This window comes from Hyperolius riggenbachi, chromosome 2, assembly GCF_040937935.1.
Source record: "Hyperolius riggenbachi isolate aHypRig1 chromosome 2, aHypRig1.pri, whole genome shotgun sequence".
NCBI lineage: Eukaryota > Metazoa > Chordata > Amphibia > Anura > Hyperoliidae > Hyperolius > Hyperolius riggenbachi.
Genome location: NC_090647.1, coordinates 273,742,108 through 273,985,868, shown reverse-complemented (window position 1 = coordinate 273,985,868; position 243,761 = coordinate 273,742,108). Strand labels below are relative to the sequence as shown.

The 243,761-nt window shown below is 43.3% G+C and overlaps 3 protein-coding genes across 8 annotated transcripts in view; all 3 read right to left on the bottom strand.

The window, feature by feature from the left end:
• Positions 1-8,485: 8,485 nt before the first annotated feature.
• LOC137546357 (schlafen family member 9-like) lies at positions 8,486-63,593 on the bottom strand. 3 transcript variants are annotated; one of them, XM_068268703.1, is made up of 7 exons: positions 63,390-63,593; positions 56,654-56,720; positions 48,019-48,087; positions 45,509-46,494; positions 42,598-42,720; positions 37,858-38,575; positions 8,486-9,749 (listed from the first exon to the last, which is right to left on the bottom strand). In XM_068268703.1, exons 2-7 carry the CDS (start codon positions 56,668-56,670, stop codon positions 8,978-8,980), a joined length of 2,685 nt encoding a protein of 894 aa, XP_068124804.1. In that variant the 5' UTR covers positions 56,671-56,720; positions 63,390-63,593; the 3' UTR covers positions 8,486-8,977. The 3 variants fall into 3 exon arrangements, with proteins under 3 accessions (XP_068124804.1, XP_068124805.1, XP_068124806.1); XM_068268704.1 differs by having other exon boundaries at positions 63,429-63,593; XM_068268705.1 differs by lacking the exons at positions 56,654-56,720; positions 63,390-63,593 and adding an exon at positions 48,171-48,248.
• Positions 63,594-71,592: 7,999 nt separating this feature from the next.
• BEND2 (BEN domain containing 2) lies at positions 71,593-118,386 on the bottom strand. Its single transcript, XM_068265379.1, has 11 exons — positions 118,309-118,386; positions 113,483-113,625; positions 110,982-111,053; positions 108,471-108,545; positions 101,991-102,092; positions 100,712-101,219; positions 96,427-96,627; positions 86,949-87,070; positions 85,290-85,521; positions 77,053-77,256; positions 71,593-73,422 (listed from the first exon to the last, which is right to left on the bottom strand). Exons 2-11 carry the CDS (start codon positions 113,570-113,572, stop codon positions 73,265-73,267), a joined length of 1,764 nt encoding a protein of 587 aa, XP_068121480.1. The 5' UTR covers positions 113,573-113,625; positions 118,309-118,386; the 3' UTR covers positions 71,593-73,264.
• Positions 118,387-163,029: 44,643 nt separating this feature from the next.
• NHS (NHS actin remodeling regulator) overlaps positions 163,030-243,761 on the bottom strand; it is a 278,573-nt gene continuing 197,841 nt past the window's right edge. The window contains exons 1-9 of one of the 4 annotated variants that reach the window (XM_068268701.1): positions 215,522-215,708; positions 195,384-195,536; positions 192,481-192,617; positions 188,963-189,025; positions 185,153-185,342; positions 173,206-173,337; positions 168,181-171,102; positions 166,170-166,293; positions 163,030-163,898 (exon numbers count right to left, since the gene is read on the bottom strand). In XM_068268701.1, the coding sequence (XP_068124802.1) occupies positions 163,337-163,898; positions 166,170-166,293; positions 168,181-171,102; positions 173,206-173,337; positions 185,153-185,342; positions 188,963-189,025; positions 192,481-192,617; positions 195,384-195,536; positions 215,522-215,555 (4,317 nt within the window). In that variant the 5' untranslated portion in view covers positions 215,556-215,708 and the 3' untranslated portion in view covers positions 163,030-163,336. Of the gene's footprint in view, positions 163,899-166,169; positions 166,294-168,180; positions 171,103-173,205; positions 173,338-185,152; positions 185,343-187,296; positions 187,436-188,962; positions 189,026-192,480; positions 192,618-195,383; positions 195,537-215,521; positions 215,709-243,761 lie in introns of those variants that run through there. The other 3 variants (XM_068268699.1, XM_068268700.1, XM_068268702.1) reach the window with 3 other exon arrangements.

Here is a 243,761-nt window from a genome sequence, read left to right as displayed (position 1 = left end):
TGCGCGACCTAGTGGACAGTGCCGTGTGTAGCAGGCAATGGGGGGGCTGGGGTGCGGCTGCATAGCTAGCATAGTTGCCCCAGTATAGGTAGTTTAGTTGCCCCAGTATGGTTAGTATAGTTACCCCAGTATAGCTAGTATAGTCCCAGTATGGATAGGTAGTGCCCCAGTATAGGTAGGTAGTGCCCGGTATAGGTAGGTAGTGCCCGGTATAGCTACTTTAGTGCCCAGATAGCTAGTATGCTGCCCAGATAGCTAGTATGGTGCCCAGTATAGCTAGTATAGTGCCCAGCATAGCTAGCATAGTGCCCAGTATAGGTAGGTAGTGCCCCAGTATAGCTAGTATAGTTGCCCCCAGTGTAGCTAGTTTAGTTGCCCCCAGTGTAGCTAGTTTAGTTGCCCCCAGTATAGCTAGTTTAATTGCCCCCAGTATAGCTAGTTTAATTGCCCCCAGTATAGCTAGTTTAATTGCCCCCAGTATAGCTAGTTTAACTGCCCCCAGTATAGCTAGTTTAGTTGCCCCCAGTGTAGCTAGTTTAGTTTTCCCCAGTGTAGCTAGTTTAGTTGCCCCCAGTATAGCTAGTTTAATTGCCCCCAGTATAGCTAGTTTAATTGCCCCCAGTATAGCTAGTTTAATTGCCCCCAGTATAGCTAGTTTAGTTGCCCCCAGTATAACTAGTTTAGTTGCCCCCAGTATAGATGCCCAGGAGGGGGGAAGCAGCGCTAGAAGGAGGGGCAGTGGAGGCAGCGGTGGGGAGGGGAGAAATATCCCCCCCCCTCCCTCACCTGGGACCCCTCCTTCTGCCTCTCTCCCCCTCCATTTATCGGTGGCAAGTGCGGGGCGGCTCGGCGGCGGGGAGACATGCGCAGACTTACCACTTCTGCGTTCCAAGCGCCGGCAGCGTCATGTCGTCAGATCTCCGCCTTCAATGCCGCCCACTGTGCTTCCTGATTAGCGGAAGCACAGTGGGCGGCATTGAAGGCGGAGATCTGACGACATGACGCTGCCGGCGCTTGGAACGCGGAAGTGGTGAGTAATTCTCCGCGTGCCTCCCCGCCGCCGACCCCGCACTTGCCACCCATAAATGGAGGGGGAGAGAGGCAGAAGGAGGGGTCCCAGGTGAGGGAGGGGGGGATATTTCCCCCCTCCCCACCGCTGCCTCCACTGCCCCTCCTTCTAGCGCTGCTTCCCCCCTCCTGCGTTCTACATACAGTAGGAACGCACGGCACACCAGGCAACATGCCGCGGCACACTAGTGTGCCGCGGCACAGCGGTTGGGAAACGCTGCCATAGAGAACATAAAAAGAGACAGACACCGAGAGCCCAATGTAGTGTAGTAAGTACTGGTATGAAATGTAAAACGTGAGTTTAAGTATAGATATACTCACAAACTAGGGTTACCACTTAGGCAACCACTGTCAATGCAGGTGGGGGGATTAGAGCTGACCCCACTGAGGATTAAGAAGTCGCCCTCCGTAGATAGGGAAAAAAGGGGTAACACCCCTCCACCAAGGGTGAACTAACACAATCTGCAGTCGAACAGAGGTGCCCATAGAATAAAAATCGCTAAAGTAGTTAATAATAGAGGGGGGCAGTGGTGAACTTACCTCCTCCAAGTGGACACAAGATAGTTGGATTGTACAACGATATAGTTTATTTACATACTCTGAGTTTCAATGCAACACATTTTGCAGGCGTGACCCGCTTCATCAGGCAGTATAGACAGGAGCATATAGCAAATGCAGGTCTAGTTCAAACCAAGCGCCTCTGTCACATTCTATTGGCGCCTCTGTTCAACTGCACATAGAGAACATGACTTTCTGTACAGGCTTCCAGCCAAACAATAAAATAAAGCTTGGGGAGTGGGGACACAATAATATTAAATAATACAAAAAGTTTTGTGGAAATTTGACAGCAGTTTCAGGGCAGAGAATCGTACGATTACAAAAACCTCGTTTTGCAAGGATCATTTGACTTTATTATTTATTTCCATACAATTTTATTTATTACAAAGTGAAAATTTACTGGTATTTTTTTTATAACAGGAATGTGTAACAGTGCATACTTCACACAGCAGTAAAATTGTATAAAGTTGAGGTATGAGACTAGGTTCACACCCACACCAGAATCGGACAGTTTCTGCAATAGAGAACAATGGGCAAATCAACAGATCCAACCAGTCACATGTTCCTTTAGTACATGTCTGTTCTGTCTGTTGCGGTAACAGAACACCAAGTCCTTTCCTGCACCATTATTACAGATATTGCCCAGAACAGAGACATGTCATAGATAGCAATGCTATGTATGATGTCTGTTACAGCAGACACTACGACCACATGGATAGACAGAGAATCAGACATCAGATTCCATGTGACCGTCCATCTTAGAACTGAAGGTGAACCTAGCCTTAGTGGAAGATCACATTACATACAGTATTTGGGCTTAACACAGTGCAATAGAATACAAATAAAGTGTTTTTCAATCATTAAACAAATATTAAGTTATTGTTTACAAGTTAGAGCATATATATTATTTCATTTATATTTAATTTTTGACTTATTTAATACAAATACATAGAAAAGTTATTAAAAACAAAACAACCCCCCCTCCCCCCAAAAAAAAAATCAAACGTGCTTTAATTGCTAAACATCTATGCTAAAGACACCATTCCTTCTGTACGCCACATACTATAATCAGACTAACACTCTGGACCTGACACATACCAAGTGCAACCCTTAACATGTAATTATTCTCAGTGCTTTAAGTCTTATTACATGTACTGTAGATGCAACATTTTAGGCATTTTGCCACCACTGTATTTGTTCATTAGTGTTACATTAAAGAGGAACTCCAGTGAAAATAACATAATGAACAAAAGTTCTTAATTTTTACAATGATTATGTATAATTGATTTAGCCAGTGTTTGGCCATTGTAAAATCTTTCCTCTCCCTGATTTACATTCCTTCATTTATCATATGGTGATATTTTTACTGCTGGCAGGTGATGTCAGTTGAAGTAGCTGCTGCTTGCTTTTTGATAGTTGGAAACAGTTGGTATTTCCCACAATGCAACAAGGCTCCCACCGTGTGATGTCAGCACCATGGTCCTGACATCACACTGTGGGAGGGGTTTCACCACAATATCAGCCATACAGAACCCCCTGATGATCCGTTTGAGAAAAGGAAAAGATTTCTTATGGGAAAGGGGGTATCAGCTACTAATTGGAATGAAGTTCAATCCTTGGTCACGGTTTCTCTTTAACTTGAGCCTGTTTCACTCCACCATGAACACTCCCACATAACTTTTCTACTATATAACATAGGCCTCAATTCACAGAGCTTTATCAAACATTTTATCAAACGTTTGATAATTTTCCTCATGGGTAAAATCTAATTTTGAATTCACTAAGGTGTTATAGATTTATCGAATGTTTTATCGATGAAATGATCAATAAATCTATAACACCTTAGTGAATTTAAAATTAGATTTTACCCATGAGGAAAATTATCAAACGTTTGATAAAGTGTTTGATAAAGCTCCGTGAATTGAGGCCACAGTGTTTATCTACTCTGCTTGCATTGATATATAGGTGTTGAGGAATTTGGATACTATTCCCATCGCAGTAACTCATACACATAGCTATATATTTTTTTGTATTTATTGTTCTTTGATTATTCGGAGGGGAGCTGTTTGTAATGATCTTTTCATCCATTTTAAATGTTTTAACCGTGTATTGCAAACTATCCATACATTTATTTGTTATTGACTTTGTGTGTGTTTATACTATGCACATTGTAGTGCATTTCAGGCACGGTTCCCACTCGCGATAGATCCATTCAGCAACCAAACGGGGTACATTACCACAGCAAGTGGGAACCGACCCTTAATGTTAAATTATAATTGCACAGCAACCTGCTGCAATGGTCCCACAATGGGTCATTCACATTGTTGAGGTGGGTCAGGTTCTATCGTAAAAACACAAGCCAAGTTGCACACTATAAGACAATGTGCACATAACGCTGGGTTACAAATGAATGGCGATGAAGTACCGTGCGTTGTGAAGGGCACATTGATGGAAGACGCCAAAAGAGATAATATCAAAGAGCAGACTGGCAGTGATTGGAAGAGTCTAGTGACAGACTGGTAGTGTTCAGTAGAATGTAGTGGTTGGCAGGTAGTAAGTGACATAATCTATAGGTCACACACAGGGGCGTAACTAGAAATCACTGGGCCCCCCTGCGAATATTTGGATGGGGCCCCCCCCATAGGTGCCAAATAATCGTAATGGGGCAGCGTTTCACTGTAAATTAATTGTAAAGTGGGCAGCATTTTACCAGACAATCGTAATGTGGGCCAGAAAATCGTAATGTGGGCAGAGTTCACCAGAAAATCGTAATGTGGGCCTTTAGAAAATCATAATGTGGGCAGAGTTCACCAGAAAATCGTAATGTGGGCACCAGTCACCAGAAAATAGTAACGTGAGCAGCAGTCACCAGAAAATTGTAACGTGGGCAGCATTTACCAGACAATCGTAATGTGGGCAGCGTTCACCAGAATATCGTAATGTGGGACAGAAAATCGTAATGTGGGCAGAGTTCACCAGAAAATTGTAACATGGACAGCATTCACCAGACAATCGTAACTTGGGCAGTGTTCACCAGAAAATCGTAATGTGGGCCAGAAAATCGTAATGTGGGCAGCGTTCACCAGAAAATCGTAACGTGGACAGCATTCACCAGACAATCGTAACGTGGGCAGTGTTCACCAGAAAATCGTAATGTGGGCCAGAAAATCGCAATGTGGGCAGCAGTCACCAGAAAATCGCCATGTGGGCAGCAGTCACCAGAAAATTGCAATGTGGGCATCAGTCACCAGAAAATCCTAATGTGGGCAGCAGTCACTAGAATATCGTAATGTGGGCAGCAGTCACCAGAAAATCCTAATGTGGGCAGCAGTCAGTCACCAGAATGTCGTAATGTGGGCAGCAGACACCAGAAAATCCTAATGTGGGCAGCAGTCACCAGAAAATCGCAATGTGGGCAGCAGTCACCAGAAAATCGCAATGTGGGCAGCAGTCACCAGAAAATCGCAATGTGGGCAGCAGTCACCAGAAAATCGCAATGTGGGCAGCAGTCACCAGAAAATCCTAATGTGGGCAGCATACACCAGAAAATCGTAATGTGGGCAGCAGACACCAGAAAATCGCAATGTGGGCAGCAGACACCTGAAAATCGCAATGTGGGCAGCAGACACCTGAAAATCGCAATGTGGGCAGCAGACACCTGAAAATCGTAATGTGGGCAGCAGACACCTGAAAATCGTAATGTGGGCAGCAGACACCTGAAAATCGTAATGTGGGCAGCAGACACCAGAAAATCGTAATGAGGGCAGCAGACACCAGAAAATCGTAATGTGGGCAGCAGACACCTGAAAATCGCAATGTGGGCAGCAGACACCTGAAAATTGCAATGTGGGCAGCAGACACCTGAAAATCGTAATGTGGGCAGCAGACACCTGAAAATCGTAATGTGGGCAGCAGACACCTGAAAATCGTAATGAGGGCAGCAGACACCTGAAAATCGTAATGTGGGCAGCAGACACCTGAAAATCGTAATGTGGGCAGCAGACACCAGAAAATCGTAATGAGGGCAGCAGACACCAGAAAATCGTAATGTGGGCAGCAGACACCTGAAAATCACAATGTGGGCAGCAGACACCTGAAAATCGCAATGTGGGCAGCAGACACCTGAAAATCGTAATGTGGGCAGCAGACACCTGAAAATCGTAATGTGGGCAGCAGACACCAGAAAATCGTAATGAGGGCAGCAGACACCTGAAAATCGTAATGTGGGCAGCAGACACCTGAAAATCGTAATATGCCCCCCACCCCCCCCTGGGGCCCGCTCGGAGTTTTGTGGGTGCTGGAGGGGTGGCAGCATGAGGGGAAAGCCTTGCCCACAGTCGGCGGGGAGAGGGGTAGTTCCCCCCTCTCCCTCACCTCGGGGCTCTCCCCTCTGTGCTCCCCTCCAGCTCGTAAGTGTCTGTGGGGCTGTGGTGGGCAGCGAGCGGCGGGCAGATACATACCTGCTTCCGTGCGTTCCATTGGAGACTTCTCCCTCTAGCGGCTGACGTCACTTCCGGAAGTGACGTCAGCCGCTAGAGGGAGAAGTCTCCGATGGAACGCACGGAAGCAGGTATGTATCTGCCCGCCGCTCGCTGCCCACCACAGCCCCACAGACACTTACGAGCTGGAGGGGAGCACAGAGGGGAGAGCCCCGAGGTGAGGGAGAGGGGGGAACTACCCCTCTCCCCGCCGACTGTGGGCAAGGCTTTCCCCTCATGCTGCCACCCCTCCAGCACCCACAAAACGGCCCCAAGCGGGCCCCAGGGGGGGGCCGGGCCCCCCCGCGGGCGCAGGGGCTGCAGGGCCTATTCCTACGCCCCTGGTCACACAGCAGGAGCGATAAACAGAACAGAGTACCCTCTGGCTACGAAGGGGTTCTCCAGGCACAGCCCAATACAAATGGCAGTGACTGTGAGTGATACAGTATATCTGTGAACTGAATTTCAGGTTTGATTAGTACTCTAGGACTTCCATTGCCCAGGAAGTAGAAGAAATGCTAGCAGGAACAGGCATCCAGAGAGCACTCTTCAGAGTTAATGTATGTAAAAAGGTCACAGATATTTCAGTAGGTGCCACTTGTAGTTGATGTAACAGTATGAGTCATGCAGTGACATGTATGACAGCAAGGCTTTGCATGTATACTGATTACTGGTAGAGGAAGTGTTTGTACACAGAAAGCAACCAAGGATTTTTCAAATCACTTCAGGTGTGTAATACCAATATTGCATTGTTTGGAAATGTGGAGTCATTTTAGCAAGTTTAAATTATATGTACACGCCTGAGTAAACAATTTGTTCTAGTTATACAGATGGATTAAAATAAAACAGATTTTGCAGATGAATGGAGGATGCTGAAATGTGGATGGTTTGGTAGCATAGTAGCAGGATGGTCTTGGAGTAGCTGTACACTATTTACACACATGAATCTGACTATTAAGAAAGACCTACGGTACTTTTAAAATATTTTTGTTGCGATTAATTTTTTCACCGAATTTAACTTCTCATCTATGAAAAATATTGAATACAATATAACAAACTTTAGATTAAATGAGACTTGATTGCTCTTCAGAGATGCGACTTGTGGTTTGTAGGTGTGCTGGCAGCATGTTGCCAAGATTCTCAGAACAATCTCAACTACAATGTGATCTGTTTTAGCAAATTGGGCTGAGTTGGTGCAAGCAGGCTGCACTTTATTGTTATCAGGGGCGTAGCAATAGGGGGTGCAGAGGTAGCGACCGCATCGGGGCCCTTGGGCCAGAGGGGCCCCGAAGGGCCCTCCCTAAACTACAGTATTAGCTCTCTGTTGGTCCTGTGCTTATAATTATCACTTCTATAGATACTTTGAACAGTGGTAATCATTAACAAGCTGTTCCCCATCCCCTTCTTGCACCTCTGACACTATAGTTGCCATTGGCAGGTTTTGGTGCGCCGTATCATTTGTTATGCATAGAGTGCTTGGGGGGCCCCATTGTAAAACTTGCATCGGGGCCCACAGCTCCTTAGCTACGCCACTGATTGTTATTTATCTACTGGTGTCAAGGCCCTGTTGATCAAGATATCTAGGAGACCACATGGGGGCTGATGAACTTTGCTACAACTGGCCACCAGGTCACGGCCACTTGGTTTACTCCCACCAATGACAGACTGGATGAATCTTGCAGTGTGGAGAGTGAATAACTAGGATAATTGGGACTGACTTTGGACTGGATTGGCAGGGATCAAGATACTAGACCATAGACTAGACTGGCAGGGCCCAGGATGACAGATTGCAAACCCAGCTGGCAGGGACCAAGCCAGACAGGCAGACTGAATAGACTATGGTTTAGTCAGGGATTAAATAATCCAGGCTATCACAGTGGTTCTGTGGTCACCTCCCTCCTTTCCCCCACAAGTTTCACTTAAGTTCGGAAGTGCCATACAGGGGCTTACAAGAAACTTGTCCTGCTGATGAGCAGAGGGATGAAATCTCTGCCATCCCAGATGATGCCTAGGACCAGAGCGGCATGAGGACATAAGAGGGACCAGAGGAAGGGGCTGCTGCTAGATCCCAGTGACCATAAAACATGGGAATTTAGCATCTATCTTATGGAAAATTCAAGCCACAAGCATGTTTTTGGAAAACAACACTGGCATAAGGGCCTGTCTCATCCCATCTTAACCGCTTGCAGATGGTTGATTGAAAACCTGTTTTGATGCTGTTATTCCTGCCAGGGTGTAGATTTCACCTCACCGTTCTCACCACTCCCGCCGATCTCACCACTGTCTCCCTGCCACAGCTCACTCGCCCTGACGTCTCTCTGACATGGCAGAGCTCTGTAAGTCGGTCAGGAGCAGCTTTCATCATCTCCTGACCCTGTCATCATTGTGAGCGAATCCCATTGGATTACACCGATCACTCGGTCAGGAGCCAATGAAAGCTGCTCCTGACCGACTTACAGAGCTCTGCTATCATAGAGACAGCAGAGTGGGTAGCCTGAGGTGACGAATATGCGGTGTGGACAGCGGTAGCAGCATTTCAGTATAACAATTTGTTGGAAGGAGCTGGTTTCTGGTACCCGCGGTCTCTGGTTCTTAAGGGGGCAGAGAATGCTGGTACTGAAGGGGTTAAAGGATGTTGAATAGGTCAAAATATGCATATGGCAATTGTTATGATTTTGAGAAATCATGGTTTTAGTTATGTGAAAATGTGACAACCCCCTGTAATTGTATTACTGACTGGGGAAAATCTGGGGCAATTCAGTATTATTCTGAATTCACTTATCCTTTAAATTCTGTATGAAATTTGTATTAAGCTGTCCTATATACAGCTAAAATAGAATTACAATAATGCCTCTCTATATTCAATATAAGACCTATGGCTCATAAAGTATATGCAGCTTTGCTGTAGCTCGCGAGGCAGCACAGAGCAACAAATTATCATCAACATAGGGATCCTGACAAATGGGGTTAATTGCAAATACAATACAGCGTTCTAGACCAGCAAAGCGACGGATGCTATCAAGAACAATATAGTTTTCCAGGTTGTCATCTGCACGTGCAAATGGCTTCACTCTTGTCCTCAGTTTCTTGGTTTGCCGTTTAACTTCTTCTTCCAGAAAGGGAGCATACATTTTCACGTCATATTCCGTGTTGCACAAAATGGCGATATCTCCTTGCGAGTAACCGTTAGAAAGGTATTTCTTACAGGTCTGTGCAATGTACTGGACTATTCTATGCATTTCAAAGTTGTAACGGGAGTCACAGTGACCCCGCACTCCATGGCAACATTCACTCTTTTCCATCACCTCTTTCAGAAAAGGTGAGCAGACTTTTAAAGCGATTTCCCTCATTAAGTCATGCATGTAAGTGTAGATTTTTTCTGGGCTTCTAACTACTTTGGTCAAAGTATGCTTATTTTGTTGGTCCCATGGTGGGAGGCCAGTATTCCTTCTATGGCATGCCTGGAAATAGTCTAGAAAAATATAGAAGCAGCCTTTCCCGCCAACAATGTCTTCTGCCTTCTTAAACCAGTTGCCATCCTCACACTGAAAGTTCTGCGCCTCATCAGCTACAATGTGTTCAACATGTGGAAAATCCTTCTTCTGAAATGTGCATCGAGTCACAGCTTGACAGATTTTTTTCTTCCTGAAAAACAAAAGCATAATGAGGAAAACACTGCTCAGGATTTATCTTCTCTGAATTTATCTAAATAGAATAAGGGCTTATTTGTAGAGGAAGTGGTACCAATGGAGTCCGAGGACCTTCCAAAGGAGACAAAAAACGAAACAGGGACACCAAGAGCCCCTGATAGTGTAGCAAGTTGAGGGTATGGGACACTTAACAACAGTATGTGCAGAATACTCACAAGAATAGGTTGCAAGACCAGCAACCACAGTGTAACGGCTGGTGAGGAAAGCCCGTCCTCACTCGGGTTCTTTAGTCTTCGTCAATGTAGGTTACTCTCCAGGAAAACAAAAAGGGGTGTAAGGGTTCCAAGGAACCAACATACACAGCCAACACCCCGAGCAGAGGGGGTTGGTGTGTGATATTACTGGGAGGGAGGAGGCGCCCCAAGATGTGATGTCTGGAATGGATAATGTAAGCTGGATAAAACATACATACAGTGGTTTGCAAAAGTATTTGGCCCCGTTGAAGTTTTCCGCATTTTGTCATATTATTGCCACAAACATGAATCAATTTTGTTAGAATTCCATGTGAAAGACCAACACAAAGTGGTGTACACGTGAGAAGTGGAATGAAAATCATACATGATTCCAAACATTAAAAAAAAAAAAAAAAATAACTGCAAAGTGGGGTGTGCGCGAGTCAATACTTTGTCGAACCACCTTTTGCTGCAATTACAGCTGTCAGTCTTTTAGGGCAGCGTTTCCCAACCGCTGTGCCGCGGCACACTAGTGTGCCGCGGCATGTTGCCTGGTGTGCCGTGCGTTCCTACTGTATGTAGAACGCAGGAGGGGGAAAGGAGCGCTAGAAGGAGGGGCAGTGGAGGCAGCGGTGGGGAGGGGGGAAATATCCCCCCCCTCCCTCACCTGGGACCCCTCCTTCTGCCTCTCTCCCCCTCCATTTATGGGTGGCAAGTGCGGGGTCGGCGGCGGGGAGGCACGCGGAGAATTACTCACCACTTCCGCGTTCCAAGCGCCGGCAGCGTCATGTCGTCAGATCTCCGCCTTCAATGCCGCCCACTGTGCTTCCGCTAATCAGGAAGCACAGTGGGCGGCATTGAAGGCGGAGATCTGACGACATGACGCTGCCGGCGCTTGGAACGCAGAAGTGGTAAGTCTGCGCATGTCTCCCCGCCGCCGAGCCGCCCCGCACTTGCCACCGATAAATGGAGGGGGAGAGAGGCAGAAGGAGGGGTCCCAGGTGAGGGAGGGGGGGGGGGATATTTCCCCCCTCCCCACGCTGCCTCCACTGCCCCTCCTTCTAGCGCTTCTTTTCCCCCCTCCTGGGCATCTATACTGGGGGCAACTGTACTAGCTATACTGGGGGCAACTAAACTAGCTATACTGGGGGCAATTAAACTAGCTATACTGGGGGCAATTAAACTAGCTATACTGGGGGCAATTAAACTAGCTATACTGGGGGCAACTAAACTAGCTACACTGGGGGCAACTAAACTAGCTACACTGGGGGCAACTAAACTAGCTATACTGGGGGCAATTAAACTAGCTATACTAGGGGCAATTAAACTAGCTATACTGGGGCAACTAAACTAGCTACACTGGGGGCAACTAAACTAGCTACACTGGGGGCAACTATACTAGCTATACTGGGGCACTACCTACCTATACTGGGCACTATGCTAGCTATGCTGGGCACTATACTAGCTATACTGGGCACCATACTAGCTATCTGGGCACTATACTAGCTATCTGGGCACTATAGTAGCTATACCGGGCACTACCTTCCTATACTGGGGCACTACCTATCCATACTGGGACTATACTAGCTATACTGGGGTAACTATACTAACCATACTGGAGCAACTAAACTCCCTATACTGGGGCAACTATGCTAGCTATGCAGCCGCACCCCAGCCCCCCCCCATAGCCTGCTACACACGGCACTGTCCACTAGGTCGCGCAAACACCCGCGCGCCCCCCGCCGTTCCCCGGAGAAAAATATGGTCAGAAAGTGTTCCCCGGGCTGGAAAAGGTTGGGAACCACTGTTTTAGGGTATGTCTCTACCAGCTTTGCACATCTAGAGACTGAAATCCTTGCCCATTCTTCATTGCAAAACAGCTCCAGCTCAGTCAGATTAGATGGACAGTGTTTGTGAACAGCAGTTTTCAGATCTTGCCACAGATTCTCGATTGCATTTAGTTCTGGACTTTGACTGGGCCATTCTAACACCTGGATATGTTTTGTTTTAAACCATTCCATTGTTGCCCTGGCTTTATGTTTAGGGTCATTATCCTGCTGGAAGGTGAACCTCTGCCCCAGTCTCAAGTCTTTTGAAGACTCCAAGAGGTTTTTTTCCAAGTTTGCCCTGTATTTGGCTCCTTCCATCTTCCCATCAACTCTGACCAGCTTCCCTGTCCCTGCTGAACAGAAGCACTCCCAGAGCATGATGCTGCCACCATCATATTTGACAGTGAGGATGGTGTGTTCAGAGGGATGTGCAGTGTTAGTTTTTCGCCACACATAGCATTTTGCATTTTGGCCAAAAAGTTCAATTTTGGTCTCATCTGACCAGAGCATCTTCTTCCACATGTTTGCTGTGTCCCCCACATGGCTTGTGGCAAACTGCAAACGGGACCTCTTATGCTTTTCTGTTAACAATGGCTTTCTTCTTGCCACTCTTCCATTTCTGAATGATCGTTTGAACAGTGCTTCGTGGGATGTTCAAGGCTTTGAAAATCTTTTTGTAGCCTAAGCCTGCTTTAAATTTCTCAATAACTTTATTCTTGACCGGTCTGGTGTGTTCTTTGGACTTCATGGTGTTGTTGCTCCCAATATTCTCTTAGACAACCTCTGAGGACGTCACAGAGCAGCTGTATTTGTACTGACATTAGATTACACACAGGTGCACTCTATTTAGTCATTAGCACTCATCAGGCAATGTCTATGGGCAGGCCCATTTCTAGGGCTGTGCGGCCCGTGCGGCTGCCCTGAGCGCTGAGGGAGGAGGGGGCGCCATGATGGAGGGGGAGCCGCAGCTGTGGTGAGGAAGCCAGGTCTGTATGTGCTGGCACATGTCCCTAGCAGTTCTTTTTAGGAGGTGCCTACTCGACTGCCGTCCGCCGGTATTTGCATTTTTTCTTTGTGCTGTTTTTTTTACCAACCCCCTGGTGTATGGGACAAGTTGGGGTTAGTGGCCACGGGCGCAAGGAGAAGGGGGGGGGGGAATGTGTCGGTGATGTACTGAGTACGTGTCCCCTATCCATCGGCGAATCTCGCTGCTCTCCCCGCGCTGCCTGGGAGTCACCTTGGTAACTCGATGCTAAGCGGCAAGTGGTGCCGTTTAGTGTTCAGTTAACATGGTGACTGTCACTGTTCCAGGCAGTGCGAGGAGAGCAGTGCAAGATTCGCCGCTGGCCTAGGGGACACGTGAGCAGTGTTCTCTCTCCCTCCCTGTTTCCCTCTAGTGCCGGCTTTTATTCTTCCCGTCAGTACGCGACCCCAGCAGGAAGCAGCGAGGGAGGGAGAGAGGTGAAGTGCTGCTGCTGCCGGGTCCGGGGGACCAGAGGTGCTTATAACAGGGGGAACAGGCAGACGTACATAAAGGATAGAGGTGACACAAGGGGTTGGGGGAACACAGGCGTCCAAGGATGACCGAGGTGACACACAGGTGTGCAAACATGTGACCAAGGTGACACACAGGGGAACATAGGAGGAACAAGGGGGTCAAAGGTGATGCACAAGCACACAGGAGAACATAAACGGCACAAGGGGGACAGAGGTGACACACAGGAAATGAACAGGCACACAAGGGGGACAGAGGTGACACACAGGGAAGAACAGGCACACAAGGGGGGCAGAGGTCAGGTGACACATAGGGAAGAACAGGCACGTAAGGGGGACAGAGGTGACACACAGGCAGGGACAGGTGGCACAAGGGGGCACACAAAGGTGACAGATGACACACACGGGGAACACAGGCACACAAGGGGGACAGAGGTGACACACAGGGAAGAACAGGCACACAAGGGTGGCAGAGGTGACACACAGGCGGGGACAGGTGGCACAAGGGGGGCACACAAAGGTGACCGAGGTGACACACACAGGGAACACAGGCAGCACAAGGGAGACAGAGGTGATTCATGGGGGAACAGGGGCACAAGAGGGACAGAGGTGACACATAGGGGGAACAGACATACAAGGGGGACAGAGATGACACACGGGGAACAAAGGCAGCACAAGAAGGACATGGGTGACACAAAGAGAAACACAGGTGGCATGAGGGGGACAGAGTGACACAAAGGGGAAACACAGGTCACAAGGGGGACAGAGGTGACACACAAGGGAAACAGAGGCGGCACACAGAGGTAACAGACGTGGCACAAGCGAAACAAACTTGACATGGGGACAAAAGAGGCTCACTGTTTGTATTTTGGGGATTATGTTGCCACATTATGTGTATTTGGGGGATACACTGCCGGATTGTGTGTATTTTGAGGGATACACTGCTGCACTATGTGTGTTTTGGGGAATACACTGCTGGATTGTATTTTAGGGGATATGCTGCTACACTATGTGTAGAAGAAGTATCTTCTAGGGAAATGCTGCCAAATTATTTGTATTTTGGGGAACTGCTTAGCGCCAGGAGAATCTACTGTTTTTAACTATAGTCCATATAGGGCTTGATTCACTATGCGGTGCTAACCTACTTAGCACGTCTAAAGTCTTTAGGCACGCTAACCAGGGTGCTAAGTAGGTTAGCACCAGTTTTCTCAATCAGATCGCAGGCTAAGTACCGCGCGCAAAGTTTTGCGCCGACAAAGTCCTATGCACTCGCTAAGTCCCATAGGCTTTAATGGGCACTTTGCGCGGAGCACCCTGCGCTCTGTGCAGTGCGCGCGTAAAGTTTTGCGCGCATAACTTAGTTAACTTAGCAAATTAGCGCGCGAAAAGCTCGTTTAGACGTGTTAAGGGGGTTTTCACAGGCGTGCTAACAGTTAGCACCACTTTGTGAATCAAGCCCATGGAGTGCTGGGACTCACTCCTATCTCTTAGACATCTCCCATCAAATTGCGCCAATAGTGTGTGCGTGCGTGCATGTGTGTGGGGGGGGGCGCGCAATTTTTACACCCTCGCCCTGGGTGCATTTTGGCCTAGAAACTGCCCTGTCTATGGGCAACTAACTTCACTCAGACCAAAGGGGGCCGAATAATTATGCACACCCCACTTTGCAGTTATTTATTTGTAAAAAATGTTTGGAATCATGTATGATTTTCGTTCCACTTCTCACGTGTACATCACTTTGTATTGGTCTTTCACGTGGAATTCCAATAACATTGATTCATGTTTGTGGCGGTAATATGACAAAATGTGGAAAACTTCAAGAGGGCTGAATACTTTTGCAAACCACTGTAAATAGGCTTACCTCTAAAAGAAGGGGGTAGCCCAAAAAAGTAAAACAATTTTTAATAGAAACCAGACACTTCAATGATAACGCGTTTCGCGAATCGCAGTCCGCTTTCTCAGATCAAATAACTAAAGTGTCTGAAACAATAAAAAAACATTAGCACTCCTCAGTATGCAAAATAGACAAACATTAAAAATAACTTTTTAACACATAAAATATTTTATGTGCTAAGTTATTTTTTATGTTTGTTTATTTTTCATACTGAGGAGTTCCTATAAGGAATCCACCTTTGTCTGTTGTTGATTCGCCGAGACCCGGGCGGAATTCACCGCTTCCGGGTCTCGGCGCTTGTTCCCCGCTGATGCCGCTGTTCCTACTGCACAAACTACACAGTCTGATAGGTGGAGGGCGCATTCCCAGTACACACTCTGCAAAGGTAAACAATAGCTAGCTGACTCCGGTTAGCTGACAGATCGGTGTCAGCTGGCATTACAGTTGACACCAAGGTAGGGCTTTGCTGTGTGATTGGATGTGCACTGTGTGTCCGGCCACTGATTGGATGATGAGTTATATTTAAACTTGCAGAGTGCACCCAATCATCGCCCATGATAAGCATAGCTTTGGCTAGTTGCTGGGCGCACACTCAATTGTTAATGATACGCCGGATATTGACCTTGGCTTGTATTTGACTACTCTTGTCTGTTGCGATTAACCTCGGCTTGATTCCTGGAAATCCTTGTCTGCTGCCTGAGCCGACCTTGCCTGTTATTGGACACCCCTTGCTTGCCGTCTGGACCGACCTCTGCTAGTTACTGGATATCCTTGCCTGCTGCCTGGACCGACCCTTGCCTGTTTACTGGATACTCATTGCTTGCTGCCTGGACCGACTCTTGCCTGTTTACTGGATACTTCTTGCATGCTACCTGGACTGGATGATAAGTATACTCATCCCTATCAGAACGTGAACAACTTTGCATGCAGTTTCATATGTACTATATCACATACTGTCTGGATCATCCATTGCTGGTTGAATAATCTTGCATAAACTGCGTCATACCTGGATTACCTATTGCCTGAAATCTTCCATGTGGACTTGCTTGATTCCTCCTCTGATATCTGGAAATTTGCATTTGTCATCTCTGCGACTACTGACAAACGACGCTGATTGCCTCATCCCTCTGGACCAAGGTAATAACCCTGTGTGATACTGCTGAACTGTTGAACTATGTTACTAGCCTCATTAGGGTTCTGACAGGTTCTTCCTCTCTACTTCAGTCTGTATGCTCTGCACATGATTGGGGCATAGAGACTGATTGGGGACATAACCTGTCAAGCCCTACAGTTCCAATGTTTTTTATTGTTTCAGACATTTTTGTTATTTGATCTGAGGAAGCAGACTGCGATCCGCAAGATGCGTTATCATTCAAGTGTCTGGTTTCTATTAAAAATATTATTACTTTTTTGGGCTACCCCCTTCTTTTAGAGGTAAGCCTATTTATGTATGTTTTATCCAGCGTACATTATCCATTCCACACATCTTGGGGCGCCTCCTCCCTCCCAGTAATAAGGGCTTATTTGCACTGGAAGTTGTGTCCGTTACCAATTTGGTCGTGGCTCCTGTTCTGCTGCATAGCCACAGCCCGAATTGCTAAGCCGTGCCATGCATGGCTATAGGGATTCAGCTGTGTGCCATCTGGATGGCAAGCCATATTACAGATAGACAGCATTTCCCTGAGCAACTTGCATGTGTGTTGCCCACTGACACTGACATTATACAGCCCTATCTGTTGCAGCTGGACCTTGGTAATTGTTATTACTGTGCCAGCCAGGCCCTGCCTAACTATCTATACTGGGACACTTACCTATGCCTACCTAACTACTGGGGCACCTACTTACCTATACGGGGACACCTACCTACCTACCTATACTAGGGGACCTACCTATGCCTACCTACCTATACTGGGACTCCTACCTATGCCTAGCTAAGTACTGGGACACCTACCTATGCCTACCTACCTATACTGAGTCTCCTACCTATGTCTAGCTAACTACTGAGGCACCTACCTATGCCTACCTACCTATACTGGGACTCCTACCTATGCCTACCTACATACAAGAAGATAATAGGGTCGTTGCTTCATTGTGGACAGACCAAATTTGATCAGCTGGACAGTCACTGTTGTTCTATCATTGAGCTACCACAGCCCGGCGACCATATGGGCCTGAAAACCGGCACGGCCTACACTCTGGCCATGTTGCGCATCAGTCCAGCACGGCCGTCACTACGCAAACAGCTGTTTGCAGTGCGTTACACAGTGAGTTTGGTGTGTCAGTGTGAAGCAGTACTCTAATTACACTCCCTGATTGATGTATACACATGCAAGATGTTTGAAAGCACTGTAGGCCTGCAATTTAGCATTCAATGTGATTTCTGCCCTTAAAACGCTGCTTTGTGTCAAATCCAGATTTTTCCCCGGGACTTTGGGCATGTATCCCACTCCGCCATGCCCCCCTCCAGGTGTTAGACCCCTTGAAACATGTTTTCCATCACTTTTGTGGCCAGCATGATTTTTTCTCTTTTTCAAAGTTCACCTCCCCATTGAAGTCTATTGCGGTTCGCGAACGTTCACGCGAACCGAACCTTCCGTGAAGATTCGCAAACCGAAAATCGGAGGTTCGCGACATCACTAGACACTGTGTTGTAAAGAAGTAAAATATTATACTGCTAGCTGACTTAAAGGGGAACTTCAGCCTAAACAAACATACTGTCATCAAGGTACATTAGTTATGTTAATTAGAATAGATAGGTAATATAATCTCGTACCCACCCTGTTTTAAAAGAACAGGCAAATGTTTGTGATTCATGGGGGCTGCCATCTTTGTCATGGGGGCATCCATCTTTTTGGTTGAAAGGAGGTGACAAGGAGACAAAGTTCCAACTGTCCTGTGTCCTGATTACCCCTCCCAGCTGCACACGCTAGGATTCAAATGTCAAATTCAAAGTGTAAAAAAAAAAAATTGCACCAAAACAGCAGAACGAGAACAACAAAATCAGAAATCCCATCATGCTTTGCACAGCATCAGGGGAAAAAAACCCGGGCAGTTTTCTTCTGTGCAGCTAAAAATGAGGCTTGTATAAGAGAAACAAAGTTCTGATGCTGTGAAACTGTTAAAGAAACACCAAGCCTTTTCAGTGCTGCTGAGTCGATTTTTAGTCCGGAGGTTCACTTTAACCCTGTTTAAAAACGGGCTCTAGGTCTTTCACTGCTGCCTGCCGCGCACACACCACCCGCAGTGCACACATGCGCACCCGCCCGCCGTGCATGCGCGCGCCCGCCGTGCATTCCCGCCCGCTCGGCCGCCTTTTGGCCCGTTCTGCTCCCTGTCCCAATGGCTGCGTCGGTGCAGGACATGAGCAGTAGCGCAAAATCACTGACACAGGGATAGGACGCAGGGACACAGGGGCTTTATATATAGAGATAACTGAAAATATTTTGTTAGCATTACCACACTAAATGAAGGGTTGGTGTATTTATGTGGAAAATTTTATTTTAATTGCAACACCTTCAGAACGTACACAATTTTTATTTTTCATGAATGCATCTGTAAGTGTTAATATCTACTTGCACTATAAGCTGCACTGTTGCGAAGAGCATAGAGTGCTCGAGGTCCTTTAAATCTAGACCAGTACACAGTTTGTTTGTTCTCCCCATGTTTGCGTGTTTCCTATGGGCATGATAGTTTTCTGCCACATTTCAAAAACATACTCAAAGTTAATTTGTTCACCAAAATAGCTATAAAAATGTGAACACAAGCACAATTACTGTCACCAGTAGTGATGACCCGAACGGTTCGCCGGCGAACTTCCGGGGTTCGCGATTGCGGAGAACAGCAAACTTTTCCGGAAGTTTGATTCGCCCCCATAGTGCATCATGAGGGTCAACTTTGACCATCTACATCACAGTCAGCAGGCACATTGTAGCCAATCAGACTACACTCCCTCCTGGAGCCCCCCCCCCCCCCCCTTATAAAAGGCAGCCAGCGTCAGGCATTGGACTCACTCATGTGCCTGCAGTAATTAGAGAAGGGAGAGCTGCTGCTGCTGCAGCAGAGACCTATAGGGAAAGCTTAGTTAGACTCTTGTAGGCTTGTTAGCTTGCTCCTTGCTGATTCTTATAGCTAAAAAAGCACCCCTCAACTGCTCTTTTGAGAGCTAATCTCGTTCTTGTTTGTTGTTGTGATCTATTTTTTTGTGTGTGTGTGTCCCACAGACACTTGCATAGACAGCCTTGGTAATTTCTACTGTGCCACTGCCAGGCCCAACACATTCAGTGACTACCTGTGTGTGTGACAGGCAGCTGCACATTTGTAATCCCAATCACTGCACCTCACCTGTTCACTGTTCAGTGCACCTTCCTACCTATACCTACATGAGCGCACGCATTGTTAATACCACCAGTCATTGCACCTGTTCACGGTCCCTGTGTGTGTGTGTGTGTCAGGCAGCTGCACATTTGTAATCTTGTAATCCCTATCACTGCACCTGTTTACTGACACTGTTCAGTGCACCTACCTACCTATACCTACGTGAGTGCACGCATTGTTAATTCCACCAGTCATTGCACCTGTTCACGATCCCTGTGTGTGTGTGTGACAGGCAGCTGCACATTTGTAATTCCAATCACTGCAGTGCATACCTGTAACCTGTTCAGTGCACCTACGTGAGCGCAAGCAGTGTAATATACCACCAGTCATTGCACCTGTTCACGGTACCTGTGTGTGACAGCTGCACATTTGTAATTCCAATCACTGCACCTGTTCACTGTTCAGTGCACCTACCTACCTACCTACTTGAGCGCAAGCAGTGTAATATACCACCAGTCATTGCACCTGTTCCCGGTACCTGTGTGTGATAGCTTCACATTTGTAATTCCAATCACTGCACCTGTTCACTGTTCAGTGCACCTACTTACCTATACCTACGTGAGCGCATGCATTGTTAATACCACCAGTCATTGCACCTGTTCACGGTACCTGTCACACACAGGTACCGTGAACAGGTGCAATGACTGGTTGTATTAACAATGCGTGCGCTCACGTAAGTACCTGTGTGTGACAGCTGCACATTTGTAATACCAATCCCTGCATACCTGTTCACTGCACCTGTGTGACCGCATGCTGTTTAGTATACCAGTCCGTGCATACCTGTTAACTGCACCTGTGTGACAGCTGCACATTGTATTGTAATACCAATCCCTGCATACCTGTTCACTGCACCTGTGTGACTGCACGCTGTTTGGTATACACATCCGTGCATACCTGTTAACTGCACCTGTGTGACAGCTGCACATTGTATTGTAATACCAGTCACTTTCTACCTTTCACTGCACCTTTGTGACTGCACATTTTATTAGTCAAGTAAGTGCATACCTTTCACTTCATCCCCCCCCCGATATGTACAAAACGACAGGCAGAGGCAGAGCCAGAGGCAGGCCACCCGGCAGGTCTGTTCGAGGCCGTGCTGACGTGATTTCGTGCAGCCCTGGCCCAAAGTACAGTGCTCAGAAGAAGGCACGTCCCATCAACTCCCAAGATTGTCAGGACGTGGTTGACTATTTAACACACAACACCTCATCTTCCGCATCCACCAGTGCTACTCCAAGTACCACATCTGCTACATTTGACATTTCGCAGGAGTTATTTGGTGGGGAAATCACTGATGCACAGCCAATATTGTTACAACAAGATGAAGGCACTAAGCAAGTTACACCACCTCATATGTCTGAGTTAGGCGACACTATGGACGTAAGGTGTCAGGAGGAGGATGATGAAGTACCTGCTGTTGGTGCAGTTTATGAGGTGTCTGAGGCAAGCAAAACTGGGAAGGATGATTATGATGATTATGATGATACGGATGCCACGTGGGATCCTAAGAGACATGATGACCAGGGGGACAGTTCAGAGGGGCAGTCAGAGAGGAGTAGGAGGAGACGAGTTCCTGAAAGAAGCAGGGGGAGCTCGTCATCAGAAACAGTTGGTGGCAGTGTCCGGCGCAATGTATCGCCACCTATGGAAAGCCAGCCAACATGCCCTTCAATGTCAGCTGCTGAGGCCACCATAGTGCCCAAACCCCAAAGTGGCTCAGCGGTGTGGAAATTTTTTAGTGTGTATGCCAAAGATCAGAGCAATGCCATCTGTACTATCTGCCACCAAAAATTGAGCCGTGGAAAGGCCAACACCCACGTAGGGCCAACTGCCTTACGAAGGCACCTGCAGAAAAGGCACAAACTGCAATGGGAAGACCTCCTGAGGAAAAGCAGCAAACAAAAGCAAAGCAACCCTCCTTCTCCTCCTTCCATCAGGTGCATCATCTTCAGCCGCTTTCTCCCTTGCACCTTCACAATCACAGCCTCCCTCCTCCACTCCGCCTCTCACCTTGAGCGGTTCCTGCTCCTCTGCCCACAGCAGCAGCCAGGTGTCCGTGAGGGAAATCTTTAAACGGAAGAAGCCAATGTCTGCCAGTCACCCCCTTGCCCGGCGTCTGACAGCTAGCTTGGCGGAACTGTTAGCACAACAGCTGTTACCATACCAGCTGGTGGACTCTGAGGCCTTCTGAAAATTTGTGGCCATTGGGACACTGCAGTGGAAGATACCAGGCCGCAATTATTTCTCCAAAAAGGCGATACCCAAACTGTACCATGAAGTTGAGAAGCAAGTGGTGTCATCTCTGGCACACAGCATTGGGTCAAGAGTCCATCTGACCATGGATACCTGGTTTGCCAAGCATGGTCAGGGCAGGTACATTACTTACACAGCCCATTGGGTCAACCTGGTGACCGCTGGCAAGCAGGGAGTACATGGCTGTGCAACGGACCTAGTGACACCTCCATGGCTTGCAAGCAGGCCTGCTGCCACGTCCTCTCCTCCTGCTACATCCTCTTCGCTGATGTCCTCCACCTCCTTGGCTGAGTAGCAGTTCAACTCTACTGGTGCTGCGATCTGCTCTCCAGCTACACAGACCCAGCTCCCCAGGGCCTATGCTGCATGCCAGGTATGACTGTGTCACGCCATCTTAGACATGTCTTGCCTCAAAGCAGAGAGTCACACTGGAGCAGCTCTCCTGGCTGCTCTGAATAAACAGGTGGATCAGTGGCTGACCCCGCACCAACTGGAGATCGGCAACGTGGTGTGTGACAATTTGAATTTGGGAAAGTTGACACATGTACCCTGCATGGCACATGTGCTGAATCTTGTAATTCAGAGATTTGTGTCTAAGTACCCTGGCTTACAGGACTTCCTAAAGCAGTCCAGGAAGGTGTGTGGGCATTTCAGGTGGTCTTACACGGCCATGGCACGCTTTGCCGATATTCAGCAGAGAAACAACTTGCCGGTGAGACGCTTGATTTGCGATAGCCCGACTCGCTGGAATTCGACCCTCCTGATGCTGGACCGCCTGCTACAACAGGAGAAAGACGTCAAACAGTATCTGTACAACTACAGTCAAAGGACGCAGTCTGGGGAGATGGGGATGTTCTGGCCAAAGTACTGGACACTGATGCGAAATGCCTGCAGGCTCATGCGACCGTTTGAGGAGGTGACAAACCTGGTGAGTCGCAGTGAAGGCGCCATCAGCGACTTGATCCCGTATGCCTTCTTCATGGAGCGTGCCATGCGTAGAGTGGTGGATCAAGCTGTGGAGGAGCGTGAACAGGAGGAAGAGTTGTGGGATCAATTCTCAGCAGAAGCAGATGATTCCTCAACACCTGCGGCAGCACAGAGGGGGAGGAGGAGGAGGAGGAAGAGTAGTGTGGGGAAGAGGAGTCAGATGATGAGGAAGGTATTGTTTTGGAGGAGGAGGAGGAGGCGGAAGAACAACCGCAGTAGGTGTCGCAGGGGGTTAGTGCTGCTCAACTTTCCCGTGGTATTGTTTGTGGCTGGGGGGAGGAGGAGAACTTAGCTGACATCACTGAGGAAGAGCAAAAGGAGATGGATAGTACATCTGCATCCAACTTTGTGCAGATGGCGTCTTTCATGCTGTCTAGCCTGTTGAGGGACCCCCGTATACAAAAAACTCAAGGGGAATGAGCTGTACTGGGTGGCCACGCTACAAAACCCTCGGTATAGGCACAAAGTGGCGGAGATGTTTCCAAATCGCCAGAAGGCAGAAAGGTTGCAGCACTTGCAGAACAAGCTGGCAACTATGCTTTACAATGCATTTAATGGTGATGTCACAGCACAACGGAATAAAGGTACCACTGCCAGTAATCCTTCTCCTATGTCCACGCAGGCAAGGACAGGACACTCCAGCGATCTCATGGTGATGTCGGACATGCGGACATTCTTTAGTCCAATGCCTCGCCTTAGCGCTTTCGGATCCACCCTCCACCAACGCCTCGACCGGCAGGTAGCCGACTACCTGGCCTTAAGTCTGGATGTAGACACTGTGAGCAGCGATGAACTATTGGACTACTGGGTGCGCAGGCTTGACCTGTGGCCAGAGCTGTCACTATTTGCCATACAATTTCTGTCTTGCCCTGCCTCAAGCGTCCTGTCAGAATCAGAATCGTTTATTTCGCCAAGCATGATTGGTCATGCCCGGAATTATTTTTGGCACATACATATAGCTCGGGAGAAGACATATAAAAGGGACATATAATAGAGAGATAGATCGATGTCAGCAGAAGCAGTCAATTGCATTACATTACAATATCTAACATTCCAGTCCATTAATTGACCCCAAGATGACCTTCGGTTAATCTAGTGGGCTGGATGGTTCGGTCGACTGTTCGGCCGTGGCCCGGCTTGTTTCACCATTCGTTAGGGCTTGCACCGATGGGAGTATGTGGAGGGAGTTTAAGTAGCTGACCGCTGATGGGAAAAAAGAGTTCCTGTGTCTAACAGTCTTTGTGGGGATGGCTCGAAGTCTCCGGCCTAGCGGAAGCAAGCTGAAGTATCAGTGGCCTGGGTGTGAGGGGTCATTTGCGATCCTCAGTGCCCTGGATTTCAGTCTTTTGTTGTACAGTAGTGCAAGTGAGGGGAGGGGGCACCCAATGATCCTCTCCGCCGACCTAATGACCCTCTGTAGTTTGAACTTGTCACTGGCGGTGGCTCCAGCGTACCAGACCAGGATGGAAGAGCAGAGGATCGACTCAGTGGTGGCGGAGTAGAAGCTGGTCAGAATTTCCCGGGTCATGCCGACCTTCCTTAGCTGTCGAAGGAAGTAGAGTCTTTGCTGGGCTTTCCGTTGGATGGCAGTGATATTGGGCTTCCAACTTAGATCACTGGAGATAGTAGTGCCCAGAAGACGGGCACAGGGCACTCTAGCTACCTCAGTGCCATCAATATAGATTGGGGGAGGGGTGGGGGCCGACCTCCTGAAGTCAATGATTAGCTCGACAGTTTTAGCAGTGTTAAGCACCAGCCTGTTGTCCTTGCACCAGTTGCAGATTCTCTCCACCTGCTGACAGTACTGTAGAAAGTGAAGTCCGCACGATGTCGGTAGAATCAATATGGCTTTATTCAATCGTTACACATGACAAGCTAAAAGCCAGCACCACATGCTGACATGTTTCGGGCGTTGCACGCCCTTAATCATAGCATAGGCGCACATGAGAAAGGGTGACTCCTATATAGAGTAAGGTTACACCCGATACCACATGTTCAATAGACCCCACCCACAAAGAAAGGTGCATATAAAACAGTGGGGGGAGAAAAGGACACACAGAAATTCCCCACACTGAAATAATCTATTACATAAAAGCATTGTAAAAGGCATAAAAATGTAAATGCATGCGATTAGGCACCATATAACATTAGGCAGCATGAATTAAATCCTCTTCATAAATTTCAAGAGATTCAAGATATGAACTTATATAATCGTGTGTGAACAAAAGACAAGGGTGATCATTTGATCCACTCTAAGTGACTGTGTTGAGGTCCCATCTTGCATTAAGTCCTCTCGGTGAGCGTGTCCCTAATTGGAAGATCCAGTAGGCCTCCCTGGTAAGGAGACGTTTATAAACGTCCCCCCCTCTCACAGGCCTTAGGACACGCTCAATACCCTGAAATGAGAAAGAGGACATGTCACCTGAATGAACTGATCTAAAGTGCTTTGCTACATTGGACACCTCTAGGGTCAACCAGCCAGCCCCCCTGTAGTGTTCAGCTATACGTTGTCTGAGGTGCCTGGTAGTGCACCCCACATATTGGGTGTGGCATAAGGAACACGAGATAAGGTAAATTGTATACCTCGTGTCACAATTCATGTATTGTTTGATGGGAAAGGTTTTACCATTGGAAAAAGAAACGATAGAACGGGTGGGTTTGTGGACACTACAATAGTGGCACGTGGAGAAATTGCAACTATATGAGCCAGGGGTGGTCAGCCAACACGGTCGTTGTGTGCTGGAAGGGAGAAGGCTAGGTGACAGGATGCTCCCAAGTGTGGGAGCCCTTCTACTAGCAAATCTAACTCCTTGCTTGATGATCTGATTAAGCGTTTCGTCCGCCTGCAGCACAGGAAGAGATTTCCTCACAATCTGCGTGATTTGTTTATATTCCTGGCTATAGGTAGTCACAAAAGTCATGTCTTTGTTGGATCGTGACTGCGTTCGGCGGGAGCCAGGAGTCAATAATTCCTCCCTGGTTCTCATCAAGGCCCGCCTCCTACCCCTCTCTATCATCCACCTGGGGTAGCCACGCTCCCCAAGACGAGAACCCACAGTGTCCAGCTCCACGCCGAGGGCCGAGCCATCAGAACAGTTACGGCGTGCCCGGATCGACTCACCCACGGGAACAGCACGGATGGTATGGGGCGGATGGCAGCTGTTGGCCCTCAGGGTGGAGTTGCCACTACACGGCTTGCGGTATGTGCCTGAAACCACAGAGGCAGAAGAGGGGTCCCCCCTCAGTGTGAGGTCAAGATAGTTGACCTCAGAGGAGGTCCACTGGGAAGTGAACACCAGATTCAGAGAATTCCCATTAAGAAACTCCACAAATTGCAGTGCCTCGTCGTGCGTGCCGTCCCAGACGACCAGCAGGTCGTCTATATATCTGCCATACCACACAATGTGACTCGAATAAATATTGGAGTCACTAAACATGTGGAGCTCCTCCCACCAGCCCATATATAAATTGGCCAGTGAGGGAGAAAATTTTGCTCCCATTGAAGCTCCACAGCGTTGTACATAAAAATCAGATTCGAAAAGAAAATAATTGTGGGTAAGCAGATATTGGACGGCACGCCCGACGAAGAACTGGAGGTCCGCGGAGAAAGCAGAGTATCTCGCCATATGATAATCTAATGCGTCCAGAGCGAGAGCATGGGGAATGCAAGAGTATAGTGACTTAACATCAATGGCTATCCAACTGTAGTGGTCATGCCATTGAAAGTGCAGTAGACTACTAAGCACATGCTTAGTGTCTCGTATGTAGCCGGGAAGACGTCGCACTAGGGGTTGTAGGTGTTCATCTACCCAATTGCCCAGGCGTTCCCCCAGAGAGCCAATCCCAGCCACAATTGGCCTGCCCTCTGGGGGAAACCCCTGTTTGTGAATCTTGGGCAGGTGATGAAACACCGGAACAACAGGCGAAGAAACGGCGAGATACTCTGCTAGTCGCTTGGAGATTACTCCCAAACTTTCGCCCAAAGACAAGAGCGAAAGCAGCTGTCTGCTGTACTCCGCCGTAGGGTCACATCTCAAAGGAGAATAGGTGGCCAAATCCCGGAGCTGCCTCAGTGCCTCCATACGATAAACCTCTGTATCCAGGACGACCACTGCTCCTCCCTTATCCGCATTCCTGATAACAATGCGTATATTGTCTTTAAGGGAGGAGAGGGCCTGCTTTTCAGCCGGAGGGAGGTTGCTGCGGAGGCCTGGGGCCTTAGCAGAAGCTAGTTCAAGTAGTTCTCTCTCTATGACCTCCTGGAAAGCATCAACGGGGGGACTGCGGGCAGTCGTTGGATAAAAGGCTGGATTGCGGATAGAGACAGGCCTAACGTCATTTTCAGAAACCAAGGGGACCGTCTCTGAGAGCAATTGCTCTAAAGACAAGAGAGATTTAGTGTCCCCGAAATTTCTTATATCAGGCAAGGCCATACCTCCACCATCTGATAAATCGTACTCCACTCCATCCGCAGTCTACCCGTCAATAAAGTGCTTTCTCAGAAGAACAGACCTGACAAACTTGTTGACATCTAAAAGTGTGGAGAACACATCAAAATGTGTAGTGGGGGCAAAGGAGAGCCCCCGTGAGAGTAATGCGATCTCTGAAGCGGACAGAATAGTGGCTGAAAGATTAACAACTGTATGAGTGGCATAATCGGAAATTGGAGTCACCCGTCTCTGCTTGTTGTGTTTTATACCCCCTCTCCTCGTCCGCCTCGGCCTTTTTTCTTGTTGTATTTGTATTTGTTGTGCCTCTTGTGCTGGGCGGGTAGGGAAAGGATGGGCTGCTGGTTTTTTGACAGCTGATTGTTGGAACGTGTAGCAGGGTCTATACCTCCCGTTGCCCCATGAACCTGTGCTCCAGAAGCATCCGATAGCTCAGATTGAGAGTCAGATGTCTCGGGTGAGCTAAAGGTAACCTTTTTGGGGGGTTTAGTTCTAGGTCGACGGGAGGTAGATCTTGGTGACCTGAAGGTGGCCTCCCAACGACCCCACTCATACACAACACCCTTTCTATAATCGTTAACATCCCGTAAATACTTGACTCGTTTGGTGTCGGTGATCAGGGACTCAAGCCTCGACACGTTGTCCAAAAGTTTTTTATTTAAATCGTCATATTGTTGCAACGTGTCGAGCTTAGAAAGAGTCGCCTTGATCTCCGAGACCTGCAATCGTAGGTCAACCAATCGTTGTTCCTCATAGACAATGATCAATTTCATCAACTTGATTGAACAATCACTCAAAATGGCGTTCCATTCTACAACAAAGTTATCTGAGTAGATGGTGGTAGGGACCTTCCTAATTCTCAAGCCACGTGGAATAATATTATCTGCTACGTATTGCTTGAGACTGGTAAGGTCCCACCAAACCTTGGTCTCCTTCAACATGAGATCCTCAAGCTGTATAAAAGCAGATTTGAGCGTTGCCTCTGAATTAATATTAGAAGAGGCCCCCAAATGTCTCGAAAACACTGCTGCAAATCTTGAGGATCGCTCAGGATCATAGTCCAAGTCACCAAGTGCAATCAAGTGGTTGTCAGAGGACCCAGAGTTCTGCAAGGAGATGTGTCCCTGTGTGGGCATATCAGGCCCAACCGCACCCACTGTTGAGCCAGTAGTACATAGGGCACCCAGATTGGGATCGAGAGTATGCGATAAATATACATCCCCAAAGGAAGCATGTGCTGCTATGTAGGCAGCTGCAGACAGATTGGATAAACCGGTCACTGTCCCCAGATCACTAACCTTCGGATCCACTATGGTGACTCCATGAGGTGGATCGGTTATGGCCTGCTGTTCCTGGGGATTGTCCTGGAGATTATCCCATAGACCACGCACCAGCTGCACACAGTGTGGTCGAACCTCCAGAGGAAGGTCAAGGGCTTCTGCAGATGGAGGTACGGAAGGCCGGCCAGTCAGTGGCAAAAACCTACCGGAGATGCGGCGGGGGGCAAGCGGAACACTTCCTCCCTGAGATAAGGTGTCCAGAGACAGCCTGCGTGAAGCTGGTAGCCTTGGTCGGGCGCCCAGCTCTGACGTCATCAGATGCGCGCCGGAAGTCAGGGGAGTCCGCTCGACAGGAGCCTCCTCCACAACTGGGGACCAGCGCACTCCTCCAGCAAGGAGGTCCCCACTCGGCAACACAACGGCAGAGAGGGCAGGGGCCGCATCCAGTCCAGGACCCTCTATCCCGGAAGGAGCCGGCGGCGAACACAAAGCAGGTACACTTGTAGTGCTGGCTGCAGCTGTAGACTGTGTAGCTGTGGACGCTGTCAAAATTTCCGAAGGCTGTGTTCCTACTGCTATTTGAGCTGCTGCTTGTGCTGCAGCTGTTTTGCGGACCATGTCCAGATTGCGCTGCACAGCATATATAGAGGACACTGCCTTCTTAGATGATGTAGTAAGAAGCACTTTGGTGGATGTTGAATCCTTGCCTGGTATGCATGAAGAGGCATTGCTGCGTAATGTTCTTTGTTCAGATTGGGCCATGCCTGGTGGTGATGATAGCTCTATGTGAGAATGGATGCCAATGGAGGGAGCAGAGAAAATGACAGGAGATACACTGTAAATGTGGAACTCCGCTCACACCTCCGTTCACCGACAGTGCAGGAAAGCAGGCTGCCAAGACCTCAGATCCAAGACCGTAGAAAGTGAAGTCCGCACGATGTCGGTAGAATCAATATGGCTTTATTCAATCGTTACACATGACAAGCTAAAAGCCAGCACCACATGCTGACATGTTTCGGGCGTTGCACGCCCTTAATCATAGCATAGGCGCACATGAGAAAGGGTGACTCCTATATAGAGTAAGGTTACACCCGATACCACATGTTCAATAGACCCCCCCCACAAAGAAAGGTGCATATAAAACAGTGGGGGGAGAAAAGGACACACAGAAATTCCCCACACTGAAATAATCTATTACATAAAAGCATTGTAAAAGGCATAAAAATGTAAATGCATGCGATTAGGCACCATATAACATTAGGCAGCATGAATTAAATCCTCTTCATAAATTTCAAGAGATTCAAGATATGAACTTATATAATCGTGTGTGAACAAAAGACAAGGGTGATCATTTGATCCACTCTAAGTGACTGTGTTGAGGTCCCATCTTGCATTAAGTCCTCTCGGTGAGCGTGTCCCTAATTGGAAGATCCAGTAGGCCTCCCTGGTAAGGAGACGTTTATAAACGTCCCCCCCTCTCACAGGCCTTAGGACACGCTCAATACCCTGAAATGAGAAAGAGGACATGTCACCTGAATGAACTGATCTAAAGTGCTTTGCTACATTGGACACCTCTAGGGTCAACCAGCCAGCCCCCCTGTAGTGTTCAGCTATACGTTGTCTGAGGTGCCTGGTAGTGCACCCCACATATTGGGTGTGGCATAAGGAACACGAGATAAGGTAAATTGTATACCTCGTGTCACAATTCATGTATTGTTTGATGGGAAAGGTTTTACCATTGGAAAAAGAAACGATAGAAATCTAACTCCTTGCTTGATGATCTGATTAAGCGTTTCGTCCGCCTGCAGCACAGGATTTGCTAGTAGAAGGGCTCCCACACTTGGGAGCATCCTGTCACCTAGCCTTCTCCCTTCCAGCACACAACGACCGTGTTGGCTGACCACCCCTGGCTCATATAGTTGCAATTTCTCCACGTGCCACTATTGTAGTGTCCACAAACCCACCCGTTCTATCGTTTCTTTTTCCAATGGTAAAACCTTTCCCATCAAACAATACATGAATTGTGACACGAGGTATACAATTTACCTTATCTCGTGTTCCTTATGCCACACCCAATATGTGGGGTGCACTACCAGGCACCTCAGACAACGTATAGCTGAACACTACAGGGGGGCTGGCTGGTTGACCCTAGAGGTGTCCAATGTAGCAAAGCACTTTAGATCAGTTCATTCAGGTGACATGTCCTCTTTCTCATTTCAGGGTATTGAGCGTGTCCTAAGGCCTGTGAGAGGGGGGGACGTTTATAAACGTCTCCTTACCAGGGAGGCCTACTGGATCTTCCAATTAGGGACACGCTCACCGAGAGGACTTAATGCAAGATGGGACCTCAACACAGTCACTTAGAGTGGATCAAATGATCACCCTTGTCTTTTGTTCACACACGATTATATAAGTTCATATCTTGAATCTCTTGAAATTTATGAAGAGGATTTAATTCATGCTGCCTAATGTTATATGGTGCCTAATCGCATGCATTTACATTTTTATGCCTTTTACAATGCTTTTATGTAATAGATTATTTCAGTGTGGGGAATTTCTGTGTGTCCTTTTCTCCCCCCACTGTTTTATATGCACCTTTCTTTGTGGGTGGGGTCTATTGAACATGTGGTATCGGGTGTAACCTTACTCTATATAGGAGTCACCCTTTCTCATGTGCGCCTATGCTATGATTAAGGGCGTGCAACGCCCGAAACATGTCAGCATGTGGTGCTGGCTTTTAGCTTGTCATGTGTAACGATTGAATAAAGCCATATTGATTCTACCGACATCGTGCGGACTTCACTTTCTACGGTCTTGGATCTGAGGTCTTGGCAGCCTGCTTTCCTGCACTGTCGGTGAACGGAGGTGTGAGCGGAGTTCCACATTTACAGTGCTGACAGTACTCCTGGACGTTATCTTTGGTGACAAGGCCGACAACGGTGGTGTCATCAGCGAACTTGATGACCTTGACAGAGTCCTTCTCCGATCTGCAGTTGTTCGTGTAGAGGGAGAACAGTAGTGGAGACAGCACACAGCCCTGAGGGGCACCTGTGTTTGTTGTCACTGCTTTGGAGCAGATGTCGCTCAGCATGACGACTTGGGACCTGTTGGTGAGAAAGTCTGTGATCCAAAGGCGTAGGCTTGAGTGAACACCAAGTGCGGCAAGGTCCTCCTGTAGAATGCGTGGACAGATGGTGTTAAAAGCCGAGCTGAAGTCGAGGAGTAGTATCCTGACATACGCGTTTGGCCTATCAAGATGGTCATTGATGAGCTCCATGCAGATATTAATTGCGTCATCGGTGGACCTGTTTGCCCTGTAGGTGAACTGGTGGGGGTCTAGGAGGGGCGAAGTGTAGAGCTTGAGGTAGGCTAGGACCGCCCGCTCCAGGGTTTTCATAATGACGGACGTCAGGGCCACGGGCCTAAAGTTGTTGAGGTCTGAGACCCCCTGCTTTTTAGGGACAGGTATGATGGTAGACCTCTTGAAGCACGTGGGAACCTTGCCTTCCATCAGTGACTTGGAGAAGATATCAGAGAGGATGGGGGCCAGTTGCCGACAGACGGTTTTCAAGCAGGCTGGAGATACGCCGTCAGGGCCGGAGGCTTTCCTGACGTTTAGCGTTGATAGAAGGCGCAGGACATTGGCCTCGCTTACCACCAAAGGGGAGTGTGGGCTCGGGTTGTTGTCTGCAGGGCATGGAGAGGGGTTGGGTGTTTCCAGACGCCCCTTCTGTGCTTCCTGGTTCTCGAACCTGCAGTAGAACCTGCTCAGATCTTCGGCAAATTTCAGGCTAGGTGCTGCATGTTGGGGTTGGGGTTTATAGTTAGTGGCGGCCTTCAGCCCCTTCCATACAGCCCTTGAGTCCATAGATCTCAGGTTTTGTTCCATTTTCGCGGCGTACTCCTTTTTGGCAACTCTCAGCTCCCGATTGAGGTCATTTTTCGCTCTTCTGTAGTCCTCCTGTTTGCCAGACTTATGTGCCGCTTCCTTGCGACTCCGCAGTTGTCGTAGCTTGTTAGTGAACCACGGCTTGTTGTTCGGGTACACCTTGAAGGATTTTGTTGGTACGCAGGAGTCCTCACAGAAACTGATGTATGAGGCGACATTATCTGCCCATTCGTCCAGGTTTGGCGCTTCTAGGGACTTCCAGTCAGTGCAGTCGAAACAGGCCTGCAGTTGCAGCTTGGCCTCATCTGACCACACTTTGATAGTCTTGAGTGTCGGTTTAGCCGATTCTAGGTGCCTCTTGTAGGTGGGAATAAGATGGATGAGGCAGTGGTCAGAGGAGCCGAGGGCTGCCCATGGGACCGCCTTGTATGCTACCTTCAGTGCTGTGTAGCAGTGGTCTAGTGTGTTTGGGCCTCTGGTAGGGCAGGCTACATGCTGGTAGTAACGTGGCATCTCCTGTCGTAGGTTGGCCTTGTTGAAATCGCCAACGACGATGAACAGCGAGTCCGGTAGGGAAGTCTCCCACTGCGAGATGGTCTCATTTAGGTCCAGCAGGGCAGATTTGATGTCGGCATCAGGGGGTATGTACACTCCGGCAAGGACATAAGAGGAGAACTCGCGTGGTGAGTATGGCGGTCTGCAGTTAATTAGTAGGAGTTCCAGGTCTGGGGAGCACTTCCTGTCAAGTACCGAGGGGGTGGCGCACCATGAGGAGCTAATGTAGAAGCAGATGCCCCCCCCCCCCTCTTTTCTTCCCAGAGAGGACCGGGTCTCGGTCTGCCCGGATGAGGCTGTAGTCTGGGAGAAGGAGGGCGCTCTCGGGGATGTCCTCATGTAACCATGTTTCTGTGAAGCAGAGGGCTGGAGTGTTTCTGCCGAGGTCTCTCCTGTCGCAGAGGAGGCGCAGTTCGTCTAGTTTGTTGGGGAGGGATTGGACATTGCCTAGGAGGACTGAGGGGATGGCTGACCGAAGGCCCTTCTTCCTCAGCCTCACGCGGGCCCCTGTCCGGCATCCTCTCCGTCGCCGGCCTGCATGTTGTTTTAGTGCTGGATCCAAGACTTGCCGGATGTGGTTCCAGACCAGGTTACTTAGGAGCTTGGCTTCAGGGGGTGAGGGGCAACGTGGTTCCCACCCTAGTAGCTGTTCTCTGGTGAAGGTCGTGCTTGTGGAGGGGGGCGGCAGAGGCGGGCCTTCGCCCCAGGCACGAGGGGTGGATGGGCGCCAGCGTGGGGTGGTGGAGCATGGCATACTGGAACTTCCCGCTTGCTCCTCTGGGTGTGCGGGGCATCCGCCGGCTGCTCAGACAGGCAGACTAGAGAGCAGTTTGGTGGTGTACACGGTACAGCAGAGTTCAGCACAAGGCAAGCATGAATATGCAATCGTCAGTACTTCACACCAAAGACAGCAGGGAATGCATCAATGTTCAGCAGGGATACATGCAGGCTAGTTATAACACCCAACAGTTCAGCGAGCTAGGCCCAGAGGGATCTAAAGAGGGACCCAACACGTTCAGCAAGCTAGGCCAGAGGGATCTAAGGAGGGACAGGCCTTCGGTGGGACAGCTTAGTGGTGCACATGGTACAGCAGGGTTCAGCACAAGGCAGGCATGAATAATGCAACAGTCAGTAATGCACAGCCAAAGACAGCAGGGAAAGCATCAAAGTTCAGCAGTGGTACATGCAGGCTGGTTGTATAACAGGCTGGTTGAAAAACAAATCAGCAAGCTAGCCCAAAGGGATCTAGAGAGGGACCCAAATAAGTTCGGCAGACTAGGCCCATAGGGATCTATAGAGGGGCAGGCCTGCGGTGGGACAACAGACAGGCAGTGTGTGAAGTGAGGCCTTACCCCTGGGTCAGCTGTGGGAGGCTCTCTGCAGCTTGGCAATGCCCTTCTCCTCGGTGGTGGGGACCTGGCAGTGGTCGCTCGGCAGGCAGTTTCGGGCAGGCATCTGGATCATCAGGCAGGCGGGGGAACGACAGGCATCAGTATCGGGTCTGTGGTTGGCGCTCTGCGGCTCTCTGGATCGGGTCTGTGGCTGGATCTCTGCCCCTGAGTCGGCTCCTGGCACCTCCAGGCATCCGGATCACGTACGGCTCCTCCGGTAAGCCAGAGGTCTGCGACTTGCTCTCTGCGGCTCCTGGGCTTTTGAGTCGGCTCCTCCAGGCATCCGGATCACGTTCGGCTCCTTTGGTGAGCCAGAGGTCTGCGGCTGGCTCTCCGATGCTTCTGAGCTTAAGTCGGCTCACGTGCAGGCTAGTCAGCTGGATCGGAGGCTGTGGGGACCGTGAGAAAACCGTGGTCGACCGTCGCCGATCTGTCCAGGGTTGAGCCTGCGGATGGGGGGTAGCCCAGAGAGGTGGCGGCAGGGGATGCGGTGTGGCAGCTTGGGCCGCAGGGAGCCCGGATCAGTCCTTGAGCCCGCTCCCCGCTCGCTCCACGTGGTCCCCACGTGGGGTAGGCTGTATGCTGCGGCAAGCCCGCAGTGACGGCTGAACGGGTCGCGGCTACAACTAGCTACTACTATACTATACTACTACTATACTACCCTAATGCTGGCTAACCTAAAAAACAAAAACAGTGGAAAAAGAGGAAAAACAGGGTGAAAAGCAGGAGCTCAGCGCAGCTGGAGGCATTGTCACTGAGAAGAGAAGTGGCCTAAATTAAAAAAGTGTTCAGTACCTCACCTTTATCAAAATGAATGAGCCATGGATCCCGGAGGCCTACTGCCCGCCGAAGACTAAATCAGTCCCCGCACACAGCATCTCTGCCTGCATGCCGTGTGACTGCCTGCCCCATGACTAAGTCGCTCCCCACACAGCATCTCTGCCTGCAGGCCACTTGACTGCCTTCTCCACCACCATCAACAGGGTCCAGGACTCTAGGCGGATTCCTGAATTCCTAGCAGCGGCCGCTATAATAATTTTTCTGGTGCGTGTACATGCCTGCCTAATTTTTCTGGCTGCACTGCAGCTGCAACAACAAAACAAAAGGCATGTACATATGTCAATTCCCCTTCGTAATCATTACCTAGCTGCGGTGAAGGGGCTTGCGTATCACAATGAAGCAATGACCGACGGCTATATGAGTGTCTCGGGGGGTGGCACACCAAAGATAATAAGGTCTTTGCTTCATTGTGGACAGGCCAAATTCGTTCAGCTGGACAGTCACTGTTGTTCTGTCATTGAGCTACCTCAGCCTGGCGACCATATGGGCTTGAAAACAGCTATCGCCTGCACTCTCGCCATGGTGCACACCAGTCCAGCACGGCCGTCACAACACAAACAGCTGTTTGCAGTGCATTACACAGTGAGTTTGGTGTGTCAGTGTAAAGCAGTACTCTAATTACAGTCCCTGATTGATGTATACACATGCAAGATGTTTTAAAGCACTTTAGACCTCCAATTTAGCATGCAATGTGATTTCTACCCTTCAAACGCTGCTTTGCATCAAATCCAGATTTTTCCCCAGGACTTTTGGCGTGTATCCCACTCATCCATGCAAAAACTCAGAGGTTAGACCCCTTGAAACATTTTTTCCATCACTTTTGTGGCCAGCATAAATGTTTCTAGTTTTCAAAGTTCGCCTCCCAATTGAAGTCTATTGCGGTTCGCGGAAGTTCGCATGTTCGCGAATGCGGTTTGCGAACCTAAAATCGGAGGTTCGGGTCATCTCTAGTCACCAGTAGCTATTGGGACCCAATTGCTAGGGTGACAGTTTTGGGCACCAGAGTTACAGACATAGTTAGTAGGGAAACTCCTGTGTAGAGGAGGATTGATCAAAGTTGTTTGTGTGTGGTTCGGTGCAACTCCTAAGTCCATTCAAGATGGCATCAATACTGGGGAGACAAAAATGGGTGGGGAGCGCACTCAATGTGTGTGGTGTACAGTGGGCCAGCCGGTCATAGAATAATCTCACCTCAGTCTTTTGCTGGTATCCCCATATGGGCTAACTAGCTGTCAGGCGTGTGTCCCAATCAGCCTGGGGCCAGGCATGTGGTTGCAGAGTTTGTCAATGTTATTGAGAAGTGTGCCATGGTGCTGTTTTTTTTTTTTCTAATCTAAAGTATGCTATAGGACAGGGGTAGGGAATCTATGGCTCGGGAGCCAGATGTGGCTCTTTTGATGGCTACATCTGGCTCACAGTTAGGGGTTGATTCACTATGCTACACAGCTCAAGCAGCGCAGCTTAGTGTGACAACGCAAGTAAAATTGTCAAAGTAGGCAAGCTACTGCTGTAGCGTGCACTACTAACTTACTCACGATCCCCCCAAAACTAACGGCTGCTCCAATAGTCCCACCCTGGACTCTGTCAGGTCCAGTGACTTTGTAGGAGGAAATCACTGCACTTTGATTGGCCCAATAGGCTGTCTGTCACTTGACAGGCAGCCTATTGAGCAAAGTGCAGGGATCTTGTCCTACAAAGTGATTCAACCTCCAAGTCAGCTAGCTAATTGTACAAGCTGTTAGGCCAGATCCACACTATAGGTGCTTTTCTGAGCGCTTTGTGATTGAGTAGCGCTTTTTGAGTGCTTTTTAAAAATGTCTCCCATTCACTTCCATTAAAATTGCAGTAAAAATCGATGCGAACACAAATCACGGCAATTTTTACCGCAATTTTAATTAGAATTAAATTAATTTAAAGTGAATGGGAGGAATTTTAAAAGCTGAACTGTAAAGAGTTTTTACACACATAGTTTCACTTACCTGGGGCTTCTGCAAGCCCCCAGCAGCCGTCCTGTCCCGAGCTGGTCCTGCCCGAGCCTCCGTTCTCCCGCCGCAGTGGCCCGGCGGTGAAACCGAAAGTAGCTGGTGGCGGGAGAACGGCGGCTCGGGCAGGACCGCCGCGGGACAGGACGGCTGCTGGGGGCTTGGGGAAGCCCCAGGTAAGTGAAACAATGTGTTTAAAAACTCTTTACAGTTCCGCTTTAAAAAGCGGTAATCAATTACAAAGCGCTCAGAAAAGCGCTTATATTGTGGATTCGGCCTTAGCCGGTATTTCTCCTCTCTAGCTCTAGGAGAAATTGCTGATGTTTCTGAAACCCAAGAGAAGCTGAAGATATGTCTGACACATCCGCTGCCCGGCAGATCAACTGTATACACATAACCATGGCAACAGCGACCTGAGCCCTCTGCTGTGCATGCGCACTGTCCCAGTTTGAAACATATTGTATGGTTCTCAGGGAAATACATTTTAAAATATGTGGCAATTATGGCTGTCTCAGCCAAAAAGTTTCCTGACCCTTGCTATAGGATGTTACAATTTGTGCACTCAGGGGCTGCATGGAGAAGAATAATTAAATGTGCTGTTCACATTTTCAGCTCTGCCAAATGAACACAAAAACTCTTATAACTGAAACTTACCATACAAATTGTCTTAAAGGTGTATTTTCACAGATGTACAGTACTTTATCAGGGGAACAATTGTAAGTATTCCTAATTTTCTTGATGATTTCCAAAGCAACAACAGTCTTCCCAGTTCCTGGTGGTCCATGGATAAAGAAAGGACCTTTAAACAGCTGCTTTGACACCACGTTATACTGTTCTGTGGTAAGCAAATTAAAATACTCCATTCCAACCTTGTCACTTAAAAAAGACCTAAAACTGAGCATGACAAATGAGAGGGAGCTCAGTAACTCTTTCACAGTGTCAAAATTATCCAGTTGATATGCTTCAGGGTAATTAATTTCCGGCCAAGAAAAATCAACCTCCTCATTTGCAGAACTCAAATGCAACGCGGCAGGAATAATACAAAGTTTTCCAGAGTAACCGCCTATATTAACCAGCTGTTGTTTCAAGACCAGCGCTGTATGTCGTGAATAATCAAATTCCTTTTGAGAGAGTTTGCCGCTAAACACAGAGTACAGTTTAGGATGCCGTCCAGAGCTCAATACCAAAACATCACATACAACGTTTGAGTTACATTTCTGATCAAGATCAACAGCCCAACTTCTGGAGAGAATAACAACTCCTCCTTCCCCAGGTGATACCAGAGTCTTCAGCAGGCCTTCCAGCTCAGGGTGCTCCGCTGTAAGTTCTGCATGCAAGTTATCTGGCTTTATTGTGATGGCTTCATCCAAACCTGTGCAATGACAAAACATGGATACATTTAAATCACTATATTTTTTTACATTCTCAGTTCCTCATACGGCATATTATTTAAAGGGACTCCGAGCACCTCTCATGGGCATGCCTTTAAGACAGACATCTTCCAACAAAGTCATGCTATGACCCCTCTGCAGGAGCCTCTTGCAATGGCCATGTGCGTCACTTCCTCTTCCTGCTTCATTCAGTGATGCACTTTTCTAACAGAGAAGACAGGGGTGACCCAGAAGTTATAACATAGCCAAGATGGCAGCTGCGATTTTTAAATTGAAATCAAACGAAAACTTTTAGTGCAGAACAGTGATTCAGGGCTCGTTTCCACTATTGTGGTGCGGTATCGCCTGGATTCCACCGCTGATGAAATCGCATGCGGATGCGATTCCGCATGCGTTTTTTGCCGCGAATTCGCATAGGTGAGGGTATATGCGATTTTAACCATGTCACTGCCTGTGTGAATTTACATTGGTACCTATGCGAATTCGCAGCAAAAAACGCATGGGGAAAACGCATGCGATTTCCCTATTAAATACATTGTATGCGATTCGCCGGCATTCCACACGCAGGCGAATTCTGCAGGGTGTTCCATGCAGATTTTCTCCGCACAATAAAACGCTCCCGCAGACGCATAAGTGGAAACAGGCCCATTCACTTATATGGTCTATGCGAATCCGCATACGCAAGACGCATGCGGATTAGCGATAGTGGAAATGAGGCCTCCGGCATCAAATGAAAGAGAGCACAAGCTACAGAAAGGTATGCATCTTTAAGTACTTTGCAGTACTGGTCAGAGTCTTAAAGGCATGCACATTAGAGGTGCTCGGAGTACCTTTTAAGATGTTTCTTTTTTCATAGAACTACTAAGACCCAGCAGTTCCCAAAGAAATTAAGTTTTCAGTATGCAACATTACACCTCTAGTTTGGCTTAGAGCAGAGCTCTGAGCCACACCTTTTTGTATACAGTGGGGAAGGGTTACAACTATTTCTAGGTTTGCTGTCTGTGTTCTCATGAGAGAGCTTATCTCTATGTCTGATTGCCAGTGAAATAGGAGGAAGTAAATTAATCTCTCTAATGGCAAGACAGCCAGCCAAAAAAACACGTTAGTAGAGTAAAGTCTCCTCTACCACTGATGATGTAAATAGTGAGCTGGTAAACAGTTGATGGAGAACCCACATTCACAAGTTCTCTCACTGCTCATTACCAATCATTATGGCTGGAGGTGTAGCAATTATGGTTCTCTGGGAAACACCCACGTTGTGTTTTGGTTTTATTTCCTCACAGCTGAAATATCCTAACCCTGGAAAGCTTTTGCACCGTGGTAACAGAGCCAGGAGTCTCAGGCACCTGCCTCAGATAAATGATCTAATGCTGATTCTTACCCATCACCCTGGATCTAGGAATGTGTATCCCTTTTGCTGATTTCTGGAGTCAGAATCACTTTAAAAACATTTGTAAACTGTTTAACAGCAACAGAAAATTCTTGGCTTTTTTTTGTTGTTGAAATTTTTAAAGGGGTCTATTAACACAATAGTGATAAACAGTAGTATAGGGCTGCTGGAAACCGAATGAACCCAGAAGGCCTTCAATTATGGTCACATCCGGAAGGCACTGACTGGCCAATCAGTATCTTTTTTTTACTTAGATGTGGTTATTCGGATTTACACAGATTAATGCCCCGGCTTTAAATCAGATGTTTGCTGTATCCAAATAAAGTTTACAAAAAGGAGCGCTGGACATAAATAATTTCAACTTCTATTGCTGATATCAATTTTATTCTCAAAGCACCAATAGCACTAAAATACAAGGGTAATAAGCAACCCACTCACTCACTCTCACCTTTCATACTTATACAGGGACCACCTGATGCCAATAAAAAGTAAATTGCATAAAAACTGATAAAAGATAAAAAATCAAAAATGATGAAGACGACCGAGGGATCGTCGAAACATGTTGATTTAAAGCTAGGAGGGGCGCCCCAGAAGACCCTAGTGGAAGTACAGTGACGGTCCCCACAGTTGGAAGCCAGTGGCAAAGCTTATCCTCCGTATCGATCCTATCCATCCTGCGGTGGAACGCAGGGAAGTACCACCGCTCCAGTCACTGGAGCGCAGGAGGCTAGAGGGAGGAAGTGACGTCATTCGGAAATCCGGGTACTGTCGGGCTGTGGAACTTTCGGCTGAGGTAACTAGCGCGGAGGCGCTGTTTGTGTGGAGAGGAGAGGAATACCGTGAATGGTGACATCCTGGGACTATGTCCATTGAGGTAATCTACATATAGTTGTGACACGGAACAACCCTCTCGGCGCCGGCAGGAGCCGGTGCGGCTGTGTGGAGAGTTAATTATTCTGGTGGGCAGCGTGGTTACTGGATTGACTAGTAGGTCCCGTACGGATCATCAACCCGATTTTTACAAGGGAATCCTCACAGAGTGACTCAGCTTTTTTGATTTTTTATCTTTTATCAGTTTTTATGCAATTTACTTTTTATTGGCATCAGGTGGTCCCTGTATAAGTATGAAAGGTGAGAGTGAGTGAGTGGGTTGTTTATTACCCTTGTATTTTAGTGCTATTGGTGCTTTGAGAATAAAATTGATATCAGCAATAGAAGTTGAAATTATTTATGTCCAGCGCTCCTTTTTGTAAACTTTATTTGGAATCTTCTTTTGAGGTGTAGGGTTGGGTACCCCCACCTAAGTACTAAGGAAGCAGCGGGAAGAGTGAAACTGATTACTTTAGAGGGTAATACTTTTGGGCAAACACCAAAACCCTGTTTTAAACTGTTCCTTTCTTATATCTATCACTGCAGCGCCACCTTTAGTATTACACAGATGTTTGCTGTATCTCTAATTAGATAAACCAGCACTTACCAGAGAGCACCCACAAGAGTAGTCACCTCCATACAGAGCCGGATTAAGGCCAAATAGGGCCCTAAGCAAAGTAGCAGATTTACCCCCCCCCCCCCCCCCCATAGCCAAGTATAAGTGCCCCGGTTTAGGTAGCAAGTTATAGGTGACCGTGCATCCAGTATAGGTAGCCAGCTATGGTTGCCACCAGTATAGGTAGCCAGGTCTAAAGGTGCCCCAGTATAGGTAGCCAGCTATAGGTGTCCCCAGTATAGGTAGCCAGGTCTATAGGTACCCTCAGTATAGGTAGCCAGGTCCACAGGTGTCCCCAGTATAGGTAGCCAGGTTTATAGGTGTCCCCAGTATAGGTAGCCTGGAAGGGGGAAGCAGCAGGCACAAAACAGCAGGGAGGAGGGAACCTCCCCCCCCACCCTCACTTGGGGCCACTCTTGGCCCTTCCATGCCCCCCCCCTCCAGAATTAAGCACAGCGGCGAATGACTTACCTCTTCTCTTCCTGGCTCCAGTCAGGAGCCAGAGCTTTGCGTGCCGCTGGTCCGGTCTTCTCAGTTGTCCAGTGCTGTTGCTCTCACTGTACTTCCGCTAATCAGGAAGTACAGTGAGAGCAGCGGCATTGAACAACTGAGAAGACCAGCTCCGGCGCCTGGAACCAGGCAAGTCGTTCTCAGCTCGCTGCCGCTGCGCTAAATCTGGTGTGGGGAGCACAGAAGGGGGGCCCCAGGTGAGGGAGGAGGGGGGGGATGCCCCCCTCCCCACCACTCTCTCTGCACGCTGTCTCCCATTCCTGCACTGTGCCCCTTCCTCCCAAAGTCTGGGTCTGCCAGGTTCTGCAGTGCTGACGGGGCCCCTCAAACTCTGATTGGGGCCACAACCAACTGCTTTTGTTGCCTGGTGGAAAATCCGGACATGCCTCCATATACACCAGTAAGTGCGTACCCACTGATAATTTCCAATCTCCATTCATGCTAAATACACGTATTTCTATAAAATGTTTTTTATATTATAAAATCTTTTTTTGAGTCAAAAGTAAACATTGTTTTCAGAGTGTCATATTTCAGTCTTCTTACTCCAGCAATTTCCATCATCTTTTCAGCAAATCACATAAAATTAGACGTTTTTGATACTTAGACGGTATACCTACTGCCAAACAGGTTAATCTGCTGTTCCTGCAAAGTTTCCAGGCCTTTCTTTCTGTATACTGACTTTGCCAGAGGTGGTCTCTTCTCAATTGACAGATTTTCAAACTGTGATTCAAGTGATGACTCTATCAAAGCAAAATGTAAACCAAATGCACATTTTAGTCAAAATTCCTCACATAAAATAAGCCAAATGTAACAAACAAAATGCAAACAATGTGCATGAACAGAATGTCACAAAGAATACGTACGCAATATTGAAGTATGTAACTATAAATATTCCCGTCCATATTCATGTAGTGACTATGCACTAAAGAGGTATGTGTGACTACACGCTAAACAGATTATTCATTAACCTCCCTGGCGGTACGATTATTTCCAGATTTTAGGGTCTAAAAGCAGTGCAATTTGTTCACATGCTTTTAGACCCTAAAACCAGGAAACATTTGCACAGCAGCCCCTGTACTTACTCACCTCCCTGGGATCCAGCTCTGCTATTTTCCCTCTCCCCTCTGGGTGGTGCTGTATTCCTATAGTGAGATCGCAGTCTGTTCTCATGACGACAACAGGAAATCTCACCTGAGAGATTCATAGCCTCCGAGGACCGGAAGAAGAATGTCTGCCAGTGTCTGGATCCCGGGGTAGGTGAGTTGAAACGCCCGCTGCACTTTCTCCCTATACCTCCCGGCAGCTTCCCCAGAGTCAGGATCGGAATGACCGCTCCCTGCTTCTTTTTTCCACCCTAGCCTGACTTGGGGTTACCGCCATGGAGGTTAAGGAACAACACAGGTTGGCAATACAAATCCAGCATGGCTATTGTCTTACCTCTGAGAGTGACTGCTCTAATTTAAAGCCTAGTGCACAACTACAATTTTGACTGGCCAATTAGTGCGCAATTTTACCATTTCCATGTAGTATGAGGGCCATCTGATTTTGATTACTATAAAAATATTGTGCAGGTGAGCTCACTTACTACATTGAATTGGTAGAATTGACCAAGCACAACTGAAAGTGTGTACTAGGCTTTAACCACCTGAGCGGTCTGGACGAGCTCAGCTCGTCCAACACCGCCGGAGGTCGCCGCTCAGGCCCTGCTGGGCCGATTTTCATCAAATAAAAAGCAGCACACGCAGCCGGCACTTTGCCAGCCGCGTGTGCTGCCTGATCGCCGCCGCTCTGCGGCGATCCGCCGCGAGCAGCGGCGAAAGAGGGTCCCCCCAGCCGCCTGAGCCCAGCGTAGCCGGAACAAAAAGTTCCGGCCAGCGCTAAGGGCTGGATCGGAGGCGGCTGACGTCAGGACGTCGGCTGACGTCGATGACGTCACTCCGCTCGTCGCTATGGCGACGATATAAGCAAAACAAGGAAGGCCGCTCATTGCGGCCTTCCTTGTTTATTCTGGCCGCCAGAGGCGATCGGAAGATCGCCTCCGGAGCGCCCTCTAGTGGGCTTTCATGCAGCCAACTTTCAGTTGGCTGCATGAAATAGTTTTTTTTTTATTTAAAAAAAACCCTCCCGCAGCCACCCTGGCGATTTAATCAGAACGCCAGGGTGGTTAAAGTGGTACTATATGTTATGATCATCACCTTATGTGGCTGGATAAGAAAACAAAACTTTTTATATCCAGGGTTATAACAATGCACTAAACAGGTCCATGGTCCAGTTCTAAAGCTCTACCAAAGTGCATACATTGATGCGTTATAAGAAGGCAAAATAAATTATATGGTTGGCTATTAATCAAATAGTGTGCTGAACATAGCCTGAACTTGACCAAAATAAATTGAGCATATACAGCAATAAAGGCAAAGATCCAGAGGGTTACCTTAAAGCATACCTGAAAAAGTTGCAAACCACATACAGATAGCTTTAGAGTGGTGTCCGTTTCCACCTGCAACCCCCCTCCCCCCCTTCTCTTCTCAAGACGCTGAATCAGAAGTGCCTTCATTGGTGTTTAGTAAGCATCTGAACTGGGCATGCATAGTTCTCTTCCGTGAATGGTCATTGAAGACAAGTGCTTGAGCATGCGCGCTTTGGACATGCGCAATAGGTAGCTTGCATGTGCTTAGCTTAGATGCACTCGTTCCTGTGCACTGGGTATGTGTGTGTGAGTGGCTTGTGAGCTCACGCATGCCCAGTTCACAGGAGCTTGTGCATGGACTTGGATGACTGGGATCCAGTTGGATTATCCACTAGCGGGGAATGGCGTGGAACTGAGGTGGAAACAGACATCTTTCCAGAGGTGTTTATTGGTAGGGTTACAAACCAGAATATATTGTTTGCAATTTTTAATCAATTCAGGTGTGCTTTAAGTGAAAGTGACACACAAATCAATTAAAAAAATTATTTGTTCCAGTATTAGAAGAGATGTGAGTCCCATAAGAAAGGCCCTACCCTTTCACCATGCAAGCCTTGCTGTAGGTCTTTTCGTGCTATGAATGGCTTCAATGACCAATAGGTCATTTAAGCTCAGGAGCTCATCTCAGTTTACACTACACTTACATCTGCTCCAGTCTCTGGAACTTCTGACTATTAAGGTCTGGCTCCCACTGCATGAGATTGGATTTACTTTTTGGATAGCATACAATTGAGGAATTGCTAATACAAGCTCCATATCATAGAAAAGCAATGCTGCTATTCCCACTAGTATAGTGTACTTGCTGAACAGCAAACACTTTGCATGCTGCGTTTCTGGGAGCAATTCATTTATTTTTTTGTCCCATTCACCACAACTGGAGTTTTCATGTTCATCAAAAACTGCACAGAAAACACACTTTATGTGTGCTCTCCCACTGACAGTAAGAACATCCAGTTTTCATTATAGGTAATCTCTGCTATTATTATCATACGCTGATTTTTTTTCGGCCAATTATACTTCAATTAACTTTCAGGAATTGAAAGATGAAGTGAAGAGTACCTTACCCAAGGAATTATTGCTCATCACTAACGAAATCCAGTCCGAAGCAGTCAGTCTCTTTATTTTTTTATGATCGGTGTCCACTATCCAAGCCTGAGGATCATGCACAAACACAAGGCAAGAAAGAAGCTTCACCTTTATAAACAGAACATACCCCGCATCTTGCTGGTTTAGATCTCTCACTGGCATTATGGTTAATGTGTACAAATCTTCAGCACAGTTGCAGTCATCAAAGTGGACAGTTTTCATTTCAGAAAGGTTCTTAGTTACGAGAGATTCTAGTTCTGATGTACTATAATACTTGCCACAGCCTTTCACTGTGGCTTTGTCATCTACACCAATAATCAGATATCCTCCACCACTATTAGCAAGTGCTGAAAAGCCAGGTTTGATTTCTTTCATTCTAACTTTCAGATCTCCTGTTGAAAAATCTTCATATTCAACATTCCTTAATTTGGACAGCTGAAGGTTCTCACCCTGGCAGAAGTAAGGCTTTGTTAGCAAACTTTCAATCGCACGTAGGTTAGGACTGGTAATCGCACAGAGACGCGGCTTCTTTCCTTTCCCGCTAGTTTTCTTCTGGGCAAGGTCTAACACCTCCATAGCATTTAACATTTTCTTAGAGCTCAGTGATCTGCCATACAATCCAGATTCTAATGTACAGAGCTTTGGATATTTATTTTGAGCAATCCATGTTTTAACAAAAATTAATAAATATGAATTAATGGGCATAAAATCATAGTAGTCATCCAAAGTGGAAGGAAAAATTAAATCATCTAATGCATCTTCAATGTCTTTTCCTAATCCATCTTGACTGTAGTCATAATTTTTGTCTGCACTTTCCACCAGCACAATGCCTCCTCCGGAGTTTAATATGGCACAGACAGCACTGATTATTTTCTCTCTTTGGGCGGTGTGTGCACTGTCTAGACTTTGATTTTCACCCAGAGTGGCTAAACCAGCATACAAAACTTCATCAGGGTACGGCAGCCTATTATTGAAAGAGTGAAACAGTATTTCAGATAGCAAGAGACAAAACATTCACCTGGAATTTTTGGGCACAAAGATTTTAAAAATCTGTCTGGTTTTCATTCATTATAGCATTTCTGTTTAGCGGTAAAAAGTGAGTTACAGTCTGGTACTCCATAGTGACTACTGACTATACAGAGCCTAACCCTGGTTCTTAATCATAACCTCAACAGGTTTATTAAAGCACCAGATAAACATATTAGGCATAATTCACAAAGCTTTTTCACCTGTTTTCCTTGGTTTTCATCTTATCTATGTCTCTTTTTGATGCTTCTAAAAAGCAATAATATAATATAATTAAGGAAAGAAAAGTAATACTGGAATTAAGTTAATCAGGAACAACTTACTTTGAGTGATTATTTTGCTTGTAAATGTGCTAAAAGGTTATTTTTTATCAATTAGGTGATAAGTCATGTATGAGACGTTTTGTGAATAGAGCCCATTATTGAATAAACAAGACCAAAAACCATAACTGCATGTTTACTGTATGTTCCATATTAACTACTGACATATAATTAATGCACACACAGGCACTATTCATTTTCTAGATATCAAACAGATCTGTCAGGTTATTTAAAAGTAATCTTAAAATATTCTTTTGATCCCAGACTGCAGTACTAATTGTATAGATGTACAGCCTATGTAAACTTATCTAAACTGTATAGCTTTAATAGTGCAGTCACAAGCAGGTAATGAAATGGTGATGGCAAGTAGTGACATGTTGATAGGTAGTTAGTGACATCATGATAAACCGGCAGTGCCAGAACAGGACAGTTCACCTTCCTCCTATACCACAAGACTGCCTCTGCAGCATGGAGAAGTTTCCTGCTAGCCTGTATACAACTTCCAGCTTACACCATTACCTGTAATGGGCAGCCAAGACCTCATGGAGTAGGTGCCCATATTAAAGTAAGGGAATACCAGCTATAGCTGGTAATTTAGCTGCAGAACTCTACAGGAACCACAGAGGGCAAGCTGGAAGCAGTGGTACACCAGAGTTGGGCTACACTGTAGCCAACCTTTGGTGTAACATAGGGACAAATGGGTGTAGGTTAGTGTTAGGAGTAGGTGGGGGTGGTTAGTGTTAGGAGTAGGAGGGGGATGTTAGAAGTAGGTGGGGGTTGTTAGTGTTAAGAGTAGGTGGAGGGTGGTTAGTGTTAGGTAGGTGAGGGTGGTTAGTCTTAGGAGTAGGAGGGGGTAGGTTCGTTTTAGGAGTAGGTAGAGGGTGGTTAGTGTTAGGAGTAGGTGGGGGTGGTTAGTGTTAAGTGTTAGGAGTAGGTGGGGGTGGTTAGTGTTAGGAGTAGGTGGGGGTGGTTAGTGTTAGGAGTAGGTGGGGGTGGTTAGTGTTAGGAGTAGATGGAGGTGGGGGTAGGTTAGAGTTAGGAGTAGGTTGGGGTAATCAGTATTAGTAGTATTAGTAGTTTAACACACATCTTGCCCCCTTGATAATTTATGTAACTAAGCACAAAGTTGCAACACACAATACCTTGCATTTTCCAGTTGCCTTTTTGATAAACTTCTGTCTGTATTGTTACAGTCTGACACAGAGGGTTTCCTATATAAAAACAAAATACAATATTAGTGATTTCCATGCTTTTAGGTTGTAGATTGTATAAGTAATTAACATCACATACTAACATTTTGTAGTAAAATATTAGCCCTTGTTTATTAGTTTCCAGAGAAGAAAGGATTATTGATATAGGCAAAAACAAGCAGATAAGGAAATTGCCGGTACAGACTTGGTTTCAGCAGTGAATCTATCTGTGATGCTAGAGCAATAAAACTGTAATGTTTAATGTAATGTCTCCTATCTATGCGTAAACATTCTGCTGCGCAAACAGCCAACTCCCATGCAAGAACTCAGCTGTACTAAAGGACACACTCCCTGGTCATATGTTCACACTGATATGCTAGCAAATGTGGGTATATTTTCTCTAGCTGCTACATGTCTCTCTATTAGTCCTCGTTAATCTGAAGTCTGCTCTGTGAATGTCTGCAGATACCGTTTAGTAGAGCTTACATTCTGTATCCATTCATGTTTATCTGACGCTTTTCCTAAAATTCCATCTGGCTTATGTGGGCTTGTAAGAAGAAAAGTTCAGTTCACTGCGTGGGATTATCACTGCATGTCAGGACATGTCTCAATGGATCCTATGCTTAAAGTGGGATGAAACTCCATATGGATTGAAAAAATACACAAAAAAAATCATTCAATAAAAAATGACTTATTTAGCTTTGTTGTTTTAGTGTTCACTGACAGATTTAGGAGAAATTTGATATGGAAAAAAAAAAATTCAATTAAATTTCTGCTGGGTTCCATCCTTACTGTTTATTGATGATGCCAAAAGTGACATCACTTCTGCCCTTTCTTTTTTTTTTTTCAACCAGCTCAGTGTTAATTTCCCCTCCCTAATGTCACAGCTTACTGTCTCTCCCACAGCACACATCACATAGACATCAGGCTTAAATCACTGTGTAAACTCATCAAAAACTTCCCACTATCCCGCTAGCACTGCACAGTAGAGTTGGGCCGAACCTCCGATTTTAGGTTCGCGAACTTTCGCGGAACGTTCGGTTCGCGTTAAAGTTCGCGAACCGCAATAGACTTCAATGGGGATGCGAACTTTGAAAAAAAAAAAAATTATGCTGGCCACAAAAGTGATGGAAAAGATGTTTCAAGGGGTCTAACACCTGGAGGGGGGCATGGCGGAGTGGGATACACGCCAAAAGTCCTCGGGAAAAATCTGGATTTGACGCAAAGCAGCGTTTTAAGGGCAGAAATCACATTGAATGCTAAATGAGAGGCCTAAAGTGCTTTAAAACATCTTGCATGTGTATACATCAATCAGGTAGTGTAATTAAGGTACTGCTTCACACTGACACACCAAACTCACCGTGTAACGCACCGCAAACAGCTGTTTGTGTAGTGACGGCCGTGCTGGACTGGTGCGCACCATGGTGAGAGTGCAGGTTTTGGTGGCGTTACAGCCCATATGGTCGCCTGGCTGATGTAGCTGAATGACAGAACAGTGACTGTCCAGCTGATCAAATTTGGTCTGACCACAATGAAGCAACGACCTTATTATCTTTTGTGTGCCCCCCGAGACACTCATCTAGGCGCCGGTCATTGCTTGATTGTGATACGCAAGCCCCTTCACCACGGCAAGGTAATGATCACGAAGGGGAATGGGCGCATGTACATGCCTTTTCTTTTGTTGTTGCAGCTGCCCGCAGTGCAGCCAGAAAAATTAGGCAGTCATGTACACGCACCAGAAAAATTATTACAGCGGCCGCTGCTAGCAGCGGCCTAAAAAATTCAGCAATCCGCCTGGAGTCCCGGACCCTGTTGGTGGTGGCGGAGAAGGTAGTCAAGCGGCCTGCAGGCAGACATGCTGTGTGGAGGGACAGGCCAGGCAGCCAGTCACATGGCGTGCAGGCAGAGATGCTGTGTGTGCGGGGACTGACTTAGTCTTGGGGCGAGCAGCAGCCCTCCGGGATCCATGCCTCATTCATTTTGATAAAGGTGAGGTACTTAACACTTTTGTGACTTAGGCGACTTCTCTTCTCAGTGACAATGCCTCCAGCTGCGCTGAAGGTCCTTTCTGACAGGACGCTTGCGGCAGGGCAGGAGAGAAGTTGGATGGCAAATTGGGACAGCTCTGGCCACAGGTCAAGCCTGCGCACCCAGTAGTTCAAGGGTTCCTCATCGCTGTTCACAGCAGTGTCTACATCCACACTTAAAGCCAGGTAGTCGGCTACCTGCCGTTCCAGGCGTTGGTGGAGGGTGGATCCGGAAGGGCTACGGCGAGGCGTTGGACTAAAGAACGTCCGCATGTCCGACATCACCATGAGATCGCTGGAGCGTCCTGTCTTTGACTGCGTGGACACGGGAGGAGGATTAGTGGCAGTGGTACCTTGCTGGCGTTGTGCTGTCACATCACCCTTAAAGGCATTGTAAAGCATAGTTGACAGCTGGTTCTGCATGTGCTGCATCCTTTCCACCTTCAGGTGAGTTGGTAACAGGTCCGCCACTTTGTGGTGGGTTCACAGAACAGGTATGCAGTGGCAGGTTCACTGGACAGAACAGGTATGCAGTGGCGGGTTCACTGAACAGGTATACAGTGGCGGGTTCACTGAACAGAACAGGTATACAGTGGCAGGTTCACTGAACAGAACAGGTATGCAGTGGCGGGTTCACTGAACAGAACAGGTATACAGTAGCGGGTCCACTGAACAGAACAGGTATGCAGTGGCGGGTTCACTGAACAGTACAGGTATACAGTAGCGGGTCCACTGAACAGAACAGGTATGCAGTGGCGGGTTCACTGAACAGTACAGGTATACAGTGGCGGGTTCACTGAACAGAACAGGTATACAGTAGCGGGTCCACTGAACAGAACAGGTATGCAGTGGCGGGTTCACTGAACAGTACAGGTATACAGTGGCGGGTTCACTGAACAGAACAGGTATACAGTAGCGGGTCCACTGAACAGAACAGGTATGCAGTGGCGGGTTCACTGAACAGTACAGGTATACAGTGGCGGGTTCACAGAACAGGTATGCAGTGGCAGGTTCACTGAACAGAACAGGTATGCAGTGGCGGGTTCACTGAACAGGTATACAGTGGCGGGTTCACTGAACAGAACAGGTATACAGTGGCGGGTCCACTGAACAGAACAGGTATGCAGTGGCGGGTTCACAGAACAGGTATGCAGTTGCAGGTTCACTGAACAGAACAGGTATGCAGTGGCGGGTTCACTGAACACAACAGGTATGCAGTGGTGGGTTCACTGAACAGATATGCAGTGGTGGGTTCACAGAACACTTATGCAGTGGCGGGTTCACTGAACAGGTATGCAGTGGCAGGTTAACTGAACAGGTATGCAGTGGTGGGTTCACTGAACAGGTATGCAGTGGTGGGTTCACTGAACAGGTATGCAGTGGTGGGTTCACAGTACAGGTATGCAGTGGAGGGTTCACAGAACAGGTATGCAGTGTTGGGTTCACTGAACAGGTATGCAGTGGTGGGTTCACAGAACAGGTATGCAGCCAGGAACAAGCTAAGCCTAACTAATCTTTCCCTATGAGAGACAGTCTGCAGCAGCTCGCCCTACTCTCACTAATGCAGGCACACGAGTGACCGTAATGGCCGCCGCTGCCTGCCTTATATAAGGGGGGTGGGGCTCCAGGGGCTAGTGTAGCCTAATTGGCTACACTGGGCCTGCTGACTGTGATGTAGAGGGTCAAAGTTGACCCTCCATGTGCATTATGGGGCGAACCGAACTTCCGCAAAGGTTCGCCTGCGGGACGCGAACGTGAACCACGGAAGTTCGCATGGAACCGTTCGCAGGCGAACCGTTCGGCCCAACTCTACTGCACAGTTACTGCAGTTAGGAAAAGACACACAGACCAGGTAAAAAGGAAACAAAAGTTGGGGGACATATAGGGACCTATTTTAGAAAACAAAATGGGTTTACATATATTTTTGGGGCATTATTTTTGGCATTTTTATATAATTGGGTCAAAAGATGCTATACTTTAACATAGCATCTGTCGACATGTCCATTGATCTGTCGTGGTCCATTCCATGAATTGAACTATTTTAGGCTCAAGTGTAAACCTAGCATTAGATTATATTACTGACCCAAAGCCAGTACCTCACCGCTCCTTATACCAGCTCCTACACCCTGCCACATCACCAAGAATGAAAACTATACTTGCTGGGCGTTCTTCACCTGAAATTATCATTTTCAATTTTATGTAGAATTATTCTAGAGATTGGTGACCTCCTCATCAGGGGTTCACTGAGGTGAGAAATTCCCAGTTGATTGCTATATGTTGTGGCTGCAGCTGGTTGCCTCCTGCTTACTTTCCTCCTTTTCATAGAACAGAATGTGCTGCAGTGAGCAGAGCAGCACAGCAGTACAATGCTTATGACATCTAACCAGTAGCCACACTGTATTGAGTCCAAAAACAAGCCACGTTGGGGAAGTAATCGGAGAACATAACTAGGATGTGGAAGCAACATAAGCATTTGGACTGAGGTACACAATGATGGATGGGGAGCAGTGCGCTTCTCAAGTGCCACACTCGTTATGCCTGTTTAATTACTCTCAGAAGATAGAGATTCTAAAAAGCAGCTGTCCCCCTTATTTCTTATAATTTTGTTTACAGTGAGAAGGGTTATTTTTAGTCACTAGCTCAGATCCGAGCCACCATCCATCAAGTCCCTCAAAGAAGAACTAGGAGCGTTGTTCAAAATGGACCTATATATACACTTTGCAATCAAAGGAGGAAAGGTCTAGCAAGTTCTTCAGTGTGTGGAAGAAATGTATCTTCTGGAGATGTACGGTGAAATAAATCAAAAATTGAATAGACTTTGTTCTCACCCTATGGTATAGTGGTGAGCAACAGGCATGTACATTGGGCCCTTTACAAGGGTAAGAATAAAGAAGGGACAGTTTGGGGGTTTAATTGTGGTTTAAACTGCTTATAGTAAAGATGACCATTTTAGAGTCATCTCAGCACAAAAGGCTTGTGGGAGGGAGGGTGCAGAAGGATGAGGAGGCTATCAGCAGCATTGCAATCAGTTGATTAAAGAGACACTGAAGCGAAAAATAAATAAGATATAGTGAATTGGTTGTGTACTATGAATAATTACTAGAAGATTAGCAGCAAAGAAAATATTCTCATACTTTTATTTTCAGGTATATAGTGTTTTTTCTAACATTGCATCATTCTATAATATGTGCACATTACACAACACTCAGCATTCAAAATGAGTCTTTCAGAGCAGTCTGTGAAGTAATGACCTCTCTTCTAGCAGAGGAAAAGTAAATAGTCCAGGAACAGTTAAGATAATAAAAGTCAGATAACAGCCCTCTCCATGACTAACTTAGTCGGAGAGCTTAATGGCTTGTTTGCATAGAGATAACAACTGGAGTTTCTCAACTCTTCCTGTACTGGAAACAATTACACTGATGTATCTAATCTTAATGTTTTATTTCTTAGCTGTGCTACACATACAAATCATAATATCATCTTTTTTTTCGCTTCAGTGTCTCTTTAAAAGTATGTTGTGTCAATGACATTATTCAAGAATTTTTTTTTCCCCTTTGTATAAGAGGAAAATAAAAGGGGAAACAGCTCCTCCAATAAAAATGATTTATAAAAAAAAGCGTCACACTAATCTAACTTCAACCATTTGTGGTTGTGCAAAACCATCATCAGGCATGCTACTGTATATAGAGGTTATTGGGTGATTGTAAAGAAGTTCCAGATTCATTGTCACCCGTGTCTCTTTTTGGGAACATTCCCTGTTAACATGATCTTCTACAAATGCCTATGAATTGCCTTTAACTGTGTCTGCAAGCATTTGATAGCATTAGCAAAGCAATCATTATCACCAAACCTGTTAGATGCTATTTTTAAAGATTTCTGTGAAAAAAAACCCAATGTACTCAGCAATGATTACTGCTGTCTAGTTGGAGAAAACCGAATCTCCTTGTAAATGTAAGATTTTGTGAATGGCCCCTGGATCACATGATCGATGTTTCCAAAGGGAATGTCTCTGGAACAGCTGAATGGAATATGAACATTATTTGGGTAATGGCCTAGTCCTCTATTCACCGTTGCTAACGGAATAGCTTGTAGAATGAACTCTAGGACTGTCCCCTGATAATGTAAGCCTTTTAGCAGAAAGCCCATTTATCCATGCAAATTCTGCATGTGATTTTCCTGTGTTTTTCTGCTCATCTGAATATGCATTTCACAATTTTGTTGAGTTTTGACCTTTAATATTTTCATTGCGATTACACTTTTTGTGCAAATGTTAATGCACCTTTTAAGATTATGATTTTTCTGTGCATGTTAATGTAGTTAGTTTACTTAAGCTGGCCACTAACGGTCCAATTTCTAGCGAAAAATCGTTAGAGCGATCAGAAATTCTGATCGGATTGGTTGTAAATAGTCTCCATTGGTGGACACAATCGATTATGAACGAGTGAAAAAAATGTCGCCCGAATGAATTTTCGTCGAACAAAAATTTGGATTTTCTTGGTGGTCGTGATAGATAGGAAGCAAGGATTGGTTAGTTGATGGTGTAGTGAACGATTTTTTGTCCGATCAGAATTTCTGATCGCTCAAAGGATTTCTCGCTAGAAATTGGACCGTTAGTGGCCAGCTTAAGGAATGTATCTAACTTCAAAATTGGATGCGATTTTCACAAAACAAATGTGACTTTTCTGTATTTCCATTGACTTATATTATATACAAATAGCACACAGAATGTAGTTTTCAGAATCTGAAGAGTGCAACATGGCAGCCCCATGATACAAAGACAATACATTGCGCAGCTCTATCCAGCAAGGTGCAATAGCAATGAGCATTATTATTATTTGTTTAATTATTATTTATTTATATAGCGCCAACATATTCTGCAGTGCTTTAGAAAACACAGTAAGACAACACAGGGAACATAGGTACAAACAAAAAATATACAGCAGAGCCTCAAGCAGCACAAATATTGCAACAAAAACAGCAAACATTAGGAGGATGACCCTGCCCTTGCGAGCTTACAATCTAAAGGGTAGTGGGAGACACAATAGGTAAGGAGACTTGGGGGGGGGGGGTTGTGGATGAGGTAGTGAGCCTCATCTGTTCACAGTGTAATCAGAGGCAAAGGAGCATTAGCAAAACAATGTTAGTTTGGTATGGAAAGCATGGCAGAGGTGAGAGGTTTAGTTCAGGTTTGCTACTGAACTTTCACAATACTACTTTCAATGTAGAATATAAAAATTGGCAAAACAAATACGTCAATGGTAATAAGGAAAAATATATACAAAATCTATATCGTTGGTACTTGACCTCGGAAATATTGACTAAAATTTATCCTGGAGCCTCGGATTTCTGCTGGAGGGGCTGCGGAGAAAAGGGCACTGCGGAGAAAAGGAACACATTTTCTGGAACTGCCCTCAGATCTACCCCCTATGGCAAGAAATCCAATCTCTGATAACTTGTATTACGGGTATCTCTGTTCACCTGGATCCTCTTAGTAGTAATGCTATTAGGCAAAACTATCCCAGGAGTTAATGCGCATGCAGTGCATCTTATCACACATATCCTGACAGCTACTAGGCTCTCTATTGCAACTATGTGGAAAAAGGTAACTCCCCCACAATATCTGAGGTTAAAAATAAGATTATCTGGACTAAAACTATGGAAAGAATGACAGCCTCACTAAGGGATACTGAGGATAGATTTCGTAAAGTTTGGGATCCTTGGACTCTAAATTTCCCAGACTATATGCCCCCTTAGCCCCCCTTCTCATGTGAATACTTTTGATTCATAAAAATTTTTAGGGGAACATAGATTCCCTTCTTCCGCTTTGTACTCCCCCTCCCCCCCCTTACCTTGCCTATCTCTTCTTAACCATACTGCTGACCTTTCTACCCCTCAATAGGCCCTTTTATTTATCTATCTTATATGATCATTCTCTAGACATGATGTGCAAGGTTATGACCACCATGCCTCATATTGCTCCCTGAATTCATATGACTAGCCCTTCCTTTCTCTTTCTACTTTTTCTTGTTGAGTTTCTATTGCTTCCCATCTTAAGGGACTTTTTGTTCCCACCTTGTTCTCTTCTATCTCTTTTATCATATCACATCTCTCTGCTTCCCCTTAATCTGATACTTGATACTATGCATCATTTCTCGTTACCCTGCTATAGTAGATTGATGTCATGGAGTAATGTAGATGAAGAAAGACGGAGCACCAGCTCTGCTCATAAGGTTTATTGTGACACACCAGGCGTTACAGGCATACCAGATATAGTATAGGCAAAGATACCGGCCTTACAGCCGTTTCACGGTACAACCGCTTCCTCAGAGACCACAAACGGTAGATTGATGTCAGAGCTGGAGAAAACCAGCAGAAGATTTTGTCTCATACCAAGTAATAATGCACACTACTTGTAAATCATTACTAATGTTCTATAACTTGTACTCTTTTAACAAACTGTATTGTTCGCTCTTTATACTTTTCTACATTTTCAATAAAAATAAGCATTACAAAAAAAACATACGTCAATGGAACATTGCTTTTTGGTAATGCTTTCTCACCTTTGATAACGAGGCATCTTTTTGTGCGTCTCAGATTTAGATGATATTCTTTAATTTTGCATCAAACCTGATAAGAAAACATATATGACTTTTTTTGTAAATGGTCCTAATTTGATATAGCCCTTCCCTTTCCCTGTCTGCCTGCCTGCCACTCTGACCATCTGAGGGTGCAGCCATGTCTTGATCTGGTGTTGCCAAATTACATTAGAGTTATGCTTGTGCGTGAGTGGTGGGTCCCGTGGGTGTAACACGGGTGGCGCACACTGGCTGCTATTTTGGTCTGGCAGCTGCTGCAATTGGGAACACATTCCTCCAGCCCTGATGATGCTGGTCTCTTGTCACTTGGGAAGCACAGTTTGGCTTCTGCCTGTACTCCCACGCTGTCCACACTGCTCCTACATACTGGACTCTGCACCAACTGGGTCAGATGAGTAATTGGGAACTATTACATGCATACCAGCACTGCAATTGATGTGGATTCTCACTGATATCGATATGAACTTTCTAACCCAGCTTGGCAATGTGCTCCATATGAGTTGGTTTGCCCAACCTTAATTATGTCCATGAATGTCACCTTTTGTGCACATCCATTAAACTCATGGGACTATGTTTTTAGACACGGGTAAGTGATCCTAGATCCTTTACAGTGATTATACCTGAAAAACTGCATAAGGGAAAACCCTGTCCGATTGCACCACCATTAACCTGCTGAGCGGTCTGGACGAGCTCAGCTCGTCCAACACCGCCAGAGGCTGCCGCTCAGGCCCTGCTGGGCCGATTTTCGTCAAATAAAAAGCAGCACACGCAGCCGGCACTTTGCCAGCCGCGTGTGCTGCCTGATCGCCGCCGCGAGCAGCGGCGAAAGAGGGTCCCCCCAGCCGCCTGAGCCCAGCGTAGCCGGAACAAAAAGTTCCGGCCAGCACTAAGGGCTGGATCGGAGGCGGCTGACGTCAGGACGTCGGCTGACGTCGATGACGTCACTCCGCTCGTCGCTATGGCGACGATGTAAGCAAAACAAGGAAGGCCGCTCATTGCGGCCTTCCTTGTTTATTCTGGGCGCCGGAGGCGATCGGAAGAACGCCTCCGGAACGCCCTCTAGTGGGCTTTCATGCAGCCAACTTTCAGTTGGCTGCATGAAATAGTTTTTTTTTTATTTAAAAAAAACCCTCCCGCAGCCACCCTGGCGATTTAAATAAACATACATATATCCAGGCACATCGCCTCTAGTTAGGACATTAAATAAATTATTAGGGAAAGGGAGGTGCTGAAGGGGGTGTGGCTAGAAAACAGCAAAAATCTATTAACCCTTCGCACACTCACATGCAAATGTTCACACAATTGCATTCACAGATTCACTCATCCAGGCACAACTGTTATCCCTACAGCTAAATTAAAAGCCAGGGTTTTAGTTCACAGAAGAATGCATTCTTATGCTTAATCACCTATACTGCGCAGAAGTACCCAGGTAAACATAGGTGTCCTAACTCTGGCCCTGTAACATGCATAGTGCAGACATGCAAACACATTCATTGCATCAAACCTATCAATGGATTGGGAGCACACATCCTAACTTCCTCTCCTGGGAAAGACAGTGCATCTTACCAATCGCACAAGGGAGCTAATGTTATGTGTCCATGTGCACAATGCGCATACACCAGCATAAGCTGTCTGCATGCTGACAAACATACAGGGGAAGGGGGAGTGCACCGAATTAGACCCTAGCCACAGGGGTCAATGATAAGAATAAACATACATATATCCAGGCACATCGCCTCTAGTTAGGACATTAAATAAATTATTAGGGAAAGGGAGGTGCTGAAGGGGGTGTGGCTAGAAAACAGCAAAAATCTATTAACCCTTCGCACACTCACATGCAAATGTTCACACAATTGCATTCACAGATTCACTCATCCAGGCACAACTGTTATCCCTACAGCTAAATTAAAAGCCAGGGTTTTAGTTCACAGAAGAATGCATTCTTATGCTTAATCACCTATACTGCGCAGAAGTACCCAGGTAAACATAGGTGTCCTAACTCTGGCCCTGTAACATGCATAGTGCAGACATGCAAACACATTCATTGCATCAAACCTATCAATGGATTGGGAGCACACATCCTAACTTCCTCTCCTGGGAAAGACAGTGCATCTTACCAATCGCACAAGGGAGCTAATGTTATGTGTCCATGTGCACAATGCGCATACACCAGCATAAGCTGTCTGCATGCTGACAAACATACAGGGGAAGGGGGAGTGCACCGAATTAGACCCTAGCCACAGGGGTCAATGATAAGAATAAACATACATATATCCAGGCACATCGCCTCTAGTTAGGACATTAAATAAATTATTAGGGAAAGGGAGGTGCTGAAGGGGGTGTGGCTAGAAAACAGCAAAAATCTATTAACCCTTCGCACACTCACATGCAAATGTTCACACAATTGCATTCACAGATTCACTCATCCAGGCACAACTGTTATCCCTACAGCTAAATTAAAAGCCAGGGTTTTAGTTCACAGAAGAATGCATTCTTATGCTTAATCACCTATACTGCGCAGAAGTACCCAGGTAAACATAGGTGTCCTAACTCTGGCCCTGTAACATGCATAGTGCAGACATGCAAACACATTCATTGCATCAAACCTATCAATGGATTGGGAGCACACATCCTAACTTCCTCTCCTGGGAAAGACAGTGCATCTTACCAATCGCACAAGGGAGCTAATGTTATGTGTCCATGTGCACAATGCGCATACACCAGCATAAGCTGTCTGCATGCTGACAAACATACAGTTTGTCAGCATGCAGACAGCTTATGCTGGTGTATGCGCATTGTGCACATGGACACATAACATTAGCTCCCTTGTGCGATTGGTAAGATGCACTGTCTTTCCCAGGAGAGGAAGTTAGGATGTGTGCTCCCAATCCATTGATAGGTTTGATGCAATGAATGTGTTTGCATGTCTGCACTATGCATGTTACAGGGCCAGAGTTAGGACACCTATGTTTACCTGGGTACTTCTGCGCAGTATAGGTGATTAAGCATAAGAATGCATTCTTCTGTGAACTAAAACCCTGGCTTTTAATTTAGCTGTAGGGATAACAGTTGTGCCTGGATGAGTGAATCTGTGAATGCAATTGTGTGAACATTTGCATGTGAGTGTGCGAAGGGTTAATAGATTTTTGCTGTTTTCTAGCCACACCCCCTTCAGCACCTCCCTTTCCCTAATAATTTATTTAATGTCCTAACTAGAGGCGATGTGCCTGGATATATGTATGTTTATTCTTATCATTGACCCCTGTGGCTAGGGTCTAATTCGGTGCACTCCCCCTTCCCCTGTATGTTTGTCAGCATGCAGACAGCTTATGCTGGTGTATGCGCATTGTGCACATGGACACATAACATTAGCTCCCTTGTGCGATTGGTAAGATGCACTGTCTTTCCCAGGAGAGGAAGTTAGGATGTGTGCTCCCAATCCATTGATAGGTTTGATGCAATGAATGTGTTTGCATGTCTGCACTATGCATGTTACAGGGCCAGAGTTAGGACACCTATGTTTACCTGGGTACTTCTGCGCAGTATAGGTGATTAAGCATAAGAATGCATTCTTCTGTGAACTAAAACCCTGGCTTTTAATTTAGCTGTAGGGATAACAGTTGTGCCTGGATGAGTGAATCTGTGAATGCAATTGTGTGAACATTTGCATGTGAGTGTGCGAAGGGTTAATAGATTTTTGCTGTTTTCTAGCCACACCCCCTTCAGCACCTCCCTTTCCCTAATAATTTATTTAATGTCCTAACTAGAGGCGATGTGCCTGGATATATGTATGTTTATTCTTATCATTGACCCCTGTGGCTAGGGTCTAATTCGGTGCACTCCCCCTTCCCCTGTATGTTTGTCAGCATGCAGACAGCTTATGCTGGTGTATGCGCATTGTGCACATGGACACATAACATTAGCTCCCTTGTGCGATTGGTAAGATGCACTGTCTTTCCCAGGAGAGGAAGTTAGGATGTGTGCTCCCAATCCATTGATAGGTTTGATGCAATGAATGTGTTTGCATGTCTGCACTATGCATGTTACAGGGCCAGAGTTAGGACACCTATGTTTACCTGGGTACTTCTGCGCAGTATAGGTGATTAAGCATAAGAATGCATTCTTCTGTGAACTAAAACCCTGGCTTTTAATTTAGCTGTAGGGATAACAGTTGTGCCTGGATGAGTGAATCTGTGAATGCAATTGTGTGAACATTTGCATGTGAGTGTGCGAAGGGTTAATAGATTTTTGCTGTTTTCTAGCCACACCCCCTTCAGCACCTCCCTTTCCCTAATAATTTATTTAATGTCCTAACTAGAGGCGATGTGCCTGGATATATGTATGTTTATTCTTATCATTGACCCCTGTGGCTAGGGTCTAATTCGGTGCACTCCCCCTTCCCCTGTATGTTTGTCAGCATGCAGACAGCTTATGCTGGTGTATGCGCATTGTGCACATGGACACATAACATTAGCTCCCTTGTGCGATTGGTAAGATGCACTGTCTTTCCCAGGAGAGGAAGTTAGGATGTGTGCTCCCAATCCATTGATAGGTTTGATGCAATGAATGTGTTTGCATGTCTGCACTATGCATGTTACAGGGCCAGAGTTAGGACACCTATGTTTACCTGGGTACTTCTGCGCAGTATAGGTGATTAAGCATAAGAATGCATTCTTCTGTGAACTAAAACCCTGGCTTTTAATTTAGCTGTAGGGATAACAGTTGTGCCTGGATGAGTGAATCTGTGAATGCAATTGTGTGAACATTTGCATGTGAGTGTGCGAAGGGTTAATAGATTTTTGCTGTTTTCTAGCCACACCCCCTTCAGCACCTCCCTTTCCCTAATAATTTATTTAATGTCCTAACTAGAGGCGATGTGCCTGGATATATGTATGTTTATTCTTATCATTGACCCCTGTGGCTAGGGTCTAATTCGGTGCACTCCCCCTTCCCCTGTATGTTTGTCAGCATGCAGACAGCTTATGCTGGTGTATGCGCATTGTGCACATGGACACATAACATTAGCTCCCTTGTGCGATTGGTAAGATGCACTGTCTTTCCCAGGAGAGGAAGTTAGGATGTGTGCTCCCAATCCATTGATAGGTTTGATGCAATGAATGTGTTTGCATGTCTGCACTATGCATGTTACAGGGCCAGAGTTAGGACACCTATGTTTACCTGGGTACTTCTGCGCAGTATAGGTGATTAAGCATAAGAATGCATTCTTCTGTGAACTAAAACCCTGGCTTTTAATTTAGCTGTAGGGATAACAGTTGTGCCTGGATGAGTGAATCTGTGAATGCAATTGTGTGAACATTTGCATGTGAGTGTGCGAAGGGTTAATAGATTTTTGCTGTTTTCTAGCCACACCCCCTTCAGCACCTCCCTTTCCCTAATAATTTATTTAATGTCCTAACTAGAGGCGATGTGCCTGGATATATGTATGTTTATTCTTATCATTGACCCCTGTGGCTAGGGTCTAATTCGGTGCACTCCCCCTTCCCCTGTATGTTTGTCAGCATGCAGACAGCTTATGCTGGTGTATGCGCATTGTGCACATGGACACATAACATTAGCTCCCTTGTGCGATTGGTAAGATGCACTGTCTTTCCCAGGAGAGGAAGTTAGGATGTGTGCTCCCAATCCATTGATAGGTTTGATGCAATGAATGTGTTTGCATGTCTGCACTATGCATGTTACAGGGCCAGAGTTAGGACACCTATGTTTACCTGGGTACTTCTGCGCAGTATAGGTGATTAAGCATAAGAATGCATTCTTCTGTGAACTAAAACCCTGGCTTTTAATTTAGCTGTAGGGATAACAGTTGTGCCTGGATGAGTGAATCTGTGAATGCAATTGTGTGAACATTTGCATGTGAGTGTGCGAAGGGTTAATAGATTTTTACCCTGGCGATTTAATCAGAACGCCAGGGTGGTTTAAAGTGTAACTGTCGGGCATAAAATCAAAAATCAATTCTTTATTTTTATCTGGTAAACAAGTAATAAGGATGCTAACCAGGCAATCCAAAAGTTAAAATCACTATTACTTTTCTTGTTGATAAATTATCATTCCCCAGTTTATACGACTGCAGGGGAGCCCAGAGCTGCAAGGGGGCCTCAACTATTTATTCCCTCCCTGCAATAATGGAATACATCCTTCATATCAAGTGTTTTTGAGGCTACACTTGTTATTGGTGTGAAGATTAACAATGTCCACCCTTGTTTTATGGCCCTTGCAAGAGGGACTCCCAGGCTGTGAGGGTGACCAGAGGTAAGACAAAGGAAAGGGTGTGAGCACTGAAGGGCCCCCGGATTTGTAGTTAAGCCCCTGGGTCAGTGCCTGCCCAGAGACATAGATACTTGAGCACTGAGGAAATAAAATAGCTAGTGCGGTAACTTCAGAGTGTGCGTTTGCATAAATAGGGAGCTGTCTATAGGGATGGAGTGGAAAAGCATCTTTACATCCACATGATGTCAGTATGTCATAAATGGAGCCTCTACATTAGACAAAGCTATGATGGGAAACAGTTTCCTGCCCACTGACTACAAGATCAAAACAATCTTTTTAAATGTAAAAATAAGGTAATAAAAACTTTAGTTCCTCTTCCCTGCTACCAGGATATAACATTCAAAGTATAATCAAACCCCCCCCCCCATTTTTTAATATACTGTATATGCTGCTTGAAAATATTGGGTGTCACCTGATGAGGACAGGATACCAGCAGCAGCCAGCCACGCACCTCTCAATCCTTCCTCCAGAGTCCTAATGATGATCACACGGAAGTCACATATCACAGGAGTGCTGCATGTTTGCTGTCAGAGAGAAACGCACACAGCAGATACCACTGTGCCCAGTAACTTCATACGAATCACTTGCAGCTCATCGTATATTTTCTATATTACAGTGCCAGAAAATGTGACCTTTTTTTTTTTTTTGATCACAATAAACCCCTCCTCCCGTGGTGTAACATTCCTCGCATTGCATAATGGGAGTGCAGATACAAATTAGTTTCGAACTAGGTCAAGTAAAGTTTTTCCTGTTGCGTAATCTTAACTGGCCAGAGAGAAGAAAGCAGAGCATTGAGCTTGCACTTTGCCTTTTGTTATCACAAGAATTTAACCCATTCCACACCTCTTTAAAATGTAACTTTAGTCTTTTTCCTTTACTGGAATGTAAAATTCCACCTTTGTTTTAAAAATAAAATGCTAGGACATAAGTGGTAAACAGGTCATCTAGTAAATCTTAATAAAACTTCTGCCCAAACTCAAATACAGTTGCCAAGTTGCCTCTGTAGTGAAAAACATTTGCAACTATTAGAATTTTCATCCTCCACCTTTCCCTCTCCTCTAACATCAACATCCCCTCTCCTCCTAGAGCTGTTAAAACAGCGCAGGAGATTTTGGCGAAGCCAGCGCCACCATAGGTCATATTCACAATTACAACTATAGCAGCGCTCAGTGAGTACCCGTATATACTCGCAAGCAAGCCGACCCGCATATAAGCCGACCCACCAACTTTTACCTGAAAAACCAGGAAAAAATGATTGACCCTCATATAAGCCGAGGGTAGGAAATGCTGTCCGTGTGATCCCCCCAGTGTGTCTCGGTATAGCTAGTATAGTGCCCAGTATGGTTAGGTGGTACCTCAGTATAGCTAGTAAAGTGCCTAGTATAGCGCCCAGTATGGGTAGGTAGTGCCCCAGTATAGCTAGTAAAGTGCCCAGTATGGGTAGGTAGTGCCCAGTATATCTAGCATAGTGCCCAGTATGGGTAGGTAGTGCCCCAGCATATCTAGCATAGTGCCCAGTATAGCCAGTAAAGTGCCTAGTATAGCGCCCAGTATGGGTAGGTAGTGCCCAGTATAGCTAGTAAAGTGCCCAGTAAAAAAAAAAAAAAAACAGATCTGGGAAGTTATAGACTTGTAAGCTTAACTTCAGTTGTGTGCAAAATATTTGACGGGTTCCTAAGAGATGCAATACAAGACTTCATAGCAGAGAATAATCTAATTTCTCAGCATCAACAAGGGTTTACCAAGGACAGGTCTTGTTTGACTAACATGTTCAGCTTGTATGAGGTAGTGAGTGCTAGCATGGATACTGGTAATGCTGTAGATGTGATATACTTGGACTTTGCAAAGGGCTTTAATACTGTTCTCCAAAACTGTCTGGTGCAAAAGTTGAGGATGCAAGGACTGGGGAAGAAGCTGTGTGCATGGATAAAGAAATGGCTAATGGACAGAAAATAAAGAGTTGTGATCAATGGATCATATTCAAAATGGGTGACTGTTAGTGGTGAAGTCCCGCGGGGGGTCGGTATTGTGTCCGGTACTCTTAAATTTATTTATTAATGTAGATGAATTAGAAAGCAATGTTGCGATTTTTGCAGATGATACAAAGTTGAGCAGTTGTCAAAAACTCAGGAAGATAACAGCATATTGCAGAAGGATTTATATAGAATGGCTATATGGGCACATACAGTAAATGTCAGATGAAATGTATTCAGTGTTAAAGAGACTCTGAAGCGAGAATAAATCTCGCTTCAGAGCTGATAGTTAGCAGGGGCACGCGTGCCCCTGCTAAACCGCCACTATCGTGCCGCTAAACGGGGGTCCCTTCACCCCCAAACCCATCCCGCAATCGTTGATCGTAGACTTGGTCATAAATCTTCTTTTCCTGGAGGCAGGGCTAACGGCTGCAGCCCTGCCTCCAGTCGGGTCTATCAGCGGCGCATCGCCGCCTCTCCCCCGCCCCTCTCAGTGAAGGAAGACTGAGAGGGGCGGGGGAGAGGCGGAGATACGCGCTGACAGACGCACGTGGGGCAGGGCTGCGGTGGTTAGCCCTGCCCCAACCAGGAAGCGCTCCCCCGCTGCACCGAGGAGATTTGGGGGATCAGGGACCCCCGTTAAGCCGCGGGATAGCAGCGTTTTAGAAGGGGCACACATGCCCCTGCTATCTATGAGGTCTGAAGCGAGATTTATTCTCGCTTTAGACTCTCTTTAAAAGCATCCCCAATTAAAGCAGAATAAAACTAATATACACAAGGTGCTATTGCTGCTGGGAGCCTTGGCACAGGTGGGCATGTCTGTTAGATTTCCTCAGTGGTGGCATTGATGTTCTGTGGCTTGTATATTCTAGCACTGTTACTGGCCTAAGGAAGCAGGCTTTGACCCATGAACCACGTTGCCTGTGCTGATATATCTATAAAAACAAATATAAATATATTTTTTTTGTCTTAGGAGACTGAGTTCTTTGAGGTTAGCCACCTCACCCTTTATTCACATCTAAGCACCTCTTTACTCCATTGTGCCTAGTATGTCCTAGAGGTCATGATTGGACATCCTGCTCAGGCCACATTGTGCAAAGGACTACGGACTGCCACAAGTCACTACTTAAAGAGGAACTCCAGCCTAAACAAACATACTGACATTAAGTTACATTAGTTATGTTAATTAAAAAAGATAGGTAATATAATCTCTTACCCACACTGTTTTAAAAGAACAGGCAAATGTTTGATTTCATGATGGCAGCCATCTTTTTGGTTGAAATGAGGTGACAGGGAGCATGAGACACAGTTCCAACTGTCCTGTGTCCTGAGCACATCTCCCAGTTGCTAGGCAACGTGAACAACAACATAGGAAATCCCATCATGCTCTGCACAGCATTTCTTTGATGGGTGGAGCTTAGCAAAAAATGCAGCTAAAAATGATGCTTTGGTAAGAAAAACACAGTTCTGATGCTGTGAAACTGTTAAAGAAACATCAAGCCTTTCAGTTCTGCTGAGTAGATTTTTAGTCCGGCGGAGGTTCACTTTAAGGAGCCATGGCACTCTCCACTAAAAAAGAAGAGAACAATATGCATTTTACTACTAGTAGGAATGGTTAAGGGTACTTATATACCGAAGTAGGTGGAAATCCGCTCACAAACCTCCGTCCACCGACAGTGCAGGAAACTGGGTTGCTTGGACCCCAAGTACAAATTTGTAGGAAGTGAGTTCCGCACAATGTAGGTAGAGTCGAAATACCTTTATTGGATCAAACACATGACAGGCTAAAATCCATCACCACACGCTGACATGTTTCGGGCGTGTAACGCCCGAAACATGTCAGCGTGTGGTGATGGATTTTAGCCTGTCATGTGTTTGATCCAATAAAGGTATTTCGACTCTACCTACATTGTGCGGAACTCACTTCCTACTTATATACCCCTATAGTAATTAAACCTTGGGGGAAGGGAATAGGAGGGGTATATCTGAGGCACACTTATTAAACAAGGCTTCCAGATTATACTATAGGTGTCTCCTACCATATTTTGGTCTCGGGGATGAGGGATTGGCCCTTTGTACTTGACATAAGACAAGGCTGCTTTGTGAGGGCGAATTGGAGGATTTTTGCTTCTTTTGTACTTGGTATATGACATGGGACAAGGATGCTTTGCACGAGTGACATGGAAGATTTATGTTCCCCTCTTGAAGATTAGCCCCCTGATGTCATCTTAGCTTGGGAATGCCTCAGTGACATTTGTTTCAAATTAATGCAGTTCTCAGGTTTGGGAATTCAGCCAATTTCTCCTCAGGTGAATGTTCAGTGCATCCCATACCTTGGTGTGGCGGGAGATCACGATACTGGAAATTGTAGTAAAATAAGAAGTATTGCAGCGCCACAGAGAGAATATACAACAATTGACATTACAGATAGGGATAAAAATAAGCAGTCTCGAGATGGAGAAGACAAATCAATGCAATTTTAATATACATTTGTATATGTGTACAAAACAATAGGGATATACAGCTGAGTGAGGAAAACATCTTAAGAGAAATTGACCTGCTGTCAAAATGATCTAAAACATTACATCATACATTTCCTTTTATTCAAAAATATGTTACAAAAGTTCACATTTGTTATAGCATCTTTACATACTTTAGTTGATGATCTGCACTGAAGAGTCTAACAAAAAATATATGAAAAATCCCTGCAGAAGTCACAATATATTAAATACAACACTATCATATTTTCAAACCTCCTGTATACAAATAGCACGCTTCAGTAAGGTTTATTTTAGCATTACAATTTTCACCCTTTGCCATAAAAGAATAGCTTAAAACGCCACAAGGGGCTATAATATAAATAATGTGCTACACAACTAGCATTTTCCTGCGATCTGTTAATTTGCAAATGAGAGAGAATGAGAACCTCCATCGTTAAAGAGATATAACTAGACTTACAAACTGAATAGAATGCTACTAAAAACAAAAAGGACCTTGACAATGTGGAAGAGGATTCTAATCTGTTCTTCTAAACAAGGGTTTACAAATTTTCATCTGTAATATCCATTCAAAATCCTGCTACCCAAACACCCCACCCAACATAGGCACAATATCCCACATCACACATACCGCCAGCCATAAATTTCCATATACACATACCACGCGCTCATATTACTGCTCTTCATACTGCCTATACTCTAAGCCCATACTCTAGGCTAGAGTTGCGGGTAAACCCCAAATGCGTAGGATACTGGCGGTAGGAGGGCTAGGGGCAGGGTTGCAGAGCTTGCGGTGGAGTGGTGGTTCCATAGTTACTTGTCTGCACAGGTGCTATCCTCCTCCTCAGATCGCCTGTATCTGATCTGCTATCCACCCCCCCCCCCCTTTCAACAGTGACACTGAAGGGAGGGGTAGAGAGCAAAGCAGACTGTAGTTACTCAGGGAGCGATAGCACCTGCAGTCAAGTAACTATGGAACAGTCACTCTTCTGCTCGCTCTGCAAGTCACCAATTACAAATACATTCACTGTAAGCTTATCAAACCAGAATGTACATACTCACAGTTTTTCCAACAAAGATTACACACTCTATCCTCCACTTTACACATAGGGGGCTATCAACTAAAATGATGACCACTTCAGCAAGGGATCAACATTAATGTGACACTCACCAAACAGTAGTAGAGATTGCCATATGTATTATTTTTCCTTCAGCCTGATCATCGTGATAGGCTGCTATGTAAAACAGTGTTCAAGGACCCTTTTCTCCAGCTAGTCACAGACCACCATGTGAAAAAGTAGTGGTTGCAATGCCACCACAACACAAATCAATGGGAAGCATACCAGTACTTATTTTACAGAAATGTAACAGTCAGCATGGCGACCACTACTTCATTTAAGTGAATGCATAAGCAGATTGCCATTTCAAGGTAAATAAAGGAGGTGATCAAAGTTCAGATCACCAGTGTACAAAGGCAGATGGTCTTTACAAAAATATGGCCATCTTAAAGGTGTAATCTGCTTAATAAAAAAAATATATCAAAGGTGGCAATCTGTTAAACGTAACCACCCTTGAATAGGATTACACAAACATATTGTACATACCATTTTCCCCATGTACTCCAGCTACAGAAGCACAACTCCACCATAAACACTTCACAATCCTGGAACAGGAAATGCAGCAAGATATAAGAACTGCAGCAGGCTGAAATGCAGCATTTTATCCCTACTGGTTTCCAATGTCTGGTTATATGCCCTCATTTGTCTTCCAACTTTCTACAAGACTGAGGAACTATCTGATAAAGCCTTGTAACATAGGCTAGCTGGTTTTCCACTGAATAAGTAGGTCAGGCGGGAATGTAGAAGTACACTCACTTCACTTCCACTGTTCCTGAAGAACTCACCTAGTGCTCCCTTATTCTTGCTGGTACACTCTAACTGCATTACTATGGATGTTGCAGCAGCAAGTTTGCAAACACACCATCAGGACTTCAGTGGGAGCATACTAGGGGAGGGAAGGGAAAGAGGAAAAACAATTGATATGTCTACGCTTTAGCCGATTACTCTGATATTTCCACAGGCTGTCTGTGAATGGCTGGGTTCTACCTGAAGCATGAGCCTTAAGCTAGAAATCTGTCATCTCAATGAACTACCCTTGTCTGATAAACAGCAAGTTAAGGAAATCCTGACAACCTGAAGGACAGTTTATGAGAGCGTAAAGTGAAGTACAGACCTACAATTTCTGTTGCCTGGCAGGGATCTGGGCGTGATTCCTCCAGTGACAGTTTGTGGCTGAGTTCCATATATCACTAGCCTGTCTGTTGCTATGGAGGGACAATCAATGAGGGCGTATGATGGAGCAGCTTCCTTCACACGTAGGGCTGTTTTAGAAAATCCGGCGTGGCAGAGCAGATCAGCCACCTCAGCTCAGTTTTATTACTGTAATCTAAAAGCATCAACCACAGGTAGGAATACAGCTAGTTTTTTTATTACTATTTCTTACTATGCAAGGTCTGAACAACAAGTCCTCAGATCACCAGTGCTGCTTTATACCTTCCCAGTACAACCTTTCACTACCATAATACTCGCAAACTTCCCAAAACCATCACTCAAACAAGGACACCACTTACCTCCCCCATCTCCTTTTCCACTATCCTGGATAGAGATCTATAAATGTCACTGAACTATCTCATCTCAAGAAGGAGCTTATTATACTATATAATATAATAATATATAAAATATAACAGTGACACTACTACTGACCCGTGAAGAGATTATTACTACTAAATGGGTTTGAGTTACTAAAGGAGACATGCAGTAAAAAGTCAGCTAGTATGTTCTCCAAATATCCATGTATGGATAGGGGAATTGTAAAAAAATTAATTAAAAAAAGATAAAATAAAAAGCAAAGTCAAGAGCAAGCACCTGAGCTTCCAGACATCAGTATGAAGATGATATGCTATGCGTGTGGACTCCTAGAAACCCTAAATCACCAAGGTTACGCAGTACCAGGGACCACAGGAGAACTAAGCCATACCACAAACCTGGCTTGGATTTACTAAAGATCATTGACAATAATGTGGGTTGCTGAAAGGAATTTGCGCTGCTGCAGTCACATGTGTGCTCCGCCTCGCAAAGTTCATTTTTAAAATGAAACCAGCAAATCCTGCCTTTATTTAAAGCGGATCCGAGATGAAAAACTAACTATAACAAGTAACTTGCCTATATATCTTATCTAAAGTTTAGACAGTTTACACAGCAAATCTAGCTGCAAACCGCTTTAATAGAAAATGATTATTTCTTCATGTGATACAATGACAGCAGCCATGTTGTTTGTAAACATTACACAGAGGCAGGCTTATCTGTATCTTGAGCAAAAAATCTAATCCCCCTCCTCCTCCCCTCTGCCTCTGAAATCAGTGGCTAGTAACACCTCCTCCTCCTCCTGCCCAGACTGAGCTCCCATGAGCCCTTGCTACTGCCAAGGCTCTCTGAAAACCTGTGGGCTTGGTTTATTTAGTTTATTGGGAATTAGAGTATTAAAACAAAAACAAAAAAGTATTTGACTTGAGGAATGCCCTATAAACAATATGAAAGGAACACAATTATGCAATGAGTAAAAGTTCACCTCGGATCCACTTTAAAGAAAAGAAGTTTATGCAGTGGATGCATGCATGCAAGTGACTGTGATAGCACAAATGCTATTTCCCTAGTCTTTCAGCAAGCCTCACTACTGTTTTCTATGTCCCAGGCAAAGGTAATGAATTATTGCTACGTAGTTGTAATTTTTTTTTTTTTAATTCAGGTTTAGGAGGATCACCTATTTTTCGACTTCAGTAAACAATACTAAAAAAAGACCCAACATAATTGCCATGCATTGTGCAATAAAAGGATTTTTTCCACATTCAGACCTGGTGCACACCAGAGGAGTTTTTATAAGAGTTTTGAGTTTTTAAATCTGCTGCTAATGTTATCCTATGTGTCTGTGCACACTGGAGCAATGAGGTTTTGTAAAAAACCCCATAGCATTACATTGGGAAGAGCTTTTGAAACCTCTAAAAGCTCTTCCCAATGTAATGCTATGGGGTTTTTTACAAAACCTCATTGCTCCAGTGTGCACAGACACATAGGATAACATTAGCAGCAGATTTAAAAACTCAAGACGCTCAGAAAAATTCCTCTGGTGTGCACCAGGCCTTTGAATCATCTCGGCCACTTAGTGATGCTTCTACTACTGTACCAGCTAATACAATATAATGCCATCTAAGCCTTCTGCAAATTATCTGCATTGCTATACAAACTGCACCCGATGCAAAATGTATCTATGGTGACTTGGGATACTTATGCTGTGGTTCTGTACAGTGATAACTCTGGGCAGGCTTTATGTTACAGAATAGCTCTCATACTCCACTATCACAGTTCAACTGTCCTAAATGTTGTTCACTCTGCCACTTGTCAAGATCTCAACTTAGATCTTCAGTTCTTGATTTTTATTTATTCAAGAACAATTTCTAAAAGATCATTTCTAAAAACACAAAAAACTGTGTAAAGGAGTAAGACCTAAGAAAAAACAGGGATTTCACTAAATGACTGGATATTCACACACACAGGCTTGCTTCACTGTCCATCTCCTTCAGTTAATCAACCCCAAGTAATAAAATACCACCAGTAGGTTATTACAATCTAACTCATCAGTTAAGACAAGAAATGTCAAAGTAGGACTTCACACAAACAATTAATGGTGCTCTAGTATTACATAGTTAATTATGCATACACATGTGCTGGTTTGCAAATTGAAAAGATAAAGGATAAAAGAAAACAAAATCAAACAAAAAACACACACACTCAAAACGTGGCAGCTTAATTAAGCGTCTGTTCACACCTACAGATGCGGCCCAGCATGTAGCTGCATTGTGCAATCTGTTTCCGTGGTTCTAGTTCACGCCACACTGCTGAGATTTATCTATTGTAATATGTTGTAACGCCTCTTCAATAGTGTATTGGAGCTTGTTTCATGGTATAAATTGTAGTAAAGGAGCGCTGTACAGTATATTACATTGTTGCTTACCAGTTGAAAAACTGGATGGTCTAGCTAAAGCACACCGGGCAGACACAGAAGTAGTGGTGCTGGAGATATGTAATACAAAGCATATCTATTGGAGCTGACTGGCAACAAATCTGAATGCAATGCGAGCCATGATGTACTGCTAAGTATTGTTCAAAAGGAAATAAACATGGCAGCCTCCATATCAATCACAGTTCAGGTGTCCTTTAAAGCCCATTTCACATGGCTTCAAAACTATCTGGCTGGACAAGCACGGAGTCCTAAGCACTCGAAGCAACACATTTGAATGCAATGTGAGTCACGATGTACTGCTAAGCATTGCACAATGCAAGTGTGAATAAGCCCTTAAAAACAAAAACCACCACAATGTTACAGAGCATCCTATTTGTAGCTAAGTAAGAAATGAATTCACAGCAATAAAATAAAACAAAACTATATTCTGGGAATATATGACATAGTAACCAATAATTAGTGGAAAATAAAACCATATTAATGTAGCATTAAATTCTGAGATGATAACCATTGGTAAAGCTCTGACAATATAAAATCAGTGAAAATGTGGTTTAACAGTCCTGTACTGGACAGTATTCCAAAGTAGTCAGTGACATTGCTTCAGTAGAAACATTTGTTCAGTAGACAAAGGCACATCCTGGCACAGACAAGAAATCATTCAATAGAAAGCAGTCAAAATAAGACAAACTCTCAGCATCAAACGCGTTAATAGGACCTCGAAGCAACCATGCCCTGGGATTTCAGCTGCCAAGGGAGGTGTTTTTCCGAGTATGTAACGTTGCCTTTTTCTGATCATGGCGTAGGCTACGTATGGTACTATTGATTGCTGCCACACAGGCTTTCCAGTCATGACCACATTCCTTCAAATCAAACATTGGGTAATTCATCTGAAGGAAGTCTGCAAGGAAAAAAAAACAACTATATCAAACTGCATAAAATGGACAGAGACATGGAAAAGTAAAATTAAAGAGAGGCATTATCTGTAGGGAATCCAGCTGTTCATTGTTGTGCCATAAATGCAACCAATAAGTTCTTGTCACAGTTTTCTATTACTACTATTCTTGGAAGTACTCTTCACCAGCCTAAATCTCTTAATCTTAAAGAGAACCCAAGGTGGGTTTGAAGAATGTTATCTGCATACAGAGGCTGGATCTGCCTATACAGCCCAGCCTCTGTTGCTATCCCAAACCCCCCTAAGGTCCCCCTGCACTCTGCAATCCCTCATAAATCACAGCCACGCTGCTGACAAACAGCTTGTCAGAGCTGGCTGTGTTTATCTCTATAGTGTCAGTCTGCTGCTCTCCCCGCCTCCTGCAGAACTCCGGTCCCCGCCTGCATCCCTTCTCTCCCTGCTGATTGGAGGGAAGGGATGGGGGCAGGGACCGGAGCTATGCAGGAGGCGGGGGAGCAGCCGAGACTGACACTACAGATGTAAACACAGCCTCACAGCACAGCTGGGATTTATGGGGGATTGCAGAGTGCAGGGGGACCTTAGGGGGGTTTGGGATAGCAACAGAGGCTGGGCTGTATAGGCAGATCCAGCCTCTGTATGCAGATAACATTCTTTAAACACACCTCGGGTTCTCTTTAAAACACACCTGAATTGGGAGGGACATGGAGGCTGACATATTTATTCCCTTTTAAACAATGCAGTATGCCTGGCTGTCTTGCTGAGCCTGTGTTTCTAATATGCTTAGCCATAGACCCTGAACAAGAAAGCAGATCAAATGTCTCTGACTCAAGTCTGACCCGATTAACCACATGCTTGTTTCAGGTGTGCGATTCAGACACTACTTCAGCCAAAGAGATCAGCAGGACTACCCCGGCAACTGGTATACATGGCAGCATCCATATCCCTCAGTTCAGGTGTCCTTTGAAGCCCATTTCACAAGGCTCCACCACTATCTGGCAGGCCGGACATGGAGCCTGAAGTACTTGAAGTCCGCCTCATTCCTAATTGGTGCACTTCTATCACCGCCTTCTCCACCACGTTGCCACCACACAACACTTGCCAAAACCACATCCTCCATATACTTGAGAGGAGGTCTGCGGAGAAGGGTGGGAGGTGAGAGGCTGAGCATCTATACAAGCCTGTGAGATCCATTAAGGTTGAAGCAACAACAACAAACATTCCTTCAGTTATCCCTATACATTTCAGGGTATAATGGCAAAAATTATTTCCGTTTCATACTATTTTTTCCATGTTTGTTTGTACAAGGCACAACCATTCCATGAGGCAATCACTGTGGTAAATCACATCATGGCGATGCTATTGCGGTTTTATAAATGCTGTACCAAAACACAGTGATAAATTAAATACAAATGCTTTGAAAATACATTTTGCTGCCTTATTACTGCTCAATGTCAGCCCCTTAGTTTATTACAGCATGGTTGGTTTGTTTGCATTCTGTTGGGGCCAGAAGGTGGCATTGCTTTAACCTCCCTGGCATTCCGGGTAATGCGTACATAAGTACGCATTACCGTTTTTGTTAAATATATACAGCCCCTTTAGCGGGTAGCGGCGGTGATCGGACAGAACATGTAGCTCGCAAAGTGCTAGCTACATGTTCTGAAAAAAAAAAAGTAAAAAGTCAATCCAGGGGCTGAGCAATCCTCCTTGGCGAGCTGAGCTCGTCCATACCGGCAAAGAGGTTAAAACTGGTTCACACTGCAAGAGCTTTTTCTAAGCGCCTGTGATTTTAAAAGCTCTTGCTAACGTAATGCTATGATCAATGTGATTTTATAAAAATAACCCATAGCATTGCATTAGCGGGAGCTTTTCAAATCACTAGTGATAAAAACGCTCTTGCAGTCACATCCCCACAAGTCTTTAAGGTTCAATATAAACGGCTCAAAAAAATAAAGGGAACACAACAATAATACACCCTAGATCTGAGTAAATGAAATGCTCTTATTAAATACTTCATTATTTACATAGTTGAATGTGCTGACAACGAAATCACACAAAAATTATCAATGGAAATCAAATTTATCAACCCCTGGAGGTCTGGATTTGGAGTCAAATCAAAATTAAAGTGGAAAAAACCACTACAGGCTGATGTAATGTCCTTAAAACAAGACAAAATGAGGTTGAGTAGTGTGTGTAGCCTCCACATGCCTGTATGACCTCCCTACAATTCCTGGGCATGGAGCATGCCCAGGCATTGTAGGGAGGTCATACAGTCATGTGGAGGCTACACACACTACTCAACCTCATGTTATCTTGTTTTAAGAAAATAACTTCAGCCTGAGGTGGCAGATGGTATCCTGAGGGATCTCCTCCCAGACCTGGACTAAAGCATCCACCAACTCCTGGGCAGTCTGTGGTGCAGCGTGGTGTTGGTGGATGGAGCAGACATGATGTCCCAGATGTGCTCCATTGGATTTAGGTCTGGGGAAAGGGCAGGCCAGTCCATTGCATCAATGCCTTCATCTTGCAGGAACTGCTGACACACTCCAGCCACATGAGGTCTAGTATTGTTGTGCATTAGGAGGAACCCAGAACCAACCGCACCAGCATATGAACTCACAAGGGGTCTGAGGATATCATCTCGGTACCTAACGGCAGTCAGACTACCTCTGGCAAGCACATAGATGGCAGTGCGGCCCCTCAAAGAAATTCCACGTCACACCATTACTGACCCACTGCCAAACCGGTCATGCCAGAGGATGTTGCAGGCAGCAGAACGTTCTCCACAGCGTCTCCATACTCAGTCATGTGCTCAGTGTGAACCTGCCTCCATCTGTGAATCGCACCAGTGGCGAATTTGCCAATCTTGGTGTTTTATGGCAAATGCCCTGCATGGTGTTGGGCTTTAAGCACAACCTGCACCTGTTGACTTCAGGCTCTCATACCACCCTCATGGAGTCTGTTTCTGACCGTTTAGCAGACATGCACATTTGTGGCCCGCTGGGGGTCATTTTGCAGGGATCTGGCAGTGCTCCATCTGGTCCTCCTTGCACAAAGCCGGAGGTAGCAGTCCTGCTGCTGGGTTGTTGCCCTCCTACGGCCTCCTCCACGTCTCCTAATGTACTGGCCTGTCTCCTGGTAGCGCCTCCATGCTCTGGACACTACGCTGACAGACACAGCAACCCTTCTTGCCACAGCTCACATTGATGTGCCATCCTGAATGAGCTGCACTACCTGAGCCACTTGTGTGGATTGTAGACTCCGTCTCATGCTACCACTAGACAGAAAGCACCGCCAGCATTGAAAAGTGACCAAAACATCAGCCAGAACCACTCTTATTAGGGATGTCTTGCTAACTGCCCATTTCCACCTGTTGTCTATTCCATTTGCACAACAGCATGAGAAATTGATTGTCAATCAGCATTGCTACCTAAGTGGATAGATGTTTGATTGACTTTGAGTTACATTGTGTTGTTTAAGTGCTCACTTTATTTCTTTATTTTTGAGCAGTGTATATAGCATCTACACTCTAGATGTTAATTATGCTAATCAATGTTACCTGCACTCCAGTGATTATGATGGCATTGTGAATAGCGCAACAGGGTGAAAGATACTAACCTCTTAGAGCACCAATCCTGTTGGAGTCTAAAGGCAAAACACCACGTTCCAGGTTTCCATATACATTGCTTTTCACTAATATATCCTCTGGGAAAAGATGTCTGATCAAATATCTAGCAGACAGCTCTGGACGGGGCTTTCCTTTGCCTATATAGATCACTGAGAACGGTAACTGCACATTCCTCCAGGGTTCACCAAAACACTCTAAACAGCAAACATAAGAACACCTGTTACAACAAATAAAAGCACAGTAGAGGCGATTTTCTTAAAGAGACACTGAAGCGGAAAAAAATATTATGATATAATGAATTGGTTGTGTAGTACGGATAATTACTAGAACATTAGTAACAAAGAAACTGGTCTCATATTTTTAATTTTCAGTTATATAGTTTTTTTTTTTTATAACATTGCATCATTCTCTAATATTTTATACACTACTCAGCATTCTAAATGATTTTACAGAGCAGATCAGTGAACCTTTGAACTGTCCTCTGCAGAGAAAAAGAAAATACAGTGACTGACAGTTGAGAGAACAAGCTACAGAAGACAGAATTCTCTGCGAATTTGAGGGCCTGTTTCCACTATCGCGAATTCGCATGCGTTTGCCGCACGCGAATTCGCATAGCCAATACAAGTGGATGAGACTGTTTCCACTTGTCAGTATTCCTTTGCGTTTTTCTGTGCAGAAAAAATCTGCACGGCAGAGCCATCAGAATTTGCATACCGCATACCGCTATGCAAATCGCATACAATGTATTTAATAGGGAATTGGCATGCGGTATTGGTATGCGAATTTTCATGCGAATACGCATACGACTTTGCATGGAATCAATGGAAAAGCACACAGGCACTGCCATGGTTAAATTTGCATACATCGTCATCCATGCGAAACCGTATGCAAATTCACATGAAAATTCGCATATAACCGCATGTGAAATTTGCATCCGCATGCAAATTTTTACCGCGGCGATTCCCATCGCACAAGTGGAAACGGGCCCTGAAAGTCATGGAGCTCAATGGCTCTTTTGCATAGATAACAACTGGAGTTTCTTAACTCTACCTGTATTGGAAAACAAAATTAGACTAACGTCTCTGCTCCTAATGTTTTATTTCTTAGCTTACTACACACACAAATCATTATATCATATTTTTTTCCGCTTCAGTCTCTCTTTAAAGTATACCTGACCAAGTCCAAGGTAAGCATAGAGGTATGCTCATGCTGGATCTACATAATTCTAAGCATTGTCTGTTCCTCTCATCATTCCCCTGGCTCTGTAATTACTCCTTGAAAAATCTGACTTCATGCTGAAGTCAAAATTTTCAGACAGGAAGAGGCAGGCTTGCCGCGGTGTTCCGTCCTATCAACTTCCTTTTAATAGAGTGCTTACTTTAGATAATTTTGCCCCGGGTCAGGTATACTTTAAAGATGCGTAAGCAGCTAATTAATGTGTATGCATATATGATTGGATGTGCTTGAAGTTTCCATCTCCTTCTTGCACATCTCCAAAGGCAAAAGAATTAGTAATAAAACACACCTTCCACTCCAGACAAAAGCAAGTGAATGCCACATTTCCTCTGGAATACAAATGTAATGGAAACACAGCAACTGTGACAGCTGCAGGTAAAGAGTGTCTGGGAAAGTGATCAATGGTGTTCATGTATGTCCCAGATTTCTGTAAGCTGTACTGCCATTTTAAAGGACAAATGTAATGAGAAGGATATGGAGGCTGCCATATTTATTTCCTTTTAAGCAATACCAGTTACCTGGCTAAGCTGCGGATCCTTTGCCTCTAATACTTTCAGCCATAGACCCTGAACAAACATGCAGCAGATCAGATGTTTGACATGATTGTCAGATTTGACTAGATTAGCTGCATGCTTTTTTCTGGTGTTATTCAAACACTAAAAAAAAGCCAAATAGATCATCAGGGCTGCCAGGCAACTGGTAAATATGTCAGCTTCCTTTTTCTTCTCACTTCAATTGTCCTTTAAAATTCACTATAGGATTTGGTAATCTCCTTAAAACAGGTGCTCAGGAGAGAAAAATCGAATACATACCAGAATTTGCTATTTTCTCTGACAGAGCTAATCAACTAAGAACAAAAGGGCCAATAAGTCAGCCCAAAGTCAGTCCTATTCTGGGAAGAACAAGGTATGTGCTGGACTGACAAACAATAGTTATTTGAGATCTGTGCTAAAGGTGCCCATACACTCGTCAGATTGGCAGCAGACAGATAAGAAATGCATCTGATGATCTATCTGATGCGTTTTTAGAACATTTTTTACCAGGATAGAATTCCAATAGATTTCAGTTTGAAATCTGTTGAAATTCGATCTGATGGCATTTTTTTGCCATCAGATTTCCATTAAGGCCAATGCAAACTGATAAGCAATCTCATCAGATCGACCTAAATTTTCCACCCTGCTAGTTCGATGGAAATCCATCGAAATCCATCGAAATCGGCCGTCGATCGGTCGATTGGCCAACCGATTTGCGATCGATCGCGATCGATCGGTCGGCCAGAAAATCGGCTGAGTGTATGGGCTGCTTAAGGCCTCAATTCACTAAGCTTATCTCCTGTCTTTAATAATGTTTCTATAGTTATCACCATGGTGACGAGGCATGTAGTATTCAGGAAACATTTTACCTCAGGCAAACCTAAAGTTAACGCTTCTGTCTAAGTTTAGGCCCCGTTCACACTGCACGCGTTTCCAGCCGTGTTTTGGAAACGCGTGCAGGTGGCCGACACGCACGACATCAGACATTGCATAGAGTGCAATGTCTGATGTTCACACTGCATGCGTTCCGGACCTGTGCGGTCCGGGAACGCATGCTGCACGCATTTTTTGTAAAAACGCTTGGCTGTCCCATTCACTTTTCAGTGATAGGATCAGCCACGCAACGCATACGAACGCGGATGGCGTGCGTTCGTACGCGTTGCGGTCCGCATGCGTTGCAGTCCGCGTTCTGCAATCTGAACGGGGCCTAACTCTTCAAGCCTTAAAATAACTCCAGAGTTAAAGACAGGTTGTTAATTAACTGCATGTGAAAATAACTAAGGGGGGAGGTAACTTAAGGAATGAAGAGATAAGATAACGCTCTCACTGTGTGGAGGCAAGTTTTCTCTTGCCTTATCTCCAGCATGATCTTAGTGAATTGAGGCCATTGGCCTCAATTCACTAAGATCATGCTGGAGATAATAAGGCAAGAGAAAAAAAACAAAACAAAAAAACACTTACCTCCACACAGTGAGAGAGTTATCTTACCTCCTCTAGTTAAGTGACCTCCTCTCTAGTTAAGTGACCTCCTCTCTAGTTATTTTCACACGCAGTTAATTAAGTAACTCTGGAGTTATTTTAAGGATTGGAGAGTTAACTTAAAGACAGAAGAGTTAACTTTAGGTTTGCCTGAGGTAAAATGTTTCCTGAATACTACATGCCTTATCACCATGGTGACAGCTCTAGAAACGTTATTAAAGACAGGAGATAAGCTTAGTGAATTGAGGCATATGTCTTGTAACATAACGTTTTTTCTGTTGATAGCCTGTACAACACCAAACTAACACTGATGCTGCTGAATCACAGGGGTCAAATCTACTCTTGCTTTGCACGGCCCCTATCCCAAAATGTGAAAAGCACCTGCTACCCAATTTATATAATATCTCCCTTAACAAGGCAACAAAGTGACTACATGTGCAGTATGAATTATTCAATAAAGAAGGTACACCGCTACACTGCAGACTTAGTGGAAACAGTGCTGGACCCTGGATTGCTTGATCCAAAGAAAATGGCAGATAGAAAGGAAGGTCCGCATCAATGTCTCTTAAAAGTGCTCAAAATCTTTATTTGGGACGTATCCTCATGTCAGTTAAAACACAGCTAACATGTTTCGGGCCAGGTATTGCCCTTAATCATAGCTCAAAATCACACAAGGTCTCATCTGTTTTTATATAGGTGGTAGCAAAACAGGGTGGGGGACATAAGCCTCTCCCACTAAAGGAGGAGTTAAAACAAATATCAGTCTCCTTATATGCTGCTATCACAAACCATATATGCATGATATGTATTTTTTTTAAAAAAAAAACCATACAAGGTAAAGCATACAGTAAAAACAAAAAACAAAACAAAAAAGAACAACAACAAAGTGAGAAGCAAAAAAGCACAGCCCTTAGAATAAATCTTAATAATAAATTCATGATGTCACTAAAGCCAGGTCCCACCTGGCATTGAGGCCTCTGGGGATTCTAGTTCCAAGACGGAATATCCATAGAGCCTCCCTCTTGCGAATTATTGATAGGAGATCACCCCCTCTTTTTGGTGGAAAGACCCTCTCTATGCCCTGGAAAATAAAACCGGACATATCACCATCATGTATCTCCCGAAAATGCTTGGCTACATTTGAGATGTTTCTTGTGGACCAGGACGCTCCTAAATAGTGTTCCGCTATCCTAGCCCTAAGAGGTCTAGTGGTACAACCCACATATTGCATTGAACATAAAGTGCACGTAACCAAATAGATGACATTTTTAGTGCCGCAATTGATGAAATGTTTTAGGGGGGACCCATAACCATTCGTAAGTGACCTAACTGTTTGGGAATTTTTGTGTACTGTACAGTAATGACATGTGGGAAGAGCACACCTGTATGATCCCTTACTAGAAAGCCAAGTAGTGGCGTCCGTGTTGGAACTAAAAAGACTGGGGGACAACATGCTACCCAGTGTAGGGGCACGCCTGCTAGCAAAGCTAACGCCCCTCTGCAGGAAAGGACGTATGTCACTATCCCCCTCCAGAATTGGTAAGAACCTTTCTATAATACATTTGATGTCACGGAATTCAACACTATAATTAGTAACAAAAACTGGTTTATCCATAGATGTGGCACCTGAAGCAGAGCTACGTATCAATTGGTTTCTCGGGATTGAAAGGGCTCGCCGTTTACCCTTATTGATCATCCATCTAGGATAACCTCTGTCTCGCAGGCGACCCTCTACCACAGTAAACTCCTGCATCAAGGTGCTATCGTCCGAGCAATTCCGGCGGGCCCGCACAAACTCGCCCACCGGGATTGCCCGGACGGTGTGACCCGGGTGACAACTGTTGGCCTGAAGAGTGGAGTTACCCGCACATGTCTTCCTAAAGGTTCTGGTGCGAACCCCCCCAATGTTCGCATCACCCTCTAATGTAAGGTCCAAATAGTCAATGGTGTTCTGTTGCCAATTGTGTGTAAAGCTCAAGTTGCAACGATTGTCATTAAGGGATGTCAAAAATGCGTCTGCCGAGGATTGATCTCCCCGCCAGACAACCAAGATGTCATCAATAAACCTCCCGTACCACGCAATCCTATCCCGAAGGCGTCCCCCAGTCCCAAAGATGTGGAACTCCTCCCACCACCCCATATATAGATTAGCCAGGGATGGGGAGAACTTTGCTCCCATGGAAGCCCCACACCTCTGGAGGTAGAAGACGCCATCGAACATAAAAAAATTGCGGGTCAGGAGGTATTCAGCGGCAGCACTAATAAACACCCTGTGATCAGAAGAATAGTCTGAGTATTTTTCAAGATGATATTGTAGAGCAGTTAGGGCTAAATGATGCGGGATGCAGGAATATAAAGCTTTTACATCTATAGTGAGCCAGCTACAAGAATCATCCCACTCAAAACCCTCTAAACTAGCAAGCAAATGTCTTGAATCCTTGAGATAACCTGGGAGTCTCCTGACTAGGGGCTGTAACATGGAGTCCACCCAATCACTGAGGCGCTCCCCCAGGGACCCGATGCCAGCTACAATGGGTCTACCCTCCGGGGGAGCGCCTGGTTTGTGTATTTTTGGAAGATGATGGAAAATAGGAATGGTGGGATGGGATACACCCAAATATTCCGCCAATCTATGCTCCAGAACCCCCAAATTCTCTCCATATCTAAGGAGACTGAACAATTGTTCCTGAAACTCTTGCGTAGGGTTCCTAGATAAACGGGTATATGTATTGGGGTCCTCAACCTGCCTAAGTGCCTCTGCTCTATAATCTGCCTTATTAAGGATAACCACCGCTCCCCCCTTGTCTGCATTACGAATAACCACCTCTTGATTATTTTGCAGGCTTTTAATGGTTAGAGTGGAATATGTTACTCACTGATTGTTCTTTAAAATTGATGAGACTAATCATTAAGTATGAGGAAAGTAAACTTGTGGATATTAGAGTTAACATTACGGATTTGCAGCAGAGTTTGTCCAAATATAATACGTTACAACAATATGATGATTTAAATAGGAAAATGTTAGAGAACATTTCTAAATTGGAGGCTATGATTACTGTTTTGAGTGGGACGATTCTTGTAGCTGGCTCACTATAGATGTAAAAGCTTTATATTCCTGCATCCCGCATCATTTAGCCCTAACTGCTCTACAATATCATCTTGAAAAATACTCAGACTATTCTTTTGATCACAGGGTGTTTATTAGTGCTGCCGCTGAATACCTCCTGACCCGCAATTTTTTTATGTTCGATGGCGTCTTCTACCTCCAGAGGTGTGGGGCTTCCATGGGAGCAAAGTTCTCCCCATCCCTGGCTAATCTATATATGGGGTGGTGGGAGGAGTTCCACATCTTTGGGACTGGGGGACGCCTTCGGGATAGGATTGCGTGGTACGGGAGGTTTATTGATGACATCTTGGTTGTCTGGCGGGGAGATCAATCCTCGGCAGACGCATTTTTGACATCCCTTAATGACAATCGTTGCAACTTGAGCTTTACACACAATTGGCAACAGAACACCATTGACTATTTGGACCTTACATTAGAGGGTGATGCGAACATTGGGGGGGTTCGCACCAGAACCTTTAGGAAGACATGTGCGGGTAACTCCACTCTTCAGGCCAACAGTTGTCACCCGGGTCACACCGTCCGGGCAATCCCGGTGGGCGAGTTTGTGCGGGCCCGCCGGAATTGCTCGGACGATAGCACCTTGATGCAGGAGTTTACTGTGGTAGAGGGTCGCCTGCGAGACAGAGGTTATCCTAGATGGATGATCAATAAGGGTAAACGGCGAGCCCTTTCAATCCCGAGAAACCAATTGATACGTAGCTCTGCTTCAGGTGCCACATCTATGGATAAACCAGTTTTTGTTACTAATTATAGTGTTGAATTCCGTGACATCAAATGTATTATAGAAAGGTTCTTACCAATTCTGGAGGGGGATAGTGACATACGTCCTTTCCTGCAGAGGGGCGTTAGCTTTGCTAGCAGGCGTGCCCCTACACTGGGTAGCATGTTGTCCCCCAGTCTTTTTAGTTCCAACACGGACGCCACTACTTGGCTTTCTAGTAAGGGATCATACAGGTGTGCTCTTCCCACATGTCATTACTGTACAGTACACAAAAATTCCCAAACAGTTAGGTCACTTACGAATGGTTATGGGTCCCCCCTAAAACATTTCATCAATTGCGGCACTAAAAATGTCATCTATTTGGTTACGTGCACTTTATGTTCAATGCAATATGTGGGTTGTACCACTAGACCTCTTAGGGCTAGGATAGCGGAACACTATTTAGGAGCGTCCTGGTCCACAAGAAACATCTCAAATGTAGCCAAGCATTTTCGGGAGATACATGATGGTGATATGTCCGGTTTTATTTTCCAGGGCATAGAGAGGGTCTTTCCACCAAAAAGAGGGGGTGATCTCCTATCAATAATTCGCAAGAGGGAGGCTCTATGGATATTCCGTCTTGGAACTAGAATCCCCAGAGGCCTCAATGCCAGGTGGGACCTGGCTTTAGTGACATCATGAATTTATTATTAAGATTTATTCTAAGGGCTGTGCTTTTTTGCTTCTCACTTTGTTGTTGTTCTTTTTTGTTTTGTTTTTTGTTTTTACTGTATGCTTTACCTTGTATGGTTTTTTTTTTTTTAAAAATACATATCATGCATATATGGTTTGTGATAGCAGCATATAAGGAGACTGATATTTGTTTTAACTCCTCCTTTAGTGGGAGAGGCTTATGTCCCCCACCCTGTTTTGCTACCACCTATATAAAAACAGATGAGACCTTGTGTGATTTTGAGCTATGATTAAGGGCAATACCTGGCCCGAAACATGTTAGCTGTGTTTTAACTGACATGAGGATACGTCCCAAATAAAGATTTTGAGCACTTTTAAGAGACATTGATGCGGACCTTCCTTTCTATCTGCCAGTATGAATTATGACGTAAAGTTCTGAACTCTAACTGGAAAGATTACCTATAGGATCTGAAGAGTGATGTTTCACTGCTGTTCCTATGCTTGGAGGTCCAGCTTGAAGGTTATTATTCTGTTTGCTCAGAAAATGAGTATGTAGGGAGCTGGTGCTCTGTGCAGCCTTCTGATCCTGCGGGACCTCTGCCTCATTGTCCTCCTCTGCTGCATCATCAGAATCCAAACAAATAGAATCTTCAGGGGCCCGAGGAGCAGTTTGATTAGAAAAAATAGTTGCCTTTAAGGGAAACACAGGTCTGTTTTACTCTGGACAAGCAACACACCAGAAAGGTAAGTAAACCACACAAAATATACCACCCATCTACTGAAGAATAGTTTCTGTGCCCAACACTCAAATGTAGATGTTAATTAGTGCTTCACTATATGGCTAGACAGGCAAATTTCCAACATCCTGGACTGAGTTTTAATCTGAAAGTGGCAGCATCAAGGCATCTGCCCGAGACACCTGGCACCAGACAAAATATGTACTATTCGGTCCATAAGATGCACAGACTAAACTCCCCCCCTCCCTGCTTTTGGGGGAGAAAAAGCGTGTCTTACTGAGTGAAAAATATGGTAGTCAAAACATGTAAAATATACAGCCAAACTGAAAACGCTTCTCCTCTTAATTCATTTAGGGCGGACAGGATCTGGTCCCTTAAAGGGAACCTAAACTGAGAGGCATATGGATGTTTCCTTTTAAACAATACCAGTTGCCTGACTCTTCTGCTGATCTCGTTGGCTTTAGTAGTGGCTGAATCACACACCTGAAACAAGAATGCAGCTAATCCAGTCGGACTTCATTCAGAGCACCTGATCTGCATGCTTGTTCAGGGGCCGTGGCTGAAAGTATTAGAGACACAGGATCAGCAGGAGAGTCAGGCAACTGGTATTTTAAAAGGAAAAATCCATATCCTTCTCAGTTTAGGTTCCCTTTAACCTCCTTGGCGTTATAAGTCGCGCAGGAGGTTTTCTCAGGCCCTGCTGGGTCGATTTGCGTAATTTTTTTTTTGCTGACCGATCGCTGCCGCCCCGCGCTCGATCGCCGCTATCCGCGCCGCCGTAAAGCCCCCCCCCCCTAGACCCCTGCGCTGCCTGGCCTATCAGCGCCAGGCAGCGCTAAGGGGTGGATCGGGACTCCCTTAGACGTCACGACGTCGGTGACGTCATCCTGCCCCGTCGCCAAGGCGACGGGGGAAGCCCTCCAGTAAATCCCGTTCTTTGAACGGGATTTCCTGATCGCCTATCGCCTGAGGCGATCGGAGGGGCTGGGGGGATGCCGCTGAGCAGCGGCTATCATGTAGCGGCTAAAAATAAATAAATATAGAAGCCTCCATAGGTCTCTCACCTTGAGTTCCTTTTAACTCTCCTTATCTAACCTCATTTAAGCATCTAAACCTAGTCTTGGAATTTTCACTGATAACTCCAGCCTCCCTATCAATATTTTTGGCATCTAACAGAAGTAATTAACACTCCACTAATGATTTTTCGTATGGAGATTAAGGATGAACTCAGTGTCAAAATATTGTGTTGCTAAAAAAAAAAAAAAAAAAAAAACCATTCTAATTCCTGCACCAAAAAGACACAATTTTATAAAAAAACAATGCAATGCGAAAAAGCAATCTATTCTTTTCCAAAACAGAAAAACGTATTTTAAAAACTTACAGCATTCTTTTTGGTTTCTAAATGTAAACATCGAATCATGGCATTAACATTTGTTGTGCAGGTTTTCCAGTCCTTCCCATACTCGCCAAGATCACATTCAGGAAATACAGATGCCAAGAACTCTGCAAAGCAAATGTATCTTTAAAGTGGACCTGAACTCAGACCTCCTCTCTGCTCTAAAAGATACACAACTGCATAATAAACTTTAACCATTTACCGCCATCCTAACGTATTAAAACGTCATGCTTACCGCTATTAACAGCAACATGACGTTTTAATACGTCGCGCATTCCCGCCGCTGCTACCGCCGTGTGTCCGCCGCTACCGCCGCCATTACCGTCGGGATCCCGTGCTGGGCGATTGGGGAAGAGGACTGAACAGTCCTCTACCCAATCGCAGTGCCTGGAGTGAATGGACGTGACCGCGAACAGCGGCTACGTCCATTCACATAAACAGGAAATGTAACAGTTTAATAAAGTGTGTAAAAAAAAAAAAAAAAAAAGTGAACACGTCCTATGAGTGTTCACTAGCGCCATCTTGTGGCCAAAAAGTATATTACATCTACAAAATACATACATTTTCAAGTATATACACATCATTAATAAAATTACACTTCCAACCCTCCCCCCCAAAAAAAAACACTTGTAAAAAAAAAAATCAGCTTAAAAAAAAAAAAAATAGTTGCCTTAGGGACTCAGCTTTTTTTATTCTATATTTTATGGGGGAAAATTAATTTTAATTTATTACATAGGGGCTTGTAATTATGGCCAGAACAAACAGAAAAATAACCACTTATATTTCAAAATAATATACTGTCGCCATACATTGTGGTAGGGACATAATCTAAACGGTTTAATTATCGGGACCACTGGGCAAATAAAACGTGTTTGTTTTATCCACAGGAGAATGTTTAATTTTAAAACTATAAAGGCTGAACACTGAGAAATAATGATTTTTTTTATTTTTTTTCTGTTTTTCTCATTAAAATGCATTTAGAATAAAAAAATTCTTAGCAAAATGTACTATCCACAGAAAGCCTAATTGGTGGCGAAAAAAACGAGGTATAGATCATTTTCTTGTGATAAGTAGTAATAAAGTTATTAGGGAATAAAAGGGAGGAGCGCTGACAACTGAAAATTGCTCTGGTCCGTTAGGATAAAAACCCTTGGGGGTGAACTGGTTAAACAAAAAAATATTTTCTTTGTTACAGTGGATACAAATCTTAAAATAAATCTGCACTGTTTCTACTTCCTGATTCATGGAAGCAGACATATTGTTTACAGCCTGTGCTTTCAAATGGGCTTCTCTGCTATAGGCAGTCATGTGACACAGGGGAGGATCAAATTACAACATTAGACACAAATGAGGGGGAATTAAAGAGAACCCGAGGTGTGTTTAAAGAATGTTATCTGCATACAGAGGCTGGATCTGCCTATCCAGCCCAGCCTCTGTTGCTATCCCAAACCCCACTAAGGTCCCCCTGCACTCTGCAATCCCTCATAAATCACAGCCATGCTGTGAGGCTGTGTTTACATCTGTAGTGTCAGTCTCAGCTGCTCCCCCGCCTCCTGCATTGCTCCGGTCCCCGCCCCGTCCCTTCCCTCCAATCAGCAGGGAGGGAAGGGATGCAGGCGGGGACTGGAGTTCTGCAGGAGGCGGGGAGAGCAGCAGACTGACACTATAGAGATAAACACAGCCAGCTCTGACAAGCTGTTTGTCAGCAGCGTGGCAGTGATTTATGAGGGATTGCAGAGTGCAGGGGGACCTTAGGGGGGTTTGGGATAGCAACAGAGGCTGGGCTGTATAGGCAGATCCAGCCTCTGTATGCAGATAATATTCTTCAAACCCACCTCTGGTTCTCTTTAAACAGGCTGAACTATCTGAATACATACGGGGTGCATTTCTCTATGTTTTCATTCTGTCCTGTGCAAGAGTTCGGGTCCACTTTAAAGTGGATCCGAGACAAACCTTTTTTTGTCTTAATTTTTGTGCCCCTTACATATAGTTTCTGGGGCATTCTTCTCCCCAAATGCTTATTTTTATAATCTGAATAATTTAATAAACGAATAAAACTACAGGAGCCGCGCTCCCAACTCTGAGCGCCTCGGCGTTCAGTCCCATGCTGCAATTAATCATGGGAGCTGAGCTTGGCTAGGAGGCATGTCTCATTTTAATTTGCCTGCCCCACTGTGCTCTGATTGATGGACGCGCACAGTGGGGCTGGAGCAGAGGTAGGAAGCCAATGTGCAAGGAGGGGAACATCATAGGCAGCGCTCTGGCATCTAGGTGGGTGGCTGATTCCCCTGTAACCGTCTCCCTCTCCCTCCGCTACTTAGACCACATGTCAGAGCGGCCTGCTGCGCTGCTATGACAGGACAGCGGGTCACCCGTCAGTGCGCATACCTGTATGTGCGCTGATAGGCAACCCACTGTCCTGTAATAGCAGAGGGAGAAGGAGACCACCGAAGGTAAGATGATCGGTGCCCCCCCACCCGGGGTGGGGGGTTCGGGGGGAGAATTATAATACCTACACTGATTGGGGAAACTATACTATCTATACTGGGGGGGGGGCAACTATTCTAGCTATACCGGGGATACTATACTAGTTATATTAACCGGGGCAACTATACTATCTATACTGGGGCCAACTATACTGGCGATACTCGGGGGGCACTATACTAGCCATACTGGGAAAACTATACTAGGTATACTGACTGGGGCAACTATACTATCCATACTGGGGCCAAATATACTATATACTCTGCTATATATTGTATACTGCTCTCCCCATACAGTGCTAATTATATATATATATATATATATATATATATATATATATATATATATATATATATATATATATATATATATATATATATATATATATATATATATATATATATATATATATATATATATATATATATATATATATATATATATATATATATATATATATATATATATATATATATACATACACACATATACACATACACACATAGGAAGGAGGTTTGGCAGTACCTAACGCATGTGTTTACTTTCTGGCTTCACAGTTACAACATCTAGTGGGTTGGGAAGCTGGGGTTAATGGATTCCACTAGACTTTTACTGAATTCTCTTACAGGAGGGCGTTCAATATATGCTGCTCTAGATGCTGGTATTTGTGGGCATAAGGTGACAAATTCACCTACACTAATGTTAATGCAGAAGATCTGGAACAGACTCCACTTGATGCAGAGTGTGGAAGGACTAACAAGCTACACTTCACTGTATTGTTATCCACGATTCCCCGAGCGGTTTAATTTAAAATTCCTGAAAAAAATGGTCTAGAGACGGAATTTCTTCATTCGCACAAATTATGGAGGGAGTCGTTGGATCCTGTTGGATCTCTCAGCGGCTTTTGATACAGTTGACCACGAAATCCTGCTTAACAGACTGCAGGAGTACTGTGGCATCAGTGGATCAGTCCTCCAGTGGTTCAGATCATTCCTGACTGACAGAACACAGAGAGTATCCCTAGTTCCTATAATGTCCAAACCTGCACCTCTACAATTCGGAGTGCCACAAGGATCAATCCTATCCCCTCTGCTGTTTGCAATCTACATGTTGCCACTCGGTACACTTATCCTACGTCATGGCCTGACGTACCACTGCTACGCCGATGACACACAGCTATACCTGTCCTTCAAACCTGGTGGAACAGACCCTACCCCAAAAATAAACTCTTGCTTAGCTGAGCTACAGGCATTGATGAATGATAACTGGTTGAAACTGAATGCTGACAAAACTGAGGTCCTGTTTGTCCAAAGCCAGCACTCGCCATCAAAACAGCTCTATCCTAAAGCAACACCAATCAGGATTGGGAATTCAGACATAAACAGCTCCAACCTTGTGCGCAGCCTTGGCGTACTAATCGATGGGGAATTGAGTTTCATAAACCAAATTTCATCTGTAGTTAAATCTTCCTACTTTCATCTGAAGAACATTGCAAAGATTAAACATCTGATTCCCCCAGAGGATCTTCCAACCCTAGTCCACGCCTTCATCACATCACGGCTGGACTACTGCAATGCCCTTTATGCTGGCCTCCCCAAAAAGGACCTGCGTCGCCTGCAATTAGTGCAGAATGCTGCTGCCAGATTGCTAACAAACTAGCCTCGCCACTGTCACATTACACCGATCCTTCGCTCACTGCACTGGCTACCAGTAGAATGGAGAATACTCTTCAAGATTGGACTGCTGACATTCAAATCCCTGCACAATCTGGGCCCTGGATACATGAAGGACCTGCTGAAGCTGCACCACACCTCTCACAACCTCAGATCAGCAAGTTCTATAAACTTGGTCACTCCCAGAGTGCACCTCAAAAAATCTGGAGATAGAGCCTTCTGTCATGCTGCCCCTACTCTTTGGAACTCCCTGCCACACCCAGTAAAGACAGCACCATCCCTGGAGCTATTCAAATCCAGACTGAAAAGCCACCTGTTTAGCCTGGCATTTCCAGATTTATAAAATTCTTCCTCTGTACCACGATGGTCAGAGCCATGCTTATGCGCTTTGAGTCCCATGGGAGAAAAGCGCTTTACAAATGTTATTTGTTGTTGTTGAGTTAAAACCGCCTGACCAGTTATTAGAACTATTTCAACAAATTCTACAAAATTAGTAACTCGCCACTATTTCAATATACGCAATATACGCAATTGGTTCATGTGATTCGTAAACAGAATCTTACACAACCCATGCGGTTATACCCGACCCCGGTTTTTAACCTTGCTAGTCAATTTAAGGTAAGGAGTGGGTTTATCTCTTCTTGTTACACGTTATTGATGGGTTTGTTCCTGAAGAAATTCCCTCTCAAGTGCTACAATAAGTGTGTAGATGATCTCTACACCCTGACGAATGAAGACTGGATAGCAGTACATCAAACAGTTCCCATGGTTTCTACCAATGCCTCCCAAAAATTGTCCCAACATCTTACACAGACACGTAAAAGGCTTTTTGCTATGCACCATAGAGAAGATCCGTTATGTGTTAGGTGCAGGAGGGATCACGGGGATCTCTTGCACATGCTTTGGCACTGTACAAAGTTACATAGATATTGGGAAAAAAATACTAAAAATATTGGACACAGTTGTAAAACAGAAAATTCCCAGAACGGTTCAACTTTGCATCCTAGGCCTGTTTACAGGTGTGACGATGCCGGAGCACGTACAATTGATGGTGCATAGATTACTATTTCAGGTAAGAATGCTTATTCTCCGTGCCTGGGTCAAACAGATTAATGCATACTTAAAGATGGAAAATTGATTTATGCGCATAGAGGGGCTCCTCATAAATTTGATTTGGTCAGGATGGTTGGATACTCCGGGGTTACCGGACTTCTCCTTAATTTGTGCTAGAATTTTTGGAGAGCTTACTTAACTTCTGATACTTGGGTATTTATGACTGGTTCTCTCCCCTTGTATGAGATGTGAGGGTCCGATTGAGCTGCGCTGCACCACTGCTGTATCTTATTTTTTGTTAGTTACTTCTGTATTATCTGGCTGCTGTGTTATCGATTCATACAGCTTATGTTAATGTTTTGTTATATTTGCTTTTTTGTTTTAATAAAGGCTGATTAACCACTTGCCGACCGCACGCTTATACCGTGCGTCGGCAAAGTGGCAGCTGCAGGACCAGCGACGCAGTACTGCGTCGCCAGCTGCAGGCTGATTAATCAGGAAGCAGCCGGTCGCGCGAGCGGCTGCTTCCTGTCAATTCACGGCGGGGGGCTCCATGAATAGCCTGCGGGCCGCCGATGGTGACTTGCAGGCTAAATGTAAACACAAGCGGAAATAATCCGCTTTGTTTACATTGTACGGCGCTGCTGCGCAGCAGCGCCGTAAGGCAGATCGGCGATCCCCGGCCAATCAGCGGCCGGGGATCGCCGCCATGTGACAGGGGACGTCCTGTCACTGGCTGCACAGGACGGATAGCGTCCTGTGCAGCCCGGATCACCGGGGAGGGGACAGGTAGGAGAGGGAGGGGGGAATTTCGCCGCGGAGGGGGGCTTTGAGGTGCCCCCCCCCCGCAACATGCCTGCAGGCAGAAGCGATCAGACCCCCCCTGCACATCATCCCCATAGGGGGGAAAAAAGGGGGGGCGATCTGATCGCTCTGCGTGCCCGCTGATCTGTGCTGGGGGCTGCAGAGCCCACACAGCACAGATCCCATCAAACAGCGCTGGTCATTAAGGGGGGGTAAAGGTTGGGTCCTCAAGTGGTTAAAAAAAAAAAAAAAAAAGACTATTGGAACTGGAATGGCCCAAAACAGAGCTGGAAATAGGCCAAGAAAAAAAAAATGAATGCAACGGTTATGTCTGTTTTATTGCTGTAGATAATTCTCTGTACATTTTAAATAGAAGCTGGGTTTCATTTCTAGTTTTGAGTTTGACATTCAATATGAAATGTGAGGCCCGGGGGTAACAAAGGTTTGACAGCAGAAGAAGCAGATTCTGGCATTTGGGCCTGATTCCTCTCTGAGTGCTGGTGATCCATTCATTGCAACTGCAGCAAAACTACCTATGTGCTAGAACAGTAGGCACAGGGATTATGCACCATTCTTGTAACCTTGTCCATTCTCATTACTCCGGATGGTTTTGGTGTGGGCTTTTCATTTAGCATCAGGCATTTCAGTAACTGGTTAGGGTTGGGATGAGGTGTGGTGGTGATTGTGGGGGTGGGTGATAATTCTAGGATATGAAGAGTAGCTTATTTCAAATTTAAAGCAAACCTCATAAAACATTAGAAAAAGTCTTTATTTTCTCTTTCAGCATTTCTTCCTGGCCTCCTCTGTGCTGTTTTCACCACTCCCGCCAATTCCCATCACTCCTCAAAAGTGTCCCACTCTTCTGATTACATAGTTAAAGGATAAATGTGAGGATCCGCTGGGCTGCCTGCGCAGGCAGGCAGCCTTTTGACCACTGTTCAGGTCTGCATTCTGCAGGTCTCTGGAAGAGAGACCTTTTGTCAGTATTGCAACTTGCTGTTGAGGAATTTGCATATGTTTGTCATGCAGATTGCCTAGCCACATCCCTTGTGGGCTTGCTCTATAAATACTATGTGATACCACAGTAAGTTGCTGGTCATAAGGATTCTTCCTGTGAAACACTCTGGAGAGTGTCAGCCTTGCTCATTGTTTGAATATCAGCTTAGAGTAATCCCTGGAAACTGCACTGGGCAGGTTTCCTTAGTGCAGTTAGGATTGCTTATCTGTTTTGTTTGTCTGTTGCGATTGTCCTGTCCCAGCGGTGGTCGACAGGAAATCGTTCTGTGTGCCTGGGTGCTAACCGGAACAGCGGTTGTTACTGGTAGCCCCTTCTGATCTGTTACCCTGGATCGCACTGGCATCCTGCGCTAGTGCTGTGGATCCTTCTGTTCTGCTACTCTGTACCTGGATCGCACTAGCATCCTGCGCTAGTGCTGTGGATCCTTCTGTTCTGTCTTCCTGGATCGCGCTAGCCACTTTTCGCTAGTGCTGTGGATCCTATTGTTCGCTTATTTATGTTTTCGTGTGTCTGTCTTGTCTGCTACGAACGCTTGCTGGAGGCTCGGTGAGGTAACCGTTAAGCAAGCGCTCGCGTCCTCTGTTTCATGTTTGTCTGTCGGTGGTTAGTTCGGCGTGTTTGTCACGTGGAGACCGCGCATAAACGCGTGCACTGTTGCGAATGAGTGCGGTGTTCGCGTTTAGCTAGCGTTTGTTGTTTTCCGTATCTCATCATTGTATGATTTGCTGTGCCTTTGCTACTCTCGTGCTCTGCCTTGCTGTAACCTTGTGTCACGTCTGGTGATCGCACCTCTCACGATCGCGTTCCTACTTCATATCTGCTGTGGTGTGTGCACCGTCACGGGTTGGCGACTAGTTTGGTGGACACACATACAATCTCTCTCTGTGCTCATTCTCAATCGCCCCTCTTGCGATTGTGTTCCGTCCCTTCGTGCAATTCCTGTCTGGCGTGTGTGGTAGGGCAGAGGAGCTGTTCCTCTGCACTCCACAGCTCCCCCTGTCGACAGGAATTTCCCTCTACTGGTGCATTGCACCTTCTGCTGGGTTTCCGCAAATTATACGTTTGTAGAGGATTTCCGCAGTGTCAGCGCACACGTCTTGTGCGCGGATCACGGAGGGCATTCCACAATCGTTACAATAAACTGTCCAAAATTAATTGAAATTTATCAAATGGTGTTGTGGGAATCCATAGATCACTGGCAGATTGAATTTGCCATGAAATATCCAAAAGCCAATGTGCATAAAGAATTGATGCAAGGAGGAACTGCCCTCTAGTGTCATTCTATGGTAATACAGCTGCTAGTTCACTGAAGTGAAAGAAGAAGGATGTTATTTCACTCCTTTGTACATACTGCTCATAATTCACCTGGGATAATTCTTATAAAAAGGAGATTAAGTAGGCAAGGAAGATTTGTGTGTGCAATTAAATTAAATTAGAAACCTATTTAGATGTTTATAAATACAGTGGAGGCTTTAGTTTTATGACAGAGTGAAATAATCTGTGATGTAATCTGAGATTAGATACTGATATTTATATACAGTATTACAGTAACAGTAGTGCACCTGTTATGTGCCATAACTGTTAGAGATGGGAAGTTCGGATCTTTTCAATGATCCGGATGATTCGAATCGGATCATTGAAGAGATCCGGATCTTTGATCCGAATCTCGGATCATTTTGCTACCGAAGCATTCCGGGGTGAAAATGAATAGCAGGACAGGTCTTTCCCTGCTGTGGACAGGAGAAGGGGAGGGGGTGGACACACAGAGAAGGGGAGAAGATGGACAGAGGGCAGGGAGTGGACAGAGAAGGGAGGAGGGAAGAGCAGAGAGCAGAAATTATTGTTTGCACACAATACCCACATGCTGCAATCATGCTTTAAAGCAAACGTCGCAGTGAAAGAAAGATTTCCAAAGCATTCCCAGAAGATAAGTGCAGCTGTTTAGTGCCGAGTGCAGGAGGAGCACATTGCCTTTCAATTACAGTGCCTGCAAAGTTACTGAGCTATGCTGAGCCAAAAGTTTCCAATGTGATCACTGTGCACAACTACGGAACAGACAGCCTATAATGGGCAGCACATTGCAGCCAGTATGTGTGCTCTACACATATCTGGCAGTGGCACCCATGTCCCCTCTCTCTCATCTACCTGTGGCTGCAAGGCTGCCTCCCCTCCAACTCAGCGATCCATCTCTGCTCTGCTTCCAGGACCCCACTGCCCGCTGAGAGGGGGCGTGTTGCTCCTTGCCCCGCCCCTTTTTCGATCCGAATCACTCAATTTGATGATTCGACTCACAAAATAGATTCGGATCAAAGATCCGAATCGTTCATGATCCGGACAACACTAATAACTGTTGCCATTGTTGGAAGTCAGGCCAGTCATTTATACTGTTATTTACAGCAGGGTCTCTCCAATAAAGCACACATTCACATACCTCTTATTGCTGAAATCTTATTTCCTTCAAGTGCCATCAACCCTTGAAACTTGTCTCCTGCAGCACTGCTCAACAAAGTGCCTTTCGGAAACAAGGCCCGAACCAGGTAACGAGCTGCATACTTGGGTTGTGTTTTCTGTCTTGCTTTAGCTAATAAGCTTCCTGGTACTTTGATATGCCTACTTGGGTTTCCAAGAAATTCTGTAATAGAGTAGTATTAAAATAAATAGTGAGCACCATTGCATTGTGTTGAAGATAAATAGTTAACGGGGTTCTGTGGATATACGGTAATTAAAAACAAAAAAAATGACACTTACCTGGGGCTCCTATCAGCCCCTTGCAGCTGTGCTGTCCCGTGCCGTCCTCTACGATCCTCCGTTCCTCGCCGCTGGTCACGGCCCAATTATTTGTCTAACTAGACGATAACAACTGCGCCTGCGCGGCCGAGCGTGTCCTAGCTCCCGCTTACGTCTCTGGGAGCTTACTGCGAAGTAGGAAGATTTTGCGTACTGTGTCGTAAGCGCCCGGAGACACGAGCGGGAGCTAGGATGCGCGTGGTCGCGCAGGCGCACTTGTATTCGTCTGGTTAGATAAGAAAAAGACACTGAGAGCCCAATATGGTGTAGTATGCTCAGGACAATAGTGAATAATGTAATGTGAGAAGGTTATACTCACAAACAAGGGTTACCGCTGAGGCAACCACTGTGAATGCAGGTGAGGAGATTAGACCTGTCCTCACTCAGGGTTAAGAAGTCGCTCTCTGTAGATAGAAGAAAGGTAGGGGTGGGTCCCCCTTCCACCAAGGGTGGACACTATAATGACTGATGAACAGAGGCGCCAGCAGAATAAAAACAATAATTAAAAGTTTAAAAATATGCTGGGGAGGCAGTGGTGGACTTACCTCCGAAAGCAGACTAGACTATTGTCTCTGTGACAGAGGCGCTATATGTGCTACCTGAGAGCTACTGTTTTGTTCCCTGTTTTATTGCCTGATGAAGCGGGCTTGGTCCTGCGAAACGCGTTGCATCTATTGGGGTACTAATAAAGTGTTTATTTATGTCAGACAAGTAGTCTAGTCTGCTTTCGGAGGTAAGTCCACCACTGCCTCCCCAGCATATTTTAAAACTTTTAATTGTTGTTTTTATTCTGCTGGCGCCTCTGTTCATCAAAGTCGTCTGGTTAGATGAATAATTAGACGGTAAATGGTGCCGGGGAATTGAGGATTGTAGAGGACGGCGCGGGCACATGACAGCTGCAGGGGCTGGCCCCAGGTAAGTGTCAGTTTTTGTTTTTAAAAAGGAACACAGAACCTCGTTAAAGTCTATAAAGGTGTCCATGTATTTCACTGTGTGCGTGTTACTGTGCGCTGCTGCATGTGAATGTACTGCAATTGTATGGGCATGTTCAAATCCCAATGTTGTAATGAACCACAATATCTGTATGAAATTTCTACAGTGCATTTCTGGATACCCTGTGCGCCAACAAGAATATTCCACAGCAATTCTTCATGTTATGAAATAGACCGTGATGGAATGCAGAGTGTGCTTTGCATTATGCCCGTGTTGTAGCGCAGGCTTTAACAATGCACAGACCCCTTATTCAATTCACTTTTTCTCCTAGGTGATATTTTCACACCTCATCAATAAAATGCATTTTAAGCTTCCAGCAAGCAAGAAAATACTCTGAATAGTTTTGACAGTACTTTTTCAATTACCAAGTGCTGAAAAGTTAATTTAAGCAGAAGATCAAAAATTATCTACCAGGAAAAAAAAAAAAGAGAATTGAATAAGGGCCATAGTGTGAACTAAGCCTTAAAGCACACCTTAACTGAGAGGGATATGGGGGCTGCTATATTTATTTTCGTTTAAACCATGCACATTGCTTGGCTGTCCTGTTGATCCTCTGCCTCTAATAACTTTTGTCATAAACCCTGAACAACCATGCAGATCAGGTGCTCTGACTGAAGGCTGACTGGATTAGTTGCAGGCTTCTTTCAGGTGTGTAACTCAGACACCACTGCAGCCAAAGAGATCAGCAGGATGCCAAGAAACTGGTATGGTTTAAAGGGAAATAAATATGGCAGCCTCCATATTCCTATCAAGGGAAAAGAGGCCCCCAGGGTATAATGAAACTAAGTTATAACCAGTTAAAGAAAAATAATTGAGGTGGCTTACCTCAAATGAAGACACAATCATACCATGAAGGACTTTTAAAGGACTTCTGAGGCAAAAAATCTAATCTATTTATTACTTACCTGGGACTTCTTCCAGGCCCTTCGCAGCCATCTCAGTCCCTCGCCGCATCCCCGCTGGGCGGCCGTAATGATCGCGATCCACCACTGGGGTCAGCTCTTCTGCGCCTGCGCGTTCACATCATCTAGCACGTACTGTGTCTGTGCACAACTACTGCGTTCACCACCCTTTGGAGGGGCATACCGCCTGGGTCTTACGTGGCCTAGCCACCTCTAAGCCCATCTGGTTCCTTTTTCCATCAAAAGTCTATCTTTTTTCATCGGGTTTATAGATCTCCACCTGTCTACAGCGGTTGGTTGCTCTTCCGCAACCTTCCTTTGTGAATATACATTTCATTTTTTGCTTTCCTTTTCCTGTTGTGACTTACTGCACCATCGGGCTCCCATTGCCTGTGTGTTTATTTTTCCCTTCAGAGGGTCGTTTGACCACCCCCACACCAGTATCCATATTACTATCAGTTCAGGATGTTGGATGATCACCAGCTTGCTCTACTAAAATAAGAACTTCTATAGTATCACATAAAAAAAACTGACGTTATGTAATTTTATCTTTTTTTCTATTCCCACCCTTAGTTAACGGTCAAAGGCCACCAATGCTTAGCTGGATCGGGTTTCCACATGTGGTACTGTATACTTTGTAGTATTTGTCTCCATTGTAGTTGCCCCTTTATTAACGTTGCATAGTTTTCACACTGCAAGGTCTCTTTGATCTTTAAAAATATGAAGTATTAGACAGAGCAAACGTCTGTTCCTGTATTTCAATGAAAAATATTACATAAGGATCATAGGTAGCCTAGACATACAGGCATACAGGCCCATATGCAATCAACTTTTTCTCAAAAGAAACACATTTTTGCCTTCTCTTTAAAAAAAAATAAAAAATTCAGCACTTACAGTAGTATCAAAGTAGCAAAAGTAGGTGAAAATGTGCTATCAAAATTATTTTGAGTATCTTCTTCCTTGCTGGTGGTTTAAACTGCATTATATTGACAAGGTGTAAAAATATCATCTAGGGATTGCCAGAGTGTATAGTCCGAGTCAGTACAGCTGTGCACAAGTAATGTGTGTCCCTGTATGCATTTCAAGATTCAAGTGTTAATGTAGATCGTGCAAGAACAAAAGGGAACACAAGGACCCCATTCTGGTGTAATACGTTAGATAGCGTTTTAGGAAAGGAACAATATATATTATACTCACAAGTATAGGCTGCTAATCCAGCAACCACTATCTTTGCATGAGGGAAGAACCATCCCCACTCGGACTTGTGAGGGTTCTGGGGGTCTCCACTCCATAAAAATGATTGTAGTACTCAATGATAAATCATAAAAATACAATATGACCCTATTTAGGTAATACAATACCAACTGCAGAAGGAGGCGACCAAGGAAGTGTAGAAAGTAAGGTATTTAAACCAATGGTAGGTATGTAATATAACAGAAGAAAATATATATAGTCAGCCTACCTTAACGGAGACAACGCAGTGATATTTAGGTAAAAACTTTTTAGCACTAGGACAACGTGTTTCACTTTCTAAAGCCACTTCATCAGGTCAATAAAGTGCCGATACCAGCATTGGATGGAGCCTGGGATGCCCCCTTATTTCACCACTTCCTTGGGTGCCTTCTACTGCAGTTGTTATCAAGTGTTAGCCATTGTGATTGGCTCACAGTGATCACACGGTTAGGAGCCAATGAAATAAATAGACTCCTGACTGGCTCATGGAGCTTTAGTGATAGAAGAGCGAGTGGGCCTCAGTGACGAAAGAACACCGCGATCAGCCAGAGAGTGTGGCCCGGTAATTGAAATCTATGCCCTGGCAGGGATAATAGGCCCCAAACAGGGTGTAGATTTCAAATACCAACGTCCGAAAGAGGTAAAATGGAAAGCTAATTTTTAAGAAAAATAAATTGTAGAACAATGTGCAGCTCTAATCTACATTGATGGCAATTTTATAACAAAACAGGGATTTAATTTTAAGCGCATCTTTATAAAATCTAGCATATTTATAAACTTGCATCTGCTTCTACAACTCACCATATACTGGAACCGGTTGAACTGAAGAGGACGGTAATTCCTCACTTGTGATAACTTTTTTCTGTACATTTAAGTGAGGCACCAAGACTGGATCAAATTCTTTAATAATTTCCCTTGTTGATTTGGGGCACACAGACGACGTAGCCAGAGGACTGGCACTGATTGATGGTGAAGCACAAGTGCTTTCAGGTAAGGGTTCAATCTTGACATCATTGTCTGTCACAGTGATTACTGGATGTAAGGAATGCGTAGACACAATGGTTGGCAGAGGAGGACTTGATCTTTTAGCTTGTTGAGGTTCTCTTGAAACAGACACTGAAGCAACAGGTTTAAATGCCTGAGCGCCTTGCAGATTTGTATTTCCCTCGTCAACATGTACAGTTTTGCTTGTAGTGCCTGATGGCGTCTTTGTTATGTTAGAAGTAGGTAAACTTTGGTTTAGATTTTGTAGCCTCATTTTTGATTGTGGTATGTGGTGAAGGCCTCTGGGGGAAAGGCTAAACATTCTCTAAAGTATAAAAAAGAAAAACAGTTACATAAAATATGTCACTAAGAACTATTTTTCTTATCTAAGCTTCCAAAGAGGTTTCATCCAAGCTAGCATAATAACATAAGTTTGTACATAACACCAAAGCAATTTGATTTAAGCTGGCAACAAAACACCAAAACAGTTTCATTGAAATCAAGTGTTTTTAAATGCATGTAGTAACAAAAAAAAAAAAGAGAAAAAAAGCAAGCCCAGCAGGCCGGTTTCACACTGTTGGGCTGCGTTAGCGGGGCAATCAGATGATCTCATCGCATCACAATGCTAAAAAAAAGCCTTCGGGGAGTTCCGCATTAACACACAGTAATCCCTCTTCTGCTGAAAGCCAAGCAGGAAGTGAGGCTCTCGAGCAATCACTTCCTGTGGCTGAAAAACAAATTGTGCAGAAGTGTATTGAAAAATTACGCTTTCACGCATGCGCACTGCAATGCTAATGCAAATGTTTTTTTGGGTTTTTTTTTTTTTAAACACTGTGTCGCTATAGATTTACATGATTTCCAGTTTCCCGCAGGTAGCTGCGCAAGTTACACAAAAACGCAATGTTTTGCCAATGTCGGCCATGTGGCAAATGTGTCGCTTCCGCCGCATCATAATGAAATGCCCCATTTCACTTTCATTGGCGTAGCGTTGCCCTGTGGCAAAACAGGATAACGCAACGCGCTAGTGTAAAGCGGGCCTCAGTGAAAACCAGCATGATTTACTAACTGACAGCACTTGGTAAACACTGTGACTCACAGGCTTTAAGTGTGTTTTCATTTGAGCATGGTGAAGCTCAGAGACTTTTCTCTGGAGAAGATCCATCTTCTTGTCCATTTTTTGCACTATGTCGTACATTGCCTAGAAAAGTGAAGCACCACAAGATGTTATTTCACGTTTGCAGCTACAAATAATTTGTGTGGCAACCATTTGATGTGACTCTAAATGAAAATAAAACATGACCATGACATAAACACTTCAAAGTCCTTCACCACCACTACAATCCTGATTTTCAAAGGGCAATTTAAAAATCTCAGCACTGCAGAATTAGCACACAAATGTATTCCACTTAAACATATGACTGTGGTCATGCTTTGTAGTTGGACAAGTGTCACACTAGGGGCAGGGCCTATTGTAAACAGCACTGTGATAGTGCAAACTTGTAGCTATGAAAAGGGACACTAAAATGGGTGAGAAAAAAGCTAAACATTACTATCCCTGTAATTTGCTTGAAAGTTTACCTGAACTGATATGTGACACAGGTACACGCAACACCAAACCTAGACAGAGCTTGCTTGTGTTTTATTTTATTTTTTTGCATTGCAACAGTTACCATTGCAGTGCTGCTATATGTGCAAAAAGTTAATAAGCAGTCCAATGCAACTCTCTTGCAAATAGGCAAACACTTCTCTGTCTGCCATGACTGTTGTTTACACTTTACATTTCAATTGCAGCTCTTAAAGGAGATCGTAACATTCAAAAATAAGAAATATGCCAAAAATAGTTAGTGCCCGAAATATACATGTAAACCCATTATTTTCTAAAATAGGTCCATATAGGCCTTCCATTTTTTTCTCTTATTACTGGGTCTGGGTGACTGTCTAATGCTGGGAATACACAATACGTTTCATGCAGCACACAGATGGGTTTGATAGATAATTTCCGACATGTCGGATCTCACGTTCGATCGTTTTGCCTCTCGATTTCTGACAGAAGTGCATGGAAAAAGATTAAAAAAAACGAGTGGAAGATAAGAGAATCGAGTGGCAAAAACGATCGAGGGGAGAACCGAGCAGCAGAAACGCACCGTGTATTCCCAGCATAACTTCCAGGAATTGTGCAGTTCAAGCAGGATTGTCGGAAGTTTCTTTTTTCTCAGCAACAGTATCATGTTTATCTAAGCCTGCAAACCACAGAAAGCTTCCCACAGGTAAGAAAAGGACACTATGACCAGAAGAATGTAATTGTATCCCTCAAAAACCTGGTACACAACATGCTATTTCCTGTCAGATTGAAGGGTCGAATTGATCATTTTCTGACAGGTCCAATCAGGTTTCCGATCAATTGATTGGAGATTGATTCAACCCGTCGATCTGACAGGGGAATTGCATGGTGTGTACCAGGCATAACCCTTTGCAGAGTCTACACAGTGTTGTCTAGGTGATGTTTGCTGTGAGAGGGGACATTAAGCTGTGGCAATAGGGACTGCGAATTAACACTGAGCTGGGATGAATGGGGGGGGGGGGGGGGGGGGGGGGGGGAGAAAACCAGAAAAGGGCAGAAGTGATGTAATTTTTGGCATCACAGAGAAACTGTAAAGATGGAAACTAGCTGAAATATACTCTCCTTTTTACATATCACATTTCTCCTAAATTTAGCCAACACTAAAAACAACAGGATTGGTAGGCTAAATAAGTTATTTCTCAATGGATGATTGTTAGTTTATTTTTTCAGATATTATGGAGTTTCATTCCACTTTAAACTGAGCATAACAATGTGAGACTGCTGGAATGTTTCATTTACCTTAACTAAAAACATATACAATTACTTGTCACATACTTTGATCTTCAATACACATTTAGCTTTTTTACTTAAGTGAACAGCAAAAGAAAATACAATAATCATAATAACACTCAATATATTTTGTATCAGAAAATGCTTGTTTGCTACTTTTTATTTAATGTCTAGCAAACCCTCTTCTGGTAGCAGTGCTGCTCCACTTGGTTTCTTCCATGTCACAAGACTTTTGCTATTACTGTTTGGCACACAGCTGCTGATCTGGTAGTTATTTCTGTTTCAATTATTTTTATTGCATTATATTTAAATCACTTTGATAATAGACATAACATAGCGTTTACATTTTTTGGAGATTTTCCATAGTTGAAAAAAGTTGAACACATAGATGGCAACAATAAACATACAGTGCAAACTAGAATTGTAACCCAGTAGCTTTTTTGTGGAAAAGAGAACAAAGGGTGAAAACTCGAGTACTTCTGTGATCTTAAAATTTCCTTTTGGGCTTTCTTGTGTTTAGTTGACTTTAGGGTTATGAAGTGAGTCTGGCATTATTGCTATTTGTGTTGTTGGGCTCACAGCTTTAATTTTAGGGTGAGATGTCGGTAGGATTAGGGTTCTTGCGTAGCAGTTGACCTTTTAATATTATAGTATCTGGCCCGGTCTGGCAGGGCGCATGCTAGTTGGTTAATTAGTTGATGTATTTGGGTCCAGTAGGGTTGTATTTTGGGGCAATCCCAGGCTATGTGTTTTAAATCTGCGTTGCTATCTTGACATCTCCAGCAGATATGCGGGGTTGAGGGAAAGATTTTTTTGTAGTTTGGCTGGTGTACGGTACTAGGAAGTGACAAATTTATAGTTTTGTTCTTGGGCAGAAACATTTAAAGAGGATTTGTGGGTTTTAATGTATAGTTGTTCCCATTGGGAGTCAGTAAAGTGTTTGCCTAGAGCCTGGTGCCATTCTTTCTGGAATGGGAGTAGGATTTGTGTGTCGACTGGAGAGAGTAAGTTATATAGCCAAGAAGTTACATGTCTCTGATGTTCTTGTGCGTTGCACTTCTGCTCAAAAGTAGTATAGGGATTTCTTAGATTAGATATGGGTTTAGTTGACATGATGTAGTGCGTGATTTGTTGGTATGCTCAGATAGGGATTGGGTCAGGGGCTGTGAGATTTCTACATTGCTCGTAGGAGCTCACCTTGCCATTAGTTAGGAAATCACCTATTTTAGGGGGTTTTGAGGAACCCACCCTTTCAAAAAATGTTTTACTCCAGCCAGGTTTGAATTCTGGATTACGGAGTATTGGTGTCATGGGTCCTAATGGGTGAGATAGCGTTTGCTGTTTTACTGCTTTATAAAAAGCTTTCAAGGGAGCATCTATAAGAGGGTGGGGAGTTGTTAGTTTGGTGGTCATCTTGGATGGGCACCAAGATAAATTTGCTATTCTGGGGCCCACAAAAGCTTGCTCTAAGTTTACCCATCCCATTGGAGTCTGCTTGAACAGACCAGTCGACAATTCTGGTGAGCTGAGAGGCCATATGGTACGTGCTAAAGTTCGGGAGGGCTATTCCTCCATCTAATTTTGTTCTCTGTAATGTGGCTAATGCAATACGGGGTCTTGTCTTGGCCCAGAAAAACTGGTGTAGTTGCTTATGGAGGTTTTTGAAGTAGGAGGGTGGCAGGTGTATGGGTAGTGCCTGACTAATATATAGGAACTTAGGTAATATGGACATTTTTGCTGCGGCGACCCTGCCAAACCAGGAGAGAGAGGAAATAGAACTCCAATCCTCAAGGAGTTTCTCAAGGTTTTGTCCCAAAGGGGCGAAATTGAGTTTATACAGGTCTTCAAGCCTCGAAGGAAGCTTAATCCCTAAATATGCTATTGACTCCTGATCCCACAGGAAGGGGAAGAGATTTTGGCACTTTTTCAGGGTGCGAGATGACAAGGATATATTAAGGGCAAAAGACTTGGAGTAGTTAATTTTTAAGTTTGATATATTGCCAAAGTATGCAAAGTCAGATATGAGAGTGTGCAGGGACTTCTCTGGGTCAGTTAAGAAAAACAATAAGTCATCTGCAAAAGCTGCTATTTTGTATTCTGTGTTGGAGATAGAGACTCCTTTTATATCCGTATTAGCTCTTACCAGGTTGAGGAAGGGCTCCAGAGTCAAAAATAGATAAGGGGCGATAGAGGGCACCCTTGATGGGTCCCGTTTTTCAGAGTGAAGGGGTCAGACAAGGTACCATTTACCGAGACTTTAGCAGTCGGGTTGGAGTATAGTAGTGTCATCCAGAATTGTATCACAGAACCCAATCCCAGGTTTGTAAACACTGCAAACATGTAGTCCCATGCCACCCTATCAAATGCCTTCTCGGCATCCGTGGATAAAAACATTCCCTCCACTGGATGCCGAGAAAGCCAAGAGTGAGGCTGCATTTCCACTTGTGCGGAGCGAATCGCCACAGTAAAAATTCGCCTGCGGATACGAATTTTCGGGTCTATGCGAATTTTCATGCGAATTCGCATGAAAATTCGAATGGATGGCGATGTATGCGAATTTAACCATGGCGGTGCTGGTGTGCTTTTCCATTGTTTGTATGCGAATTCGCATGAAAATTTGCATACCCAAACCTCATGCGAATTTCCTATTAAATACATTGTATGCGATTCGCATAGCGGTATGCGAATTCTGATGGCTCTGCCATGCGAATTTTTTCTGCACAGAAAAAAAAGCAAAGGAATCCTGACAAGTGGAAACAGTCCCATTCACTTGTATTGCTATGCGAATTTGCATGCGAATAACCCATGCGAATTCGCGATAGTGGAAATGGGCCCTGAATCCCCACTGCTTTTGTTGTGTTATCACGGGCCTCCCTGCCCATAACAAAACCCACTTGATCGTCCTTGATTTTTTTCAGCAGTCTTGCGGCCAATATCCTTGCAAGTATCTTAGCATCAAGGTTTAGCAGGGATATTGGCCGGTAGCTCTGGCAGAGACTGGGATCCTTACCAGATTTGGGGATCACTGGGATATGTGCTTCGAGGAGTTGTTTGGATGGAGTTTTCCGGGGGGAAGTTTGTTAAAGGCTTGCAAGAATGGAGTTGTCAGAGCAGCAGCATAAGACTTATAATACTGCGAGGTTAGGCCATCCGGGCCTGGACTTTTCCCGGGTTTTTGTGCTTTAATTGCTGCTAGAAATTCTATTGCCGAGATATCACTATCTAATTATTTCTTTTGTTCTGGGTTAATAGGAGAGAAACCATGTTTGGACAGGAAATTGTTTATTTCTTCTTCTCGATTTTGCTGAGAAGATGGAGAGTTAGAGTTAGCATTCAGGTTATAAAGTTGAGCGTAATAAGAGCGAAAAGAGTTGGCTATTTCAGGTCGAGTGTAGCATAGTTTCCCATTAGGGTCTTTTATTTGGTGTACAGCTCTGCTTGCTTGTTTTTTCTTTAGTAGTCTAACTAGAAGTGGGCCTGCTTTGTTGCCATACTCATAAAACAGTTTGGTTTATAACATGAATTTACGTCTATACTCTCTGTTTAGGTAGGTTACTAGTTCTTCTCTCAGGAGAGTAAGTTCCATCAAGGTAGCCTGCAGTAGTGACATCTTATGCTGCTGCTCCAGTTTATGGATTTTAGAGATAAGAGTGTTATATCTCTCAAGATTTTCTTTTTACGGGCTCCTATCCTAAGGAATTCGCCTCTGATAACCACTTTGTGCGTCTCCCAAGTTGTTAATGGTGAGACATAGTCAGTATTGTTGTCTTTAAAGAAAGAGGTCAAAGTTTTGAATATCCATGTAGACAGGGGCATGGTCAGAGATGTCAATGTTGCCAATTGAGGTGTTTCGGACTAGATTTAAAACTGATTGTGTTATGAATAAGTAGTCTATTCTAGAATAACGTTGGAGCAGGGTTAGAATAATAGGTATAGTCTTTACCTTGTGGATGGAGAATTCTCCAAGCGTCCATGAGGGATAGTTCGTTCAGTTTTACTTTTATTGCTTCCAAGGCTTTATAAGTAAGCACTGAGTGACCAGTAGAAGTGTCAATGATGGGGAGCAATGGTACATTCAAGTCACCCCCTAATATGATCATCCCTTTGGCAAACAGCTGCAAAGAATTTAAGGCTTTGGTAATAATAAGTTGACCTGTATTTGGCGCATAAATGTTGGCAACAGTGACATCCCTCATCCCAATGGTTCCTTTTAGGAAAACATAACTGCCCTCTGGATCAGTCAGGATTCCTTGCTTTTGGAACAAGCAGTTCTTGCTAAATATAATAGGGACACCTTTAGTTTTAGATTGTGGGTTAGTAGCGTAATAATGTGTGTTGTAGTATCTGTTGGTTAGTCTAGGGACAGAGTTTGTTTTAAAGTGGGTCTCCTGCAGGAGGGCTATGGTAACCTTTTCATTGTGTCGTTTGTCGAGGATTTGGGATCTTTTCTGAGGTGTGTTCAGACCGTGTACATTGTATGAGCAAATTCTCCAGTTAGTCTGGGAGCTGGTAGTTACTTCAGTGAAGAAATGGGGAAAGGATAAGTGATGATGGGATCAAACTTTTTGTCAGCAGATGTCAAATATTCAAGTGTGAAATGTCTGAGCATATTTATGACACACAGTATACTGAAGATCTCATACTGCTGCCATTGCTTGTATGACTATAGTGGTAGCAGAATGTCAGTCTTAAACCTGCTTGAGTATGTATTAATGCTTTCTGTACCTGGCAATAGTGGAGGACATCGATGAGTGAAGGCTGGTGATCTCCAGAGTAAGACGCATCTGACATGACGCTTGCCTAAACAAGGGATGCAGGAAAACTGTAAATTTCAAGAGCTGAGACAAAAACGTGGCTTGTATTTCACATTAGCAGTTTAATCCTTGCCATAATTTTACCATGGTGCACCTAAATAGGTTCAAAAGCTGTTTCTCGCCACTTTTAGGCCTTTTTCAGACAGGGGGCTGAACTACGCACTTGTCAGGCAGTTCAGTGTACTGTCTGCCGCCCACAAATGCCATTCAGGTAACATGCGTGTTAGTGCTAGACTGCGACATGTCACATCTCAGCACAGCTGTGACTGCACTCTGATGTGACTCCATGGGAGGTGGGCCGCCTGTACAGCGCTGGTACCGAGTGCTAACAAGTGCCCAGCTGGTGCATAAGAGCTGCTGACAGGGGATGGATTCGTCCCCTTCAGCTATGATATGAAAGAGGCCTAAGACATACCGGTAACTTTTTATTTGTTCTTATAAATAACACAGGCCAGAAACTGTGGCTAAAAAAAACAAAACACAGCACACTATGAACGTGTAACCAAACATCTTGGTGTGGTTCAATCTTATATAATATATAAAGATTAAGGTGAATGTTTATAAAGGGTATCAAATATGCCTCTGAGTACTCTGCAAAGGCTTACAAAAGGCTGTGATCTGCAGTGCTGTATTTCTCCTACTGCCACTGATATCTTGTGAAAATAAAACATCAGCTATATCACTTGTTACAATACAGGGAGGAAAAGAAGATTCCTTAGCCTTAAAGTGGACCCAAATTAAAAATACAAGATTTCAGAAATAAAATCTATTTTCTAAATTATAATAATAAATATCAGCCCTTTTTTCAGTTGCATGATGACAAATATAAAATATTTTACATTTATTGTAGGAACCCCTCACTTTCTTTTCAAATTGCCGGACAAAATCCGGCAAACTGGTGGAGTAGGTGGTGTCCGGCAATGGAGGAATTGCTAATGGCTGCCCCCAGTATAACCCTAGTTATGAAAAGAGAAGGCTGAAAAGCATGCACTGAAATGCTCATAGGCTTGAAGGAGTGTTTATCTTTGTATGTGTCAGAGTGCTGCAACTAAATAATTTTAATTAAAAAAAAAAAAAAAATGTTTGGCTTGGGTCCGCTTTAAACCATAAAAACCTTCTCTTCAATTACAAGCAGACCATTGTATCATGATGGAGATCTTTTCACAAGATTATATCCAAGCATTAGTTTTGTCCAAGACGTCCACCCTTCTCCATGTGAACTACTCCAAATGTACCTAATATTTCACTTCTTTTTTTAAACTGAATGCTAGCAAAGGCTCAATCAGCTATGCTTGGCTTGAGATCTGATGCATTACAGCTGCTCTGTCTGTTCAGAGCTGTCTTGGGCATTAATTTGTTTCCTGCACACAGGAGAGCAGACAGTATAACACAAAAGAGCAGACAGCATGATTCATCGGAACAACGTTGTTCACTCTTGCCTTTCATCTTGCTAGAGCTGCAAAGAACCACAAATGCCACCAAAACAGTATACTGGCCCTTACTCCAGCAAGCACCAAAAAAATACTAGTGTTTTCAGACATTGCAGTGTGAATGAGCTCTGAGGCCCCTTTAACACTAGATGTCATCCTTTGTGGTGCAACGTTTGCACAATTGCACTGTGACGGTTCCAAAAGTACATGCCACACGTAACAGACCATACAGCGAGGCATACTTTCCAATAAAAAGTATGCCTCAGTTCTGGATTCACTGCACACAGCAGTGTTCTCTCCAGACTCTTTTAGCCAGGTGCTCCACCTGGCTCATTTTGGTGAGCACCCACCTGTCATCAGTTAGCCTACTCAACCTCCTTCTATGCAGTAAGCAGAGCTGCATCAGCCAGGCATTCCCCCCTTGCACCCCACTCAACTTCTTTTTCATGCCACCCGGCTGGAAACAAATTCTGGGGAGAACACTGCACAGTCGTTACTCTTGTGGCATCATGACAGGACCTGCCAGACTGTATTTGATGAGATAGCCCCATGGGGCTATTTCTGCTTCAGCGACGGGATTATGCGTCGCAACATGACGGAAAGCATTAAGTGTGAAAGGGCCCGTAGAGGTCATCAGGGAATTTTCTTTCAAAGGAACCTAAAGAAAGAGTAATACAGAGCCTGCCATCTTTATTCCCCTATGAACGATTTACCAGTTGCCATGCTTATGTCTTCAGTTGTTTTCGCCCACCTGCAACAAACATACAGCTAGTGGAATCGGACCAGAGTCAGAGCATTTGACCTGCATGCTCATTATAGGCCAATGAATGACAGCTGGCATTGTTAGAGAATGGGTATGGGTAGATTATAATCTAGGTTTTTTCTCTCTGAATGAAAAGTTATGTCCTTGCACTCTTGTATCTGAGCTTGAGTATATATTTTCACAGTTCAAAATCTGTTCTGGTGCAGAAGTTTTATATTATAATACTTACACAGTCATATTCTGCATCATATGGATACTCAGTATTGGTAATGCCTTCATATCCTTGTTCCTGAATTTCCACCTGCACAATAAAAGTATCGAAGACATTGGTTAAAATACCATAGTATGAGCATTGTGTGACCACAGTATGATTGAGTCGAGTACAGACACTGTGGTTTTGGTTGTTGGATGCACTGTTGTTGATTGGAAGGAGTATAAATCCTTGTGTTATTTTCATCTCAGGCATTGTTGTGCTTTGCCAATTACAGCTAAGTTGTGGTCAGCCCAGCCCAGGCCAGGTCCTCTGCAATGGTGACTTCCAGTAACAAAGGAATCCTGAGACGATTCAGGCTAGTTTCATATATTGTGTGGTGCAATCGTCTCAGTGACATACTCCCTGCTGGACAGAAAGTATGTCACTGAAGTTTTGGCACTCTGCGCCTCTACTGTAATCAGGGAATCACACTTACCGCGTCACCACAGACTTGCATCGCTGCATAATCCATGCGGTAGGCACGGATCATGCAGAAATGCACTGCAGAGTTTGCTGCGGCCTTGCACCGATTTAGCTACTTCTGTTGCACTGCATCGCTTTGCCATAGTGTGCAAGTCTCCATAGAGTTACATTGCTTTCGCAACAAGTGGCAAATAGAAATGTGGTAAGTGTGAAAGTAGCTTCAAAAGAAAGCAGTTATACTTACCTGGGGCTCCCTTCAGGCTATGGGCCCTCTCTTCATCTCCTTGGCCTCTCTGATCTACTGCGAGCCCTCCAAGCATATTACTTCAGTCGCACTTTGTCATGCATGCATGCATGCATGGCCTGGCCGCATGCCCCCATTGCCAGGAGTACTCTGCTTCCTGTTCTATTGGGTGCCGCGGTGGAGCTGATACTATTGATAAGATAACATTAACAAGATTTTACTATATAGACTTACCCGGCCCCCATTCTCACGCTAACCCACTCATCCGAACGCCAAACATTAAACGCCCTCCTAATGTAAACACTAGCCCCTATGCCCTCCTAGTACCTAACGCTAACACCCCCCCCCCCCCCCTTCCTAACTAACTTCCTAAAGGATACCCGAGGTGACGTGACATGTGACATGATGAAATACACATGTGTATGCACAGTGCCTAGCACACAAATAACTATGCTGTGTTCCTTTTTTTCCCTTTCTCTGCCTGAAAGAGTTAAATATCAGCTATGTAAGTGGCTGACTCAGTCCTGACTCAGACAGGAAGTGGCTACAATGTGACCCTCACGGATAAGAAATTCCCCTTTTTACCTCTTTCTTGCTCTCAGAAGCCATTTTCTGCTAGGAAAGTGTTTTATAGATAGAATTTCTTATCAGTGAGGGTCACACTGTAGTCACTTCCTGTCTGAGTCAGGACTGAGTCAGCCACTTAAACACCTGATATTTAATGATATTTAACAGAACCCCCCCCCCCCATAAAGTCTAACACTAATCCCCATTGCCCAAACAACTGAAACTCAGCTAGTCTAATAGCCGATAGGCTGCTAGTATCAGGCACATCATGTGACTAAAAACTCAAGTCATAATTCTAACTTACACACAAATTAAATAATTGGAGGTTAGCATGTTTTCAATAGGAACAAACTGAATTAAATGCAGTTCTATGTTAGTTAAAGGGCAACTGAAGTGAGAGGGATCTGGAGGCTGCCATATTTATTTCCTGTTAAGCAGTACCAGTTGCCTGGCTATCCTGCTGATCCTCTTTCTCTAATACTTTTAGCTATAGACCCTGAACAAGCATATGCAGATCAGATCAGGTTTTTGACATTATTGTCAGATCTGACATGGTTATTATGCATGCTTGTTTCTGGTGTTATTCAGATATTACTGCAGCCAAATAGACAGGCAACTGGTATTGTTTAAAAGGAAATAAATATGGCAGTCTCCCTATCCCTCTCACTTTACTTGTCCTTTAAGAAAATCTAATCAGAGCTTGCTTTTGTGTAACATATGCAACCCGTATTTTCAGTTTTATAAACAGATCGCTATAACCTAAATTTACATTTCTGGATTAGAACTCACTAACATATTCAACAGTACTTTACAAAAAATATTGATCACTGCACATCACAAACTAGACAACTTTCGATCATTTCTGCAATTCACACAATTTTGGAGAGAAACCAAATAGCACACAAGTGCTTCAAAGCAAGAGTGGCAACCAGTAACTATATAGCCACTGCTATACAGATCAGTTTTATGTAGATATAAAATAAAACATGACTGTATTGGTCATCTGAAACTGATTCAATGACTTTCCTGAATGTATACTGTTGTTTTTTGGTATAAAGCATGTACTCATGAAAACATTCTTGTCTGTGCTGAATACTCCTCATTACACTACCCATTACCAGCAGAAAGTATGCTCAAATAAGGACTGGTGCAATGCCTGTATAGCCTAAAACACTACTTATGAATAGCAACAAATACAATGAACAGTGCTCGTATGCAGAAAAGACATGCTAATGATACATACTGTGTTGTCAGAGATCATGGAGGCAACTCTTCTGCGTTTGTGTGGAAACCCATAGCCAAGTTCCTCAGTAGTATTCACATCGCTTTGCATGATTCGTCAGTATGTTAATCCAGGGCTATTTACTGCTGAGGTATCCTCATTGTCTAAAATGAAATGAAAAAATAAAGTTAGTTTCCTTCTGTAAACTTTCTGTTTTTGCCGCAACCTATGAATAAGCATTGGAGGCGTTAGCATTAATGAGATATACCGGCTCCTTACATTTTTAATAACTTACACTTAGAGACTTTACTGCATTAGAAAACAGATAATGCTTGGTGTGGAACTAATCTAAATGATCTTGTAAATTCCAAGAAGCCTCCCACTTCAAATACCTGACAGGCATTTACTAGATGCATCCACAGAAAGTTACAAGGTATCCTTATAGGATCTAGTGGCCCTACACACCCTCCTGGGTTTAACGCTGTCATCTACAATCCATCCATGAAAGATATTCTGATGTGCAGAAATACAGCCTTTTCCAGCTTTTCAACATTACACAAAGAAATTAAAAATATCCTTGAAAAAGTTTAGAAAGATTTGTATTCCAACTCATGGCCAGGCTGAGGCTGGAGAGGCGCCAACCCCGTGTTGGCACATTCCTCTCCAGCGCTCTGCATGCTGGGATGACCGCCCGCCTGCCTCTTCTCATCGCCCGGCTTCCTTGTACTGGCAGACGGCAATCAGAGACCATGTCCAGTCCCTGCCCAGGAGTCCGCCTTTAACCCGCCCCCCCCTATGTGATGGTTGCATCATATGCCATGACAAGCCGGGGCCCGGCACTGTCATCAAAGAGATTATAGGAGTGGGCTGGCTGTGTGCTGCTGCTAGGCAACAGCAGGAAGCCAGGCTCTGCAACGGGGCCGCCTTCCAGCAGATAGCCGCATAACAGAGGCTCGTGATAGTGTACCTTTGGTGTGATAGGCTGGAGGAAGAGCAGCCCATCCATAGGTAAGCAATGCCTCCCATCCCAACCCCTGCCCCCCAACCACACACTATTACAAACTGGGGAGGTATGGTAAAAAAAAATACTTAAAGTATATATATTCAACAAAAAAAAATACTTTTTGGACAAATTTTGATTTGCCAATATTACCACATCCATGTAGTATGAGGGCCAACAGATTTTGAATGCCATGAACAGATTGTGTATGAAAACTCTCATACTGAATGGAAGTAGTAAAATAGATCAGAGAATAGCTTTTTTTTAATTTTTAATTTTTATTTTTTTTTACGAACCTCCTCATAATCATAAAGGAGCTTCTTAATTGAGTGTACCCCGGGGGGGGGGGCATGGAAGGCTGGGGTTCTTCTTCTCACAAACTTCATCTCCCAGCATGCATTACGGCGCTACGCACAACACTGCCAGGAAGTAAGAAACTGCAGCAAGTCCGGAGAAAATGGCACATCCCACACAGACAGGGGGACCAGAGGAGCATCACCCCATAGGTATGTGATGATGCTTTCGTTAACCCCTGCCCCCCTTCAACGGCACACTCAATTAAGAACCTCCCTTATAAGAGGTTTATTATCTCCTGAATAAGGTACCTAATTAGGAGGGTCACGCGGAAAGTAACATGTCTATCTCATTATCGGGTATCCTTTAAGCCTGGAACACACTTTCAATTATGATTGGCCAATCCATTACCAATTTTACCACCTCCATTTAATATGAGGGTTTATGCACACAATCTGCTCATAGTATATAATATCTGTTCATCATCGGGTGGTAAAAGTGGTCAGTGTTTCGCCTATCATAATTGAAAGTGTGTTCCAGGCGTTAGTTGAAAGGATACCCGAGGTGACATGTGACATGATGAGATAGACATGGGTATGTACAGTGCCAGGCACACAAATAACTATGCTGTGTTCCTTTTTTTCTTTTTCTGACTCAGTCCTGACTCAGACAGGAAGTGACTACAATGTGACCCTCACTGATAATGAAATTCCAACTACAAAACACTTTCCTAGCACAGTGATCTGCAAACTTAGCTCTACAGCTGTTAAGGAACCACAAGTCCCACAATCCATATGTCTTTATGAATCATGACTGTGGCTGTCAGACTCCTGCAATGCATTGTGGGACTTGTAGTTCCTTAACAGCTGGAGAGCCAAGTTTGCAGATCACTGTCTTAGCAGAAAATGGCTTCTGAGAGCAGAAAAAGAGATAAAAATAAAGGTCAATAGTTCATAAATTTTAGCTCTGACATACTTCAATGAATGTGTCGTTGAGCAAAACCAATAAAACAGTTAAAACTTAAAAAGTAGATTTAAACATAAAATAAAACTGTTGAGTATCTTAAAAAGTCATTTTTAGGAGAAGGAAGATAGATATTGTTCATTTAATTCGTTTATTTTCATCTCAGGTGTCCTTTAAGGATTAAACATCATACCAATCAGTAGCTAATACCACCTTTCCCATGGGGTCTGTGTAGCTGATATTGTGGTGAAGCTACTCCCAGAGTGTGATGTCATGGCAGTTTGCTGTCTGTGAACCTTGTTGCATTGTGGGAAATAACGGCTTTTTTTCCAACTGCCAAGCAAGCCATATCACCCTGTATGCATAGACCTCTCAGGCAGGGAACACACTTCTGCACGCGTTTTTCTGCATACTTTTTCTGCACACCAAGTGTGTTTCTATGCAGGAAAACGTGTGCTTTTTTTACAGCAGCTAATGTAGTTGATAAGAAAAACTGACAAAATGTGCAGACTCATGATGCAGAATGTCAGTTTTTTTTCTGCGCGCGAACAACATATTAAGTGTTAACTAGCCCATTGATTAACATGAGTTCTCAGTTTTTCTGTGCAGATACGTACGAAACCAGTCAAGTGTGTTCCCTGCCTTAGTAATGAACAGTCCGTACAGATCACCCGGCAGAACTAAAGCTGTCGCCACCAGTGATGTCAGAATGTGAATCAATGTGAAAGATTTTACAATGATCAAACACTGATTAAATAATTTATAAGGGAATATTGTAAACAATAAGCAATTTTATTCATCATGTTTTTTTTCTACAGTTCATCTCTCAGGCTTATATGTGGGCAGCACATATATAATTATGTCACTCCCTGACACTACATGTATATGGATCCAATCCCACAAGAATGGCCATACTGATGTTCTGTACTACAATGCACTCAGAGCCGATATCAAACCCGGAGGTACAGTGGTTGGATTGGTGTATGTGGCCAGTGGGTAGGCGGTGTACCAAAGATTTGGGGGTAGTCTTTTTATGATGCAAGGTTCACTAAAGGTGGGATTTCACTTTGTAGTTACCTGGACTCTTTATTTGTATGTTCTTCGCTGAAGCATGATTAGCTACAAACCTTTACGTTGCCTCTTTGAAGTAATGTTCTTCAGACATCACCACTTGCTGCCTGTACACTTGCTTCTGGTCTACAGACAGTAAGTGGAAATGTCTAAAGAATAGAACTTCACAGAGACAACATAAGGGTATGTAGCTCTTCCTCTCAGATACGAAGACACAAAAGCCATTTATTTCTGATCTCCAGAGGTCAGATTCATCTAAAATGTACCTGAGATAAAAGCAAGACAAGCATTTATACGTCGTCCTCCTGGGCAGGTGTTCCAACTAACTAGCATACATTGACAAAACAGCATACATTTAAAGTGATATACCCCTTGTTAGTAGAATCAGTGTCCCCTTGCCCGCTCGCTTCGCTCGCTGGGCTGCGGGCTCGGTCCTCGCTCGGACAACTTTTTATTCTAACTCTATGTCCACTTGGATAGTGGAGATTGCACATCAGCACACAGGCAGCTAACTGGGGTTGAAAAGGTTAATGCTGCTGATGGGTATTATGGGGTTAATGTATGCCCTGCATGACTTTGCACATGCTCAGTAGCATTTGTATGCTATTCTGTCGGGTATGCTAAAATGTTGGAACACCGGCCCATTGTCTGACAGTCAGCTCCAATAAATTCCCCAGCTGTGCTCCACTCCAAGTGCGTCCCCAATCGTCCCCTGTAGTTAATTGTTCCTGACCATTCTCTCAGTCCCCTCAGTAGTGCCACTGTCAGCCCCGTAAAGTATGCGAATCGGCGGATTCGCAGGCTACCACCTAATCAGGCTCCCGTTGCTGAGAGCATTCTGCGCATGCACAGTTTGAGCAGCATCTTCAACCCAGCTGGATAGCGGACTTCACAGGACCACAACGCATTGGCCTGGGAGGAAGCTGACAAACTACAGGGGCCCAGATTAGTATAAATCATTTTGCTTACTACATCACAAGTTTATATCTAATAGAACAATTAGTTGAACCAAGGTGGAAGCTACAAATCAGAACTGTGGCATGTAAAAGACAACTAAGACATCAACATTTCAGGTGCTAGTCTAGTTTAGGGGACCCAGCAGGAAACCTCATAGGAAACAGTTCTCCAATCACAGCACCCTCTACAGCCCAAAACATTGTCATTGGCCGAATAGTGTGGGCATCGTTTACTACAAGCTATCTGAAACCTAGCATGAACTGACCACCCATGCTAGTGGGATTTCCATAAAAAGTTACCTGCTGGGTCCTCTAATAAACTAGTGCCCAATTTAAATGCCCAGAGAGCTACATAAAGTTATCTTCTAAAAACAACATTGGGGGGGGGGGGGGGGGGGGGAGAATCCCCACCATTTCTTCCCACTACCCACCCATACTATTAAAAACAAAAAACCAAGCCACAACTCTATTAAAAGTAGAATCCAAAATTTGTATTAAGTCAAACAGTCTCCATCTCCTTCACATAGCATTATGCAGCTCACACAGTAATAGCGCACCGTTACCTGTTTATTTTGATGTTTTGCTGCAGTCACATGACCTGATCCTCCCTTCCTCCTTTCTCAGGAGTCCTATGAACCTGGAAGAGGAAACGTCAGTCCATGGCTTCCTGTCACATGCAGCTAGACGTGGACTACATTTCCCAAGATCATTTGCAAGTAAGGGGAAACAGGAATCATCTCCGTGGGCGGCAACAGAGGCGGGGCTCATTACGGAGGTGGATTGTAATTTCAATGGCAGTGCTGAAAGCCAGTGACGTGTAGAGAGTATCCTATTCCTTTTCCTTACCTCTTACACGTGGGAGGAGGAGCGCCTAATGAATGCACTACATCACACCTGTCATCATATCTGCTGGAATACATGTCAGTGATGATTCCTTATGGTTTATCACTCTATTTCCCTACTGCTATCAGTGCTACTGTTTGGATGTGAATACATTTCAATAAGTCACTTCAGTACGCTTGTATGTTACTGAAGACTACAGATGTTATGGTCAATTTGAATAGTTTTCTGAGTTTACAGTAACTGGTATCGATGGGAGCGGAGCTGCCTGCATGGGCTGATCAGATTCAGAAGTACATCCAGTCTATTTTTATATGCTGTTAATGGTATCCTGAGTGTACCAGAATGTATCTTTGGGCTCTATTCTCAAAGACCAAACTTTTCTGCAAAATTTTACCGCTATATTCCCGCCAGCGGTAAATTCCGCATTTTTTCCACATTCACTAATATTTTCCGCATGCGGGGAAAAAAAATGCGGAAACAGCCATTATTCATGCGGGAATGATGCGGTAAAAAGGTCGCATGAAAAAGTGTTTAAAAAAAAAAGTTAAGTCCAGCAAGCACAGCCCTTAAGCCTCCACACTTTATTAAAGTCAATGGGATGCGGAATATATCACCTACTACTTGTAGGTGATAAAAAATCGGTAATTAACGACGAAATGATGCGCCTGAACATTTTTGAGAATTGATCTTTTATTGCGGAAAATACCGACTTTTGCGGAAATTTTTCCGCATGAATCCCGCACTTTTACCACACTTTTTCCGCATGCGGAAAAAAAACATGCGGAACACTTTGAGAATTTCAACTTGACGGTATTTTGGGTGCAAACTTCCCGCATGTACTTTACCGCATGCGGTAAGTCTTTGAGAATAGAGCCCTTTGTCAATTATACGGGAATATAAATCTCCTGTTTGCTGGGCAATGGCCATTTTCTGAGCAAATTGATTGTGTTTTATACTTAAATGAGTCATCAAGCTAATTAACCTACCCCCTGATCTACTTACCTGGGGCTTCTTCCAGCCCCTTGCAGCTGACATGTCCCAGGTCGCAGCTCCGCTCAAAGCCACCAGCCCAGGGTCCCCGCATGGTGTCTTTCCAGGCCGCCCTCTACTGCACCTGCGCGAGCGCCGCTGTTAATCAAGTCCACTTTGTCCGGGCTGTACTGCGCAGGCACAGAACTACTGTGCCTGCGCCGTACAGTCCAGACAACATGGACTTGATTGACAGCGGTGGTCGCACAGGCGCAGTTGAGGACGACCTCGTGGCCGCCCTCTGTACCAGTGGGGATACCTGGCCGGCGGCTGAGAACGGAGCTGCGGCATGGGACATGTCAGCTGCAAGGGGCTGGAGGAAGCCCCAGGTAAGTAGATTGGGGTGTAGGTTAATTAGCTTGATGACTCCTTTAAAGAGACACTATAAATGGAAAATACTCCTCTGGGGGATACTTACCTCTGGAACTTGGGGGAATCCAGCGCTGTCTCCTCCGAAACCACCTCGACAAGCAGCTTTTCAAACAGCGTAATATTTACCTATTGCGATCCAGCGCAGGAGCAGTAGCGGATCTTAGTTTGGGCTAAAGCGGAAATAGCCAAGCCTGATCGCATCAGCTCTACTGCGCAGGTGCGAGTCCTTTGTGCCTGCGCAGAAGAGCGGATACGATCGGGCTCGGCTATTTTTGCCTTAGCCCAAATGAAGAGGCGCTAGTGCAGGATTGCGGCGGGTAAATATTTAACTTGCCGCTGTTTGTGGGGTCCGCAGCGATGGATTGCCGATACACACCGGAGGACGGGGGAAGCCTCGTTAGGATCCAGAGGCTTATCCCTCCCAAGGTAAGTATCCCCCAGAGGTTTTTTTTTTGTTTTTTTGTTACAGGTTTTCTTTAATGTGTTTTGCGAACCATTTCTGATTGTTTGCAAATTACAAAACGTGGGAACATTTGCAGGGGGGGCTGAAATCACTGGAACTGTTTTATACTAGTGCAGTTGGATTGCCATTCCGTTTTGCCTGATTGCATGGGTATCATTCATAAAGAGGCTGTCGGTAATGCGGGAAAACACCGTTCTTCTCCGCAACCGGTACTTTAGACTTCTGGGGGGGCATTCATAAAGAAGTGTGTAGGTGCGGTGGCAGTGCGGAGATTCCCCGAACTAGGCTGGCGGTAGGCAGGCGTTAGGCAGGCGGAGACACGGAAGCTGCCGAGTTGATACATTTCTCCGTGTTCCGCTCTGCTGCAGCTGCCTGGGAGGTCTGTGTGTCTCCATTCACTTGCATTGGTATCGCCACATCAGAGGGAGCGGGACTTTCCGACCTGACACCGCTGGCGGTATTCTTTATGAATTAACATTTTGCTACATTTGTTCCGTTAATCACCGCACAAGGCGGTGATTTATCACTCTGCTCGGTATGTCTTTTTTTCATGCGGAAAGAGCCTTTATGAATGCTGACTTTGCCGAGTGGTCGGTAAAGTCAGCTGTTTTTAGCATTTCCGCATGCGGAAATGCTTTATGAATGATACCCATGTGTTCTGCAATCTGAATCTTTTGAGTGTTTGTGCTCATGTTCCTAGCATCCAGTGAACATCGCAGCAAAAAAACACATTGTAAGATCGCAATGAATTCACTGTACGTTCAAATTGCATTGATTTGTAGTGTAAAACAGCCATAAGGTCTGCTAGAGCTGTTTCAGCAGCGATTTGTGCTTGCTATGAATTGCGGGCGATTCCAAAAGTGGTAGACTAACGAAAGCCTATGGCAGTGTTTTTAGTGGCAAAATTGCTCTCAAAATGCTAGTGTTTTTGAGAGTGATTTATGGTCTCTAGTGGACCCCCAGCCTGAACGAAAACATTAAATACAGCATGGTTTGTGCTGTGAGTTAAAAGATACCTGAGATGAAATATTGTAGTTAAAGTGGACCTGAACTCTTGCACAGGACAGAAGGAATACATAAGGAAATGGACCCTGTATGTATTTAGAGAGATCAACCTGTCTAATCCCCCCTCACCAGTGACTAATCACAAGTTGTAATTTGATCTCTCACCTATGCCAACTGACTGCCATGGCAGAGAAGCTAATTGGTAAACACAGGATGTTAACAATATGCCTGCTTCCATTAAGGCAGGAAGTAAACACATTGCACATCTATTGCAGGATTTATATCAACTGTAGCACATTTTTTCCCTTTAACCACTACCTGCCCACCCACTGTTTTAAAACGTCCTGTTGGTCCCTGTTAATGGTCCCCCCTCACCATCGCTACCGTTCGCAGCCCCCCCCCCCCCTTTCGACGTGCTTACGGCCAGGTCTTGTAGGGCCGTGATTGGGCAAAGGGAAGGAGCCTTTCCTGAACTAATCAGAGTGCCCGTAAGCAAAGATCATGGCTTCAACGAGAAGCCAATGAGATTTGCTCTTACAGCACAAGTGTGAGGACATCTAGTGGTAAAAAAAAATACATTAGAAAAAAACAAAAAAAAAACACATTTCATACTACATTTTACATTTATTAAAGAGAGACTGAAGCAAACAAAAATTGCTATTTTTACCTGGTAGTTTGGGGGGGCGGGGGGAAATCCGGGCAGCGCTTCTTGAAAGAGGCAGAGATTTCTGCTGTAGCTCGGCCTCTACTGATGTCAATTGCCGCGGATCGCCGCCTCTCCCTGCCCCTCTCAGTCTTCCTTCACAGAGAGGGGCGGAGATCCGCGTGGCGATTGATGTCAGTAGAGGCAGAGCTGCAGCTCAAAGCTCTGCCTCCCCAGGCAGCAAAATCCACGACCTAGAAAGTCGCAGGATTTTGCCCAGGGATTTGGGGGGTATAAACCCCTCGTTTTGGCTTGGGGATGCGACGGTTTACTTCTACTGAGACTACTTAAAGAGAATCTGTACTCTAAAATTCTTTTTTTTTTGTAACACTGTTTTTATTGAAAGATAATACGGTTTACAGAAAGTATATGAAACATTTAACAGCTTATTATCATCCGACATTTACATGAATAATGGATTAAAAGTAGTATATACAACTAAGAACAATATAGGCCCATATATCACGCCTATAATAAGAAAAACAAAGAAACAAATAAAGATGGTTCATAGTATACATGTACTCTAAAATTCTTACAATAAAAAGCATACCATTCTATTCATTATGTTCTCCTGGGCCCCTCTGTGCTGTTTCTGCCACTCCCTGCTGCAATCCTGGCTTGTAATTGCCATTTTTATGCATTGTTTACAAACAAAAGACATAGCAAGTGATAGGCTAAGAGGAGCTCAGTGTGTCAGTCATACAGAGTGTGCAGGGGGCCTGGAGAGGGTGTGTATAGCTTCTATCCAATCACAAGCAGCACAGCACATTCCAGCTTGACTGCCTCAGCCCGACAGACCCGACAGGGGAGAGAAGATTAGATCATATAACAGAGATAATACAGCCACTGTGAAACTAGGAAAAGCTGCAGTTAGAGCACATTAGAAGAGGTATAGGAACTTATAGGATAGAAGAAATAAGGATGAAAATTTTGTTACAGAAGTCTCTTTAACCACTTGCCGACCGCCCACAGCCGATGGGCGGCGGCAAGGTCTGGGCCCAAACGACTGCAATACGCCCATCGGCGGCGGCGGGCGTGGTTATGCGGCGATCGCGTCATTCTTGACGCCATCAGCCGCCGGTGACAGTAACCCGCCGGCCGTTCGGAAGCGCCGGCGGGTTACTAGCTGCCCGATCGCCGCATGGAAACTGTATAATACGCTTTGTAATGTATACAAAGCGTATTATACAGGCTGCCTCCTGCCCTGGTGGTCCCAGTGATCGAGGGACCACCAGGGCAGGCTGCAGCCCCCCAGGTAAACACCCAAGCACACTGATCTGCCCCTCCTTCCCTCTGATCGACCACAGCACCCCTCAGACCCCCCCCCCCTGCCCACCCCTCAGACCCCTGTTTACACCCAATCACCCCCCTAATCACCCATCAATCACCCATCAATCACTCCCTGTCACTATCTGTCAGCACTATTTTTTTTTATTAGTCCCTAAACTGCCCCCTGGGGGCTCCTGATCACCCCCTCACACGCTCAGATCCTCCCCAGACCACCCCCCCTGTACTGTATACATCTATCCTCCCCTGTAATCAGCTGTCAATCACCCGTCAATCACCACCTGTCACTGCCACCTATCAGATCAGACCCTAACCCGCCTCTTACGGGCATCTGATTACCCACCCACACCATCAGATCGCCTGCAGACCCACCCTCAGATCAACTCCAAAGTGCATTGTTTACATCTGTTCTGCCATCTAATCACCCACTGATCATCCATCAATCACCCCCTGTCACTTCTACCCATCAGATCAGACCCTAATCTGCCCCTTGGGCACCCAATCACCCGCCCACACCCTCAGAACGCCCTCAGACCCCAGCCCTGATCTCCTTGCCAGTGCATTGCTTGCATCTATTCTCCCCTCTAATCACACCTTGAGACACCCATCAATCACCTCCTGTCACCACCTGTCACCCCCTAGCACACCTACCCATCAGATCAGGCCCTAATTTGCCCCGTGTGGGCTCCTGATCACTTGGCCAAACCCTCAGATCCCCCTCAGACCCCCTTCCGATCACCTGCCCAGTGCATTGATTGCATCTATTTTCCCCTCTAATCACCCCCTGAGGCACCCATCAATCACATGCCCATATTCTCTGGTGCCATGTCCAGGTCACGATTTGAGAACATCCTGCGCTTCCTGCACTTCAGTGCCAATACAACCTGTCATCTAAGAGGCCACCCTGCTTATGACCGGTTCCTCAAAATTCGCCTCCTCATTGACCACCTGTCATCAAATTTGCAGATGCTTATACCCCTGAACAGTCATTTTGAGGCATTTGATTTCCAGACTACTCACGGTTTTGGGCCCCTAAAATGCCAGGGCAGTATAGGAACCCCACAAGTGACTCCATTTTAGAAAAAAGACACCCCAAGATATTCCATTTGGTGTATGACGAGTTCATTGATTTTTATTGTTTTTTTTTCACAAAGTGTCATTTTCCACTAACTTGTGACAAAAAATAATATCTTCTATGAACTCACCATACACCTAACGAAATACCTTGGGGGTGTCTTCTTTCTAAAATGGGGTCACTTGTGGGGTTCCTATACTGCCCTGGCATTTTAGGGGCCCTAAACCGTGAGGAGTAGTCTTGAAACCAAATGTCTCAAAATGACCTGTTAAATCCTAAAGGTACTCATTGGACTTTGGGCCCCTTAGCGCAGTTAGGGTGCAAAAAAGTGCCGCACATGTGGTATCGCTGTACTCAGGAGAAGTAGTATAATGTGTTTTGGGGTGTATTTTTACACATACCCATGCTGAGTGGGAGAAATCTCTCTGTAAATGGACAATTGTGTGTAAAAAAAATCAAAACATTGTCATTTACAGAGCTATTTCTCCCACCCAGCATGGGTGTGTGTAAAAATACACCCCAAAACTCATTATACTACTTCTCCTGAGTACGGCAATGCCACATGTGTGGCACTTTTTTGCTGCCTAACTGCGCTAAGGGGCCCAAAGTCCAATGAGCACCTTTAGGCTTTAGAGGGGTGCTTACAATTTAGCAACCCCAAAATGCCAGGACAGTAAACACACCCCACAAATGACCCCATTTTGGAAAGTAGACACTTCAAGGTATTCAAAGAGGGGCATGGTGAGTCCATGGTAGATTTCATTTTTTTCTTGTCACAAGTTAGCAGAAATGGAAACTTTTTTTGCTTTGTTTGTTTTTGTCTCAAAGTGTCATTTTCCGCTAACTTGTGACAAAAAATAAAATCTTCTATGAACTCACCATGCCTTTCAGTGAATACTTTGGGATGTCTTCTTTCCAAAATGGGGTCATTTAGGGGGTATTTATACTATCCTGGAATTTTAGCACCTCATGAAACCTGACAGGTGCTCAGAAAAGTCAGAGATGCTTCAAAATGGGAAAATTCACTTTTGGCACCAAAGTTTGTAAACGCTATAACTTATACCCAAACCAATAAATATACACTGAATGTTTTTTTTTTATCAAAGACTAGAGATGGGCAGAACGGTTCGCCGGCGAACTTCGGGTGGTTCGCCTTCGCCGGCGAAGGCGAACTTTCCCGGAAGTTCGATTTGCCCCATAATGCTCTATGAGGGTCAACTTTGACCCTCTGCATCACAGTCAGCAGGCGCATTGTAGCCAATCCGGCTATACTAAGCCCTAGAGCCCCACCACCCCCTTATATAAGGCAGGCTCCGGCGGCCATTAGCCTCACTCGTGTGCCTGCTAGAGACAGACTAGGGACAGCTGCTGCAGACTTGTTCTCCTAGGGACAGATTAGTCAGGCTCTTGCCTTCTTAGCTTGCTCCTAGCTGAATCTTATTGCTATAATAGCGCCCCAGAACAGCTCTTTTCAGAGCTCATCCTGCTCGTGCGATCAATTTTTTTTTCTGTGTTTGAAACTGACACTTGTGTTTTTTAGACAGCATTGCTAATTTATACTGTGTGTCCCACTGCCAGCAGCAGCAGCACATTCAGTGACTACCTGTGTGTGTGAGACACTTGTGTTGCTTAGACAGCATTGCTAATTCATAATGTGTGTGTCCCACTGCCAGCAGCCCACCAGCATTCAGCAGCACATTCAGTGACTACCTGTGTGTGTGACAGGGAGCTGCACATTGTACTACCCACCCAGTACTGCATTTACCTACTACTAGTACCTGTTGTGTTTAGTTAACCCACCTCATCACGGCATACACCTACGTTTGTGTTGAGTGAACCCACCTCACTGCATATAACTACCTTTGTGTTGAGTGAACTCAGCTGACTGCATATCTACCTTTTCTGTTGAGTGAACTCACCTCACTGTATATATAACTACCTTTGGGTTGAGTGAACTCACCTCACTGCATATATAACTACCTTTACGTTGAGTGAACTCAGCTGACTGCATCTAACTACCTGTTGTGTTCAGTGAACTTACCTCACTACGTATATAACTACCTTTGGGTTGAGTGAACTCGCCTCACTGCACATAGCTACCTTTTGTGTTCAGTGAACTCACCTCACTGCAATTAATAACTACCTTTGGGTTGAGTGAACTCACCTTACTGCACATAGCTACCTTTTGTGTTCAATGAACTCACCTCACTGCATATATAACTACCTTTGGGTTAAGTGAACTCACCTCACTGCATATCTACCTTTTCTGTTGAGTGAACTCACCTCACTGCATATAACTAGCTTCCCCCTGAGATGGCCAAAATGGACAAACCAGGTAGAGGAAGAGGTAGAGGTAGACCCAGAGGAAGGCCACCTGGCACTGGCAGGTCTGTGCGAGGTGGTGTTGCTGTGATTTCGTGCGGACCTGGCCCAAAGTACAGTGCTCAGAAGAAGGCACGTTCCCAAAATTGTGAGGACGTGCTTGAGTATTTAACACAGAACACCTCATCTCCTGCAGCCACCAGCGCTACAACAAGCACCACATCCGCTGCATTTGACACTTCGCAGGAGTTATTTGGTGATGGTGGTGGTGAAATCACTGATTCACAGCCACTACTGCAACAACAAGAAGAAGGCGCAGGTACACCACCTCATACGTCTGAGTTAGGTGGCGATAGTATGGACGTAACGTGTGAGGAGGGGCATGATGAACCACCTGAAGTTGGTGCAGTTGTGGCGTTGTCTGAGGAAAGCGAAGCTGGGCAGGAGGATTATGATGACGATTATACGGATGTCACGTATGTTCCCAATAGAGGAGATGACCAGGGGGACAGTTCAGAGGGGGAGCCAGAGAGGAGTAGGAGGAGACGACTCCATGATAGAAGCAGAGGGAGCTCGTCCTCAGAAACAGCTGGCGGCAGTGTCCGGCGCCATGTATCGCCAGCTATGGCCAGCCAGCCAACATGCCCTTCAAGGTCAGCTGTTGATGCCACCGTAGTGCCATCACCCCAGGGGGGCTCAGCGGTTTGGAAATATTTTATGGTGTGTGCCTCAGATAGGAGCAAAGCCATCTGTTTTCTCTGCCTCCAAAAATTGAGCCGTGGAAAGGCCAACACTCACGTAGGGACAAGTGCCTTACGAAGGCACCTGGAGAAAAGGCACAAACAGCTATGGGAAGAACACCTGAGGAAAAGCAGAACCCTTTAAAAGACAAGCCTCCCTCCTTCTCCTCTTCCTTCTTCAGGTGCATCCTCTTCATCCGCTTTCTCCCTTGAACCTTCACAGCCACCCTCCTTCACACCGCCTCTGCCCTTGAGCGGTTCCTGCTCCTCTGCCCACAGCAGTAGCCAGGTGTCCGTGAAGGAAGTCTTTGAGCGGAAGAAGCCAATTTCGGCCAGTCACCCTCTTGCCCGGCGTCTGACAGTTGGTGTGGCAGAACTATTAGCTCACCAGCTATTACCATACAAGCTGGTGAAATCAGAAGCTTTCCGTAAATTTGTGGCCATTGGGACACCGCAGTGCAAGATACCAGGCCGCACTTATTTTTAACGAAAGGCCATACCCAAACTGTACCATGCAGTTCAGAGGCAAGTGGCGTCATCTATTGCGAAGAGCGTTGGGTCAAGGGTCCACCTGACCACGGATGCCCTGTCTGCCAAGCACGGGCAGGGCCGCTACATTACGTACACAGCCCATTGGGTCAACCTGGTGACCGATGGCAGCAAGCAGGGAGTACGTGGCTGCGCAGCGGACCGACTTGTCACACCTCCACGGCTTGCAGGCAGGCCTCCTGACACCTCCTCTCCTTCTCCTCCAGCTACATCCTCTTCGCTGTCAACCTCCTCCTCCTCCTTGGCTGAGTGTCAGTTGAACTCTAGCGGTGCTGCCATCACCTCTTCCTCTCCAGCTACACAGCCCCATCTCCCCAGAGCCTACGCTGCATGCCAGGTACCACGGTGTCACACAATTCTAGACATGTCTTGCCTCAAAGCGGAGAGTCACACTGGAGCAGCTCTCCTGGCTGCTCTTAACAAACAGGTGGAGCAATGGCTGACCCCGCACCAGCTGGAGATCGGCAACGTGGTGTGTGACAACGGCAGCAATCTCCTTTCCGCTTTGAATTTAGGAAAGCTGACACATGTACCCTGCATAGCACATGTGCTGAATCTGGTCGTGCAAAGATTTGTCTCAAAGTACCCAGGCTTAGAGGACGTCCTGAAGCAGACCAGGAAGTTGTGTGGGCATTTCAGGCGGTCTTATAGGGCCATGGCACGCTTTGCGGACATTCAGCGGAAAAACAACTTGCCGGTGAGACGCTTGATATGCGATAGCCCAACTCGCTGGAATTCCACCCTGCTCATGTTCTCTTGCCTGCTAGACCAGGAGAAAGCCGTCACCCAGTACCTGTACAACATGCTTGTGCATGCCTAATCATCTCCCGTCTTGACTACTGCAACACCCTACTCTGTGGTCTACCAAAAAGCAGACTGGCACCTCTCCGATCCCTACTAAACTCTGCGGCCCGTCTCATCCACCTCTCTTCTAGATCCTCTGAGGCAGCCCCTCTCTGCCAATCCCTCCATTGGCTACCAGTTGCCCAAAGGATCCAGTTTAAACTTCTCACACTTGCATACAAAGCTCTACACAAGCTATCGCCTCCATACATTTCCTCTTTAATCTCCAGATACCTCCCCGCCCGGATCCTCCGTTCCTCACAGGAGACCCTTTTGTCCTCCAGCCTAGTCACCTCCTCTCACTCTCGCATCCAAGACTTTTCACGGACTGTCCCTCTCCTTTGGAACTCCCTCCCTCAGCCGGTTCGTCATGCCACGAGTACGGAAACCTTCAAACGTACTCTGAAAACACACTTGTTCAGACAAGCCTATAATTTGCTATAGGCAGCACTGAAGGCACACTGGCTCACCCACTAATCCTTGTGTTTCCTTCCCTTTTGTTTCCTCCCCACTACCCTCTAGATTGTAAGCCCGCAAGGGCAGGGACCTCCTCCTAGTGTTTCTCATACTGATGTTATTTTAACATATGTACATGTACCAACTACATATCAACTATGTATGTATCTATATTTATTCTATTCAATGTCATGACTGTACAGTGTCTTGTATTTCTTATGTATATTTGTTCCCCATTATTTGTTTGTATTATGTACAGCGCTACGGAAGATGCTGGCGCTATATAAATAAAAAAAAATAAAATAATAATAACTACAGTAGAAGGACACAATCTGGGAAGATGGGGATGTTGTGGCCCAACAGCTGGACACTGATGCGAAATGCATGCAGAACCATGCGGCCGTTTGAGGAGGTGACCAACCTGTTGAGTCGCGCTGAAGGCACCATCAGCGACTTGATCCCCTACGCTTACTTCTTGGAGCGTGCCGTGCGTAGAGTGGTGGATGAAGCTGTGGAGGAGCGGGAACAGGAACAGCTACGGCAGGAGGATTAGTGGGAGCGATTTACATCCGAACCACATGTTTCCTCGACACCTGCGGCACCACAGAGGGGGGAGGAGGAGGATGAAGAGGAGTCGTGTGGGGAAGGAGAGGAGTCAGACTCGGATGACGATTATGAGGAAGGTGTCTCTGTGGAGGAGGAAGAGGCGGCGGCGGCGGCAGAAGAACAACCGCAGCAGCCATCACAGGGGGCTTCTGCTGCTCTACGTTCCCGTGGTATTGTTCGTGGCTGGGGGGAGGAAGAGGAGTTGCGTGATGTCACTGTGGAAGAGCAAGAGGAGATGGAGAGTACGTCTGGATCCGACTTTGTGCAGATGGCCTCTTTCATGTTGTCCAGCCTGTTGAGGGACCCCCGTATCAAAAAACTCAAGGGGAATGACCTATACTGGGTGGCCACGCTACTAGACCCTCGGTACAGGCACAAAGTGGCAGACCTGTTACCAACTCAACACAAGGCGGAAAGGATGCAGCACTTGCAGAACAAGCTGTCAATGATGCTTTACAATGCATTTAAGGGTGATGTGACAGTACAACGCAATAAAGGTACCACTGGCAGTAATCCTCCTCCTCCTCACCAGTCCATGCAGGCAAGGACAGGACGCTCCAGCGATCTCGGGGTAATGTCGGACATGCGGACATTCGTTAGTCCAACGCCTCACAGTAGCCCTTTGGGATCCACCCTCCACCAACGCCTAGACCGGCAGGTAGCCGACTACCTGGCCTTAAGTGTGGATGTACACACTGCGACTGCGAGCAGCGAGGATGAACCCTTGCTCTACTGGTTGCGCATGCTTGACCTGTGGCCAGAGCTGTCCCAATTTGCCATACAACTTCTCTCTTGCCCTGCCGCAAGCGTCCTGTCAGAAAGGACCTTCAGTGCAGCTGGAGGCATTGTCACTGAGAAGAGAAGTCGCCTAAGTCATGACAGTGTTCAGTACCTGACCTTTATCAAAATGAATGAGGCATGGATCCCTGAGGGCTATTGCACAACCGAAGACTAATTCAGTCCCCACACACAGCATCTCTGCCTGCAGGCCGATTGACTGCCTTCTCCGCCGCCACCACCACCAGGGTCCAGGACTCTAGGCGGATTCCAGAATTTTTTAGGCCGCTGCTAGCAGCGACCGCTATACTAATTTTTCTGGGGCGTGCACATGCCTGCCTAATTTTTCTGGTTGAACTGCAGGCGGCTGCAACAAAAAAACAAAAGGCATGTACATGTGCCCATCCCCCTTCGTGATCATTACCTTGCTGCGGTAAAGGGGCTTGCGTATCACAATAAAGCAATGACCGCCGGCTATATGAGTGTCTCGGGTGGGGGTGGCACACCAAAGATAATAAGGTCGTTGTTTCATTGTGGTCAGACCAAAATTGATCAGCTGTTCTGTCATTCAGCTACATCAGCTGGGCGACCATATGGGCTGAAAAGCCACCATCACCTGCACTCTCGTCATGGTGCGCACCAGTCCAGCACGGCCGTCACTACACAAACGGCTGTTTGCAGTCATTGCATACCTTTCACTGCATCTGTGACTGCACATTATACCTGGCAGTCAGTGCATAACTTGCACTTGAATGGATGGCAGACTTGCCCTCCATAACGGATTCCCGTTAAAGGATTTAAAGTTGATTCATTACAATTAGGGCCTCAAAAGGTCCTCCTGAGTCCTGTATTGTTATTCTTGGTCACTACCTCGGGGCGGGCATGCCTGCCTGCTGCCCTCCTTGCCTGGATGTGTGGTGGGAGCCATTTGTTAGGCTCCAACTCCGGACCGGAATCACACCAGGAAGGGTCCCCCGCCATTAGCTATGGTCAGTGGTCACAATGGCAGACTTGACCTCCATAACAGATTCTCGCCGGATACCAACCTGGTGAATCGCAGTGAAGGCACCATCAGACTTGCCCTCCATAACGGATTCCCGTTAAAGGATTTAAAGTTGATTCATTACAATTAGGGCCTCAAAAGGTCCTCCTGAGTCCTGTATTGTTATTTTTGGTCACTACCTCGGGGCGGGCGTGCATGCCTGCCTTCTGCCCTCCTTGCCTGGATGTGTGGTGGTAGCCGTTGCTCAGGCTCCAACTCCGGAACGCAATACAACCATCTACAGTTTCAAACAATTTACAAATACAACCATCTACAGTTTCAAACAATTTAAAAATACAACCATCTACATTTTAAAACAATTGAAAAATACAACCATCTACAGTTTTAAACAATTTAAAAAAATGGCAAAAAACTTGCCCTCCGTAAAACATTCTTGACAAATGCTTTCGACTTGGTTTGTCTTCCGCTGGGTCAAGGGTCCATCTGACCACCCTGGTCTGCAAAGCACGGTCAGGGCAGCTACAGCATGGGTCTCAGCAGGCTCCCACTACGGGCCGGAATCCAACCTTCATTCCCCGCCCATTACCTGTGGTGACAATGGCAGACTTGCCCTCCATAACGGATTCCCGTTAAAGGATTTAAAGTTGATTCATTACAATTAGGACCTCAAAAGTCCTCCTGAGTCTTGTATTGTTATTTTTGGCGTGCATGCCTGCCTGCTGCCCTCCTTGGGTGTGTAGTGGTAGCCGTTGCTCAGGCTCCACACCGGATTCCATCCCTCATTCCCCGGCCATTACCCGGGGTCACAAATGGCAGACTTGCCCGCCTCCATATGATTCTCGTGAAAGGAATGTGGTGTCATCTTTGCCCACCATAACTGGTTCTCGTTAAAGGATTTAAAGTACATTCATTTCAAATATAGCAAGCCCTCGATAGTCCTCCTGTATTGTTATTTTTGGTCACTACCTCGGGGCGGACGTGCATGCCTGCCTGCTGCCCTCCTTGGATGTGTAGTGGCAGCCGTTGCTTAGGCTCCACACCGGATTCAAACCCTCATTCCCCGGCCATTACCCGGGGTCACAATGCCAGACTTGCCCGCCTTCATAGGATTCTCATTGTAGCGGTACTAAACAAGTACACAGCAAGTAGAAAATGTAATTTAAAAACAAAACGTAAGCTTTTTAACAATGCCATGGAAAGTTGAGAAGGCAGTCACGCATTACCTGACATCACTGAGTGAGGAAGAGCAATCTCGCCATGTTGCGCAGTAGTCCAGCATGGCCGTCACTACACAAACAGCTGGTAACTTGCAGTGCGTTACACAGTTAGTTTGGTGCTTCAGTGTGAAGCAGTACTCTACACTACCTGATTGATGTATATACATGCAAGATGTTTTAAAGCACGTTAGGCCTGCAATTTAGCATTCAATGTGATTTCTGCCCTTAAAACGCTGTTTTGCGTCACATCCAGATTTTCCCCCGGGACTTTTGGCGTGTATCCCACTCCGCCATGCCCCCCTCCAGGTGTTAGACCCCTTAAAACATCTTTTCCATCACTTTTGTTGCCAGCATAATTTTTTCTATTTTTCAAAGTTCGCCTCCCCATTGAAGTCTATTGCGGTTCGCAAACTTTTTTGCGAACCGAACCTTCCGCGGAAGTTCGCGAACCCGGTTCGCGAACCTAAAATCGGAGTTTCGGCCCATCACTATCAAAGACATGTAGCACAATAAATTTGGACAAAAATGTATACAGAAATGTTACTTTATTTGACAAATTTTATCACAGAAAGTAAAAAACATATTTTTTTTGGCAAAATGCATGTCTTTTTTGATGAATATAATAAAAACTAAAACTTGCAGCAGCAATTAAATAGCACCAAAAGAAAGCTGTATTAGTGACAAGAAAAGGAGGTAAAATTCATTTAGATAGTAGGTTGTATGACCGAGCAATAAACCGTTAAAACTGCAGTGGTCTGAATGGAAAAAAAGGCTCTGGTCCTTAAAGGACTTACGAGGCCAAAATCGTTAAAAAAAGTCAAGTACCTGCAAGATGTTTAAATGCACGGAAGACGCCGTCCGCGCCCTCCGTGCAGTTCCGCCGGATCCCCTTCCTGAAAGCGCCCCCTGTGCCGACCGCGACCCCACAGGCCGGGTCGGGCTCTCATGCCGCCCCTAATATGGCCGCCGGAGCTGGCCGCGGCTGCGCAGTCCACATTGCCGCAAGTGCGGCTGCGCAGCTCTAGGGCCAACCCTCCGAACCACTCACTGTAGCGTGGATCGGAGGGGTTGGCCCTAGAGCTGCGCAGCCGCACTCGCGGCAATGCGGACTGCGCAGCCGCGGCCAGCTCCAGCGGCCATATTAGGAGCTGCATGAGAGCACGACTCGGCCTGTGGGGTCGCGATCGGCACGGGGGGCACTTTCAGGAAGGGGACTCGGCGGAACTGCACGGAGGGCGCGGACGGCGTCCTCCGTGCATTTAAACATCTTGCAGGTACTTGACTTTTTTAACGATTCTGGCCTCGTAAGTCCATTAAGGGGCGAAAAGACTGTGGTCCTTAAGTGGTTAAGCCAGGCATGGGCAAACTCTGTCCGCCAGCTGTTATGGAACTACAAGTGCCACAATGCATTGCAGGAGTCTGACAGCCACAGTCATGACTCATAAAGGCAAATGCATTGTGGGACTTGTAGTTCCGTAACAGCTGGAGGGCCGAGTTTGCCCATGCCTGGGTTAAGCGTACTATCAGGTAAAAATAGCAATTTTTGTTTGCTCTTTAAATTAAATAAATTAATACCTACCCTCCCTGAACCCCCACCTCCATAATTACCAAAACAAAAACTTTTGTAAAAGAAAATAACAGCATTTAAAAAAACATACAGTGCTGTGAAAAACTATTTGCCCCTTCCTGATTTCTTATTCTTTTGCATGTTTGTCACACTTAAATGTTTCTGCTCATCAAAAACCGTTAACTATTAGTCAAAGATAACATAATTGAACACAAAATGCAGTTTTAAATGATGGTTTTTATTATTTAGTGAGAAAAAAAACTCAAAACCTACATGGCCCTGTGTGAAAAAGAAATTGCCCCCTGAACCTAATAACTGGTTGGGCCACCCTTAGCAGCAATAACTGCAATCAAGCGTTTGCGATAACTTGCAACGAGTCTTTTACAGCGCTCTGGAGGAATTTTGGCCCACTCATCTTTGCAGAATTGTTGTAATTCAGCTTTATTTGAGGGTTTTCTAGTATGAGCCACCTTTTTAAGGTCATGCCACAACATCTCAATAGGATTCAGGTCAGGACTTTGACTAGGCCACTCCAAAGTCTTTATTTTGTTTTTCTTCAGCCATTCAGAGGTGAATTTGCTGGTGTGTTTTGGGTCATTGTCCTGCTGCAGCACCCAAGATTGCTTCAGCTTGAGTTGAGGAACAGATGGCCGGACATTCTCCTTCAGGATTTTTTGGTAGACAATAGAATTCATGGTTCCATCTATCACAGCAAGCCTTCCAGGTCCTGAAGCAGCAAAACAACCCCAGTCCATCACACTACCACCACCATATTTTACTGTTGGTATGATGTTCTTTTGCTGAAATGATGTGTTATTTCTACGCCAGATGTAACGGGACACGCACCTTCCAAAAAGTTCAACTTTTGTCTCATCGGTCCACAAGGTATTTTCCCAAAAGTCTTGGCAATCATTGAGATGTTTTTTAGCAAAATTGAGACGAGCCTTGGATATCTGCTATGCAGGCCGTTTTTGCCCAGTCTCTTTCTTATGGTGGAGTCATGAACACTGACCTTAATTGAGGCAAGTGAGGCCTGCAGTTCTTTAGATGTTGTCTTGGGGTCTTTTGTGGCCTCTCGGATAAGTTTTCTTTGCGCTCTTGGGATAATTTTGGTCGGCCGGCCACTCCTGGGACGGTTTATCACTGTTCCATGTTTTTACCATTCGTGGATAATGGCTCGCACTGTGGTTCGCTGGAGTCCCAGAGCTTTAGAAATGGCTTTATAACCTTTACCAGACTGATAGATCTCAAATACTTTTGTTCTCATTTGTTCCTGAATTTCTTTGGATCTTGGCATGATGTCTAGCTTTTGAGGTGCTTTTGGTCTACTTCTCTGTGTCAGATAGCTCCTATTTAAGTGATTTCTTGATTGAAACAGGTGTGGCAGTAATCAGGCCTGGGGGTGACTACAGAAATTGAACTCAGGTGTGATAAACCACAGTTAAGTTATTTTTTAACAAGGGGGGCAATCACTTTTTCACACAGGGCCATGTAGATTTGGAGTTTTTTTTCTCACTAAATAATAAAAACCATCATTTAAAACTGCATTTTGTGTTCAATTATGTTATCTTTGACTAATAGTTAACGGTTTTTGATGAGCAGAAACATTTAAGTGTGACAAACATGCAAAAGAATAAAAAATCAGGAAGGGGGCAAATCGTTTTTCACAGCACTCTACATAAAATTGTTACGGTAGGGACTCCGCTTTTCTACTATGTATGGAATGAGAGGGTATATTACTGTCATATTTACATATATGGGGTTGTTGTTAGTGATGGATGCAAAACTGAAAAATGCACCTTTACTTCCAAATAAAATTTTGTTGCCATACATTGTACTAGAGACATAATTTAAACATTGTAAAAATGGGACAAATAGGCAAATACAATATGTGGGTTTTATTCACAGTGGCTGAAAACTGTGAAATATTGATTTTTTTCAATTTTTCCTTATTATTCCTGTTAGAATGCATTTAGAATAAAATAATTCTAAGTATAATTTACCAACTAAAGAAAGCCTAATTGGTGGTGAAAAGAACAAGGTATAGATCATTTATTGTGACAAGTAGCGATAAAGTTATTGGCGAAAGAAAGGGAGGAAAATTGCTCTGGTCCATTAGGGTAAAAACCTTTAGGGGTGAAGTGGTTAAAGATTATTATGCTGTTGCGTATCTTTTAGAGCAGAGAGGAAGTTCGAAGTTCAGGTCCGCTTTAACCCCTTTAGCTGCACGGATGTGATAGTCACGTCCACTGCTGCTATAGCCCCCGGAACGTGACTACCATGTACAACACGGCTAATATCCGATGCCCGTTATTTTATTTGGCAACTCCGGCTCCCAAATTTACTGTTATAGCCCTATTAGCGGTTAGACATAGGAGAGAGTTAAGCCTCATCTACATGGTACAATTTTCTGTCAGATTGGATCTATTTGACAGATCTATTACATAATTTCCAACTGGTCCAATTAGATTGCGTTTGATTTTGCAATAGATTTTGGGTACTTATTGTCAGGGGCGCCGCCAGGCACCAAGCAGGCCAAGCAGCCGCTTGGGGCCTCATGTTTTTAGGGGCCTTGGAGGCTCCGTGACATCACACTGTTGTGCGCACCGAGCTGGCCTCGGCGTCTAATAGACGCCGCGCCAGTTCATAGCCCCACTCCAGCCTGCATAGTTTTCCGGCAGGCAGAGCAGGGCTACGGGAAGATGGAATCCGAAGCCCTGTACTGGAGACTATTTGTGTCTCCAGTACAGGGCTTCGGGCGCCATCTTCCCGTAGCCCTGCTATTCCATTCAGCGCGGGACACTGCAGGAGGATCGTCCAGGGAACTGCGTGCCAGAGGCCGGTGCTCCAACCGGCCGGGAGAGGAGACGTCTGTCAGGTGAGTAAATTCTTTTTTTTTTGCTGGTGAAATGTTGCCCAAATTGTGTGTATTTTCTGCTGGAATGTTGCCCAAATTGCGTTTTCTGCTGAAATTTTGCCCTAATTGCGTTTATTTTCTGCTGAAATGTTGCCCAAATTGCCTTTATTTTCTGCTGAAATGTTGCCCAAATTGCGTTTGTTTTCTGCTGACATGTTGCCCAAATTGCGTTTATTTTCTGCTGAAATGTTGCCCAAATTGCGTTTATTTTCTGCTGAAATGTTGCCCACATTGTATTTATTTTCAGGTGAACTGTTGCACACATTGCGTTTTTTTTCTGGTGAAATGTTGCCCACATTGCATTTATTTTGTGGTGTCTGGGGTTACGGTTACGCTCCGCCCATACAATGTCATGGCCACGCCCATTTTTCGGCCCGGCGCACGTTTATTTTCTGCTGAAATGTTGCCCATATTGCGTTTTCTGATGCAATGTTACCCAAATTGCGTTTGTTTTCTGCTGAAATGTTGCCCAAATTGTGTTTATTTTCTGCTGAAATGTTGCCTAAATTGCGTTTATTTTCTGCTGAAATGTTGCCCACATTGCGTTCGTTTTCTGGTGAAATGTTGCCCACATTGCGTTTTTTTTTCTGGTGAAATGTTGCCCACATTTCGTTTATTTTCTGGTGTTTGGGGTAACTGTCGCTGCATTTATTATTTAATGGTCATAGTTGATTAGTGCAAAAAAAGAAAAAAAAAATCTGTCTGCAAAAAAGCCATGGGCTGACCTTAAGGAATAATGGATTGTGAGCTTTAGAAAAGCTCTTGAAAGCGCGAAGGAGCCCTAAGGTGGAAATTTACTCACCAGCAATGTGAGGATTACCAAAGGATTTTGGGTCACACTGTAGAGCCCAGTGTCAGAAAGCTGGGTTTGCATCCAAGATCTTGGGACTTCCAGCAGGGCAAGGACCCCAAACATACATCAAAAAGCACCCAGAAATGGATGGCAACAAAGTGCGGGAGAGTTCTGAAGTGGCCAGCAATGAGTCCAGATATAAATTCGGAAGGGGAGGGGGATGCCACTGCACAGCGGCTATCATGTAGCTAGCGCTAGGCTAGCTACATGATTTTAAAAAAGGGAGGTTAAAGTAGAATTAAAGTCAAATAAAAAGTGAAATACTGCATATAAAAAATTAAAGTATACTGTCCTACCTTTTAAAGTGACACAGATTTGTAGATGTTGCCTAAGGTCTGTACACACATCTAGTCTTGACTGGCCAATTTTCCACTTCCATGTAGTGTAGTATACGTATAGTTCATGTAGTGTATATACAGAAGTTTAATGCTGGGAAACATGCATGTTGCTGAAATAGTTCTTAGCTGATAAGACTTTCTGCTTGCTGTTCTGACTCATTAGCCTGGGGACTGGGGAGCAGGTCCTAGATAGAAAAACAACCCCAAACATAATTGAACCTCCACCATTTTCACTGTAGGCACTGTGTTCTTTTCTTTGCAGACCTCATTCCGTTTTTGGTAAACAGTAGAATGATGTGCTTTACCAAAAAGCTCTATCTTGGTCTCATCTGTCCAGAAGATGTTTTGGCTTACTCAAGTACATTTTGGCAAACTGTTAGTCTTTATTATTATTTAGTATTTATATAGCACCAACATCTTCCGCAGCGCTGTACAAAGTATATCGTATTGTCACTAACTGTCTCTCAGAGGAGCTCACAATGTAATTCCCTACCATAGTCCTATGTCTATGTATGTGTTGCAGTCTAGGGCAAATTTAGGGGGAGCCAATTAACCTAGCCGTATGTTGTGGGAGGAAACCGGAGTACCCGGAGGAAACCCACGCAGACACAGGGAGAACATACAAACTCCTTTTTTTGTTTTGTTCCAATACATTCAAAACCAACAATGTTCCAATACACACAAAGGGAATACACATATGCATAGTAAAACATGTTACTGCAATACTTCTCTGTTAGAAATACTTGATTTTCTGGAAAAATTCCTGGGGTGCCAACAATTTTGGCCATGACTGTGGTGTGTGTGTGTACACTATGGCCTCAATTCACTAAGCTTATCTCCTGTCTTTAATAACTCTTCTAGAGTTGTTACCATGGTGATAAGGCATGTAGTATTCAGGAAACATTTTACCTCAGGCAAACCTAAAGTTAACTCTTCTGTCTTTAAGTTAACTCTTTAATCCTTAAAATAACTCCAGAGTTAAAGACAGGCTGTTCATTAACTGCGTGTGAAAATAACTACAGAGGAGGTAACTTAACTACAGAGGAGGTAAATTAACTACAGAAGAGGTAACGTAAGGAATGAAGAGATAAGATAACTCTCTTACTGTGTGGAGGTAAGTTTTCTCTTGCCTTATTATCTCCAGCATGATCTTAGTGAATTGAGGCCTATATCTCATATTATCCCTCTCTGTCTCTCTCAAATACAGTTAGAAATCTTCCATATAGAACCTTATGACTTCTACATGTTACATAACACTTTAATGGAAAACTTTATAAATCACTGTCACGCGCTAGTCAATTTCAACCTTTTATTAAAATTTTGTATAAAATAATCTCAATCTATACCCACACCACTTTCGTACAACAACCACACTGCAGAGAGGCCTCTCCACTTGCTTCAACTACCTGCTTCACTGATCAATCTAAAATTAATTGGATATATATCCTAAAAAGGGAAAAAAGGGGAAAAAAGAGGGAGATTGTATGTATTCCGTCTTGGTTCCCTTAAAATGTATCAACTTTTGTTTAAAAAGGAGGTAAAAAGGAAAAAACGTTGTTTCAATCCTATTCTCTTTTTCTGAAAATAAGTTCTAATGTCACTTTTCAAAACTCGCAGTATAGTCTCGGACTCACAGTTTCCTTATAGGCAGATACATCCCTCCGTTGGAGAGTCCCGACTGGTATCTTCCCCGTGTGTGGTCAGTTCCTAAACCGCTCGGATAATCCGGGTTCTCCCCTTCTGCCCGCCACTTGCCAGATAGACGTTCTTGAACAGCATACGTCACTTCCGCGTACGTCACTGAAGTCCGCCCGCTATGTTCTTCCCGTCTTCTGGTATCTGGCTTGTACTACTGATGGGTGACGTCACCTTTCTAAGCTACTGGAACTTCGTTAGCGGCTGCTGCGCGCTGGCAGTACGCTATTTCCACAGCTTATACAGATTCGTATGGGCATTAAGTTGGCTTGAATAAACACCTCTACGCGTTTCTGCCGATTTAGCCGTCGGCCTTCTTCAGGAGGATTCAAGAATGAAGAGCGATTTAGTCCTGCCATATTTATAGCTAGTTTGACCACACACTTGATCCGCCCCCCTTCTTCCAGGAAATAGTTTCAAACATTTCGTCTCTAACTCCATTTTCTTGTAGTCCTTATTCCATAAAGGTGACTCAGTTTAATTTTCATATCATCTCTTCATTCAGAAATTTATATACAGATATTTCTTATTACTCTTAATCCCTACCTAATATCTACTCAATAACCATTTGTCACAAAAAATATACTAATTACAAAAAAGCAAATAGTTCCATCTCACTATTCAGACCGTTGGGAATTAATGTCCCCAGCTGATATATCCATTTAGATTCATTTCTGGACATCTTTTGGATATAGTCCCCCCCCCCTTCTCCCATGGCTAATGACTTCCAATCCAAAAAATATAGTGCCCCTCAGACTCCCCCCATGCATCTCTTTATAGTGTTTTGATAAAGGGTGTGCATCACTTCTCTTTTCAATTTTGTTAAAATGCTCTGCTGAGGGGCACTATATTTTTTGGATTGGAAGTCATTAGCCATGGGAGAAGGGGGGGGGGACTATATCCAAAAGATGTCCAGAAATGAATCTAAATGGATATATCAGCTGGGGACATTAATTCCCAACGGTCTGAATAGTGAGATGAAACTATTTGCTTTTTTGTAATTAGTATATTTTTTGTGACAAATGGTTATTGAGTAGATATTAGGTAGGGATTAAGAGTAATAAGAAATATCTGTATATACATTTCTGAATGAAGAGATGATATGAAAATTAAACTGAGTCACCTTTATGGAATAAGGACTACAAGAAAATGGAGTTAGAGACGAAATGTTTGAAACTATTTCCTGGAAGAAGGGGGGCGGATCAAGTGTGTGGTCAAACTAGCTATAAATATGGCAGGACTAAATCGCTCTTCATTCTTGAATCCTCCTGAAGAAGGCCGACGGCTAAATCGGCAGAAACGCGTAGAGGTGTTTATTCAAGCCAACTTAATGCCCATACGAATCTGTATAAGCTGTGGAAATAGCGTACTGCCAGCGCGCAGCAGCCGCTAACGAAGTTCCAGTAGCTTAGAAAGGTGACGTCACCCATCAGTAGTACAAGCCAGATACCAGAAGACGGGAAGAACATAGCGGGCGGACTTCAGTGACGTACGCGGAAGTGACGTATGCTGTTCAAGAACGTCTATCTGGCAAGTGGCGGGCAGAAGGGGAGAACCCGGATTATCCGAGCGGTTTAGGAACTGACCACACACGGGGAAGATACCAGTCGGGACTCTCCAACGGAGGGATGTATCTGCCTATAAGGAAACTGTGAGTCCGAGACTATACTGCGAGTTTTGAAAAGTGACATTAGAACTTATTTTCAGAAAAAGAGAATAGGATTGAAACAACGTTTTTTCCTTTTTACCTCCTTTTTAAACAAAAGTTGATACATTTTAAGGGAACCAAGACGGAATACATACAATCTCCCTCTTTTTTCCCCTTTTTTCCCTTTTTAGGATATATATCCAATTAATTTTAGATTGATCAGTGGAGCAGGTAGTTGAAGCAAGTGGAGAGGCCTCTCTGCAGTGTGGTTGTTGTACGAAAGTGGTGTGGGTATAGATTGAGATTATTTTATACAAAATTTTAATAAAAGGTTGAAATTGACTAGCGCGTGACAGTGATTTATAAAGTTTTTTGTACATAATTGAGGGTTGGGGAATCCCTCCACAGGACACGCAGCTTGTAGATTAGGTGCTAACTCCAGCGCCGGAGAGTGTTTTTCACACAGTATATACTTTAATGGAAAAGGCTAGATGGACATCAGTGGGAATATCTAGGACCTGCTCCCCAGTCCCCAGGCTAATGAGTCAGAACAGCAAGCAGAAAGTCTTATCAGCTAAGAACTATTTCAGCAACATGCATGTTTCCCAGCATTAAACTTCTGTATATACACTACATGAACTATACGTATACTACACTACATGGAAGTGGAAAAATTGGCCAGTCAAGACTAGATGTGTGTACAGACCTTAGGCAACATCTACAAATCTGTGTCACTTTAAAAGGTAAGACAGTAAACTTTAATTTTTTTATATGCAGTATTTCACTTTTTATTTGACTTTAATTCTACTTTAACCTCCCTGGCGGTCTGTAAAAACCGACAGGGGGCAGCGCAGAACTTAAATTTTAAATCAAATTACATGATGGCCGCTGTGCAGCGGCATCCCCCTCGCCTCCGGTGATCAGAGCAAACAGGAAATCCCATTCAGAACGGGATTTTCTGTTTGGCTTCCCCGTCGCCATGGCAACAATCAGAATGACATCAGCCACGTCATGGCGCACGGGGGAGTCCCGATCCACCCCTTAGCGCTGCCTGGCGCTGATAGGCCAGGCTGCGCAAGGAGTTTTGGGGGGGGGACGGCGCGGCAGGTAGCGGCGAATCGGCGCAGAGCGGCGGCGATCGTAAAGTACACGCAGCTAGCAAAGTGCTAGCTGCATGTAACAAAAAAAAAAATGGTACAAATCGGCCCACCAGGGCCTGAGAAATCCTCAGCGGCGGCTTGCCAGGGAGTTTAACCTCCTTGGCGGTTAATTTTTTTTTGCAAATGGGCAAAAAAATGTGTTTTTTGTTTCATGTAAAGCTACCAGAGTGGTAGCTACATGAAACACCACTAGAGGGCGCATGTGGCCCTCTAGTGCGATCGTCGCCGGCATCAATAGCAAACAGGGGAGCGCGTATATAACGCGTTCCCCTGTTTGGCTTCTCCTGTCACCATGGCGACGATCGGCATGACGTCATGGATGTCAGCCGACGTCCTGACGTCATGCGCACTCGATCCAGCCCATAGCGCTGCCCGGAACTCATTGGTCCGGGCAGCGCAGGGCTCTGGCGGGGGCCCTCTTTCGCCGCTGCGTGCGGGCGATCGCCGCACAGCGGCAACGATCGAGCTGTGCGCGCGGCTAGCAAAGTGCTGGCTGCGCGCACAGCACTTTGAATGGGGCGAATCGCCCCAGCAGGCCCTGAGAAATCCTCCTGCGCGGCATAGCCCGAGCTCAGCTCGGGGAGGTTAAGGTAGAGAGTGATGATCGTCATGCTCAAAACCATGCCTTGTATGCATTTTTGCCTTCTTTGGCCATCTGGACAACTTTCATAAATGTCATTCTCTTCAACTACGGTAACAGAATTTTATCAGGACTGCTGAACAAAATTAGGAAAATCATTCCTAGACCTTGAACACAAAACACAGTACTCTGTAGTACTTTAATTGCAGTAATGTTTATTTGCAGCTTCTATACACACTTTCTATGTAGTCAAACTTTTTTTCTGACACATTTTAGAGGGGGTTCACAAAATGAAATTGTCACCATTTTACTAAAAAATAAATACAAGACTTAAAGTGTTGCACAGCTCTAAAATATACAAAGGCTTCGATTTAATGTAAACTCTGAAAACATTTTACAAAAGAAAAAAAACATTTTTGCAACAGTTTAAATTTAAAAAGTTCATATTTACAGATATTACAAAAAAAATACAAAATGGATGCAAGCCCATTAATCATTGTCTTTTCTGCCAGCAAGTACTGGTGTTTATTTGTTGATCGATCCATACTTCGTTTTCCTGGCTTAAGGCTCAGGAACAGATTGTACTGCAAAGCATTGCGTATTATTTTGGCATTACAGTAAAATAAAGGACAAAAATATCTTTATCAAACAGCAAAAGCCAGAGAAGAGACTTCTATTGCTGCAATGCACTCTTAAATAAGATTTGGCAAGTCTCCTTAGTACTTTCTTTTCTATTTCAACCTTAAATGAATGTTTTCCGCCAGTAATAGAATAAACAGAAAATTGCATAATAAACAAAATTTGATTATGTCAGTGCAAACAGAACTTGAATTTGAAAGGATGTTTAACAAGTAGTATTCAAATTTTCGTTATTTGTTGTCTCCTTTAAATTGAGTTTCTACAGATTTTCAGTGCCGTGGGCCTTAAAAACAACACCTAGAAGATAGTATTACATTAGGACATATTTTTCTCATGGTTTTAGTATAATTATTTTTAAATACTTTTTATGCCTCCCTCAGAGGCTTCCCAAGCTATTCTCAAGGCCACCACCGCTGCCCAAGGTCCTCTTTTAGTTTGCAAAGTAGTATAGAACCGCTCATGGACAAGCAGCTTTGTCTTACTGCTGTACTTGCACACAGTGGGGAGCGTATATGCGACAAGCTCGCCGGATATGTTTAGAGGGTCTCTGCACAACAACTGTGGGGGCAAGGAGGTAACGGGAAGCCTCTGGATTGTCCAAAGACTTCCCTCTACCTAGATAGGTATCTCACTTTTTTTCTTTTCATCCGCCCTTAGTTCAGTTTAAATATAATTATCCTCTAACTGTGCTTCAGATAAACTAAAATGAGGTTCGGATCAATAATGCAATCTGCCTGTATTACCAATTTTACATTTGTTTTAAAATACAAGGTTGTCATTGTTGTTGTTTACATAAAAAAAGTGTCATCAGATGCCCATGCTTCTCTACGCTTTGTAGCTATTACCAGCACATCAGTAAAGGGAGGATTAATTATTTAAGTATTTACATAGCGCCAACATATTACACAGCGCTGTACAGAGTATATTGTCTTGTCACTAACTGTCCCTCAGAGAGCTTCACAATCTAGTCCCTAACATAGTTATATGTCTATGTATGTATTGTGTAGTGCATGTATCATAGTTAAGGGTCTGTATGTTTTAGGAATGTGGGAGGAACCGGAGTGCCCAGAGCAAACCCATGCAGACACGGGGAGAACATACAAACTCTTTGCAGAAGTTGACCTTGCTGGGATTTGAACCGGGGACCCAGCGCTGCAAGGCGAGAGCGCTAACCACTATGCCACTGTGCTAATGTGTGAAAAGTCAATTAACAGCTGTAGTAGAACTGGTAAAAGATTCAAAGAAGATTTTTAGAGCATACAGTGTAGCTTGTTTATTATCAGTGTAGGCAAAGTATAACAGTTCATACTGTATATATAGGGATTGACTTGCCAATATGTATCTAAAAAGGTGATAAAATTGATATACAACCATTTAGAATTTTCGTTCAGAGCTCCATTTTAAGACATTTTTAGCACACTTTAGTATATGCACTCTAGCATTTTAAAATTAGTTATATAAGATCTTTTGACATGTATTTAAGATGTGCAACAACGCACTCAAGCTCCTCCTGTTAGGGCTGGATGAGAAAAGAATGTATAAACCCTTTTTTTTGTTTGCAAAACTAACTCGGACGAGCGGACAACTTCGTTCAGTTTCCCAAATATGTACAACTGCTCACAGTACATGTAACGGGAGATGTGGATGCAATGCTTGTTCTAGCTTTTTTTTTTTTTTTTGATAAGGCAAATGTTTAACAAAGACAGTAAAGTTACCAAGAGAACTGAAGAAAACATACAGCAGTTGCTCAGAGCAGCCACTTTCAATTGTAACTCAATTGGTTGCCCTGAGCAACAGATTTACTTATGCTTTCATTGTCTTTGCATCTGTCTTTGTAAATCAGCTCCAGTATGCAAAAGTGTCTTGCATCCATCCAAGACTCACCTATTGTCAGTGTAACCACCTTACACTCAAGTAGGACTGATTGTCCTGGGTTTCTTGATTGCACCTTATTACTGATCTGCAAGTTGTTAAAACATAGCAGACCATTGTGAAAGAGCTTCAGTTTTCAGCATATAGTGTGAAAGAGGCCATAGGGAAACATGAACACTGGGCTGCACATCAGGCGTCCTTTCAGTTACAACTGAAAGCAACTGATTAAAAGGGCACTACAGCAAAATATAGGCTACGGGGATTTCCCTAGTAGCATGTTTCTATTAGAAAGAGCTACATATATAAGACGGTGCTTTTGTTTACAATGGTCATCTGGATAATTTATAGCTCAGATACAGATCCTGCCATCGCCAAGGCAAGGGAAGCTTGGCTGTGTGATAACAGCTGATATCTTTCTCCTCCCCCTCAGCTCACAGCTCCATCCTCCTAATGCAAGTTTCAGCAAAAAGTACATTCAGCAGAAAGTATTGTTCTTTGCAATGTCTTAGGTAAATTAACAGGCTGCCTGTTTATTGATGTAACACCTTTCACAGCATTATGAGAACGGGCTTGCATTACCAGAATGGGGTTTGAGCTGACAAGAGGAGAGAGAGAGAGCTGTGATCACACAGCCTAACTGAATACAGAGTGCGTAGCTTCTTTTGCCTTGCAACGCCAGGATCTGTATTTAAACTATACATTTTATCCAGCCAGCCTTTGTACACAAAAGCACCGCCTAATATGTGTTGCTCTTTCTAATAGAAACATGCTACTAGGTAAAATCCCTATAGCCTATATTTCGCTGTAGTTCCCCTTTAAGTGTAAAAGGACCCTTAGAGTAATCTATCTCTGTTGTGTTTTTATCAGTTCTATTCAAGAGATTTCCCTGCTCTTGTGTCGGTAACAGTCAAAGCTTTATTTCTAGCTGAACTATCCCTTTAGAGTGAATGCACAATACATTTCTATGGAAAAAGCAAAGTGAAGCTACTCAGTTGTCCAAAGGTCTATGAGGAGAATGCAGCCAAAAGAGGAGAAACTATGGTTACAGCACTGCTTTGCAGGTACCTTACCATAAGGAAGCAATGTGGAAAAAAACCTCTCTTTAACAAAGACAGCAATGAAAAGTGGAAGCAGAGTTCCATGCTAACTTGGGCTGCATGTGTTTGCTTCCTACTCTCCTCCTTTTAAAGGGAAACAAGTCTGATGGTCAGAACATGTATATACAAGCTGTATTACCTCCTCTTTTTCTCCCCTGTTATACATCATTCTAATGCTTGGGTTCAACATTTAATTACTCAAGTGTCAGTTTCCATATCAGTATGAATTTGCTGGCAATACTGATTGTCAATCTGTCCATTCCCCCTCATGCTTTATCAAATAGGATTAAGTGTCGCTTGACATAAGACTGAAGATATAAAGGCAAGGTTGGCACATGATATTCTTTTACCCATAGTTAAACACAACACACACACACACACACACACACACACACACACACACACACACACACACACACACACACACACACACACACACACACACACACACACACACACACACACACACACACACACACACACACACACACTATGTTAAGTCACATAGAGACTCAACACACACAATATGTTATGTCACATAGAGACTCCGATGTTGGTATATGATTTACATTTCAGTTCATAGTTTGGATATGTAATAAAGCATCATAATATGCTTAGGGACCAATATATAAAAGTGATAAACCAGCAACCCTTATTTGGTACTTAGAAGGTTAAAAATATGTTTGTCTTTTGAGTTTTGCTGTTTTATTGTTGCACTGACACTGTTTGACAGTAGACTGCAGCTATTTTTAAAACAGACAAGAGTATGTTTACCACTTTAACCGCATAGCACGGACTTCAGCATCTTGAGGGGACCAATGTCATTGCAAGCCAATGGGAGGGAGTCAACCAATGCTTCTGTCACATTCATCTTCTGTGCTCACCTTTACAGTACTTCTTTGTGAAAAATCACTCTTGTAATGGTGCCCATACATAGTACAATTTTTTAAAAAATTTTTCGATTAGATAATTTTGTTAGATCGAATATAAAGATTTTTCCAACATGTCCCATTGAATTTTTATAGAAAAAACAGAATCCTCATTCGTTTTTCTTGATTGAAAAAAAGGATTCTTTTCAACTTTCATTCGATTCAATCATTTTGGTTGAAAACACTGGAAAAGCAAACGTTTTTATTGTACTGTATATGGGCACCAAGGCTTTAGTTGTTGAACATCATCACTGCAGATATGTTGCTTTATAAGCACAGCAAATGCAAGAGCTGATGAATAGCAAAGTGATGTGGTTTTCCTAAAGCAGCACTTTATGAATAGGGCCATTACAATGTGTGCAACGTTTAGCAAACAAATTACAAACTACAGCAGTCAGGCAAAGTATTAAATGCAATTTGTTACTGCAATGTGCACTACTCTGTCAAACAAGCTTAATTTCTATCTATATCTAATGTACCTTTTATGAGACCTCAAGATATAGCACTCAAGTTAAAAAGTCCACTTGGCTTTGTCTGCTAATATTACTATTGGCAAGTGCTACAATATAATCTGTATGCTACTCTGCACATGTAGGCTACATGAATATAGGTGGATATCTCTGCCTACAGTAAAATCTGGTTATGTTACCTTACATTAAAGTAACAGTCATATGTATAAGTGGCTTAATATAACAGTACTTGGATAATGTACTGCAAGTGTCTTTGCTTTTTTAAAACATACAAAAATATTATTTTACACAGAGCTGAAATATTTTATTGTTTGGATATATTGAAATATATGAGACACAAATGTAGGATTGATGGGGTACAATCCTATTTGGTGACCTCAAAGAGGGTTCCTCTCATCCACTCCTCTGGGGGGGGGGGGTTCACGTCTAATAGTTTTATGTTATCATGAAATAGTTAAAAATACTAATTAAGCAGGAGGAGCAGATTACAGTCTCACTTCATGTGCAATACAAATACTGTAAAAGTAGAACCACTGTCACTTAGTACCGTTGCAACAAAATACCTGTGAGCTACCAGAAAGCATCTATTATCAAGTCATAATAACCAGCAGTTTTTTAAATTCCTTCTTCTCTACAGATTCAGTTTCATTCTCAAATTTACCTGTACTAAAACCAACAAGTAACATTTTGGAGAAGATAAAAAAGATTAAAGTTTAGCTGTCTTTCCATTTTGGGTACAGTGGGGAAAGGTTAGAATCTTTGTTAGGCTTTTAGTTTGTCTGTTTAAAGGAGTTATCAGGCAAAAAAAAAAAAAAAAAAGGTGACGCGACGGCGAAGACGGCATGAATTTATGAGTTCCCACAGCCACTCCCCCTCCCTTCCCACTTCGGGACTCATAAATTCATGCCGTCTTCGCCGTCACGTCATCTGACGAAGGCGTAGTTAACGCCAAAACGCGTAGGGACGTCAGACGGCAACCCCCCGACCTGGCTCCGCCCACCACATCCGGCTCCACGTCATCCACATCGGTCCCCGCTGCTCTGGCCAAGCGCGGCTTACAGGAGAGGACTGCCAGCAGGCTTGACAGGCGCATTTGTTCTACTGTACACTGTGAGTGTATTTTTAAAGCGAGTCTATTTTAAAGTAAAAGTTTTATTGCACCAGCGGTGCGCTCCTGTTTTCTTTCCTTCTTTTTTTTTTTTTGCCTGATAACTCCTTTAATAAAGATATTAATGCTCACTTTGACCATGGAAAGTAGGGGGAAAGTTACTCAATTGAAACAAAGACCACGATAAAATCAGACAGATGAGCTACTCTTTCCTCACACTGTTGACAATGGAAAAAGGTTTTTAATGTAGCTCCAGTTTTCAATAATGACTCCTACAATGCCTCCTGCTGCCAGTCAAGAGCGACAGGTATATAAATGAACTGTAAAAAGACTACTGTAAATACGTTTTCATCTTTTGTATACCTTATAGATACAGTATATTGTTATACATCTCCAATAATTATCTGCATAGCATTTATAATTTGTATTCTTTTCAGCTGAATTATAAACCAATATGAATTATATGATACACAATGAATCTCCTAGGAATTGAAATTAACTTTTTGGTCAGATACAGTAAAAACAAAGCTTTAACAAGTTATATGTGAAATTCAGAATGAATTAGTCATATATTTTGATATAGGTTGAATTGTTCTTCGTCTAGGGTTCTAATAATGCCCTTGCTATTTATTTGGCACTAATATGGCAAAATTGACTAGTGGACACACAAAGCAATGACGTTATAGGACCAGCTGTCAGTTTTGTCATATTAGTGCAAAATAAATATCAAGGGCATTATTGATAAAGAAGGATCAGAGCTTCATTTATTTTTATACTACAGAAAGGGATTGCATTTATCCTTTTTACATAACATTTTCTTCTCTGATTTGTTTTTATATTTTTGTTTTAGTTTTCCATATAGTATAAAATCATTATAATTTATTGAGAAAATACAAATAATATATTTGAGGGTGTGTAAATATAAGAGTGTTTCTTAGCTAAATTTATTGTCCTAGCTCAGGAACTGCATACACATTTTGATCACAGAAGAAATCAAGTATTGCTTTATCAGTGAATGGAGTGATTTTAAATATAAGCTGATTATGGCAGCACTCCCTAGCATCTTGTCACTGATAAATATTTTGCTCTGAAGCATCAAAGGCAAGTATAAAACGTTGATACTTTTGCCATATAGCATTCAATATCAACATTCCATATTATTGTTACTAGATTAAAAAAATATTTTTTATAATGTATGTTGATTATTAGTACATTTTAGTTATATTGTTGCTAGACATTTTATAGAAGACCGCAAACATTCATCAAATAGTGGTAAGGGACAAGTAAATGTGAAAAATGAATCATGCATGACCTTTTATTAAATGTTATACAACTATGAAGTATGCACCTAGAGTCGTTTTTAAATATTGATGTTGTTGTTTAACATGATATGTATATAATCAGTAGGTTTGCATTCCAAATTAGTAAATTAAATTCATGCTAAAAGTGAATTAATTGTTATATTTTGCTGACAATCAGATCTTTAGTAATTATTGTAAAATGGCAATGTTACAATTCTGGTCCCAGAAAAATTGCACCACATATGCTAAGGGCATAGGAAATAAAAAGTTTTAGCTAGTTTGTTCTTACATCATGTAAAAATAGTCACTTTAGAAAATATAACATTTCATTTTTTTACATGGTAAATTTGTGTGTAAAACAGTGTGTACGTTTAGGTAAAAGTAGCTGGGTCTCGGTGAATATTTAAACTTAATTTCAGAGTAGTTTATTTTTATTTTATTTTGTTTATTTACTGTCTTTTTTTTTATAAAAATAGTTACAACTTAACTCTTAAATTTTGAATGATACAAGTCATATTTTAGGCTTTCAGTTTTAATATTTCAAGTGAAATGTTACTAGCTTAATGGATGAACAGCTGCTGCATGCACTAAGTATCAGTATCAGTTACTGGGCTTTATTTTACACAGACTAGCATGCTTATGTTGCCCAAATCTACAATTTCATCTCTAAAGATATGTGTTTAATAAATACTCTCAGTTTAAAGTAAACCGAATTTACAAAAATATTTGTATTATGTTAATTGTTGTCAAAAGCTTCTTACTGGCTAAATTATTGAAATAAAAGAGATCACAAAATAAATTAGCATCTTAAAATTAAGAAATGCATATGTGCATAGTAATAAGTGGGCAAACATCTTAAATAAAAATTACATTTAATAACGACTTAATTCACTATGGCATCACTGTGTTGGAGAAAATTAGAGTAGTTAACAATACTGCAAAATTTGCCTAAATTAACTGTGAGGCTGAAGTGTAACGTAGTATGGGCGATAGACTCAATGTTTCCTGACATCCACCCACCATTCTAGACAATCAGGCTTAAGTAATCATATACTATGAAGTCACACAACCCTAACATTTACACATGATGATCAATCATTATGAAACCATTAAAACAAGCAATAAATCAAATATGTATTTGCAATAAGAATAAAGTAACACTATTCAGGCTATAGAAAATTAATGGGTTTAGTAACAGCTGTTTGAAATAAGCCACACCCCTAATCTGTCCAACCACGTGCAAAGTCAGGACCATAAACCGTCAACTACTCTATGCCCATTTCTTTAAATATAGATTGTAATTACCCCATCTTTTTATGAATTCAGTTTAATAGGAAATTCTTCGGTCAGACAAAAATGTAAAATGTACAGATTCAAATCTCTGTTAATTTCTCATAATTTCTGGATGTACATTTAAATGTAATGTTTATTCATTTCCATTTTTTAACTATGACTTAGTCACTTGAGTTGCATTTGCAGGTCATCTGGTGTTTCAAAAGGCCTGATTACACATGACGTTTCTGTATTTTTAAATTAAACACCTGTTACTATCTTGATCTTCCTGAAGAAAGCATAAGAGTTTAGAAGGGTTCCAGCAATCCCACTTTTAACTAAATTAATTATCCTCCTTATTGTGATCAGGTGTGCATAGAAAGCACAGAGGGTCAGTGCGCTCCACAAATAGCATGCTACGCGGGACAGAAAATTGAATCAACTATGGTTACAGTGCATGCTGATCTCTATAATGTGACCGTGGATTGTGTAAGTGGAGTAGCTGGAAAGCTTTTGTTGTTCCAATAAAAGCCCCTTATTTCCTTTTTGGGGTTAGGGGTGTCAGGTTAGTGACAGGTTTTCTTTATGTGTTAAAGTCATTCAAATATTCTGTATTCTGCTTGCTTTTTAGTAAAATGCCGGATGTTTTCAATGATCTCTTCAGTATTAGGTAGTTGCTTGTAGTTACCTAAATATTCATATCACTATTTGTATACCAGTGCCAAATATTTTTTGCAGACATATATAGCAGTTCAAAATAGTGCATATATGCTTATTTTTCACTTTTTATAAATACTCCTTGGTACGAACACTTAATATTATGTAATAAAAAAAACACTATTTTGACTGTCCCTATATTTTTGTTTTGAAAATCTGCTTTAAACGATATATATATATATATATATATATATATATATATATATAAATATATATATATATATATATATATATATAGTTTTATGGGGTACCTAATATATGTTTAACATGTTATGTATATGTTACGGCCAGAACCCGAAGTTTGGCCACTTCTCGTTCTGGCCGGCCAATGTGCGAAGTGGCCGCTGCGCTGCGGCCAATGTGAGGAATGGAATGATTTATGTAACATTAATGTATCTTCTGGCCGTCTCACTGCAGCCAAATTTATCACAAGTTAATTTAATGAAATGAAGCCAGCGGCAATGTAGCAGATGAAGCCGCCGGCTTTTGCTCTGCCTCTCTCTCCTCCCCCCGCCTCTCTCTCTCTCCCCTATAGGCTGCCGCGTTCTTCACGGCAGGGAAGCAGAGTGGGGAGGCTGCAGACATTGCTTCTGCCAGCACCCGCTCTGCAAGCATGGCAGGATTCCCTGCCGCAACGAACGACTCTCGGGGACACACCTGTTCCCGCCGGCAGCCTATAGGGGAGAGAGAGAGAGGCGGGGGGAGGAGAGAGAGGCAGAGCAAAAGCCGGCGGCTTCATCTGTTACATTGCCGCCGGCTTCATTTTGTTAAATTAAATAAGTTGTGATAAATTTGGCCACAGCGAGATGGCCAGAAGATACATTAATGTTACAGGAATCATTCAATTTCTCACATTGGCCGCAGCGCACTGGCCACTTAGCACATTTGCCGGCCAGAACCCGAAGTGGCCGGCCAGAACGAGAGCGGCCAAACTTCGGGTTCTGTCCGTAACATATATACTTCTAACTGCCAAATAAAATACAATTGTAACACATATACATCTAAATCTGACAGCAAGCATCAGTTGAATTAATATTTTCATTCTATTTAAATAAAAATGCTGCCGATTCATTTTAATCCAAGTATATCTTACATTTACATTAGTTTTATTATATTTTGGAACATATTTGTCATCTCACATCAGATACTGGCCTAAGTTGGTTTTACAGCTGAATGGATTACATTTCAAGCATCTCATGTAGCGTGGTTTATAGACATGGAACACATGTAAATGAAAGCTTTTATGTAAGTAAAATACATTGTCAACAGCAAATTATCAACTGGTAAACAATTATGCTTTAAAAAAAATGTTATTTTATAGCTCTCTTCCCTTCTTTTAAATGTGAATAGTGCTGTAATAATATGAACTAGTTTCTATCTAAAATATAGACACCTGTGATTTCCTGGAATACAGGTTTGCAGGTTCTACCTCCCATCTCAGTTACTGTCAGTCGTGTGGTATTCATAGGTCAAAGGACACCTGTACTCATGGTCATGGATCATGCTAATGTGCATGGGTATGGTCAGCGCTGTTCATTCACTTTCACCAGAGCAACATTTCTTGGTGGTAATTTCATCACAAAAAAAAAAAAAAAAGCAAAAACACAGTCCTGACACCTAACCTTAAACTTACCCCTTAAGGTTAACGTCTTCATTATGTCTATCCTTCCCACCAAGGTTAATACTCTTCCTGAAGCCTAACATTAACATTCCCTCCTTAAAGTGGACCTGAATTCTTGCACAGGATAGAAGGAAAATGGAGAATGCACCCTGCATGTATTTAGAGAGTTTAGCCTGTCTAATTGCCCCTCATTTGTGTCTAATCACAAGTTAAAATCTGATCCCTCTTGTGTCACATGACTATCACGGCAGAGATGGCAGATAAGCTCATTTGAAAGCACAGGCTGTTGACAATATGTCTGCTTCCATGAATCAAGAAATAAAATCAGTCCAGATTTAATTTAGGCTGTGTAGCAGCAGTAACAAATAAATGTTTTTGTTTAAAGGTTATTATGCTGTTGTGCATCTTTTAAAACAGAGAGGATGTTGTGAATTCAGGTCCACTTTAAGGTTAATCAAATACTGAGGCCTCACCTTAACCTCCCTCTCATGGTAAACCCTCAACTCTTTCTAGGAACTGTAGGATTGATAAGTCGAATATATATATTGCAAATTTGTAGGAAACTGTTTACCTATTACTCTTATACCTACAGTAGCAACAGGTATGAGAGTTTTCTGGTGGGAGTTACATCCCACCTTATACTTTCCCTAAAGTTTTTGACACTTTCTGACACCTAACCTTAACCTCTCCGCTAGGTTAATGCCTGGTTCCTAACCTTAAACTAGGACTACTATCACAAAATTTTTAAAACGCATGTAAACACATACATATAGGATGACACTTCTCCCATTTTAAAATAATCTGACAGGTTTTGGACTAGTCCATCTCCTTATTAGGGATTCTCTGTACTTCCATTATTTACAAACTAGGTTGACCTAAGCCCGATTAAAAACAGGCTCTAGGTCTCTTCACATACCACCGCCCTGCTCCCTGGCCCGTCCTCCTGTCCCAACGGTTGACTGTACTGCGCACATGCACAGTACAAAAAACCACGGACACACAGACAGGGAAAGAGGATGATGCAGGGACAGTTAGGTTTTATTGTATAGGATGCATTGCCTATATAGAATCTATTCAAAAATGTCAGCCAACTTCCCTACTCATATGCATAATATATTGCTTGTGAGTAAGTGCCTTTGAAAATAAAGGAAACCCTGATGATCTTCCATAAGGAGATGGACTAGTACGAAACCTGTCAGATCTGTCTGATACTAACTACCTGCTGTATGACCACAACATAGGCAAAAATAAATTCATAGTGCATTTTATTTTGTAACAAATGTACATTTATATGTACGTGTGTACATGAATGTTTGATTTTAAAATTTTTCACGATAGTTGTCCTTTAAGGTTAACGATTTACCTTCTTAAAGGATACATACGAGCTGTCACCATCTACTGCGCCTGCTCGAGTGCCACTCGTGATCACGCTCACGTGGCTTGGACTGTTCAAGCGCAGTAGTTCTGCGCCTGCACAGAAAACTCCAGACCACGTGAGCGTGCTCGTGAGTGGCTCTTGCGCAGGCACAGTAGATGCAGACCTGGCGAGGTCATTACCTGCAACAGTGGGGATCCGGACTGGAGGAAGCCCCGGGTAAGTAGATTTTTTTTTTTGTGGCTCGGATGTATAATTTAAGGTTAACCACTGATGTTTAACCTCACCCAGTAATGCTAACACCATTGCCATTTTAACTGCCAGTGCAGCAGCTTCTTCTACTGTTACATTTTAAGAACCCTCACAAGATCATTAAGCAGCCTGACATACAGATTGGAGATATACAGTAGATGAAGAACAAATGTTAACTTACTCATTGACAGGACCTGATTCAAGTCTCAGTTAGGGTGGAGTGGACTGCTATGCATTAGTCTGCACACATGTGAAATAACTTATCTTTACAGTATTACCATTCAATCCAGAAACTATTAAAATTATCTGAAGTTATCTTGAGGGATGCTCAAAAGCAATCTCACAGGCTAGTATTCCACAGCATCTTGATATATATATGAAGATAACATTAATGAGTGAAAAATGAATTTTAAAAATGCCACCAATGCTTAGAAAAAAGAATTGAATGGAACTTTCTGATGTATCTTTACTACTCCATTTAGAATAGAAATTAACCTTTCTTGTACAACAATTCCAGGCCAGTCAGAAAAAAAACTGTGCCAAACTCTCTTGTCAACTTACCATATACCATTTTTAGTTTTTCCATATGCCATATGTGAGTGCAATTTAATCACTACTCTTTGTTTACTTTATGACCAGAAAATTCACTGACACCTGTGACGTACTTATAATCCCAAGTGCAAATCACGTTCTTAGAAATTACACAACTATCTATTTCTTTGCAAAACTCGAGTATTTTATGAGTATTTTATTTTATTTTTGTAATCACTTTCCTTGTCCATCTATCAATGCTCTAAAAGACAAAAAAAAAAAAAGTCTCTTAAGCCTGTTTAAAACCTCCCTGGCGTTCAATTCTCCCAGTATTTCTGTGCAAAAAGTGATACAATTTATTTTTAAAACTTTTTTTTCTCTGTAACTTGCCAAAATGTGTCAAGCAAGGGTCTAGTATACAGTGCAGGAGAGTATTGATGTGTATGCACATTTATACTGCATGTTTTTATGGACGGATATATCTGTCCATACCGCTAGGGGGGAGCTAATACAGAATTTCTAATACATGAGCTGAGTGACAGATATATTTGAACAGGTAAAGTTGTGGCTGTAGGGTTAATTTGTTTTGTAATGCTTTCTTCCTATCCAGCAGACTCATGGTATGTCCCTTGTTAGCCTTGTGATGATATTTGTAGAAAGACTGCAGTTGTTTAAGCCTAGACTATTAAAGACACCTTAGAACATATTAGTATTATTGTTTGTTGTTTTGCATTTATATAGTGCTGACATCGTCCGCAGTACTTTACAAATTATATAATTAGTCATATCACTAACTGTTCATCAGAGGAACTAGACAGTCTAGTTCACACCATAGTCATATGTCCCTATTACAGACCAATTTTGGAGGAAACCAATTAGCTTGTCTATATGTTATTAGGATGTGAAAGGAAAATGAAGTGACTAGAAGAAACCCGCATATTTAAAGTTCAGAACCTCTAAAAAGTTGTTTTAAATGAAGAAGGGACTATGGATAGGCCAAAACTTGATTTAATAAATTAGGTAGTTTTTCAGCTTAAAACATTCTGGTTTTTAATCGTACAAAAATGCCAAAATGCTTAGTGAAATTAATGGACAATACAGGAAATCAAAAGAATATCCAACCAATTCTGCATTTGCCAGTTTTTATAGTTACACAGTTGGTACTCTGATAAATGTGATGCCATTGAATAACTGAGACTTGTTAACGTTGACTCTCTAAACAGCGATAATATTACTGTGCTCACTTACCTCACCACAATATAACCATAACTTCCCCCTGCAAGTACCACGAGTTATGCGATTAGCGTACTCAAGTAGTGTGACCGTTGCTATGGCAATGCACATTACTAACAAGCGTTACCATCAGTAACTTGCCTTAGTGTAGCAATGGTTGTGCTACTCAGGTACCGCCGGTCACGCTAATCGCGTAACTCGCGGTACTTGCAGGCGAAAATTAAAGTAATATTGCAGTGCCCATGGTAATATTACCGCTGTTTTGAGAATCAACCCCATTACGTCTAGTAACTAATTTACAGTTTTGTCTTGAATATATAATAATGATTAATGCCTTTATTTCTTAAGTTCTAGCTTGTCTAATATTCAATTTAAGGAAAAAAAACTGTAATAGATGTAAAATATGATAGGGATAAGCTCTAGATAAGATATCTGTCATTCAGATTGTATATTCCCACCCCAAACAGCAAATATATATACTATTTTTAACATGAAAAAGTCATCATTGTAACCAATGAAAGCTAAAAAGGACAGAAAATGATTTGTCTTCATTTGCAGTTAATTTAACTGCCTTTATAGTAGTCATTGTACTAGTAAAACGGCCAGCAATTTAGTTTTCTTTCATTTTGTTTTATTTTTTTAATCAGTGCACATTATTAGTGTTTGCTTAAAGAGCATTTCTCTTTTTTGCATGTGCATTTCTTTTATTTACATTATTGTGCTCTTTTGCAATTTGTCACAGTTTAATAACATTTTTAATGGCACTTCCACTAGGTGTACTAAGCATGTACTACCTGGGTTTAAATCAGCTATACAGAAAAGCACCTATTATCTGTCAGTAGGGATAAATGAGCACACATATAAGAAAAGCTTTATTTTAGCCATGCTACAACTTTATGATATATGCTTCAAAATAACCCCTCCACTCTCAACAATCTCTTTCATACACCATTTTTTTTATTATTACAGATTAAACTCTTAGCTACCCAAATAACGTTTATGGTAAATCTTCTGCCTAAACAGTACAGTGTGAAATATGTGGAAAATCCAGGGACAGCACTTATCTTCAATAATGCACAGCAGAGAGCAATGATTATGGCAGTAACCATTACATTAAAGATTGCAGTATAGTGTAGACCTTTCAGGGCATGGTTTCTAACTGGTTGTTGCATTTAACCTCCTTAGCGGTAACCCCGTGTGTGACACGGGGTAAGCCGCCGGAGGGTGCCGCTCAGGCCCTGCTGGGCCGATTTACATAATTTTTTTTTTGCTGGACGCAGCTAGCACTTTGCTAGCCGCTCCAGCACCCCGATCGCCGCCACCGCACGCCCGATCGCCGCTATCCGGTGCGGCGCGCGGCCCCCCCCCCAGACCCCTGCGCTGCCTGGCCAATCAGTGCCAGGCAGCGCCAAGGGGTGGATCGGGTCTCCCAATGACGTCCCGACGTCGCTGACGTCGGTGACGTCATTCCGCCCCGTCGCCATGGCGACGGGGGAAGCCCTCCAGGAAATCCCGTTCTTTGAACGGGATTTCCTGATCGCCTATCGCCGGAGGCGATCGGCGGGGCTGGGGGGATGCCGCTGAGCAGCGGCTATCATGTAGCGAGCCCTGGGCTTGCTACATGATTTAAAAAAAAAAATTAAAAAAAAACTGCTGCGCTACCCCCTGGCGGTATTTTTCATACCGCCAAGGGGGTTAATCAGTGAATACCTGGGTCACGTGTGAACTGTTGCTTTTGTGTTCTTTGTACAGGCATGACATATCATACTATACTTTTGCTATGGGTAAAGAAGAGCTGCATCGTTTATCCCCAGAGGAAAACGTGTGGTGCTTAGAAAGAAGCGGGCGGGGTTTTACAGCAGTATAACTTGGCAGCAGCATAATGGAATAGCTATTCAGAACACAAACAGGACTGAAGTGTTTTAAGACACTTGGGGTCTGTTTATAATAATAATAATAATAATGTAGGTAAAACACTAATGTACGGTATCGGTTGAAAAGGGCGCCTGAGCTGCCAGCATGAAAAGGGCGCCGCCATAGACATCAATGTTATTTCTGGAAATATGGGCTACAAGGTGTAGAAAAGGGCGCCCGAGTTTTGTTATAGGCTATAAGCGGGCCCCCCTTTGTAGCCCATATTTTTTCGGCTACAAGGTTTTCGGCTACAGTAGGGCGCCCCTTTGTAGTCCATATTTTTTTGGGCTACGAGGTTTTCGGCTACAGTAGGGTGCACCTTTGTAGCCCATATTATTGCCTTTTTTTTGTAGCCAAAGTTTTTATATGGGCTACACCAGGCGCCTTTTTTGTAGCCTAAGTTTTTATATGGGCTACAAGCGCTGGAAGCCAAATTATTTCATTCCCCCACTATCCATGGCGGCCTGGAGGGGGAATAGTAATTAACACATCCCAGAGTATTTTTGTAGCCGAAGTTTCTATATGGGCTACAAGCGCTGGAAGCCGAATTATTTCATTACCCCACTATCCATGGCAGCCTGGAGGGGGAATAGTAATTAATACATCCCCAATTTTTTTTTCTAGTCGAAGTTTTTATATGGGCTACAAGTGCTGGAAGCCGAATTATTTCATTCCTCCATTATCCATGGCGGCCTGGAGGGGGAATAGTAATTAACACATCCCGGAGTTTTTTGTAGCCAAAGTTTTTATATGGGCTACACCAGGTGCCTTTTTTTTTGTAGCCGAAGTTTTTATATGGGCTACACCAGGTGCCTTTTTTGTAGCCGAAGTTTTTATATGGGCTACACCAGGCGCCTTTTTTTGTAGCCGAAGTTTTTATATGGGCTACACCAGGCGCCTTTTTTGTAGCCGAAGTTGGTATATATGGGCTCCACCAGGCGCCCTTTTTTACAGGCGCCCTTTTCATATAAACCCCTAATGTACCTGTATGCTCCTGCTCCTAAAGATAATGGTGTGGCAAAGGAACAAATTAGATTCATTCCTTGGAATCTATTAATTAGAACAGCATTACTGACTTTTGAAGGCAGTAATAAGCTACTATTTATGACGTGAATTAATGTTAATTCTGCACATCTAAGGCTTGGTTAGCAATGGGTCCATTACTGGACCATTTCCCAGAGCAGATAGCAGTAAACAAATAAAGATGGTAAAAGAGCCCATGCTTCCCTATGGGCCTGTTCACAATTGTGCATTTTAACATGTCTGGATTTGTTTCTTGTATTAGAGCAATAAGCTATCCTACACATGCATTTTTTTTTCCAAAGAGTGGGTGTGTTGCAATTCACTGAATAGAATATTCTGCATCTGCTCCTGAGTGCAATGGAGTGCAGAATATCCCTGGAGTGGTACTGGTTATCTGTATTATATGGCTACACTACCACTTTGGCAACTGTGAACTGGGCCTAATTCATTATCCTGAAGCTGGCAAACTGTATACTCTGTCTATTAGGAATGGATGAGAGAGAAAACTGCCCTCTACTGGCCACATATGGTTGTGCAGCTTTGCTATGTATAATTAAAGTGCATGATGAAATCATCATTGTATCCACCAATTTGCATAACTGTAAAGGTGGTCATTAATGATACCATTCTTTGTGCAATCAATTCTCTGATTCAATGTTAATGGCTACCTCTACACTGTGCTATCCATCTAATTGGTTAAGCTTAAAATACAGTTTTGATAAATATAATGTTTTTTTTGTAGTTAACTGGATACGTTAGCTGCCATACTTACAATTTTATTATCTTTATAAATAGGCCCCTTCAATCATTCCTGTACTGGATAGACCCCTTAAATCATGCCTGTTCTGGCAGCAGCCTTGTTTACTGCAAATATTGGCCAAATTACTTGTAACCTTTCACACATGAAACTTATTATGCCACTTCACTTTCACTGCTTCATAATTGTAAAGTGTTAGACCATATACGAAAACACAATATTTTAAAATGGAAAACAAAGTTTCACCCTGAAACATGCATTTCTTTAGATGTGGCCTTTTGATCTGTACCTGCTTTGTTTTTGCGCATGTGAACATGTCCCAATCACAGAAGTGAACATTTTAGTATTTCTGACTGATTGATGATTAACTTGTACTTCAGATTCCTAAGCAGTAAGCACCAGTGTTAACCTTTAAGATTCAATTGGTCTTGCAAAAATAATAGTACATTGGAAAGTCTTGATGAATGCTACAGTACCTTGAAATTAATTTTACATAGAACACCTTTAAAAAATGATTATTACAAAAGTAAAAAGAAAAAAAAGAAATTTGAGGCTAATTATCATCTCTGCTAATTATAGTAATGTCCAGTATTCCTGTGATGCAGAACAGGACGATGGTATTCACAGAATACAATTACGTTTTAACTCCCGTGACTTTTCTTTTGTGCTGCAACACATTATGTAACAGTGTTACACATATTCTTCAGGATTTCTAATGCCTTTTATTTCATTGGCTGCATATCCACTTTTAGCTTAATAATCCTATTTACAATCTTATCAAAAATATGTTATTTACAATTTCTTTTAATTAGTTTGAAAGCTCGCTCAGTTTTTTTATTTTTTTCATTTCATAATGTACAAAAATACCTATTTTCAAGAATTATTTCATTTTTCCCCCCGACTACTTAATTCCAAGGGAAGCACTTCAGCAAAGAAATAGTTTAACTTCTTTTGTTACGGTATGAGAAGTTATTCCATAGCAATATCTTATTTCCCATTACTTCCCCTTCTATGTAGGTTTATTAGATTAACAGTAACTAACTTAAAACAAAATATAGCTTAAGTAAACACAGGTAATGTTATATTTAGTTGAAGAATTCTAAATGACGAATAATTGCACTAAAGTTTTCATTAGTTCATTTTGTTTTTAATCAGTGCTGATCTATGCCCTTAACATTTAGAGCACCCTGCAGTTGTTTTCTATAAATAAAATTGTTTTCACCAGGCAAGAGATTTTTTTTCTCCCATAAAACTTCATTGGAAATGCATAAAATTTTAAATCTCCTTCCGCTGCTAGAGTGGTTTTTATAAAATTGTTTGGAGAGGTTTCTTTGCTTTAGTGGTCTGGCATATAAATTATTTTTAATAGTGACTGGAAACATCTTAGTAATGACTTTTATGTGGCAGTCAAGCTGTTGCAGATTTTGGAGTCCTACGTTGAGCTCTGCGATGATCTGTCATCATGAGGACTGCCATCTGAATTTTCTGTCTCACCTTCAGAGATAGCCTGCATTGGGGCATTGTATAGCCGGCACCTGACACTGTAACGGCTACTGTTTGCAGCAGGAGGCACTCGGGACCTTCCAACCCTTGAGGCTGCTGTCTTTGTTCCAAAACCTTCGGACATGACTCTGGGATTGCAGGGTGATACTGGCGAAAATATTTCACTACCCGGTGACTGCTGTGATGGGTCTTCATAACTATAGGAGGACTCTAGAGGCAAATCACCAGGTGACTTAGGAGTTACAGGACTTTTTAGTATTTCAGTAGCTGACATACGGTAACTGGTGTCTGATCTGCTGCCTTTTTTAAGCAGCAGTAACTTAAATTCCTCATTTGATGTGTTTGACTTTTTGGCATTTCTGTAGATAAGGCCAGGAGTTCTTTGAGAACTTGCTGGCGTTACTGGTTGGGCTGGTACAGATAAAGCTTTTGATTTGTTTTTTCCATTGCTCTCTCCAGAATCTTTTCTTCCAAGAACTTTTCTTTTAGATCTGTGTTATATAAAATACATGTAATTAACTTTTGAATCATGTTATCAGAACTGGCAAAATACAACATGATGAACATATTTATAAGCTAGAACTCAGAAACATAAAAACATTCAAAAGGGTTACATAATAATTTATAAGTATAAAAAAAACAATACTCTGCCTGATGATGATACAACTATCGCTGGTTTTAAGTACAAGCAATAGGTGCAGAAGTTAGTAATCAGGTGAAAATATTTTTGCCTGATGCAACGAGCCAAAGATCTATTTCCACATGGTTAAGTGATTAAAAGGTCACTTGGTTGATAATATAGTTTTTAAAGGCCCAACACATTTTCTATCTTCTATTAATGCAGTCAGATGTGCAAGACGCTAGTTAACATCCACCATGAGTACAAAGTTTCTCACCTGCTTTGTGTAGGTGAGCTTCAGTGCAAGATTTAGATGCTTTTGCTAGAAGCTCCCTTCATTAAGTCTAATGTCAATATGCTGTCATGTGGATAGTCACCAGAAAAGGAGGTCTTCAAGCTAAATTTAAGATGACCCCAACGGATTTAGGACATGGATTTAAGATGTAGATTATGGTGAGGACATTAAAGGAAACCTAAAGTGAAAGTAATGAGCCCAGTTTAACTTACATAGGTCTTCTTCCTGCCCCCCTGTATTCTTTCTGGTGCCTGCCACTGTTATGTTCTGTCCCATTAAGCTGCTCTCCACTCGAAAAGCTGCATATGCGGCCTATGCGACCCACCTCCTTAATTTCGTTCCTTTGGCCGGGAGTTCTGTTCTTGCACAGTTTGTATAAATTGCAACTGTGCATACAGCAAATGCTCCTGACCACAGGAACACAATCAAGGAGGCGCATGGCCGCACAACTGCAGTAGCCGGCGACTGGCTCAGTCACCCAGCTTTCGGAGGGGCACAGCTTTCAATGGAACAGAGTGGGACTGGAAGAAGCTCCAGGTAAGTAACAGGGCACATTACTTTCATTTTAGGTCTCCTTTAAGAATAACTTTTTCTTAACTTAAAGAGACTCTGTAACAAATTTTTCAGCCTTAGTTCTTCTATCCTATAAGTTCCTATGCCTGTTCTAATGTGCTCAGGCTTACTGCAGCCTTTCCTAATTGCACTGTCTCTGTAATAAATCTTATCTCCTTTCCTCTGTCGTGTCTGTCGGGCTAAGGCTTGAATGTGTGGAAAGTGCAGGGCTGCTTGTGATTGGATAGAAGCGATACACACCCTCTGCAGGCCCCCTGCACACTCTGTATGACTCACACACTCTGTTTATGTGAGCCTATTACAAGCTGGTTAGTTTGTTTGTAAACACTGCCTAAAACTGTTAATTGCAAGCCAGGATTGCAGCAGAGAGTGGCAGAAACAGCACAGAGGGGCACAGGAGAAAATAAGGAATAGAATGGTATGCTTTTTAGTGTAAGAATATTAGAGTACAGATTCTCTTTAAAGAAATTACTTTATTTTTTTTTTAACTATTTGCAGGAATGACTAAGGAGTAATAGCATACTAATTATTCTCCATATGGAAACAGATATGAAGAAGCCTCTTTCTTAAAGGGATCTTTTTATATACCTCAAATAAGAACTTATAATTAAAAAATAATTTTAGAATACTGACAAGAGAAGTTATAAGTAGTGTGATGAATAGTACGAAAGAAAGCATGTAAAAAGCAAGAGAAATGTCCCATTATATTGTCTAAAAGCAGCTTCCTACCACTCAAGCAGGTACATTTAATGGGCTATAAAATCTGTAATCATTTAGGCATCACAAATCTTATGTTGGTAACTGGATCAAATGGTAAACTGTGTACATTAAAAGGCAAAGGTACACTTGCATGACTTAAGGTTTTTTTTTCACTTGGAATGGCATCAGACCCTCTGAATTTACTTAAGCATGTGTCTAAAGTGTTATAATGGCTACCAAACATTTATATACAGTTTTGTGTTTTCAGTTTTTGACTTAATATACATACACGTGTTAGATTCAACTTGACTAAAGCAGCCAATAATGGTTGTCTCTGCTGAAAATGTAGTGTGTATACAGAGGCTCCCCACCTCCCTCAGCACATTGGCAAGCTATTCTCCAGGCAGATTCACTTCACCGCCTTCCTAGTACACCAATCTCTGCTGGGCCTTATACATACATACATACATACATACATGGATGTAAGATAACATTCACTTTTCAGAAAATATATACCAAAAGTTATTGTAGCTTGGATAAACACATCTGTAGACATTTATTCATGAGCGCATTTACCTATGAATTGCTGCAAATAGATCCTCAGTAGTGCGAGGCCTGTTAGGTGACAAAAAGACTTCATCATCCATCTGGGAATCTTCACTCATTGGTGACATTAGAGAGTCTTCACTTATTGAGGATTCTGCACAAAATTAGGAAACAATTCATTTGCTATGTATAATTGTTATACAAAATAAAGCATAGCTATTAGAAACTCCTAAATGAAATAGTTTTGAAGTATTGAATGCAAGTTTCAAAAGTACAATTTCTGTAGATAATATCAAAAAGGTTTTCTATTTATGTATTTATTTATTCTATTTACAAAGCGCCAACATATTACACAGGATGTTCTTATGGACGGACTGAGAGGAGGAGACCAGCCAATGCCTCCTTGCCCATTATCGACATTCCTCTCAGTCAAATATTACGGGGTGCAGGACAGCGATAATAATGCATACCACACATACAACATGATTACAAGCACTAAAATGAACACTTCGTTCTGAGGTACTTTTTAAATGGGTGGAAATCTCACATCCAATTTGGACTTTCTCTCTTCTGATCAGGTACAAACTGCCAAATGGGTGGACTGACACTACAGCATTTAATGCCTTTGAACTGCACAGTGCAAACTACTCAGTCAGCAGCAGTTCAAACTCCTACAAAATTGGACACATGACTTCTATATTTAGATAAAACAGAAATTTAAGCTGTGTTTTTTTGCACTACTTAATTGGATCATGAGGCTACAGAAACAGTTTTATATTTATTAAAATTAGTATTCATTTATAAAGCAACAACATATTCCATGTGCTATACAGCATAAGAAACAAACATGACGTACATAATACGAACAATGGAATACACAATTTTTATTTTTTTTTACTTTTAAAGTTGTTTGATAAGCACTAGGTGATTATTTCAAAGCACTCCCCAGCTAGTGCAATGCATTTTACAAAAAAAAATAAAAATAGAATATTATTTGTCCTTAGTTATTGCTGGTTAGGGTATCAGAATCTCAAACTTGTGGTTCTAATTGAACATATACACAAATGTTATAAGCCAGCTTTAGCAATTTGTGAAATCTGGCTCCCAGCATCTTACCAGCATCCCAAATATTTGATGTGTACTTACACTTGCCAGTAACTTTTGTAGCTACATTATAACAGTTAAGGTAAATAGTTTTTAAAGTGGACCTGAGCTCTAATATTGAAGTTTGAGGACACAGTAATGGAAGTAGAGGCATACTGATATTTGGCATGCATGTACAAAACATTCAACGTATCGGTAAAATGTGGTAATTGATACACCAATATATTAGCTTCCCAAGCATACCTTCCAGTGCAGAAGATGGTATGTGTTCACTTAGGAATTATAGGAACCAGGATCCTTAAAACTCTCAACCTCCTGCAGCTTTTAAGAACTAACTGTAGTTCACAGGATGATTATTTTTATAACGAAAAAGCTACCACAGACTAAGGCCCCGTTCAGACTATGTGCGTTCCTAGCCATTTTTACACAACGCATACGGGCAGACTTTGCGCATAGTAACGGCTACTAATGTTTTCTAATAGCCTCGTTCACATGTATGCGTATGAGACACATACATTTCTCATCCGCATTGCTGCACACAGTTCTGTGCGTCATGCACAGAAACGGACACAATGAAATTCTATAGATGCGTATCAAAAACGCGTACTATTGCGTTTTTAGCGTATGTTTCCCTCTGCGTTTCCCATAATTCTTTTCCATTTCCTGTGTGACGTGTGTGTGCAAAACGCAATAAAAAACGCATTTGAACGCATAATTAAATTTATATGCATTCTGCAAACGCTGACAGTCTGAACAGAGCCTAAGTAACTAAGGCTGCAGAAAATTCAACTTTGCTGTTTTCCTATTTTAATAACATTCAGGGCCACTTTAAACACTGTTGTATGAACATTGCTTATCAGCATAACACGTGTAATACTGGCTGATCAAATTACAATATAAAATAACTGTAAGTGAAAGACAATATATAAAATGTAACCTTTCCAGGAGGCATCATCCATGCTTTCTGATGTATCATCTGTCCTGCTGTCATCTGAGGCACTTTTGGTTGGAATACCTGATACAGATTCATATTCCTGCTCTGGACATTTGTCACTGAGTGGAGTTAAAGTGGAGATCTCTGATTCAAAGCTGAGAATATTTCCAGGCACTTTGTCACTTTTCCTTAAGAGAGTCGCATTGCTGAACAACTGAGGTCCCTCAGCAACATTGTCTTGCGCATCAAGCCCAGTTTTCCATCGTCTGAAAGGTTCTGATATGGTAAATTGTTCACTTTTTATTTGTAAGTCTTGATCTGTTTTGATGTGCCCTTCTTCTTTAGTCTTTTGATCATTTGGACTATCACCAGGACTGTTAGAATAATCTTGTACATATTTGGTAATTGTTTCTGGGTTGGCTGTGAAAATAGTCTCCTCTATGATTTCCTCTGGGCGATATTTGTGTGGCTTTTCTGTTTCATCTTCCTTAGTTCTAGTGATAAAAGGTTGTGAAACATCAGGTTTATACAAACCATGTCCAGTAAACAGGGCAGTTGCCTGAAAATATGCTTCAGGGCTTGTGTCCACTGGTGAAGCATCAATATAAGGAAGCATGGCTTCTTCGGTAGAGAACTGTCGCAATATTGATTTCTTAGCTGCTGGTACAGTTGTTTTCTCATGAGGATATGTATCAACAATTATTGTAGGATCCTGGGTACATAGGATGTTAGTACTTTCCTTATGTCTAGAGTCTCTGTGGTGCTTTACAGATCTCAAGTGCACAGATTTCAGCACTGAGGGTGTTATGGCAAGGGCTGGTGATGACGTTTGATTCAGATCCTCTTCTGACATATTTTGATTGGCATGACTGAAAGCAGTTACCTGTGGTCTGTATGGCAATGGTTTGTGTATTACGTGAAGAGCACTTAGGTCAAGATGAGTAGGAGGTATAGTTGGAAGTTCTAGTTCTTTGCTTAAGAAAATATTGCCAGTCCTTAAAGGATGCTGTAGAGAGGATTTCCGTTCCGGTACTTTTGGCTTTCTTCTACTACCCCCAGGTGACAGTGGTCCAGAGAAGAAAGGTGTAGGGAAAGATGAAGTAGGTGTTTCTGATTGGCTGGAGTAGCCGCTCGATGGTGACGCTAATCCTGCCAGCTTTTCTGGTGAGGCTAATTTGAATTCATTCTCAACTGAGGGAAGTGAAGGAGTGGTGGCTCCAGATTCAGGTTGTGAATTTTGTGACTCTGAACTTTCTGGTGACTTAATGCATTCTATGACAGTTGTACCCGTAGCAGTGCTTGAGTTTGATAAAGACCTGTAAGGATCACTTGATTTCAAGTCATTTAGCATCCATAGATCTGCATAGTGAGGTTGTTCACTACCCTCATCTTTAAATGTTGCAGTATCTGTGGTGTTAAATTGTGAACTCCTTAAAATCTGTTCATCTTGGCCACCCCAAGCAATATCCTGCTGATTTGGTGGGGATGGGTTTTCCACTCTACAAGGTGCATTGGAAATATCAAGTGGCAGCTTCATTTCCCTGGAAGTGTGAAGCACTTGTTGTGCACTTGTTATCTTTGGTTCTTTCTTCTCAAGAACATCTGTCTGGTTGTCATTTTTCAAAGATGAGCCTCGTTTTGGTGGTGGTGGCTTTGCCTTTGGTTTTTTAAATGATACGTTCTGCATTTCTTGTTTTCTGTTATCCACATAATGCTGCCAAACACCATCTGTATTCATAGATGAAACACCAATGTCTTGTTGGTTCTCAGTCCCTGATGGTGCATAGTTACAAATATAACTTCTGTTAACATTAAGACCACAGTCAAAATGCATGGAGGTATAGTATCCTTCAGTGTCCACGGAGAAATGAGATCCTGTATCTGCTTTCTCTGAGGCAGGTTTCTCAAGAAAACTATCGTACGTCCCCATACTAGTAAAACTATGGCAACCTAAGCCATCTCCCTTTAAATGTGGTGGGCTGAAATCTGGGCGACATGAAGCATCATGGTGATGGTGAAGATAATTCCATTCATTATCACTTGTGTTGCTGTTATTAGGATCATCAAGCAAATCTGCAACTGTGGATGTGAAGGAGCTTGCCCTGTGTACTCTAAGGCTGACTAAGTGGTCATCATTATACGGTTCAATACTAAAGATGTTTGATTCTTCACCAGCGTTTGGAGCTGTATTTAAAGATAACTCAGAGTCACAATGTGAAGAGCCAGTTAAGGGAGGAGATGCAGCTGGAGGAATGGTTTCTGATGTTTGGGATGGACATGTTGAACTACTTCCACTCCAGTTCCCACTGGATGACTGATGATCATCTTTCTGATCTATATGGGTGCTCAGCAATACTCCTGTGGCAGAAATTGAGTGAACAGGGCTTCCAAATGTGTCAGAGTTTGAGGATATGTCACAACTGCCTGAATCGGCCATTCTTGAAAGTCTTGACCTTCCTCTTTCATTAAGTGGAGGGCTATGATGGGAGTACGATAACCCTAAAGGCTGGTGTTCTGGGGAGTCTTCACTATTCATTGGGTCTTCTTTCTTCATCAGCATCCTCTCACTGGTTATATAGCAGTCATCTTTATAACCAGTAGACTGTGCACTTCTGTCATGATCATTACTTGCTCTAGCACCTTCTCTAGGAAGACTTCGTGAACGAATCCGGTTGGACACTGTTGCTGTGAACATCTGATCACCACTCTCTGCCAAAGCTGCAATGTTTCCTGCAGAATGGGAGAGTGATGCTGCCACACCCTGGCCCCTCTGAGCTCTAATTCTCCTTCTTGATGGAGCAGCAATGAGAATATCCTCCGTTTGGCACTCCGTATCTCTGGTTCCAGATCTTCTGTTTGAGTTTACAAGATCAGGGTTATGAACTATAACATTCCGTTCCCGTGCTACAGGTGACTCATCTGAATCTATGACAGAAAAGATAAAAATAATTTATTCACATTATTGGGTTGTTTTATTCAACTACATAATAGCATTATTTTTAATAGAAGGTATTACAGTGGATGCTGACAGAACTATATGTCACGGTTGATGCAAATATCTCTATGACTATAATCTTCTTCCTTGTGTTGGAAGCCAAGTACTCTTACTTAAACTAAGACTGTTCCACATATAAAGTAGAATGTTGCCAATGTATAGAAATTGAAAGTGTTTATCAAAGATTATGAAATCCATACATTATAAAACAATCAAATCAAGTTTGCAGAATTAGACTAAAATGTTACAGGTCCATTATAGCTTTTGTTTCCTTAAAGTGTGCCTTAGATGGGCTTACTAAAAGAATTGATACTTGCTGGGGGCTTCCACCAACCGGCATGCGCAGAAGAGCCTGACTGGTGTGGCTGAGCCAGTTACCGGGACCAGGAGAAAGGAGGCACTCGGGAGGACAGCAAGGGACAGATCAGTGCTCATGGGGCTGGAGGAAACCACGGGTAAGTATCAAATCTTTTAGTAAGCCCATTACTGGTTTATTTTAAGACCACCAGTCATAGCTACATAATAGAAATGATGAGTATGGACTGTTTATTGTTCCAATTGTCTAGAAATTGAGCAATTTAACTAATAGGTTTCCTGTTTACTAAAATAAGTATGTACTCCGAGAACAATTTGCACATCCTCCAGTTAAGTAGACTTGTAGAGGAGATCTTGCACAATTAACGGTAGGAATCAAATGTGGCTTAATCATCAAGTAAGTTGCCATGACTCTTTAACTTTAATCACTTCACCTCCAAGGTTTTTCCCCATAAACACCAGAGCAATAGCACTCCTTCCATCCATTTGCCTATAACTTTATTACTACTTATCACAACAAAACAATCTATATCTGGTTTTTTCACCACCAATTAGGCTTTCTTTGGGGGGTACTTTTTGCTAAGGATTATTTTATTCTAACAACATTTTAACAGGAAAAATACGAAAAAAATGGAATAAATTCATTATTTCTCAATTTTCGGCCATTATAGTTTTAAAATAATGCATGCTATTGTAATTAAAACCCACACATTTTATTTGCCCATTTGTCCCTGATATTGCAACGTTTAAAATGTTTCCCTAGTACAATGTATGGCGCTAATACATTGTTTAAAAAATAAAGGTGCATTTTTTCAGTATTGCATTCATCCCTAATTACAAGCCCATAATTTAAAAAGTAACCGTAATGTACCCTCTTGACATACATATTAAAAAAAGTTCAGTCCCTAACGTAACAATGGATTTTTTTATTGTAATATTTTTCTTTTTTGTTCTTGTACCCCAACATTTTTTGGGGAACTATTCGAGAGTGTGGGCCAGGGGTTAATTTAAAATGTGTAAAACGATCAATGTATGTACAGTATTTTATTGAAAAAAAAATGTAGATGCGATTTTATTTTTGGCCACAAGATGTGCTCTCTTTCTGATGCGTACTATTAGTACGCAAACTGGAAGCACTGCATGGACGGGATTTATGAATGGTGGTGCCATCTAAATAGACGGCTGTGGTCATTCACATGGGGACTTAGATCAATGAAGGGGAACTGTGTTCCCGTTCACTGATCTCCCGGCGAACGAATGGCGGCGATAACGAGTGTGAAGGGGGGGGGCAAGCGGGAGCTCGCAGCACTATGCAGTATCTATGTCCCTGTTTACCAAACAGGGACGTAGATACCAGAGCTGGGACAAGGTCCTCCAGCACCCAAGGCTGAGACACCAAAGTGCGCCCCTCCATCCCTGTCACCCCAGCCATCACACACTGGTTGCTATTAGACTAAGAAGCGCCACAGGGCCCACAACCTCCCCAACACCTTAATATCTAGTTATCTGGCTTGCAGTCACTGCCATGTATCCCCTTTTCTTATTTCTTTCTGCTTCAAACACAATTAGGAATTACAGCTGAACGAATTGTGCGCCCCCTCTTACACTGCGCCCTGAGGCTGGAGCCTCTCCAGCCTATGCCTCGGCCTGGCCCTGGTAGATACTCATGCCGAGGGAGGGGAAGTGGTTAAATAAATATAAAAAAAAAAAAGTCAAACCTATTTCCTGTTGCACTCTTCTGGGAATTCCTGATATGGTTTTTCGCCTCCTCAGCTTCCGTCTCCGCTGCAGAACAGACTGTGAATGAACTAATGAGCAACGTATGCTTGCTTCTCTGTCAAAGCCAACACCTGTGAACAGACACAACAGCCATGTTAGTTCTGCACTGATTGCTATTTGTGGTGTGTTATGATTCTAACATTAATAAGTGAAAGAAATATCCACACACTTTACTTAGTATACATTTTGTAAAGTATTATTATGGTTTGGATTATGGTGGCCGTAAATGATTCAATTCTTTCTTTTTCTTTCGAATTTCGTTTTTTGATCAAATAATCTGACAAATCGAACAAATACACCATACACTTATGATTGATTTTTTCCAAAAATGTCAGAAAAAAAGTTAGAATAAAGCATTCCTTTTTTATATTTTCAGATTTTATTTGAAAAATTCAAAAACAATTCTTGATAAAAAATATATTTTTTGTACAATTAATTTTTATTGGAAAAATAAATGGAAAAATTGATTTGATTTAATTGTATCATGTATGGCCAACTTTAGACCTGCCTATAATCATGATATTTATAAAACAAACAGATAAACAAAGAAGGTGTGATATTTAGTGCTTTTTGTATTGAGAACCCTAGTGGACGAGTTATTAAGAAGCAATGAGTTAATAATATATAAAGCATATTGCAATTGCAGCATTCCATAATAACTAATTTATTTTTAAATACTCCACATTTTTCAAATATTTATCAATTTGAACTAATGTTTACGTAACCCAATCTTTTTCCACTATGTATTGCACACACTGATGAATTCAAATGAGTCTGCCCTGAGGGAGGCTTTTGTCTGTCTTCCTTCCTGTCCCATCCTTCTTTTTCACTGGCAATCAGCTCTTGAAGGAGAGAAGGGGAGTGGAGCAACTGTTGCTATTGGGTAGAGTTCAACTTGCTCTAGACTCCTGTGAATTGCCCACAGGACAAATATAAATAATATAATGTAGCTAAGTTAACTACAGGAGACAAGAGGTGTAGCAGAGGAGATGCTGCTGGTGGGTGTTTAGCTCACTAATGAGAGACCCTTAGAGGGCTACATCATCATCATCATCTCCCATACTGCATTGGGATGTTTAGAAAGGTTGGCCCAGGGAAAAAATACTAGAATTCAGAAATCAGTTACTATGGGGTCCATAGTCTTAGGTAAAACAGGTATTACTGCTTTTGTGTGTTGACAAAACCTATTGATTTCTTGCTGACAGGCACCATTTCCAGGCATGGTACTTACATATGCGACAATGCCTTAAGGCCTGATTTTGCCCTGAGAATTACATTATTTCATTCTGATCACCTATTTAAAATATTACCTCACCTTACAAATTTGATTCTATAAAAAGCGCAGTGAGATAATACATTTTATATAGCATGTATTTCTGTTTTTTACCACATGCCTACACATTATAAAATCTAAAAGCATTGCTATGTCTCTGAAATGGACTACAAGCAATTATATTGTGACTAAGCAATCCATGAACAACACAGTTGCATGTACAGCTACAACATGCTCCATTTTTATGTATGCTGCTGGGAAGATAACATGAAAGAGTATGGGCCCAATTTTTTCTCCTATGTTTTCTCCTAGGTGATACTCCACATCTTATAAATAAAAAGCCACCAGCAAGCATGAAAATACCTTTTGAAAATAATTCTGGCAGTACTTTTTCAACTACTTTTTCAATTGCAGAGTGCTGAAAAGTTATTTTAAACAGAAGATGAAAAATATCTCCTAGGAGAAAAGTTTGGAGACAAAGTGAATTGGACCGGGCCCTATATGTATTGCAGGTACAAGGTAAGTATATAAACCAGTGCTCCACTAGCCATTTATCACATCAATAGCGTCATTCATTGATTTTAGTGAGTTATTTCGTGAATATGAATTCACACATGGAATTAGCTTCATAAACATGAAACAAATGTAGAGTTACATTTCACTTATTGCTGCAGACAAAAAAGGAAAACATAAATCACATCTGCAACCATTCTAGTGTGGCGTTTTAGAAATAGCAGTATTCCTAAGTCAGTAAAGTAACCAAGATTCCTTTTTTGCAAGTAAAGCTGATGAAGATAAAAATACAATACTTCATGGCATTGCATTACACTGTAATACTCACGCTGAAGTGAAGTTATTTAAAATGTGAGAAACATTGATCCTGTTAAATATGCTGCTTGTTATTTGGATGGAAATTAGCACTCTTATCGCTCAGGACATGAATTATATATTAATATTAGGACACCAGAAGGTGATATGAACTTTCCTACCTTTAAGGCACCACTGGAATACAAGATTGCTTTCCTACAGGATCAGACAACAGTTTCAATGAGCAACACTGACATACGAAAGTGCACCATTCTGCTGTCAGCTTCCATGTGACAATCAGATGATTTTGTAAACTCACTTCCTATTGTGGGTTATTTCAAAGACTGTTTTTGTTCAGAAATTGATACAGAAAATGGATGGTAAACACCACAACCCTCATGACATGAACCATTTCATTGCAAAACAAACTATAAAGCATTCCTTATTATTTCATTATTGGTTCAGGGTTGTTCCATTACTTTTAGTTAGTTCCATATCCATATAAAAATAGTAAATATAATACGACATAATTGTTCTGTTTCGAATTCCCGCTTTATGTGTGAGGCATACTCCAGAAGACCCAGTCTGTATAGCAGTACAACTCCACACTGATTTAGAAACCTCCACAGGCAGTTTACTCGATGAAATAATGACTCCAAGTATAATCTGTAGTATCTTTACTTGCGTTGAAAGCATACAAAGATGTTTTTTTAGAGCATATTCATAGGTAAAAATACGATGCGACTACAAGCACAGCAGGATCTCCTCACTAACTGAACTCAACTGTTGCAGAAACATCTAGACAAGGCTGTTGAGCAGGGAGTTACAGTTGGGAAATGCTAAATAACTAAATCTTGCAGGGGGACTGGAATATACTAATACAAAGAATATAAATAATGTTAAATAACATTAAAGGAGGCTATTGTGACAGCACACTCCCCGCTTGGTATCAGTAGATACCACTATATATAATACAATTTAACATTGAAAACTATAAGTATAATTAAGACTTGTAGAGAAGAGAGAAAACAGAAAACATAAACATTCATTCTTGAATGCAGATCTTTGAAGAATCTTCCATCACTGGAGAAAGGATGTAACTCAGTAGACTCGAAGGCATATCAGGCTGTTCCCTTGGATCGAGTAGATAAGACATCTTCATTTGAAGGCAAGAGTAAGACTGTCTCCGTGATAGGTCTAAACAAAGTCTTAACACTACCATTTCTTGCTGTCTTCACTTTCACCTTGCGAACCTTTCCATCATCGCTAGTGATTGCCTTTATAAAGTGATCATTCATATCGGGTTTGTTCTTCAGAATTTTTTTAAGTGAAGTTAGCCTAGAAATAACTTGTTTCTTGTTATTTGGAAGTCTAATTCTTGGTGAACGAAACGGTAAAGGAGCTACCCAACTGTTAGTTTCATCCTTGAAGAATTCATTATTCAAGATGTTTATGAACTCTTTATCCTCAATGGAAGGAACTGTCTTATTGTCATCACGAGTTATTTGGAATATAGTGTCACCAAAGTCTTGATGAGAACTGTTCTTACAACTGATTTGCTTTTGTACATCGCATGAAGTCTTTAAACTGAAACTCTCCTGAACTTGAAAGTTAAAAGGATGTTTAAGTGAATGAAAGGTGCATTCAGATTCTCTGACGCTGGTCTTGCATGAGAACACATCATAAGACTCTTGAAATGTATTTAAGCAAACATCTCCTATTATGACCCATCCAAAATCTAATTTCTGTGCATAAGGGGCATCATTTGGTCCATTGCATTGTTGTCGCACCTTATGGACTCTTGGGATATCTCTGCCTAAAAGAAGGAGAATCTTTGCATCATCATCAAGCGGTGGAATGTAACTGGCTATGTGTTTCATATGAGGATGATAAAGAGCCGCTTCTGGTGTAGGGATCTCTTCTCGATTGTTTGGCAACTGATCACATTCGATAAGTGTTGGAAGTGAAAATTCTGTGTTTCCATACTCAGATGCTACCACAAAACCATGTGCTCTTCTTCCAGATATCTTAACCAGGCCTGAGCAAGTTCGTAAAGTATAGGGCCAGGTTTCTCCTTGAATATTAAACACGTTGAAGAATTCTGGACTTGCTAATGAACGATTGCTCTGGTCGTCAAGGATAGCATACATCTTCACTGCGCTCTGTGGTCGTCCTTCTGGATATACCTTGACCAGACATATTTTACTGCATGACTTTCTGTGGAATCCTTCTTCACATACCTCAGTACATTTTGTGGATACAGATGCTGTCATTTCCTCAGTACTCTCCCCGCCATAACTTGGTGTGGTCTTTGAGGCTTGAGCAGTTTGAAACACTTCTTTGGGAGAACTAGGATGATAAGCCGTTATGTGTTTATCACTGTTGCAGTCAAAACATTTGACAGGAACTTTACAGTCTTTAGCAAAGTGGTCTGTAGATGCACAACATCTATAACAAATATCGTGTTCTCTGAGGAAAGACTTGCGCTCTTCAAAGGGCATTTGTTTAAACACACGACAATTTCTAAGAGGGTGTGGCTTGTTATGAATAGAACATTGATACCTAGGATCATTTTCCTTGACTTGCTGTGGTTTAAAATCAGAGTCTTGAGAACTTGAGAAGATTCCAGTATTCTTGACATAGATAGAGTTCCGTGAGTCCTTAAACTTGCCTTGAGTATCGCAATTTAAAGGTGTTGAAGGAAGAACTGTAGTATCAAAAAATAAAAAGCTTGGGTCATTCTTTACAGTAGCTATGTCTCTAATGAATTTGGAGAAAAAAGAAAAAGGTGGAAAGGATACTTTATAGTCCTGTTTATATTTAGATCCTTTCTTTGCCCATTCACTCTGAATATTCGGTGGCAACTTCTGTACAATTGGGTTTACACCATGAGCTGTATCCAAGTAGACAAGACCTGGAAGGTGTGGGTCTGCCTTGGCTCTTTCTACTTCAAGAAGAAGGTCGCTTAATTCTTGAAACTTGTGGTTGTCCTTGTTAGACAGTTTTGGGAAGTTTCGAAGTCTCTTGAATAAGGCAAGCTCAATAGCTTCAGAACATCCATAAACTCTCTCTAATCTCTCCCAAACTATGTTAAGACCCGTTGCTGGATCATCGCAATGAACAGATTTCAGTCTTTTAACTTGTTCTGATGACTGCGGTCCCAACCATTTGATAAGTAGGTCAAGTTCTCCTATAGGTTCAATCTCCAGGTTCTGGATTATAGTCTTGAATGTAGCTCGCCAACCTCTGTAGTTTTCTGGTTGATCATCAAATTTCGTTAGTCCAGAGTTAAGAAGCTCTCGGCGAATCATATACTTGCCAACTTCTTCAATTTCAGACTTTTCTGATTTTATTTCTGTACGTGGAAATGCGTCACCACTGCAGACAGTATGTGGCTTGTGCTGTTCCAGTGGTGATGGAGAGAATGGAGATGCAGATGCGTTTACTCCAGGCGAGGGTTTGATCTGTGTGATGTTTGGAGCATGGGAGCTTGAAAAAGACTGTGTTATGAGATTCATGGGATTTGTTCCAATTGGTTGTGATATTTCTTTGTGATTATATCTTGCTGAGGTCTGACAAGGTGTATAGATTTGTTCTCTTGGACTTGTAGTGTTGGACAGCATAGCAGAATCCTTCAAAGGTACAGTGTTAAACTGAGATTCATGTTTTAACGATATGCATTCTGGCTGCTTACTTGCTGAACAGGTAGGTGCAGAGACTTCAGCTGTATGTAGGGGAGTATATCCATTGTTCTGGTTCAGAACAAATTGCAAAGTTCGTTTAGCAGGATCGTCAGCAGACTTTAAAATAGGGTAATTCATTCCTTCTTCCTCTTCCACAGCTTGTTCGAAGACCTTTAACCTTGCTAGAGCTGCTGCTTCTTCTCTTTTCTTTTGCAGAATTTCTAACTGGGCCTCTGTCTCTGCCTGCACACGTGTTGCTTCTGCCTGTGCTTCTGCCTGCACACGTGTTGCTTCTGCCTGTGCTTCTGCCTGTTTGCGTGCTGCGTCTGCCTGTTTGCGTGCTGCGTCCGCTTTAAGAGTCGATTCTTGTTCAAAGCAATAAGATTGTGCTTTCGCAGCCTCTGCTTCTGCACGGGCTTTAACTAACTGAATGCTTAATGATGACCTCTGGGAGAGTGACTGCAGCGATTTGCATGATCTAGTAAATCTGTGAGAGGTTGCTTGCACTGACGGTTTTTTTGAGTGTCTAGAAGAAATAGAGGTACAGGATGTAGTTTCGATCAAATTTGCTATCCTATTCTCTAACTGTAACTTGGCTTCCATAAACGCAACATGTCTCTGTTGATCAGCAGTGGTAAAGTCATCCAACTCTTTTGACGCTTGTTCTGTACTAACTTGCGATAGAAAGGAAGAATATTTTTCAGAGAGTTTCCTGTAATTTTCATATGTCTTCTTAAGTCTTGTAAGTGCATTGTTTAATTGCTCTCCATTACTGCCAGTCTTCTCAATATCAGATATGTGTTGCAGCGTTTTTATCCACAATTCAGACAGACTATGGAACATTCCTTCACTTTCTGCTTCATACCTCTCTCTTGTCTTTAGAGAAAGATGTATTGACCGCTTTGGTCTCTCAGGTAGTACAACATGTTTATCTGAATCATCTTGACCGAGCATTAATTCATCTTCCATGTTAATAGAATGCATAGAAATAGACATGCTCTATGGTTGCAGATATGATGCTTATGAATCTTATCACTGGGTGATTTTTTTTTTTTTTTTTTAAACTTAATAGCGATAGTCCCAAACAGAAGAAATGTACAATTTCTGAAGCAGTCTGTACTCACTGTATTCACTGTAGGAAGGCAGACAGGCAATTCTTGTACTTTTTTGCTGAACGTCTATTTACTCTTTGTAGATTTGTGTTTGAGGTGTAGCTAGGTAATCCTTTATCGTATTGCAGATCAGTCCTTTACTGATGAGATGACAGGAAATCCCATTACCTTCTTGCAGATATCGTATTTTTACTGTTCTGTTTCGAATTCCCGCTTTATGTGTGAGGCATACTCCAAAAGACCCAGTCTGTATAGCAGTACAACTCCACACTGATTTAGAAACCTCCACAGGCAGTTTACTCGATGAAATAATGACTCCAAGTATAATCTGTAGTATCTTTACTTGCGTTGAAAGCATACAAAGATGTTTTTTTAGAGCATATTCATAGGTAAAAATACGATGCGACTACAAGCACAGCAGGATCTCCTCACTAACTGAACTCAACTGTTGCAGAAACATCTAGACAAGGCTGTTGAGCAGGGAGTTACAGTTGGGAAATGCTAAATAACTAAATCTTGCAGGGGGACTGGAATATACTAATACAAAGAATATAAATAATGTTAAATAACATTAAAGGAGGCTGTTGTGACAGCACAATAATAATGGTCTGTATAAGATTTAAACCTTTGTACATTGAAGTAATGTCTAAAGTGTGTGTATTCTTTCTGTAATTTCTATCCGCATTTTAATATACAGCGGGATGCGAAAGTTTGGGCAACCTTATAAATCATTATGATTTTCCTGTATAAATCGTTAGTTGTTAAAGGGGCACTATTGCTAAATGTATCTATTTTAGACCCTTTAGCATACATATGTGTTGTTGGAGGATAGTTTTATCGCATTATGCACTCTTTTGCGAATGTTTTTGTTTTGCAAATTGATGCGTATTCATTTATTTCATTTCATAGATAAATATCTACCTGCTGCTTTCTCAGCTAAAAAAAATCCTTTAAAAATACTTTGCAGAAATGAAATAAATGACTACGCATCAATTTGCAAACAAGAGCAACACACGGCTACAGGGCTTGTGTGAGCTCTTTGATGCCGCCACCGCAAGCCTGCGCAGAGCAATAAGCCGGTCAGGTTACCATGGAAACAGACAACAAGTGTCCGTTTCATTGCCGGCAGAGGAAAAGGGGGTCCTTGGTGGCCGGGCAGCGTACACACAGCCACTCACAACATAGTACGCAGCACGGAGGAGGCTGCATCCATCTCTTTACGGCGGCTGCTGTAAGCTAAGTAACTGCTCGATAGAGAAGTTACAAGGTGGGCAAAATACATGAGATGGCAAGAGGGGTGGAAAATAATGGATACTCACTATACAGGACAAGATGCCTCCCTCTTTCAGAATGGTATAGGCTGCATTGGCGTCGGAAAGGTAAAACAACTGACGTCAAAGCATGTCTCTAAATGTTTATTGACAGAAAACAAAAACATTCGCAAAAGAGTGCATAATGCGATAAAACTATCCTCCAACAACACATATGTATGCTAAAGGGTCTAAAATAGATACATTTAGCAATAGTGCCCCTTTAACCTCCCTGGTGGTTAATTTTTTTTGCCACTCAAGCAAAAATCCTTTTTATTTTTTTTTATTTTTGTTTCATGTAAAGCTACCAGAGTGGTAGCTACATGAAACACCACTAGAGGGCGCATGTGTCCCTCTAGTGCGATCGTCGCCGGCATCAATAGCAAACAGGGGAACGCGTATATAACGCGCTCCCCTGTTTGGCTTCTTCTGTCGCCATGGCGATGATCAGAATGACGTCATGAACGTCAGCCGACGTCCTGACGTCAGACGCCTCCGATCCAGCCCATAGCGCTGCCCGGAACTCATTGGTCCGGGCAGCGCAGGGCCCTGGCAGGGGGGGGCCTCTTGCGCCGCTGTGTGCGGGCGATCGCCGCAGAGCGGCGGCAATCGAGCTGTACGCGCGGCTAGCAAAGTGCTAGCTGCGCGTACAGCATTTTAAACTGAGCAAATCGCCCCACCAGGGGCTGAGATATCTTCCTGCGCGGCATAGCCTGAGCTCAGCTCAGGCTTACCGCCAGGAAGGTTAAGATAAAAAATGTCAGTTAAATATATCATATAGGAGACACACACAGTAATATTTGAGAAGTGAAATGAAGTTTATTGGATTTACAGAAAGTGTGCAATAGTTGTTTAAACACAATTAGGCAGGTGCATAACTTTGGGCACTGTTGTCATTTTATTGATTCCAAAACCTTTAGAACTAATTATTGGAACTCAAATTGGCTTGGTAAGCTCAGTGACCCCTGACCTACATACACATGTGAATCCAATTATGAGAAAGAGTATTTAAGGGGGTCAATTGTAAGTTTCCCTCCTCTTTTAAATTTCTCTGAAGAGTAGCAACATGGGGGTCTCAAAATAACTCTCAAATGACCTGAAGACAAAGATTGTTCACCATCATGGTTTAGGAGAAGGATACAGAAAGCTGTTTTAGAGATTTCAGCTGTTTGTTTCCACAGTTAGAAACATATTGAGGAAATGGAAGACCACAGGCTCAGTTCAAGTTAAGGCTCGAAGTGGCAGACCAAGAAAAATCTCGGATAAACAGAAGCGACAAATGGTGAGAACAGTCAGAGCAAACTCACAGACCAGCACCAAAGACCTACAACATTATCTTGCTGCAGATGGAGTCACTGTGCATCGTTCAACCATTTGGCACATTTTACACAAGGAGATGCTGTATGCGAGAGTGATGCAGAGGAAAACTTTTCTCCACCCACAGCACAGAGTCGCTTGATGTTTGCTAAACCACATTTGGACAAGCCAGCTTCATTTTGGAATAAGGTGCTGTGGACTGATGAAACTAAAATTGCGTTATTTGAGCATAACAAGAGGCATTATGCATGGAGGAAAAATAACACATCATTCCAACAACTACCTACAGTAAAATATGGTGGTGGTTCTATCATGCTGTAGGGCTATGTGGCCTGTGCAAGGACTGGGAATCTTGTCAAAGTTGAGGGACGCATGGATTTCACTCAGTATCGGCAGATTCTGGAGACCAATGTCCAGGAATCAGTGACAAAGCTGAAGTTGCGCTGGGGCTGGATCTTTCAACAAGACAACAACCCTAAACACTGCTCAAAATCCACTAAGGCATTCATGCAGAGGAACAAGTACAACGATCTGGAATGGCCATCTCAGTCCCCAGAGCTGAATATAATTAAAAAACTGTGGTGTGAGTTAAAGAGAGCTGCCCATGCTCGGAAGCCATCAAACCTGAATGCACTAGAGATGTTTTGTAAAGAGGAATGGTCCAAAATATCTTAAACCAGAATCCAGACTCTCATTTGAACCTACAGGAAGCGTTTAGAGGCTGTAATTTCTGCAAAAGGAGGATCTACTAAATATTGATTTCATTTATTTTTTGTGGTGCCCAAATTTATGCACCTGCCTAATTTTGTTTAAACAACTATTGCACACTTTCTGTAAATCCAATAAACTTCATTTCACTTCTCAAATATCACTGTGTGTGTGTCTCCTATATGATATGTTTAATGTGCTTCTAAAATGGCCCTACTGCTTCTTAGGTGTGCATTTTGCCAGGTTCTATATGACAAAGCTCCACTGAATATGTGCTGTGAAAAGCTGAACATTCCTGCTCAGCTAGGGAAGTATAAGAATTTTTCCATTGCTCCATAAAAAAAAGAGACAAAAAAAATCCTTTCCTCTTGGAGCTATGCCAGCCTCAACTCAGGTACAGGAGCTGGTAATGACCAGAATGAAGCCTCACAAGTATAGGGGTTCCATCTGGTTATATACTAGCTTGCTATACACAACTTTCTGTGCAGATGCACAGGTTAATTACACAAAATTCATGTATTGGTGCCAGTTACAAAACAATCTACCAGTAACATCGCTGTGACATAGTATGTTAGATTTTGTCAGAATGCAAAAGTGTTGGCGCAATGTGTATCAACATTAAACATTTTTCATAGGATAGTTGTGGGAATGTCTTTGTACTTGAGTGCGGTAACACCTTGACCATCATATACATTGTTACTTCATGACAGATGATTATTTAAAAACAGGGAATATTAACCTTATTGGGACAGCTAAGCTGGTTCCCAGACTATAGTAAAAAAAATTCTGATTGAAAATGAATATGTGTAGATATAAGGGTTTGATAAACCTGTTAGCTATGCAGTACTGAACAGTATTACATGTGCAACCCATGATACAAACCAGGGTTATACCTAAACAGCCAGTGTTCATTGGCCTGTGCTAGTGAACACTCAGTGCTGCTGAGACTCATACCTCTGAGTAGCATTGATTAAACAAACCTAAAGAGTTATACTCTCTTGCCTTATCAAAACCACAGCCAGCAATACTGGCCAAAGTTACTTTCATTGCACAATCAATTTTGTTAAAATGGCTGCCCAATCACTAACTAACTGAAATACAAACCCTGTTTCTTATACTGTTCATATTAATAATCAATAGAGAATTAAAGCCAAACCCTAGAAATTATTTTAATTTTGGATAACATGACAAGAGGTTAAACCATCTTTATGATTTTATTGCTGTCCCCATCTGTTAAAAATTCCCCACCCTACCTGTCCAAACAGGAAGAAAGGAAATCCAATAATGACAGAGAGACAGCAATGAATGAAACATTTTAGAGTGGCAAGTCTTTATTACCATCCCTAGGTTCCTGTCTCCAGAGCTAGAAAAGCTGCCTGAAGGTCTTGCATTAAAACGTGAGATAATATATTTTCTATGTGGACCCCCATCACATACCAATAGTCACCCCCCCCCCCCCTTCTCCAAAATAAAACTCTTTCCTGTCCATTCAGAACGAACTATCTTTGAATATGTATACATACATATATATATATATATATATATATATATATATATATACTGTATATATAATTTTTTTTCTTTGATTAACACATTTTTTAAAATACTGACTGATACAGATTAGTGATTGCTGATAAATATATTTAAGATAAGTATATGTAAAGTAAGTACTCTACCAGAGACATTGATGGGTATAATGCATGATGTAATCACTTGGGAATCATGTTTCATTTTCTCTTCAGGGGTGGGCAAAGGAAGATCTTTATTCCAATTGGTTTGTTTATCTAGTGTTGATGGAACATTGGGAATTGGATTTTTCGGCCTTTGTCCTAAAATCAATTCATCTTCATCTTGAGGTGGATGAGCCTGGAAAATTTGCACACATTAAAACAACATTATAAATACCTGACAACATTTATTACATACAGGCAAACCTTTAATGACACATAGAGCCTCATTAATGAAGAGTATTCTAAACACAGTGGGGCAGATCTATCAAGACTGGTGCATAAAAGACAAGAGAAATAAATGGAGCAGTTTCAAAGTGTACACAATCAGAATGGAGGTTTCATTTGTCAATTAAAACATAATTTGTTGCTTTGGGAAACTCTTCAAGTCTTCCTCCAGTCTTCTCTGCCCCACTGTTGACATTTCCTTTCTGCTAATTATGTCAATGAGGCATCCATGTAGCATAAAAAGCAATATTTATATTCTCTTTAAGTGGTTAAAGGATACACGAGAGAAAAATAAAAAAATGGTGACCTACTTACCTGGGCCTTCTTCCAGCACCTTGAAGTCTCTGTGTCCCTCATCTCAGCTCTGCTGACAGCCATCCTTCTGTGGTTCCTTCCATAGCGACCGCCGACCCAGCCAGGTCAGCAGCTTCTGTGCCTGCGCAGAATGCTCCCAACTACATGAGCATGGCCCCAAGCTGCAGGTGCGTGCACTTGCACATAAGCACCGCTGGTGGCAGCCGCTACGGAGGGGACCACAGAACAGTGGCAGCCAGCGGAGCAGCGACGACGGACATAGAGACTTTAAAGAGACTCCGTAACAAAAATTGCATCCTGTTTTTTATCATCCTACAAGTTCCAAAAGCTATTCTAATGTGTTCTGGCTTACTGCAGCACGTTCTACTATCACCATCTCTGTAATAAATCAACTTATCTCTCTCTTGTCAGACTTGTCAGGCCTGTGTCTGGAAGGCTGCCAAGTTCTTCAGTGTTGTGGTTCTGCTATGAACTCCCCCTTCCAGGCCCCTCTATGCACACTGCCTGTGTATTATTTAGATTATGGCAGGTTCTCTCTGCTCTATTATCTTTTACAAGCTGGATAAATCCTCCTCTGAGCTGGCTGGGCTTTCACATACTGAGGAATTACATACAGGCAGAGCTGTCTGCACTCTGCAGGAAAAAACAGCCTTACACTTCAGTGGAAGATAGCTGCAGGGGGAAAGAAACACACAAATGATCTCTTGAGATTCAAAAGGAAGGGTGTATACAGCTTGCTTGTGTATGGATGTATTTTCTATGTGTGGACATACTGTACATCAACCTACTTCCTGTTTTGGTGGCCATTGTGTTTGTTTATAAACAAACTTTTTAAAACTGTTTTTAACCACTTTTAATGCGGCGGGGAGCGGCGAAATTGTGACAGAGGGTAATAGGAGATGTCCCCTAACGCACTGGTATGTTTACTTTTGTGCGATTTTAAACATACAGATTCTCTTTAAGGGGCAGGAGGAAGCCCCAGGTATGTAGGTCAGTATTTTTATTTTTCTCACATGCATCCTTTAAGCCCATGGCTTGTAGCATCAATATTTGTTTAATAAACCATATAAAGCATACATTATAGTTTGGCAAAAAAGCCCATTGTTAAAACTTGTAATGACAAAAATAAGGTTAAATAACAAACACAACACACAAAACGAGAAGAATAGAGCAGAAAGAACAAGTGTAAGTAAAGAAAGAATGGTCTCCCCTCTGCCCTTGCTGAAGAGGCAGATAAGCATTATGGAAGAAATACAACTCCACTGACCACTTTGCACAACACTGACTCATCAAATATGATAGTATATTACTGAATCCTGGTATCACCAATTCATTACATGGGCCTTTGAAAACCAGTTAATTATGAAATATCTACTGTAAGTCAGCACTACTTACTGCAGGGTAGTATTACTACATCATGTATTACGTGGTGCCTCTATTCATATTGACTTCACTGTGTGCTGTTACTCACTAATGCCGGCTCCCATCTGTCCTCAATTTACAAACTTCAAGCTCAGAGGGACATTAAAATAGTGTGGCTTGACACTTACCTTTCTGTTACTTCTTGGCCATATAAACTGTCACATAAAATTGGATTTTTTAATGTATCTCTGTGGGAAATCATGCAACTTTTATGTTTCCTTCCCTCATCTGCAGCCTTGTGTTCTTTCCCAGCAGACATGAATAGCTCATACAAACTTCAAGCACAAAAGACTGCGTTTCCTAGGTAACTTGGAGGGAGAAAGTTTGCTGCCTGGTTATGGAGGAAAGGCTAGATTTTGTTGCAGACTCTTTCCCTGCATTACAATAGGCCCCCGGATAATGAATATGTAGTAATCTTACTGCTGTATGATTAACTCATTTTATGTTTTAGTAGCCACATGTAACATAATGGTGGTCACTGGTGTCTCTCAACCACCATTACTGTGCTACAGCTCATTGGTTTTATTTGGTTTTTCATTTTCTTTATTTTCTTTCATTAGAATAATTCTATGAGCAACTTCTCTTAACAACTCCCAGCCCACACATGTGCATTTTGAGTCTCATATACAAACTTGTACTGATCTAATTTGCCCCGCAGTGCCTTATAACTCCCTTTGGGCAGGTTATAAACTCTCATATTCCTTACAGATTTTGTTTTTACCCAGAGAAAGCAGAAACTACAAAATTAAAAATAAAGGGGTTTACCATCGTACAGAAAAAGTGTATCCTTGATTTAGGCCATTTTTTGTGCCAGTTACAGAAGGAAGTTTTTGCGGCTCTTAAAAGATGACAGAAAGAAAAATTATACATACCAGGGGCTTCCTTCATGCTAATCGGCCCGTCAATGTTCTCCCAGACAGCTTGGATCCTCTGCTAAGCAGCCTGGTAAATTCCGCAGTTGAGTCGAATCAATTAGGCCATGCACGCTCTCTTCATGCACACTTCCGTGGCCAGGAGAGTTACTACTGCGCAGGAGCAGAACGATCCCGGCTACGGAAGCGCAGTGGGGTGCGTCGGCAGCTGAGCTGCTCATGGGCAATTTGTCCTCTACCGGAGGTATTACCAGGCCACCTAGCGGAGGATCCCGGTGGCCTGGGAAGACGGCAAGGGAGCCATATATACATATATATATTTTTTTCATCATCTCAGGTTTCCTTTCAGCCTCATAAGCAACAGCCATATGACAAACGTATAGTTTAGGTGAGTTTAGAAGGATAAATCCATTTTAACTTGATGGAACCACTCTCAGCAGAAAACCAAAATACTAATGAGGACAAACTGTAATACTGTCAGCACATATGGAATACAAAGGCTGCCCCATTGTATCCAATTGTTGTGTCTATAAAGTTTTGCTGTGAGATGATAATTTAGAATATTCCATTAATTTATTACGGTTAATGTCTGTATCCATAATAACATCAGATAGAACAGGACAGAGAACGTCAAAGCATTCAAAGCAACACTAATCAATAGAATTCAAGGTAGAGTTTAATACATTCAAACACGAAAAAAAAAACAACAACCATTATTGCTCTGGTATAAATCTGTGTTGGTGCCAATGCTAAAGAAGGAGATAGCTCTATTTTTTAGCGATACACTGGACCAAACGCAAAGAAGGGAGAATTAGTAGGAAACTATAGCTAGTTAGAGAAGAGGTTAAGAAGTAATAGTGAAGATAAAGTGAAGTCAGCTGGACTTGGACAGAGGTACACTTCAAGTTGCTTTTACAAATACCTTTCTACTCCATGGGGTCAAATGGCAACATTCAGTGGGGGAGGGTGGACGGGTTCTGGTAAACTAAGAATATAAAATGTGGTAGAAGACATTAAAAGCATGCATGAATGATAAAATAAAATATGGTATACACTGTGGCAAGATATGTAATATGAGATGTCGATTAAAGTACATCAGAAGTAAGAGGCATATGGAGGCTGCCATATTTATTTCCTTTTAAAAAATGCCAGTTGCCTGGCAGTCCTGCTGATCCTCCACGCTACAGAAGTGATCTGAATCACATACTTGAAACAAGCATGCAGCTAATCCAGTCATACTACAGTCATAAACATATGATATGCATCCTTGTTCTTCTGGGTCAGCAGGAAAGCCAGTAAATTTGCATTAAAAGAAAATAAATATGTCAGCCTCCCTATCTCTCGCACTTTAGGCATGCATTAATAAACATGTATTGAATTTGAGATAAATAATGCACAGACATAGAAATAACACATCATGTGAATTTAAGCTTCACATGTCAATGACCTTTAAAGTAAACCTGTAATGAAAAAAAAGTGCCCCTGGGGGGTACTTACCTTGAGAGGGGGAAGCCTCTGGATCCTAAAGAGGCTTCCTTCGTCCTCCAGTTAAAGGAATACTATCGATTCACATATTTTTTTCAATTGACACAGGAATTGTTTGGGAAGTGCTGCTAAGTACTGGTGTATACATTTTAGTAGCAACCTCTTTGTTTACTGTTATCAAAATACATTCAAACTTTACTGACGCCAAAACTGACGGCTGACTGAGCCATGAGGAGAGGGGAAATTCCCCTCACACTTGATCAGTGAACTCTATGTGTAGCTCTGTGTGTGACAGAGAAGAGAGCTCCCAACAGCTGCAGCTCCTGTGTCCTGTGTTTCTGACTGACCTGTCTGAAGAGAGCAGAGGAAATGTAACTAATTCTCACAGCTTTTTCATACTGTTTTTGCTTTCAGAGTTTGATATGTTTGATATTTGCTTTCTGTAGTCTGATATGCAACTCTGGCTGTGCATTGAAGCAGACACCCCTTCTGCAATTGATTTGTCCCAATATAGCTAAATCCTACCCTCAATAAATTACAGCTTTTGCCTCCGAGATTTAACATGAAAAGTAGGAAAATGTTTACACAGCTACTTAGACATTATTTGCACACTGTCATTTTAGAACACTTGGGTATCGATAGTATTCCTTTAAGCCCCGTTCGGGACCCCCGAACTCTTCAGAATCATAAGCCTGTGATGCACCTCGAGCAGATGCAGTAGCGGCTTACCGCTCAAGCTCAGGTGGTCCGCTGTACTGTGCAGGTGGCTCGTGTCTGCACAGTAGAGTGGACCCAATCGTGCTTGGCTATTTCTGCCGGAGCATGAGCGGTATGCCAACAGTGTGCGGGGTCCAGCTATTTCTGCCTGAGCCCGAGCGGTAAGCCCCTAGCGTGCCTGAGCGAGGCGCATCACAGGCTTGTTATGATTCAGCAGCCCAATGTCTACTGCGCCTGGGTGCCAACAAGCCCTTGTCGGCGTTCTTTTGGGGGGTCCCAGCTTGGGAACGGGTCTGAACGGGAGTATGAGGAAAGCCTTTTTAGGATCCAGCGGTTTCCCCCTCACAAGATAATAAGTATTTTTCATTTGCAGAGTGCTGAAAATGTATTTTAAACAGAATATGAAAAATGATCACCTAAAAGAAAACTTTGGAGAAAAAGTGAATTGCATAAGGGCCATCTTTTCTTAGATACTAGAGAATAAGACTTGTAAAATAAAATTCTCTGTCATGCACCTTGGGTGCCTAGAACCTGAGGAAGCTCAGTTATTAAAGTGGTCTGAAAGTCAGCATTTCTTCTTTGCTCTAAAATATTCCTTATAGCTTTAAAACTACTAGCACATTGTTTTATTTATTTTAGTAGAACAGCATTCAAATAATTAAACACAGCACTTTGTCCTGCACTGGAAAGCCCCTTCAGCTTATGATCCGAATCTGAAGAGGAGATAACCATTATCTTTTGTTTAAATTTCTCAGTTGTTACATTCTTAGCAGCTCTCAGGAGGAGTTGTCTGTGCTTCTAGCATGCACACTGTTCAGAAGAGCTCACTAAAAGATTTTAATATATAATGAAAAGCAGTTTGAATAAAATGCAATGGCAGCTTTCAGAGCAGATAAACCGTACTTTGGGAACTTGTAATTTGTAAATGGTCAATATTACTTGTGCAGAAAGCAAATATAATAACAACTGTATGGGAAATAAAAAGTAGTAAAACACATTTTTATTGAATGTTATGTCAGTTTCAGACCACTTTAAGTCTTATCTTTGGCTGCTGGAGGCAAGCTATGTCCTTCTCCCTTTCCTACCTCACCATAGGTCAGTGAGGCCAATTAGGATTATGGACCATACATATTGAGATATGAGAAGGAATAAGGCTGTACTCAACTTGTAAAAGCAAGATTTCTAAAACTGAACTGGATATTGGGGTCCTGGGATATTCAGAAAGAAAATGTAGGCATGGGCAGGCACCCCTTATTGCACTGATTTCACTCAGGCTGGCAGTTCCGTAAATTGGAAGTTATTACTTTGTTTACTTTAACTACCTCTTAATTCTCTAGAAATCTTTGCTGATGACATATCTAATATGTTTGAAAGTGTGTTCTGATGTCATACAAATCATGGGTGGCTCCTATTCTCCTTGCTGGATTACCTACAGTATTTTTTATCATGTAGCTAGCAATAGGAAGTAAAAATATTCCATAGTAAAGTTCCCCAACCCTGTCCTCAAGGACCACGCATGCACCAACAGTACATGTTTTATAGGAAACCACAAACATTCACAGGTGAAGTAATTAGTGTCTCAGCAGAGCTGATTAACTACCTCTGTGGATCTCCACAAAACATGCCCTGTTGGTGGGCCTTGAGGACAGGGTTGGGAACACTGGTATAAGGGCACTCCCAAAACTCTAAGACAGGTGAAGAAAATCTAGATGTACATTAGGGAACTCCAGGGCATAGGAGTTCCAAAAAATGCAAGGAGCTAGTGGGCTTCTGGACAATGCAAGGAGGCACTGCTGTCTAATAAAGCCTTCAGGAGAGGGAGACTGTAATACTGTAAATCAAATAAGATAAATAAATGACTTTGGTCCACATATTTTACAGTCTTATAATGCATTCATTTCAATCTAAAAAGAAGACGAACCCCCTTGCAACATGAAATGTTCGGATGCTTTTGCTTTTTCTTCTAGGGAAAAGTTTTTTGTTTTGCTTTTTTTTAATCAGTGAAAACAGTTTTGTGATTTTTGCTTTCTCCATCCGTACATGCAGGATGCAGAAATGTGTCCAAACACAATTAAGGAACCTTGACTTTTACGACTATACAAAGAATGTATTCAATTTTATCTAACCCATCATGTAGATTAAATTACATATGTACCTTGTCCATGTTCTCTTCCTTGTCTATTTACAAATTCACTATCATCAGAATAGATCTATTAGTTATATAAAGTGAATGCTTACTTGTACTGTAACATGGTGTCGTTCCTTGAGTTCTCTCCTCTTTAGAGTCTGGGCTGAAGGGTAGGATGGAAGTGGAGGAGCAGCAAAACCAGAGCTCATAAACCGCCGTTCCCTGTTCTCCGCTCGGGCACGCTGCTCTGTAATGCAGAAAGAGAACTGATGGATGTAATAACACCGTAATTTACAGTATATCCACAGTGCTGTCAATGTTTTAAAGACATCCTGAACTCGTATAAAGTGATAAATACCTATCTTAGTAGTGGGAAGCCTTAGGGCCCTTTTACACTTAATCAGTTGCTCTCAGTTAAAACGGAAAGAAAACTGATTTTCAAAGTAATGCCCATGTTTTCCTATGGCACCTTTCACACTTAACGCGTTTTAACTGAAATCTTCTTCCCAATGCACTGCTATGGAAAAAACGAGTACTAACGCACACTAACGCATACCAACTGATTAAGTGTAAACAGGGCCTTAGGATAGTCCAGAGGCTTCCTGTATCTGTATGTATATGTATGTACACCCCTCTGGACCAGGGGCATATATACATGAATCTTTGTATTTATGAGCAGCATGTCGACCGGCCGCAAAGTCAACAGTGCGTTATCATGTGACTTCCGCAGCAACGCAGTGGCGGCAGAATGAATGGAAGTCAATGGGTGATGCAAGAAATTTACATTTTTGGGTGGCGGCAGTGTGGTACGGGCGTTCGGAATGACACAGATACGACGGGGAAGCCAGGAATCCCAGTGACATCCTTACTGTCCAGCAGGGAGAACGTCACTAGGCGAGGGGCGGTGAAGGACACGTGCGAGGGGGCGGTGCCATGACCCTGTCAGTGCAATCGGCCACAGGGTCATAGGAATCTATTTTTTTTGGTGTTGTGATGCGCTGCGAGGGACCTTGAGGTGTCTGCTGTCATGGATGATTTCAATAGCAGACAATTACAAAATATAATACAATGTTACTCCAGGCAGGTGTACCTTTTTTATTGTGTATTCTTTGTAATATTGTTGTGCCACTGCGTTCTCCGCCACTGTGCTTTACCCCATAATAATATAGGTTAAAGAGAGTCTGAAGCGAGAATAAATTTCGCTTCAGACCTCATAGATAGCAGGGGCATGTGTGCCCCTGCTAAACCGCCGATATCCCGCGGCTTAACGGGGGTCCCTTCACCCCCAAATCGCCTCCGTAAATGGGGGAGCACTTCCGCATTGGGGCAGGGCTAACCGCCTCAGCCCTGCCCCATGCGCGTCTGTCAGACGCGTATCTCCGCCTCTCCCCCGCCCCTCTCAGTCTTCCTTCACTGAGACGGGCGGGGGAGAGGCGGCGATGCGCGTCTGATAGACGCGACTGGAGGCAGGGCTGCAGCCGTTAGCCCTGCCTCCAGGAAGACAAGATTTACAACCAAGACTACGACCAAGTCTTGGAGGGGTGGGTTTGGGGGTGAAGGGACCCCCGTTTAGCGGCGCGATAGCGGCGGTTTAGCAGGGGCACACATGCCCCTGCTAAGTATGAGCTCTGAAGCGAGATTTATTCTCGCTTCAGAGTCTCTTTAAAGAGTATCTGTATTGGAAGAGCCGAGTGTAGTAGAACAGCCTGAAACATTGCCAGCACTTTAATTCATGCTTGCATCGCCATATAATTATCAGTGGAAAGTTTTCCCCTTTGTGTGTTCTAAATCTCCAAATCTGTGCAGGAAAGCAGCAGAGTTTACAGCTTGCCTCAGTGCACTGTGTGTCCATGCTGCACATATTCATTCATCAGGGCTAGATGTAACAGGATAGGACTTCCTCTATTTCATATAACAGAGCTGACTTTGATTAAATAGGGAGCATAATCTGGTCATAAATTGTCCGACTAAACATGCTAATTTAATTAACTACAAGCTTTTCAATTTCCAAGCACTTTTTTCTTGGTGACAGATACCATATAAACACTGATTTACAAAGGCTATTTAATAACTGAAAATACACCAAGTCTAGTTAATTTGCATTACAGACGTTGTGCTCCCATGACAAGCAAAAAATAATGCATCCTGCTCTTATGTCCTTACATTACAGTTAAACTTGTGTGTGCAAATCTGCATTTCAGGAGTGTTCTGTATTGGCAGACTATGCAACGCAGGTTGCCGTGTGTTTCCAACGCAACACACGGCATCTGCATTGCTGTCCACTGCAGTGCAGTGCTGATCCCATTCTCTGACAGTGGGACAGCGCTACGTTTGAAAAAAATGCATACAGCAGTGCATTAAAATAATAAACTCCTGCACAGCGTATAGGTGAGAATGTCAGACAATGCAGTCTATGCAACTCTGATGTCCTTGCTTTTTTTGTGCATTATGTGCGTTGCTGAAATGTGCACAGCATCGTTTATAGTGTGAACAAGGCCTTACTGTTATATTTTCATACATACTGTACACATAGTGTAGTGTAAGTGTTAAGCATGAGATTCTCTATAGAAGTTTCTATGAGCCTTTCTGTGACCCTGAGTCACAAAATCTTATGACTAGTCTTTAACTACGGCCCACCAGGGATCTTAAAAGCATAAGAAGCCTACCTTGTGGGAGTAATCTAATGGCTCTGCATCTCACCCAAGTTACTGGGGGATTCAATTACTAAATGAATGCTTGCTATACCCCCTGCAAAAACAGACATTACTACCCCATCAGTAACCCCTTTATTACAAAACCCCTTAGTGCAAAGTATACGCACTCAGAAGAGTGAGCTGGAATGATATGTATAACTCCCTAATATGGGTCCTCAACCCACACTTTTAGCAGGACTGTTGCATCATGTGACTTGAGCGTTGGGGTCTGAGTAGAGTGCAAGATAGAGGAGCAAGCTAAGGGCACAACTTCTCTACTGAAATAAACTGACAACAGCTGAATGGAACAGAAGACTCACCCCTACGCATGGAACGCAGGCTTTGCTTTGCATGGCGATGAAGCTCTTCTACACAAGGTGGCCTAGTGGTGGGCAGGAAGATGTTCCTCTGCTGGTGCAAAGTTGTCTTGTAGTACACGGTAAGCTTGCTCTCCGCATCCAAGTTTGAGACAGCTGTGTATAAAAACATAACAATCATCAGTCACACAGATCTTCAGCATGTAGTTTCTATATTCTTATCATGTTGGTGGGAGTTTCCTCTCACATCCCAAAAACATACAGAAAAGTTGATTGGCTTTCCCTCAAATTGACTTTCGACTATGATGGACATTATGACTAGGATAGGGATAGGATTGCAACATAACTGTATAGTTAATAATAAAGCGTTGTGGAAGATATCAGCAATATAAAAATACAAAATAAATCTTTCCTTAAGGCTACTTTCCCACTAAGACGTTTCATTTTAGGGGACGTTATGGTCGCATAACGTGCCCCTAACGCAATGCATGGTGGTGTTGAAGTTGGACGTCAGATTAAGCTGCTTAATGCAGCTCTCAAAGCAGGTTAGTGATAGGAAGTCCGGATCTTTTTAAGGATTCGGATCATTTGAATCGGATCATTGAAAAGAAGCAGACTGGGTAAAATGACTAGCAGGACAGGACTTTCCCTGCACTGTACATTCTGTATGTTCCTGTTTCTTCCAGACAGACATCGACTGAACCAAATCTTTCATTGTGATGATCCGGATAATTCGACTCACAAAAAAGATCCGGATCAAATGAACGATTCATTCATGATCCGGACAACACTACAGTCCCACCAGGAGTCACCACAGTGCAGTGAATATTAATTAGCCATGTGGCTGGCTGCGGAGGAGGAGAGGAGACCTCCTCCTCCAACATTACTGAGCATGTGCAAACAGTCTAACGTGGCTTAGCCCAGTATAACGTACAGCTTGCAGCACTTTGTTTAAACGTGCTGCGTTACTATATAACTCAATGTGTGCACTGTGAACAGCCCATTGATTTTACAGTGCTGTGAGTTAGGCTGCGTTACTGGCTGCTGTAAGGTGGGAGTCCAGGGCCGGGCCGAGGCATAGGCTGGAGAGGCTCCAGCCTCAGGGCGCAGTGTAGGAGGGGGCGCAGAATTCATTCAGCTGTCATTCCTAATTGTGTTTGAAGCAGAAAGAAATAAGAAAAGGGGGTACATGGCAGTGACTGCAAGCCATATAACTAGATATTAAGGTGTTGGGGAGGTTGTGGGCCCTGTGGCGCCTCTTAGTCTAATAGCAATCAGTGTGTGACAGCTGGGGTGGGAGGGATGGAGGGGCGCACTTTGGTGTCTCAGCCTTGGGTGCTGGAGGACCTTGTCCAGGCTCTGGGTGGGACTTTAACGTTCCACTGTGAAACCAGCCTAAAGCCTTTGTAATCCAGAGCCACCTGTTTATAGGCACACCTATAATCTTTTATTTGACAAAGCCAAATAATGCGAGTTTCAGAAAACAGTTCAAGCTGATATGACCATCATCCTCTCACAGATCATCTTCAATAACTGCACATTCTTTATCTATATTGCGAAATGAATGAGATTCTGCATCACCAATGACATGTGTGCACAGTCATCACCATCAGACACACATTATCTGCCTATATATACTATATTTGTTTAAGAGAGGAGAGAAGGGACATGGACATGGGATATTACCGGCATTAGAGGAATTACATGTCACCTGTGATTTATAACTGTTTCTGTATTTTTTGTGCCGCTATCTCTTGTGAATGTTTAACTTCAGACATAACTTTCAAAGTGGAACCAAACTGTCTAGCATCAAAGAGTTCATTATAGACATGATAAACTACAGGGCTCCACATGAACTCAATAGAAATATAGAGCAACTGTTTCATCCAAATGAAATAGCCGAGTCTGGCATCTGTGGAAGATGTATCAGATATGAACTTTCTTTGCAAATAAGCGTGGAAGAATCATTTGGTGGAAGAAAGCTAAGTGGAGTTGTTTTCTCTTAATTATAAGTGTTTGTTGTTGGATGTTGGTAACAGATAATTATCATCAGTGATGCGACAATGTGTGAAGAGTTGAATCTTATATACCTTTTCTACATATTTGTAGATTTATTTTTTCTGGTTACAATAGAAAATAAGAATGGAAATGTTACAACGTACTTTTTCAGACATACTGTTATTTGTATAGTAAAGATAAACATACATTTGTATCTGACTTGTATTGCTGACAGCATTTTGCTGGTGTTTGGTGAAGAAAGAACAGTAAAAGTGGTGCCCTTTTTTGCAAATTTGCAACAATTCAATGACACTGCCAAGAAATTAACACTTTCACTTCTTTCAAACGATGGAAACAGTATGCTGCTTGGTCTACTACAGAATGCCAGCCCTTCCACAGTACCCATATTTCTAAATGTGTAATTTGCTACACAGAGCATGGATCCTTGTGTCTTAAAAAAAAATAAAAAAATGGAGCCATTATCAAAAAAAAACAAAGAACACATACTGACACTTATATATTTGGTTACACGTCGAAATAAGGTAAGAAGCTGAAATAATGGTTACTAAAATGAATACAGCATAAAGAAATGATCTAGCAAGGATTGTAATTCTCTGTGCTGGCAGGAGCAGGAATTCTGTAGTACGATGATATGCTTGTAAGTGATAAGTGAATGATGATGCTGATAACTAGATGGATGTTAATGCTTCAATGAATGATATGCGTGTCACTGCTGTATAATGTAGTGTGTTGTGTGATAGCTGCAGGTTATCTGCGTGGATTCTCTGATGCCTGGGAAGGATTTGGGCTGTGTGAGCACTAGCACTGTCTCATACGCTGCACTGACATGCTGGAAGGTAGTTTGCCTTTTTAGATCACTCAAGCGTGCTTGTTCTAATAATAACTGTATAAAGGGCAAGCAAGAAGCATTTCTGCTCTATTTATTTTGCAGTGTTTCATGGGTTTCCCTCACAGCACTGTCTGCTAGACAGGCGTGATGTTTTCTTTGTGTTTACTATATTCATTAGACTTTTAAGATTTCCTTTTCTTGCTTCCAAAAATCACATATTTTTGTAGTTTTAAGAAGCAGCCCTATATCAACTATATACAAAATTGCAGTACTAGAATCTGTAGCGGGAGGTAGTTAATGTGTTGATATGGGGCTTAAATGAGAGCTCAGAGTCCAGAGTTACCCCCAAACAACGAGCTTTAGGAGTTGAGGTTATTGGGGTGTTATCTACATTGATTGTGACTATGGGAGGTGGAACAGAGAGTGAAGGTGGAAATATCACAATCTCCATTTTGCTCATGTTGAGTTTAAGGAAACGGGATGACATGAATGTAGATACAGTGGATAGACAGTCAGGGACTTTAGATAGTAGTGTGGAGAGGTCTGGGGCAGAACAATAAATCTGGGTGTCATTAGCACTCAATATACTATATACTGTACAATATCCACTTTAATATAAGTTGGATACATTCTTGTATCATATCTATAATTTACCACTGTACAATGAGGTAGCTGGCTATCCTTGATACAGTGTTATACTTGCTTTTGGTCTTTACAGTAAAATCCCTTTTTCATACTATATGTATGTGAATATAAACCAAGATTTTGAGGGCAAAAAAAGCATGTTACATAAAGTCTCGGTTTTATAGTTTCTCCTGTCGGACTCAAAGTGCTAGTGAGGCAGCCACTAGAGTGCATTCAGTAGGCAGTAGCAGTGTTAGGGAGTCTTGCCCAAGAACTCCTGCTGAATATGTGCTGGCTTACTGAATAGAAAGAGCTGAGATTTGAACCCAGTTCTTCTGTGCCAGAGGCAGAGCACTTAGCCGTTACACTATCCAGCCTGTATGACCCAGACAAGGGTTTCAAACTTTTTGCACCTAATGCCACTTGAAGAATGTTTGATGAGAAAGCTGAGGCCGGGATATGGGAAATGTTATTTACTGGGTATAATTCTTTATCCAGCATGCATTGTACATTTGTAATAAATTAGTTTCTGTTAAGGCACCTGAACAAAACATAAGTTCACGAATGCCTGCGCACAGCGTGTGGAGCTTCCTGGGCATGTGCTGTTTTAACTGGTATTAAGAAGCTCTCACCTAAGGCTCCATCACACAGCCTTTCAAGGAGCATGCATAAAATGGGTGTGTGAGTGGACTGAGCATGCACCTTTCACACAAGAATGAGGGGTGCATGGAAATTATTGGGACACTAAAGAACTCCCAGGTATAGCTACCTTGTACGTTTATGTGTGCTTTAAGATGCCTTTTGGTTACCAAGACTTGTGTATGTACTAGTATTGGAACCTTGCTTTGCTAACCCAAATCAATGTCATCTAGCTTAGTAGGGTGGTTGTGTTCTATAGACATCCCTGTCTTTCTTGAGGAAATAGACATGTATTTGCTTATATTACGTTTCTTAACCCTTATAAGAGAGATAGAAACTACTCCCTTAAGAAATACATTTATCCTTCTTCTAAGTAGAAAAAAGAAAACACAAAACAACAACAGATGTAGTGAGAGTTGCCCCCTTTTCTCTGTATCTTAAACAGACTTGTTCTAGCACTAGGTTATCTTTCTAATGCGTTCTGACAGGGCAGACTTGAGAAGACAACACATTTATGCATTAATAAGTACTCTGAGCAACTCAGTAAAGTATCCATGTGCATAATGCTTTTCCTATTGTACTGCTTCAGCCAGCACAACAGAGTAGCATAATGACATCAGCTGGGAAACAAAATTCACCAGGAATACATCATACTTCACACTCCAATTAACAAGGAAAATGCCATAGGATTTACATAAATACATGCAACATTGTATGCTTCGCCACTTCAAAATGCTTTGCACCCAATTCATTCAGCTAAGTGGATCTAATGTAAATTAAATAAAGAGATGCAAGAACTGAAGTGGACTCTTCTGACTATTTTTCACAGTATTTTAAACTATAATAAACCGTATTTCCTCTTGATATGGGCATTAAAGGGACATAGATTACACTAAAAAGGGCTTAAAGAGACACTGAAGCGACAAAAAATGTATGATATAATGAATTGGTTGTGTAGTACGGATAATTACTAGAACATTAATAGCAAAAAATATATTCTCATTTTTATTTTCAGTTATACAGCTTTTTTTTTATAACATTGCACTAATCTCTAATATTTGCAGTTTACATACTACTCAGCATTCTAAATGATTTTACAGGGCAGGCTAGTGAACTTTTGACCTGTCCTGAACTGTTCTCTGCAAAAAGAGAAAACAATACCGTTCAGATAACAACCTTCAGAAAACAGAGCTTTCTGCCACTTTCAAAGTCGTGGAGCTCAATGGCAATTTGCATAGATAACAACTGGAGTTTCTTAAAGGGAAGGTCCAAGCACAAAAAAAAACAAAATCCACTTACCTGGGGCTTCCTCCAGCCCCTGGCTGCCATCCTGTGCCCTCGTCACAGCTCAAGTGGCTCCTGGTGTCCTCCGCTGCATAAGCCGACGTCGCCAGGTCGGCTTCCTGTGCGCTCCACGGCGCGGGTCACGTGGTCCGGAACTACTCCAGAACTACTGCGCCTGCGTAGTACAGACCTGATGACATCAGCCGGACCACGTGACCGGCGCCGTGGAGCACACAGGAAGCCTTCCAGGAAGCCGACCTGGCGACGTCGACTTATGCAGCGGAGGACACCGGGAGCTACTTGAGCTGCGGCGAGGGCACAGGATGGCAGCAGGGGCTGAAGGAAGCCCCAGGTAAGTAGATTTTGTTTTTTTTCCTGCTTGGATGTTTCCTTTAACTCTTCCCGTTCTGGAAACAATATTAGGCTTATGTCTCTGCTCCTAATGCTTTATTTCTTAGCTGTACTACACAACCAACTCCTTATATCATATTTTTTTTTTCGCTTCAGTGTCTCTTTAAATGACTGAAACACACATATCTACATGGAGTTTGTATATTCTCCCTGTGTTTGTGTGGATTATCTCCCACAAACCCAAAAAATTCCAGTATATTAATTGGTTACACCCAAACTGTGGTAGGGCGCTAGACTTTGACTGTGGTAGGGCATTTTACAAGGTTCATCAGCTTAGATGAACCTTAGCGAACCAGGCTCTATGTCACTTATCGTGAAATGTGTCTACCCAGCATACCAGACCTTTGGTTTTAAAATAATAATACTTGTTATAATATTGGCCACAATGGTTACAGATTTTCTTGTATCAGGCGCAGAGACAATGCAACTGTGCAGATATATATTGATTTTTTAAACTAGACAAATTTCCGCAGTTGTTTCAATTCTGTACAGCACCATGGAATATGTTGGCGCTTTATAAATCAATAATAATAATACTATGCCTATCACTGCAGTTCTTGTTTGGCTTTGCTTGAGAGTAATAGTAACTTTATTGGGAAGGTCCCTTTACCTCGCCAAGAACAACATCCAAACCACAGTTTGGCTTTACCTATGGAGTTGCTGCAGTGCTGTTTCAGTAAGCCACAGGAACCTTGGATGTGGCTAACATCAATTCTTTAGCACCAGAGCTAAATGCATAATATAAGCCAGGTTAAAGAGTAACTGTCAGGCTGCAGAAGCTAATTTAAACCTCTATTCTCCTGTGTTAAACAGTTTAGAAGGAAGCCCAAAAGCCATTAGTGAAGATAAAAATCTCAGTTACCTTTGATGTGTGCTTATCAGTAAGGCTGTTAAAACCCAAAGGGACGCAAGCCGCATACTATACTGCAAAGCATTCTGGGGCCCTCCCCTCGGCTGCTAATGAGACGTTACAGCAGCTTGTAATCAGTCCAGCGCGTAGCACTGATAAATCTCCGGGCAGAGTACACTGCAGGAGTCAGCTATTGTTCCTAGCCACATGGCTCATTAATATTCACTGCACACTGTGTTGTTCAAGTACGAGCTTATCTGTGATCAGGAAGCAGGCAGGACATGACGACACATTTGACAGAAAAACATGGAGCCTGCCATGAGCTGTCAGGAGCATCTATCTCTGCATATACTATATACAAATTCTGTGAAATCCAAACGTGGACAGTGAAATGCATATGTAATGTAAGTACAGCCAATCTTTAGCTACTGATATATGTGTTTATTTTCTCTGAGACCTTATACCTAACAGCTCCTCTTTAAGAAAAGGCCAATCTTCACCGAAGTTCAACCTTTTCAATCATTTCCTTATACCGTTGATCTATTCTAATAGAAAGCAGAATTGGTCAATTAGCTTAAATTACTTCTTTGGAATACATTGCAAATGCTTCACAACAAAAGTATTCAGCTTTTAAATCTACTGTGAAAGATGTGACAATTCCCAGACAGATCTCTGTGATGTATAGAACCAGAATAGGTAGAGTAGTGCAATAGCCTGATAGAGGCTTTTCATGCAATGTAAACATTACCTCCACAATATATATCTTCGCTGCTCTTGTTTTTGTGTCATCCTTCCATTCACAAATGCCCAGTGTTGTAACAGTCAATAGTGCCAGTAAAAAGGGCATTTCATTGTGTATTTTATCAGGACCTACAAGGTAAACCTAGATAAACCACAGTGATCAATTACCAGTCAACTTGTAGACGAGTTTACCTAACCTAACGTCCCCTGTAACCCAGCAACCATTAACATACTTTTTTCTAGAGAATGGCCACATCTTATTCAAACAATAATTAATGACCGTGTTCATTTTCAAAGGGAAATGTAAAGCTTTACATTCATGTCATCTTGTTTTCTTACCCATAGTGACCAGCAAAGTAGAAAATACCCCAATAACCTCAAATCCTAACACTCACTGTCTGGAGATTACCCTGGATTCTTCACTCTCATTTGGACCACATATTAACACATTAATTACCTCCTGCTACTTCCATCTCAAAAACATTTCCAGAATTCGTCCATTCATGTTACAGGAGGCTACTAAAATGCTTGTACATGCTCTAATCATATTCCGTCTCGGCTACTGTAACACCCTACTCTGAGGTCTACAAAAAACCAGACCGACACCTCTCCAGTCCCTACTGAACTCTGCTGCTCATCTCATCCACCTCTCCGTCACTCATCTGATGCGGCTCCTTTTGACCATTTGTTAATTTATAGGAAGGTCGGTGTTGGCAAGCAATCACTCTGCCAGTTTATGTAACACTGTTCAAAACATGAAAAGGTCATGGCTACTATTATATAAAGTACCAGACAAATCAAGCCTAGTCTAAGTGGTACACCAACCCAATTTTTAGCACCTCCCTGTATTTGAAGCTTTCAGAGACTGCACCAGTGATGGCCAGCTCATGTTCAGCGAATGTATCCATCATAGGTGCCTGTGGTGTGTCCTCACTTTATTTCATGCTTTGATGTGTTTGCCAGAGAATGGAGCTTTCCGCAATGTGTTAGTGTGAACTAAGGTCAGTCAGAAGTAGCAGCTTGAAGAAGAAGGAATTCATTACAAATTCAGGAATGCATTTGTATTGGTTTTAAATGTCAGCTAGACTTGAGTCTGGTGGGATAGCATAGTAGCCCCCCAAATTGTAATGAAAAAAATCGAGATAATCCGCACACTTCATATGAACCAAGTTCAAAGTTTAATCAGAACATCATGACACAAGCCATTCCATCCACCAACGATTCGTTTCGGGGCCGCGCAGGGTCCCCTTTGTCAAGGCAACAAAGCACAGAATGGTGACATCGTGTATAACATCAAAGACCTCTTATAAGCATTACCCCAGTTAATGAACCCCTCCCCCTCCTCATTCAGTACAGCTGCTGCAGGAAAACATTACCATATGTAAACACAACCCTGCACCCTAATGATCTAAGACCTCCCAGAGATACTTATACCTGCAGGATGATTCAGATAACACAAAAATCACATTTACCTATTGCCACGAGCCCAAAGACATCTCATTCCTTACCATGTAATGCAGGCACTTGGAAAAAAGAACAGTGCGTGCGGGCGGAAGTCCCGCCTCTCAGACAGCGGGGGAGCAGGCCCGGCTTGTGTACCTGGCTGGACACAGCCAATGTCACTCACTCCCATGCCTGCTCCTCCCCGCTTCCTACGTATGACGCTGCGCAGAAAGGCTGCGCAGAGCTCAAGTGCTTATTGGTCGGTGCTGCGGACAGCACCGCCCCCCCACGTGACCCTAAAGAAAAACGTATTTGGCCAACAATAGAGCGCTGTCATGGCGACATGACGCCCCCTATGAGGAGGCGCCGTCACCATGGTAGCCTGCCCAAACAAGCACGCCAAGGAAGAAAAACGTGCTTGCATATGCGCAAGGGCACAAGGGCCCACCCCCTGGCGTCAGTTGCCATGGCAACAACAGTCAGGGGAAGAGTGATACAGCGGTACGCTAAGAACAGGGCAAAAAATTAAAGTCTGCAATTTGCAGAGAGGGGGTGACACTGTACTACACAAGGGAATGGCGCGTGCGAGGGCAAAGCATGGCAATAGGCAATTTTAAAGTACCAATATGCACAAACCCACAGCGGACTGATGAAAGAGCACCTAGGAGTGAGAACAAAAGGAAAAAGGGTACTACTTACAAACCACCACAAAGAAAGTAAGGAAGACACCACGTGAACAAGACGGACAGGATACCTCAAGCCAAGGAAAGGTAAAGTTACCTGCAATATAAAAACAAGGACAACATGTTACATAATGTACATATCAATATACACCTGTAAGCATAAGTAAAATAACTCATCAGTATACCAGAGCACCCTTCATCTGTCAGAAAGGAAACAGGTTAGAGCATTAAAACTATTCAAACCTGCAGGCGCCACAGTATTAAGTGTGTATATCCAAAATGCCTCTCGTTGTAATAATAAACGTTTCCTATCACCTCCCCTTCTGGGTGTCTGAACCCATTCGATCACCATGCCCCTTAGGGCATGTACCTGATGCTTCTGCTCCAAAAAATGTAGTGCTACAGGTTTCGTAGAATCAGGGGTCTCACCTTTTTCGACCGTTTTATACATCGTGCGAATATCGCTGCGATGTCTTTGGAAACGTTTTTTGAACGGGCCCGTCGTCTTGCCCACATACGCCATGCCACAAGGGCATTTTAGCATGTAGACAACATGGTCGGTGTCACAGTTCACATAATCACGTATGGCATATTTCTTGCCACTATGTGGATGAGTAAAGGCACTGCCCGTGATGAGTGAGTTGCAGATATTACATTTGCAACACCTGTAACAACCCGTGCGTTCCGAAAATTTAAACGGTTTCCGCATATACTTCTGCCAGGGATCAGCCTGGACTAAAGTATTGCGGATGTTGCGACAATTTTTATACGCAAAAAGAGGTCTGTCTTTAACAACTGTCGTAAGTTTCTTGTCAGCCTGTAGAATCGTCTGATTCTTCAGGACTGAACTTTTAATCTGTTTTGCCAATGGTCCAAACGTCTGGACCAATGGTATACGTTCCTGGTTGTTTGGTGGCTTAGGGCCACCATCAAATCTCACCCATGCTTTACTCAAAGCTGCCGCGAGTACTGGTTCGGAGTACCCCCGCTCAAGAAACCTGCACCACATGGATTCAATTTGTGCATCCCGCTCATTGTCAGTATTACATATTCTCAGAACCCGAAGAAACTGAGAAATAGGTAATGAGTTGATCAAATGTGGGGGGTGGTAACTCTCTGCTCGCAACAAACTGTTGCGGTCAGTTGGCTTTTGGAATAAAGTTGTACAAAATCCCCCTTCTCCTTTACTAACCTGGACATCAAGGAATGCGATAGTATCGCTAGAGATCTCAATGTTAAACACAATACCATCCGCTACCCCATTAAGAAACAAAATGAATTCCTGCAGCCTGTCCAGGCCACCCTCCCACAACATAAACACGTCATCTATATATCTAAGCCATGTCTTCACCCCCTCGATATACAAAAGGCTGTATATCGAGGGGGTGAAGACATGGCTTAGATATATAGATGACGTGTTTATGTTGTGGGAGGGTGGCCTGGACAGGCTGCAGGAATTCATTTTGTTTCTTAATGGGGTAGCGGATGGTATTGTGTTTAACATTGAGATCTCTAGCGATACTATCGCATTCCTTGATGTCCAGGTTAGTAAAGGAGAAGGGGGATTTTGTACAACTTTATTCCAAAAGCCAACTGACCGCAACAGTTTGTTGCGAGCAGAGAGTTACCACCCCCCACATTTGATCAACTCATTACCTATTTCTCAGTTTCTTCGGGTTCTGAGAATATGTAATACTGACAATGAGCGGGATGCACAAATTGAATCCATGTGGTGCAGGTTTCTTGAGCGGGGGTACTCCGAACCAGTACTCGCGGCAGCTTTGAGTAAAGCATGGGTGAGATTTGATGGTGGCCCTAAGCCACCAAACAACCAGGAACGTATACCATTGGTCCAGACGTTTGGACCATTGGCAAAACAGATTAAAAGTTCAGTCCTGAAGAATCAGACGATTCTACAGGCTGACAAGAAACTTACGACAGTTGTTAAAGACAGACCTCTTTTTGCGTATAAAAATTGTCGCAACATCCGCAATACTTTAGTCCAGGCTGATCCCTGGCAGAAGTATATGCGGAAACCGTTTAAATTTTCGGAACGCACGGGTTGTTACAGGTGTTGCAAATGTAATATCTGCAACTCACTCATCACGGGCAGTGCCTTTACTCATCCACATAGTGGCAAGAAATATGCCATACGTGATTATGTGAACTGTGACACCGACCATGTTGTCTACATGCTAAAATGCCCTTGTGGCATGGCGTATGTGGGCAAGACGACGGGCCCGTTCAAAAAACGTTTCCAAAGACATCGCAGCGATATTCGCACGATGTATAAAACGGTCGAAAAAGGTGAGACCCCTGATTCTACGAAACCTGTAGCACTACATTTTTTGGAGCAGAAGCATCAGGTACATGCCCTAAGGGGCATGGTGATCGAATGGGTTCAGACACCCAGAAGGGGAGGTGATAGGAAACGTTTATTATTACAACGAGAGGCATTTTGGATATACACACTTAATACTGTGGCGCCTGCAGGTTTGAATAGTTTTAATGCTCTAACCTGTTTCCTTTCTGACAGATGAAGGGTGCTCTGGTATACTGATGAGTTATTTTACTTATGCTTACAGGTGTATATTGATATGTACATTATGTAACATGTTGTCCTTGTTTTTATATTGCAGGTAACTTTACCTTTCCTTGGCTTGAGGTATCCTGTCCGTCTTGTTCACGTGGTGTCTTCCTTACTTTCTTTGTGGTGGTTTGTAAGTAGTACCCTTTTTCCTTTTGTTCTCACTCCTAGGTGCTCTTTCATCAGTCCGCTGTGGGTTTGTGCATATTGGTACTTTAAAATTGCCTATTGCCATGCTTTGCCCTCGCACGCGCCATTCCCTTGTGTAGTACAGTGTCACCCCCTCTCTGCAAATTGCAGACTTTAATTTTTTGCCCTGTTCTTAGCGTACCGCTGTATCACTCTTCCCCTGACTGTTGTTGCCATGGCAACTGACGCCAGGGGGTGGGCCCTTGTGCCCTTGCGCATATGCAAGCACGTTTTTCTTCCTTGGCGTGCTTGTTTGGGCAGGCTACCATGGTGACGGCGCCTCCTCATAGGGGGCGTCATGTCGCCATGACAGCGCTCTATTGTTGGCCAAATACGTTTTTCTTTAGGGTCACGTGGGGGGGCGGTGCTGTCCGCAGCACCGACCAATAAGCACTTGAGCTCTGCGCAGCCTTTCTGCGCAGCGTCATACGTAGGAAGCGGGGAGGAGCAGGCATGGGAGTGAGTGACATTGGCTGTGTCCAGCCAGGTACACAAGCCGGGCCTGCTCCCCCGCTGTCTGAGAGGCGGGACTTCCGCCCGCACGCACTGTTCTTTTTTCCAAGTGCCTGCATTACATGGTAAGGAATGAGATGTCTTTGGGCTCGTGGCAATAGGTAAATGTGATTTTTGTGTTATCTGAATCATCCTGCAGGTATAAGTATCTCTGGGAGGTCTTAGATCATTAGGGTGCAGGGTTGTGTTTACATATGGTAATGTTTTCCTGCAGCAGCTGTACTGAATGAGGAGGGGGAGGGGTTCATTAACTGGGGTAATGCTTATAAGAGGTCTTTGATGTTATACACGATGTCACCATTCTGTGCTTTGTTGCCTTGACAAAGGGGACCCTGCGCGGCCCCGAAACGAATCGTTGGTGGATGGAATGGCTTGTGTCATGATGTTCTGATTAAACTTTGAACTTGGTTCATATGAAGTGTGCGGATTATCTCGATTTTACTATTGGACATTTCTGATCCTGCACCTTTGTGGTAGGTGTGCAATTCCCCTGTGGATTTTTACAAATTGTAATGAAGGTAGAATAGCGCTTGGCAATAGACCCAAAAGGGCAGTACCCAGATCAGGCTGGATCCAGCGTCTCTCTGGGCGGATGAAAAACCCCTCTAGCCCTGGCTTCCACAACCCATAGACTGTGCTCCAGGATGGCATGTGTAAGCCTGGTTTTATACCAGTATGGAGAGCCTGATGTTCTTCAGCATGCAGGCACCTACTACATCTATGGGAGCAGCTGACAGAAAGAGAACACACAGCTGTCAGCTGCCCATGTTTTAGGCCTAAGTTTGCTGACAGGAACAGGGATTCCCTCTTTACCTCACATCTACCCAAAACAAGTCATTACTTAATTGGAACACCTAACATATCAACAGTGGTGTGCAAAAAAAAAAAACAGGCGAATCAATGTTTCTGGCAGGTGACAGGGGCTGTGAGGTACTGAATTTTCTTTTCTACCGTATACAGGAAGTGCCACCACTCTTCAGCAAATGCTACAGAAATAAACAAGCTGCAATAAAAGAGCAAAGGTACAACAATATATTTAGTGCCCTTTTAGACTTGGCGTGATGCAATATGGGATAATCACACGGCACTAGACCAGAAAAGTAAAAAAAGAGTAACACGACGCAATGCGGTAAGTGTAAAACGGCCCTTATTTTCACACATACAAACACACAAATATATGTACAATAAAGCCTTGTACACATGCTGAATAAAAACAAGAAACAAACAATCATTGACACTTGTCAGACAATCATTGGTTGAAAAGCAGCCCAAGGAAGAAAAGAAAATGACCAATAACTTTTCTGAGGAACAATAAATTATCTGTCCTGGCAGATCCGTCTCTAGGTGTTTATCATTCACATGAGACCATGTACATTAGATCACAGACAATTGTTACTGCCAGCATGCAGATGTAGCTTTTCTGCATGAACTAATATTGAAAATCCCTTTATGCCATTTGCGGATATGAGTGTCTGCACTGTTATTACTAATTCGCAAATTGAGCCTCAGGAATTATTCATACGTGATGCCTCTTACCAAGTGTATGTTTTAAGCTTATGTCTCGTTTTACATTTGGGCTAGGGTTTCCTTATGCCATATCCACTGTACAGCACCACCAAGCCAGGTTGGTTATCATTTGCAGAGGAGCTACTTTTGCCAGCAAAAAAAAATGTTAAACAGCACAAACAAACACCAGAGCTGCAGCCACTAGGGCACACTCAGTAGGCAGTAGCAGTGTTAGAGAGTTTTGCCCAAGAACTCCTTACTGAATAGGTGCTGAACTTACTGAAAGGAAGAACTGGACTTATGAACAAGGAGAGCCGAGATATGAACCCTGGTCTCCTGTGTCAGAGGCAGAGCCCTTTACCAGTACACTATCCAGCCACTGCTCATTTTTGTTATTCTTATGAATTGATGGGTAGAAAAAAAAGGATATGGATTCAGGAAATTGTGAATATTTTCTGTAATGACTAAAATTGTACTATCCGTTGTGTGAAATATCCGAATGATTAATTCTTGAGCTAACCAACATCTCCATAACAAAAACAGAGAACAGCAATCAGATAGAAGAAATCTTAACATTTGTGGCTGACTGTGAATAATGTACTTAATGGGTTTGTCTTTATAGTTGATCCAAAGACTGTGGTTTACATAAATATGAGATTTTTCTTGGCCCGGGCTGCCTCATTTATATGGGGCCTCCTATGCACAATCTGCTGAGCCATCAGTTTGCCTTACCCAGTCAAAGCATAATTTTTACTTTGGTTTTATAAAGGAATAAAGAAAACACCCTTCAATTCAGAACACACCTTGCTTTATAGCTTTGAGGCTGAATTTAAGATGAATGTTGCAACTATATATCAATACATCAATTGTACATTTTATATATTAGCTCATATTTTATGTCTGTGGTTTAAGTATTCCATCCTTATGGCTGAAAAACTCCTCTAGCTGGGTGGTATATCTGAAAGGGACTTTCATCTTGTTATAATGTACTGACATTTCAGCTGCATATGATGGAGGGTATATCCTGTCTGAAAACAGCTTTCCTTAGCATGTGCCTAGTTTAACAATGTGGTCAGTAACACCACATGGCTAATATTGCAGCACCATCTCAGTGCATTCAATTTGCTCTCACAGAACCATTATCATCACAGAAGTGATGATAATGCCAACATTCTTGCAGCCACATCATCATCAATAGTTGTCTGTAATCTTACATACAAACCTTCCGGTGTGTTCTCTCTAAATACTCTGCTTTCAGATAATGGGCCTGTTCTAATTCACTTTTCCTCCTAAGTTTTCTTCTAGGAGTGTAACGATCGGTGAAACACAGAGAGGATCTGATTACCGGTGATCTGCAGTATCACTGGGAATACAGATATATACCTGATTATTGATGATCTGCAGTATCACCGATAATCAGATATATTTGCTAACCTGAGTGATTGGTACAACAGTAATACTTAGAGGACTAACCCTCAGAGCAGTAAGGAGTACTGCACAATTCCTTCAGAGGCCCAGGACTCTCCCGGGGGGAGGAGTCCGGCTGGAAGCAGGAAGGACAAAAACGAGGGTGACACTTAGGAGGAAGTGTCACTACCAGGACTGGCAACCGCCTCTAACAGTAAGGTCGGTTCTCGCGGTCGGACAAGCCTAGTTGTTACCACACAGACAGATACAGTACAGATTCAGAAGGCAGAAGCGGAGTCTAGTAAACAGGCAGGGTTCGGCAACAGGGTATCAGATATATCGGGGTACAGAATCAGGAGGCAGATGCAGAGTCTAAGGGTAAGCCGGTGTTCGGCAACAGAGTATCAGAATAGCAAGGTACAGGATCAGAGTTCAGAAGAATAGTCAGGCAAGCAGAAGGTCATAACAGATAATACAGTATAATTTCCTAACGCTAAGGTGTGAGATCCGTGGCCGTCAACACCTTTGGAAACTATGCTAGAACACAGATACAGACAGGTCTGAGTGCTACCACAGTGTGATCGCAACGCCAGACAACCAGCAAATGAACAGCCAGCAGTATATATACTAAAACATTCTCCAGCCCCTCCCTAAGTGCTGCACCAATGAAAGGGAGCAGAGCTGTCAACTGACCAGCTTGGTCAGCTGACCCTTTTCTGGCTGCCATATAAGTTCTGCCTCTTAGTGCGCGCACGCATCCTTCTGAACCTGTGTGGACTATCAGTCCCAGCCACACCAGACATGTTCTGCAATGTATGTGCTGAATTGAATGCGGGGCCCGCCGTACTGCTTTCCGAGCAGGCGACAGCTTCCCCGCGTTCCCCCATGCTGTCAGTGACCTTGTCTTGCGCGGAATCCGCTGCACCCAACGCGGATTCCGCCGCATCCAACGCGGATTCCGCCGCGTCCAACATGGATTCCGCCACTCTGCCCATGCGGCAAGCGGCGGTTTCTCCGCGTTGCGCTGTCATGTCAGACGTGGAAACAGCCGCCTTACCCTGAGTGTTTGCGGCTGTTTTTCCGCGTTTCCTCACAAGGAGATTCTAGGTGCCCCTGATGAGTCATGTGACATAATGAAACCGGTAGGATGGCGCCAAGGGACGCACACACTGAGTCTATGAGGGGAAGAAGATGCTAGACGCTGAAATTCTATCTAGATGAGGAGATGGTGACATACAATGCTGTTTATCTTTTTAAAAAAATGTACGGGCATTACTGATTTTAATCTAAGTATTAAAAAAGTGGTTTTACACATGGTCAATTCTATGTGAGTTTGCTTGCAGAAGGTATCTGTGTGGAAAGCCCGGGTGGCAGATAGTGGCTGTAGGCTAAAGCAACTATTTGGTGAGCAGGGACATATGGGGGGGGGGGGGGGGGAGTACCTGAGCCTACAGGTGGTGGACCCCTTCTATGTATGCACTCCCTGTTTGTGGAAAGTATGCCTGTCACTGAAGGGTGATAGCTTTGATTAAAGACTGGCTACACAATATGCATTTTGTTTGCCTACATTTAAGGTGTTTCCTCTAACTGCTATCTTGGAAACAAGAAAACAGATGGTTGAAGAGTGATCGTAACTGCTATTAAAATAGTGTGGACATATTCGGATTGGTAATCTAGGAGCAGCGTGATCCACTGAAGATAAGCACTGGTATTATTGCATGTACTGTGGTAATTGTGAAGGGTCAAGCGAAGCACTACTGACAAGTCCTTACTTATTGGCGGAACCTCAGACCCCCCTTTGGGAGCTTGTGGCCTTGTAGTAAGAGGAACACTACCACTACACTCCGTTCTTTACCCAGTCCCTAAGTCCTGAGTGATTACTGACTTTATTGCTATGGTGCACATTACCTCACTATGGCTGTGTCAGTTCCCCATTATGTAGCTAGGCTGGTGAGGTGTCACATGTGCATCTGAATAGGAGTGGAAATTAAATAAAAAAACAAACATTTTACAAGCACATTTTTCCTGAAAACCTCAAAATGCATGGACAGCTATGGAGAGCAGCAGCCACTAATAGCAACCCTGGTCAAGTGTATACTATGCATTTGTGTACCCCATTCATAATCTGCTACCCCTGCCATGGTCTAGGGGCAATTTCTTACTGGGGAAGCCAATTAACCTACCAATATGTATGTTCAGAGAGACCAGAGGACACACTTACATGAGGAGAACATACAGTCACCATGCAGATAATGTTCATGCTGGGAGATAAACTTAGCATTCTAGTGTTGCGAGGCAAAAGTACTAATCTCTACACCACTAACCACTACACCACTGTACTGCTAAATAGTATCTTATAAACCATCAATCTATACCTACAGCATTGTCAGTTACAACATACATATAGCCAGTACTTCCTGTACATCTTTATACTTGCTTTGTGACTCATTGGTTATTATAGAACAGTCACAATGAAAAATTGCTGGATCTTCAATTTCTACACAAAGACATTTTATTAGGTGATATAGCTGACATTTGATTATATTATAGTTGTTAAGATAGCCATACAGAATACAAGCCAAATTGTTCCTTAGAACAACTACATTGATACCACAAATCAAATGCAAAATGTATCTTCCTTGATGAGAATCAATTGTTCTCTCCAGAAAATCAATATTGACAGTTGTAAAATTGAGATCTTCTGAAAGGTGGATATTTTCATTTACAGGAACACATGCGATCGGACATGATTTATAATATGATCATTCTAATCAAATGCAAAAAAAAATATTTTTTTAAAGATGGAATTGTGTTTGGCCAGTATTATAGTCCATAACAGTATAGTGCTTCAAATAACACTGAACGAGACAGAGTCAGAGTTGAGCTGTGCTGGGGAAATGGATATACTTATACTGTCTCTCATCAAATCAAGCCACAGATGGGCTTAAAGGGAAGGTTCAAGCAAAAAAAAAAAAAAATGAGATTCACTTACCTGGGGCTTCTACCAGCCCCATGTAGCCATCCTGTGCCCTCGTAGTCACTCACTGCTGCTCCAGTTCCCCGCTGGCAGCTTTCTGACCTCGGAGGTCAGGGCCACATTGCATACATTTTTACGCATTCCAGCTAGTGCAGGAACAAAAATGTACGCGTTTCACCACTAACGCGTAAAAATGTATGTGTTAATGTTCCTGCACTAGCGGGAATGTGTAAAAATGTACGCAATTTGGCCCTGACCTCCGAGGTCAGAAAGCTGCCAGCGGGGGACTGGAGCAGCAGTGAGTGACTACGAGGGCACAGGATGGCTGCATGGGGCTGGTAGAAGCCCCAGGTAAGTGAATCTCATTTTTTTTTTTTTGCTTGGACCTTCCCTTTAAACGTCAATAAATACCAATCTCAGTGTAAAGTATAATAAATTAAACTGGCAGATACTCACTAAACAAGCCGCTACAATGCTACATGGAACGTAACCATGGAAATGTTTAATATTACAATCTACTGTAATATAGTAGTACGTCAAGTATTTGTATTTTTCCTAATATACTACAACAGTCCACATTGAGATTTTTTTTGCCTTATTATTATTATGCACAGCAAACTGCCAACATTATGTGACCAAATATACCCAATATTGGTTTCCTGTGCAGGTATGACATACCTGGTCTACTTCATATTTATATTAAACTGGCTTTCACAAAGTGGCATGCATTCGCAGCAACCAGATTTTGCGATCAATTCTTCTGCGCATTTTTCGCTACTCCAGCACCCGTAAATTCACTTCCATGCCCCTTGCAACTCACAATAAAATGGATTGGTTTTATAAATGATACCTCGGATGTAGCATTTTCAGCTTTTCAGACAACATTCTATTTTGCTACTGCTTAGTGGTATTGCATCCTAACAACAGTTTACCATGCAGTTGGCATCTGCATTCATTATACGTGGAAAAATAGACCAGGAACCTTTTAATGTCCCGCAGAGATCTATTCAAAACAGAATAATAATAAAAGAAAAAAAAAGCCCCAAGTTTGTGGGGCCATTAGAATTCAGCTACGCCCTGCTTAATTCTTTCCTCAGCACGATTTAACTAGCAGACCAGCCATAAATAACATACTACTGTTTATCTGACTCCTAATCAACAGCCACTGCATGCCAAGAATTCATCCTGCAGCGACTGACCTGCTTGTATATTCATTTCCATCTCCTTCACATCAGATAGACTCTTCACCCAGACATGTTTCTATGTGTCTGTATACAGATGGACTTACAATCCCTTTTATGTTACATGAGATTTATTGATATATGAGTCCTGCAAATTGTTCCTCACTGTCTCAAGCTTTCCATAGAACTATGCAGTGGATTATAAATAGCCTCACAACATAAACAATTCAATACATTATAGTATTTAAAGCCAAATACCTCCATTTCGGAGAAAACAGCATCCCAGGACCATGGTGGAGATTTCAGCTGTGCTTTTTTAGGACGCATTCCAATACACAAGAGGCTTCTCTTCTTATATCCATAATATGCACTAAGTCCCAGTGATTTGCAATGTCTGTATACAGGCTGACCTGCTTTAAGCACGAAAGGGGGTCATGCAGAATTACCTGCTGGGGTAGTCATGGTATGTTCAAGTCCAAACATCTGCTAACCCCAATGACTCCCCTGCCAGATCTCCAGATGGTTCAGCCCAAGAATTTGGTCCTTCTAATCTCTTCACAGTCCAGCAGAATGGCAAATCAGAACAGTGAGCAATAATCCCAGAGCTTTTACCCTCAATCACTCAGGGCTGTTAACTCACTACTGTGCTTTGGTGATCTCTCTACTGTCAGAAGGGATTTAAAGGGCTGGTTTCATGTTGCAGCTTGTGACAGGACACTATCATTATCAGAAATGACACTTGCATGCTTGTTATGCTTTACACTACATACCATTCATTAACTCAGCTGGAGGAAATTCATGTTTAGAATGCTGCCAACTATTCAGCTACAAAACTAAAGAAAAATTGCCGGTACAGAAGCCCAATCACTTAATACACGCAGTGTGATGGAAATGATTCAAATTACAGTATATTTATCACACAAAGAATACCAGATCACAATCGTCTCCACTGCTATGTAGCAATCAATATTTAAATTGTACCTGAGGCAGAGAAAGTAAAATAAAAATTGGATACTTACCTTCCTCCTGGTCCTCACCATTGCCGTGCGCGGACCCCGGTACACATCCACCTGAGCGGATACTATGCACTAAGCCAGAGCTAATGTGTGGATGCAGCCGTACTCACTCTGGTGCAGCACGGGCATGAAGAGGGGCGGGGTCAACTTCTGGAGGGTCCTGAACAGCGTTGGTGGTCTGAATGGGGATCCAGAGGTTTCCCTCTTCTTAGGTAAGTATCTCATATTTTTTATTTCACTCTGCCTTGGATTCTCTTTAAAGGACACCTAAAGTGAGAGGGATATGGAGGCTTCCATATTTATTTCTTTTTAAACAATACACATTGCCTGGCGTCCATTTGATCTTTTATGCGCCAATAGTGTGTGAATCACACACCTTAAAGGAGTTATCCGGGCTTTCAAAAGAAAATTATCCTCCAGCCCCAAGCTCCCAGGACCTCCCTTGCCGCACCTCTGCGCGCAGCCGCTCGCCGGAGCTCCGTCCCGGTCCCCGGCGATGACGTCAGAGCTTTGCGCCTGCGCAGTCCTCTCCAGCCCACGTGGCGGTGATTGACAGCGCCGCTCGCGCAGGTGCAGTACAGAGCGACCTGGAGGTCGCTCTGACGTAATCGCCGGGGACCGGGACGGAGCTCCGGCGAACGGCTGCGCGCAGAGGTGCGGCGAGGGAGGTCCTGGGAGCTTGGGGCTGGAGGAAGCTCCCGGTAAGTAGCCTTTATTTTCTTTTGAAAGCCCTGATAACTCCTTTAAAGAGGAACTCCAGTGAAAATAATGTAATAAAAAAAGTGCTTCATTTTTACAATAATTATGTATAAATGATTTAGTCAGTGTTTGCTCATTGTAAAATCTTTCCTCTCCCAGATTTACATTCTGACATTTATCACATGGTGACATTTTTACTGTGGGCATGTTATGTAGCTGCTCCTAGCTGTTTTGGCTGTTACAGACAGCTGTAAATAGCCATTACCTGTTTGTGAACATTGTTACATTGTGGCAGTTTGCCCAGAGTACCGCGGTACCAGAGTTTCTTGTGGGAGGGGTTTCATCATAAAATCAGGCATACAGCGCCCCCTGATGGTCTGTTTGTGAAATGCAATAGATTTGTCTTGTAGCGTATCAGCTACTGATTGGGATAAAGTTCAATTCTTGGTCAGAGTTTCTCTTTAAGCATGCATGTGGCAAATTTCAGTCAGAAACTCCTGATGTGCATGCTTGTTGGCTAAAAGTATTGGAGGCACAGGATCAGCAGGAAAGCCAAGCAATTTGCTTTGCTTAAAAGGAAATAAATATGACAGCCTCTGTACCCCTCTTACTTCAGGTGTGCTTTAAAGGGGAACTGAAGTAAGAGGTATACAGAGGCTGCCATATTTATTTCCTTTTAATCAACACCAGTTGCCTGGCAGCCCTGCTGGTCTATTTCTCTGCAGTAGTATCTGAATAACACCAGAAACAAGCATGCAGCTAGTCTTGTCAGATCTGACTTTAAAGTCAGAAACACCTGATCTGCTGCATGCTTGTTCAGGGGCTGTGGCTAATAGTATTAGAGGCAGAGGATCAGCAGGGCTGCCAGGCAACTGGTATTGCTTAAAAGGAAATAAACATGGCAGCCTCCATATACCTCTCTCTTCAGTTCCCCTTTAAGTTCGCTTTCAAAGTCTAATTTTTTTCTTCTTGGAAGAGAAAAGACCATACATGTTAAATAGCTGCAAGTTCACAGCTGGATGATCTGCCCTAACTGAGACTTCTAAGATGTTTTAAATAAAAGTACCTCATCTCGGTTATTCTTCTTTACATGCCAGTTTCCCTTGCGTATAGTATGCTTTGAAAGAATATTGGAAAAAAAAAAGGCTTTCTGTTATTGAAAAAGTTATGCAATCCTAGGCTTTTTCCGTTGCCTTCTGTCCTGTCACCATTGATAAGTTGCTTTTCACTATCATTTGTGTGACATACATGCAAAAAGGGTGCCAGGAAATTTGGGCCAAAAAATAGATCACCTTGCTATTGCTTCAGGGTCCCAATGAGGCTTCCCCGTCCTCTGCAGCTTGAGGGAATCCAGCGATGGCTCAGCCGAAAGTCCCTTGACAAGGCTTGACAAGGGTGTGAAGTCGCAAGTAATATTTACTTCTCTGCGGTCTTGTGCAGGCGCATTAGTGGCTCTTTGTTCGGCTAAGGTAGAAATAACCAAACCCAATCGTATCCGCTCTACTGCGCAGATGCAAAGCACTCGCGCCTGCGCAGCAGAGCGGATACGATAGGGTTTCGCTAGTTCTGCCTTAGCCTGAATGGAGAGCTGCTAGTGCGCCTGCGCAGGATCGCGGTAGGTAAATATTTACCTCGCCACTGTTCGGGGGCTGCAGCGATGGATTGCCGGGACACCGGAGGACAGGGGAAGTCTCGTTAGGATCCAGAGGTTACCCCCTCCTGAGGTAAGTATCCCTCAGAGGGTTTTTTTTTTCATTACAGATTTTCTTTAAAGATATCCCTATTGCCCTTAGAGGTGTAACAAAACAGAGTAAAAACTTAAAGTGAACCCAGGGTGAAAATAAACTGAAAAGATAAACAATTGTATTTATCCTGCTACTTAACTAATGGAGGCAGCTAAATAAACAAAGAAAAACAGCCTGGTTATTAATATGTTTTACATTGTACATACACCTTTATCTCATCATGTCACATGTCACCTTGGGTACTCTTTAAAGCACACCTGAAGTGATTAAAAATAGTTAGATACTTACCTCAGTAGTAGGTCCAGATGTTTCAACTGCCCACCATTCCAGAACAGGGTCCCTCTTCATCCTTTGGCTGCACTCCTGACTGTGGACAAGTCCATCCAGACTGGGCATGTGTGAGTAAGGTTCGCACATGCTCAGTAAAATTAAGGTGCTCATACATTGCATTTTTTCTTTGCTCCTGACCAGAAGAAACCTCAACTCACGGTGAGCAGGGGTGGACAAACGTTTTTTGATTAGGCTGCATTCCTCTATGTGGCCCGCAGTAACAGTGTCTGTCTCTCTGCCTCATCGGGTGCATGGGGAGAGATTGAGTGGTAACTTACCAAATCGCACTTTTCAGTGGCGATCTGCAAGACAACAGCGGAGTTGTGTGACACGCTGGTACGTACTGATCACAGGTCACACGATGCTGCCGTTGCCATGGAGGTCAACGCTGGAGAGTGCGATTGGGTAAGTTCTTCCCTTGTATGTGCACTGCAAGTATTTGTGAATGGACGGCGGTAGAGAGAAGGGAATCCCGCCCTCTATCACCTTTCTGGATTCATAGCGGTCATGGGATGATTCTGGCTAGTGGGCCGTAGTTTGACCAGGCCTGATATAGAGAGGGTCCCTGCGCTGGAATGGTGGACTGTTAGCAGATTTAGGAAGCCTCTGGACTATCCAGAAGCTTCCCACTACGAATTTAACTTTTTTTTTTTTCACTTCAGATGTACACCTACAATTAAAGGGAGAATTTAAATGGAATTCAGGAGTCAGTCGAAACCAGGAACCAATAGGAAATGAAAATGTATTATTAATATGTATTTATATAAATATAATCTTCTAACGTGCTTTACAAACTATATAATCATCTAACTAACTGTCCCTCAGAGTCTAATTTCTACCACAGTTAGGGTGCATACACACATCAGACCATAGTCTTTGGAAAATGAAAGATCACAGACCAATCTTACCACCCTTCATGTAGTATGAGAGCATTTCTACACACTCTATACTATGGAGCTGAACTCCCCATCAGAAAAAAATCTTTGCAAGATGCGGCTCACAAACATGCTGTACAGACACAAAAGATCAGTATCTGCAAAAGATCTGTTCCTGGCAAAGATCCGTTCCTGCAAATTGCATTCATGGTCTATGGGATCTGCAGATCATCATAAACACCTTGTTTAACAGACAATCATCTGAAGATCATCTGCAGATCTTCTGCAGATCAGATCCACCAGGATGGATTTTCAGATCTGCAGATGATTGTCTGATCTGCAGATGAATGTCAGTTAAACAAGGTGTGTATGATGATCTGCAGATCCCATAGACTATGGGCCTGATTCACAAAGAGGTGATAACTCAGTTATCACGCCTAAAAGACTTTAGGCGTGATAACCTTTGCACCTCTGAGTTAGCACCGCTTTGTGCTGGTTATCGCGCGCATAGTCCGGCGCGCAAAGTTTTTGCAATTCCGCGCGCAATGCCCATAGGGTTTAATGGGCGCATCGCGCGCACTGCACTGTGCGCTGCGCAAAACTTTGCGTGCGGGAATTTCGCGCAAGTTTCATTTTATCATGCCTAAACTGAGTTTAGGCGTGATAAAGGGCTTTTCACAGGCGTGCAAACACTTTGCACCGCATTGTGAATCAGGCCCAATGAATGCAATTTGCAGGAATGGATCTTTTGCAGGAACAGATCTTTTACAGATACTGATCTTTTGTGTCTGTACAGCATCTGTGTGTGCAGCATCTTGCAAAGATTTTTTTCTGATGGGGAGTTCAGCTCCATAGAATAGACTGTGTAGGTATGGCTCTCACACTACATGGAATGGGGTAAGATTGGTCTGTGTTCTTTCACTTTCCAAAGACTATGGTCTGATGCGTGTATGCACCCTAAGATATCCTATCATAGACTAAAGCCAATTTTGAGGTGAACCAATTATGGTAACATGTTTTTGGGATGTGAGAGGAAACCCACGCAAACACAAGAAGAACATACAAAACCCATGCAGATAGTGTCCTGTCCTAGATTTGAACCAAGAACTAATGCCGCAAACCAATAATGCTATCCCACTACCCACTATCCACCCTGCCACCCAATCCAGGAGCCAATAGGAAATGTGTAAGAGGTGAATCCACTGATCAGAACACAAAAGTGAAGCAGCGGTTGTAATTTTCCAGGCTTATTTTGTACCTGGTTCTTGGGATTTGTCTAGCCCTGCCTACCCTGAGGAAGAAGCTGACGGTGGTTTGCCCTGTGTCATCTATAATGTTAATCACCCCCATGTACCAGTGGAGCTAGGCAAGGACACAAAGTATAATTCAGTCTCCAATATTGGCCTATTCATTTTCTAATTATATCCTTCTTTGTAATAAGGTTGGAGCTCTAATGTAATAATCCAGGCCACTGTGGACCAATAAACCTGGGTTAGATAAGGACAAGAAAACAGATCAATGGTTTGTGCTCTTATAAGGAATGGGTGAAACACACACATCACACATATCTGTTAGGTGCAATCTTAAAAGCATCTGTTTTCTCCAGTCCTCGGAGCCTCTCCACATTATCAAGACATAAAGCAGCAGAGCTTTCATGGTTGAATTCTAACTAGGCCAAATCACTTTGGAGAGTAGCCAAGATGTTAATTTAATATTCACAACTGACCTGTTTTATTCCATAGAGAGCTGAGTAAAAACTTGGGTGAAAGGCTTCTATAAGTTTGCTGGAAATGTGTGTCTCCCCTAATGCTGTCCCCTGAAGCACAGTCTGCAGTGTACACATAAATGATTAATGCTAAGCCTCCGACACTTTCTTGTTCCATCAGCACAATATAGAGCCATGCTGGTCTCTGTGTGCATGTTTTATGGTGTAATCCTGCACAAGCTATATAGAAAATACATAGCATAAACACACCACTTATTATATTTAGATCTGCCTTTATATAATCACAGGAGGAATGTTTAATTTTGTACAGCTCACGATCAGCTCTGCATTGTATAATTCAAGCACAATACAATACAAAAATGCAAATGCATGACAAATCATACAACCACTTGGGATAGCAATAGAAATGTTATAGCAGTACATGTCCTTAAAGGAGAACTGTAGTGAGAGGTATATGGAGGCTGCCATATTGATTTCCTTTTAAGCAATACTAGTTGCCTGGCAGCCCTGATAAGCTATCTGCCTGCAGTAGAGTGAATCACGCCAGAAACAAGCATGCAGCTAATCTTGTCAGATTTGACAAAAATGTCAGAAACACCTGATCTGCTGCATACCTGTTCAGGGTGTAGGGCTAAAAGTATTAGAGGCAGAGGATCACCAGGATAACCAGGCAACTGGTATTGCTTAAAAGGAAAGCAATATGGCACCCTCCAGGTACCTCTCACTACAGTTCTCCTTTAAGGCATGAGCACAATGTGGAACAGATTTTACTTGCTAATAATCCTACAATTAGAGATGGTCTCTGAGAAGCCAATAAGCTTGACTTATATAAAAATTGCACACAAATTGTATGCAACTTGAAATTAGGCCAATCAATCCAAATCGATAGGAAGATAATATGATTGGTCCAATTCTATAATCTGAACATTTGTACAGTGCTTTTCTCCTGTCAGACTCAAAGTGCTCAAGAGCTGCAGCCACTGAGATGTGCTCAAGGGGCCACCCTGCAGCGCTAGGGAGTCTTGCATTTAACTCCTTACTGAATAGGTACTGACCCTAGCCAGGATTCAAGCCCTGGTCTCCCATGTCAAAGGCAGTGTCCTTAACCAGTACTCTATTCAGCCACTGCTATGCTGCAGAAAATTATTTGCACCTCGTTTACTTTCCTTACCTAATACAACAAATTCATGATGTAGACCTACTTGCATATTAGGAAAAATGACAAAAGACAAGTGCCTGCTCCCATAGCATGAAATTCAAATAGGTCTCTCTGAATTCTTGCCATGTTGGATGTGACCAGCCAGGTCAGCCTGCCACAAGTCCCAGCCACGTATACAGACAGAGGCAGCGCTGGCAGTAGGAAGCCAGTATGCAGATCACATTTTCTGACAAAAATCTGACAAGATTAGCTGCATGTTTGTTACAGGTGTGATGTCAGACACTGCTGCAGCCAAAGAGATCAGGACTGCCAGGCAACTAGTATTGTATAAAAGGTAATAAACATGGTAGCCTCCATATCCCTCTCATGTCAGTTGTCCTTTGAGCTGCAGTCATTGAGCAAGTATGGCCACAGCACATATCAAGCACAACTTACTTCTTAACACCCTGGCTTGGCATGAGCAAAACTTTTCATTCATTTCCAGAATTAGGTGTGAAGTTACTGATCCAAAATTATATTGCTCTGAGCTAATCAGGTATATTCTTGTACCTTACAGCTACTTACTCCCTTTACCACTATTCACTCATTATCCATGTAGACGATTAACTCATTTAGGCAGGGATCCCTCTCCTGCTGCATCTTGGTATCGCCATACTTACTCTTCCCCCTCCTACACCATCTGATGACCAATCCATGTTTTTTCCAAATTAGATCTTTTTTTTTTTATTTTCAGAAAATCAACCATGTTTTTCAGTACATGGATAATATTTTAAAGAAAGTGTAGTGATCCAAAGTAAATGCTAACTGTATTGATTGCCTTTATTTTTTTGTCAAATCATGACTAAACCATGACCAAACCATGATTTTAAAGAACATTTTGTTGGTAAAGAATATTTGATGTTGCTATCCTGCTATACTGTTTTTAGAATACACTGGGTCCAATGCAAAAGTCACACAGCACTATGATTAGCGGTCTGCCCTTCCTTACCATTATCCTGGGCCTGGGAGTAGCAGCAGTAATTTTCACTGTTGGTGGTTACTAGTAATACATTCTAGTATGTGATGCCTAGAAATGGGTGTACTCAGCTTCATGCCAGGTCCTCTGCAGAATATGTAGCTGGTAATGTGCAAATCTACTCACTAACTTTTCCATGATGTGAACTTATCCTACACAAAGTCTTTTGTTACTATGGTATTTCACATATAGAGCCAGGTTGGCTGGCCATTCTGTTTACCCACTGTGCTTCTCATCACAAAAATCAAAACCAGCCTAGTTGTAAAAGGTTGTTGTTGTTTTGTGATGTTGAACACCACTGGATAAGCAGCAAGGTTACTCTGAAATGTGCCAGTTCTCCATTGGCTTGAATGAGTCATATGACGTTGAAAATATCATGTGATTTTGTCCAGCAAGGATTGGGGCTTTATCCTTCTGGTGACAGTTTTGGGCAGGATGCTGTACAGATGTGTCACTAGCGTCACTAGCCTGCATGGAGGGGGCAGAGTGCCAACAAGGGGCACACAATGAAGTGTCTTTCCACAGGCGGGGTGAGTGGGGAGAACAGTGTGCTTGGGGGCTCCTTGGGCAACGGGGATAGCTAAAGATCAAGTATATAGGATCTTTATGCAATGTTGGACAGCTGCGGTACATTTATTTATTTATACATATGCTGAATTCATGCTAGATACGATAAAGACCACCTTGGCTGAGTTAAATCTAGTGCTTGTACGTAGCCTTATGGTGTGTATACACCTTTGACTGATGTTGCCCGTCGAGGATAGGGACCTGATCCCCTTGGGTGACATTTCTGGGCTGGCCTGTACAGGTGCGGAGTCAGCTGTGTAGGTGACAACACATTCTGTTGCTAGGGAGGTGGTCGGAGGCCTCTGTACACACAAACGACTATCGGCTGAGGCGGCCATTATCGCCCGCTTCAGCCAACTTTAGTAATGCGTTGGTACAAAGTTAAAGACTGTAATGGATGCATGACTATGGTAGGGATTAGATTGGGAGCTCCTCTGAGGAACAGTTAGTGATAAGACTACAGACCTGCTATATAAATAAACATTGCAGGTTTAGTTTCATATAAACTCAGTAAACATTCAAGATTCTTCTAAGTTTCTGTCTCAGTAAAAGATACTGAAGCAGAATTGTCTAGATTATTTTCTTCTATAAAAATATAAAATTTAGGGTTAAAAAGTTGATCAGGGAAAAAAGAATAAAAAGCAGAGTTGCTGCCAATAACCAAACAGATGCCATTGTCCATTCACTGAGAAAATGAAATCAGGAACCCAATTAGCTGTTCTGGACAACAGCTGTACTTTAACTGCAGGTTTCTTTGCTGTAATTTTCACATAACAAGCCCGTCATTATCCTCATCGATCTCACTAGTTGGTGCAAGATGCTGATAGTGCTAATGCTCAACATACCATGAATGACTCTAGCAAGCCAAGGCAACTTACTTCCCTCTCTAATATTTAGCATAAATTGTGCTTGAGTAAGGAGAGTTATAACACATATAAGTTTAATAAACAGAATTTATGGTCTGTTTCTCCATGTTAAATGTATACAGAGGAAAATTGTGCAGCTTGCATGGCAACACACAGTGGTTGTCACTTAGATTCTTATGTTTAAATAAAGCAGAGAGAGTGACATGAGTGGTCTAGCTAAGGGGTTGGTTCACCTCTGCATAATATCCGATGCCAAAGTACAAGAGCTGCAGATGCTGACAATGCCTCTGACTTTTTTGGGGGGCAAAAAGTAATTGTTTACCTCTTGGCACCGATCTAATTATGGCATAAGGTAGCTTAGGAAGCAGAGCATCCACATTATATCTTTTTGCTGCCAAAAAAGTCTTCTTCAGCTACAACTGTGGTAAAAAATAAAATTGGTTATGTTCCTTGAGGAAGCAGGTTCTGTGGGTAGGTCTCCTGCTGCTTGGCTTAAAGGACAACTGAAGTGAGAGGGATGTGGAGGCTGTCATATTTATTTCCTTTTAAAGGGAACCAAAGACGGGACTCAGAGATGAATAACATAATAGATTTATACATACCTGGAGCTTCCTTCAGTCCCATCCACATGGATCGCTCCTACGCCGCCATCTTCAGCCTTTCAATCGCCGGTACCGGGTCCCGCCACATCCGCGACCAGTTTTTCGCATGCGCAGGGACTCCCTCCGTCTCACCGGTGCCTGCTTTACACATGCGCCTGCGCAGTACGGAGGGAGCGCAGTGCACCTGCATCACCTGGCCCTGACTGGCCGAAGTGATGGGACCCGGTACCTGCGATTGAGAAGGCTGAGGACGGCTGCCTGGGAGCGATCCATGCGGATGGGGCTGGAGGAAGCCCCAGGTATGTATAAATCTATTGTGTTATTCGTCTCTGAGTCTCTTTAAACAATACCAGTTTCCTGGTAGCCCTGCTGATCTATTTGGCTGCAGGAGTGTCTGAATAACGCCAGAAACAAGCATGGAGCTAATCTTGTCAGATCTGACAATAATATCAGAAACACGTGATCTCCATATGCTTGTTCAGGGTCTAGGGCTAAAGTATTAGAGGCAGAGGATCAACAGGCAACTGGTATTTATTAAAAGGAATTAATATGGCAGTCTCCATATCACTCTCACTTCAGTTGTCCTTTAACATCATCATGGTAGTCAGATCACATGGCGGCATGGCACAGACAGAGACCTCACAAAAGACTGCAGGGCCATTTCTAAGTACAAGCCGCCAAGGCATGTGTCTAGTGCATGACCTAGTGATGAGGACGCACATCTCACCCTTTCATTTAGAACTTCTGTTGCCGGCATACTGACCCAAATCCATTGCTAAGCAGTGATGCTGATCTCTGTGTGCCTGTGTGTTAGACCCGGAAAGTAGGATGGGCCATTGCATGGATATTTTGCATGAAAAAGCTTTACTTTCATATCAATAGTTACAATCATGTCATTCAGAACATGGAATACTGCTTATGTTAGCTGGTGTTTCTTGTACAAAAAAATGACTGTCATTTCTGTAATTTTTTCAGTAATAATGCACTGCTACATCATGAATATATAAAGATGATCATGTCCTGAATATGTCAGTTTGGTTAGGGTTGCATTTGGACACAGAATGCCGGTCAGATGACAGATGGCCACGGCGCACAGTGTAAAGTCTTAGTACAATCATTCCCCAAAAAAAAAAAAAAAAAAAAGAAAAGACTCAGAGAAGACTAGAATGCATTAGAGAACTACTGACTGGAAATTCTCTTATCCATAATAAGCCCCTGAGAGAGCCTAAAAGCGGACTAGCAGGCTTTACAGCTAAATATTCTGCTGGATTTATTTATTAATGTATGCTTGTATTACAAGGCAGAAATAACCCAATGTGTTCACAGCAGTGTACAATAATCAAGCACATCAACATCTAGCTTGCTATCCCATGTTTTTCATTTACGCTAAATAACGCTGTTATGAAAGCTCTCTAAATAATTATCATTTAATTGCCCTGATTTTCTACATTCCATCACATACAGCTCTGTCCACTGTTCCTTGCTATTATCTGTGTCATGCTATGTAATGCCCATCATAGTTCTCTTCAGAACAAGGACAGTCTTTGTACAAGCATAGACACCACTAGCAAAGAATCCTCCGCTCTGCTTATCTGATCAAGAATCATTCCAGTAAAGCTATTACAAAGATCAAGCCTGGAAATAGGGCATTCCTCAAGTGACAAATACAAACCATAGCCTTAGAAGTTTTGTTTCTTACGTGTGCATTCCTTACTTAGGAGTTTACATTACTCAGTGCAAGTCCTCTAACATTCAGCAACAACAGCAGATAAATAAAGTCATACACATCCATGTGCTGTTCATTTAAAGTAGGCCTCAAGTTTGTCTTATAGATGCTCCCAAATAATCAATCCCCTGTCCAGGAAGGATCTAAAAAAAAAACTGCGCACACATAGAATTGCAGAGTGAGATCTTCCTTACTTGGGGGGCCTATAGGTGAGCGTTTTGGCTGCTTTTCGACTGGGTCAGTGGGGCAGAACACAGTCGGGCCTTCTGTATACAGGTAGTCCCCGGTTAACGAACGAGATAGGGACTGTAGGTTCGTTCTGCCTTCTCTGTCCTCTGTGCTTCCAGTGTCCCCCTCTGTGTCATCTCTGCCCCCCTCTGTGTCTCCTTGTGTCTTTATTGTCCCTCTTGTGCCCCATAAAGCAGAGTATGCGCAGCAGAAGCGACTACAAGTATCACCTCATCCATGGCAGCTCCGGGCCAATCAGCGGCGTCCACTCTCCCTTCACCATTCCTCCCAGCGGCTTCACTAGTAGCGTCTCATAATGACGCAATCAGAAAGAGCCGCAGGGGTTCTTTTTGATTGCGTCATTACGCGATGCTAGGGAAGCCGCTGGGAGGAACATTGAGGGGAGAGAGGACGCCGCTGATTGGCCCGAAGCCGCCAGGGATGAGGTAAGACTAGTAGTTGCTTCTGCTGCGCAAACTCTGCTTTAGAAAAGGGGGCACAAGAGGTAGTCCCCGTCTGCGTGACGTCATCTCGGTGGGTCGGCAGGCGTTCGTATCAGCGGGTCGTTCGTAATTCGGGCGTTCGTAAGCCAGGGACTACCTGTACACACACACACACACACACACACACACACCCACAAGCGCTCAGTTCCATCTCCAATGTGTTGCAATTCTACATCTCTCTAATTTTTTTCTCTTTTTTTCTGTGCCTTCTGAAGTATTTCCTTAATTTCTTTAAAGAGAAACTCCGACCAAGAATTAAACGTTATCCCAATCAGTAGCTGATACCCCGTTTTACATGAGAAATCTATTCCTTTTCACAAACAGACCATCAGGGGGCGCTGTATGACTGATATTGTGGTGAAACCCCTCCCACAAGAAGCTCTGAGTAGCGAGGTACTTCTGGCAGTTTCCTGTCTGTGAACCTTGCTGCATTGTGGGAAATAGCTGTTTACAGCTGTTTCCAACTGCCAAAACAGCAAGCAGCAGCTACATCACTTGCCAGCAGTAAAAATGTCACCATGTAATAAATGTCAGAATATAAATCAGGGATTTAAAAATGTTTACAATGGGCAAACACTGACTAAATTATTTATACATAACTATTGTAAAAATGAAGCACTTTTTTATTACATTATTTTCACTGGAGTTCCTCTTTAAAGCAAAACTGAAGCGAAGAAAAAATAAAAAAGTCAGATACTTACCTACAGTGTAGAGGGAAGGCTCTGAAACTCATATAGCCTTCCTGGTCCTCTCTCTCTGTGTCCCTCTCCTAGCGCTGTCCTCCCGTTTAAATTTGCCACCTCCGAGAGCCCTCGGGAAGGCTTCGGAAGCACTTGTGCCCCGAGTGCTTCTGAAGGCGGGCGGCTCCATACTGCACATGGCCGAGTGCATGCACGCCTTCTGAGGATCCCCAAAGGTGTATCTGAACAGTTGGTTGATTACCTGCAATAGGGGTGACAGCACTGGAACAAGGACACCGAGACAGGACTGGGTAGGCATTATGAGATCCAGAACCTTCCTTCTCCTTAGGTGAGTATCTGACTCTTCTTTTTTGTGATCGTCTCGCTTCAGTATCATCATACTCATTTACTGTTTATGTGTCACCAGGGCTCTCTGAACTGCCTATGCAAAGGCCAAATGTCACAAACAACCCCCCAACCTGTGATGTTAAGGCACCCAGGCTCCCTGGAAGGCCACAGATCCAAATCCAAGATTGAGCGAGTTTTATGATGACATTTTCAAACTTTTTAGAAAAATAGCCCACAGCAAGCAAGGAAATGACATCTTTACTGCCTTTTTCAATTGTCAGGTGCTAAAAAATTATTTTTGTAGATAGGATGAAAAAGGATCTCCTGGGAGAAAACTCTGGAGGAAAGCTAATTGAATAAGGGCAATGATCTCCGTATTCAGAGGAGGAAGTATGCTGCACTGAAGCAAGAAACACAGCTGGCCCATGAAATGTATAGCGTCCGCCACATTTCTTTCTATTCAATTACCATCCTGATTGCTACTAGAATTTGCTCTGTTCACTTTTATATTTTATATCTGGGCACACTAAAGCCCATGATAAGCAGCAGCAATATTGCGTTATCAGTTTTTATATAGGTATGTTGGCTCTCTTATGTTCTATCATTAACACATACTGCTGTTCCATACACTGTAAGGTGACAGGTTTACTTTCTAGTTCTAGAATGAAAATAAACGTGCTGACAGAACTCTTTGTTAATCCTATGAGAAGCTGCAGATCCATCACAGTTGTAAGTCAGCACCAGGGTGACCGGAACGCCAGCAACATAGAGCCAGTTTATTTTATGCTGTCACTTCAGTCTATAGCTATTTACACTGGCATGAGGACCTCCAACTTATTGAAGAATAACGTATACTTGAAACAAGTAGTTCCAGGGACCTCCTCTATATAAATACGCCAGCTTGAGTCATTTTCATGTCCACAGACCACCAGTACTCAGTTATTTGTCTACCTGATTATGTAATTACTGGATGACAAGTTGAATTACCTTTAATGCATTATGTAAGCAATCACTGCCATTATATAGTATAGTCAGCTCCACGCTGCTCCTCTAGAAGTCACAATTATGTGCCAGGTTAATGCTTTGTGCCTGAGAGTCCAGATGGAATATAAGCAGTTCTGGGAAGACTATTCACAAAAATAATATATTTTCTTTCCAGAGGAGCGGAATCCCAATTCAAGCAAGTGATAATCCTACACACCTTTCATCACATTAATAAACGGCATTGTTAACAGTTTCTGTTTTGTAAGGAGCCAGTGGTCTGTGTAATTTCTCTTATAATCTGTTTCACTGTTTTCAGTAGCAACAAGTGTAAAAATAAACATGCTATAAGCAGAGCTGCAAAATCAAGTCACCCATGCTCCAGCTTCATCCTCCAATAGATGCACTGACTGCTGAAATTCCATCTGCAAACAGGAAATTAAAGCGGCCCTGAACTCAGATTCTATCTTTTCATTCTGTCCTGTGCAAGAGTTCAGGTCTACTTTAAAGTGAACCTCCGGACTAAAAATCTACTCAGCAGAACTGAAAAGGCTTGGTGTTTCTTTAACAGTTTCACAGCATCAGAACTTTGTTTTTCTTACAAAGCATCATTTTTTACAAAGCAGCTTTTTTCCCCTGATGCTGTGCAGAGCATGGTTGTTATTCACGTTGTCTAGCAACTGGGAGATGTGCTCAGGACACAGGACAGTTGGATCTGTGTCTCATGCTCCTTGTCACCTCCTTTCAACCAAAAAGATGGCTGCCATCATGAAATCAAACATTTGCCTGTTCTTTTAAAACAGTGAGATACAGACTAACCAGCAAGCTCATGGTGACCCAGAACTCATTGGGGTGTGTAAGGGACTACAATGGTCCTAAAAGCCCCCTTACTAAGATGTTAAGAAAAACAAAAGTTTCCTTTCTTAAAACAGAAAGAATTTGCGATAATTCAGGTTGGAGTGAGCTTGAGATGTCTCCCAGGCATCACTGCTGAATATATGCAAATTAACCATTGTACCCTTAGAAGCTAAACCACACCTCCAGAACCGCTGGAATGCAATGATGTGTCAGCTTGTTAATTTGTACAGAGCCATAATAATCCAACATGCATACAGGCTGTTTCGGATTGTTTGATCCTCATCAGTGCATGGCATGGATTAATTTGGCTCTATGCAGTAGGGCTTGTAACACCGAGAGATACAGACTAACCAGCAAGCTCATGGTGACCCAGAACTCTTTTAAAACAGTGTGGGGAAGAGATTATATTACCTATCTATTTTAATTAACATAACTAATGTAACTTAATGACAGTATGTTTGTTTAGGCTGGAGTTCCTCTTTAAGCAGTGAGATAATTATAACTATACTAGTGACCTTAGCCCATTTAAAAACGGGCTAGGTCTGTCTACATGCGCCTGCCGCGCGTCTGCGCACACCCACCCATCGTGCCTGCGTACTCCTGCCCGTCGCGCTCGTGCGCACCCGCCACACACGTGCGCGCGCGCAACCGCCGCACACTTAGCCGCCCGCTCACACGCCCGCCTGACTCCATCCCTGTCGTCCTGCCTATGTGAGGCTGGGTCCCTGCTGCACAACATGCGCAGTAGCAAAACCCACGGACCCAGCTACACAGAGACAACTGTCCCTGCTGTATGCAGGGACAGTTGCCTATTATTATATAGGATGCTGTGGGGCCTAATGATAAAACCTTCATAGGTTCCCCTAACCAACACCCCAGATGTAGCTCCTTTGGTTCACTGATTGCTGTTGGTTTTGTTAATGGAACTCCACTGATCCCTAAGCATTGCTAGTAGGGTTATAAGGTGTTCACAAATTGATCTCCTCTCGGGGCCATATTAGAATAAAGTGAGCACTGCTGAAATGTTAGCAATTGTGTGACGGCAGTTATGTACATTGTCCTACAGAAAGAACTTTAAAAAACTCAGGTTAACCTTGATTGATTACAAAGCAAAAAACAATCCTTGCTGCAGGCAGCTGCAATTGCACAACCACACATTTACATACATTTAACTTCCCTGGGTCCTTGTGTTGGTAAATCTTGCCATATTTATGGATGCTTAATCCTAACACTGTGGTGATTTAACTATGCCAGCTTCTCTCACACTCCAGCTGTGATCGGGTGCACATCATTAAAAAGCTGGGTTCTGTCTAAAGCCGCATCTACACGCGTAGATGCGGCGGCGATGCTCCTTATCAATCGAGCCGCTGATGCAGCTCGATTGATAAGATCCGACAGGACGAATCTCCGCACCGCCGATTCCCTGCTCGCTCCCCGCGAGGGGACAATGGCAGGGAATCGAGCGGAAGATAAGCGGCGCCGGCGGGGATTAGCGGGGAATCGAATCCGGGGCACGCGCGGCGACCGGGGACGCGCAGGGCACGCGCGGGGACGCGGAAGAGGCGATCTGGCGGCTAATCGAGCCGCCGGATCGCCGCCTCATCTACCCGTGTTGATGAGGCTTAACAATCAGGAGCCAGTTTAATTGGCACCCAAACCTGTGACCATTGTGAGGCAATTACAGTGATCACAGGGTCAGATTAGTAAAACATGGTCTGCTCCTTAAAGGACAACTGAAGTAAGAAGGATAAAGAGGCTTTTCCAATATTTATTTCCTTTTAACCATTTGAGGACCGCGGCCTGGTCATCCCCCTAGTGACCAGGCCATTTTTACTTAATTAGGCCACTGCAGCTTTAAGGCCAAGCTGCAGGGCCGCACAACATAGCACACAAGTGATTCCCCCCCCCCTTTTCCCCCCACCAACAGATCTCTCTGATCACTCCCCCTATGTTTATTTTTTTTATGTAAATATTGTTATTTTTTTAAATAAAAAAACATTTCTTTAAATGTTTTCCCTCCCTCCCCCAGTCAGCCAATCACTGCGATCGGCTGTGATAGGCTTCAGCCTATCTACGCCGATTGCTTCTGTGTCACCCAGGGGGACAGGCTGTCCCCAGTACAGCGCTGCATTAAATCGCATCGCTGTACTTCCCTATTAGATGGCGGTTTCACCATCTAACAGTCTCCCAAGTGACGATTGCCGCTCGGAGACTGAAGGCGGGGCGGAGCTCCGGCCCCAAGCAGGAGATGCGCGCGCAGATCTCCTGGTAGCCCCATAGAAGACCGTTCACGCCAATCGGCATGGAGCGGTCCTGGGGCTGCTGCACTACTCACGCCAATTGGCGTGGAGCAGTCAGCAGGTATTTAAACAATACTAGTTGCCTGGGAGTCCTGCTGATCTATTTGGCTGCAGTAGAGCCTGATTCACCCACCTAAAACAAGCATGCAACTAATCCTGTCAGATCTGACAATAATGTCAGAAACACCTGATCTGCTACGTGCTTCCTCAGGGTCTATAGCTAAAAGTATTTGAGGAAGAGGATCAACAAAATGCTAGGCAACTGATATTGCTTAAAAGGAAATAAATATGGCAGCCTCCATATCCCTTTCATTTCAATTGTTTTGCAGGTTAGTACTGAGATGGCTAAGTCACTTGGTCTGATATGACCCGGGCAAAATGTGGTTAATACTCTTTATGATAGCTCCAATCAATGTCCTTGTACACCACTATAGACGCTTTAGTAAATGTACTTATACACTGCTGGGCCCCCGTTTGGCAAAATGTCACAGAAGTATTGTGATCTACCACAGGGTGTCAGCTTTTCCACCAATATGTTGGCCTGTAACATTCTAGGTCGCATAGATTTCAAAATAAATACAAAATATTCCGTTGGCAATAATTTACTGGTGCCTAGTTAGCCAAAATACAGCATAAGCAGCAAAAAGCAATGGAAACACAACTCCAGGCAACTGCTTTGTGACAGAGGTGTACCTTTTTTACAGTTCTTTGGCAATACAATGATGTTTGCATATTTATTACAGTAATCAGCACAGTGGGGCAACTACAAGAATCTGCTAGTGCTGCGTAAGATTTTTTTGCCATGACTGAACATGTTCCTAAGAGGGTTGTTGTTACTTCACTAAATGAGTCTTTACAATTCCGCCAATTCACCTTTCATATTAAGCTTGAAGAAGCACTTTCTGGGTCAGCTATGGCATAGAAATCCTTCTATGTACATTACGGTTAGACAGATAATACCAGTTAGCTAACAAAGGCTTTGAGGTGATTTAATACTGTCCAACCTGAGGCAGACATTCAAATCTCTTTAATCACCGAAGACACAATAAACTCCACCTGTGTTTAGTCTGGATAGGTTTTTTTTTGACAATTTCTAACTTCCCTTTTCAACAGTTAGCTGCCAAAGAAAAAGCATTCTAAAAATCATTTAGGGTTCACAGTGGTCAGTTGCATAACGCACGAGTTATAATGAGTGTGAACTGCAATGGAGAATGGACAAGGGCTTCAAAGCCGGCATGCAGTGAGTTAGAATAACTCGATGAGTTTCAACGCAGTACTGTGAACAGGCCCATAGAATTGTACGGGAAGCGAGTTGACATGCAGAATTATTCTGCAACAAAACTGAGCACTGTGAACCTAGCCCTTGCAGTATAGAATAATACAAACAGCATTAGTTTAGAATCTGTTCAGGCTGGATTCACAGTGGTCAGGTCAGGTGCATAATGCAGGCGTTCTAATGTATTTAAATGTGTGTGAGCTACAATGGAGACTGGGCATAAACTTTAATACAAAGCCTGCATGCAGCAAGTTTCAAAAACGCAATCAGTTACAACGCTTTACTGTGAACAGCCCCATAGAATTGTATGGGCAGTGAGTTATGCTGGGCATAGACGGGTCGATCCGGCGGCCGATTAGCCCCGGATCGACCCCAGCCGCATCCCCGCTCGCCCGCGTGTGCACGTGGATCGATTCCCGCTCGTTCCCGCCGGAATTGAGCGGGCGCAGGTCGAGCGGCTTAATCGGGCCAGCTGAATATTATCAGCTGGCCGGATCAGCTGGTCGATACACGGTACAGAAACGTACCGTGTATCCCCAGCATTAGTATGCAGAATTATTCTGCAACGCAACTGAGCACTGTGAACCCAGCCTCAGGGTTTGCAGTGCTGTCTGTGTTCCAGTAGGAGACATTTTCCTTACTTCTTTCACCTGTTATATCCATGTACTTCCATGGTTTTACTGTGAACCCTAGTGGTAGTAATGAAAAGCCCATTTGCCTGAAAAATTACACTAATCCCTCCAATGTGAAGGGAAAAAGGTGACAGTAGAGTGACTGAAAGAGCGAGAAAAGGGGCAGAGGATCAGGATCACAGGTCTTATTCTTTTGCTTCACTCAGTAACAGTGGAGGAAAATGCACTAATAGGATAAGAGGCAGGTGCTCTCTATGCTGCTGAATTGAAGAAGCTCAATTTCCTGTGGAAATACTAATTTGCAAAGGAAGTGCAGTTTATTTAAAAAATTAAAGCATGACAGTCCCACATAATTTCAAACCAGCTTTGTGTTTCAGACATGCAATTTAAAAGCAAGTGCTTTTTATTAAGTAAAAGGACTTTTGTGTGTTTTAACACCATGTGAATAGGTCAAAAAAGAAAATCTCCAATAGGTAGAAAGCAGGTAAGTGGCTTAATGCTCTGATTCAGGGCTAAATCCAGAACTTTCCACGTATGAAAACCAAGACAGGCCCAGTGCACACCAAAACCGTTAGCAGATCCTCAAAACGCTAGCGGTTTTTGGAGCAGATTTCAGAGCAATTCTAGGCATGCTTAGAGACGTTTTCTAAACATGCCTAGCGTTTTTGGGAGCGTTTTTGTGTAGCAGATTACAAATATTGTTACAGTAAAAGCTGTTACTGAACAGCTTCTGTAACAAAAACGTCTGGAAAACCGCTCTGACGTAGCGTTTTTCAGAGCGGTTTGCGTTTTTCCTATACTTTGCAGTTTGCAGAAGCGTTTCTGCCTCAATGTAAACGTGCAGCAGGAGGCACGTTTGCGGTTTGCTAAAAACCTCAAACTGCTGGTGTGCACAATCTCATTGAAATACATTAGCCAAGCGTTTTCACAGGCGGATGCGGTTTGCAGATCGCTGCTAAAACCGCTCGGTGTGCACTGAGCCACATCCATATTTTATTCGTTTTGGAGGGAAATGCTTCAATATAAGTCAGTTGATAATACGGTAGTATGTTACTAATGTGGTGAACTTTATGCTGAGTCGGCATTCATGCAAATTTTTGGGGGGCATAAAATGTACAATATTTTTTGGAGTGTAATGATAGAGGAAAGTGAACAATTGTTAATGACTGCTCAAGAGCAGCAGACATCTGTCGCCTACACAGAACAACTCTCAACTATAGTATAAAGGGCTCTTCAAACATGCTGGTTATTATCTCTGGCACCACTCCTTAAAACTCCTGGATTTGGAGCATGCCTAAATCATATGAAATAAGGATATAGCCACCTCTCCCTGTGATACGTTTAAGTTTATCCCTTTACATAGCTTGTAATGTGTGAGAAGTATAATATGTATGGTATACAATTTTATGTTGCATTAGCCTATGCCTCGCTGATACAAGACTACAAGAAACATCTGGCATTTTTCTTAAATGCGATCAACCATCCATTTCAGGAAGACCCTCTGATCTCTAGGCGTTGTACTATAACCAATCCAACATATCTGTGCGACAGAGGTCTGGGAAGGTGTTGACGGACAAGAGGGTTTTCTTTTTTAAAGTACTGTATATAGATTTTTAAACACAATATCCAGAGAGATGGAAGCCTCTGCACCCAGTCCACCACGTAATGTATCTGATAGGGAAACTTAGAGCAGAATAATTGAAATGCTTGCTGCATGATGTCAGTAATGTAGCAGAGTAGACGTGAACTGAGGTTAACTTGTATTCATGTCAAATATACAGTCAGGTATGGATGAATTTGCAAATGTGACTTTTCTTTATAATTTCCACAGATCTTCTTTACTCGTTTAGTAAATCCCCAAATGAGGCAACTGATACCAAAATACAGGTCTCATTCTGCTGACAGACATAAAGGAGCAGCTATTGCTGACCTCTTTGTGAAAATCGCTACTTGGAATATTGGTTGTTGGACTGAAATACATTCTGAGTCACTCAATGAAACTAAAATACAGGTAAGGAGTGTAAGAACGCCTGAGCTGGAGCACAGTCCATGTAAGTCATTTAGAAAGATATATAAATAAAATAAACTACCGAGGCTGGCGCAAGAACGGTGGGACGAACCGAAGACAAGGAAGGCTCTATGATACCTAGAGCCTCTTCTCTACATAGGTATATTTAAAAACTAATTTTTATTTTTTCGCTTCAGATTTGCATAAATGTGTTTTTTTTTGTACAATTTTCAGAGTCATGCATTTAATTGTTTTCTCCATTCACCAGAAAACAAACAAACTTGGAGCTGTACTGTTAGTATTCTTGTATTAAATGCATCATTTGCACTTTTCACATGCATGCCTTCAATGCGGTTAACAGTGTGGAAGAAGCATACCTGCTGCATGACTAATCTATATAGATGTTTATACTATGTATTTTAGTTAGGTGCTGGACCCAATAAATATGTGCTAGTATGATAGGTGTTTATATCTATCAGGCATCTCATGGATATAAACCACTGTGGTAAAGTAAGAGGCATGTCCCCTACAACACCTATAGATGGTGCTGTTACCCCAACTCTGCAGCTTGCTGTGTTCTGTCATGGCATCACTGCAGCCACCAAGACTCTCTCAAACAAATTTGTCCTTTCACATGATGTGTGTTTTAGAAATGGCACATACTTTGCATAGTACATGCAAAAACATCAGGCAGCATCTCTGCATGCTCACAAATGTCATCTTTTTTCAGTAAGTCCTTTCCCCACTGCTATGGAAAAGGTCTGGGTATTTATGTTACAATAGGATTATCTTGTGTTCCATGAACTCACAAGGCTTTTGTAGCCTGTAAAACATAAAATATTTACATTTTTTTGCTAGGTATTCCTGAAAGTCAATGACTGAAAATATCATTGTAATCTGTTGGTTGCACTGATGGGAACATTTCTGTTTAAAAGTGCCACACAAAAACTACACAAATGTACATAGATAGAACATCATTCCACCTAGACATTGTGGAGCTGCTTTATATCACTGGGTGCAAAGAAAACGACAGCAGGAGTCAGGTGCTCAGAGCAGCCAATCAGATTTCTCTGTAAAATAAAACTGTTGTTATTATTGTGCAATTATGTAGCGCTGACATTTCCCGCAGCGCTTTCATATAAACTTTTATTTTGTTTAAGTATACTTTTTCAAAGATTATTAGCATTTGTCTAAAAACTAATCTTTGCTTTAAATTTCGAGCTTTGAGTAATTTATCTCCAATGATTGTTTATTATTTTGGTGTGGTTTCATGAACTTAAAATGTGTTAACATTACTAAGTGTACATTAAAGGGAACCTGAACTACCTGAAAAATGAATTTTTGAACTTACCCGGGGCTTTCTCCGACCCCCATAGTCCGTGAGGTCCCTCGACGTCCTCTGTGTCCCCTTGATTCTCCTGCTGGCAGCTCTGTTGAGTGCGCAACCCAGCCGGCAGTCGTGCACAAGTGTGCATGCATGGCCAATTTGCATGCGTGCCTCGATCACGCTCCTGTTGCTGGGAGTGTTCTTGAAAAGTAAACTGCTCATGCGCAGAACGCGATCAAGATAGGTACAAGGACTTGCCGCGCATGCGCAGCTGTGCACGACTCCTGGCCGGTTTTTACAGTCAACAGAGCTGCCAGTAGGAGAACAAAGGGGACCCAGAGGACACCGAAGGACCTAACGGACTACGGGGGCCACAGGAAGCCCCAGGCAAGTTTAGAAATTCATTTTTCAGGTCAGTTCAGGTTCCCTTTAATAGAGTCATATGGTAATTATTTTGAATTAAAACATACGGTGGTTTGTGAATTGAATCCAGCGTCTTATTAGTATTATTTGTAAATGTTCACCAGAGGTTAGTAAGTAATACTGCAGCTAATCGGCCCAAGGATGCAGCGCTAATATGTGTTTGTGTTGTAGATTGTAGATTTTCTTTAAGGTAAGAAGTCTAATAAAAATCTCACATTCATTCAGTTTCTATTCTAGGTTTAGTGTGGTGCTGAGAGAAAAAAAAAAAAAAAAAGAATACGTCAAGAACTGCAGACATCATACAAAAAAAAAAAATCTGGTTTTGCAAATAACCGTACAGATCTGTCAAACAGTGACATTTTAGCAAATTTTGATTTCTGATCTCGTTAAAGCAGTGCCTGCCATTGGAACTCAGACTGCTATGACATAAGACATAATGGAGGCGACTGTAGTACATGTGTTCGCCTGTCTGATGTGCTCCAGAATCTCAGCATATTGTCTGGGACTCTGGTATGAGAAAGAGAGTGCTGCAGATCTTTGATCCTGGCATGCTGCTTCCTTTCTTTCCTGGTCACAACTGTTTTTAACTAGCACCTCTACATACACCTGGCTTATTAGCTCCATGGTGAAGGTGCTGACCTCTGAACTATGACCTTCGTATCAGGTTTCAAAATGGCTCCTTTTCTTTGACTGGAGCACACAGAATGAAAAGCTCAGATCTAGCTGCTATTAACCTTAACCTCATTAACTGACTTTCTTTGACAAGCTGAACTGTTTCTTTGGTTTTATCATTAGGGTTAAGGAAAACACAGAAGTACATGTTTTCTTTTTTTTAAAATACCTTTTCTTCTGTTTCTTTAGTTCCTCAAGACTGAGGGAGGTCCTCTCCTCTCCTAATTAAAAGGCATTAGCAGCAGGTTTAAAACTAGACTCACTGAAGCATATGAACGCCTGCTGCCTCTCTGTCACTTTTGTATCAACTACGCCAGTTATTCTCTCATTAGAAGCTCATTAGTTTAGAAAGGTTTAGGGCTTTCCAGTTCCATACCATCAAGGTCTCTTCTCGTTTAACTTTTACATTTTTATAGGTACATGAGAAGCTTAGCAAGTGATTGTTCATAAATAATTGAAGGTTATCTTGCATGTTGAAGAAATGTGTATTTTCAAGGGTGGAGCTTACATTAGTCAGGGTGGAGCTTCCAGTATTGGAGCCACACACAGTCTTGCAACTACCACTAGTGGTCCTACCCTGGTTTACCTCCTAGCATCTTTGGGAAGGAAGGAGATGATGACACTTTTGTTTTACTGCCAATATGGTGGGGATTAGGGCAGTAGCCTGCAGTGGGGAGATACCTGTAACCAGATACCCTAGATATGAGTTTTACAAACAAATTTGAAGGTAAACGTTAATTGTATTTATCCTTCAAGGAAAAGCTGTAATTTGTGTATTACTTCACCAGTCTAGAAGAAAAAAAGGAACGTTAAGAAGAAAATCAACCCTAGTTACTGTATATGATTTATCACCTTATGCTCACTTTCTGTTGCCCAGGTCTGCTCATTTTCACAATAATAAGCATGGGGCAGAAGCAGCTTTAAGCATGGAGTATTGATGATCAGGGTCACTACTTTTTAATATAGTGATTAGTAATAAATGCAGCTTGCACATGACAGGGTAAACGTGCTCACAGACATTTGATGTGTCATACTGTAAAGGACAGTCAGATTGTACCTACATGGCCAGCTGCCTTGTAAAGTAAGTAAAATAGGATATCTAACTAGATGGTGAAGGCAGCTGAACACCATTACTGGTCACACTGTGCATTAAATGTCTAAAGTGTGCATTTTATTAGCCAATGCAGCATGTTGTGGGGTTTCTTGTGACGCAAATACTTTAAACAATATAAGAAAAATCATAGGGCAGTCGACACTAGATTGCGATGAGAAAGTGAGTAAAACATGACAGGACACGTGGCCATATCTGGTATGTCCATCAGCACAAGTGTATCTGCTTAAACACACAGACAGGAGAAATTGACAACATAAAATACATCACCTTTGGTCTTAGGGCACTGGTGTACATGAGTCACTAATCTCACCAGATCATTGGAACTAGCAAGAGCTTTTTACTGCCTAACAGCAGAATGTTTTAGCATGTGTAAAACATAAGATACAATTTCATGGGCCATTGAGACTACAGCACTGTTGGCAGAAGATTTATTTCCTTGGGTAAGTAATTAGTAAGTCACACTTTCAAAGTTTTCCTTTGTGGTAAGCTTTATGGAAGCTGTCTTACAAAGCTCTGCCTCCCAGCTTAATGTTTAGCCACATACTACAGGTGTAATTGGGAAGGTCCAACATGTTGTACTGTGTGGAGCAGGTGAAAAAGTATTTTTTTTCTTCGAACACAGATTACTGGTGAGTCAGTTCCTGATCATTGATGCAAATACATGGTAAATGGATTACATTATTGATTTTTCCTCTATAAAGAGATGCACAACAGCATCCGTTTCAAATTGTTTACATGCTACTACAGCAAACAACTTTGTCCCCAAACCTTGTCTTCACTTACATTCATCCACTCACACTAAAATATAGCACATTCAAGCCAATATTCACTACCAATCAATGAGCAATCTGAGTAAATTGATTTAATAGTCCGCTGATTTGAAGGGAATTCTGTTGCAGCCCATGTTGAACTATTTGATATTGACTTAGTTTTGTGATCAGATGTGCTGCTAAATATCAAATGGTCCTGCTCACCATATTATTGTGCTGCTGACTGATTGATGGATGTAGGAACCTGTGGGAACTTGCCTTAAACAAAGAAAAGGGCAGTGTCTAGACTAAATTGCACCCAGGGCGAAGCTGTAAAAATTGCACCCCCTCCCCCACCACCCCCATGGACTCACAAACCCTTACTCTTTAGGGACAGTCACACGGGCACAGGTCACAAGTAGACCTGCCTACTTACTAGTGACCAGCCGCTCATCCAGGAGGAAGCAGGGACCAGGAAAACACACAGAAAAAGAGAACCAGGAAAGCCGTCTCTTCCATGGGTACCGCGCACTGACAGCCTGCAGTACCGCACGTGTACTGACGTGATGATGACTTGACGTTGGACACGGGCAGCCCAGGAGGAGTCAAGGAAGGTGATCACACTGGTAATCTTCTTTCTTCTTCCATTTGGCTGCACCGCGCATCACCAGCTCTCTAGCTTCTGTTTGCGCCCCGCTTCTTCTACTTGCCAGTCTACACCCAGGGAGGTCGCCCCTCGCACTACCCAAGAAACGGCCCTGACAAAGAACCTGTAGTAAAAGTCATCATACACGTTTGCAGTGTCAAGACTAGACAAATAGCTTTTCTCCTGGTGGACTCAAAGCGCCGGAGCTGCAGCCAGTAGGAGTGCTCTATAGGCAGTAGCAGTGTTAGGGAGTCTTGCCCAAGGTCTCCTACTAAATAGGTGCTGGCTGACTGAACAGGAAGTGCCGAGATTCAGGTCTCCTGTGTCAGAGGCAGAGCCCTTAACCAGTACACTATCCAGCCAGTGGTTTTTGTGTTTCTGACCAACTAATCACCAATTGGAAAACTGATTGAATGATTAATTTCCCAAAAGGGTGACTGCAGATTCTCTCATGTGTACCAAATCACTAACTCTATACTAACAATAATACCAGTATCATCCTGATTTAAAACTTCTTGCTTTTACTGATGGCTAACACGATACAATACTCTACTGCTAACAATAATATCAAATTACCTATCAAAAGCGAGTGCCCAAGTACCTCAACTGCTTTCATGTCCAAGCTAAACATCAGGAACTCAGAATAAGTTGCTGTGTTGGTGGGAAAGTAATCTGAGGTTGAACTTGGGTTTGGTTGGCTGCAAAAAAACAAAAACATTGATTGGCCACTGTTTCTGTTATACGTTTTTAACTTTTATAATGTTGTCGGAAATGTTTTTAAAAAATGTACGTCCCCGCCACCCCCTACATCTGCCTAGACTAATTATTTGAAGTTGCTTAAAGTGGCCCTGAAGTGGAAAAAATTGCCCCTAGGGGGTACTTACCTCGGGAAGTGGAAGCCTTAAGGTGCGTACACACGCACTACTAACGCTGAGCGGATCGTTCAGAAACAGCCTTATCAGTCTGCCGACAGACTGCACACACGCACTGCTGTCGGCAGAACGGACCCGTCGTTAGTTACAGTAGTGCATGTGTACGCACCTTTAGGATATTAAAAAAGGCTTACCTTGTCCTCCCCTTCAGCCCCGTTCCAGCCGTAGGACTCCCGAAAGTCTGCCGACAAGGACACAGGTGCACTAGCGGCTTTCCACTAGAGCTTTGGTGAAAATAGCCAAGCCCCATTGGGTCATGCCTGCGACAGAGCTTGAGTGGTAACCTGCTAATGCATGCAGTTATTGTTTAATCATTCAGGAGTGCCAGCGCTGGATGGCCAAGGAGGAAGGGGAAAGCCTCATTAGGATCTAGATGCTTCCCCCTCCTGAGGTAAGTATCTGTTTTTTTAATTTAATAAACTCACTGCTTTAAATCCACTTTAATGAAAATAGCTGGGTAAAAGAAGACCTGTATGCTGCAGCTTTAGACATCTT

Excerpts from the sequence above, each read along its gene's own strand:
- LOC137546357 (XM_068268703.1), bottom strand. Across the intron at positions 38,576-42,597 it reads GCAGATTAACCTGTTTGGCA|GTTTGGATGAAGCCATCACA; the intron begins GTAGGTATACCG and ends GTCATTGCACAG. Across the intron at positions 9,750-37,857 it reads CCTTTAAGACAATTTGTATG|GAAGAAAAAAATCTGTCAAG; the intron begins GTAAGTTTCAGT and ends TTTGTTTTTCAG.
- BEND2 (XM_068265379.1), bottom strand. The coding sequence starts at position 113,572 with ATGCAAAGCGATGTGAATACTACTGAGGAACTTGGCTATGGGTTTCCA. Across the intron at positions 102,093-108,470 it reads ATGTCCTCCACTATTGCCAG|GCAATGTACGACATAGTGCA; the intron begins GTACAGAAAGCA and ends TCACTTTTCTAG. Across the intron at positions 73,423-77,052 it reads CAGGATTGGTGCTCTAAGAG|ACTTCCTTCAGATGAATTAC; the intron begins GTTAGTATCTTT and ends TTTTCCTTGCAG.